Source organism: Manacus candei, unplaced genomic scaffold, assembly GCF_025592945.1.
Source record: "Manacus candei isolate 608988 ecotype Guabito, Panama unplaced genomic scaffold, ASM2559294v1 h1tg000033l, whole genome shotgun sequence".
Classification (NCBI taxonomy): Eukaryota; Metazoa; Chordata; class Aves; order Passeriformes; family Pipridae; genus Manacus; species Manacus candei.
This window is the reverse complement of record NW_026138081.1, coordinates 8,846,062-9,134,419: the sequence shown is the minus strand read 5'-3', so window position 1 is coordinate 9,134,419 and position 288,358 is coordinate 8,846,062. Positions and strand designations below refer to the sequence as shown.

General features: G+C 41.0%; 9 protein-coding genes and 2 long non-coding RNA genes across 17 annotated transcripts; 6 read left to right on the top strand and 5 right to left on the bottom strand.

Annotated features, from left to right (window-relative positions):
• The first annotated feature begins 28,434 nt into the window (after positions 1 to 28,434).
• On the top strand, positions 28,435 to 40,500 carry DLL4 (delta like canonical Notch ligand 4). Of its 2 annotated transcripts, XM_051791872.1 has the most exons (11): positions 28,437 to 29,451; positions 29,578 to 29,841; positions 30,273 to 30,330; positions 31,011 to 31,280; positions 31,980 to 32,040; positions 32,149 to 32,279; positions 33,720 to 33,889; positions 34,984 to 35,203; positions 35,652 to 36,360; positions 37,084 to 37,192; positions 38,638 to 40,500. In XM_051791872.1, the coding sequence occupies exons 1-11, from the start codon at positions 29,398 to 29,400 to the stop codon at positions 38,641 to 38,643; spliced, it is 2,052 nt and encodes a 683-aa protein (XP_051647832.1). In that variant the 5' UTR covers positions 28,437 to 29,397; the 3' UTR covers positions 38,644 to 40,500. The 2 variants fall into 2 exon arrangements, with proteins under 2 accessions (XP_051647831.1, XP_051647832.1); XM_051791871.1 differs by lacking the exon at positions 38,638 to 40,500 and having other exon boundaries at positions 28,435 to 29,451; positions 37,084 to 38,619.
• A 28,950-nt stretch (positions 40,501 to 69,450) lies between these two features.
• On the top strand, positions 69,451 to 71,924 carry CHAC1 (ChaC glutathione specific gamma-glutamylcyclotransferase 1). The gene is made up of 3 exons (XM_051791887.1): positions 69,451 to 69,757; positions 69,850 to 69,885; positions 70,141 to 71,924. The coding sequence occupies exons 1-3, from the start codon at positions 69,503 to 69,505 to the stop codon at positions 70,570 to 70,572; spliced, it is 723 nt and encodes a 240-aa protein (XP_051647847.1). The 5' UTR covers positions 69,451 to 69,502; the 3' UTR covers positions 70,573 to 71,924.
• Positions 71,925 to 84,778: 12,854 nt separating this feature from the next.
• INO80 (INO80 complex ATPase subunit) lies at positions 84,779 to 153,382 on the bottom strand. Of its 2 annotated transcripts, none has more exons than XM_051791867.1 (36): positions 153,239 to 153,382; positions 145,019 to 145,204; positions 143,573 to 143,739; positions 143,410 to 143,477; positions 140,027 to 140,188; positions 138,290 to 138,410; positions 136,777 to 136,991; positions 135,690 to 135,743; positions 133,844 to 134,047; positions 133,149 to 133,344; positions 132,879 to 132,946; positions 132,342 to 132,551; positions 131,678 to 131,758; positions 130,454 to 130,549; positions 127,847 to 127,906; positions 127,136 to 127,278; positions 125,976 to 126,060; positions 125,353 to 125,470; positions 124,252 to 124,337; positions 123,135 to 123,302; positions 122,550 to 122,683; positions 121,668 to 121,735; positions 120,216 to 120,309; positions 118,896 to 119,073; positions 112,346 to 112,486; positions 107,258 to 107,483; positions 101,637 to 101,764; positions 97,233 to 97,327; positions 94,328 to 94,400; positions 92,681 to 92,839; positions 91,301 to 91,403; positions 90,644 to 90,732; positions 89,670 to 89,825; positions 88,472 to 88,631; positions 87,435 to 87,644; positions 84,779 to 86,816 (listed from the first exon to the last, which is right to left on the bottom strand). In XM_051791867.1, the coding sequence occupies exons 2-36, from the start codon at positions 145,159 to 145,161 to the stop codon at positions 86,599 to 86,601; spliced, it is 4,677 nt and encodes a 1,558-aa protein (XP_051647827.1). In that variant the 5' UTR covers positions 145,162 to 145,204; positions 153,239 to 153,382; the 3' UTR covers positions 84,779 to 86,598. The 2 variants fall into 2 exon arrangements, with proteins under 2 accessions (XP_051647827.1, XP_051647828.1); XM_051791868.1 differs by having other exon boundaries at positions 145,019 to 145,201; positions 153,239 to 153,255.
• A 6,184-nt stretch (positions 153,383 to 159,566) lies between these two features.
• Positions 159,567 to 172,810, bottom strand: EXD1 (exonuclease 3'-5' domain containing 1; the record flags this gene model as incomplete). The annotated part of the gene is given in 7 exon segments (XM_051792022.1): positions 159,567 to 160,992; positions 160,995 to 161,148; positions 164,626 to 164,749; positions 168,334 to 168,555; positions 169,795 to 169,922; positions 171,390 to 171,452; positions 172,712 to 172,810. Coding segments are annotated over 7 exon segments (864 nt in total), but the record flags the coding sequence as incomplete, so codon positions are not given.
• A 1,383-nt stretch (positions 172,811 to 174,193) lies between these two features.
• Positions 174,194 to 192,312, top strand: CHP1 (calcineurin like EF-hand protein 1). Of its 2 annotated transcripts, none has more exons than XM_051791888.1 (7): positions 174,194 to 174,427; positions 180,196 to 180,268; positions 187,249 to 187,329; positions 188,547 to 188,674; positions 189,535 to 189,596; positions 190,539 to 190,661; positions 191,969 to 192,312. In XM_051791888.1, the coding sequence occupies exons 1-7, from the start codon at positions 174,361 to 174,363 to the stop codon at positions 192,020 to 192,022; spliced, it is 588 nt and encodes a 195-aa protein (XP_051647848.1). In that variant the 5' UTR covers positions 174,194 to 174,360; the 3' UTR covers positions 192,023 to 192,312. The 2 variants fall into 2 exon arrangements, with proteins under 2 accessions (XP_051647848.1, XP_051647849.1); XM_051791889.1 differs by lacking the exon at positions 174,194 to 174,427 and adding an exon at positions 176,208 to 176,381.
• Positions 192,313 to 195,835: 3,523 nt separating this feature from the next.
• On the top strand, positions 195,836 to 205,050 carry LOC127472941 (uncharacterized). Of its 3 annotated transcripts, none has more exons than XR_007905213.1 (4): positions 195,836 to 195,923; positions 200,918 to 200,953; positions 201,507 to 201,737; positions 202,557 to 205,050. It is a non-coding gene; the product is annotated as an uncharacterized LOC127472941 (long non-coding RNA). The 3 variants fall into 3 exon arrangements; XR_007905214.1 differs by lacking the exon at positions 195,836 to 195,923 and adding an exon at positions 196,401 to 196,415; XR_007905215.1 differs by lacking the exon at positions 200,918 to 200,953 and having other exon boundaries at positions 195,903 to 195,923.
• A 3,318-nt stretch (positions 205,051 to 208,368) lies between these two features.
• Positions 208,369 to 208,800, bottom strand: LOC127472943 (uncharacterized). The gene is made up of 2 exons (XR_007905216.1): positions 208,661 to 208,800; positions 208,369 to 208,601 (listed from the first exon to the last, which is right to left on the bottom strand). It is a non-coding gene; the product is annotated as an uncharacterized LOC127472943 (long non-coding RNA).
• Positions 208,801 to 212,479: 3,679 nt separating this feature from the next.
• Positions 212,480 to 218,400, bottom strand: OIP5 (Opa interacting protein 5). The gene is made up of 5 exons (XM_051791886.1): positions 217,890 to 218,400; positions 217,668 to 217,734; positions 216,497 to 216,619; positions 215,882 to 215,963; positions 212,480 to 214,581 (listed from the first exon to the last, which is right to left on the bottom strand). The coding sequence occupies exons 1-5, from the start codon at positions 218,191 to 218,193 to the stop codon at positions 214,426 to 214,428; spliced, it is 732 nt and encodes a 243-aa protein (XP_051647846.1). The 5' UTR covers positions 218,194 to 218,400; the 3' UTR covers positions 212,480 to 214,425.
• A 90-nt stretch (positions 218,401 to 218,490) lies between these two features.
• NUSAP1 (nucleolar and spindle associated protein 1) lies at positions 218,491 to 233,802 on the top strand. 2 transcript variants are annotated; one of them, XM_051791875.1, is made up of 11 exons: positions 218,491 to 218,637; positions 219,934 to 219,993; positions 221,032 to 221,220; positions 222,245 to 222,419; positions 224,177 to 224,266; positions 224,953 to 225,065; positions 226,859 to 227,046; positions 229,126 to 229,292; positions 230,276 to 230,386; positions 230,970 to 231,081; positions 231,552 to 233,802. In XM_051791875.1, exons 1-11 carry the CDS (start codon positions 218,545 to 218,547, stop codon positions 231,637 to 231,639), a joined length of 1,386 nt encoding a protein of 461 aa, XP_051647835.1. In that variant the 5' UTR covers positions 218,491 to 218,544; the 3' UTR covers positions 231,640 to 233,802. The 2 variants fall into 2 exon arrangements, with proteins under 2 accessions (XP_051647835.1, XP_051647834.1); XM_051791874.1 differs by having other exon boundaries at positions 229,126 to 229,304.
• Positions 233,560 to 242,007, bottom strand: NDUFAF1 (NADH:ubiquinone oxidoreductase complex assembly factor 1). The gene is made up of 5 exons (XM_051791885.1): positions 241,751 to 242,007; positions 239,776 to 240,390; positions 237,851 to 238,036; positions 236,540 to 236,614; positions 233,560 to 234,001 (listed from the first exon to the last, which is right to left on the bottom strand). The coding sequence occupies exons 2-5, from the start codon at positions 240,271 to 240,273 to the stop codon at positions 233,861 to 233,863; spliced, it is 900 nt and encodes a 299-aa protein (XP_051647845.1). The 5' UTR covers positions 240,274 to 240,390; positions 241,751 to 242,007; the 3' UTR covers positions 233,560 to 233,860.
• A 62-nt stretch (positions 242,008 to 242,069) lies between these two features.
• RTF1 (RTF1 homolog, Paf1/RNA polymerase II complex component) lies at positions 242,070 to 272,508 on the top strand. Its single transcript, XM_051791870.1, has 18 exons — positions 242,070 to 242,262; positions 244,738 to 244,848; positions 254,306 to 254,453; positions 255,923 to 256,127; positions 258,203 to 258,317; positions 259,955 to 260,066; positions 260,851 to 260,986; positions 261,583 to 261,760; positions 262,658 to 262,740; positions 263,079 to 263,166; positions 263,254 to 263,361; positions 263,951 to 264,028; positions 265,231 to 265,352; positions 265,742 to 265,799; positions 266,351 to 266,428; positions 267,496 to 267,591; positions 267,888 to 267,999; positions 269,709 to 272,508. Exons 1-18 carry the CDS (start codon positions 242,185 to 242,187, stop codon positions 269,813 to 269,815), a joined length of 2,013 nt encoding a protein of 670 aa, XP_051647830.1. The 5' UTR covers positions 242,070 to 242,184; the 3' UTR covers positions 269,816 to 272,508.
• Positions 272,509 to 288,358: the final 15,850 nt, after the last annotated feature.

Below are 288,358 nucleotides of genomic sequence, written 5' to 3'. Positions count from 1 at the left end.
CCCAAGCTGGGAAAATGCAGCACAATGTTATTCACAAATGCTCTTGCTACTGAAACTGTTACTTAGTTTAGGTGGAATCCATAAACCTTGTTATTCACAAACATTCAGAGAGCACAGCTTTATTTCCAAGAATGCTCATGGAAAGGAAATCCATTGTGTAGGTCAACATGAATAGACCCTCCAGTGCACAGTTCGTATGGGAAGCATCCAGGTGGCCAGTGAGAAAATAGCTTCTTATCAAGTAAAGTAATGCATTGAAGCTACCAATGATTCCCAAGAAGTTAGAAGGCATCCCCATCTGTGAGGCATACGTCACCCCAAGAAGGGTCTGAAACAATGCTGCACAGCACACACAGCAGGAAAGCCAGCCACACTGCGGCAAGTCCTCTCCATAAAATCCACCACCAACCAGAGTGTTCACACTCTCTATTTGCAAGTCATGCCCAGAGCCACAAAAACACATTTAGAGTGTAGAAAGGAGCATCTCAAATAATCTTTGGATGGCTATCTTACAGTGCCTTATATATAACAGACCTTAAAACAAAGGGTTAAAATGCATTGTAGAGTCCACTGAAACACTTTCCTGGAATTGGCCCGGGCAGCAACACATCTCCTCCTCCTTCTTAAAATCATGTAGCTGATAGAAAGCAGAGTCTTTCATCACTATTTTGTATGCATAATTAGGTTTAATTTGCAGAGCAATGAGTCCTTAGTTTGTAAGTAAGTGCACACACACACACACACAGAGTATGTTCATTTTTGTGACTGATACCCAGAAACACAATTCCTCAGCCAAAGTTTGGGCAGCAAATACAAAAATGCATTTTGATAATAGTGCTCCTGGAGTGCAAGAGCATGCACAAAAAAATATGCACTGAGTGCAACACATTGTAAATAGGAGAATAACTAAAATAAACAAATACATGTAATTTCATCTGGGTCACAAGTTGACTCAATGTGACATTTCCTTTTGCAGTGAAGAACATTGGAGGAAAGAGAGCCTATTTATACATACTGGAATATATTTGGGTAAGTTTTTTCCTAACTCTCTTGGCTATTTTTGCAGTTAGCCTGTCTCAGAGTTTAGAGGCTTAAGATCCAGATTTTCTTTCTACTTGAACTCACAGGATCATAATTCATAGTCCTTAAAAAATTACATTGCTGTATGGCTGTAAGCAATAACCTCACCATGTGATCTTGCCCCAAAATCGAGAGATTAGTCTGCAAACAGTAGCTCTAACTTCAATACTACCAGTTTTTTAAAACATGAGACAACCTTCATGTTTCTCATGTTTGCTTTCTTGTCCAGAGCGATGCTTTGCAGCTGTGTCTCTTCCAGCAGCAGGGCAGCCAGGGCTCCCTGGGGAGCCCATTTACACTGTTGCTCTTGAATGGCTAAAGTGGGAACACGCGTCCTGTGTCTCTGGACACACAGAGTTCACACACACAGCTCTGTGAAGCCCTGTGGGTGGTTTTAATGGAAGAGAAAACGTTAGCTAAAGTTCCTCTTGCTCTGCCTGCCTCATACAGAGCAAACATAGCCCTGGTCTCAGACATGTCCCTCATAGAATCATAGAATCAACCGGGTTGGAAAAGACCTCCGAGATCAAGTCCAACCCTTGATCCACTACCGCCGTGGTTACTAGGCCATGGCAGTAAGTGCCACATCCAGTCTCATCTTAAAAACTTCAAGGGATGGTGAATCCACCACCTCCCTAGACAGCCCATTCCAATGTCTGATTACCCTCTCTGTAAAAATTTTCTTCCTAATATCCAACCTAAACCTCCCCTGGCACAGTTTAAGATAGTGCCCCTGAGCTGAGCTCCCTGAGCTGGGCATGGTGCTGTGGTCAGGACCGAATGTACACATGGGGGTCACTGTGCTGGAGGTTACCTACAGCAGAGCAGAAGGGAAACAGTGAAAGCTGCTAAGCTCCTTGTGCAGGTTTCCATCCAGAGCATTCAAAGCACCTTGCACAGCAAATAGGAATCACAGGGAGGGACAGGGAATAAAAGAGGTTGACCTAGTCATCCAGCGAGACAGCCGGCTGCAGAGTACATGTTTGGAGGGCCATGTCAGGCTAGAAACATCACAGGATCCTACACAGAGTCAGTCATTTACTGTGCACAGCAGCAGAGTATAGCAAGAACAAATAACGTGAAATCCTACAGAGAAAGCCAAGCCTTGCTCTGGGTTAGGCACTCCTCTGTGGCCCTTTGGGAAGGTGGAAATGCAAAACCAAAGCTCACTGTGAAATATAATGTATGACTGTGTTGAGGGAGTTGGAGGAATCCAGAAATAGGCTTTTCTTTTAACAAGGAGTTGAGGGAACACTGGCCAAAGCAAGCAAATGCCCAGAGCTTCCTGTCCACAGAGTGACGGCTGCAGAACTGAGCAAATGAGATTATAGTCATCAACAGCTCATCAGCCCTGTGACAAGGGTAAGAGTAATCACGTCTGCTTAACATAGGACCTGAGACAGGCCAAGTGCAACTACATCAGTGCTGGGAACAGCACAGCAAGCCTCTGCCCCAGGTCTCCAGGGTTCACACTAAACAGGGCCAAGAGTGGGCAAGGCCATCCATCTGAGCCAGGCAGCAACAGTAGAGGAGACAGGAAGACGATCTGCACTTCAAGGCTGTTGGCTGTGCACTACCAACTCAGCAGCTGTCCACACGACACCCCGCATCACCCTGGTGCTTCCCCTTGGGCCCCTGGCAAGGGGGTCCTTGGGCTCACAACTCACTGTGGCTGCAAGGTTGGCAGGAAAGGCTGACCTAACCCTGCACCAAGCAGGCCCTCAGACCTATTGTCTTGAAATCAGGGTAATGATGGATGCCTAGGATGTTTCATCATTTCCCAGCACTGTTACAAGGCCCACATTTAAACCTCATCAGAAACTTTTTGGTTTCCTTTCTGATTTTTATGTGCCTGGAGTGCTGGCCATACCTCCCCCAACCTTTGTTCTCCTGTTATTAAAAAGTGGTCCATTTTTCAGAGAATAAGTAGTGCTGTAGAACGAAACTGTTAATGAACCTCTTGCATTAGCAGCAAGACCCCCGTGAGCTGTTTGCCACTTGGGTTATGTCCTTCACCTCCTCTCCATCCCTCTCCCCAACCACCCAGGCTCCATCGCTCCCATCTCAGCTTTTTCCCACACTTGCCATGAGGTCAAACAAATGAAAGGCTGGATGAGTCAGCAGTCGAAAACAGGGCAACGAGCTTCCGAATGCTCTTTGATGAAGAGGTTAGGACAAGAATGTTAAGAGGTGGAGAGGCTAAGAGGCTGAGGGCCCTAGACTGAGCTTAAATAGTGCACTGAGCCCATGGGTGTAGGGAAGCCTCAAGTGAGGCTTGTCAGGGTCACCATTGCTCAGTGGTGCCCTTGAGGCCTGGCACAGTCACTGGTTGCATCCACCTTCAGAGGTGGTGTATCCTCCTTGTGCAAGGGCAGCATGTGTCTGCACACACTAGCACAATGCAATTTTGACATTTGCCCCTCTTAATTTTCCATAATTCCCTTATGTTAATGTTTTTCCACATATTTGTGCAGAAATTAATACCGTAGGGTTCCAGGCTCCAAATGAACTTTTATTGCCATAATAAGAGCTTATAGAGATAGTGGTAGCTATACCACTGTCATTTGGAAAAGAGATTACATTCAACAACTTGCATGTTTCAGTGGCCAGCATAATAATGTGGCAATTGGGTCTGGTCTAGCTGTTTGTCCAAGAGGTCTCAACGTGCAGCTGTTCTCACCACCAGACCCAGATCCTTTCAGTTATTGTTGAAATGGTGCCATAAACCTGCTTACAGATTTTTTATGGTTTTTCTTCCTTGAAAGCACCCACTTGAACTGCATGGCTGGTTTTGTTATTAGATAGTCAGGAAAGGCAAAAGTGGAATTCTGCTTTCAGGCATTTTGTGGAGTGAGGTGAGTTCTCATGTTGGAAGCACCTCTCTTATAAGCTCTGCTAATAAATTCACCTACCTCTGCTCCCCAGACTTTCCCTCTACCTACAGGACGCTTGAAATAGGCCGTATGAATTAACATACCTCTTGCAAGTAGGCTGGCTTAGGAAGATGCAGATCACTGTGGCAGTGAATACAATGCAAGTATCTATAGAACTTTTGCAAATAACTCAGATAAACCAGAGAGGGAGAGGATGTCCTCTCAGCAGATGAGATTTTCTCATCTTCTATGTGATTTTGATCCTTAGTATGAGTTCGAGCTGCTATTTGCACAGGTAGTTGAAAATGTGTGAAGCAGTTAAAAATCAGTGACTCCTGCAGGGACAGGACCAGTGCAATTTGGGAAGAACAATGCTGTTATTGAGCTGAAAAAGACCTGCATGCATATGATCCCAATGCCATCACTGGCATACAGGGGCAGCAGGACCTCCCCTTTGGAGCAGGAGGAAACAATTTGCAGTCACTGGAGGAGGCAGCTTGCTGGGGTCAGGCAGCATGTGCAAGCCTGTAATGCTGGAGGTCCCTGTGCCAAGAAAAATAACATGGCCATACTTCCTCTGTGCTGTTGGTGGGCAGGACAGCCCAAGTGGTTTCCTCAGACCAGTGAGCAAGTGGACAAACAGGGACGTGTTGTGCTTGGAGTCGGCTGCCTGCCCACCTACACCCACCTGTTGGTGCAGAGATCTGTCGCCTTTTGCTGAGCAGTCAGTGTTGCACTTGCCACTGGTGCCTGGTTTACCTGGGGCTGGCAGACCCCCATGCAAGTCCAGGCTGTCCTCAGCCCTTGCAGCTGGCCTGGCCTGAGGCTGAGGGAGGTGCTGGGTTCATGGCTGAAAAGTCATCCTTATGGGGCTCCTCAGGCACTCAGAACATCTAGGGGTTTTACTCACAATATATAATTAAGACTTTTTTTCCCCCTTCTCCTATACCCTTCTTAGTTTTGGCCTTTCTCCTTTAAAGTCTGGCAGCATGCTTTCCTCTTGCCTTGCTTACATCTGTGTCAATGCAAAATAGACCCCCAGCCTGAAGGTACTGAAGTACTGCTGCTTTTGCAAAGCACAGAATTGCAACCTAAGATGCAAAGGAGAAGGGAACAGGGTACCGGGGATCTTCATTCCCAAAAATGAGCTTGGTTGACTGTACCTCATTTGCCCTTTTGCAGACATGCATCTCATTCACAGAGCCCATTTCCTTCTTATTCTTTGTTTAAAATAACTGAGATCACATCTAGCAATCCCCCTGATATCAGGGCTGGATGGACCTACCTTCTTTAAACTAATTAATTTAGAATAAACAGATGGCTTCAAAATCACCAAATAAAGTCATCTTTCTTGCAAATGTGATTATTGTTGTCGGTGGACATCGATGTGCTATGAAGAAAATTCTGTCACATGCCTTGATTTCAGAAAAGCATGAGAAAACGGTAGCAGCCTTCCCTTAGATAAGAAGCCACAAACAAATCAGAAACAAGAAGCTAAAACTCAATTCAAGGTTTACTCCAGGATGGACGTCTTGCTACGATAAATTAAGGTGTTTTTCATTATTAAAAATAAACAAAGCAATGAAAGTGAACCATGTCACCATTCATATGCTTAAAAAACATCTTTAATCTGCTTGGGAAAATCTTTTTTTCCCCCTAACAGGAAAAAATATTAGTTGTCCAGATAACAAGCAAAACAAAATCAACCAAAGGGCATCAAGAGACTTCCTGAAATTGAAAAAACAATGTTTTGTGTAACAAGCTAAAAAAAAAAAAAAAAACACAAAACAAAAAACAACCACACAAAGCAAGCAGAATGATTCCTCCAGCTTCTTCAGGTCGTCAGTGGTTTCAGGAACATGAGGAAGAGCTACACAAGCAGTTGAAAGTTTTATTTAACCTTGCAGCATTTTACAGCTGTCTTAAGCCTCTTCCCTCCTCCCTTCCCCCTATGTTCCCTGCCCCCCCCGCCCCCCCCCGGAAACCATTTGTCTTTCTAGTGCCTTATTTTTAACAGCTCAGCTCGGACCCAAAGGGACACGCGTAAAAACAAAGAAAGAACTTAATCCAGCAACTTTGGAGTTCCCAGGACTGAAATAGCAAGCCTGATGCAAATCAGGATTGAGGCTGCTTTGGAAGAGGGAGCAATATCTCCTCCTCTTGCAGGAGAGAGGGATGGAAGGAGGCAGAGCCACACTGACAGGCAGCCCAGATGCTCACCTACCCTGAGAGTGGGAGACACTGACAGTGTTGGGCTGGGCTAGTAGGGTGGCTTGGGGACCCCATTCATCCTGCAGTAAATCAGCCCCAGGAGATGCACAGGGAAGTTTGCACAATGTCTGCCCAAACTCTGCCTGGATCCTTGCCAGTGCTGGGAAACTTTCATTCTCATGAATTCACAAATTTTACCTACAAGAGCCTGATTTAAACAATACAGGAGGTGGTGTGGCATTCCTCCCCACATCCCTCTCAGCCACTACGCTGTGAAACCACAGGAAATCATTAGCTGTGCCTGCTAAGAACTTTTAGATCCCAACAAATTATTCACATTTGATGCATTCAGAGATTTTTTTGTTTGTTTAAAGATTTTTGTGGGTTCGTTTGTGATGCTGGTTTATGCAGTTTCTATTGTTTGGCTATGTAGTTTAAGCATAGCAATGTGGGGTTCAAAGGCCTCTCGTGTGGCAGTTACACTGGTTTTAAGTAGCACTGTTGCTTACAATCAGGTAATTAAGCCATGAAATTATATCTGCTCCCTAATAAATACACAAAGTGGCAGGTCCAATCCTCACACATTTATGAGCTGGTTTCAAATGTGGTCTCTGAGATGCTGAAAGACCCTTCCTGTGCATATTTACAGCAGAAGTCAGTCCATTGAATGATTGCAAAGACTAATCTCTAGACAGGTGTAGTAGCAGTCAAAGCAAATTGATTTAGAAATGTCAACATATATTCATAGATTATTTGCCCAGCTTAAGTACTTACAGTAAAAGTCAATAGATCTAGGAATAAGGTACAACTTGCCTGTAAGGAAACCCCCTAGCCTGGCAGTAAACGCATGCATCTCAACAGGAAAGCAACACAAACCTGCTGACTAAAGGAAATCCTCTGAGGAGGGTAATGGGAGAGAAAAGCACAGTCAAATCTACATCCAAATTTTCTGGGGCTATTCCACCATGGAAAGGTTGGCAATCTATGGTGCTTTCAGAATATCTGATCTTCCAAGCCAACACAAGGTCCCTTTGTTCAGCAGTGTGGTTTCCAGCTGCCCAGAGCTGTTCTCCAAGACAGCCACCGGGTGCCAGGTGAAAGGGGCACATTTCCCATATGGGCGCACAGCACATAAGCATCTGGATATGTCCCTAATGCTCACCCGCACCCTTTGGCAAGGTGACACTCGCACACCTTTTCTTCTCCACCAGACACAGGACTTGCCTGTGTTCCACCAACAGACCAATTCATCACACCACTCTCCTGGCTAGGAGCAAGAAACTTTTTAATTGATAAATCAAGTGATATATGGCATGTTTGTGCTGCATACAGTACACCGGGGCCTCCACTCATGCAAATGGGAGGCTTTGCCACCACCACTTTTTACAAGAAAACAGAGCTCTCTCCCAAGGCAGAGTATGGGCAGCAACATGCAGCCCAGGGCAGCTCTGGGCTGGCTGTGCATGACTCCACCCCTTGCTAACCTTGCCTCCTCTAAGCAGCTTGTTCAGGGCAGGGAGCAGCCCAGAACGGAGCTTGTGTGTGGAAAAAGGTCCCCACGCTCACTGCTGACAGCAGAGCAGCAAGCTACAGGGAGCTTTCTTCATAACTGCAGGGGCTCAGCCATGTCCCCTCCTAGATGCTGAAAGTTCTTTCCATGAAGGAATAAGTGCTTTAAGGAGTCATCTTTAATAACAACTGATAGAATTTCTTTTGATTTTTATTTGATGGCTTTTGTAGACCTGTGACACCTGTCCTGCCCATTGACACCACACCTGGAGCATAAAGCTGCCGTGCTTACACTGTCCCTGTGGGCAGTGGGCTGGCAGCTGTTCCCAGGTAAACCTGGACACCCAGCAGACACTTCCCTCTTTGTCCACCTGAGTTTTGTTACAGGATAAGAAATGTGCCAGAGACCACAAACCTCTGCAGCAGCCACAGTCCTTCCTGCAGTACCACACTTGGCATAAATCAGCCTAGTGCCAATTGCAGCTCTTCCCTGGCTCTGTGGCTTGGCTCAGACACAGGAAGGCTGACTCTTAATCTTACTGACACCCTGTTTACACCAGGGAATCTGCTTTGATTGCATCTGGCTGTCAGCTTCCCTTCACCAGACTTGCCTTGCACCATTGTCCCAACCACAATCTTTGGCTGCCCAAAGGGACAGGTCACCACAGACCCATGAAGTACCCATCCAGCTGCGTGTCCAACTGCACAGCTCTGCTGCCTCCATTCACTCAGCATTCCCAATCAAGGGCTTCATCCTGCAGTCACCAGGCCCGTCTTGAGCCAAAGTGCACTCACTCAGCCACACCATATCCTGACAGGATGTCAGCAGTAAACAGTAGGTAAATACTCATGCTTTATCATTGGTTAGTATTTGTTGTTTTTAGAGACCTGGACTAAAATTCCCACTGAAAAAAAAATGTGTACAACAAAAGTAGCTTCTATTTTCTGCCCACAAGAGAACTTCCTTTATCATTATTCCCCACACAAAAAATTTTGATGACTTTGGATCACTTTCTTAGATATTTTGCATCTATCTACTTAGTTGTTGGGAAAAGACTTGATTTATTGACAAACATATTGTGGATCAATGAGGAGCTATCCCTGTTCCCCACAAGAGTTTGCCCTTTGCAATATATGAGTCAGTAAAATGAGTCAGAAAGCCCTGCAACCATCCCTGAGGGGCAGAGCAGGCACTCCCAAAGGGTGACTACTGCTCACACCATTCAAATTCAGTTTGGACAAATTATTTGGGGTGGTATTTGGAAGCAAGTTCTCTGCAAAAAGCACATTCCTTCAAAAATGAAGGAGTAAGCGAGTGCAGCAAGCAAAGCCTTATTTTGGCATGACTAAAACATAAACAGATATTTGCTGGAAATCACTGACAGCATTTGCTCAGTAAAGGTTATTGTGAGAAGATATAATTGATATTAATGTCTAGGGTTATCTCATCTGATTGTATCAGCAAATATGGGATCACTTGGTAATTACTTTTAACATGATTTTCGCAGGAGAACAGTCGATGCTGGAGAACAGAGTTGTCTTTTTAAACGCAGCAAAATACTGCCTAATTATGAATTAAACCCGAGGCTGAGCCAAGTTAGCAGCCTCTGGATTGATTTTGAGCGAGCAGTGCTTTCCCATTAAACTTCAGATGATTCTCATAGTCATTTCTCCATGGAAGTAACACTTTTCTGAAAAAAATAACATTGTTAGCCCGTAGAACACTGAAAATTATACAATAGCTGCCTGCTTGGAGCTCACTCGCCACCTGCTTTTCCTTGTTTTGTTTTCTGGCCTTTAATTACTGAGCAGAGTCAATTCCTAATGAGGCAGTTTGATTTCCTGTTTTTCATACTTCTTGAGCTGCTTAAAGAGCCTGTCCAACATAAAAGGAACCCTTTTCTAAACAGATTTTAAATTAATTATAATAACTTTGGTGGTTGTTGTTATTGTTGCTCTCTGTGTGTGCATGTGTGTATTTGTGTGCGCACATCTGAGTTTTCCATGGCTGCATTTCTCATTTAACATTTCCACATGAAACAACCTTTTTTTTCCCCTCCTGTTTCCCCCCCCAACAATGCAAACTGGAAACTCTTGTCCAGGAAGTTGTAGCCACAGAAACACTGTGTCTGGGGCTGAGGAGGAAAAGGTGGTGATGTCATGAATAATTGGGCTGTGAGAAAAAATGGAGCATGAATAAGGAGGGAAATATTCTGACGTCTGTCTTTAAAGCTGGAAGATAAACACTTGCTGTGAATGGTACAAGCTGCCTTCCAAAAGGGCTGGTAGGAAGAAGAGTGGTACTAAATGACTGCTCAGAAATATATGAATGATTCTAATGAGGTCTCTCAGCCCTCTTCTAGCCCCACCAAACACATGTAACGCCTCTCAGTTTGTGGATAACAGTGGCACTGGAGAGCTGCTGCATTCCTGGGATTGATTTACAGAAGTCTTAGTCCTCCTGCTGCCTCTGCTCCCTGCTCACTCTGTCCCTGCCTGCTCCCTAGGACCCTGTGGCACAGTAAGAGGCTGCTGCAGGCTGGGGCTGCACAGGGTGCAGGTGTGGGGTGGCCGCAAGCTCGGACCTTGCCAAGAGGTTCCATCAGATGCTGCTTCTCTCTGGTTGGCCACAGGAATACTGCAGGTGAGTTGCCTTGGTGCTTGGATGGTACAAAACACTGCCAGTCAGAGCCTTCTAGCACAGCAGCAGCCCCTGCCATCATACACCTGCACCCCCCAGCACATCAACACCCCTTGCCCCAGTTCCAGGATGGCATTTGCTGAGGCCGCTCATAGAAGCACCTAAGAACTTTGCTACAGTGTCAGTTCCCCCATCACCTTGCTCCTTCCATTCTCCAGCCAGAACCTTCGCACAGGAATCTCCCATGGGATGCTTTATCTCGAGCAGAGCCCACTGTTAGGCATTGCAGCATTGAGAAGGTGGCTGAGGATTGCTGTGGGTTTGAACAACAGCAGCAACCAGTCCAGCCCAAGACTGTTGTGCTGGGCCGCTTGACAAGCACACAGAAGGAAAGCACTCCCTGTCCCAGAAGGTTTGGAGAAAAAAGCAAGGGGCTTGCACCAGTCAGCCCCTGGACCTGCATCTATGAGTGAATGAAGTTTCTCTCTGGAAACTACATATGAAACTCATTGAAAAAAACAGTCTGCTGCTAGAAATTTAGGGAAAGGCAATCCATGCTATAGCTCTAAAAAGTTGAGTGAGCCTCGGCTGGGGAGGGCTGCGTTCCAACCCCACCCAAATCATAAAGCTGAGAAAACTTCAATGGGCCCTAGCTTCTGGATTATTATTATTATTATGACAGGGTTTTCCTCTCAGGATTTAGACTCTCTGTAAATGGTGGGAAAAAGGGTTTTATACAACCTCCAGTCTCCACATGACAAAGTGACTGCCTATTCCTACAGTCATCTGAACAGAATAGACGGAATAAGCTATTGTCTGTGCTCAGAAGTCAGCGACTGCACCAGCACTTGATTGGTCCAGGATGTAGAGGAACAAAAAGGTCATTGAATAAAAGAAGAACAATACTTTTCATGAAACAAATGAGCCTTTGCTAATTTATAACATGTTTGGATTGGGTATCATATACATCAAAATGATGTAATTAGTAAATGTCATTTTCTGGAGAGAGAGAGTTCAGTAAACCCTTAATGATGGGAATTTCCTGCCCTGGACTGGAGTCTCTGGACTACTAGGGCATCATAAAGATGCTGTATTTCACTAATAATTAGGATGGGCATGAAGTGGGACCTAGATGTGTGACAAGGGGAAAAAGGAAAAAGTTCACCTACTGTGAAGGTTAGTTGCACTGAAGAATTAATGATAGAAATACAATGGGCTGAAGGGTGATTAAAAACTATCTTTCACATTTCACACTCAGTGTTTGAAACCTGGAATCCGAATTGTTCCTACCTCCAAATATCAACATCCCTCAAACCCATTGCCACTCAGGTGATGATCTTTCTGCAATGGGCACAACCATGGGCTCAAGACCCAAAGAACCTCAGTCAGAGGAACATTCCATTCAGCAGGACAGAAGCTTTGCAGTTTGTACAGTGCTCTGCTGAACACATTAAATTGCAAGGGTGATTTTCAATGAGACCTCCATATGCTCAACACCAACTCCAACTTCAGAAGTTTTGAGTGTGTTGCTCCCCTGCATACTCACAGACACATACAGTCACATTCACAGTGCAAGGCAGGATCACGCCAGGGGTTACACTTTCCAGGTCTAAGGGAAAAACTTCTCTCAAGATGCTCTTCACTCAGATGGGAGTCAGGAGTGCTGGTGACTTCGTGTAGGAGACACTTCTCAAGTAGTGTCATTCCAGGTTGCGTTAGGCTGTGTCTCAAGACTCATGGTACTAGCAAAGCCAGATGCCTGCAAGACATGAGGAACCTAAGAACATACAGAACCTACTTGTTAAGGAAAACAAAAAGTATTTTGCTCTTTTTTTGCAAGTTAGATTTGAAACTAAGCTGAGAGTAGACTTGCACAAGCCCACCAGAAAGAGCAGCTGGCTGCAGCAGTGAAAGCCAAAAGATCTAAATCCCCTCTTCAGATATGTGTCTACCATCTTCAGATAAGCATATCATCTACATTGGAATCTCCTTGCATCTCTTCCTTCAGGTCCTGAAGCCAGTTCTAAGCTGAATGTTGCTCTAATGACTGCAAAACATTGTTTCTGCTTGCAATATAAAATCATAGAATATCCTGAGTTCAAAGGAACCTTAAGGTCATGTAGTCCAACCTCCCTGCAACGAGCAAGGACATCTTCAACCAGATCCTGTTGCGAGGGATGAAGAGACAGCAAACAGCTACAGGTCTATCAGACTCAAGGAGGCTATGCCCTCATCTAGTTGCTCAGACTTGGCAGATCACAGAAATCCACCAATTTGCTTTCATTTCATAAGCTTCTGACCCTTTGCCTCCAGAAATTTTGCATCAGTTTTTGGTCCCAAAGCTCCTGCCGTAGCATGAAGATCCTCAGGATGCTTCAAGAGCAGTGTGGTGCACTCTGTTCCTCAGGGCTCACGAAGCTCAGCTGCTCTCGAAGTGACACCAACAGGGTAAGGCACTGAATTGAGTTGCCACCTAGAAATTTTTTTCCCTGTGGTGGAAAAATCCAATAGGCAGGTAGGTTTATGAACAGAATCTCCTCTGGCAATGGCCACAGCATTCTCTGAGCTATGCAATAAATACGCTATATTAGTTCATGTTTCCTTCTTTGCAGGAATTGCTCAGGCACAAACGAAACAGTAACACAATTTGGAAAAAGTTCATTAATCATTGGTATACTGCAACTTTATTTTTCATGGCAAATTAAATATGTGTAGGAACTAAACCGAAAACCCAAAGGGCCAGTAAACACTAATCACAGAACCTCTTCTGCCTGTAATGGGCATGTTTGAGCAGGAAATGTTTAACTGTTAAGGGATTTTCACCTCCCTATTAGCAAAGGAAGGACACCTCTAAATGTGACATTCTTGTCTCCAGGAAATACCCTTACATTCTCTGCTAGCTCAGAAAGGAAAACACTCCACTGCAAATAATTTACTTCACACCCTCTTCTTTCCTTAATTTTTGTTTTTTCAAAAATTCCTTCTGCTGCCAATTTTTCTATCTTCTATGAAGATTAACCCAGCAACTCCCACATTTGCGAGCATCTCCAACGGAAATCTGCTAAATGAATAATCTTCAGTCAACAAAACCATATTCTGATGGGCCCTGGCTGAGCCAGTTGCGTTTCTGCGACTCTGAAAAAAAAAAAGAAAAGCATGAATTTGCTCCTTGGAGGGAGAGCTAAGTGCAGAAAATGTTACCACACATTCGTTGATCCACTGTACACATCTACCACTTCTGTGCTCCCAGCAAAGCAAACATCAGCATGACCCTCTATGTATAGCTGATATGCAATGGCTCATAACCCTCAAAAGCTACACCATGGGTCTGGGCTGAGGATGCATCAGGCAGCAGCACTCAGCCTTTCTGGCTGGGGGAAAGCATTATCTGTCACCTGAGACTGGAGAAAACTGTGCACTGTGGCTTTTCTCTGGCTATGGGACCATGTTACAGGGCACAGAGTGTACAATCCTGCTGATGCATTGGGCTATTTCACAAGGTTATTTTCAGGTAAGTGGCTCCAGGTTAACGCTGGAAAGCCCGAGACACCAAAGCACATGAATTGCAGTGGCCTCCAGGCAGGGCCACAGAGAGTGGAGAATAGCATGACACTCATCCAGCTCCTGCAACCTGTCCACATGCAGTCACACAGGTGAGGACCACAGCCAAGTGAGGTACCTATTTCAGTACTACCCTATCTGCCATTTTAATCATAAGAGGAACAAGATGCAGCCCTTCCTGCACAGTCTGGCAAATACCAGGCTATGACACACCAGGAAAGCAGGTAAAGGTGTTGACTCACAGACAATCCACCTTTCTTCAGCAAACTTCTTATTTACAATAAATGAGCGCATACAGCCTACTTTCAGTTCCTCTAAGTTGCGCTTCAGTTAAACTCTGACTTGGGTTCACAAGATGATAAGATCAGGACAATAATCTCAAGGTAATAGCAGCTCTCTATAGCTACAACTATTATTAAAATAGTTGTATCAAGCCACAACCGGGATTCAAAGAAACCACGTTAATCAGCTGAATGACAGGGCTTGTAGGTGGGGAGTAAAAGAGAACTTGCTGTAAAGATTAATAGCCCATGACCGTGTGTGGGTGACAGTGCACCAAAGAAATGGGTGGCTCTTGTTTATTCAAGTGGTTTCCTATAATTTAGATTTCTGGACGGACAGAAGAAATAAAAATATGATGTCAGTTAAACAGTCATTTACTGTCTACTTAGCCACTGAACTAACCAAACACTCTCTTCTCATTGTATCAATCCAAGGTCGTATATATTGCCACTAACTGCATGGTTCAAGCCTTGTCTTTGGACACTCCCTCACTCCACTGCTGGTGGATGTGGATGGAGCCATCACTCCATGTCCTCAAAGATTTTATGGCCATTTCCTGTCCCTTTCCTACCATGGAAAGACCAGAGCCCTGTGCAGAGCTCCAAAGATGACAATATTACAGATTAGAATTACAGGCAGTTGAGTTTTAACCCCAAGTCCTGTACTAAGATCTTCTGAGATTCTACCTGCTTGTTCCCAAAGGAAGGTGTGAAAATGACAGCAAGTATGAGACAGTTTGGTCCATTGAGAGCTTCACAGACTCAGTGGGCAGAAGTTATCACCTTCTGCATAACGTGGGGCTATCAAATGTCATCTGGGATTCAGGTCCTGCCTGTGCACAGAGCAAGGGAAGGACTTCTATAACCATGCAGTATCCAGTAGTGTCCCGGTAAAGCAGGGAGTTTTCAGACTGGATATGTACACGGTGTCGATGTGGTGAGGCTCTCTGCATTCTTTTGGAGAGAAAGTTCATTAAAACAGACAGATAGCCAGTGTTAGGTGTTACCTGCAAGCTCACAACCAAACTTCACAGAATTCATCACATATCTCTAAACCTCTGATAAGTTATTTAAGCAACTCCCTGGTTTGGGGAGAGAGGAAGCAAACACTAACGATAGGTCTAGTAAGAAATCTCATTTGAATATTAGCATGCACACTCCCACATTTCCACACACCTGATTTCCAGGGAGATGGCCAGAGCAAAGCAGTCATTGCTCCCAGAGTTTTCATACTTTGGTTTACTCTGATTTGTGAGCTGCTTTACTGATAAAGTGCTGGCACAAATCATTACCTGTTATCTCATCTTCACAGAAATAGCTTCCTTCACCAGACTACTTTTCAGTGCCTACAGACACTGGAGACTTGGGTCTTTCAAAGAAAACCCTCTCTGATCAATGCAAAATATTTGTCCTAATTTGCATGTTTGAATTAGGCTTACAGCCTGCTTGGTGCTGCTCTGCTCCCTATTACCCAAATGCTCTCCCTCTGCAGATGTCCCAGCAGCAAGAAATGGCAGTCCAGAGCCATAAACACTGCAAGATGTGTGTCCTCCTAGATGGAGGAGAGAAAAGTAATAGTATCTAAATTCTGATGGATGACACTGCCCTGAGCTCAGCTAAGGGAATTCTTCCCATTACTTTAGCAGTACATTGGGACAGGAGAGAGACAACTCTGGAGAATCAGGTACCTTTTGACCATTCCACATAACTTCACCAAATATAGATACAAACCTTGCACTTCAAATTTCAAGGACTTGAAATTGCAAAGGACTCGAAATTGCAAAGGACTCGTAGACAGCAGTGACTTCCATTACTTACTAACCTTTAGGTCAAAGCACTGTGAATTCACTTCCATCTCTTAGCAACGGAGAGCTCCACATCTCATCCAACCCTGACACTTTTTGGAACACAACACCCAAACGTAACCACCAATGAAAATCAGCAACTCAACAGTCTCTGTCAAAATCACCAGCAGGACCTGCTGGCTCAGGAACTTGTGGCTTCCCTCCAAGTGACCACTCAACGTTAGTGACCAAAAGACACTGTCACCTCTACACAGTACTTGTCTTGTGTCCAATGAATTGGATGACTTCTGCTTTACTGCCAGTGGGTACCAATCCACATACAAAGCATGCAAGCATCTTTTCTGATGGGTGTAGTACAAACTTTCTAATGCTCCTGGCTATCCTTTCATGCTGGCATGAAGGAAAACTAGATGATCTGCTGGTTTTGGCTGGGATAAAGTTAATTTTCTTCATAGTAACCAGTATGGGGATGTTTTTTGGATTTGTGCTGAAAACACAGGAATGTTTTAGCTACTGCTGAGAAGCGCTTATACAGTGTCAAGATCTTCTCTGCCTCTCACCCCACCCCACCAGCCAGTGGGCTGAGGGTGCACAAGATGTTGGGAGGAGACACAGCTGGAACAGCTGACCACAACTGACCAAAGGGATATCCTATACCTTAGGGCATCATACTCAGTATATAAAGGGGGGGGTGAGGGAGAGGGGAGGGGGAAGAAAGAAGAAAAGAGGACATTTGGAATTATGGCATTTATCTTCCCAAGTCACTGTTATGTGTGATGGAGCCCTGAATTCCTGGAGATGGCTGAACACCTGCCTGCCCTTGGAAAGTAGTGAATTAATTCCTTGTTTTCTTTGTTTGCACCCTTGTTTTTTGCTTTGCCTGTCAAACTGTCTTTATCTCAACCCATCAGTTTTCTCTCATTTGCCCTTCTGATTCTCTCCCTCATCCCACTGCAGGGCAGTGAGTGAGTGGCTGGAGTTAAACCACAACAGGTGAGCAGCACAGAACATTTTGCATTTTTGCAGCTTGGGCTGTAGCGGATCCATTAGTAAGAGTGAGTATCAGCCTATAATGCTGCAGGTCCAAAACTGCCCAGAGGCACTGAATTCAAGAAAAACTGGTTTGGGGCAGCACAGGAATCTGGTCTGAACCGTGACCCACTGACACAGAATTTGGTGGCTGCTTTCATTTTTTTAACACTGATAGGATTATGAGCAGCACATTTTCAGGCTATCTAAGCTCTACACAAAGCAATTCTACAAATATGGCAGTACTGAGTCTGTTGTTAGAGGAGCTTTGGCATCCACAGCAATACAAGGCTTTGACTCTCCAGCAGATTTCTGAGGAATAAAACTTGCAATCTCTGTTATTTTAGGAGTGAATTGAAACCACTTTCATGTTGATACACCACAAAACTCAACCATACTGTGATCATTGCTATGTTTTGCTAAGAAAAGTCCTATTCCTTAAGTACTGTACTTGTACAGCAGCTTTTGTTGGTATTTCCAGGCTGCAGTCACTCAGACTGTGGTGATTTCTGTGAATTTTCTAATCACTCTTGCTGGCTGCCTCTGAATGACTGTGTAACATGAATGAAAGTAACGTGAGTAGAATCAAGCTCGATTTCATCAGTTTGCCAGTCTGGTTAATAAGAAGAGAACAAGTCAGAACTGAGAACCTGTTCTGAGAACTGATGCCAACCAATGCACAGTAGAAGCATGCAGTTGTTGGGTTTTTTTTTCCCAAATGGTTGCCTTCAGAAGAGCAGATACACCCATGTCTAGGGTATCATAGGTTTGTGAGCTAAAGCAGACTTCCTGGGCAACTCTTGAAATCCAGTCACCTGCCCTCTGTCCCACCTCCTTCTCCACATCATACAAAGAAGTTACCTCCATACTTTTTCTCCTTTTCCTATTTTCTTATGTCGTTTTTCAGCTTTCCTTCATTTTTTATGCTGAGATCTTTCCGGGTAACATCACCTTACCTATCCAGTGCTTATTCTCTCTTTAAACATCCAGAACATCCCACAATCTCTGGCCTCAGCTGCAAACTCCTAGCAAAACTGTACCAGCAACAGACCAAGGATAAGTGTCTTTCCCGTCACACAGCCTATCTCTCTCCAATTCACCACTATTATCCTATTATAGTGCTGGCTAACAACAGAGTTCAGGTCAGTGTGGTGTTTTCCATCACATGGAACACCTGCCTCTGGGTTTAGGAAGAGCTTCCTGGCAAGGCTGCCTTGCCTCAGGTGATGCCACCTTCATTAAGAACCTCATGAGAACCACAGAAGTACAATAGCAGGCAAATATATTTCCTATCTTTAACCATTTTTCCACCCTATGCAGGTCCATCACAGAGGATATTTTCTGGGATTATATGGCTCCTGTGCCACCCACCCTAAGTGTACAGTGAACTGGGTTCTCCCCAGGCAAGAAAAGCAGGCAGGAGGGAGCAAGCAGAATTTGGACTAGCAGTCATACCCTGCCAGACTTTTATCTTCAGCATCTTCTGTCACTGCTTCCCTGCTAGGCCTCCAATGGTGGCAGTCACTGCTGGAGAGCTAATGTAAGGGAAGTTGTCCCTGGCGATTTTTCTGCTCTGTCATATAGACTTGATCTGAGAAAAAACAGATATCATGGCGGTTAAAATTCAGGGCAATAGGACATAGACTATCCTCCTGTTCCAGATACCATTTCTGATGGAAGAAGAAATAGGAAATTACTAAGAAGAAGACTCCTAAATAAAAAAGCTACATCTAGGAATACTTTGAGGCTGAAATTAGTCCTTGCAAATGAATGCTTGATGTTTTCATTGATTTGAAGAGTTAGCAGAAATTAATCAGTTGTGAATTGTTTCTAAAATGAGATGAGAAGCAGCACTCGTCCACAGGGGGTCTGCAGCAAGAATGAAATGAACCAAACATGAAAATGTGGCCAAAACTCTTAAGCAGGAAAACAAGCAGGCACCAAAATAAGCAATATTGTACAATATACTGTGTACAGTGCCTTCACTGGACAATTTATCATAAACAGAATAAAAATGTTTCCCAGTATACAAGCTAAAGAATCCCAGCTTGGTGATATTATCCAAAGACTTGAGCTGCCTTTCAATGATTGAACACTGAAGGCTAATGCCTCTGCTAGATACTAGATAATAAACACACTGGAAATCTAAATTGTTATATATCTTGGCATTTGACCAGCAAAACATCCATGTAAAACCGTATGCCAGAAAATCTGCCTTCCGCTTTTAAGCTGATTATTCAAGAGTTAACTATGAGATCCCCTAATGAAGTAATAAAACCCAGATATATTTTAAAAGGTATTGATTCATTGCGTTATCTGTTTTGGAGCATTCCCAATGTATAAACAATAAGATAGAAATGCTTTGTAACCTACAAAGAGTTAATTAGTTGTAGTATATGTCATTTAAATCATTCCTTCCTCTACTCTTACTGAATGCTCCAGATTTTGTTAGGAATGGGTAGAATCCTGCATTAGACTCCTCTGACCCCAAAGTTGAAAGGGTGGTCAAAATCTAATCCACAGTGCACAATCTGATTTTACCAATTAATCCATTCAGCATCACGATTGTGGTATAGATCCCTTGCTTAATCCAGATATCCCAGCTCGCGCCCTTTCCAGGTTGTAACAATGCCTTTTACTCAGGTGTCCTACTGTCACATAAGGCAAGTTTCAATGGAAGTAGTGCCAACATGCAAGCAGTCCATGAAATTGTATTTATTTACACCTTACACCTAGTTCTGCAAGTTTTGTCGTAAGGATTGTGCTCTTACAACCCTGATCCTAATCTTGGCCAGATATTCCAAGCACTGGCCAGTGGCTGATGCTCAGATGGCACCTGAGCTGTTGTGCATTAGGGCAGATGACATCATCCCTGCTCTACTCGTGTCCTAAGGAAGGGATCAATCTCACTTTTCTTTAGCTTTCTAAAAATTAGGGGTCTCACCTGATCAAGTCATGCAGGTTCCTCTGGAGTCAATGGAGAAAGCAGGGTTTCTGCAGATGATTATTCATCCTGTCTAGCTCAGAGTCCCCTCCCAGAATTAGTGATATGATCCTATCTCTCAGTGTTGACTCAAGAGGAAATGTGGATAATTAACTAGCCTATATACCTATTAAAAGGCTAAAGTAAGATGAGAAAAATCCCATCCTGAGTTCTGAGAAGGGTTTTCCACACAGCATTTGTGTGTGCACAAACAAGAAGAACTACACAGAATGGACCCATGCCTCACCTCAGGCTTTTAAACAAAACAGTATGTCAGCCTTACCCAACTGTTTAATTGCTCCATCATGACAGCTTCATTCCTTTCAGGATGGGATGGATGCTGCTATCTGCCTTCTCACAGATGATCTTGTCACCTAGAGAGACTTCAGTGGTTGCCACCCTTAAGCAACCTCTGACAAAGGGTACCTGGTGACAGAAGACTTCTTGATCCCTCCCAGCTGGCTAAGGGTGGCAGCACAGCCCTGTATAAGAGCACTAAATAGGCTCACAGGAAGTCCTCACAGTTGCTCAGCTGAAGAAAGGCTCGTGTGTAGCTGCAAAGGAGCATCTCTGACCATCCATGGGCACAAAGAGGGAGGAAGAAGTGGGTACCCATGCACTCAGTGTATCACTGGTTTACACCATTTAACACACAAATGAAGTGTTTATTGCTTGTCCATTTGGGGCTCACTATGTGGTCAAGTACTAGCTTTTTTCAGCCTGCTAAATTACCTGATGAAACTTTCGATTTAAAGAACACATCTGAGATCCTGGGCAAGCCGGGCTCTTACCAGCCAACTAGATCTGCTGTCAAATATTACTGACAAGATATTTATGCTGATGGGCCAACAGACAAACAGACAGATTCATTAATTTTCTTCTCCCTTGTCCCATTATCTAAGCCTCTGTGCCATCCACAATCACTGGAGTGAATGTTCATTTCTATTCCATTGTCATACTAACTACTGCTCTGGCTTAAGTATTCTTTTGAACCCCAAGAACAATGTGCTGCAAGGCGCAAATCCATCCCACTCCTCCATGGCTAAGTAGGGCCATTAGACAGGAGAAACAATAGAAACTCAGCGGGTGCTCTGTGTTTGCTCCCTGCATGGCCGCACACAAAGACAAAAAGCAGGAGGGCTGGATGGTCCAGAGATGGGTATTGGATACCCTGATGCACTCGTTTTCCCAGCATCCCCAGATCACAAAGGAATAGAGGTTTTGCATGGGCCTGCAGAGGCTACATCAGTCACTGGGCACAGGACCTCATTGTCTGGTTTGTTTTGTTTCCCTGAACAATATGTCACATATTTACTTTCCTCTTGGAGGGCTGATGCTAACATAAAATCATCACCATGTTATGCCAAAATGTCAGCATGCCACATCACCACATCTCCACATGAGGCTGCCTCATGGGCTCCCACTAGGATTTCTGCACCCAATCATTTCCCATAAGCAGTGTTTGCAGGATGAGAGATCTTCTTAAAATAGGACAAACCCAGAAATCCTGGAGCCGGTGGCAGCCCTTTTTCATGTCTCTGTCTTGAGTGACTCCATCTGGACAATCTAGGATTGCTTTTGATTGGCTGTGGAAGCAGCTGGTCCTGTTTAAAATCTTTCTTTACTAGAAATAAATATAAATGCTATGTATAAGAAGTCAGAATGGTCTTTCTCTCCAGTCATTAGCAAGTTTTACCTTCATTGAAGGGATTTTAAAGTAGATTTTCTTACTTAAGTGGCCAGCTGTATTTTAAATACCTTTAACTTTTACTAGAGTGCAGCTCTGAGAAGCTTACTGCTGCTGCTGCCTTGCTGCAGCTTATCCTGGTGCATGAGCAGGTGCAACTCCACTGAGTCCCACAGACCCTCTCCTGCCAGTGCTGGCCTCCATATCTCTCCAGAAATTCAGTTCAGGGCATTTAACAGCTTCTGCCCAATGCCAGACTACCAAAAGAGAGAGGAAAGCAGAAGAGCTCAGCAAGAACCTGGTGCAGCCACCATGCCTGATGGCAGGACAATCCCTGCTACAACGGACCAGCCCCAAGCAGGTAGATACCACTGGGGTGATGGCATGTTATCAACCTCTGTTGGGTGCAGGGTTGGATGCCATGCACCTCTGGCCACTCCAGAAGTGCTTCCCAACTCTGTTCCACTCTCTCCTCTGTCCTCTGGGACAAGATGCACAGTGGATGCACTGAGGCCATACTCTGGGATTTGCTCTGCCAACTCTCACATGCCAGAGGTCTGAGGCTTCTTCCTCTGACTGTCTAGAGAGAGTGCCACAATGCTGGGCCCCAACCAAACATCCCGTGGGCTCAGTATGGGGGACGGGGGAGGAGGGACTGGTAAAACAGGCAGAGCATGGATCCATGCCACTCCCCAGGGGAAGGGTTAAAACTGCCTTTTATGGTTTTTCTGTGACAGATCTCTTTACTCAGTGCTATATAATATAGACCCAAACATATTCTAAGTAGCCAAGAGCTGCCCAGCCATCTGTTTGAAGACACAGACCTTCTGATGCAGGAGTTCCCAAAGCCTGGCCCATGGGACACTTACTATGAAGCCTGCAAAGGGAATTTTTCCCCTTTAAGAAGCCAGCCTGCACTTGTTTTGTTATGCTGCTTCAGGCCAGTGTCCCATCCGTGAATGTTGATCCATACATGACTTGTATATGAAACAAAATATGGGAACCTCTGCTCCAAGTGAGAAATCTCCATCCCCTCCAACTCTCCCCTGCCAATCTCACCCACAACTCTCAGATTTAAAGAGAAAGATTCAGTTATCTCCCAGATAACTACTCTCAGCTCCAAACATAGCTTCCAGGGGTGCTTTTTATGAGAAATCCCATTTTTATCCAGCTATCTCAGGTAAAAGTGCCAAATGACTGCATGACTTTCTCTCTGATTTTCAAAGCAAATTAGGCTTTTACAGTCATGTGCATTTACAAATGGTTTCCATGGCCTGCACTGAACTAATTAATAAAGAAACAGACCCACGTAGCTGAAATATGTGCATATCTATAACTATTTTTGTATTACATTTCGTTTTATGTATTTATTCAAATTTAAAGCAAAGGCACCTTTCAAAAGCTCTAGGCCAAATGAATTATACCACAAATGCAGTCAAACAAAATCCCAGCAGTACTGAAATCACCTCCTCTGGAGGAACTCAGCCAGCCCAGAGCTGCTCCGTGAGGACACAGCCCCATAACTTCCCCATGTGTTATATCACTTTCTCATATCCCTAGTGATGCTGTTTTCCCTTCCCTGAGACCTAAGAGGTGACATTTAGAGAGATCTGCCTTTCTCTCTCTGCTCATCTTAGCACAGAGCATGTTTTGGGGCAGCCAAAGGGAAACCCAATATTTGCCACGGCATGGGGCAGAGCAGCACACAAGTGAGCACTCATCTTCCCTTGCTCTTCCTGCAGCATTGCTGCAGCTCAGAGACTGGGGGGCCCAGCCCTGATGCCCATCAAGTGGCCTCTCAAAGATGGCTACCACCCCGAAACAAGTGTAATGTTGGGGCCTCCCATCCCACAGGTTCCTTGCAGGTAGCTTGCCCCATCCCATGGCGTGATAAACTGCAGGCAGAGTGTCTTTGTGTCCTTAAAACTCGAAATCTCCCAACACATGTGAAGTGTCTGTTGGTGAGTAAAATAGAAGGGAGCCAAAAATGTCACAAACCACCCTGATGCCTGTGGCCCACAGGAATTGTAGCACCACCTGCACACCTGCCACTGGCAGCCGGGACCAGACACCACATCCCAGGAGCAGAGAAACCAGAGTGTTAAAGAAGAAGGTGAAGTCAGTGGGGTTAGTGTTAAAAATATTTTTCTTTAAATAAGGCACTTTTTAATGTTTGCTTTACTTTTCAGCTCTGCTCCACACCCCGTCAGCAGGTTTCTGCCAAGGCGCAGCCCCGGGCTGGGCGGCTGTGCTGGTGGGGCGCTGGGCTAGGGTAGAGGTTTGGAGCTGCTGTGGCATCTGGCATGAAAAAATGTCCCGGGAAGCTGTTACATTAAATGGCCAAATCGATTTATTGAATGGCAGGTGTTAGCTACAAACAGATGGAGAACATAAAGGCATAAGCAGGCATTTGTATGGAAAAGAAGCCATCGATTTGTAGCGAGAGACTCAATAGTGATCGTTACAGCCTTTAACAGAAATGTGCTTTTTTTCACGCACTGGGCGCGGGGCGGCTCGGGGTGAGCGGGCCGAGGGGAGTGCAGCCCGGCCCGGGTCCGGCGGCGGCGGCTGCCCCGGCTCCCCCGGCCGCGGCCCCGGCCCCGCGCGGTGCGGGCGCTGCGTGGCGGTGCCGCCCGCCCCAGTTGCGGCGCGGCGTGTCCGGGCGGCCCGTGGCAGCGCCCCGCGGCAGATGAGGCACGCGCCGGCCTCATTACAATGAGAATGGGCAGGCTGGAGGGGCCATGTGGCAGCAACAGTTTGCAAATCCCCCCTCCTTCTGTGCGAATCGGGAAACATTTCCAAACATTTGTACCCCAAATCGACCACATTAACACCCCTCGGAGCGGCGCTCCCTGGAGGGATGCTCCACGCTACGGGCATTTAGGCAGAAACAAAACAAGCAAGGGAGATTTTTTTTTTCTCTTCTTTTCTCTCTTTTTTTCTCTTTCTCTTTTTTCTTAGAGGCTCTCGGCGTGTGCCAGCGCTGAATCGATGCGCAACTTTCTAACTAAGGAGTTTTAAAGCCATCGGGGAATCCGACTTAAAAAGTGGGACTGTGCACATGCAAGGGCTAGCGAGCACTGAATAAATGGGCGAGTCTCTGACTGAGGGATCAAAAAGGCGACCAGCGAGGCCAGCCCCGAAACAAACGGCAGAGCCAGAAAGCAGGAACGCTCCCGAGAAAGGCGCACAAGCTGCATAATAAAATACCGCACTCGTACAGCTGCTGGGGATGCTGCACTGACCGACAAAAACGCTACGATAAATTTGACCAAGTGCGGGGCAGCCCGCAGGGCTCTGGAGTTTCGAGGGGTTTCTGGGTGCCCCGCAGCCAACAGCCCTGGGGGGAAAAGAGTTCGGCTCCCGGGGAAAGGAGACTGCAGGGCTCGAAGGCGTTAGTGCGCTGCTCCCCCCTCTCCGCGCCCCGCGAAGAAGGGGAGGCGGGTGAGCAGCGGCTGGCGCTGAGGGCAGGGGAGGGGCGTGAGCAGCCGTGCCCCTCGGGCATCCGCACCGCTCCCCGGCACAGGGAATGGCCAGAGGTTCGTCCCCCAGGTTAGGGGAAAGGGGAAGACGCAGGACGCCCCCACCCAAGCTTGATCCGGCCGAGAAGCCCTGCCAGCCTGGCTGCGGCTTCGTGCTGCCTTAGGGGACAGCCTGGGACACCTGGGACACAGGAAATGCTGGGACAGCTCGGACGTGTCCCCTTCCAAAATCCCCGGGTGGCACGACGGTGCAGCCGGAGCATCAGACAGGTCCTGCCCTAGCCGCAGGTACGGGTGCTCCGTAACTGCAGGACCTTAAAAGCAGCCCTGCAGAAGCCACGTAGAAAGCTCACGGTGGCTGCGACATTACCGGGAGCCGCTTACGGCCGTGGGTCTGGCGGGCAGATTCTTAGAAAGCACAGAGCCTTCAGAAAGAGGGAAAGGTGGGACTGATGGCGGGAGGTGCGATGCAGTTGTTCCTGACTGGGACAGTTTGGGCGATATCCTTTCCTGGGGTCTGGCAGCCTGAGAGCAGCAGGACACGGGCGGCCGTGGGGCAGCTCGGGCACATCCCGGGAACGGAGGAGGGCAGCCTGGCACGAGGGCTTGGGGGGAGGGATGGCTTGGGCAGGCTGGCAACTTTCACCCGCCCGGAATTAATTAACGTTGTCTCGTTAGCGAGATGCGTTTGGCCCGGCCACGCGTATGCTGAGCCGGGCCAGCCTGCAGATAAACCGGCAGCAAATGAGGCGCGAAAGGGGGGGGGGGGGGGGGGGGGAAGAGCCCTGACCTCGAGTAAGTGAGCTGGAGAGAGAGGTAGCAGGGTGGAAAGGACGGGGAGACGGCGACCACTGGGCAGGTCCGGTCCGATCAGTGCCTGGCATCCCGATAGGGACTGCGGGCAACCCGCTGCCGCCCCTTGGAAAAGCCGGGGACTCTGCGGGCTTTCCCCCCCGTCCCGGGGACAAGCGCCCCTCAACTGAGCCGAGGATCTTGGACAAGGTGGATGCGCTGTGCCTCTCCAAGAAACCAGGATGGTGTGTTGGGCACAGGAAAGAGTTTGCAAGACTTGCACTTCTAATCTGCTCTCGGCCGACTTTCAGGTTCACCTGTTTGATACTATTAATGCAACCTTTTTTTTTTTTCTGAACTCCCTGTGCATGTGTGTCAACATGCAGCAGGTGGTTTATTATATTCCCCGGTTATTATTTTATTATTTTATTATGGACTCTTTTTATAGCTGCAATCAAAATAATGGCCTGGACTATCGAGGAGGATTTTATGTCTGTTTTGCCCCACTCTCTCGAGCTTCTGAAAATATTTGTTTTGCGGGACGACAGCACGTGGGGAGCTGGAGCAACTTCTGCTCCTGCCGGCAACAAGCAAAGCTAGTGCAAAGCTTGACTCGAAAAACAGTGGCCATCCAAAGGCAGCTGAACGGGCTGGGGAGTGCTTGGGGGGCTTACACGCCTCTTGTCAGGTTTGGGGGAAGGCAGAGGTGAGAGCTCTTCTCCAGCTGCCAAGGTGCACACCGCCAGGATGGCAGAGAGGTTTGGCGGAGCTGTGAAAAGCAGAGATCAGCTTGTCTTGCTTTAACCTACATTAGCTCCGGGTCCATATGGTAGATGCTGCCTGTGGATCCTCAGCACCAAAGCAAGGCCCTATTCTTGCACGCCGCCCTGCTTGTGCCAGATGGTGCCTGGACCAAGTGGCCATGCGTGGGGTGGCTCTGGTTAGCCTAATAAACGTCCAATACAAGTCAAAAATCAAAACACACACATACTAACATCTGCTAGAGCCTGCAGTACCCAGCTAGCCTTTCAATACTGAATTAAAGAGCCCCACAGCCCTTCTGTTCCCCTAGGTTAGACACTCATTACCATTTATCAAGCACTGATGTTATCTGGCCTCTCATTTTATTTAGTACCGAAGCTATTAGCATCAGATTTGATTTTGACAGTTGACGCTGCTGCTGGTAAAGCCGGGATCTGGCCGGGTGGATCGCTGTAAAATTCCGAGTTCATCAGCGGCGACACATTCCTCCTTCCCACTTGTTTACGAGGCAGAGACAAAAGAGATCCTCGCCTGTGCCTCTGCCTTGCGGTTTATCTTCACCACGGACACGGCTCCCGTCCGCACAAACACGTACCAGAGGCGACAGCCCAGCTACTCCGGACGGAGCCAAACCCATGGTGCCCGGACCCGAGTGCAGCCCCTCGAGATTGCCAGAGTTTGTGCCCCCCCGGCTCCGGCTTTTACAGGCGCAGTGGGGACCGGGAGAAGTTTTAATCCCCTTTTGGAGGCGACCCCGATTCCTAGCCTGGTCTCCTCCCCAAACCAGTCCACGGCGGCGGTGCGCGTGGCTTTCCCCCGCAGAAAGCTTGGCTATTTTCCACGAAGCCGTGTCGTGCCCTCCTGGTGATACCCCGGGCGTTTGGGCCCTAACCACATCCTGGGACGAAGCAGGTTTCCAGAGAGAGCGGCCGCTGTAAACGCACGAGGGAGCAGGACGGCCTGGGAAGTTTGACTGGGGTGTGCTCTCCCCGTGATGCCTCGCCTCCAAACGAGCCAGATCCCCTGCTTTCCTAATCCCCCCCAAAACAGCTCAGAGTGGGGAGGTAACGCCGCGAGAACAGACCCTTTGGGAGAGCAGAGGGGCGGAAGGGGAGCGGCAGCGCGCTACGCCCCGCGTTGCTCCCCAAGTGACCCACGCCGCGGAGACCCGCAGCCTGGCGCGCCGGGCGCTGGCAGAAAGGTGGCAAGACCTCATTACCATACAGCTGAGGGTTTATCTCTCCCTCCCCCCTCCGGCCTCCCATCCATTTAACAAGCTGAAATAAAAAGCCACATGAAAGGCCTTCTCTGTGCTTGGCTTTAATGAGGGACACGCGACCCAACAATAAGCGCACGCTGCAATCAGGCCAAGGGCTTTATGGCACACGCCAGACCGCAACCCGGCCGCGGCCAGGCGGCCAGACACGGCCCGCGGCCCCGCTCCCGCTCCCGCCCCGCTTGCCTGCAGGCGCCCGAGTCTACCCCTTGCCCATGTTTTTGGAAGCCGGGGCAGCCCCGGGAAAACTCAGCTCGGTCCCTGCTGTCAACCCCGGCCACCTCGCTGAAGCGCTCGTTCGCCACCGATTTCGGAAGGGCGACCGAGCGCCTGCCGATCCCCGCCGTGCCCGCCTCCCTGCCGTCACTCGTCCCGTTGCCCCCTTCCTCGGTAGGCTCCGTTATCCGGTGTCAGGAATGAGGCCGGGCCGGCCTGCGGCACGGGCGCCCTCGGAGCCGGGAGCTGCGCCCCGGGGGCGGCGGCGAGGCCGTGCCGGCGCCCGCCTGCCTGGCAAGCACCGTTTTACTTTTGCTTTCTAGCCGGGGCCAGCCCTCGGCGGGCAGGGCAGCTCCTGCCTGCCGGCCCGGCCGCGGCTGCAGGGAGCCGCACCGCCCCGTCCCGCCGCCCCGAGGAACGGCCGGGGGAGGGGGACACGCGTGGAGATGGGGGCAACAAACTAACTAACTAACTAACTAACAAGCGTGGGTTTAAAACATTTCATTCTCTATTGTTCGGCCGCCGTAGAGAGCTGCCCTGCGGAGAGGCGTCTGATTTTCGAGGGAACTCTTTCTCCCAGTGTGAGCGCCGTAAATATCTCAACAGATGCTCGGCTTGTTCGTAATCAGCTCGGCTCCTCGGCGGGCAGCGCGGCAGCGGCGGCGGCGGCGGCGGCAGCAGCAGGGTATTAATTCGGGATATGAGGGCTCTCCGCAACATTTGGTTCTTTTTTCCAGAAGGGAAAGATGGAAAAGGGGAGGGATCGCCCGTGAGTCTGACTGACAGTTTACATAATGAGCTTGTGAGGATGCGAGGCAACTATATAAACAGCTCGAAGCCAAGCAAGTTTTCCATTTACTGAGCGCTGTTAGCACCGGTTAAAGGAGGAGCGGTTCCACACTAAGCACTCCCCTCCGCGTCTCTCACCAAACCCACCCGACTCTGGAGTTTATAAAGGCGACGACAGCGATCAGAGGTCGGCGGCTGGCTGCAGGATTAATTCCCAGAAGGGAACGGACCGACACCTGGATTTTATCTTCCGATTTCTGCTCGCGCTCGGGGAATATTTTGAAAAGCAGGTTGCTCCAGGAGAATCGCCGTGACGCCTCTCTTTTCTCCCTCGACCGAGAAAGCACTTGCTTGGACCATTTGAGGAATACAGAAGGAAAACTAAACCCACTAAGAACTGAAACCTCGAATAACACAAGGATGACAGCCTTGCGCATCTTTGGCTTGACGTTTCTGTTAACGATTTTGCAGCAGGTAATCGCACATCGGAAAAAAAAAAAAAGGGTTCGCGAAATGTAAAGTGGGTGATGAAAGCAAGTTTGCATGGCAAAGCCGGGTAAGGTCTGATTTGGCTGTTTTGTGTGTCTCCCCTTTGTGCAGAGGGTGTCCGGCTCTGGCGTCTTCCAGCTGGAGCTGCACGAATTCGTGAATAGCCACGGGTCTCTGGCCAGCGGGAAGCCCTGCTCCCCCCACTGCAGGACCTTCTTTCGCGTTTGTTTGAAGCATTTTCAGGCAGTGGTCTCCCCGGGTTCCTGCACTTTCGGCAGCATCATCACCCCGGTTCTGGGAATAAACTCCTTCAGCATCAAGGATACAGAGAGATTTGACAGCCCCATTAAGCTACCCTTTAACTTCACGTGGCCGGTGAGATTCTGCTTTAAACCCGATTGCGATGGTGGGGCAGGAGGGTGGCAAGAGCAGGCTAACCGCGGCGCGCTCATAACCTGTAAACTGTAATGTAAACAAACTACTTTCGCCCTTAGACTTACTTCCAGAACTTCCTTAAAAAAAAAAAAAAAAAAAAAAAAAAAAAAAAGGGGAAAAAATGAGCGATGAAAAAAATCATCCAGACCAGAAGCACTTGGGTTAATCAATGTTATTAAGTGAAATAAGTCAAGGGGCTGGGGGGGTGGGGTGGGTTGAAGGTGGGGATGTGTATCCGTGGTCTAGAGGAGGGAAGCGTGTAGTCGTGGGGAGAGAGCACAAATGCGGGACCCCACAAATGCGGGGCAGGGCAGGGGTGGGGTGCAGGGGTGCGGTGGGGTGCGGGGCTGACGCTGGTTTCTTTCCCGCAGGGAACCTTCTCCCTGATCATCCAGGCCTGGCACGCGCCTGCCAACTACCTGCCGGAAGGTGAATATTGCCGCGCGCCGCCGGCAGGGGGAGCTCGCGCGGCGGGAGCGCCGCTGGGCCCCGTCCCGAGTGCCCGTCCCCCCCTCCATCCCCTCCATCCCGAAACGCCCCCCCCGGCTCAGCTGTTTATACTATAACTCCACGGCTGGCTTTATCCCACCATCAGGAGCCGGTCCCCCAACGATATCCATCAGGGGCCGCTTTGATTCTGCCCCAGCCTAATCTCCAACACAATTGCGTTTCCTCCGGTTTATTTTTGGCGTGGGAAAGCGAGGCGGGCTGCGGTGAGAAAGCCGGGAGCTTGCCAGCGAGCCCCGGCCGCCTTTTCCTGTATTTTACACCTTGCTCGAATTCCGCCCTTTGGAAAGGAATAATGGCTTTGGGATGTTTTTCTGAGCGGAGAGGAAAAGGATATTTCACAGCAGCCCTCGCTTTCACAGGCCCCTCGGCTGAGCCCCCTCGGCTGGGGTTTGCACACCCCGGTGCCCACCTTTTCGTACCCTTCCATGCATTCATAGCCACAGGCGTGCCTTTGTATATGTATGTATGAATATATATATATATATATGTACACGTGCGAGCGGAGTACCCCGGGAGCGGCGGGGTGGTTCGGGGCGGTCTCCGCGGCGCGGGGCACTGCAGGCGGCCGCAGTCACTGACCCGCACCCGCTCTCCCGCAGGCTCCCGGCCGCCCCCGGAGGAGTGGCTCATCAGCCAGGTGTCGATCCAGCGGTCGCTGTCGGTGGGCGAGGACTGGTCGCAGGACGTGCACCAGGGCCCACTGACCCAGCTGCGCTACTCCTACCGCGTGGTCTGCAGCGAGAACTACTACGGCGAGAGCTGCTCCCGCCTCTGCAAGCGCCGCGACGACCGGTTCGGGCACTACGTGTGCGCGGCGGACGGCAGCCTGGCCTGCCTGCCCGGCTGGGCCGGCGAGTACTGCACCGACCGTGAGTACCCACCGCGGGCAGCGGGGCGGGACGGGCAGCACCGCGGGCGTCCGGCGGGGCTGGAAAGCTCACAGAGGCCTCCTATCTCCCGGGACATGTTTTCACGCCGACCTCTCCACTCCCTGCCTGGAGAGACAAAGTTGTGCGCTGAGGACTTTGCCCTCTTTGGCTGCAACCACCAAGTCTGTGCTGCACCTCTGCGAACCTTAACAGCAAAGAGCGAGCTAGCAGGGAAGGCAATCTTGGCTGATAGCCCTAAATAGCAGTATTCCAAGGTAAAAGGCTAGCAGCTTGCTCACACACATGCTTCCACCATTCCTGCTGCCAGAGTATATGAGGCAGGTGTTGTGGTGTAATAGCGGGAATCTTTACTCTGAGCTCAGGATCCCGTTGGGTTTACTCAGTCTTTCACTAGCACTAGCCAAAGCCGCCTTCTCTTGCTCCTTTTCTTGCAAGAGTTCATGTTTGTTGCATAAACAGAAAAACTAAAGGACAATTTGTCAAGTGTTGGCTCTCCTTGTTCACTTCCTCCTGCTCCAGAACTCCCCGTACCAAGAAGTTTTGAAACAAAGCTTTGAAAGTGCAAAAATGTTTTTTCAAAATGTTTCTTTAAAGCTGGCATTTATCCTTTAGAAGTGTGTTCTGCAGTGCCATGTGTATTTACCTAAACATTTATGCTTTTTTATGTTCTCTTTCCAGCCATCTGTCTGGCCGGATGTACTGAACAGAATGGATATTGCAACAAGCCTGGAGAGTGCATGTGAGTAGATGGCAATTGCAATGTGAACATCAATTAAAATGTCTCCTTGCAATAGAAACTTAAACTCTTCTCCATGTCATTAATGTTTTAATTTGACTTTTCTTCTAGCTGCCGTCCTGGTTGGCAAGGCCGTTACTGTGATGAATGCATACCCCATATAGGCTGCCGTCACGGGACTTGTAAAACACAGTGGCAGTGCATATGTGATGAAGGATGGGGTGGCCTCTTCTGTGATCAAGGTTAGTTCTGAAGGTTGCACTTACATATCTGGACTCGGTACTCGTCAGTATTGTACTACGGAATCTGACCCATTGGATCTAGAATTAAATTTCCACAAGGTACACGTTCATAGGCATCATTTTGTGCCACTGCTGCCTCAGATACAATTCTTGTAGTTGTAGTAATTTTGTTAGAAAACAAGGAAACCTTTTTGGTAGGTGCAGTTTTTCTCTTGCAAAAGAAGTCTTTGTCTTGGAAAAATACCTAACAATCTGGATGAGTGTTGAACAGGCGAGTTTTCTGCCTGCTCAAGCTAAGTTTAACTTATTCCTCGTACAACTGTAAAAATTTACTAAACAGTTTCTAGCAGCAGTAAACACCATCATTTGGGCCTTCCTTATTTTGCATACAAGGAAGTTAACTCATGTGATAAGTCTGGAGCATGAGAGAAAAATCATGTAAGCAAGAATGAAAAGTACAGGTTCCATTTTAAGGTACACCAGACCACTTCCACCTATTCAACCCACTGAATCACTGAACCATAGCCAGCTGAGCAGTCATGTCCTCAAGGCCGTATATGCACTGCTGGCACTGAGATCATTAAGTGCTCAAAGCAGGCTAAGTGTTTTCAGGACAGTTATAGGATTAAGATGGCAAAGTCTGAATTAAGCAGGAAAAGTAAAGTTGCAGATTTTTTTTCTGCTTGTAGTTATTTATTAACCAGTTGTCTTCCAATTACTCTATGGTATTTATAGAGATAATAAAGTTTTTCTACTTATGTCCTATGAACTTTTGTGCTTAACCTCTGTCTCAAGTTTAAAGGAGGAAAAAAAAAAAAGAAAACTGTCGAGCTTGGCAGGGCATTTGACAGTTTAATGTACTAACATCCATAAAAGGAAAATATGATAAATAAACAATAAAAGTTTTCTAGTGTTTGTTTAAATCTCCAAGCCAAAACATCTTTTTTTTTTTCCTCTCTGCCTCTCCAGAATGTGCATCAGCGCACACACCTTTTAAAGGTGGGGCTCACTGTTTTAGTATGCAACATGTTATACACAAATTATCTATAGTGCTGTGGCATATCTTCCAGAGAACACACACTTATGAAGTAACTTTTCCAATTTGGCACCTAAATCCCATTGCAGCTAATGGTTTTAAGTCCACAAAAGAGAGAGGGTATAGCAAAGCACTAGGAAAGTTAAATTTTTGCCAGCTCTCTCAAAATTCAGAGCTCACGTATTACAGTGATGGATATGGAGAAATATCTAAAATCACTGATAATCTGAGACATCTGATTATTACTGATAATAACCTGGATAATAATCTCCAGTATTCCTGTTGATAGCAAAATGATATGCTTTATTGGAAATTGTGTCTTTTTTGTTGACTACGGTGCGGTTTTTTTGTTTATCTTTTCTCAGCTGTCAAAGCTTATTCTCTAACTCCTGGTATCTTTGCAGATCTGAACTACTGCACTCACCACAGACCATGCAAAAACGGAGCAACTTGCATGAACACTGGCCAGGGCAGCTACACCTGTGCATGCAAGCCCGGCTTCACTGGTGTTGACTGTGAACATGAGATCAGCGAGTGTGACAGCAATCCCTGTAGGAATGGCGGTAGTTGCACGGTAGGGGCATTTTAAATGTAAAGTCTTTATGTGAAGCAAACCCCAGTATACCTTTTCAGAAATGGTTCTGTAACAACATAATGGGAATTTGATAGGACACAGGTTCATTACTGACGCTCACAACTATCATACTGAACCCTTTCCGAGAGGTGTCACGGGAGGAAGTCTGTTACAGGAGGAGATGTATCATCTAGATTAGAACTAGTCAACTGATCCTTAGGTTTCTGTGGCAGCCATTATGAGAACTTGGCAAGATCCAAGGTTGGTGAGAGAGCAGATCTGTTAAAAATAAGCTTCTCAAAGCACACTTCATAGAGAAATGCACTAACTCTGTATGCTAGTAGCAAATAAAAGAAAACTTCTGCTTTTTGCTATGGGAGGGTAGTGTCAGACAATATGGGGGCAAGCATCTGAAACTTTCTGTGAAATAGGATCCCGCACTTTTAGATTCCTGCGGCTTAGTATTTCAGCATGTTTTCGGACCCAGTCAATGATAGATTGTTTAGCAATGATGGAATGGTAAAGACTGATTGATTATAGATATCAAATGTAATCTGTTGCATGTTTAGATTAAAGCTAATGGCACAAGACCCCACCTCCCTTCTCCCAAGGACATACAGTACTTGAACGAAGAAACAGTTTAGTTATGATCTAAGTGGTGGGACTTACCCAAGCCAAAGCAACTTAAACCTTTGTAAAATAAAAAAGGGCTCTCAGGCTGAGGATAAATGGCCTGATGACAGCTGTGTATGTCAACAACACATACCATTCTGCTCTAGGAGGACCTCAGGGATCCCATTAGACAGTAGTGGTGTTAGCAGTGTTTTTGTCTAGCTGCCTGTAGGCTCCCTACAACTACATCTGCTCTGCGTGTGTAGCTGCATGATTACTCCTGTATGCTGAGTACAGATGATTCACAGCTCCAACCCTCACAGTCCAGCCTGCAGTTGTTTACTTTCCAAATGTCACTTTTGCCACATCAGGCTGTGCATGAGAAGGGACTGAACAGCACTTGCTGCTAACCAAAAATGAGCATGCAAGCAGCTATCATTTGGTGTCATTAAATAACAGTGGCGTAACGTTGTGTTTTACAGGATATGGAGAATGGTTATCGCTGCCTGTGCCCCCCTGGCTACTATGGCACCCACTGTGAGCACAGTGCTTTGACATGTATAGATTCTCCATGCTTTAATGGTGGCACATGCTTGGAAAAAGAACAAGGGGCCAGCTACAGTTGCGTTTGCCCTTTCGGCTTCACAGGGTCAAATTGTGAAAAAAAAGTAGACAGGTGCACAAGCAACCCCTGTGCAAATGGTGAGTCTTTTTATCAAAAAATCTTACGTCCTTGACTCATTTGTGCTTTTCAGTGCAGAAGTGATAGAAATCCAATCTGACCTCTACTCTTCCTCTAGTACATTAGTCCCTCTCCCCCACTGTATTCCACATTTACCCTAATTTTAGTCTCTTGCTGGTTGGGGGGGTGGAGGCTTTCACTGGCGTTTTCTATGCAACAAAACAATGCACAAGGTTTATCATGTGATAGGGAAGAGGGCAGAACTAAATTATTACATATTTAGAAGGAGCATAATTTTAAGGCATCATGATACAATTAGAGAAAATAGAATGGACTTTTAGATGTGCAGTTGTTTTATAAAATAACTTCCCTCTTCTTGAGGTAGTATAAAATGCTGACCAAGAAGAGGTTTAGATTTCCAAATAAAGTCCATTGCAGACTAATTTTTATTTTCTGTTTTTTCCTCAGATGGTAGTTGCTTTTACCTTGGGCAGATTCGTGTGTGTCGTTGTCGGGCTGGTTTCTCTGGTCAGAAATGTGAGATAAACATCAATGATTGTGCCAGAAACCCATGTTCCAATGGGGGAACTTGTCATGACCTGATCAACGATTACACCTGCACATGTTTGCCAGGCTACAGTGGCAGGAACTGTGACATCAAAACCAGAGATGAATGTGCTTCTGGGCCGTGTGAGAATGGAGGCACATGCTACAGTGGACTTTATAGTGCCAACTTTGTCTGCTACTGTCCTTCTGGCTTCATGGGCAACCGCTGCGAATTGCCAGTTTATTCAGTGCCTGTTACACTTCCTCCTAAACCAGTCCCCTGGATTGCTATATCTATGGGGGTGGGTCTGGTGGCTTTGCTCATACTGTTCTGCATGATAGCAATGGTCATCAGGCAGATGAGGATGCACCCAGAGCAGGAGCTGGAGACAATGAACAACCTTTCTGACTTCCAGAAGGACAATCTCATTCCAGCTTCCCAGCTCAAAAACACCAATAAAAATAAAGACCTTGAAGTGGACTGTGGGCTGGAGAAATCAAACTACAAACCCAAGAATCATAAACTGGACTACAACCTGGTAAAAGACCTGACGAGTAGAGGGACACCGGAAGATAAATATTACAAAAGTGAAAAGTGTTTAGGAGAGAAGTCTCCTCTCCGACTACACAGGTGAGAATACAGTCTTTCTTAAAGCTGCTCCTCTTCATACCAGTGTAGGAGCAAATGAGAACAGGGGGAAAGAGAAACCCCAAGCAGATGATACACAAAACAAAATAGAGTAAAACCAGGAATCTTCATACTGGATTATGTGTGTCACAGCCAAGGGATATCCTTAGCTGTCAATTAAATGGAGTGTTTGTGCAAGGTGCTGCTAGTATGGGTACTGTAAATGGACCGGGAGTGGCTAGGTCAGTGGTGAAATTAAGAAGTGTCTTTCCTTCCTCAATAGATCTTGGAAGAAGAACAGTTAAGGCATATAGTGATTAAAAATAAGAAGGCAAGGTGATCTGCTTACCAAGAAGAATGATAGAGTTAAAATAATAACTCCTTTTCAAAAGCAGAAAAGGGCTAGTATTCACTGGCTTATCAGTCTTCTGATTCATGTACTGAAGTTCTTATCTAGGATCTGCATGTGGCTGTTACCCTGAGGGCTCTGAGGAACTCTGTTAGGTTGGACATGGCAGAAGCATAGGAAGACAGTAACTGTTTCTTACTTCCATGTCTCTAGTATAATGTCCTGACAGCGTACAGAAAGTGTGAAATTTGATCCTCTGCACTTCCCTCCCACGCCTTCATGGCTATCTCATTCCACCACTCCATATTCATGGTAGATTTTGAGAGTCAGGCTTGTTACTGGTCAGCTAACATTGTTTTCTCTCTGCCCTGCCTTAGTGAAAAACCAGAATGCAGGATATCGGCGATATGCTCTCCAAGGGATTCAATGTACCAGTCTGTCTTTGTGATAACAGAAGAAAGGAATGAATGCATCATAGCCACAGAGGTAAGTAAGTACAGAGGTGGACAGGCATAAATTTACAAAGTAAAGGGGTAAATTATTCTCTATTATTGTATCTGAGAAAGTTACTCTATTTCCAGGGATCATGATGTTCCCAACATTCACATCTCATCTTCTGTGGCCCACACAGAGCATACATAAGGGAAAATAAAGAAATTAGCATCTCTGATTTTACTGAACCAGAGATTTTGAGCTTAGATAAGTCAGTGGTAGATGAAAACACAGAACATCAGCCCATAAAAATTCAGCACATTGTACGATTGGTTCTTCTTAAGTAGGTGGTCAGAAAAAATGAAAATAATAATCGTTCTTAGGCCCACTGATGTAAAGCCATGCTTTTTCTTGTAACTACAATGGACAATCTGTGGTCTGTGGAAACAGGCAAAGATATAGATTTCCAGCAGAAGATGGAAGGTAGCTGAATGTATTAGTGGATAGGCATAACAGCCATTTAGGAAGTCTGTAATGAGGTAATTTCAATCTCTCAGTATTTAAGCTCCAGCTAAATATTCTCTAACAGAAGTTAATGCTGTTATTGATAAACACATCTAGATCTTTATGTTATATTAAAACGTTGGATGCACAAAAAGAAGTAAGGGCTAACACTGAACTTTCAAGACTTTAAGAAGCTAGTAAGGAACCAACTAGTTCCTGAAGAATTAAAGACCCTTTGGAAAAAGTCTCAATGGAAGTTAATGACAATTTGGCATTTACCAATACCTGCTTTCTTCAGTGTAGCCTTCTTTGGAACTAGTTTCAGACTGTAGGAAAGAGAAGCTTGCTGTGCCATACAGCAGTGATCTGTGATGTCAGATCTGCAGGATTCTGTCTCCCTTTCCAGTGTGGATATCAGATTTCCCCTTGAAAGGAAGCTGGAACACAAGTCAACCGACAATATTAAAAGTTTAAGACTAAGTGAAAGTATTTTCAAAGATACAAATGACAACTAGATGCTTCATTCCCATTAATTGACCTAAATACTATATCTTCCTTTGAAGATCTTTCTGACTGAAGCCAGGCTCCTAAATTTACGTCAGGCATCTCCAGAAAGTGTTTTTATTTTCAGTGACAGCCTCTGAAACTTCTCTCCACATCTTTCAGGCTTAACGCTTCTAAACACAAGCTATTTAACTATACCATGTACTTTTTACAGAGCCCTAATATCAAGCACCCATATATGTAAGCATTCTTCCCCTCGGTCCAGGTAGAGAGGTCACTCATCAGACAGATGACTATTTTTTTTTTGTGCTGGTGATTCTTTGTCTCTGGACCCAGCTGAAAACATTGACCACTGAGAGTTAAACTTCAGTAATGTCTGATTTAAACTGCTTTGGTTTGACATACAAGAATTACAGTGTATTAGTTCTGTACTACTCTGTATGCTGTGATTCCTTCTCATTCATTCCTGGTGTTATTTTATATCCTGATAGGTATAAGACTGAAGATCGGTCCATTTGCACCTCAGATTTGGTAATGCCAGTAGATGGATGTTCCTGCTGCATTGTTTACAATTCAGAACTGGATTGGACTGTTTTTAATTACATGCAACTTGCTGCTCTCAGGCGGAGGATGGAACTGGGTGAACTGGACAGACTGTGAATTTCCTGAAAGATGCAATACACCTTTTTGTTCTTACTGCCCTTGTTTGAAATTTGATACCAGAAATCTCATTGGCTTTAGAAAAGGGGAGGCAGAGGGAAGAGAGAGGTTAAAAAAGTTGGTGTTTTAAAAGATGCTGAGGCCATTTCCTCATGGACAGACCCCTGGCTTTCCAGAACTCTGATTATGGGAGGTGCTGGTAGATGAGGAGGCACATAACAGTCACAGATGTTGCCATGGAAGGTGCGAAGCAAGACATATTGCTATGCAGATAATGGATACAATATAAACGAGGTCTCCATTTTTTTCTGGGTATAAAAGTGCCTAAAATGTGTCAAGAGAATCTAACAAACCCAAACAGACACTTGACTGCTCTTCCTGCAGTTACCTGAACAGTACTGGGCAGGAGTGGCTGATACTTTCTGCTACACTTCTATTTGCATCTCCTCTCTCCTGCTGCATGTACTGGAGACTGCGTAAGAAGCAAGAGGAGGAAGAAAAGAAGAATGCTGAATTTTCATGTCATCTCATTTGGTGATGCTTTGGAGAACTGATTGACTCAAGCCACTCTGTGGGACATGATTTTTGTGAAGTTGTGATAAGGAATGTGTACTGCCTCTTCCTCATTGATGAGGAGGAGACGTGATCCTAGCTCTATATAAAGCCTTACAAATGCGTTTAAAATCAATCAGCTCCTAGAACCTTTATGTGCTGAGCTGTCTCAGCTGTTTTCATGCCCTTTGCACTACCAGTGATTGTGAATAGACATTGCTTCTCTTCTTCTCCTTCCTTGTTCTCTCCCCCTCTGCCTTATTTTGACACGAATTTGGGGGTTTATGTTGTGTTTCTGAATTAGGTGCCACATTTTACTGCAAATAGTCTCAGAATCGCAGCTGTTACTTTCTGAAGAAGCAGCAGCAGTGTGACACAACCCACCCACCCCCCCATTTCTCCATCTGGTTGCAAAACTCCAACTCCTGTCCTTTGTCCCAGTTCTAAATGCCCAGTAGCAAAGCACCCACTGAGATGCCCTCTGCCAAGACAGGTGGAGATTAGAGTCAGAAGGTTCTAGGCTCATCCTGTTTCTCTCATACCCACCCACTGCTACATGGAAAAGGGGAAGCCTGTCCCTGGAAACCAGAGGTGTGCAGAAGCTCTTTTCTTATATACATATTTACCACAATACTACCCGACACTCCAGTGGAAAGTGCTGTGACACTAGTGAACGAGACCATGGCACGGGGCAGAATGAGGAGGGAGAAACACCATCTCTTCAAAGAAACCTGGACTGTGTTATCTCTCAGACAGTGATATTCCTGCCCTTGTGAAGCCTGTTGTTGGACTAGCCCATCTACTCCCTTGAACTGTGCAGACAAGACCCCTTCATATTGTCCACTACTGACCTTCTGCTCTGACCACGTAGGACCACTTTGAAGATGACCTTCAGAAATCAATAATATGGGTTTTAGTTTGTCTGTTTGTAGTTTATTTTGAAGACTAGTATTTCAGTAATTTAAAGAAAATCAGAAGCACTGAACTTTCTACGTTTTATAACATTATTTTGTATATAATGTATATTTATAATCAAAACAGAAGTGTAAATATGTTTATTACTTCTCATGTAATGTTTTTAATGTGATGACAAAGTTTGAATTTTATTTTTTTTTTCAAGCAATGAAAATACTTTCCTGCTACTACAAAGTTTATTGTGGTTTGTCCTTTTACACCTGTTATTCCGTGACAGCCAAAGTTAGTGAGGTCCCCCAGAAGTAAGCTCGCTTGCTTGCTCCCTGCACTCAGGCCTACATTTACATTTTGCACACCAGCTGATGTCAGCTGCTTTTTATAAAATGGTTATGCTGTTAACTAATGTCAGCAAAGTTGTTCATCTGAGTGGCATTCATCTGACATTTTGAAATGTTATACATATTTATATTGTGATAGCTAACATTTAAATTACATATATACATATATATTCTCTTGCTATAGTGTGGGACTGAACTGTCAGGAAAGTTATTTTTATTAATGCTTCACTCTTCCTATCTCATGACAACTCATGGCATGGAAGATACAGATTTAATACCATTTTGAAGTGGCTTAATAAATGTGCTGGCTTGGGGTTCCCTTGCAGAACAAAATATAGTCACTATCTTTTTTAATCTCATTTCTTTAAATACTTTCAGTAAGATCCAAATCTTATCCTCAGATTACTCTACCACATCATCTACATCTACATTTGTAAGATTTTATTCTTGTTTGTTTGATTGCAAGGGGTAAGATTTGTCTTTCACTTGTGGGATTAGGGGGAATTTCAAGCTTTCTCCTCCTGAGTTCCCTGTGCTACACCAGCAGCTGTGTCCTCCCAGGGCATCACAAAGTCATTACCCTCCACCACCCTTTTGGAGGACATTTCCGCCAAAAAAAGTGTAAAAAGCACAGTTGTATAAACACTCCTAGCAGGTTTAGTAGCCTTTGAAGCATACACATTTACAGACAATTAAATCTCTCACTAGATCAGCTAGGTGCAATACAGCCAACATCTGAGTGCACAAAAGCAAATCTATAAGAACAGGAAACTACTGCTGCTCTATTTTAAAACCAGACTTTTTGTTGTTGTTGACAAAATGCCAAAAAAAGCATCTGAATATGGGATGCCTTTCCTATCTTTCCCCAGAATAAAATCTAACAAAATTTGCTAGTTTTTTTTTTTAATACAAAATTAAAACCCCACTGGCATTAAAAAAGCACCATAACAAATTATTTTCGCCTTGTCATTAAAATATTGCAAACAATGATTCGTAAGGGTCCTTCTAATCATATTATTAAGGTTACTATTAAATACTATTTGCTTTGGATGGTTTTGTTTCTCCCTCTTTAGTCCTTTTCACAACGAAATTAACTTGAATATCCCAGCCAATTTCCCCAGCTACCATAAAAAATAAATTTAACATGAAACTCAGAAATAAAATGCCACCTCCCCCTCCCCAAACATTCACCCTGTAGAGCAAATTATGAAAAACAAGCCATTGACAAAAAGCCGAGCAGATGCTCCCTGCTTGCAGTCCTTCCTCGGCAATGTGAAATAAACCCAACAGATGCCTCTCTTAATTGAGCACATGGATTACATACACACATGCACTCTGTCCTGCTTAAAACAAAACACACACAAAAATCAAACAGGAAAATAGACAGAGAACTCTTCCCAAAGCCTAGGCAAGCAGGAATGTTAAGATCAAAAAAGACTTGGCTTTTCCTGCTCAAAACATGACAGGAAACTGTATCCATAGACAGAAGGGAGTTGAAATCCATTAAAACCTGTGGACCTGATTATGTAGATCCCATGGGGTAAAGCAGGTACAACACATGCCTTTGTGTATCCACACAGGAGAGAAGAAAAAAAAAAACACATCATCTTACAAGGAAATCTGTGAATATTTACTGGAGGCAGTACTGTGAGATGCAGCTACTGGAATAGATCACAGATCCTACACAGGAAAAACAGGAGCAGTGCCTACTTCCGCACAGGAGGAGATGGAAAGCATATGTGAATCTATGCACGTGAGCACATCCCCAAGTCCTTGCCAAAGAAACTACAAGCAAATTAGCTGAACACATAATATGACCTGGATTCAACCTACGTCTTTGGCCAGAAACTTCCTTACTGAGGGCCAGTGTGCACTGAGTGCTCACCAGCCTGGCTCTCCCCAGGTAAGCACATCTCTGAGCCACAGTGTATGAATCACTAGGAGGAGCTGAGATCCTTCTGGCTTTAAAGACTCAACCCGAATTTCAGAGATTCCTCTTGAGGACCACAGATTATATCAGGACCATAAATGTACTAACAACAGTGCCTTTTCTATTAAAAAGCTTATATAGTTCTCAGACCTGACTGTACCATTCATTTCTTTCAGCAAAATTTGCAGTAACAATGGCGAGATTATGGATTTGGCTCAAGGACTGTGCCTAAACTTGGCTTTCAGTTTTAAAAGAGTGCACAAATTTACTTAAAAGCCATGTGACAAAACAACTGCCAAACATGACAAACTGCTGCCTCTGAGAAACTCTTTCATGTTTCCTTGTATTAATCCTGATAAAAACTATTCCACAGCCATGCAGAGCCCCTCAGTCCAAGTGATTTTAAAGCTGGAGTGAGTGAGAAGGGTGCTGTTTCATACAGTGCTTCGCCTAAGTTGTTCCTTGTTCGGCTCCAGCCCTACATCACTTACCTCTTTAAAGACTCTGCTGATGAGGGGAGATGGATGCTGGGATATACCCGTAGCTATAGCACCCACTGGTGCTGAGACAACATGCAGCAACACACAGCACAGGGCACAGAGTTCACCACTTAGGTTAGTGTAGATGAGAGATGCTTGTAGAAGTTAAGGTTGATACAGGATCTGCCTAAAATGGGCTAAAATGCAGAATGCATTTATTATGCGCAATACTTGTCTAGCAACAACTTTCAGCCTTGAAAGAGCTGCTGAGAAAGACTAAGTTAGTTATTGTGCAATTGCAACCACCTAGTCCAAAAGAAGAAACCATCTCTGTAAAAACACATATCAAATATTTTCATTGCTCTTCAGTTTTTTTTCATTAATTCATGCTAAAATGAAAAAGGCACAGTAGGTCACTAACAAACCTGCACTACAGTGGCTTAAAGTGACAGTTACATATCTGTGTTTGCATATCATTCCCTTATCTCACATACCTGACCCATAAATACACATTGGTTTTATGCAGCAGATATGACACTCCCAGCACATTTTGCTCTCACTCCAAACTCCAGTTCTGGAGAATTGACATAACTCAGTGGCCCTCTGCCATGCTACACTATTTTCACAACTTCAATTTTATGGCCTCTCCTATCAGCTTCCCTGTCCCCACTGTGCCTTCCCCTCCTCGCTCTCCCCTCTCCTCTTAAGTTTTGCCAGCTCAGTTCCCAGAGCTTGAAGGTAATGATGCTGCTGGCTGTTGACATGCAAAGCAGTGAGATTTCTCCTTTATCACTCCTGCACCTTCTCTGATTCATGCTATTCTGCTATCAGACCTTCTCTGGGCAACAGTGTGACTCAGCACCATAAAACTACCCTTTCTCTTTCTCCACCCTCTGCCAGTCACCACCATCACCATCCTTGCTCCTCTTCCCCTCTGCAGTTTTGGGGCATATTTCTGCACAGTGGTCTATCATGCTGCAGGGTTAGGGTGGAACTCTCTGATTTATCGGGTAATTGATTGTGTACAGAACAATAATTTCAGGTGCCACAGCAATTGTCCCATGCCCATCATTTGATTTGGGGTACCAGCATGCACCTTTGCCTCCTCCCTTTTATATCTTGATGGTAGACCATCACCTTCCCAGAGGTGCTCCTTTCTCCCAAATCTGCTGCACCCTCCAAAGAGCTGTTCAGCCCTTCACTGATCTGCTTACAAAGCTCATCCAGCAGTCACTTCTACTCAGAGGTCTTCACTGCCTTGCAGCAACACCCCACACATGTCCCCAAGGGAGCATGTCACTCAGTAGTGACAGGCTCAGGTGTGCAGCTCCCCACACTGCAGGATCACACCCCTGGGCAAGAAGAAGAGCAGGTGAAGTTTAAAAGTGCAGGGCATGGAGCTGACTGGAAAAAAACTCCTGCTGCCCAAGTCACCATCTCATTGTCCTCCCTTCTGACCAGGTCACTCAGGGATTCTGACTGACATATCATGTGAGAGGGGAGACCTAACAGCTAAGGCAAGTAGAGTGGTCCACATCTAGAGATAACATAGCCCTGGATGTTATGTGACCTGCATAAAACAGAGGATCCCATAATTACTTTATCTCTTCCATATACTGTAGAATAGTGATGGACTTGCCTCTCACACAGGTAGCAGTGTAGTACATAACTCCCATAGAAGGGCTTAATCCTTCATTTCCTCTGCAAGCATTGTGTCTTTCCTCTTGCCAACCAAGCTGGAAACAGTGTTCAGACTCCATCTATCCCTGCAGCCAGCCTCACAGACTGCTCTGTGTAAAGGCCGGGTCATTCACAGGGGAAGTCCCAAAGTGCAAATCAACATCTTGTTTATAGTCATGTTTTGCAAATACACAGTTAAATGAGGAAAACACGCAGTTTCAGGAGAGGCTGTTTGGTGATGACATCTTTCAGCTCTGCTTTATGACTTATTTGTTGAGCTGTTGCTGGCTTCACAGTAATTTTGTTGATTACATTTTTAACTAACTACACTAACTAACTAACTGCCTAGAAGGTCACAGAGGCACTGTGTTTGTTTTTATAAATTAAATTGAACCAATTCATATTTAACATCTAAACAGATCTACTGAGAGTTAGGTTTATAGTTGGAGAGGCCATCACCGGTCAGAACAGGATTTGGCCATTCCTGGTACCATGCCAGAGCTCTGATGATCCCTGTACTGGGGCACACAGCTCCCACAATGGTTTGTAAGCAGGGTTGAAAATCCTAGTACAAATATGAATCACTGTGCATTTGAAATTCCTTTTTTATTAACACTGGTTAATAGTTGCCTTACATTTTCTGCCTTGGCAGAAACCACCAAAGCATTGCCAAAGCATTTTGTTCCTGATCATAAACTCATTTGTTCTCTGGAAGATTGTCAGCAAAGAAACGCAAGACAATCTGAACAAAATGTATCTGGGGGGTAAAAAACTCACATGAGATAGAAGTGTGGTAACTAAAAAAGCAATGGCCCTGTTCTAATCCTCTCTTTTGCTTCAGCCTACCAGGTCCTGGTGTTAGCTTCCGATCCTCTCACATCTCCTTATACCACAGAGGCTCTTTTCTTCCTTCAGACCCATCCCTTCACAAAGATTACATTGATTCCACTCTGTTAATGGTATCTAAGTTGCTTAGGAGGAGTTTTTGAAGTTCTTCAAAACTCTAGATACAATCGTGGCCAGGTTTCTGGAGACAGAGTTCACTTACAGCCCAGGAACAGGTAGAAATGCCTGTGTGCTTATAATTACAAAAATCTCCTTTTTCCTGGAGACAGCAATGTTAAGGAACCTGTACATCAGATATACATTTTTCAAATGTGAGGAGGAAGAATTTCCTTGCTGTTTTGCCAGTTGCTCCACAATCTGCTCTCAGTCATCTTCAGCAGATGCCGATTCATCTCACCTCACCACAGCCATCCAAGCATGAAGCGTCTAGTTTAATCCAACCGTGTGGCTTAGCTAGGGTTCATGGAGAAAGGTAGACTCTTCCAGCGTTTGCCTCTGGAGAGGCATCTGAAGTAACTGAGAGTGAAGGGTGATGCTTGGAAGGGTCAATGCTGCTAACTGAAACCTGATAACTACCTCTGAGATAGTTTGGGCTGTGCAAGAGGCATCCTTAGGCATGAATTTGAGAAGCAAGAAGTGTTCGAGGTGGAGTTCTTAATGCTAACATGACTCAGAAAGATTTTGTGAGGACTCATTCATACCCTTTAGACTCCTCATGGCTGCGGAAGTGCAAATAAGCCTTTACTAGTTTCATCTTATTGTTTAATTAGTCGCTCAGTGTAAACAGCATCTGGGCAAACCAAACAGTGCTACCTGAGTGTGCAGAGGCAGACATTGCTCCTGCCGCCTCCCCTCGCCACAGAGGAGCATTTTCCTTTTAGTTTGAGCCCAAACCAGGCCGTGCTGTACTGCCATCATCGCTTCCTGTTTGTTACCTCACAACACTATTTCCTGTTTCCTGCCCAATTATGACCATGCCAACTGTTTTTCCCAAGCCTGAACCAGCTTCCCAGTACCCCATTTTCGACTCACACAAAAACATCGCAGTGGACACTGGCCTGGTGGCAGGGGGTGCTGCTTGCTGCCATGTGAAACACAGCCCTATCCCCATGCTGTCACCTTCCCTCTCCCTGCCCACTTGGGTGCCCAGTCCTGAGCTAAAGAAGTGAGCCTCATAAACATCCCATAAACTGAGACAAAACAAAACGAGGTGCTGGTAACTCCTGGAGTTTTATTGTAAACAAGTAGAAGGCAGCAAGGTACCCTCCAAATCATCTGAATCATCTGGACGAGTGATGGGAAGGACTCATTGGGGTCCATCTCTTCAGACACCCTGCATGTCACTGGGCTTTCTGCTTACTCAGCAACCTGACACTGAGCTGCCTAAAGAAAATGCTGTGGGAAACCACATTAAGGCATCAGAGTACAGGGGATTAATGTGGTCTCCAGTAGCTAGTCCCAATGCCTCGTCATCCCCATGGTGGAAACACTTCCACTTTTGTAGCTGAATTTGCTTTCAATATCCAGCCACTTCTGGTTATGCCTTTATCCTTATTAGCCCTATATGTGGTATTTTCTCTTTATATGTAAAAAAGTGATGTCCCCAGTGTTGTTTTGGTACCTGAAGCAGCTAAATCCTTTCAGTCTCTTCCTGAATGTCTCAGCCTCTAATGCTGAGGTGAGGTCCATGGCTCAGGTGAGAAGACCACCTTCCTTCTACTACTCTCTGCACCCTTATTTAAGCACTCAAAGACCTCATGGTCTCCAGAAAGTGTCCTTTTCCCAACCCTGTGGAGGACTGCTGTCTTCTCACCAGTTGCCTGATGGTGTATCAGAAGTCCTTACAGGATCCTGGAGATCTCCCAGAGACAGGGAGCAGGCTACCAGCCAGCAGAAAGAAAATACCCCACAGTTCTGATTTCTAAGGGGTTGGGGGGCAGGGAAATGTGAGAACAACATGCATTTATTAACAGCTAACACTAAAGCACAGAGAAGCCTCTTAGGAGCTTTTACATAGCTCAGATCTGTGTCTTTACCTGCTCTCCTGCAGTCACAGCAGCAATGACTTGCCACAGTTAGATTAAGAGAACCCTCTTTAGCATCCAGCACCCAATTCAGGGTCTGACCCAGCTAATACATATTGCCAGTTAGTTACTGTGTTGTGTCACCACCTTTCAAATATGAAGAAAAATAAATGGCCTTTGCAGACATATGCCATATGCCCATATATGGGTAAATGCCCATTTAAGCTTAGCAGAATGCCAGTGAAACCACGAGCTGGTGCTTTTATATCACACATCTCACCTGTGGTAGGCAAAAAACAAAACCAAAATCAACATGCCTGTTCCTTCACCTTTTGCCTACCCAGTCTATTTAAACTGCAAAGTATTTGAGGAAGGAACTGTCCTTTGCTGCAGCTTTCATAATATTCAGGTGCTTCAAAGATGCAACACAGGAAAGATCCTGGGCATTCTAAACTGCAGAATGAAGACATGAAAGTGGCAATAACTGATCTATGATATAAAAAACAAAAGCTGATTTCCCTAGCTGACCCTGAATGAACACAACATGCATACTTTGAACTAGGTGTTTTCTTACTAAAACACCTGCAGTAAGACTGTACCGCTATGAGTACCACTACCCCTTGCAGTATAAAGCTTTATGGCTATTCCATTTGAGTGTGTTTATGAGAAATGTGAGTGGGCAATAGTAGCAAGGCATTTTCTGTACATTACGTTTATGACAGACTGTCCCACCATAAGTAACTGTGGGGCACGCTGCTGGGAACAGGCTGGAGAGGAACAGATCATACCATGTGAATCCAAACTGGCAGCATGTGGGAGTGGTGAGAGTCCTGGTGTGGAAGGAGCTCTTCATATTTTACCTTTGGAAAGCCAAGTATGTTCATCTCTACCGGAGAGTAGGGAGAGCAGCAGGAAAGGGAGTCTGCACCAGTTCCAAAAGCCTCACACATGCATGTGTGCAGGCAATGTCACAGTCCCTCAGGAGCCAGCAGTACAGCATTCCTGACCAGCCCTGTTCAGCCAGTAGAGGTCTACAGAGTCGTCACAGCCTGAGGCTGCAGCTCTGAGGCTGTGAAGACTCAGGGTAGGTGGCAGACTATGTCTGCCTGTCACAAGGCACCTTAGCTGAGCAGAGCTGTGGAGGTCTCTTGGAATTGAAGACAGAGCAGTGCTCTGTTCCTGAACACTCTGGTTAATGGGGAATAGAACAGGAGGGCTAAAAGAGCATAAAAATGCCCTGTGCTGCATGCAGGAATGTACTGTTACTGTGAGCAAGATTTGTGGCTTCAGGGATCGCTTACTAATATTGGGAGTACAGGTGCATCACTGCATGATCAGAGTTTGCAGACACTTGGCCAAAGTGTGTTTTTTTATGTAGTTAGAAGGTTTTGCACAGCTCTGGGACCACAATGGCAAGGAAAAAAGTGACCCTGTAATAAATAAGGAGTCCATATAACCATGGGAAGTGCACTGACGTCTTGCAAAATGCTGCCTTCAAGGGTCAGGTTGAAGTCATGGGAAGAGGGTGGCACCAAAACTGATATTATAGTACAGACAAGGGATCAGAATGGACCCCAGCAGCCAAGGGAAGGCAACTTGGGCACTTTCAATGGCACTCAAAGGTAACACCCTTCTTCCTAAGCTATGAGACAAAACAAACTCTACCCTTCGAGAAACCCACAGGGATTGGGGAATTTATATCCTGGCCTTCATTTCCTCGTGGCACGTGAAGCAGCACACCAGGTAACACACATTAATTTAGTGCCAGTGTGCAGAGCCAGGAAGGGCATCTCTCTGACAGTCACTGCTCATGTTTCAGCTTCAGACTGCAGCTCCACACAAGGAGCATTACTGCAGAGCAACAGGTATGGGGAAAAAACAAACAGCATCATTTCCCCTCAGTATCAGATTCTTACCCCAAGACCCCTCAGTAGCGTGCTCCCTGGCCATGAGCAGGATTGGTGGACTGCAGCCGTAGCACCAGAAGGTGCTCTTCACCAACAACAGACAAGCTAACATTGTGTGGGAGACAGCAAGTTGCATGTCTCACCGGCCTACTATCACAAAACTGTCTGAAAATAGCTGAACTAGAAGGCTGCAGAGCAGGCACCCTCCAGCCTGTGCTTTAAAGGTGCAGAAAGCTTTCCGTTTTTTCTCACTGCCTCTTTGCTTTAGGGGACAGCTGTACACCTGGTTCAGCAGCAGCTGTAGGGTCCCTGGCACCACTGGAGCCCTCAGGGAGGCAGGGATCAGATCCAGCCCCCTGAACAGCAGCTTGTGCATGCTGCATTTTGTTTCTTCTCAGAGGCTCATTAACATACTGATATTTAATCCCTGCCACAAGGGCAAAAAGGAAGAGGGGATGTGGAGTGCGGGGCTTCTGAAGGTTTGGAGGAGAGGCAGCACACCTGTTGGTGGGACTGCAGGCTCAAAAATTCTGACTCCCATGGCAGCCTGGAGGCAGGTGGGGAGAGCAGACCATGTGCTTCTTTGGGAGTGGTTAAAGATGTGACCATGGCCCCTCAGGGACCAGCACAGTTAGTCACTTCTGCAGCATTGATGTTTTGGAGTATAGCTGGTTGGCTTTTCATTTCAGTTTCTCAGGCTCACACACATACTGAAATTATAGTATTGAAGGGGCATTTAGAACAGTTTAAGGGGTATTTGTAAGCCTACACCTGAAGTAGATAACAATACCTGATGGGTAATGTGAGAGACAGAGGGTAAATTCTGCAGATGGCAGCTGCAGAGCCTGGAAGTGTTCAAGGCCAGGCTGGATGGGATTTTGAGCAACCTGGGCTAGTAGAAGGTTTGCCTGTCCATGGCAGAAGGGTTGGAAATAGATGGTCTTTAAGACCCCTTCCAACCCAAACCAGTCTAAGATTCTATAAAAAAGCATGTCATGGAAATCAGCTGCACTGTGTACAGTATAGCAAGACTATATTTCTGTTCAGCATACACTTTGAAAAGGATTCCTTACTGTCCACCTCTGCTTCTATTTCACTTCTGTTTTATTTCTTCAGGCCCTGTTACCTCCTTCCTGAGAATAACTAACTGCAGGTCTCCAAGCTTTTTAAGTCACTTTCAGAGATGCAGAGGCATTCAAGGCACTGCTGGGTATCCACACAGGATACCATAGGAGAAGACACCGCTGCAGACCTGCAGAGATCAGCCATTTCCCAGGAGGGTGGATGCCATTCTTCACGTCTTTCTAAATTTAATTGTTTACTTCCATAAACTTCACCTTTGTTTTAATGCTCTTAGTCCAGCCATCCTGCTGTGTCCGATGGCAGTTAATGCCACAGGGTTGCAGCTGCCAAATGAAAGGGAACGCCTCTTCATGCAGGCACATGGCTGCCTTGAGGGTGCTGAATAGCCCTGGCTGTAATTTTCTAGAGCTGAGTGACTAGGTCTAAAATGCCTTTGCATTAACCTGTGAAGTATTTATTCCACACATCTTGTGTTCTCCTCTTGTTCTCTGCTTTATTTATGTGCAAAAAGCATTGTTGAAAGTTACACCATGCAATTTCCTGTAACCTGGATGGAGTGTGTTCTGTAGCATGAAGAAAGCTTCTGCTAGTGGTACAAGCAACAACTGGTGAACAGACGTGGAGCCAATTTTTTTTATTTCTCAGCTAGCTTTCCTACTAATGTAATTGCACCTACTCCAACAGAGTTGCATGGGTGTAAATCAGGATCACAGGAGTTCAGGGTGAGGGATCTATTCCCTCTCCTCTCTCCCAACTCCTACTTTTCAGGCTCTGCAGCTGCCCTCTGCAGAAGTCACCCTCGTTCTCTGTCCATCATGTTCTCCATCAGGTGTTGTTATCTGCTGTAGGTTACAGCAGGTGGAGGTTGTGTTATCATTAAAGACAAACACCTCTCTTCAGTCCTGCCCTCCACCTTGCTGTCACTAGCACCCTGCAGGACGTGCCTGAGTGAATGGCACAGTTCCTACACTGACACAAACTGAAGGCAATACTGAAGAGAATCCCTTTGGCTGCAAAACCAGACTGCTGGAGCCGACTGCTTGTCCAAACAGAGGTGTTACCACACCATGGCGCTGTGGGTCCTGTGGGTAGGGTCCGTGTGAGCTTTAGTTCCTCTACTCTGAGCTGGACAACATTTATACTGAGGAGATGGAAGAATTAAAAGAAAATAAGAAGGGTTGGCCTTCACCTGGTGCTTCACTGGGTTCAAAAGCTTTCAGTGTGAGTTCATTCTTTGCCCCTTCACCCCTCTATCAATAAAAAGGACTCAAGATCCTCACACTGATATTTTCACATGTAACACAGACATCTTCCTAAAAAGGAGACACAGCTGTGCCATGAAGGACTGTTTCAGTGCACAGTCTTTTATGCCTGCCTGGTATATGAGACACACACATTTCCCAGTCTCAACTACCTCCTTTAGGGAACAGTTAATATATGCTTTTTCTGACATTCTTCTCTGGGACCGTGAAGACTGCTCAGGGGATGAGAGAATGTATACCCTAGTGTTGTTAAGCAGTTACATGAGTCTTTTGAATAAGCCTGTAAGGAATTCACCCTTCAGGCTATAATTAAGTGCATTATATATTTATTACCGGTGTACTGTGGGGTTTCCATCAGGCCACTGTCACTGACACAGGACTCACTCTCCAAATCATTATGAATGCTATATAGGGAAGGTCTTCTGCATGGCTTCTACTGGAATTCTTCAAGCATAAGTAACTGTGCAGTACACAATCAGCTCTCTATTTCTGATGTTCAGTTAAAAAGTCACGTGCCATAGATGATGTTCACAAAGCAAAGGGAGACATGATCTTTCCCAGCTATTGTTTACCATATACACAGTGCAATAAACAGGTACTTCCTGGCATGCATACCAAGGCTGGAGCAAGGAAAGTAGATGAGATGTGCAGCAGAAGGGATATGGGGTTTTTGGTTTTCTTTTGGTTGGTTGGTTTGGGATTTTTTGTTGTTTGTGGTTTTTTGTATTTTTTGTTTTTAATGAACACCCCATTGCTTTAATTACTTTAATGAATACCTCATCACTTTGTCTTCATACTCTTGGTCAGCAGCTTCTAGTGAAGTTTGAGAACAACCATGAAGGATGAACCTTTATGTTCGTTGGACCAGAGAGGAGCTCACTTCTGATCTCTTTAAACCTACTCGCTCACACTTTCTTGCAGAAAAATTCCTACTAGCTCCAGGATAACATTCCTGCCAGACTCTGAATGTCATCATATGGAGATCTGCTCCCACACAGAAGGGTGCAGAAAAGATGATGTGCTAATGAGCTACCTTCTTATCCCTGCTGTCAATTCAGTGACTCTCCCTCCTCCTCTTCCCTTCTCCTGAACTGCAAATATAATTGCTTTCCAGCAGCACTGTGAAGAGCCCAGTCCATCTGCAACCCTGGAATCCCTCCAGAGGGCAAAGTCTTGGTTTTTTTGCTTCAAATTATCTTGTCTCTTCTCTAGAGGAGAAGGAAAGAAATACCAACCAGGGCACTGGTGCAGCCAGACTGAGCAGTTGAAACGAGGCCAGCATCCCTTTTACCATCGGACTACTCGGGCTGTCCTGCCAGTGCTCAGCAGGCCAGTGCAAGCCTGTTGCCACCATGCCACTAGTACTGTTATTCTGCTTGGCAATGTATCTTGTGCCTCTGAGCCTCCTCTCCTCATGCCTTTCTCAATATATTACCTAGCACCCAGCAACCAATATAATATCTAACACAGTATGGGTAGCCCAAACACTTAACTCCTCTACCATGTTCCATAAAGAACTTCACAATCTCTGCATGCACAGGGTTCAGGTGCAGGCAAGCAGGGTACTCTGACATTGCTCACACTGGTTGCTATTTAAACTTGGGTCAAGCCACTTTCCCCTCCCACTCTTCCTAGGTGTAAAGTGGGGCTAATACTTACTCATCTGCCTCCAAAAGGAATAGTTAGACTCAATTAGCTAGTGTAAAAAGAGTTCTGCACATTACCAGAGGACACTGATGCAATGTCTGAGCCTGTTCAGGCAAGAGGTATGCTCAAGCTAGAGGCAGTGAATACAGCAAGGTCAACACGAGGTTTGATGGTACTTGTGGTCTACTAAAGGCATAAAATAATTTCAGGTGTCATGGTTATCAGCATCTTTCTTTCACATCATCTCTCCATATGCAGATTAGAGCTTGCTAAGAGGCACATAATATGATTCTTGGGGCTGTCCTGTGCAGGGCCAGGAGGTGGACTTTAATGATCCTAGTGGGTTCCTTCCAACTCAGAATATTCTGTAATTCTGTGAGTAGTTCTGCTTAGGGCCCTTGGAAATGAGGAGAATGAGAAATCAGCCAAGGACAAAAAACCTGACAAGCAAGAACCCTGCATGGGAAGACAAATTTGCCTGCTCAGTTTTCTTAGAGGATCCATAGGTACAATATTTGTCAGCATCTAAGCAGTTGCTTTAGTTTCTCTCAAACAGAGGCAACATAACAGGAAAAAGATGTGTCAATAAAGATTTGACAAAAACTAGTTATGCTTTTAAACTGTTTTTCCCCAGCTCCCTTTTTAATGAAATCTATGGCAGCCTTTCATAACTTTTTCAATTTAAAGGGTCATATTGAGAGCTCAATGCTGTTTCCTGCCCTGCCTTTGTTTCTGTTTCCCATTTGTAGCTGCTTTTTGACTAGCCTAATCACAGAGCATGAAAGCAATTGTTTTCAAATCCAGTGCACTATGTTCTCAACAAACACACAGAAAAACTGGGGGATTCAGCCTGTAAGTATTTTTATCTGATGTCTTCTGGGAAAAAACATATGTAGGCACCAGCTGGCCTTCCCACATGGATTTCTTCCACTTAAGGACTCTTTAGATGTTCTTTAATATTAACACTCACCCATATGATGCAATCTTTGCTACATATATCACCAATGCTGTAACACGCCACAATGACACTTCCACTCAGGTACTTGAGTCCTCTCATGGCACGTTCCACCATGAGCAATATGTAAAACATGAAGCTATTGCACAACCATATCATGACACTTTTCTTCCATTACCTCCAGCACAGCATCTTGCAATTCCTCTTTAATTGCTCTCATTTTCTTCCTCTACCATAAATATATCTAAAGAACAGACCAAAATAGCTCATAGAAAATAGGCCAACTCTGTTACAGGAAAGTGGCTGAAATTTGATGGAGGGGTTACCTCTCAGGCTGAAGGTTTCACAGAAGGTGCTGTGGAGTCTAGTTTTGACTTTTCTTTGATGCATAACTCAACAACATGTTGCATAACTCAACTGAATGACCTCACTCCTGCTGATGTTTGAAAGAAGACACATAGCAAGACTATATTTCTGTTCAACATACACTAAATCACGCTGGCTTACAAGGAGGAATATAAGAGACAGTTCTTGACTTAGATTTGCTCTCTCATTTGTACTACTTGACTGCAAAGAAGTGCAGTACATAGGCTTTGTTAGATGAATGGAGCCCTCTTCAGCTACATCCATCACTGCTTTGTGCCACTCTAACACCTTGCAGCAAAATTTAAATTCTTTCTGCTGTTGCATTTAACCTGCCTACCCATGTATCCCTCCACAATTACTCTTTCATAGCCAAGCTCTCTACAAGCAACAGCTGTCTGCTGCCCTCCACTCTTTCTGCTTACCCATGGGAGTCCAAGGGCTAAGAAATCCTAGGGCTCTACTGTGCTGTTTTGCAGTACAAGGCAGGGAAAATTTGGAAAGCCAGTTTAAGAAGGCAGCTAAGGGAAAAGAGGAACGCTTGGAGGTGGATGTGCACTCTAAGCTACTGTTCCAGCAAATATTACCTTAACCTGTTGAATAGCAGTTTGTTTGTCCTGTTCATTTAGGCTAAAGCATATACACACAACCCTGCCAGCAGGTCTAGAGAAGCAGTAAGAAAAAGCTGGGACTTTCCCACCAGCTGGATCTAGAAGAGAATAGCTATCCACAGCCTTTTTTTGCAGAAAATTCATATTACAGGCTCCCACTTCAGCACAGAGTGGGGGATAGGAGAAGAACAGGTAGCCAATGATTCAACTAGAGATGCAGCATGAAACAATCCCTGGACAATAGTTTGATCACCACAGACATATTAAGGATTGGAGAGAAGAGGCATTGGCAGATTTGGAGGGATTTTTCATACCTCTGACTTTGAAGATATCTGTTATGCATAGACTCAGACTCAAATTAAAGGAATCACTAACTGCTTAATCTGAAACACATGATTAAGTTCAGCATCAAGTGATTTAAACACATTCTTATCAGTCTTCAACTAGGAACCGCTGATCCTTATTTTCTTGTTTAAGCTTTAAAACAATAACAGGGGCTTATCATAACATTATACATGCAGATAGTCTGTGAGAGGGCAGCACTGTGACTGCCCATTCCAGTTTGGGACAGTGTAATTCGGAATAAAAATAAAGGCTTTGGTCTTAGCCTGCAGTGACAGACTTTAGGAACAAGGCTTCTGCCAACTGAGATCCTAGAGAGAAAACCACTACTGTCCTTTCATCTTGCATCCACCTTTGCATTAAGCCTCTCTCTTCCAGACAGTGCCCAAGTGCTCCAGCTGACACTGCAAGCTATCTGTTGCTAGAGGCTGGGGCCTTGGCAGGTTGTAGCCAAGTGCTCTGGGATTGGAGGCTGTGAGATTAAAGGGTGGTTTTAAAAAGAGAAAATTATTCTAAAGAATCATTAACCCCTTAAAGAACCATGAAACAACAGCCTTCCTATCTTACTGGCACCAATTTCCTAAAATGGGACTTCTACTAGAGAGAAGATTAAAATATATTGGAAACTCTCCACTGTTCCACAATATGCCATGTATGTATAACCCACAAAATTAAGAATGGGCTGTACATGTCCCAGCACTGCTGATAGTAATTTCACATTCCTCAGAAACTGGAACACAAGCAGCTGTACAACTATTTTGTTATAATTGTCTGGAGGCGCTGGGTTAAGAGCTTATTTATTTTCTTACAGAAAATATGGACTCAAGGAACTGGTTTCTACCCAATACACACAGATAACAGGACAGAGATCTTTCCTCAACAGTGCAATCTGTACCAAGGTGGGGTTCACACATCTTTGAGGATTTGAAATACATGAGTTAGTGGAGAGTCGTGAAATTTTATACCAAGGACAACATCAAGAGAACGTTTTGAGGTTTTTGCTTGAAATGAGAGGAGGGAAATACCAACCAAAAAAACCTGACACTGTCAGCTGTTGTCCTGGCACCAGCCTAGTGTTCCTACCTCATAAGAATCTGGCTGCGTGCTCTTTAGCCTGATGTAACCTCAGGCTATGTGTAACATCAGAGTTAGTAAACAGGCGGTGACAACGCCTCTGCTCGTGTGCAGCATTCCAGTCCAATCACTACATAACATGCCAATCACTCACGTTATGATTTTGATATTCCACTGACACACCAGTCATCAGCTCCAGCATCCATGCAACCAGAGTGTCTGCAGATTTAGTCTGCCTCAGGAGATTTCCCATAGTCAGCACTGTACAGCTCACTGCTAGATTTCACACTGGCCATTAAACAGGGAGGGTGCCCTGGTAAAATTTGGACCCAGATTCAACCAAACTACATCACCATTCACTGTGTGTTGTTATGACTGGCTTTGGAGGAATGAGTGCTACAAATGTGGTACAGGGATGCAGGTAGAATCCAGATTGGATTAAGTAGATTACTTCTAAAAAGCACATAAACCACATCAATCTCACTTGTCCCTCTTTTCAAAAAAGTCCCACTGTTTTCCAAGAGCCAAATAGGCCTAGATGCATGTAGCCCTGCACCTACACTACCCTTTATTCCAGCCAAGGCAGATAAACTGCACTTACATTCTGCTGTGGTGACATTGTCACTGTCACCACATACAGATAGACATAACTAGGTGGGATATTTGGCACTGGGAAGATACCACAATACCTCAAACTATCAAAGAGCTGCTGAGAGCTGACATTAGAAAGGGAAGAGTGACAAGGAAATCTCTGGCCTTGACATAAATAGATGAAGTTTCTGAATTCAGCATGGCTCAAACGAGCTTCTGCTCCTATGTCAGTATCAAAAACACTCAGCATTTAGCAGGTTAGGAGGTTAGGAACATGAGAAGAATTAAAATCTGCAATGGAGGTGTGTCATGGCAGAGTTGGAAAAGGTTAGTACCAGAACAGGATCAATACCAGAATCAGAGCAGATGGAGAAAAGCAATCTCATAGGGAATATTGATAGGTCAAAGTCAGCCAAGAGAGGAGCAATATCAGGATATGGTGAGTGCAGGAAGAAGTTCAAGCTGACACTGCAGTTACATGCATGCAGGAGTTACGCAAGCAGAAATGAGAACACGTTAACAGTAAATACCTTGTTCTGTCAACACTGGATGCTGTTTTCGGCCACAGGGACTAAAATACTGGCAAAGTATGACAGCTCTTGATGGAGCAGAAGTCTATTTGATGGTGCCCACAGATGGCTGAGGAACTCCTAAGAGGAGCTCAGATGCCTTCAGTAGTTATCTTAACCAGTCAAGAGCTTGGTCACTGCCCTCCTATATCATTTTGCTGTCACAGCTACTGTGCAGTCCAGTTCTTCAAGTCACCATGTTCCCCGCACAGAAGAGGATGCAATGGCTCATGAGTCACTTTCCTGTTGCCTCCCAGTTAGGAGCACGGATCACAGAACTGCACTGTGAACACTTCCTACATGCTGCTTACACGGAGACAAGGTGCAGCAGAAACATCCCTGCACCTAGAAAAGCTGTTGAGTTATTCTTCTCTGCCATGCATTCCATCAAAAGGCTGGCAGAAGCCTTCTCACACATGCACTGGGAGCAGGAAAGTTATAATTGATTAATGGACAGGCTTCTCAGGGCTGCGGGAGCCCTGGTTGCTTGGGCATTCTGACACATGGCAGCACAGCTACCATTTCACAAAGTGCACCTGTGACTTTTGCCCAGGGAACAAAAGCAAAAATACAGCCTCTGGGTAATGACTTCTTGTTTCTGCCTGGAGAAGGGAGGTGAAGTTAGCGCCTCCAGGCATAGGCATGTCTAGATGACACAAAGCCAGGGCAGAAACACCAGCGGTCACAGTAAGCCCAGCTGGTACAGCCATGCAGTCCGAGGCTCTCTGCACTGACGGTGCCATGCGTCACTAGTAGAGGTGAACCAGCCCAGTGGCTCTCAGCCTTCCTACGTGCCTGGAGTCAGCTTCCCCAAAACACACCCCCTTACACAGTGCTGCCCCAGGGAATTCACTCCAATTTATGCTAATGCTCTGACTCACCCTGTTGATCGACCTCTCTCTTTGCAGCCACTACAACAGCAGTCTTGGCTGGGCAGTCAAGTGCCTGAAGCCTGGCCACTGGTGTTCCTCCTACCTACCTTCTGTTATCACCACAGCCTGTGACTTGATGCAGTATGTCCTCACAAGCCTTATGTTTCCATCTTAGTATGGGTCAGCATTACCATTCTGCCACATGACCCTGGTGTTTCATTCAGGGCAGAAAGGAAACTTTCCTTCCCCAAAAAGAGCACAATAAAGTATCACAGAATCATGAAATAGATCCTGAGTTGGAAGGGACTCACAAGGATCATTAAGTCCAGCCCCTGGCCCTGCCCAAGACATCCCAACAATGCCTGAGAGCGTTGTCCAAATGCTCCTTGTGCTCTGTCAGGTTTGGGGCTGTGACCACTGCCTTGGGGAGCCTGTTCCAGTGCCCAACCACCCTCTGGGGGAACAACCTTTTCCTGATATCCAGCCTAACCCTCCCCTGACACAGCTTCAGCTGTTCAGCTGTTCTCTCAGTTACTAAGGAACTGTCCTGTGTAAGTATGTCACCAGGTCATCTTCATCGAGGGAAGTTACCGATGACTACAACAAAAAGGTAAAAGAAAGAAGGAAAGACAGTGTGTAATTAACACTCTTCAGAGTCATCAATACCCAAAATACGCAGTTTGGCTTTTTGATTTAAGAAAATGCATCCACTCAGCTTGACTCCAAATTTTTGTTAATTTACACAGCTATTGCCTTAAATATACATTGCCATACAAGCTCTGAACAAAAAGCACTTTAGAGCTGGACAGTGGGAAGATGCAGATGAGAACATTGTGTTTCTTGCTTTCATGAGGACCAGCTATCCCACCTGGAATGCTGATTGGTTTACTAACTTTATTTACTATACAATACTCTCTGGAGATCCATGGAAGTGTGGCTGGATTTTTTGTAAAGCCAAATCAGACTTCAAAGAACCTATGACCAGAGCCATTGCCAGTCTGGTAATAGACCACGAAATCATGATTTCTTTTAGAAAGAGGATCCCTTTTATTTCACTAGAAAAATTCAGTTCCTACATGGGCTACAGCTGCACTTTCTGACTTCTCACTCCAGAGGTCTTGAAGTATCATATCTCCTAAACTGAACTGAAAGAGGTTTAATGTTGAAATTATTTTATCTTCATATTCAATAATACTTTTTAAATATTTCAGAGTCATGATATCCCCATGGTGGAAATGATAACACTGAGCTTTCAAATGCTGCTATAGTGAATTGCCACAAAGGTTATGAAGCATGGAATGCACCAGGACAGCCCAGGATTGGTCACAACCACCAGCACAACAGCTCTGTCCAGGCAGATTCTTTTCCTGTTTTGATCTTGCATGTGGTTGAGCGTAGGAGGACAATGCCTATCACGGGCCATACAAAAAAAAAAAAATCTAACAGCTACCGATTACTTTTGAGTATTCTCAGCTGTCCAGTCATGCAAGTTCTTGCTGTCCCCACATGCAAGAAGGCACTTGACTTCACAGAGCAGCATGTCTGACACCCAGGTTACAGGCAGGAGTCTATCCAACTTTGGAGAGATGTTCAAGAACTGACTGCTGTCCCACAGCATGGGAAGGATGGTCTGGACCAACTGCTGGGCAGCACATGTTACTTATGCATTTGTGCTCCAGGCTGAATGAGAATTGATTCTATGGAACCTGCGTGTAGTCACGCAAGTCCTCGTGCCTGTTATGCTGGCACTCATCTTTGTCTTCTGGGGCAGAAAGCCCAATCTGATACACAGATGCTCTCTCTGAATTAAAGAGCTGGCAGATCTTGCTTACCATATTTGCCAGGGCACCACAAGGAAGACAGGCAACACTTAGCAGGTGTGTGAGTCATTTCTTGGCTAATTAAGTGGGTTTTTTTCCATAACATTTTGTTCTAAATAAATAGCATTGGGCTTTAAGGAAGGTGGTGACCGTTGGCACATTCTGCTCCTCATCTTTGCGAAGAGAACCTGAAATTACTAAGGACAAGTCTTTGGATCTGCTGGGCTAATTGCAAAAAGATTCAGCAAAGGAAACTGCAGACCTAGATTACCAAATCAAAGGGAGAAGAAAGCAGGGTTTTATTTTGGGATAGCTGAGAACTAAGGGCCCAAAATCTAAGTGGACATGATTTAGGAAATCACAAAAGAAGTACAGTTACTGTTGAGATAGAATCTGTCCTATTAATACTACAAAAGCAAACATGTTAGCTCACATACAACACATCTATAGCAATCTTTCAAATTAAACAGTTTTCAATGCATGTGCCAGAGGTACTAAAATACAAATATTTTCAGCAGGACTGCAAATTTCCTTCAGACATAGACACAGTCTTAACCTCAGAATACAAAATTCTGCCCAGCATGGCCACGTTTAAAGTAAAGTCTTTCAGTATTTGTCACTAACAATAAACAGCTTGATACAAGCCACAATCTCAGGACTATTTAGTAGTTTTTTTGTCACAGCAGTGAGACTTTTAGTCATTTAGTCGTTCTAGAAATAAGCAAATGTCATTTGCTGCTACAACAGCATAAAACATCTGTCTTCCTCTATATCAAGCATCACACTAGGTAGGTCATTTGCTTGCAGCAACCCTCAAATGTTCAAGAGTAAAATACAACATGAGACATACTTACACATTAGAAACTGTAAAGAAGAAGCAATGAAGTGAAGGAGCAACTTCTTATCTAGGCAGCTACTTATCAGTCTTTCTCCACACTGATCAATAAGTCCCACACATTGAGTGGTTGTTTTATTGCTTTGATTGGACAGTCAACACACCCATCTTCCTGCCCTAGAGCAACCAAGAGTCTAAACAGAAGCACTGGTACTACTCTCCTTTTTGCCTTGATAAGGATTTGGATGAGTTTCCTTTCTCTCTCAGACTAAAACTATTAGTGACTGTTGCAAGTACAAATCCTTCCCTCCAGCCATGGCAAAGAGGGGTGAGGCAGCTAGGAAGATGGCTGCTCTCCTTATAGTGGGGCATGCTCTGCTCTACTGAATGGCTGGTAGAGGGGGAACTTTGTTCCTCTTTGTGCTGACTAGTCTCATTACAGACTTTGCTCTTGCTCTCTCTCTATAGGCCTTTCTTACATGTCTTTAGCTGTGTGGTTTGTGGGCTTGTTTCTAAGGAGAAATCTTTTGTGCTGTGATTACACTTGGGAACTTGCTGTCTAGTTGGTCCTTTCTTAAAGCTTTGTGTCAGACCTCGTAGCTCACTTTTCTGCTGGTAAGTAGAATATGAATGTCAACTTCCTTCCACCTTCAAAATTCCAGATGATACTGTAATGTCACCTTGTCTGGGGTTTCTCAGTAGTCAAGAGGTGATGGTGATTCAGGATTTGCCTTTTTTCTGCAGTTCTTGCTTTGCCATTAGTATATCAATTAGATACTTCAGAACTCTCAGCTTGTGCCTGTTTGGGGCTTTGTGGTCATCCTCATATGGATTCATTTTCATAGAAAATGAATCCATAACATCTAGACCACAGAGAAGCAACAGTTGTTATGAAGACACTGTGAAAATGTGGGCAAGAACAGCTGCATGTATGTCAGGACAAAACCTTATCACTGCAAACTGATGAAGCCTTTCCAGCACTGCAAATCTTTGGAAACAACTGACTGAGTCTACACTCCAGCTATTTCCTGTGATACTCATGAAATGGGAACTTTCTGCTCTTCAAACAAGAGCACTGGATAGAAAGGCGTTGTAGGTAATAGATATAATAGCATCACATAATCTCTGTTTAAGTTAAAGTAGTTATTTTTCTGTTATTGGCTCTTCATATGGAGGAGTGGGAGATGCAATTTTAAAAACTTGCTGCTCTGCATCTTAGGATATTCTTTTCAATCTCTAGACTAATCCACTCATGTCCAGTTAATGCTCATATCCCTTTGTATTAATTCAGTTTGCTACACTGCAGTTTATTTCTCATGTCTCAAATACAGGCACCACTTGCTATTTCTCAGCCATGTGGTACCTGCCCCACTTACATATCTACATTCTTTGCTAATAAGCCCTTGTTTTGCATCTGTTCTTTTGCCTCCCTTGACACAAGCACCAGAAGTTCTTGGAACAGTCCTTTTGCTTTGGACATGGCAATTTTTTTAAAGGCCTCATAACAATCACCATCTTGTCTTTTATTGGTTTGCATCTAAGATATCTTTGGTCTTGATGGTCATAACTCTGCCTGTAATCTCACTTCCTTCTTGATCCTCTCTTTATTTGACTAGAAATCTTCTCACTGAGTTTTAAACTCTTTGCAATGTGCAAATTGCCCCTAACTTCTGCAGCTCTTGCTTCATTGCATAGCAAAGTACCAAATCAGTACCAATCTCTCAGTTGACTTTTTCCTTTTCCATTCTGTATGAGCTCCCTATTAGTTCTTAAACCCTATTTGAAATCAGCTGGTTACTTCCCTAAACAGTATCCTTCCCTGCTTAGGATGCAAATCATAGATTTGCTTTCTACCTTTGAATTAAAATTCTATGTCTGTTCCACATTTCTGTCTTTGGACTATTCAGTCTACGTGCTTGTATCAACTGTTACTTCAGGTTTTTCTCAAATCTGCTTAAAAATTTAGCTATAAACCCATTTTTCTTCTCTTTATACTGCAACAGAATCTAAATCACCTCCTGAAGTGCAACTGAATGGCAACACTAAATCAGCCCGGATAAGACACTGACTTTTACATCAAGGCCGAGGTTTCCAACCCAAGCCTTGTGAGCCCATGCCTCCTCCATTGGTGTCTCACCTTAAAGCTACCAACGTGGACATCCACATGACTCCTCAAAATGCCCTTCTAGGTGTCAGCATAGTATTTGGGCAGAGAGTGAAGCCATGGGGAGCAAAGAACAGGAGGTTACACTGTACCAAAGGATGAGCCAATCTAGTCACAGGGGTCACAGCCTGGCACTCAGATGAGCTCCTAGGTTAGGGATGCTGTGACCTCAAGCAAAAGGGGTTTCCAGCAGGTCTGTACTCAGCTTTTATGTTCAGTGTACAATCTGTTCATCCCTCAAGCTATGATAGTAGCAAGTGTTTGAGTTTCTTTGCTACCCTAAAGGGAGAAAAGACAAAATTCCCTAAGCTTCTGCTACAACCCTTCACAACCCTCTCCTCACTCTTTGCTTACTGTGTCTGCCTTTAACCAAGAAAAAAAAAGTCTGAAATTCAAGTTCTGATTCTTTATGGAATAATTTTTTATGGACTAGTGCTGAGAGGGACCTTGTATCAATCAGCAACATGGAATATGACAGAGGGACAGGGTGACCAGAGCAATCAAGGCCAGCTCCTGCCAGGTGGATTAAAACTGCCCACCAGCTTGAAGGGAGAACAAGAGGGGAAGTCAGCAAAAAGCATTGCGCAGCAGATCATGCTGGTGTACAAGACTTAAAAGCCAAAATGTTAATGCTGGGTTTTCTAGCATTGATGTCATGCTAAAATGCTCTTTAGACCTATGGATTCCCTGTCCCTCCCCCCTAATATAACCAATTCAAATACAAATCAAGTTTGTTATTGCTCCATCAATTTTGTCATTCCCATCTGTGAACAGGGCCCATGGCAAAAACTACCAACACAGCTGACAACAGTCAGAGCCATAGCAATCATAAGGCTGAACAGACTGAATGTGGAGTAGGTCAGCATCAGTTTAAGTTCTGTTCTGCAGAAGAAACCCCAAAACTATCCCCTTGTCCTAGATATGAGGACTTGCTTTTCAGTCTGGTGTCCTTACAGTACTTTATTTCCTGGATTTTAGGGGGGAATAAACATACTGGTATGTCCTTTGCCATTTTCATTTCTCTTCGCTCAGGATTGTATTTAACCCCATGAGTTAAAGCATTTAACAATAGAAGCGTGTTCCCTTCAGATGCAGCAAACAAATCTAAATATACCCATTATCTCCTGTTCTCTACCTCATTCCTGATCCTCAAGCTTTAATATGGAAGCTTTGACAATGTTGTTTCTGTATTTCCATGTTTGAAACAAAGCTGACTGCATGTTTCTATGGTAAGTGTTCACATCTGGAGAGGATTTGTAAATGCCATAAGAACTGGATTCATCAAACAGAAGTGAGTAAGACCTCTGGTGATGCACATGTATGTTGCATGGTGAATATCAGGTGAATAGTACTGATTTACATTGCTTTAAAAAGTCTGTGGCATTGTTTGAATCTTACGTCCAATTGCAATAATTGTAACCTTTGCTGAAGCCTTCAGGAAAAAGGTAGAATTTAGTTTTTAGATTCTCCTGTCTGATCATTGTAGAGAGAGGAAAGCAGTGCCAAGGTGTTGGAGGAAGATGTAGTACCTGGAAATAATCTGGCAATCCTCCTTTCCCCAGCTGATATTTTCTTAACAGAACAACTTTTGGTGAAATCCAGTGTTTGCCCTCAGCTTACTGAAGCAAATAAGAGGCCCAAACACAAGCCACTGCTATGTGTCATGCCAGCCCTTTTGTTGGTTTTTCTGGCTCTAGGGTGATTCACCACTATCCTGAAAAACAGGCAGCCCTGGCACTGCTAGTCACCTGGCACCAACATGGGAATGCTCACTCTGGGGAAGCACAGCATATACTGCTAAAGAGAAGCTACCTTCTCCTTTTCCTGAAATCTGGAAAAACCAGTTTCAGGATGTAACAGATAAAGCTACGATTGCCTTTTTCTCTTTCACAAAGGTTTCCAGGCCAAAATAAGCATTCTTACTGCTGTTAAGCTATTATTATTATTATTATTATTATTATTATTATTATTATTATTATTATTATTATTATTATTATTGTAATTAAGAGAGTATGACCATTATCTTCCATTTTTTTCCCTTTAGTCACTTTTAAACTGTTGAAATCCTGGTTTTTTCCATCTCCTTTTGTTGTACTCCCAAATCTACACCATGTTCCTCAACATTTAACTCCACTGCTCTTCCACATCCTCTCTCACACCTATTTGAGCATTCCTGTGGTTCAGTTTGGCAGGCTGTTCTCTTTGCCTTGTGAACACAAGCTCCAACAACATGGACAGACATTAAACCCTCTCCTTAGTATCCACCCGCTTCACTTACATAGCTGCATCTATACTGTCTGCAAGATGCCTTTTCTGCTCAGCCCTTCACCCCTAGTGATCCTCATGCCCTTGGTTCATTTAACCAAAGTACAGTGAAGGTATAGTCAATATAAGAAATGAATGAATGAAAGCTTAAAACAAACAAAAACCAATTCTTAACCTCTTGCTGTGTATGCCACAACTTCAGTAACAGTCTTCCCCCAGGCTGGGCTCCTAATGACGGAGCAATATCCCAATGTCTTTACACAAGAAAATCAGAGACTTGACTTCAAAAGGAGTTTCTAACCTCATACCTAATTGACCTGGTTGTACACCATTGCAGGGAGCAGAGACCTGTAGCATTTAACTGGTGTGGGATCTGAAGCTGGTCCCCCAAGGCTTTTGCTTTAGGCATTGGCTCTCCATTGCAAATCCGGCCTAGCTCTGCAGCAGAGCCTTTTGGCAAAGGCAGACATACAAATGAGACAGCTCTGCCCTGGAAAGGAGCAATTTTTCTCCCCTGTCAGCAAGTATGCAGTCACTTCCCAATGGTATATTTTTTATTTCTGGTCCAGTTTTCCTTAGCTTGTATCAGCAGATATCTAGTGCTTTGTTTGTGAGATGTGTGTAATCCAGTGCATTTCTCAGATGGATAAAATTGAAGTCCCAGGGAATCTGAAGAAAGAGGCTAGATTTTTTTTTTTTTTTACTTGCTAGGGCAAGAGCTTCTTCAGCTTATCTTCTAGACATTGGTTTGTCTGTCACTGTTTGTGCTCTTGATAATGATGATGCACCTACATATGAATGTTTTAATGTTTTTATTAACTATATATTGGAGTTTTGCTCAAATTTCTTAGATTTTAGCAGGGAAAAAAATAACTAAATATGAAAAATATACACTTGTAAGGGGGGTACTTTTGAATTAGATGATCAATGGAGCATAGAGGCGTGAGAAAGAAATTATATTAGGATGTGAAACCAGCTAAAGTATTGCACAATGTAACTTTATGGCACAAGTTAACTGTAAGGTCCATTGTGCTTTTTAGCAAGTCAACTAAATGTCCCCTATTATTAGAGCTGAGTTCCTCCTTAGTTTTGCTACATACTGCAATATGGATACATATACCCTTGAAACACAATGGTGGAGGTCATACATAGGAGTGAGAAAGATGATGGTGAGAGGAAGATTATGTGGGCAGGGGTTGTTTGCCCCTTGCCCTACAGTAGGGCATGTGCAGACTTGCTATTAGGTAATGATTAGGAGGTGTTTGGCTGCCACTCAGGCATCACCTTATACTGTGTACTGGCCCTATGTAGTGTAATGCAGAGATGATAAAAATGTGGTGTCAGGACTGCTGGGCTGAGCAATACTCAGCTCTGAGACTGTGTTCCTCCACGGGGACGCCCCCTAAGCATGGGTACCAACCAGCTGCTGCAGATCCTAGTAGCCCTGGCCTGTCTGTGTAGGTAAGCACAGTTTATTGATAGGAAGCAACTGAGAAAGCAAATGTTTTTTAATATCCTTTTAGTGTCCCTTTAATTCCCTTTTAATTAGTTAATACTGTAATAAAAGTTGTCCATAGTATTTCCTTTTAATTCCCCTTTTTACTAATTAATATTGTATAAAAAGTTGTCCATATTATTTCCTTTTAATTCCCCTTTTTACTAATTAATATTGTATAAAAAGTTGTCCATAGTATTGCTTTAATATCCTTTTTCGGTATCCCTTTAGTTCCCCTTTTACTAGTTAATACTGTATTAAAAGCTACTGTAGTATTGTATGAATGCTAACCGACAAAGTAGTTATTTTGTATTCTTTTTTTTAGCTTTTGATTCTCTTTTCTAGGTTTTTTTTTATTCTCACTGCAATAAAAGATTTTTTGTGGTGTTTGAATGTCTGTTGTACTTGTCTTTATTCCGGGCATGTATCCTAATGGACTGGTACAACACTTTCTACAATGGGACACAGAGGACTGGTTTAATTCCCAGATGAAACTGTTTTCATTTGATTGAAAGGCCACATCATTTTAGCACTGACACACTGCATCACTAAGGCAGGAGTCCTTGTATCTTAGGGGGCAGGATCCACAAGACTGAAAATATAAGACTAGAGATTTGTTTCTTGTTTTGCCAAGCAGAGCTTTGATACAGATAGGTGATAACTACACTTTCTGGAGCACTTTCTGGTCTGTGACTAAGGCCTCCAAGTACGGCAGCTGTACAAACAGGTGACAGAGTCACATTCTGCCTGTGGAAAGGGACAACTGGAGGAAGAGTAGGAGGCTGCAAGCCTGTAGCAGCATGAGTGTGTGGTGTGAAGCACTGGGAGGATGCCATGCCAACCCCATACCTTTGAGCCTGAGTAAGACAGAGAAGGTGACTGAGAAAAGCGCAAGTGGAGAGGAAAATTAAGAAGCTTTGGGCTCTGATAAGGCTGACCTTGTAAAGGGTCATCCAAGGGGACAAGTCAGAGAGTCAGTCATGCAGAGCAGGAGAGGAGGGCGTTCTGTGTAAGGCACAGAGCACTGGGGTAGATGTGAGAGCTGTGCAGGCTGTTGTCACCCATGGTGAATGTACCAAGGCACAGGGAGCACTCTACCAGAGCCTGTATGTGTTGTGGCTGCAACACCCTGTTAAGTGGAATGGAAAGGTGGGTGCTGTTTGATGGGAACCAACAGGAAACTAAATAAAAGACTGTAAATAGACTGTTTGGAGCGATTAAATGCAAAGGACAAGAACAATAATGAGAAATACTTCCATAAAATATCTCAGGGGTTTTGCTTCTCATTCTTTCTCACTCCTCTCTCTCCTGCTACCAAAACGAACAACTTTGTAATGTAAAGAGCCTACGTCTTTAACTGTCACAACCTGCCTAAAGCTGCTTTACAGCTGGGTCTCCATTCCATACGCAGACGGCACCGGGACCCATCCACATAACAAGTATTACATATTACAAGCTGACGCTGGATTTAGTACAAGGGAAAACGCATCCAACTGGCCGGATTCTGCACCACGTCCTTGCATTAGTGTGGATGTTGCTGTTCCGTTTCGCCCATGTGCCTTTCGCCTCGGCCCTGCTGACGTCAGGAGCTGCCGCTTCACCCAGTTAAATATTAACTGCTCGGTTTTCCAAGGCAGCACCTCACGTTCTGGGATGAAGGCAAGGCCGGGAGCGTGGGGCAGGCTCCAGAGGAGGGCTTGCCCGCTCATTCCCCCCCAGTTTCTCCCTTTTGGGTACGCTCGGTTCGTTCCACTGGCCTCTGGGGTCTGGCAGCGGGTCAGACCTCGCATCAGCAGGCGGGAATCTCGCAGGCGACGCAGTGTTCCGCAGGCAGCTTTCCCGGATCGCCGTCCGTACAGACCGAGCCCCCGTCTCCGAGCGGCCCCGCCCGAGCCCCGCCTGATGCAACCCGTGCCCCGCTTTACCCCACACGCGGCGCCGCGAAACCTCCCGCCCTCGTTGCATCACCCGGGGCGGGGCGGGGCGGGGCGGGCGGCCCGGGCCGCCTTTAAAGCGCCGCGGCGGCGTGTGCGGCCCCACAAACGCCGCGGCCCCACGAACGCCCCGCCCGCCGGACATGAAGCGCGACCCGCAGCGTCCCGAGGAGTGCCCGGAGCCGCCGCCGCGGCCGCTCCTGTCCTCCTGCTCATCCTCCTCGCCCTCGGGGCAGGCGGAGGGAGCGGGGCTGACGGCGCCCGTGTGGATCTTCGGGTACGGCTCGCTGGTGTGGAGGCCGGGCTTCGAGTTCACGTCGCGCAAGGTGGGCTTCATCCGCGGGTACAGCCGCCGCTTCTGGCAGGGTGACACCTTCCACCGCGGCAGCGAGAAGATGGTAAGGGCACGGGGCGGCCGCGTAGGGGGGCTGCGGGGTGCCGGTGTCGCGGGCTCGGCTTCTAATGGCGTTGTCCTTGTCTGTCCCCACAGCCCGGCCGGGTGGTGACGCTGCTGGAGGACTGCGGGGTGAGTACCGGGGCGGTGGTGGCTGACCTGGGCCGGGGAGGTGCCCACATCAGCAGTGGGAAAGAGGTGTCTGCAGTCGAGTGCCCTTGAGGCCCCCCGGGATCGCGGGGGGGTTGTGGAGCGTGTTATCCTTCTCTGCCCTGCTATCAGTTGTGCAGAGACCCCTAAGGTAAGGGGGAGCCTTGATTTGAAGCATTAGTGGACAGGCCACTGGAGTTACAGCATCCCATAACCACCTGGCTCTTTCATTTTTAGGCATGCACATGGGGTGTAGCCTATGAAGTCCGTGGGGAACAAGTTGCTGCATCACTTCAGTATCTCAACGTGCGAGAAGCTGTCCTGGGAGGCTATGACACTAAGTTTGTGGAGTTCTACCCTCAGGAGAAAGATGCAGAGGAACCCATTCTGGCTCTTGTTTACATTGCAACACCCCAGAATCCTTCTTACCTTGGCCCAGCATCTGAAGAGGAGATTGCAGCTCAAATCATTGTCTCAAGTGGTTGTGCTGGTCATAACATTGAGTACTTGCTGAGACTGGCAGACTTTATGCGTTACTTTTGTCCTCAAGCAGAGGATAAACATCTCTTCTCCATTGAGGAGGCTCTTACTTCCATCCTTCCATGTCTATACTACACAGAGGAATCTCTAGAAGAAACTGCCAGTGTCCCTCAGAAGTCTAAGGGTTGAAATAGGAAATTTTTTTTCAGGTTTCCAGTAGAAGGGACATGAGGGAAAAAGCAGTGGGGACAGTCTTGACTCTGTTAAATATACTGGACTGAGTGAGTAAAGGGAGAATTAGCAAGTAGTAGGGGAGGGAGGAAGTGAAGAGTAAAACACTTACTATAAGACTTGCAATTATTACCTGTTATACTCCTTATCTGCAGTATCATGCTAGCCATCACTGCTTTCCAGGTGAAGTGATCTTCACTGGAACTTTGCTCTGTAAGACTTGCTTTCAGGAGTCAAGGCTGAAGCACTCACTTTCTTTAGAGAAGAAAGAGGCTCATCTGTTCTGTGCACTTTTTCATTTTTCTTGGAAGACTAGTTGAGCAGGACTTGACTGGGTTTAAGCAGTATATATGCAATTCTACCTCAGATTGGCAGAAAGCTGCTTGCGTGATGGTGGAGACTTCGGGAGGTTCTGCCAAGTACAACTCTTTTCCTTGCCATGTCCCACCTCCAGTACAATGACCTGACACTAAATTTTAGGACTTCTGTGCAATATTAAGTGAACAGGGCTCTTCAGGCTCTTGTGCATCCTACTTATGTTGTGAAGGATCACAGTAATGCACTTGTTTTCTAAAATGTCAAACTGTATTTATTATGTGTTATATTTTTTCTTCGGAGGGGTATCTAAACTGTTCACATGCCACAGTGGTATGCAGCCCATGTTCAGCCTTGCATTTGTGCCTTCTAGTTTTAAATCCATTTTCTGAGGAGCTAAGCCTGCTTTGATGGCAAGCTTTTTTCCAAGCTTCACTGACCTTGTGCTGCTATAGACTTAACTGACTCTGTAAGAAAATGGTCCTGCCTGTGTCAGAAGCCTGTGCTGCCTGCAGGAAGGCTGTCAGGATGCAGGAGTGTTTTAACTAGCCCTGTAGTGGATAAACCTCTGGTGCTTCAGGATAATGTGGGTTTCTATAGAAGCACTGGAGGGTTCTAGTTCCATACCCGGGTGTCTGGCACACTTTCATTTAACTGCAAAGGACCGTGACTGAGCATACTTGAAAGCCTGTGAGCTGCTGAAAAGCCTGCCTTGATCATGTTAAGCAGAGGCACTGCTACAAGTTCAGACTTCTCAGCTTCATGTATTAACAGCATGAAAACCCATAGTATTTTGTGAGAAAAACTACTGCAACTGCAGCAGAATAGCTTTTGAGAGCTGACTCCTGGGACAGTTGGCTCCTCCCAAATACCATGTGTTTTTTTAATTATAAAAAAGGCTAGAGACTGTTTGTATTACTGTGGCTTGTATGTATATGAAGTGGTACGGTGCTGTGCCCAGTAATAAAACAAACTGACAAAGTCAGTCTCATGTACTTTGGTGTTGGTCTTTTTCATAGTGACTTATAGTTCACCCTGTCTTTTTTTTTTTTAATGGTGATTGTTTTTAAAAACAAAGCCATAACTGCTAATGCTGCTGTATTTCCTATGGGTTTTTTTGTGGTTTTTGTTTATTTGGCTTTGGTTTTTTTAATCATCTTTCTGCTAAGCAGCATGCCTTGGCTATATCTACTGGAAGATTGACTCTTTCCCTTTGAGAAAAGGGGATTCAGTCCTCAGCTTCCAGCTCTTGTTGATTCTGGAGTGCTGGTGCTGACAACAGATACAAGCCAGCCCTCCTGACTCTGCAGGGCAGGCACAGAAATGTGATTCTTCCTTTACAGGTCAAAGGATTTTCGTTCGGAGCGTAACTGGGTGTTGCTGTTTCCAAGAAGTAATAGTGGAAGGACAAGAAACTGCTGCAGCAGCCAGATCTGCTGGCTGCAGTAAGGGAGACAGTTATTTTTTTTCTGCCTCGTGCACCATGTGCTGTGTACAGGGGTACATTCCCACTCCTCCAGTTACGAGCTGCCTCAGCACCAGCAGATCATTGTACCTACCACTCTTACCTGCCTCAGGACTGGAGTGATGGAATGAAAACAAATTGAAACAATAGAATTTACCACTAATTAAAGGCAGTTGCGTGTTTCAGGGATAACAGACTAGAGAAAACTACACTTTCACTGTTCTGTGGAGAATCTCGCTTCAGCTGAGCAGCTGCACATAGCAGGGGGGCTGGGGTATCCCCCAGTTGGAAAATCAAAGGGTTAAAGATTCAGCTTAGCTACAGGGAAACACTCCCTTACTAGTACAAGACTGGGGTCAGATTCCAAAACAGCTTCAGATAAAACGAAAACATTTTCACACCTTTCAGATTTTCAAAGACACCACTGACAGGAATGAATCTGCATTGCCAGTGTGCAGGGAGAGGTCCTTGCTTTGTTCGTCCTGCCTAGCCTGGGTTGGCCCTGTGATTTTTCACTTCTCTGGCAAAAGACAGGCAATGAATGCTGGTGAACAACCCAGCAGTGCTAGGAATGTTCCTTTGGCTGCTGTTTCTTCTTCCCTGAAAAACTTAAATGTTTTAAGCACAGTTACACCACTGAAATACCATTTTGTTCCCAAGGAATTCTTTGCAGGGGACTTCCAAAGAAAGAACCCCATATTCTTAACCGGACGTGGTGAGTATGGCAGGTTGCTGCTGTCAATTTGTCACTGCATCTTCAAGTCAGTAAGACAATGAGGTATCATGTAACTTTTTTCTCCCGAGGCTTTTATTGTGTACTGCAAATCTGGGAACTGGTCACCTTTTGGTCAGTTGTTGAGTTAAAAGGTTACCATCCCAGATTTGAACCTTGGTCATGTGATTGAGGAGAGACAGCACCCTGCAACATTTTCTACATGCCCAGATTACCTTTGTAATGCTACTAAAGACAGGGGACCACAGCTGCTTGCCTCTGACAAACCAAATGTGAGGAAGATAATTGTTGCTTGGAGGCAGTCTCACAACTGCAGCACTTGGGAGTGCCAGGTCAGTGGTAACATACAGTGTCCTACCCCAGATACGTTTCACTATAGGTTTTCTCTCCCCATGCCTCTCCCCATTTCCTCTCCCAGGCAAAACAGCTGGCCACCTTCAGCTTCTGGCAGCTCTGCCACTGGCCAGACAGCTGGCCTGGGAAAGAGCACTTGTCCTTGTCAGAGGGTAGGACAACTGCCTTCATTTGTAAAGTGCTGCCAGACACTTCTGGAGATGTTTCCCTATCTAGCAGCTTCCTCTTGCATGTGCAGTTTTCTCTGACTTCCTTATGAAAAGCTTGTGCCTCTCAGGGCATCTCCCCACTAGAAACCAATTGCAATAGAAATGTTTACAAGCACTATCAATCACATACTTCCAAAGTTTCTATACCAGCACAGTTCACGTGATTTCAACTCCTTCTTCAGCCTTTTCCATTTTCCTGCCCAGCAGTTCCCACACGGCCTTGGAACATGGTCCTAAGTCACCACTTCCTTGACTATATTAAGAGAGGACCTACCCAGCTGCTTCGCAGTGGCATAAACAAGGTAAATAAAGTAGATGACAACAGTTAATCCAGCCTCAGTCTTCATATGTATAAAGTGCTCCTGAGGGGACACAGTCCTTTTTAGGGCAGGAGAAAGAATAACAAAACTCAGCAGTGTTAAAAGGATTCAGAGAACTCAAACCCGAGAAAAAATGCTCTGGTTCTTAGGTGCCACAGTATCATCTCAGTTTCAAGGTACAGTGTTGAGAACAGAAGAGACCATAAGTAAGTCTCTACCAAAGTGATTCCAGCTTTAGTAAAAATGTAGTTTAAATATAGCATCATCAAAGTGTGAACTTACCTGTGCTCTGTGTACTTCTCTAGATGAGATGCCTGGTCAGAAAATTAGAGACTAAACTCATATTTGTGGTTGTTGGCAATAAAGGCATGCAGCTTAGGGAGGGAGATGGTAGGAGAGGAGTAGGGAACAGACCAGCATTCCTCAGATGGTGCCAAAGCAGCCAATGGCTTGTTTGAGCATCCCAGAAGTGGGGCTAGCACAGACTTTGAGGGCTGCAGAGGAGCCCATGTGGGATCTCAGTCCCAGGAGGAGCTGAAGGGAAGAGGTGCAGCTCTGCAGGCATACCGATAGGCTTGAGAGGGCCCCTGGGGCTCTGTGGTGTGTGGTGGGGAGAGGCTTGCAGGCAGCCTGCAAGTCACAGGGATGGCACATGCTGGCTTTAACAGCTGCTGCAGGAGCTGCAGCTGGTTGTATGTAGCACATGTGTTATTCCACATGTGTCTGCTTGCTGCCCAAGAGACAGGCTGAAATGTGGATTTAATTACCTACAGATGTTTCACAGGCTGAGGAATAGCAAAAGATAAAATCCCAAAGAATGCTCCAGGTCAGCCTCTACAGCTATACACAGGCTGACCGGCTGGTGACAGTGAGAGCAGCTGGTGCTTTTCAGCTATGGAGAGGCTGCGCTCTGGCCAGCACTCCCCTCTGCAGCAGAAGCACTTCAAGCACACTGAATACAGACTGAATGCATCCAGAAGCCATGTCTGGCTTGGTAACAGCGTGTTCTTCTGCTCCTGTTACCAGGGAAGACTGGAGGGAAAAGAAAGCAGGGGAAAGAAAGAGGGTCTACTGGGTGTACAGCTGCACCAGGACAAGTGAGACTGACCTTGCATAAAATATCCAGCACAAAACACACAGACGTGGTCACCTGTGCACTTTGATGCTTCTTACAACACATTATAGATAGTTCAGTGCCAGAATGATGGCACTGCTGACATGTTCCAAAAACTGGTAGTCAATCGAGGCCTGGAAGACCTTTGTGAAAGTTTAAATGGGGTTATATCACATTCAGCACAATAATTTCATCCCAAAGGCAGAGGAGAAAACAAATGAGCAGAATTTGGATGGGAGATTTTCCCTGAGTCAGACTTCTCACTTTGGTGCTGCCAGTTTTCATGACACAGCACATACTTCAGTAGCACCAAATCCAAAGGTTTTTTTTTTAGAAATCAAGGACAGATGCAATCTAAAAATGTGCGGTCCCAAAGCATGGTTGAGCAGCAATGTGTCACCAGCACTCAGCCTTGCTAAGCACAACATGGATCCCCATGCATGGGAGGAACAGGAAGGGATTGAAATAAAATACATTTACAGTCAGGCTGTGGAAAAACTACACTTGCAGCAAAACCAGCAGCTGCTCAAAGGACTTAGGAATTTCCTACTAACTAGTTGCCTTGGCTTAAGTGAAAACTTCCCTAATTTATATGCTGTATTAAAGTTATGAGAGAGAAGTCCCTTACGGCTTTGAAGGAGCCTCAGGCTCAGGAGGGGAGGGAGGGTGGAAGGAAGTAGGCATTCTGGGCAGCACTGGGGAAGCTCTACATGCTTTGTTTACAAACCCTGTACACTTTTTGTTTGGCTTTTGGATGTGTTTTATCCTTTCTCAACTCCCTTTTCATCTCATGGTAGTGCCAGCCACACTGATGAGTGTTTATGCTTGCAAATTCCTGAAGCACAGCCAGTACCTTGAACTCCAGAGAATGAGACTGAAATAACGTAAAAGGTCAGGGAAGTTCAAAGACAGAGGTACTGTTTTCCTAGCTGGGGACACCACACTGTTCCCAGACCATGCCGGGCTGCTCTGGGGACACAAGAACAAAGACTTCTCTCTTATGTCCTCCTGTTTACGCTGCTTTTTGCCTCACTCACCTCACCGTTTTAATAGGACTCATTTCCATGAAGCTTCAATTAAAACCACCAGGGATCAATTTGGCCTGAGCCTGACAACTGAAGAGGCACTTGTTAGCTACTGGCACTTAAAACTCCTGTCACCAAAGGAAAGGGGAAGTTTTTATCCCTCTACTCAAGTCCTGCTGGCTCACATAGTAGGTGCAAAGCCCCAGAGTGCTGCTTTGTCCACAAGCAGGTATCAGCTATTGAGACACCTGGAAATCTGTGTTTCACCCACAGGAAGACAAGTCACAGGATGGCTTTTGGAGAGAAGAGGTTTCATTCACCATTGTTGGTTAGCAAGCCTGGCCTTCAGAAACATGATGAACATGCACCTGGCTGGGCACATGGTGGGCACATGCAGCTCACCTGTGCTGTGCAAACAGAGAGCATGAAACACCCTCCAGCACATTGGGCACACCGCCCACGCTCTGCACCAAGCTGTGCAGTGCACTTCCAGCTGCAGATTTCTGCAGGTCAAGGGGTTCACTAGCACATGCACCACGACACAGTGTGCTCATTTGGACAGCACTGCAGCTGCCCCATGTGTCCTCATTCACGGGTGAAAGGAGGCTAGGAGCATAGTGTGAGCACTGGATTTCACTACTGTATGGCCTCAGCTCTCTGCTTTGCCTTGAACTGGGGCTATGGACCAAGAGACACCAACAGTACAGACAATATGGAAGTAATTTCACAGCCACGCATCCAGCCCACTCACAGCAATTACAACCTCATCTACAAATGAACTGCCTGGGGAGCAACCACAGCCAGCTTGCTGATATTAAACTCTGTCTACACAAAGCATATGTGACATTTGAAAACATTTAGAAAACAAACTAAAAAAAGCAGCCTTTTATCCTCTCCTTGTCTAGACGGCACACCAGCCTTTCCAAACTCTGAGTCCACACTGACAAAGCACCATGGGATGGAGGAAGAAGGCGATGCCCTGGCCCCGGGGGATGGAGAGGAGAGGCAGGGGCTGCCCTCCTCTGCTCACGTCTTGAGCGGCACCTTAAGCCAGGGCAGCACTGGCCCACGTGCTTCCATGTGTCACAACAACTGCCAGTGCTGCAAGTGACCTCCTGGGACCGCGGCCAACACGTTGCTGATGGGCTGGAGGTGCGCAGAAGTGGGAGATCCTGTTACAGACAGCTGGGGTCAGCAGCTGTGTCCTCAGGGTGCTTCTATTGATATCATGGGCTGAAATTCTTCCATTTATTCTTGTTTTACGGTGAAATACCCATTTCTTTAAGTAAAATTGAGCCAGAAGTATATTTCAACCAGCTAGAAGGTTCTCAGAGTATAAATTCATTTTAGATTATAGATACATTCATTCTTTTGGTCTGCTTTATAAGAGTGTGTCTTTCTTGAAGTTGTTCCTCTCCACAAACACAAAATCCCATTTTTAGAGAGGGAAAAGAGCAGGAATGCCCAGCTTCCAACAGCTATGGTAGATGCTGCTTTTCATCTTCCCTTGGACAGCAACTGTTAGGAGACTCAATTACCTCTGGACATGTTAGGCAGGAGCCAGATGAAACTGTCTCTTGTTGCTGCACAGCACAGTCAATTCTGGCAGCATTTGTGTCTCTAAACTACATATATATTGAATCTATTCCTGGGAATACATCCTACAATTTGAGGGCAGATGAGTTCGGGACTGAGGATAAAAAGTAACTGCGGGACTAGCCTCATTCAGAATAAATATCCACTACTTTTTTTTTCCCAGAGGATTGCTGCCTCATTTCATTTGATGGGAGGATGGTAAAAATTAGCAGCAGTTCAATTCCTTTTCCTCTTGTATTGTCCTATATTTGTTTATGCACACCTTGCTCCAAATGCAGGGGGACTGTTCTCCATTTTGACTTTTCTCTGCAAATCACTATAGCAGCATTTGCAAATCACTGTGGCACCTTTGCAAGCTTCAATTCCTCTTCACAAAACCTTTGTGAAGAGGAATAATTTCTATTGTACAGATGGGAACTGAGAAATCAAGAACATGATTTCAAAAGCATACCATGACTTTGCACATTGTGAAATATTGAGGGATGATGTTTTTCAGAGTACTCAGAACTGTACGTTGGGTATTCAGAGATATCGTGTTGGAAAAAAAGATAATGTGTGCTCATGTAATCAGCACTAGATCCTGATGCAAACATGCAAGAGTCATCTCGAATTTTCATGGATACTCTTATGTTTGCCATGTTCAGTGAGGATCTGTGTGGTTGCAAGTTCAGTCATTTGCTCTCAGTATTCTTAAACCTTCACGTACCTAAGCTTGCATAATATTTATTTGTCAACTAAAAGTTAAGCTCAGCAGAGAAACATTTTTATATAGCTTGGGGTGTTTTTGCTTTATAGGCATCACTCTAATTTCTTGCAATCCCTCCAAGCTCTTTTAGCTGCTAACAGTTCCAAATTTCTCACTTGTGTTAATTCCTGTAAGATCTCAAACATGAGATCTGTTTTAAATTAAAAATTTAAACAACATTACTTTTCTCATTTGCTATCAATTATATCACTGCAAGGCAGAGCTGGGCTTCTCTAATCTGTCTGTGAATGCTCTATCAAACCAGTTCCCAGTGTTAATATTTAGTTACTTGATTCCAGACAGACACAATGATATATAACTAAGGACAGCAAACCACATTGTAACTGAATTACATTAATTATACAATATATACCTCTGATTGCATATGCTAGCAGCAAGTTATCAAAGCCATGGCAGGGAAGCAAGCCTCTTTCCACAAAGCTCATGATGGCGTGTTTCAAAATCATATAAAGCACTTGAGCTTACAGCAGCCTGTAAAAGAAATCGTCATGACTTCCAGTCCCAAATCAGCACCATGTTTCAAAACCTCTTGTTCAGATTCAACATCACAATCTCAGTAAGTTTTCAACTAGTCAACAAGAATTGATCTGAGTGTCAAATTACTAAAAAAGTAGAATTTTTTTTTATGCTAATGAGATTGAATACATATCTCAGTAAAATTATGACTGCAAGCTAGACACAGGAACTTCTTCCAAACTCTAAACATACAGAGAATGATGGTAGACTGCAGTCACCTGGACAAATAGACATCATGAAGCTGAATTACTGTGTCAGGAGCCCTTGAAATCCAGAGACTGAAATATACCATTATGCACCTTTAGAGCTATTTAAAGATCCATTTCAAAAAAAAACGTGTCCTTGCCTATGGCACGGGGTTTGGAACTAGATGATCTTTAAAGGGCCCTTCCACTGAAACTGTTCCATGATTCTACTAAATGATTCTATGAATGAGATTAAATCAAAGAAAAATCTGAATTAAATGGCAAAAAAAGGGTTTGCAGGAATGCAGTTGTTCACAAAAGTGTTCATGTGAACTCTGTGGAAGGAGTAGGAGCAGCAAGAAGAAACGAGACTCAGAAAGGTCCTTCCATCAGCACTCACTAGATGCATGGAGTGATACAAAAAAATGGGGGTTTTAGATGTTAGTTTTCAGGATTCTTTGGAAGTTCTGAACATCTCTTCTGTTTCCTCTGCTTGCAAAGGAAAACTCGGGAGCTTTATCACAGACAACGAAGCGTTACTCAAGGGTGTGTCAGGCCACGTGCCTTTGCATTACTGGGCAGCAGCACGCTACGCTGATCAGCACGTAGCTAATTGCAGTCACACACAAAAAGCTTAATGTAGTTTTAAAAAAACCCAAAGCAGCGTTCAGCCAACTATGTGTGAGATTTGCTGACTCTTCCATTAAAAAAACCCCAGCAACCTTCCGTAGCCTGAGTGAAATACAGACAAGCACTCTGTGCTGCCACTCCTGACTGACTGGGGAGGGCAAGGACTGCCAAAGGTGACTGTGTTGGAAACACTTCTGTGAGGAACTCGGGTTTTAGAGTGATTCTAATACAAATCTAGACTCGTCTATGGAGAAAAGCTACTTGAATTACAGAATGCTGTGAATTAGAGAACAGTGGTTCCCAATTAACGTGAATGTTCTTTCCCAGCAAAGACCCTACCTGGGAGGGGAGTTCTTCAGGAACCTTGTTGCAGAACAAGCATTATAAAACCAGCTGCAAAACTCTGAAATGCACTCACCAACCTGAATAGAAACAAGAATTTCTATGTTTGAATTCTACTGAATTCAATTCAGGGGAAACTGTAACACCAGAATTTAAAAGAAACCTGAAAGACAGCCTCCTGAAAGACAGATGACATCTAACCTTGATATGGAGGGAGGGCTCCCACCTGCAGTTTATTCCTTCCTAGAGGAAGACCCAGTTGGGAAGTTAAGGTGTAGGGATACATCAGAGAAACTACAAGAATAGATGAGAGGTGAGAGCAACAGGATTTGCTTCACCTAGCAGGAGAGCATTTCTTAAATTTGTCTTGAGAAGAAAGCCACTAGTTTTTTGGTTTGAATAAGAAAGTGTGAATAAATTTAACAAATAGTCCACTCCTACAAATCAGTTTTGTGTGGCAGTCTAAACCAGTAGTGAATTTCCAAAGAGGTTCTAATCTCTGTGCAACAATAATAATAACTTTTTCTTGCTTTGAAAAAGTTGGTGAAGGTTTATTCAGGGTAACTGTGCACACAAATTACACAAACTACACGTATGCTTAGATTTATCTTAATTCACAGTTCTCATAACACTGAGGTAAGGCATGAGGGTCATGCAGTTAAAAATTTACACCTTTAAACAGAAGCATTTTCCCTACCAACTGAAAGCACCAAAGACAACACTTGGGCCTTGAGAAGAGTTGGGTGAGGTTAAGGAGCAGGGAGGAAAAAAACAAGTGCTTGCAAAAAAATATCACAGAGATGACAAGAGATACTGTAATCCCTGGATGTTTAGGTCTCCTGTTAACTACAGCAGACTTAGCAGAACCAGCAGTCCTGTCAAAGAAGGAAGAGACAGTCCATGGGAAACTCAAGAAGGCACAAAAGTGATGTTTCAATGTTTTCTTCCTCTACCTCATTCTACCAGTGATGCTCATCAGCTGAGGAAGGAAGGAGTCATTGTTTCATACCTGAGTACTGAAACATTTCCTCATGCCTGGGATGCAAACAAATTCCCTCATATGCCCCTAGAAGAACATTCTATAATTAGAATTTGGTACAAAATGCCTGGAATACCCATTAGCTTTGGAGTAACTTCACTCTTCTGAGGTAGTATGCAGGAGCTAAGAGGAGGGTGAAGCTGGAAGAAACCCAACCCATCTTATGCATTCCTCTGTTTCACAAGGCATTTGAGGCTTTTCAGAGAAGCACATGCTAATGTGAGCACTGCAAGAACAACTTGCTTGCTCTACAGACCTACTGGTTCAATCTGAGAGCTGGGCCACCTGTATAGTCCTAATAATGATGCTCCCACTTCCCCTCTCTCATTCACTGCTATGCAACTGGTGCAGGCCGCAAATAAAAAATAAATCCTTCAAAATTCTAGGAGAATAAGATGTGATTGCCTTTATTTTAGTATGCGTATCTCAGTTATACTTCACATGCAAGTAGCATCCCTTTGGGTAATAAGCTACAAATTGTTTTTTTCCAGCCACTCCAGCAGAAACTTCCGAAGGACAGCAGGGTGTGCACCACCATCCCTTCTTGAGCAGGAAGGAGAACAAAAGACAATGCCTGTAGGGCTCCCCGAGAGTTATAATGTGTGTCTCAGACTGAATAGTCAACAAAACAAACAAACAAACAAACAAAAAAACAACAACAACAAAAAAAACAACCAAAAAAGCAATGGAGGCAGAAGTGAGAAGCTGAGGAGCCTGTAAGTATATCTGGGAGCAGAAGCACACCAGCTCACTCCACTAAGAGGAGATCAGGACAGGCAGAGCAGTGGTCACAGGGCAGCATTTCCCAAATTACATCGATCCACATCCTGCCCCCAAGTGATTTTATCAGTTGTGTTCTTCCTCCTCTCAGTAGCACCTTGGCTGTCCTGAGCTACACAGTCCAAGTAGTGCAGATCCCTATTCCTGCTGCATGGAGCTTTTCCCACTGAGCTTTGTGTGCCTCCCCCACTGCGAAATGCTGCTAAAGGAAATACATTGGGAATATGGAAATAAAGCAAGATATAGCTCTGGGCAGACAGGCAGCTTTCTACAAACAGAACATGAGACAGCAAAGAGCAGATACACTGTGGTGGGGAAAGCATGCAACAGAGAGGGGAGAAGGCATGGAAATAACACTGCATTTGGACGGAGCAGCATTAATACCTGGAATTAATACTGAATTAAAGCAGTTCCAGGTGCAAATCTTCCTGTTTATCTCTTTGCAGAATAGGAAAAGGAGATCTAGTGGCTGACTAAATGGAGAGGATGACAGACTTGACCCATGATAGAAAGAGAAAATGGCTTGCGGGTTAATTAATCTTTCACTGACTTAGAAAAAGTGGACTCCAACTGATCATAAAATACTTTAAAACAGAAGTTAGAAAAATTCTGAATACATCATGAAGCCAAGGAACCAAATAATTTAAAAAAGTGGTAGCAGTTTGTGTGGAAGGGACTGCACAGTGACTGTACAGCTAAACAGAACAATTTCTGGGGACAGTGCGATGCAAGTCCCTGTCCGTCTGATCAACATGATTTTGAAAAGGAGTTGAGAGGACACTTCAGCGCTCTATTTCTATAGAATAATAATCTTAGATGCTGACCTTCACAATCTGTCTGTGGTGAGCAAGGACAAGTTATTTTCTTGTTTCTTCGATGCATCATTCTGCTTGTTCTTTCTTTCCCAGCTTTTCTTGCTTGGTTTTGCCATTCTCTAGGGTGCTGATAGTAACCATATCCAGAGAGAAGATATAGTGCAAAGTGCATTGGGGCTCATAATTTTGCATTTATCAATGGCCTGGCTGCTATGTCCCGTCTGCCTGTGTGAGGGTTAAAGTCAACATCAGAGGGTCAGGCAGAAATCCCTTTCTCCTGTCTCCAACTACCCTACAATATTTTTTGAGAGAAGGTAACAGTTTCAGTCACTCTTGTCGTCTTGCAAAAGAATATTGTAGTTGGTTTTTGGTGTTTTAGATTTAACTATGTTGTTGCTTGGTAAGACTTTGTTGACCATGTGTGACAGTGGGAAAAATGGATATTCTGGGGACCCTTCTGACTGGACATCTCTTACAAGCTAAACTACAAAAATTGTGTGAGTGTGGGACACAACAGCACCTTTTAGTCCTAACTTCTCAGGACCTAAGAAAATTATCGCCTTTAAGTGTCTTCAATAGCACTGATAAGTGAACTATATTTAACAGTTCTGTAATAACTGCTGAGTAAATTGCTACAATCAAGTAGCATGAGGAATACATAGCATTCCCAACATCCCCCAAACAATACTGACAGCTATTTCACCATCCCATCTTAAAATACAAACTCAGTTCATTAATAATTGTTTCTACCACTAGCAAAGACCTTGATCCCTCAAAGGAAAGTGACTTTCTCTGCCATTAATCCATACAACAAGTGCACAACACATAGTCAGAGTGAAAAGATGCTCGGAGTGAAACTTTAAAGAAGAAAGCTTCAGTGTGCACATACATTTGCTCACTTCAACAGAAAGGTTCCCCACATAATAATCACAAAACTACCTCCGCCTCCTTAACCCCCCCCCCCATTCTTTGCTTTTCTAGCACTACTTCTTTCCCTAAACCCAGAAATTAGACTAGGACAGCCATTACAGGAATTCTTCCCAATTCCTTGATTAAAATCACAGAATCTGTTCTCCTATGATGCATAATACAAAGAATGCATCTGTTGAAATTTAACTTCTTGCAGAAATTGAACTGGATATAATCTACCAGTTCGTTTATTTTGCAGTCATGTTAGATCTTCCTGAACTTGTTGGCCTGATGCACATTTCGCAAGCAGATAGACTATCACTGCTTTTGCCACAACTTGTGATATCATTTGGTATTTCTTTTGAAGATTAAATTATTTTAAATATATTTTTATTTTGTATTTTTATTTTAAATTATTTAGCTTAAATATATTTATTTATATATATTATAAATATATTTATACTCCTAGATGTATTTTATTTTTATATTTATCAGCGTTTAAAATATGAATAATTTAATCTTTCATAAGTATAGCATGCAACAGCACATATTACATTTTTGCAAACTTTTCAAATGACAAGTTATTTTTTTCTCTCCACTTTGGATTACAAATTGATGCAACTGTCTAGCATCTCAGAAATCAAGACTGCACATAAAAAAGTCCTTTCAACTCCCACTGAAAAAAAAAAGAAAAAAAAAGAACAAACTGTAGAGCATGATGTCTCAAAACAATCAACTGTATTGAATTCAACCATCATAGTTCAGGTACTGTGTAATTACACATATTATACTTGCTTCTGTTTTCTTATGATCTGCTGCACCCCTACTCCAAAACAGATTATGAGATAATCGGTGAATACAGACAAGGGATAAGGGTACAGTTGTAACTGAAGAAGGTTACAAAGGTGATACTTGGAAGAGCACACACTCTAGAGCTTTACATTGAGCAGTGCATGTCTCTAGAAGCACTTCCAGATGCGCACCCTCCATGCTCTCTTCCCTAATCCTCTCATTCATACAGCTATATGCATAAAAACCACAAAGACACTGATTTACATAAAATTATCTCACTCCATTTTATTTAAGATTTTCTCCTCCAGTTAGTAAAAGAAAGATGTGTCTCTCTTTATACATATGTACAAGTTCAGTTACAAAAATAGACAGCACATTCAAAGAGAAAAAAAGGCTTGGCATTTGTCTGATTCCCTCTAAATATCATATATACACGAGAATAAGAGGGGAAGGGGGAAGTCTTCATTAGTTAATTAAACAACACCTCCCCCTCAATTATCCCCTGCAAATCTGTTTAAAAATCAATCTAACTAAGCTCAGTTCTGCTATTTTCAGGTGTGCAAATTAGAGGCAGAGCCAACAGGAAGCACTCGCTCCACACTGTAGGACGCCAGGCAAGGGATTTGGGGTCAGAAAAAAATTATAATAATAAAAAAGTAATCTTCCACTGTCACAGCCCAGACCTGCAACTCAACTTGCTTCTCTCTGTCAAGGGTTGAAAGTGCCCCAGCAGAACAGCCTCTTTACTCAATGTGTCAGACAGAAGAACTGTCCCACACCTAAATCTCAGTGCAATGCAGACAACGCTTACAGCAAAGCAAGGAGCTACGGGCAGGGTTTGTGCATTGGGAACAGGGAAGGAGCAACCAGGGAACAAGAACATGGATGGGCACTGGCAGCAGCACGGCCTTCTATCAGCCTCACGGGACACAGCTAATGGTGCCCACACACTGCAGTGAACTCAACTACGCCAGTATGTGTGATGATCACAGAGATGAAGGGAAAACACACTGCAAGAACAGTCAATGGGATGGCTGGGATATGAGACAATTTTTTCCCCAGGATTTGGCTAGAAGGGGGAATGGCATAGTTCTCTCTCTCTCAGGACTGTTTTTTGTTGCTCCTCTCACAGTACTACAAGCTGCAGATCCATGCTTTGCTTTGGCACAGTGAGAGGAGCAGCACAAACCCTTCCTCAGCACTTCAGCTTTCCTCCTTCTCGAGATTTGCACTAATAGAGCACTTTTTGTTTCTAAGCCTTTAAGAGTTCTGCACACCTCAAAAATGAGAGAAATCATTTTGAACACAGTGAGTATTTGTGCTGATGAGAACTCTGAAATGCAAACCAATCACTGGCTTGTGGTTTCTTCCACTGCGTGAAGCAGAGGCTGTGCTGCTGCTCTCACTAGGGTTGATAGCACTCCCTGTATTCTGCAGCTCTGACCATCTTCCTGACAAATGGTGCTGAAAAGAATCCACTCCCTGGAAACCACTTGAGACACCTTCCTTTGAATTTCAAGCCTCTAAAGAACCCAGAGAACCACACCAGAAGAACCCAAGATTTTTTTTGATCACATATCATCTTCAGCATAGCCCCCTATTACTCCCGCAGGTTCACTGAGCAGCTGCCAGTACAGAAATGTCTTGTGACTCTACAGGATACTCCTGGGGTTTGGATACTGATTTCATAGGACAAAGCTAACGCTGGGTTCCACCTCAGGCTACAAGAGAGAAAGTATAGTGGTGTGACTTGAAGCACACACAGCTGCAGGATGTTGCATGGAGTAGCTGGATGCTTTCTTGGGAATCTTTGTCAGATACATCAATGAAACATAAGCTGACACTCTCCTAGTTACCCCAGACTCCCTTCCCTCCTTCTTGCAGTGTCTGCAAATATAGTTTTTTGGAATACACATAATCAAAGTGCTCACATCAACCACCCACTCCCATTGTGCTTTGATTTTCTTTACACACATGTGCTGGACAGCAACAGGGCATTCATTTGCATGCCTTCAACTGGCAGGGTGGTCTACTCTGAAAGCCAACACAGCTCAGATAAGCTTTGGGGGTTCAAAATTACTACCGACCACCTGAGGTGTGGGCACCTTTACTTTGCTTCCGAACTGAAGTTTCTGATATGAGACTGCTGGTCAGGTTTAAACTTTTGGGGGTCCCACAAACACTGTTTCCTTTGCTCAAAGGGGAGCTCAAGGGAGAAGAGGCGCTTGAAGGTCCAAAATCTACAAGTCCAGAAGGCCGAATGATTGCTGTTTGTAGAGGGCTACTTGCAGACATGCCTAGCAATGGAAAAGAGAATCAAATTCCACATGAGCATATTATTCCACTTGTGGTTCTTCAACAGCCAACAACACACTAACAATGAGTCCTAAGAACACTCTGTATTCATGATTTATGAGAGTTTAATGAAGAAGAGTGTCCTTAAGATAAACATCTTACAGGGCCATAAAAACATACACAGGGCCACCTTGAGCTAGTGTAAAGCTGAAGCTCAATCACCATGAGTTTAGCAGGTTTTGGAATGTGATACTGTAACTGCGACATGATCCAATGTAGGAAAGCCACAGTCATTGCCATGGGATAAACACTATCTAATCTGTCTGGACACCAAAAAAAAAAAAAACCAAACCAAAATAACAAGAGGAAAAATATTTGGCATGAGATAATTCAAAGAGCAGATGAAACAAATCCAAGGTCATCTGCGGTGAAACTGGCTCCACCTCAGAACCTTATCATGTCACACTGTATATTGCCTGGATCTCACAATATAATGGATGAGCAATACCAACAACACAACACTTTTAATCTCTTTTTTGCCAGGTTGTAAAGAGCAATCACCCAAAGTCATGTGGTTGGTTCTGCTGTGGGTATTGTGCTGCTGCCCCTTCCCCACATACCTTTAGAGACGTTGTATCCGTACGCTGCATACGCCGCTGCAGAGGCTGCTGCTGCCCCTGCTTTGGCACCTGCCATCGCAGCTGCACTTCCCGCTATTGACTTCCGGCTCCTGCCTTTCCCAGTGCTGGCTTTTGATCCACCTTTAGGACGACCCCGGCTTCGACTTGACTGGCCTCTCCCACTGAGAGACATATCTTGCATTGAAACACCTGAACAAGAAAAGAATGTTAAATCAGTAACAACTATAGTATTTCGTGTGACTCACAAGTGAGAACAACATCAAAACTGCCTACCAGTTACATTAATACTGTTCCTGTTCACTGATAGGAACAGTAACAGGGACATTGTTAGCAAGCCCTGAACCCATAAAAAGAAATTATTTATACAAAACTTTACTCTTCAGTAACAACTCCTTATTAACTGCTCACCATTATTATGAATCTAACCCAGAAACAGGTTGAGGATTCTGAGTTTTACTTCAGGATCATGCATTTTCTTAGTTGAAGACAGAGACGCAGTTTCTTCTGTCTGCTGTCTCTGAAGAAACTCATCACCAACTATGGTTCTACCTATTTTACTGTAGAAAACTATGGTAGTTAAACCCACTTGCCATTATTGCAAATGCATTTAAAATTATTGCATTTAAAGAAATTGCTCCAATCATCCACTGGAGATAGAGAACTGATAACTAACTCAACAGCAAATTCAAGGAAAAGCCTAGAGATTAATAGTTCCATGGTTGTCTGCAATTTGGTAACATAAACTTAACAGAAGGAGAGCCCTCTGCAAGACAGGAACAAAGGATAAAACTTTTTGAAGTAACTAACACAGAAAAGAGGTAAGTGTGGTGAATGAGAGACTATGGACAGATTTCCTACCAAATCAAAAGTAATTTCTCTATGAAAAGGCAATTTTTTTCCCCCAAATTTTGCCAACCATACATATATTCTGGTTAAAATGCAGAAAATGTATCATTTAGCCATGCAAAGTCAAGGTTTAATAAATGTTAGTAGCAAATCAAGGCAAGAGTACTGACCATTCACGGTATCTGAAACTGAACCAGTAATGGAAGAAGGAGAGTTTGTTGCTCTTGACTGAGGTGCTGAAGAAGCTGGATCATCCACAATCACAAGCATATCGTTACTGCTCTCATCGGGAGGGATAGAGCCCATATGTAATTCACTGCTGATGGATATCTAAACATGAGAGAACAAAGCCATTAACTTACAAAAATAGTAAGATCTTCAAATGATATACAATCACAAGTAATTAACTGGTACTTGTTCTTTCCTATCTTCTCTAGAATAGCAGCATGAGAATGAGACATCATCTGCCTGATCACACCACACTTTACATGCTGAGCAGCAAAGAGCTCCAGGAGCCACTTAACTTCCATTCATGACAATACATGTTAAGAAGCAAAAGACTAATGGGCTCAGCAGAGATTTAAGTAAATTGTTATTCAACTGTGCATCTTCAACCGCAAAAGAGAAAATAGGATTCTTAACCCACTACTACCACTAATAAAAATCTTGATCAGTAAGGGAACAATGCAAAACAGAAATCTTAATCGAAGGGCATAGAACAAAATACATTTGCTGGTAAAACCAGTTTGCAATTTGTTACACAAAGATGAAGGAAAATAAGATGTGTGCTTCTGAGAATTTATAATTCAAATTCCAGAAAAACAACCCCACACCAATTCAGAACCTGAAGCAAGGAAGGAAGCAGAGAAGAAGATGCAGATGGGACTAGTGAGGGGTACTTATAAAGAAACTGAATGTCAAGAAGCTATTTGAGGAATACTGTTTGGTTCAGAAGCAGCGTCCTTGCTATGGAAGATACTGGTATGGGAGAAGGTATATAGTCATAAACGTGAGCATGACAAAGGCAGGAAAGAGGGACAAGAAAGTAAGGGGGACTGCAGGCAGGAATGGAAAAATTTCAGGGGCTGAATGGGAGGAAGTCAGGCCATGAACTAACTGTAGAAAAGGGAGGCAGAGAGTGAAGGAGTAGGGGAATAACAGAATCTCAAATAACATCAAGTCCTGTAAGGCAGCTTACTAGCAGCTGTTACATATTCAACAAACCATTTTCCTTTCCATGGTTCACCTTTAAGACACATCACTTCCCCATGCACTCCAAGTTCTAAAATAGCTAAAAAACAAAGAATCCTACAGGATGTAAGGCCACAACTAAAACAGTAAACAAGTTAAAGCAGCAGTGAGTCTTACCTCACTGAAAGGACTGGGCATGGCAGAGTCTACACTAATGAAAGAGTCATCCCCATCAGCAGACAGGTTGGAGTTATCAGCTGAGGGAACAAACGGGATCACAAGGTTCATGTTCTCTTTCTTTCTCTTCCCGTCCAACTCATCTTCCTTCTTCTTCTGAAATGAATAAAATAATACCAGGAATGAAACAGATGTTAAAACAGAAGAATGGGAGCAAACAACCCAAAACCTTAAAACCTAGTGCAGTATTTTAACTCAAGGAATGCCACATCCAGAATTTCCCAAAACAAGTTTCTGAAGGACATGGTAACAGATTCCTTAATTGCTTTAGATTTAAGTAGAGTTTTGTTTGTTTTTCTTCATAAGACAGCTGGAATTACAGAGAATTACTCTTACAGAACTATTTTGATTTCCAGTACCTTTTGGAGTGAGCTTGAAATGCTTTATCATTACACAAAATTCCAATTAATTAATGTAAAGCGTCCCTATCTCAAAAATTCAGAATTTTCATAAACTAGTTTTAATGATGCTTTTTAAACAAGCTGATCTGCCCTTGTTCCACAGAAGCCTCATATCTGCATTTGGTGCAGATTCCTCTTTTGTTCTTGTAGGACAAAATCTTGATTAAGTCACCTTTTAACGTCAGAGAATGGTCAGCTGATAATTTTGTTTTTTCAAGCATGAGTCCTCAAATTGTTGTCTGTAGACTACTGGTGACTGACAGTGTTATTTGGGTATGCAGCACTTCCTTATTTTTGAAGTTGCTAATGATTAAAAGACAGGTAGTTATGCATTATTTATTTTGTAATGTCCCTCCTAAGTGTAGGGAACTGCCACAGATGGACTTTCAATGGTGAAGGAAAGAAGGCTTTAATTAGACTGCCTTGGCATAAAATGTTTCCGCATCACGTAATAGTGATCCTGAAGCTCTTCTGGCTCTATCACTGACACAGGTGACCTCTGCATCAAAGTACCTTTTCAGCATATTTTTCCCTTTTACGTTTACGTTCCTTCACACGATTTGTTTCTTCCTGCTGTCGTTTCTCTTCTTGACGCTGACGCACTGTTGGAAAAGAAACACAAAGCTGTCACCACTGGAAAGGTATTTCACATTTTTTCATGAATCTTACAAGAAATTCTGGTTCTAACAGAACTTGGAAGTCAGTTGTATTACAACTAAAATACACTGAAAACACTACTGTATTAAAAGTACTTGTTTCCAAATTACTAAAAAGTCTTACAGCAAAATTCTTCCTTCAAGCAACAGAAAAGTGTATACCTCTAATACAGCTTCAAAAATATGATGAAATACAGCATTTTACTAATAATTTTCTTGTTGAGACCTACATAATTCTTGTCAAAGCTCTGTCATCCAGGAACAATGTAATGATCCTGAATGAGTGCCAATAAAAACTTTATCACGTCATCAGGTCTCATTTTGCACAACTTCATTATTCAGCTCAACAGTGATATAAAACGAGCTTGTACTAACAAGAGTTGGCAATGCAAAAAGAGACAGGAAACAGAAGTTGTTATCAGCAAGTAAACGTGTTTGTAGAGATAAAAACAGAGATTTCATAAGGTAATGAAGTGAAATATGGGGAAAACGCTGAAACACCAACTTCACATACATTTTTTTTCTAGCTCCTCATCATCCAGCAGAAGGCTGACCACCTCCTTTGGCTTCAAGGTGTCAGGTTTGAAATTGCCACCTGAAATCACCATTCGTTGGATCTAGAAGGAAAAAAACAAGAGAGAATTAAAAGGAAAAATTAGTCAAAGCAGCCATCAACCATTCTCACTACCCATCGCTGAAAGCCAGTCCCAAAAAACATGCAAATGCATCTCTGTAAGTCAGAGATGACCCAATTTCTCTATCATACCTATATCTACCAAAGTTAGTACCAAAATTTCAGGGAAGATTTATTAAGAGTATAATTAAGAGTATAAAATATGAGGAGCAACTGAGATAGAAAGCAGAAAATTACCATCCCTCATGCAAAGTTGCACTTTTTCTGAAGCAACATAAATAAACTATAAATGTTAAAAGTATTAATACACTGCTGAACAAAACCAGTCCTGTCAGGCATAATTTACCCATTCATTTTTCAAGTAAGCTGCACAGACGATTATGCAGATCACACTCTTAAAGAGCACAACATTTTTCATCTCCTTGATTGAAAACTGTATCTCTGTACTGAGTCAGTGTCACAGTTTAACAATTCACTCAACCTCTTATTACTACAACTATGCTTAACAAAATAAAAAACAAAGAAGAGTAGTAACTTAGCAGAAGAGAACAAGCTTTAACATAAGGTAATTATTTCAATGATTTGGATCACCAGCAAGAAGACTGCACTTAATTTTCAGGTTGAGATCAGGCAACTCTAGTGCAGGATCCCAGAGAAAACAGTAAATTTCAGCAAGGGAAATATGATTGCATTCAGTTGCTGCAACACCATGAGCAGCATCTAAGTAACACAAAAGCTAAAAGAAACTCCAAGCACACAGAACATCTGAATGCTGTATACAGTATGCCTACTGAAAAAGGTGAATCTCCTTAACTTTTTTCTTGCCAGTGAAGTGCCATGAGATTTAAAGTTCCTAATACACTTACTGCTTGATGCTGCAGGACACTGAGCTTCTCTGGCAACCCTCACACCTCAAATAATTTGCACTTAACTACCTTTCAAATGTCTTTTGCAAAAAAAATCAGCTGTTGTATAACATGAGAGGAATCAGTAACTCTGATGCAGCAAAGACCGAAGCTCTAGTCTTAAAGAAGCCTGAGCAATTTCACTGTAATAATTAGCTTCTTTCCAGGTCATATAACGTAACTGGAATGCTTCTATGTTAGGGACACAGATTTGTTTATTTGAACAAATACACTCCCTTTTGCCTTTTCTTCTGCCTCCCTTCAGATGCTTTTTCTGTTTCTTTACTCATGCTGATATGTGCTTTCTGATACCATTTCTGTACCTTCTCGTTTCAGCTAATTTCTTTATTCCTACCTCACTCTTTTCCTTTGCCCTTTGTAAGATGCGCTCCTCAATGGTGCCTTTGCATATCAACCGGTACACAGTGACTTGTTTTGTCTGACCCAGCCTGTGTGCCCGATCCATGGCTTGTTGGTCTACTGTTGGGTTCCAATCACTGTCATAGAAAATTACCTGCAAGAGAACACCAGAAAAGAATTAAATAAAAACATACTTTTAGAGCACATGGTGATTAAACTAACAAAAATCCAATATACTCATAAAAGTTCGATCATACATTCCACAGAATTACAGCCCCACTGTAGGTTGTATCAACCCAGCTTTGCCCAGTCCTATGAAGACTTTTCCACTGCATTTCAGGTGAATTCAAACTAACTGACACTGTGAACGTTTCAACTTCCACAGAATGTCTTTAATATCTTCTTCAATAAACTTGCTTTGGAGGCACGAAATTCCGAAGTTTGTCATCACATTAAACTACTTTCATGCAATTAATTACAGACTAATCACAACATGAACCCATTTTAGTGTTACTTACCTTAAGAAGAAAAAGCCCATCACATTAGAATTTTATGCAAAAAGTAATACTCCATTTTTTTTTACTTCAAACCTAGATTCTAGTCTAGTGTAACACTTCTAGTACTTTTACTATAAAACCCTGAAATGCCACATTACATTCATATTGCCCTATCACTCCAACAGTACTTTATACACAATGAATATACAAACCAAAAATATTTTAAAACATTTTAGGCAGAAAAGTATTAAGAAAATTACAAAAAATGCTCATGCAAGGAGCCTGCCTGAGCTTCCATCTGTTTACTTCCTCTGTTCAAGCAACTGCAATGGAGACAACTTTTCCACCCTGAAAATCCTACAAATACTTGCTTTCTTCTGATTTCTTTGAGTGACAGTAAGATATGATGGGATACTTTTAAAAAAATTATGTAATATTTTTTGATCCAGAGATCTTTGGTTTTGTGTGACTAAGGACTTGGGTTCAAGTCTACACACACACAAGGTATGGGTTAGAAGCACAAGAACAGCAGTTATTGAAAAGATGAACAGCTCATCAGTATTTTTTCCGTAGTCCTAAATGATAGCTGCTCCAGAGTGCAAAGCCTTGCAATTCATCTAAATTGGTATGCCTTTATACCTCTGGTGAGTCGGGGAGGAAGAAATTTATCCTTTCCGAGCAGCCGATATTCAACTACGAATGGCTTCATACTTCTAGAGGCATTGTTTCATTCTTCTGTGCACAGAAAAAAAGGGTAACCGATACCTATTCCACTGGTTCCTTTGTAAATGAACCTTAGGAGCAAAAAGTCATTCATATACTGAATGCTGTTTCATGTAAGTGTCATTTGCATCTATAGACCCCTTCAGCCATCCAACTCCTTTCTAGACTCTAAGACTGAAGTAGGCGGGGAGAAGGAAGAAATTTCCAGCTGTAACCAAAACCTATGTACCAAAATGTCCAATATTCTACAACTTTATCAAGATAATACTATGTTGTAAAGAATAGCAAAGTAATCAAGGCTCTGCAATTTCATGTTGTGAATGGCAATACTAAAAATATTGATCAGGATGGGCAAGAGAGTGTCAACTTGCACACAGAAAAGACCGACTTTCCTACATAAATTGTTACCAAATTTCACCCACCGTATCTGCAGCTGTAAGGTTAATGCCCAAGCCTCCAGCTCTTGTACTTAACAGGAACACAAAAATATCATTCCTGTAGAGGAAAGAGATTGAACCCCATTATTTTGTGCAAGAAATAACCACCAAAGTAATTTTTTTGATCCATATGAAATGATTAGGGCTATTTCTATTACTTGAACACTTCAGAACATTTTGTGCTTTTCATTTATGGTCAAGGAAAAAAACATATGAAAGGACGAAAGAAGTTAATCTACAAATGAGGACTGTCTGAACATGCAAACATTCAATTTGCAATAGCAGTTTATTAATCTGTATCAAAACAAACCAGGGCTTGTTTATCTTGCCCACACTGGTAATTAGGATTTCATATGGACAAAGAACAATTTATTTTTCACAGAACTGACCCGATGTTAAAAAAATCTTGCCCTAGCAATGCTCAACTAATAAAAAAAAAGAAAAATAAATATCAACACTGTATGATGCAAATTTGGTTCTAAATTTGGTGCTTTGAACAGAACAAACAAGGAGACAGGTCTATACATAGCACGACCAAGTACTGATGAAAACTCAAGTGGTAACAGCAAAATCAAAGTTTCTGCTAAGGTTGAGACCATACTAGTAACTCTGGAGGGTCAGCAGTATTTAAGTGTTCAACACCATACCGATCTGTGAACGGGCTGACACAAAGCAGACAATACTCTAGTAATGACTCCAAAGATGTCAACATACTGCCCTTCAACAGTGAGAGCAAGGCTCTTTGCTTAAGAGAAGACAGTCTGCAATGCCACATCCTTTTGGTATTACAATGACTGAAAAACTTAGCAAACATAAAATCAGTAAAGCACCAGAAATGCCTGTTGAATGAGCAGTGTGGGACATATCTTTTCTAACTAACTATGTGTAGGCAGTGTCCTTGTAAGTCCACTCATCAACCCTAAAGGGTCTTTCTTGCCCTCCCTGGAGGAAGCGTGGGTAGGATCACAGGCTGTTATGCATGTGCTAGTACAACTCAACAAACACAAAGAAACTAAGGGGTTTGGAATCCACATCCTTGAAGGTCAAGTAGAACTGACTATTTTCTCAGGACTCAAACTTCAAGACATTCACAAGTAGCTGGCGAGGCTGTATTGTAGAAACAGACCTCAAAGAACCCCTTCTGGTTAAAGATAAGATTTTGGTCTGTCCCCACCCTCTGCCAAGAAATTGCCAGAAGACAACAAAATAACTATGAAAACTGTGAATTAGCACACACACACAAAGCACCAGGAACTCTAAAATTAGAAAGGGAAGGTTTCTGACATTCTAAAACCTAAGGATACAAAAATTTACACTGATCTATGGACAGTTGGGAGGAACTAAAGCCAAGTTGACAATCTTCAGACTTTATCTGAAGGTATAAAAAGCCAAAGGAGTCAATGGGTGCCTGTTTGTACTGTAGACAATCCTTGGCCAGGAAATCTTTTCACTGTCGTAACAACAGTGGAACCTGCATATAGGCAGTCACCTGAACATCCAGCTGTGATATGCTTCTTGAAATGCCATATGGGAAGGAAAGTGGACAGAGCCACAGACTATGAGAACAAATTATCATCCCATAGCTATATATTTTCTACACCTTGCTAGGATATCCTGCAGGATAGTTTAGTCTCACAGTCAGGCTTTTTTTCCTGGAAATATTTCTCATAAGTAAATCATGTATAAGAGGAACTCAAACTAACATTTTAATAGGAATTCTTGTTTAGACTGGCTGACCTATATTTCAAGGGGATTTCCTACTGAAATTATTTTTTTCTTCAGTTGTTTTATTTATGAATAAAACCAAATTCTGTTCATTAATAAAATAGGTTTTTTTCACTTCATTTGGTTAAAGGATCTTACAGAACGAAGAGTCAGGATTCCAGGAGGACATAATAACCTGCAAGGAACTTGTTTCTGACACCTGGAAACAGCCAGAAAGGTATTGCGTGGCCCTCTCACTTCAGGTATTCGGCACATGTTCAAGTTTTATTGCTCTGAGGAGTTCACTAGAAGACTCATCATTGCAACACAGTCCTTCAGGTCTTTAAGCCCCATGAACCAGTGAACTGAAAGGCCTCAACTCCTACCTTCAGCTATGATACTTTGGGACCACTGATGCAAGGATGTCTAGAATGTTGCTTTCAGCCTGCTATTGCAACTGTGTGAACCTAACTCCTCTGAAAAAGGAAAGTGACCTTCTTACAAGTTCACTCAATATTCAGGAAGGATAACCTTACTGTGAACTACCATATCAAAGTAATATCATATCAAGACATATCTCATGATTCAAAGGAAACTTAATAACCATAAACTCAATCATTATAAATAATGCACCATAATGTGCTTATAAAAATTGCCAGAATCCATTTTGGTTTACTAAATGAAAAGCATTATCCTTCTTTCTAGCTAATAAAATCCCTGTTTTATCTTTTATATATTAATTTAAGATTTCTTAGAAAGACACGCTTAAATAATTTGTTTTGCAGAAAACTAGGTCACTTTCAATACTTTAGCATATGCAAGATTTTCCATCTCATCTTTACAGTGTCAATTGTCAGAGCATTTAATAACCAATGAACATTTGCTGCCTCTCTACTGAGCTTATTTATAAGCAATAGCCTATTTGGATTGGCAAGAAGGACAGTAGGTGGCTGCACTAAAATTGCTTCCAAAACTCTTTCACAGATAACAAATTCCTAAATACAACTGGATTCAGATCAACAGCAGTGACTACTGGTCAGAACCACATAGAAACTGCTTCAGATAAATGAGGTCAATTTGATATCAGGAAAGATAAGTGCAGATTTCACTTATTTCCATTACATCTTATGCCAACTGTCTATGTACACACATTTTAGCACAAACACACCTTGTAAAAATACATTACCTGTTCTGAAAATCTGCTACCATGTCCCTTCGTTCAGAAATCTTTGAAGAACCATCCAATCTCATGTAGGTATGTTTCCTATAAACCATGTATTCCTGCAAAGAACATACACCAGAAAAATACAGTTGCTCTCGAAACTGTTCAATCTTGATTCTTCCAGAAAAAAACCCCAAAACACAATAAAAGCGGAATTGGAACTTAAAATAATAAATTCCCTAAATGTCATTAACAAATGTGCTGTAAGCAATCTTATGTAAGCAATACTTGGTAATTACACAATTCATAAATTAAAGCTATTCTATCATATGTCAGCTTTTACATTTCATGTAAGAGATAAATTGCAATGTGAGCTCAGAGTTGGGGATATGTTTGCTGCACTGCACACAATGTGATGGTACATGCCTTTTCCTAAAAACAAATAGGTAAACAAAAATCATTAAAATGGGAAGTTTGTTTTCACAGAGCATAAATTTTTACTAAATCTCAAGCTTTCACTGTGCAAGCAAACCTTTCCAAACAAACCAACTGCACCCGCTCCCTGCTGATTTTATACCATTTGAGTAGTGCTTTTAAAACCTCAGTGTTGTAATCTAATGTCTGTCCAGGCTTTATCTCACCAGTAAAGAGCCTGTAAATCTCACCACATACAAGAACACTTTGAATATTACACTAGCGTGTCAGCCCAGAGCTCATGCCAAGCAGCAGAACTGAAACCATTGCCTGAGACACAAGTCAAATGGCATCAACTTTGCTATAGGCAAAAGGTTTTTCCAATGAGAGACTTTTTTCATGCACACAAAGACCTAAAAGCTATACAAATATCCACAGAGTTTCTCCAGAAAAATACCCTCTGGGGTATTTGAACAACGTGATCCTTGCTTGGTTGAGGAGATGCAACACCTACTGGTTACATTAGTTGGGTTTAACCCTACTGGTGCATGAGTTTTTTTAAGATGCTGTGAATGCAAATGAAGACAGAAAGGAGCAGCTGGTGCTTCAGCACCAAGTATTGGATTCATCTTGCTCCAAGCCACCATGTTCAGCAGACACAGAACTGATGTGCTGTGAGAAGACATGGCAGTGCTTCTAGTCCAATAAACCTGACAGTACCATGCTCAGTTCTCCTTTTCACCTATCCTTCAGGGCTCCTGATCCTTTTTTTGTTCTGTTTCACTACTGCAGAAATGGTGAAAGAGCTACTGTACTATAAGGAACCTGAGAAAAACACTGCAGTAGTGGAAGCAAACTTCACTGTAAGGCAGATGAGAGAGAAAATCAGGTAAATAAAATAGTGTGGAAATGGCCAAAGCCACACTTTAATTAACCTTACAAAACAGAGCTCATGGCTAGTATGCTTTCTGGAGTACAACAACAGAAGTTCAAAGCAGAAAACAGCTACTTCATCATGCAGACAAACAAGCCCTAATTTACTATTAATTTATTCAATTTTTATGACAGGTTTCAGTCACCAACTAAAACCAGAGAGATACAGGTGTCAGTTAGGCACTATGTCACTTTTTCTCCAGATTTGATTCATCTTTTTTCTATTATCACAAGGACCTTTTCCTTTAATTTCTTTGTTACTGTCTTTATCTGCCTCTATGATAATTCAACCTTTGAATGTCTTGATTTAGTCCTCCCTCATCTATTAACCTGCTCTTCATTATCTGTCTTCTAAACAAACTTCAGCACAAATAGAAAACACCTTCTTTCATTCCATCAGATGCATTTATCCTTATTCCAGACTTCAGACATTTCCACTAAGGCACAAAATACAAAAGAATAAGCTATTCTACACCTGCAATACTGGCATTCACAGACTGTTTCCCCAGCTCTGCAAACTAGCTTAGTACCTTAGCCTTTAGCTAATCTTATAACAGATTCTGGTCTGCCTCCATACACCTTTCTTTGATCAAGACAGATACTTCACAGTAGTTTAACAGTGCTCATATGAAACATCCTTTTTTGGGGGGAACTGGTTTTGTCCAGTACTTTCCCAAATATTAACAGTACAATCTTTCAATTCAGAAAAAAAGAAAAAAAAAGGCCACATTCATACTACACTTCTCAGCAGTTCAGTGCTTTGATCACTCACAGAAATGGGATGCTTTTATCTAAAGAGAGAACTCTGATAGCAAAGAAACTATTTAATGAGTAATATACCTGGTCTCTACTGTAATTGTGGAAGGCACTTGATGACTGCTCATTTTTCTAGTTCCCACAAGGAGTGATGGAGTGGGGTGGGGGAAGCCTCCCAGGGAGACTTCAGTTTCATACAGAGATCCTTATATTAGACCTGCCTGAAAAATCTACCTGCCAATCTTGTTTAGTATAAGGGGTCATCAAGCAACCAGAAGCATCAATCTAGGAAAAATAATGAAAGTGCCCCTTCCAACAGAGTACCTATACACATGACAATGAACAATGAACAACACATGACAACCCGAGTACTGTAAGAATGCAGTGCTCCTAAAGCCAGTGCTCTTTGGGCTTCCACACTGATACTTTCTCAGAAACTATACAATGTTTTCCCTTCATGTTATTTCATAGTCCAAATTAAGCACTCTTATGTCTTAACACAACTAATAAACTTTATGTAGAATATAACGAATACATTTTACATCATGCAGAATATAATTTGACCTCTCATCTCATGAATGCAATCTAACTGCCACTGAAATCATGGACAATTACTCTTGTAGGAGAAAACAATCACATCGAGAAAAACAAAATCTTAAAAAGTATGAAATACACATCAGCAACAGTACTGAAATTATGCTTTAATCCTCTTCTGTTGAAAGAAAATAATTCTCCTCTTCATATTTATATCTGCTATTTTATAATGGTTGAACTAAGCAGAAGCTCTTCAGCTGAAGCTACATCAAACAAACTTTGTAAACAACGTGCTTTGTGCTCTCTACCCTGCAAAGATTAGGTCAGTATAATATTGTACCAGTTACATCAGTGCAGTACAAATACACTGAAAAAAAAAAGACATCTTGTGGTTTTTTACATTCAAGTACGCAGATGGGATGTATTTTGGTATCTCAGGTAAGGAAAAAAAAAATCTACAGATACACAACTTTTGCAAGGATTTTCTTACAAATTGAGTCCTTACTCGATTTTTAGCTTGCTTAACTTCAGCTTCTGTTACTTGGGTGGGGAGAAAGAAAAACAGAGGACTTAGTATGTGGCTTATTTGAGTAATAAAACCCAACAAAAGAGGTTGAACATTCAGAAGGTGGAATAGCAAAATGATGTGCTCACAAGCCTTTAAAATGGAATGCTAAGAGAAGAGACAGGAGCACTGAACACTCAGCTTTATGAGCTTCACGGTGTAATGCCAGGTGTCAACAAACACAGTATGTCCAACGTTTGCCAAAAGAAGAGGCATACAAAGCAATGCTGGGCAAAGTGCCAAAACACAGAATTGCAACCATGCAAGTTCTGTTTTTCCTCACAGCAGCAAAAACAAAATTCAGCTTGTGATTTGTTATTGAACTATTAACTGCTGACCTTAAAATGCACTCTTGTTCATACAGAACTCATGACTTAGGCAGCTATTGATTCATGCTTCTCACATTTTCTCTTCAGTTTATTGTGGAGAAGATAGTATCCCTAGCTTTGGTGGCATGGCTGCTCATCAAATACTGATTTTTTTTTCTTCAGAGGCAGACTGACTATTTAAATAATGAGTAATGACTTAATTCTTAATTTATATCCTATTGTATGTGCCAGAGAACCTCAATGTTTACCAAACTTCTGCAGAGGAACAGGATGACAGAGGGAAACAGTAAAAGTCTGTGAAATTACAAGTAACATAAACAGTGTAGAACTAATCACTGTTCTCCCTCTTCCTTCCACTAAAGGGACATGTGAACATCAAATGAAAATAGAATGAAGCAGTTCAAAACCAACAAAAGAGAATAATTAAACCATACAACCCCTTGCCACAGGGCAGTGCAAATGTCAACACCTAACAATGTGTCAAGATGCAACTGAACAATTCCATGGAGAATCCGTGTTGGACTAACTGAATATAGAGGAGGTGCATTTAGATCAGAAAGCCCTTGAGCTGCAAACTGCTGGAGAATGAGCATCTAATTGTGAAGCACCACTATTCTTGTACATTTTCCCCATACCATATGTTGTTATACACTGGTAGAGTGTATAACAGTGTATAACAGTGTATAAATGTTTTACACTATAACACTAGGCCAGACCTTAGGTCCAACTTTGTATGGTAGTTCTTATATTCTTGTATTAATGCATTTACTGGGTATTCTACAGTTATAGCAATTTTATGTCAGGTTTGCCGCATTCAAATTACAGTACTTTCTCCAAAACATCATTGCTAAATCTTCATCTTCAAAATTTGCCTTCTGTAAGCTATAGGTCTCCTACCTCTAGTAAATCAATCATTCTCGTCATCTGGGAATAAATAAGAACTCTGTGTCCTTGAGATTTCAGCCGTGTCAACAGAAGATCAAGAGCATGAAGTTTTCCACTGTCAGTGATCAGACTCTCTTTGTCTAAAAAGACATAGAAGAAAAGCAGGTAACTAATAAAGCAAAATCAGATACATGCAACAAGTTCTAAGATTTCCTAATACTTCACTGCATTATAATCCCTAAAATAATGAAGTGTGATGGAAAAACTGCAATATCCCGCCTCGTAGACACTTAAAATCACACTGCTTATTTTATATACATATATATATATAAACTGCTTATAAGATATATGTATACATATATACAAACACATACACTAACAATAACTTTTGTTTGCTGGAACAGGAGCATATAAATATACCCACCTGGCAAAATCTCATCACAAACTGATCTCCTCACAAGTATGGACTGAATCATTTTTTGGACAGCCATTTCCCTCATCTAAGGATTTATTCTGACAAGATCAGTATGCCTTGACACTTAAAGAAATGTTTTCCACTTCACATGTGAAAATGCTGTCCTTTGCACATTTGCTGCTACCTGCTGCTAATCTTTAGATCTATCCTCCACAGATCAAACCCCTCACCAACACAGAAAGTGAAAAACAGTTCTCTAGGTCACTGTAAAATAACAATCCCCTCACAGCACTGCCTTTTCTTCTTCTTCCCTGCGCTCTGGTTTTTGGAGGTTTTTTGCTTTTCTTTTGTTTTGTTTAAGAAATATTTCCAGATGGCAACCTTTTCAGTCACTTCAGATTTTACACTTCATGTCCTCTCTACTTCAGCACTGCTCATGAAGTGTTTTTCAGGAAGGAGATCTTCCTGTTTGTACATTCTGTACGTAAACTTCAGTAAACAATACACTGCTGTTGAAAGAGGATGAAGAGAAACTTTCTTCCAAAAAATTATCTGTTGGAAAGGCCATTGATGCTTCTTTATTCTTTTGGATGTCTGAACTTAGGTTTACAGCCAAAACGGAAAGCTGGTAACTGCAGATGGTGCAGGCTAGTACAGAACCCAAGTATTTTCAACATGTCTAGCAGGTAGCACTTCTGCACGCTTCTTGCTGCACAGAACAAATTAACTTATGGGTTGAAGAAAATTCAGCTTTCTCTAACGCAGTTAACCGTCTTGCCCAATGTCCTAATCAAAAAAAAAAGTTATATACAAAAATTCTTTCACTTGACCACCATATATTTTAATACAGGTTCATACTAGTGGAATAGAGGAGTACAGATCACTCGACAGCACTCCTAAAAAGATTTTACAAGCATGGCATGGAACAAAGTACCCAAGGGATGTGCTGTGCAATGATATGGCATAATTTCAATTATTCGTGGAGCAACTGGCACTACTCAAGGTTCTTCTTTTGGACAAAGGTTTTTAAAAACAGAAGAGAACTTTATAATAGCAGAGAAAGGCACAGTATCCAGTGACTTGCTGAAGCTGTAAAAAAAAGGCACGCTTCTCTCTTATCCTTCCAATAGTGAAGAAAAATTAGTCAGCACTAGTCGCTTTTACCCAGAAAGATGGTGGATTCTTATCACTTTAGTATATTAATCATGTTCTCTTTCAAAAATATCCTTTAGCTTAAATATAAATAACAGACTTAATGCTGGAATTAGTGGGATCCACATTAGGACATTAGAAGATGCAGCCTACAGTCTCCATTCTGAAATTAAAAAAAATGTGAGTTTGAGTATCATTTAAAATTAGTAGCTACTCCATTTGCACTATAATTCAATGCTGTGAATGCTCTCTCCTTTGGTAATTTTACAGCCATGCACCTGCAAGTCACTAGCTAACAACCCAAGACTAGAGAGGTCTGCTCTTTCTTGCTTCTCTGCCTATCTAGTCACTGTTTTTTCTCCAATTAGCAACTACCTTAGGGAATCCATTAGCTGGAGAGCCAAGCCAAGAAGATACTGTAAGGAAAACTCAAGCCCACACATCAGGCTGGCATTTGTTCTAAGTGCAGAATAACATATAATGGTGCACTCATCTCTAGGACAGGATTTGGTCTCATTTACATATAAATCGCTAATAGTTTCATGCATTCTTTTAAGGAAAACCAGATTTTGGACTTAGGCAGTTAAGCAAAATAGAAATGACTTTGGGTTATTTGGTTTTAAAACACATCTATGGAAGCAAAAAACTGCACAGTAGCAATGTTTACTCATTATACAAAATGTTATTATTTCCTTTAAATCCATATAGTCATGACATTCTGCTTTTATTCTAATTGGTCAGCTTGCTATTTCAGAATGAATTAAACTGAGTGAAGTTACATGAAAAGTCTAGATATACATGACAAACTAACATGGTTATCAACCAAAAGACATCTGACTGGAAGAAACTCAGAGAACAAATAGGATCTGTTCAAAAGTCAGTCTCAACAGGATCAGATTAACATATTAGCAAGTTTCCAAAAGAAAAATGCTACTGTTTTTCTCACAAAGGCATGAATAGGTAGAATTAAGCTTTGCTAACTGGAAATGATGCGTGTCCTTTGCTGCTGGCTCCTGAGGTCTCCATTGTGTAAGTTACTATTTTTAAATAGCAATGAAATGCAAATTACAAGTAAGGAACTTATTTGCAGATGGTCTGAAAAGTTAGCAACTTTTTAACAGTTCATAAACTCATCCAATATCTCAGTAGCAGAGCAGAGTGCACTGGTGAGAAAGTTATTGAGGTTTTTTTAACAATGCAAATGGATACTACCAAAAAGAGATTTATGGTCTCTGGAAGAGAAAACCATTTGTCTTTAAACTGGCACCTTTAAGCGTGCTATCCTGATGCTATTGTGGTTTCCAAGATCAAATATTTTTGCATGCTGAAAGCCTGCCACCTAGTGCTTCAAAGGACATGTTCTGAAAAGTGGTAACGGAAAATGTAAATTATTCATGCCACCTTCAGAAAACACCACAATTATTCAAAAGAGGAAAAAAAGAAGTGCCTTCCACCTCTAGTTTCTCTCACTTCTATTTATAATTTTCTTTTACCTTGTGTGAAGAAAAAGGCAACCTACTTTTTAAAACAGGATATCCAAAATTTGCAATTCTACATTTTTTATTTTTAATGATCGCCAACAACTTCCAGTGACAATGACAATGATTTTTTTGTTTGTTGGTTTGGTTTGGTTGGGGGTTTTTTGTTGACTGGTTTGGTGGGTTTTTTTGGTCTTTTTTTTTTTTTTTTAATAGCATCAAAGGAACTTCTAAAATTTTAAGTCAGTCAGGAGACAGAGATCCTGTACTACACAACAAAGAGCTCTCCCTAGGACACAATTTTTGGGTTCTTCAGCACTGTATGAAACAAACAAGAAAAAGCAACCAGATCAAAAAGAAAGTAACTTTCAAATCATACTGTACGGCTTTCAGTCTGAAAAAATACCCCACAACCCAATACTCCAGCCACGCAGGGATATGGACATAAATTATCTACAAGGGGATACAGTGGGCCTGGGAAGAATAGTTACAAATGATTATGACTCAGAATAACCCTTGTCAGGAGTTCTAGCCCATGACTGTATCTGGGCTAAGCGCTCTCTGGAGAATGAGAAAAAGTGCCTCTGGACATGCAAAAGGCAGAGGAAAGAGAGATAAAGCCTGGGTTCCAGTTGACACCCCTGGTTCCCCTCCCGACAGTCTGCACGGCACAATGGGGTCAGTGAGGAGCTAGCTGGCTCTCACAGTAAACAGCCAGCGAGGCCGGTGCTTTTTATCGATACTAAAAGGACTCAGACACTTCCTGCCATTTAATCCAGGACCATTTTTCTTTCAAAGAACAGGAAAAGCCTCAAGAGATTCCCACAGTGATCACAGCCGAGCCTGCTGCCAGGGTACTGGGAACACCGAGTCTGGGAGAGAAGAGATCAGGGTTTAGGAGAGGGAAGTATCCCCTTTTCATCTCGTCACCTATTTTCCATAGAGCTTCACAGCTACCATTCCAATTGACACTTGCTAGACTTTAGCCTTGCAAATGGTTCCTTCAGCACATCAGTCACTTTCTGCAAGGCACTGTGCCTACTTCTGCAGGTATAAACAGCTGTCCTGTTGTGGTTTGTGCCCTCTCTTCTTAGAGTAAGTTTGGATTTGAATGCTACTTTCCATTTAATTAAAACACAGTGTACAGAACTACTTTTTCAACCCATCATTAGCTCCAACACTTCCCAAATTAAGCCAGTTTTACATAACACATCCCAAACACCTTCTCAACCAAATTCGGTTGTACTTTGACAACAATTTGCCTAACCTTGCACCTATGCACTCACTCCTGTAAGCTTCTTGCATCCCATCTTTATTCCTCTAAAAACTTTTGTTGGTAACAAGGTTCATCGGCTTAAAATGGAAGTCTTTTCAAGAGAATGCAGCCCTGTGTCTATTCTGCACTGCTACTTTGCTTCATTTCTCTATCCATGCCTTCTCCTTTAATTTATCCCTTCAATATTTCCCTTTTTACTGCTACAGAGATTAATTTTCTGTTTTCAAGTAATTAACAAACAATTAAAAGAATTTCTGAAGAAACCATAAAGTCATCAACTATTACTGAACTACTAAGCTAATGCAAGCTCATGAAAAACGGTTTCTCCATTACATAGATACAAACATGCATGCGCTTCAAATAACTCCACTTACGAGGTACTTTCTTAAACTGGACTGTAGCAAGCAAAAGGCCATTTTCCTTTTACTGTACTAACTTCCCCTGCCAAACATCCTTGACCCAAAAGGGTCTGGGAATAACTTCTCATCTGGCAGCGTAAGCTGTTTTTCCTTTTGGCTGTCTGTCAGATCCCTAGCACTTTGTGCAGAACTCTGCTCGCTGCTCAGGACCATCTTCCGACAGCTAGAGCATGTCCGGCCAATGAAAGTCACTGCAGTACTCGGCAATCAAATTCTAGGAGATCTTGGATTACTTAAGTGTTATTCTAGGAAAAAATTAAGTACATTTACTTTACTGGTACAATCGTACTTTTTCCCACTTTACCAGGAAATATGAATAAGTCTTCTTTATTCCAACTGAAATTCAGTAAATCCCTCATGACTTGTTTTCCAGACAATTTCTTCTGACCTTGGTCCTCAAATCCATCCTTCTCATGGTAGACTGCTACAAGTAATTTTAATCTTTTCACTAGGTAGACCAGTGAAGATCTCTCAGAACAATATGAAGTTCTTTCAACACACTAAGAGGCAAGGTATGATTGTAACTTTTCCTGCAACCTTCTTATTTCCAACCTCAAAATAGTATTTGGTTGTGAGAGCAGGCTGTGCAAGTCTAGTAAGCAAGTCTGTCTACAGTAATTTGGACGGTTGCAAAGAGATGCTTGTAAGCATTAGAAAAGCCTGTACTAGACTTTTTCGGTAACCATCAACAGTTTTACCTCAGATAGAGGATGCAAAATCACAGTCTACTGTAAGATAGCAGGGCTAACTTTCACTCAGAAGGGAAAACAAACACACAGCCACCCCCAATCCCTCAAAAAGCCCATAAGCTTAGCATAACCAAGCATAAATTACCCCCAAAGAGCAGATGTCCTTTTTTATCTCATCTCTTCCATGACAACCTCCAAATTTACCTGGTATCCTGATAAAAGACCAGCCATTCTGAGGCCTGATCCCTAACAGCCCTCCTGGATGCTCTGGGAAGAATTGGGAGCATTGCTTCAGCCAGTCAGCTGCTAGCTCAGGGGATCCATGGAGTACACACTGCTTTGCTTCAAGACTTCCTCCTTCCCTTAGTGCCCTGCGCTCGTATTCTGCACTTCGGTCATTGCAGTAGAACTCCAGTGGCACAGCTGTTACCTACAAGTAAAATAATAATAATCAATAGTCTTGTTCAGATTTCCCCTCATCCCCAAATCCCCAGTTCAGGTACCTTACCACTGGATCAAATTTTAGAAGTCAAATCATTACTGAAATGTACAAATGGAAACACAATCTTTGGCTGAGCTTCAAACAAACAAAGATGCAACATCTCTCCACACCACAAAAAACACCATAAGAAAAACCAGGCACAGAATACTTGCCTGTTAATAAACTATGCCAGTTGTTACACAACTGAGTGCAAAGCTGAAAGTAAAAGTGTAATATCCTTGCTGCACCTCTCCTTTTGCCAAGATTTCTTTTATTTATTTGTTTATTTTTAGTTTTGCCCTTCACATTCAAGTATTTATCTCACTGGCCGAGATGGGATTTACATGTCCTTAACAGAAATTAGAAAGGAAAAAAACAAACAGAAAAACAGCTCTGTTTTGGAACAGCACATTTCTTGGGCTTTACAGTTGTTTTGAACAGAAGTGCTCTTTTTCTTGTGGCATTCTATGAATCCTATGCCCTATTACCTGTTTTAGTATATACAACCCAGCTGGACAGACCAGTGTTACAAACATAGGAACTGTGATTTCATGCCATGTGAGCTCTTCTGGAATGACTCCATCAGTTTAACTCCCCCCTGTTCTGTCCCATCCACCCAAATCTGTACAGACTGGAAGGTCCACATTAGCCAAACAGCTGGATGCCAGTGGCCGTAAGGTCCTCGAGTAAAGTCTGTTCCAGCAGACGAGGCTGTGCATTGTACAATCTACAGCTTTCTCTTATGTTGCCCTTACCATGGTAAGGGACAACAATCAGAAGCAAAATTGAGCCATGGTAGATAGCAGGACAGACTGCTCTGCTAGGTTTTTCTTCAGGTATTTCACCAAGAGTTAAATCATATGATCCAAAGTAAACACAGTTTCAATACTTTCACACAAACAAATGCAGAACAATTCACTATCTAGTTGAAGAATCTCTCAAAAAAAAAAAAAAAACCCTGCAGATTACCAACTTCTATCTTTTCTGAACATAAGTCTGTTTTGGGCCAACATTCTGGTGTATTTACATAATCTATTTATAACCGAGTTTACAAAAGGAAGCTTGTAGAAACTTTTACATACTATCTAGACACTTAATAATGTGTTGTAAACTCACACAGAAATGAAACTAAAATTTTACTATTAGATAATTAGCCTAAAATTTTACTGTTAGGCAATTAACCTTACAGCATAGGCTTGTAACAAAGACATTCAAAATGCTGTGACAATTTCTTCATCAATATAAGAAGAAAATTATCACTACTCTAGAAGACATTGTTGCTTTTATTTCAGAAGTAAAATGAAAAAAAATCCTCCATGTGAAGTCATGTAAGTTAAAAACATTGTCATGAATCCTAACAGTGTGCAAAATGACATATTTAGGAAAAGCAATGTAACAAACAAAAATGAACAGAGGAAATCAATCTTGTGAAAGTTTTCACACTTGAAAAAAGGCGCTGGGGTTGCATAGGAAGAAACAGTACACGAGGTTGTGGAGTTTGATGGTGAACAGCAGGCAGCAGAGTTTGTGCAGAATTAAGTAGGGTGGGAATTAGTGTGATAATGGAATAACTGAAACATTAAACACAGTAAAAGAACCAGATGAAAAGTTTCTATGTATTTGAAGAGGGTTTAGATTTTTGTTCCAGCTTACTCTAGTGTGATATAACTGCTACGCATTATATCATGCAAATAAAAACATTTTAACAGCTTAACTAAATTATAAGCAATAAATAGTTTAAATATCACCAGTTTTAAATATCGCAGTTTAGAAGTGTAGGGTGGAGGGAGCAACCCATACTTCAGGACTGCCTGGTACCTTAGATGCTGGCTGTACCCCCCTGAACATTTATCTTTGAGCTAACTGAAAGTAACAGGTATTAAAAAAGATCTAGGTGGAAACCTGTGATCCAGACTTGTTTTACAGGAGCTCTTCTCATAGGAATAAATTAATCTCACAGAGATTTCTCTTTGCAAGGGCAAACAATTGTTTAAACAAATTCATGAGCACAATGACAGTCCAGATTGGAAAAAAAAAACCAACGAAAAATCATACAAAATATTTACAGTAACAGTAAAACCATTGTTTTGCAAGATGCCAAGGGCTATTTTTAAACCAGGCATGCTTATGGGTCTACACACGCAGCCATGTGAAACATTGCAAAGTGAAAGGAACTGTGTTAAGACTTTGTACACATTTCCATACCTAAAAGAGTACGTAGCTATCTTGTACTGACACTTCCACTCAAGGGATAGCTCTGACCTTTGTGAGAGAGGTCAAAACCTCTCTCAAAATGCAAAAAATTCAAAATGCAGGCAAATTCTGTCACCTGAATATTGCTGTATACTGCAGATGATGGTACAGACTTATGTTCTTTAAGAGGCATTATTCACCATCACATTTCAGTTCATATTTCTACACTGAATAGATTGGAACAAGTACTCTTTCAAGCACAGACAACTTGCTATACTGATTTCCAGGACAGCCCTAGGACAGGCAGCCACTACACACAAAACAGAGCAGACTAATTTTTGACACAGAAATATGCCTTATCTACTGAAATCAATATGGAGATTCACACACCAGGATTTTCACAAGAAAAACAAAGTCACTTCATAAGATTCTACAAGCTATGTTTCAGTAATGCCTCACCTAAAGGAAGAGGTAGTAAGAGACAATCTCTATACAAAATCTGTGTGCCTCAGTGCAATTTCTACATTAACAAGAACTAACCTTCCTACATAACCTGTGTAACACTCACTGACATCTGAGGACACAAGACTATCACTTCTTTTTAAATGCAGACACACATTTCTAGAGCAGAGTCCTGTATCTTTTACGTGGCCATACAAAAAAACCCAACACATTTCTGAAACAGACAGAAAAATAAAAATCTTTCATTCAGGCTTGTTCACTCTCCTCCCTCTCCTTTTTGTTGTGGTGCAGTTTTTCAAAGTTTTTTTCCCCATGGAGTTTTTTTGGTGTGGTTCTACTCATAACAAAAGGTAAGGTAGTCCTTAGTACACTAAACCTTCCTATGTCAACATATTATTGTCAAACTGATTAATTGCAAGAGTCATGGTTCAGAAATACATCAAAAATATAATGTTAGTGATACATGAATGCATTGCCACCTTACTTAGTTTAGTTAGGGCAATTGTAAAATGCTTCCTGCATTTATCCCCATTCTAAGTTAGCCTTTCAAACATTGCGAGATGCCCAAAATTACTTCTCAATACAATATTCCAGAGTGGTAGAGATCGACTGAAACTAAACCAAACGATTATACTTGAAAAGGAATGAATTAGCTTCTTAATGAGCATGCAAGATCCATCCTCCAAATTACTTTTTCTACGATTTAGACCTGTCTGTACTCAGGAAAATTGCCTGCATAGAAAGAAAACACTGACTCCCACCCCCAGCTGCTGCATAAACATACACTCCTATTTCTATCATTCACTCCATTAACTTCCCAGAAGTCATCACAGGTCAAACAACAACAGAAGGCTATAGTTTCTGAGAATGTATGTGCTCTTTCTGCTGTTTCAAGTCTTCTACACTTCTGCCAAAAGTTTCTAACAAGCGTAAAATTAAGTCTTTGTATTCCTAGGAACAAAATCCCATGTCTACACTTAATAATTTTTATATACCAGCCAAGCCAAAACAGGTAACTTTTATTCATTAGAATACTGTCAGATATGATCTCTCCTCACCTTTCCCCTCCCCTTCATATGTAGCCTTCTAAGCCCCTCTCCTTCCTTCCTGCTTGAAGAATTCAACATATTCTTCATCCATGATGCATATTTAGGTACAAAGAGTGACATATCAAAGGAATCTGAAGGTGAAGCGGGTTTCACAATTTAGTCTCAGAATAACCTGTTGTTCTCAAACCAGGTTGTATGTTGTAACTGGGAGGTGGTATTTGACTGTGAGCAGTTCAGTTGGATTCTTGGCCCCTAGAGCTGTTGGCACAGATGAATTCATATTGAGCAGCTGCATGTAGGCAAGAAACACGTCCTACTTGCCATCCACTCATCTCCAGATGTGAAAGTATAACTGCACATCATTTGATGATGCCTACAGGAGTACCTTCAATAGTGACTAAAGAATACAACATCTGGATGATCTGGTAATAGTAGTACATTTTGTCCAGCTTTGTCAACATTCAACAACATGGAATACAATAGCCATAGGCTTATGAAAGTCTCTTGTGTCAGCCTAGGAAACTTCAGCTAAAATAATTTCAAAATTCACTTACTAGATGATGGACAACCCTAAGCAGTACCACTTCACATGCAAAAGACTTAGAAAAATGCCAACTTGAGTAATCCTGATATACTGCAATTTGGTGTTTCCTTTTTGGAGCATAAGCTGACACAACGAGAGAAAACAAACATCCTTTCCAAAAAAGCATTGCTCCTCTGCCCACTTTGGCCATCAGAGTTCACCAATCACCTCATTCTGTTCATATCATTACTAAATCTCTCCCTTGGATTACTGGGGAATAATTTACTTAACAATCTCTTCTGTAATGTTACTGCTTTTGGTATTAGGAGAGAAAGTGAAATCTCTGTATCTCAGAACAGCTCCTGTTGGGTGCATCGTACAACTTTCCTTTTCTCTTCAGTACACATTCCAGTCACTTCCCCTATGAAAAAACCCACTATTGAATACAGTAGCAAAAGGATATCCTCACAACAATTTTACCAAACCAAAAGAAAGTAATAGATCATTCTTTTCCTAAGACACAACTCTAACAAGATTGAAAACACAATAGAAAATACATAATTTACAACTTAACTTGGACTTACCCGTGGACTGGCTATGCACAGGAAGGACGGCAGCTCAGTCACCTGGCAGCATCGTACACATGAGGTAGCTGATTTCCTTCTATATATGACATGGTCTGAATAGCCAGTAACTGCTTTACAGTGGCTGCTGAACACAAGGTTCTGAAACAAAATTAAAATTAAGAAGTTACAGCATCTGTAAAGAAATACTGCATTTAAACTTTGTACCCACCCATGAGGAAGACAAAGGACATTCACTATATATTTCTCTTTGAAAAAAGAAAACTCTACACATCATCTGCAGTGACAATGTATAGGATTTTTGTGTAATTGTCAGAACACCCAAATCCTGAAGTGGTTGAAATCAGAATAGCTCATATCAATACTTGTCTTTATGCTCAGCTAGAACAAGAAACATATTTTTCCTTCTTTGAACCTTTGGACCTTAGCTTTTCTAATGAAGGGAGTACAGGAATATTCTAGTAGGTCTGACCCTCAAGCTGTTTTCTAGCTACTCATTTATCTGTTCCGAATCAAAACGAAATTTTGCAGAGAAAAAAAAAGAATCTAAATGTGGCTGGACTGGTACATTTAGACTGAAATCTTTTCCAACCTTTTCTTTCTTTCTTTCCTATGCAAAAGGGCTCTAAATTTTATACTGAAGACTTTCAAGGTGCTAACGTGGTTACTCACACACATGAACATAACCATGTGTAAACCCTGCAATTTGCCACAATTATATCAGTGTCCTTTTGATACAGAAAAATATATTGACTCAGAAGTGGGGACACTGAGATGACAGTGCAGTTTAAAGAGAGCTCTTTGAAGATGCTCAACTGTACACAGCAAAATAACAAAAAATTACATTTTCTTTGCTTGTGTCAGTTATATTTCCTTTTTTATTGTAAATATTTGCATAAATGAAATAAATTGCTTATAGATTAAGCCATTTTTGCCACTTAGTTTTTATTCTGGCTCTTCCTATATTCATAGAGGCCAACGGTTATATATTGTTACATTTAATTGTTTCCTATTAAGACCTTAATAGGTCCTGTTCTGGAGCTGCTTTATGCTGATGATGCTGCCCTTGTCGCCCACACAGAAGTAGCTCTGCAGCGTTTTAACATCCTGCTTTGCAGACACTGCTGAGCTTTTTAGGCTAGAAGTCAGTTTAAAGAAGACAGAAATTCTCTATCAGCCTGCACCTCAGGAAGTCTTCCATCATCCCCACATCACCATTGGCGAATCAGAGCTCAAATCAGTCCAGCAGTTTAATTACCTAAGCAGCCTCATCTCCTTGGATGGTAAAATTGATGGAGAGATAGACAACAGGTTAGCAAAGGCATATAATGCCTTCAGAAAACTCCATAAAAGAATCTGGCAAAATAAACACCTGAAGAAAAGTACCAAGATCAGTGTTTACAGAGCCATAGTGCTGTCTACTCTCTTATATGGATCCAAATCATGGGTCATTTACCGCCACCACCTGTGACTCCTAGAACGCTTCCATCAGCACTGTCTCCGTACAATCCTAAACATCCACTGGTCAGATTATGTGACTATCACGTCTGTTCTAGAGCAAGCAGCTGTCACAAGTATTGAGGCCATGTTGCTGAGAACACAGCTGCGCTGGGCAGGGCACATCTCAAGGATGAAGGACCACCGCCTCCCTAAGATCTTGCTTTATGGTGAACTTGCCACCAGCTGCTGCAAGAGAGGAGCCCCAAAGAGAAGATACAAGGATTCCCTGAAACAACATCTCAGCCTTGGCCATATTGATCAACATAACTGGTCTACTCTGGCCTCCAACTGGGAGGTCTGGAGACACACCATCTATAACGCTGCTGCTTCCTTTGAGAACGCACGCAGGGTCACACTCGAGGAGTAAAGACAACACAGAAAGAATCGTGTCTTGCAGAATATACCACCTAAGGAGTCTTTCTGCTGTGCCTTCTGCAACTGGATGTGTCTATATCGTATTGGCCTTTTTAGCCACCAGTGCACTTGTAACAAACATGGGTAGAGCCCTCCCCAAATCTTTGTTCGCGAAGCCTGGCCATGATAATTGTTTCCTATAGTATGCAGACCATTATTCTGCATACAACAGGTAACAAGCAATAATTTTAGATGCATTAAGCATCCACTGCCATAGGATCACAGGATGTGCCCTCCTGGAAATTCTAGCAGTTCACTTAAGTAAAGAGTAAACAGGATCTAAAGCTTTGGCTGTCCCAGTTCCTAATGAACCAAAATTAATTGCATGCTACTTTTACTTTACAGAGCCTCCCAATATTCTAAAATCCCAGTGTTTGAAGTTCTAAACATCTGGGTACATGATAGAGGCACAGTCCTTGTATGCCATGTCATACCCTGGATATACACATTTCTACACATGTCAAAAAATGCTAGAAAACATCCACAGTAGGAGTCTACTATGGATAAGGCATTCTAGGGTCTTTTTATTTCCAGATGTAGATTCACTGGGCAAGATGCAGATGGCTAGCATGTATCATTTGGAACCTGCTGACAAGTGAGAAAAGTAGTCTTACTGTACATACATGCTAAAGTCAAGCCTAGCACATAAGCCCATCCTTCAGCTGCTGCCAGTGTGACTTATGGTCTGGAGCTGGCACAAATTAAGTTCATACTCACTAAACATCTGCTCCTCTATATAAAAGGTGAGAGCAGAAAGAGCTGACAATAGCCTTTCACTGATACTCAGCAGCACTAAAAAGCACAGGTCAAAGCTTGGGCCACACTGGATAATGTGAAGTGATCCCAAAAACAGACCAAAAACATGCTCTTACTTAGCTGGCAATTCTTTATCAGTAACACTGGCTTGAGCAACAACTGCTTCACATGTTTATTCCTGTCCCTCCAGAGCCCCTTCTTGTTGGCCTAGCTGTCTGTACTCATTAAGATGCTGATCAAGATGAAAACAAACCACTGTGTCTCCACTCCAAGTGAGTTTTGTGATGTGTTTCATCACCTGGTAAAACAGGCGGTGTGCTGAAACAACAGAGTGGGAGTCACAAGGCTGGAGTATGTGGCTGTGGACAACAGATGTGAACTCTGGCTTACTCATGTGAGGACCAGAAACAGTGGAAACAAATCACCATAACTGCTGCCGAAAAAGACAAGTCCTTCCTCATGGTATATTTGTGCTACTTCTTGTGCTAGTTTTGTCTCCTGTCACACATCTTCAGAAGTCTATTTAGCTACGCATCTAATAAAATAAATTCAACAGACATGAAAATACAAAGTTTACTGCAGTTGGCTCATACGAGGATGTGCATGCTCACATCAGCACAGGCAGGATTCAATAGCTGGGAGTAGAGAAATGACAGTAAGAGTCCAAGGGGAAGACTGACACAGCAATAGCAGGCTACTAGACAGACTCAGAACAACTGCATTAGCTCAAAGTCCCTCTCTTTCCCACCCCTGGACCACACACTGGGGTACAAGGTGATTTATGAAGAGGAATCAGCATTGCATGGAGTCACAAGAGCTTTCCAGTAAATCTAACAACAGCAAGCACTGGCATACTGATTGTGACTCTCATCACTAGAGGGGTTTGGTAACTATTTCCTGGAAAGTGGAAACACAAGAAATGAACAGAGAGGAAGTTAACAAACTGTAATTCCAAACCTATGCAAGTTTGTTACTTAATTCTCTTTTGGAAGGCAACATCAAAGACCCATCAAAGATGGCTTTGGCCCAACTGAAGTACCCAGGAAGAAACATAAAGGAAAACTTCCAAGAAGGTATCCAAAATGTGAGAAAAATACTTGTACCTAGGCAATTATCTGGCTTTGAGCACCAGATTCCTGTATACAAATTACGAGTAGGTCACATAAGAAACATCCCTCGAATTCCAACATATGCACCTTCTAAGTATTCATGAATAGAGCAGTCACCAGATATAACAGGGACAGTGGAAACCCACTTCCCATCAGTCATACATGGAAAAGACTGGGTAAGGTTACAGAACTGAACACAGTCACAGCTCTGAAACGGATCATATACCTTAGTACAATAAAGCCAAGAACTAAAGAGGAGGATTATTAAAAAACAAGAATGTAAACACCTACTACAGCTACGCAATCCAAAGAAACTGTTGAAAGAGGCTCTCATATATTGCAAACATAATGTGGGGCATGCTATCAGCATCTTAAGCCCATTAACATTCCTAATTTCTTAACAGAAATTAGGAAAGCAAAGGAGAGACGAGTTCACCTGAATAGAGCAGATTTTATATTGATTTAAGGTACACAAGTTAATACACAAAGTATGGAGGTGCTGAGCAATGGGAATGAAGATTCCTCACAATGAGAGGGATTTCTGTGTTTACATGAAGAAATTCATACTATCTTTAGACAGATGTTACCTCAATTTTGGAAATATCCATTAAAAATAAATGTGGGTTTTTTTCTACTTAGTTTGTCTCTTACATCGGAAATGCTGATCTGAGCGGTTAAGAAAAGCCTTTCCAGATTTATACCATTTCCTTTTTCCTCTTTTCTCACCCTCCCCAATCCTTACATGTTACTATCTTATGAAGCCTCAGGGGAAGCCTCGGGGAGTTTTACATCAAAAGTTTCTTAAACTAAGAAGAGTTAGTTCATACTAAATTTAAAAGAGTTAGTTAATTTTCACTCATGATAATGTGCGGTACTAAAAGACAGGCATGTTAAGGGCAGTTTGTTTTTCAACTGTCCTTTTGGTTTTGTGCTATCTACCCCCCCCGTTTTTTTAAGGTGTTCTAAACGTAAGCTGTGCAAACAAAAGTCTGCAAACATAGCTTATTTTGTAGTGACTTCAGGTGGCAATTTGTCTAACATGCAGGTTAGAAAACAGCTCTAAAGAAACTGTCATAACTGTAGGGCTACACTTCCTTTAGATTTAGTGGGGTTATCACAAATGCACATTATTGCACACACTGATGAACTCTGCTCCTCAGCTGGCTGTTTTCTGTGTAGAATGTATTACAACAGTGATTAGTTGCACACAGTCGCAGCACTAGGACTCCCTGAGACACGAGGAATGATATCTTCAAAGAACAGAAATTATTTGGAGAAACCAAATTCATGTTTAAATCTGGCCAGGCTGTGGTATAGGAGGGTTTGTAGCCTATCCAAATGCTTTACATTTACTTGTTAATATTAAAACCTACACATGCATATTCCATGTCTTGTATTTAGTATCTGTAATCTTAACCCATCTTCTGTCCTTTAGAAAATTTAATTACTTTTATTTTGATATTTATACACACTAATCCAAAGGCTATGTAAGGATCTAGATTGCCTTTCTACATATGTAAAAATGAATGCTATCTTCTGTAAGTGCATACAATTTATGCCATCTTCTACTTATTTACTGTTAGGTTGCCACACTTATGACATCACACAAATTTTCCTTAACCACACCAATGAGAGGACAGAGCTACAGTATATCTCAGAAGTAAGCGTCACACATTCACTACAGAAACAGCTGAATGTAATCTCAAAAAAACTAACTGAAAGCAAATCCATATAGCATAGACATTTTATGAAGCTAGGTATGGAAATGCAGAATTGAAACACCAGCACAGCCAGAGTTAACTGCTGGCTTGCTCTTTGTTTGATAACTAGGACTCATTTTGTTGGCTTTGCTGTTAACGCTGCAAAACATGACACCAAGTCCAAGGTTGCTTTCCTACTGCTTATGCGTCTTCAATTTCAACTTCCTTTGCACAATATTCAATTGAATTCTGGCTATCTCCTTTCCCCTTCCACACTCATGAGCAGAAGCAATATTCCCTAGAGAAATTTGGCACGATCTCACTGTTTCAGAAAAGATTTTTTTACTGCATATCTGCTAACTGCCCTAGATGCTTTCCTGACTCTATGCTAGCACTTTCGTGAACTTACTTCCCAGTGAACTGAATCAATGGAGCTATAACCTAACTCAGGAAATCAACTGCCATTTAGTCATAAAAAGACAAAATCTTCACACATATCCTAGGCAAGAGATTAGCAAAAATGATCTTGCATTACACAGTAAGTTGAATACATCTGGAGTCTACCAGACAGCAGAAGAAGCAAATTTTAAAGTAGAAATACACCACTACGGTGCTTGTCCACCAACTCTAAAGCACTGCCAGTCTCCTCTATTTTTCCCAGTTGCTGCAATCATGTGCTGAGTTTGACAAGAAAAGAGTAGTTTCAGTCAGAAAATGAGCACCCTACACATAGAAAAACACTACAAAACTTTAGGCTTATATGTAGAATTCATCCCTGACAAATCACAAGTCTAGTTCTGTTGCTCCAGTAATATTTTTAAGTCTTCTAATTCAACTGATTTATTTATTACAGCAAGTTTTGAAATGTATCACCACATGGGAGGGAGACAGCAGTTAAACTATTTTTCTGTTCAGCACTCTGAAGTCTATTAACTATATCTAATGAAGCAGACAAAAAAGTCATCGTATTTCCAAGTTTGTTTTCCCTGTTTTATAAGGATAGAAAGGTTTTCATCATTTCTCACTCGTGAGGATTTGCTACTGTCTCTAAATCACAGAAATTTTGCTTACCTGCAGCAAAGTGCAGCTGTGCAAGTTAGGGAAAGACAGTGGAAAATTTACATCAAGTAAGAAATCCCTGTTCCTCAGAAAACATGACCCCTGCTCTTTCTCCTCTTCTGTCTCCATCCAGAAGCGCATGTGATGGAGCCTGTACGATGCTTTCAGAGACAGGAAAAGAGCTAACCATCTGAAACAAAACACAGCAGATGCATTCACTGCTTTGTGAAAGAAAGGCTTGAGTATATTTACAACATAACTCTATTTGACAGAAATTGGTTCTTTTCAGAATTTCAGGCTTACAGTGTCCTTACTTAGAGAGAGTAATTTTTGCTAGACATCTTCTAATTATATTACTCTTAATTTTTTCTAAGGTGGCTTAACTGAATCTAAGGGATTAAATCAGGATACACTTTGAAGCACTTCATCTGAAAGGGTCAAGCCCAAGTTAGCCATTACTATTTAAAATTGCACTATGGTTTCTCTGTAAATTGCTCCATATACAAATTATTCACAACAACATTGTGTAACGAATGCAGAATTTATCTTAAAGACCATTCAGATACATCAAGAGAAATCTGTATTGTTATTGAAATGCAGTCAAGAAACAGTAATCCAAAACAACCAGAACAATAAAAGAATATTACACTTACAAAGCTCTAAGCAAAACATCTCTATTTATTAATAAAGACTAGCTTTTAATCTCAAATTTCTTACAGCCATTACCTAACTACACTCAGAGTCCATTACAGAGTACACTATAACTTAAATAGATCACCTCCCCTTCCAAGATAAAACAGTTAATGATGCTATAAACCCATAGTTTAAGCCTACACCTCAGAATTCCATTCCATACTAAAAACAAGATGTGGAAAGTAGACGACATGGCTCAGAGCTGAAGAACAACTATAACAACACAAGCTTATTCCACTTGTGTTTAAAATGTACACTCAAGTGCAACTCGTAAGCACTGCAATAAACTGGCCTTCAGAAGTCTGGATTTTGCACTTGATAACGCCAGCAGCCTACAGTGTGATCCTAAGCAAAGTCTCCCATTGCCCTTCCACCATCTTGTGTATTTACAATGTCAAATCTTTGTTAATACAGGTTTTCTTTTGACAGAGGCATAAAAATTGCATTGCATAATTGGTGCCCGATACCCAGAGGAACACTCTAAAAGTTGCTCTAGTATTAGATAATGACAGACAAATGATAATATTAGGAGACATAGAAAATGCAGGTTTACAGAGAGATGCTTCTGACATCACTTGTATTATTTGTAATTACAAAAAGAGGGGGAAAAAAAGATGGGGGGTGAGAAGTTGTCCTCACCTGGCTAAATGTCCCTGATTCATAAGATTTGCCATTTCTGCTGGAGAGACATCAATAAACCGGAGGAAAGAAAAACAGCTTTCTTCATTGATGCCTACATCACAGAAATACTGAAGTTAGGCAAACACATTTCACAGACACTCATAGCTGAAAACAATAAACTTACTTCATCAATTCAAGATGCACATTCTCTGACACATGACAAATCTAGGTGCATGAACAGGTGATCCTAATTTAATCTCCATCTTTTAGAAATACTGAAAATTCAATTCACCTGACTCCACATTCCAGTTCATTTTCCAGTTTGGGTAAGAGAAGGGCATTTACCAAAAAAGAGAAATACATTCTAGACCCAACTGCAGCCAGTAAGGACATATGTTTCACTTAGTAAGAATCAACAGGCAGCATCCATGTTTGCAAATTTGAACATGTATCTGCCCGACAGCTGACCAGAACACGTGTACCTCAGGATGTCTGCCTCACATGCTTCCTCTCATCCATCCAGTCAAATGCATCACAAGGAGATGCAGGAATTGGTAGAGGAAAGCTTTTCAGTCCCACCCATGTGCACTGCATAGCCCCAAAACCATTCATATATTTTAATTTTTTTAACATCTATACAAAAATTATATTCCCAAGATTATTTTCGTTTCATGGTATGCCAAAAAGGGTCTCAAAGAAAAAGCCTATTATAAATACCAAAACAAACAGAAACCAGAATAATCAGCAAGAAATACAGAAGTTAGAAAGTTACAGACAAGTACAGACTCCCGTAGCTGCATCTGGTTCTTCTCACTTGTAAAGGGGTTTGCACAGCTGTATAGGTCCATGCTAACAGATTTCAGCATAGCAATGCAGCTGATATCTCTCTTGGTTTTTACTCTTTTTACTCCTGAAGTTTTTCACATCCCAGTAGCCTGAGTGATCTAATTGGCTCTTTTAGCAAAAATATTCAATTATTCATAATAATAAATTGTATCTGTCAATATGAGCAGTTTATGTGGGATTTTTGCTCTTTGACAGATCCTGGGTCACTTGCATCTCATCTACTTTTTAGTTGAAAGAGAAGCTGGCCATTTAAGGTACAACACAGAATGTACTGAAATGAATCCAAGATTTTTCAAAATTGAATCCATGAAAAATTCACAGCACTAATCTCTTGAAGAAAGTTAAAACAAGACAGACTGAATTGAACAAGATACTACAGTAGGATTAAGCAGTAACTAAATGACAAGTTGTCCACAGATTATGCTTTCAGCTGTTTTCCATCCCTTCCTCAGTGAGGAACTATATGTACAAGCACAAAGGCTAGCAAAATTATAACAAGTTCTGATTAGATTATCTCAGAGGACTAACTAATCTGGCTTTTCAGTCCCTCTCCCTGAATAAGACATATTAGAACATCACACACCAGTGTGCAACCCAACTTGCTTCCTGAGACTGTAAACCTACCCTTCCTATGGAAGAGAGACTGCTGTATGTGGTCTGGTGCAAATGGCGAAAGTAAAACCCGTAACCACCTGAAAATGAAGGAAACAAAACCAAACAAAATCACTGAGAAGGTGTTAGGACATAAAATGTTCAATCACACAATTAGCAGAAGATACAGAGTAACCATTCGCTTCTTCACTGTAGGTATTTTAGTGCTCTCAACACCTGGAATTGCACGGCCGTAGGAGAAAAGTATCATCATTCTACATGCACTGCTGCTTATTTGACACTGAGACATACCATTGTCCTGGAACTGCATTATACGTTTTAGAACAGCTAGCCTGATCTTCACATGTATATTTCTGATCTCCTTCCCGAGCATTTCTCATAACTGAATGCAAACAAAATTAATCAAGAACTGCCACAATTGGCAAGAATAGCAAACTGCACTTGGGCAGATTCTGTTCATCCAAGGTAATCATTAAAAGCTGTCATGGCACTAGCAGATGCTCATGATATATACAGCATCTCAGAACAGACAGATACTGATAGCTTCCTTGCACGTAAAAACTCACTGAAGAGAAATCAAGTAGGTTTTTTAGGTTTAAAGAATTCTTTTAAAACTTAATTCTATTACATATCATCAGCAACAACTCTAAATTCTTTTTCCTGGCTTTCTTATTCAATCAAAGGGATGTTCTATGATTAGGATCCCACCAAAATAGAGCATCAATATCAGATGTTTAACAGTTGAATGACCAAAAGAAAACTAGGAATGCACTGCTCAGCCAATGTTATTTAAATATATCAGGTAAGGGAGTTAATTAGCACTTACGAAGCTAAAATAAGTCTAAGTAATAATACTAAATACGCTAAACTGGACAGTAAGTGGAATAAGCTTGCCTGTCCCGTGAGTGGTTAAAGACCCTGATCTGTCCATGACGGTAGATGAACTTGGAAATCTGGTATGGCTTTAGGAAGATGTGAAATGGAGACCAAGTTTCTTGTCTTTCAAACAGCTCTGGGTGATTGCACACCTGTCAGAAAGAGAGCATGTCAAATGCTGAGAGCAACTATTTAGTCCAATGCAGCACTTACATCCCAAATCAACTATGACTATTGATCACTAAAACTTTGGTATTGATTAATATTGCAGATATACTATTTTAGTATATCTGCTCAAATTTGCATAGGGCATCATATCTTTCCCTATTCATTTAATGGTATTGCCTCTTCTTCCCAAGTGAACAGCTTTCTTCAACAATCAATTTGTAACCAAACCACATAGCAGCTGCATGCACCATTTGGCTAAAGCTCTTCTACTCCCAACATCATGCTACACTACACCTGAAAGACAACTGAACTGCAAGCAAATCGGCTTGCCATTCCCAGAATTTTTTTTATATGGTGTTTTCTAGAAACCATATTTTATTTCTGTGCTAATGAATGATTATACTTTTCAAAAGTTATTAATTAAAATAGCCTTACCTTCCTGAACTGCATGACTAGATTCATGAGACTACTAGTGGTGGTCTGTGCTTGCTGAGTAGTGCCCATTGATGATTGCAAGAGGTCATCAATAGAGATTTTGTTTTTCAGAGCTTGGTACAAGAGCTTCTGTCGACTTGTCTGCTGGCAGTACATAAGAATTTCAATCTGCAAAATGATAATGAACATTTAGCCTTTTCTGTCTGCAATGAAGATAGATCAGTACATCAGTACGTGAAGCTGAGAGAAATGCATCTTGAGGAAAGAGTAACTTTCTCAAAAAATACTTTTACAGGCAGTTGCATTCAGATCTGTATTTCAGGATCCAACCCAGGAAGGACTTAAGTGTGTTTTGGAAGGCTTGGGTAATAATGTGGGAGACAGACCTTTTAAAAGTATGTGAACACAACTAAGTGAACGGATAGATTCTTAAGAAGCTGGGAAAACACTGCACCTGCAGCTGATTAGTTCTAAATCTGACTTCAGTTTTACTATCCTAGGGTTAAAATGCTACCCACTGAGAGCCCATGATAAGGAGTGTCAGAAGCATAGCAACAGTGTCTGTGGAAGTCCATTGAAATGAATAATCCCATCAGAAGAAAGTAGATGTCTCTTAGCCAAGGGTCCCAAAACCAGGGGACTGTTAACCACAAGATCATCCAAGTATTACTAACATGCATGTGAAATTAAAAGACTAACAAGAGAGAAGAGTATGATGTTGCCACAATGTATTTCTCACTCTATACAGGCAAGCAAAAAAATCCTAAACCCATGCCAAATCCTTCACAAAGGCAACTGGAAACATTTTATCATCCAATCATTGCTGTATCAATCTCCTTCACTGCCATTAGTGATATTTCTGTCAACTTAATCAGGCTTAAAGGTCTTTGGCTTGTAATTGTTAACAAAATGTCTTCCCTAGAAGAAAAGTTTATTCATTATTTTCACATCTAATGACAACGCTGAGATGTGGTGCCAGAAACTGAAGGTCTGTGAAAAGTCTGCAATCAAATTTCAGGTATGCAGACTGACAAACGAGTTTGCAAAAACCAGATTAGAGAATAGAGCTATGGCAATACACTTATGATACTCACTCCAGATAAATACTTTTTCTCACCTTATCTGACAATTCATTTTCCACATCCTTCTTGATTCTTCTCAACATGAAAGGCTTCAGGATCATGTGCAAGCGGGATAGCTGGTCTGAAATACAAGGAAGAGGAAAGAAGGAACATTTACTTCACTACGGAAGAAAATTATACGGTGTTTTACCACAAATTAAGTCCCTTACTGCTCAGCCACTACCCCCCAGATGAGTTCTTAAAGCATAGAGTTGAGCATTTCTCTGTTGATTTTCTTAAGCGAGTGCTGCGCTACAGTGTTTAGCCTAGGAATCTAAATATTTGCTTCAAAGAATGAACTTCTAAAGCCCTTTATACTCTCCATATTCCTCTGGGCTGAACAATATGGGCTTACATTTATCACCCACTGTTACTGAAGAAGAAAGTTTCTGATGAGCCATTGCTAATTCATGCAAAGAGATCATTACAATTTTAAGTTTTGCTCCCCCCAGATTATAGCATCACAACAACAGGTTATACTGCATTGACAGACAACTGCAGTCTTTTACAATAATCTTTGTAAAAACAAAGTTCTGGGAGTTTGAAAATTCTTAAAACCTTATTTTTGCGACAAGTTCCCAGCTGCACTGTGTTCTATTACAATCACAAACCAGCTGTTTTACCTAACTAGGTTGTCCTACACAACTATCGCCTAAAATTTACTGTGAAGATTTTTTTTTAAGAATTTTTATGCTTTTCTTCTGGAGCTCAAAAGATATTTAGTGCTTTGTGTGACATTATGTCTAGAGCTTGTAACACAGTCAGGAGATCTCCAAGATAATGTGCTCTGTAGAAACTTAAAATTACTTAATATATTTATTCTTCTGTGCTTGGTATGGAAAAGGGCTGAAGACAAGTAGCAAATCAACATTTTCACTACATGTTTTTCTATTCATTACACATGCTACATTATAATCAGAAACACAAACTTTGACATAAACTATGGACAACAGTCCAGTAATATTTCAATCCCATTATGCACCCCCTACTTTAGATGTCATTTCTCATATAAAAAATGAGAAAGTTTATTCATTATTAGTTGGAAAAGGTAACAGATTTTTAATATAAAAATTACAAGAGTTACACACTGCACTCACTCTCATCAATGGCAGATTTGTTCTCTGCATGGCTCTCTATGTCCTTAGAAAACCACTCATTGAACTCTTCATGGGAATCAAACAGCGTTGGCATGATAAAATGCAGCAGGGCCCACAGCTGAAGAAAAGGAGAAAACATTGGGTCAGCAAAAATCATCCTATGTGGACAAGGTAATTGGGGATCCCAAACTCTTGCAGCTCTTCATGAGCAAGATCACTTTACTAGATCATGTGACATGGCAAAATGAAACAAAAAGCCAGCTGCATTCTCTTCCCCCCTCATCTGAAAAATGCCATATATATCAACTTAACAAAACCCCATCAGAAAGCAGTGAGAAACACAGCACAATTACTACAGTCAACAGAAGGAAAAGTCACTAGAATTAGATTTCATCCTGTAATCCAGGTATTACTTCAAATATCTTTAGTTTTATTTTTATTTGAATGTGTGGCAAGTTTCCAAATTTTTCCTCCCAGAGACAATCCCATGCTTGTTTGCCAGTGGTTTGCTACAAGCATAATCCCACAACCACACAAATACAACAGGTTTCTCAGTAGCTCACATACATTTAGTATGTATTCTTGTTTTAAAGAGAAACGCACTCTTGTGAGCTCCCACATACCTCAGCCATCGTGTTCTGGATTGGGGTTCCAGTCAGCAACAATCTGTTTCGACACTGGAACTGCAGTAGGATCTTCCAACGAACACTGATAAATAAAAGTAAGAAAAACCATTAAAACTCCTGTAGAAGGATATGAAAATAAGGTCTTTTAAGACCAATTGCTTCCAGTAAGTTTCTCAAAAGATTTTTGGAGGTCACTGGATAAAACTATTACAGCCGTTTCCCAGTCTTTCAAAAGACAACTACGGGAAGAAGCAGCCTTTTGCAAATGTGAAAAAAATGCACAGTTTATTTAATTTATCTAAATATATTTTTACTAATTTTTAAAACAAATGCTTGGATACTAATAAAATGTCATAATCAGAATAATTAGCTTCCCAAAAGAAACTGTTATTTTCAATCAGAATGTCATGCATTTTTCAGATGTTACAAGAGGAATTCCTGTGTACGGGCTACTGTGGCAGGAGTGCTGAGCTATACATTACAATCCTCTTAGAGGGGTGGTTTCCAAAGAATGCTGAAGAGACAGACTTTGGTCAGAAAGAGCCTGCACCTAAAGCAGTCTTGAACTTACTCTGTACAGTGGCAACTTGGACAAAGGTTATGGGAAAGCAATTACAGAAGTAAAGAGGGACAAATCCATTACTTGAAAACAAACAGAAAACTTTCTGGCATAGAGTCTTATGACACAGATTGGGCTTTATTGCAGCCAACAGTTTTCACAGGGTTCTGACCTTCATTCATGTCTGGAAGTGCCACTGAATAAGGAATCAAAACACTTTTAATGGAGCCAATATAAGCAATATATGCTAAAGACTACAGACCATTCAGCAGGAAGAGTTCTGTGAGTAGTCAGGAAAGAAAGTACACGGTATTTTCACGCTGTTTTGTTTAACTGTCTTGTACTCCATACATGCTTCTGCTTCACAATTACTTTTTAATTACACTTTACATATTTGGAAAAGGAAAATCTAAATACAGAAACCCTAATGGATCAATCCAGTGTCAAAGAGTTATACAGATACTGAACTACGGTAGACACTTACAGGGTCTCACGTATGTCAGTTTTAACTTCTATCCCCATGATAATTTGCATTCTCTTGATATTCCTACAACAGGTTGATACAGAGAGAAGATTTTGTTTCCAGTTAGTTTATTACCTGGAGCTACTTTTGAGTGCTTGTGCTTCATCCAGAACCATATACTGCCACTTCACTCGCTGGAAATACTTCACATCCTGTACTACCAGCTGATAACTGGTAATTACCACGTGGAAAGGAGCATCCTGAGTATACAGTGTCTTCTATAACCACAAAGGGAGAAACAAATATCCACATAATGTAAATACATTGTCCAGAGTTCACTGTAATTTCAGACTTCTGTTTTACAATCTTTTCTCATTATTACTGCATTTTCCCCAGCTGACTTTTTTTAATTAATTACAGCACAGTTATTCAACTGGTGGACCTGGACTTCAGCCGATTAGTCCCTGAACAATTTCAGATGCTTTTTAATGTGTGAGACAAGACCTGGGCACTGAACCCTACAAAATGCTGTTGTTAAATCAGGGACAATCTGACAGGCCTGCAGGGATTCTGGATTAGGGCATCCTGAGTTAGGTTACTCAAACAGAATAAACAGTCCTTGACACTGAAACTTCCTGCTTTATTAGCAGAGCTCTAGTTTCTTTAGCTGAACTCCACACTGCAATGAATTGCTCTTCAGTACAAGGGAAGCCTTCTACCTCATTATCTTAATGAAAGCGCTACTACAAGGATGAAGAAATTGAACTCTGCATCCACACATCATTTAGCTTGCTGACGTTAGCAACAGTTTCTGGTGTACTCTGCACAAAGTCATGCTGGTATTACCTGACTCCAGAACTTCCTGATCACCTTTCTATCATGGGGATTTCCCCAGTATGGTAACACCTGGAACAGTAAAAGAATAGAAAGACATTATTTTCAAATAAAGACACCTGCTCCAGAACTTTATACTCTGTATTCTACAAAATGACAAAGACAGACCTCTTTCTGCAAAACAACAAAAAGAGAAATTATTTTTCTTAATGCAGAGAAAAATCAGAAAGCATTTAAAAATACTTCGAAACAGAGCATTCCAGGCAAAGGTATCAAGCAACTTGAGGCCTGATGAAGCTATGCTGAGAATCTGAAAATGCCCAGCAGCATGTTACACCTTCTAGCCAGGTTTTTCTAAAAATTAAAGATGATACTTTGCTTATGGCAGAAAGACGTTTACTCTCAGCTACTACAGTTAAACCTCGAGGACTAGAGGGCTTGTTGTCCTGTTTAACATCTCCCATTGTCCTGTTGGTTTTCTATTTCAGAACTGATCTCCAAAACCTGAGATAAAGTTAAAACATCTGGCCTGGATATATTTAATGGAAGAATTTTAAAAGAAAGCACTACAGCCAGAGAAATTTGTTAAACCATTTATAGCTCAAAATTTCATGGCTCCTATTACTGAGGACAGATCTTCGCAGAGCGCTGACTCCTGTCACTGGTTAATAACACTGTACTGCCACCTCCTGTCTGACGGAAGGACTACAGTCAGCAAAGACCGAAAGGGAGGAATGCTGGTTTCTGAGGTGGTGATAAGTCTTGTAACTTAAACTGACAGGTTCCAAAGTGCTTTTAAGTGAATATTCTTCATACTGAAATATGGATGCTTGTAAAAAAATCAGACTGATAAAAAATGATTTGTTTTTTAGGTTACATATTCTGCCATGGACCTGAAGAAATAAATTCACTCTAATTTACTACGAGCAGAATTGGCTACACACTTCTGTATGATTAGAAGCAGAAAAAAAAGTAGTTGAAAAAGATTGATTAAAGTTATAAACATGTGACAATAAGTTTAGAAAACTTCTTTTTAAAACATGTTCTGTTCCACAGATGAGGCAAACATCGTTATGCAAGAAACCCTAAGAGCTATATAATGATGGAAATAGGTTGGGTTTTAAAACAAAAAAACAGAAAATTACCTTTTCCCAAGCATCCTGATGGCATTTTTTAAACATTTTCTGTAATTTATTCACAGGAAGAAAAAAGAATAAACAGTTGCTTGCCTATTCTATACAATGAACTGATCAAAGGAAACGAGAGAAAGTAGACAGAATGCCAACTGCTCTGAAGGTTTCTAATCAAGGGCCCCTATTATTTTGAGCTATGGAAGTACATGAATAAATTATTTTTAGATGATTTTTTTCTTTTGAGTACCTCTTCAATAACACAAGTATTTGTATTTCTTTATCAGTTGATTTGAAGGCTCAGTAATGCCAAATTATCCCAAAATACAAGTCACTCAAATAATCCAGTACTGAACTGTGTTCCAGCACAACTTCTCCTCATATAGATACCTATACACCGCCACAACCAACACATAGTCCCATCAGGGATCTCCAAAGCAAGCTATTTGGTAAAAGGTATGTCCTTTAATATTGCCCTACCCCAGATCAAGAAATCAAATATCACTTATAGCAATACTTCCAAGTTTTTTTCCCACACTTTATTAAGTAGTCAAGACAATCAAACAATTAGCCTGATGTCACTGGTATACTAGTTACTTGTAACTAGTATCTTCTACTATTTTCTGTAAGAAAGAAAATCACATGTTTAAAAAAAACTCGATCAAGACCTCTTCATATCAAATGTTACTACGTTAACAACTCAAATACTTAAACATCTATGCAGATGTAACTGCAAGCTTCTGACACTTTTGTCTATCTTTAATTCTAAAATTTCAGCACTATTTTAGCAGTAAACATTTCTTTTCAAATCTTCCTTTGCAACACTCCAATGTTTTCCACTGGAGAACAGGTAAGCAGTTCGGTTTTCAGTAACTGATGTTTCCTTGCTTTCTAACTTACTACGTTTTCACATTCACAATACACCTGAAAAACTCCATTTGTTTTCCTCTAGTCTTTTTGTTCTTATCTCTGTGCCTCACCTCTTTCCTTTTTCTTGACTACTGACTGTTATGTCCATGGTTCTCCTATTCTTCTGTAATAACAACTGCATTTTGTCTCCCTCTTACCTGTTTAGAGTTTGTTCACATACAATCTTTATCTGACTCAAATTCACATGAACGACTGAAAATACAGCTCTAACCCTAAAGACAGTATATAATACTGAAATATTATTCCTGCTTCTGCTGACAGGCCCACACATTAAAACTATACATCCCCTTGCTGATCTGCTTCAATTCCTCACCAAGAAGCTGTCTTTAAGGTGATGCAAAATGAAAATCATGTGATTAAAGTAAGAACATTTTTAAGCCTTAGATAATTGAACACTCCAGAAAAAAAGAGGATCATGGAAAAAAATATCAGTATTGGGCTCATTACACAGTTTCAAATTCCAAGGTGATTAAACATCCAGATGTGACAAAGAACTCAAAAGAACAAAATGGTTTGCTCTTGAGAAAACAGAAAGAACTTTCCAGCACATGTTTATTACCTTAAATTTAGGTACAAATCTGGCAAACTCCTGGTGCCAGTTGTTCAGAGTAGAGGCAGGTGAAATTATTAAAAATGGTCCCCAGATGTTCTCTCTCTGGAACACACACATAAAAAATTAATTGAGGGGAAGGGATATAGAGATGGTTTGATACAGCTTTACAATTACTAAATGACAGCGGCTACATGAGAGGGAACTACATGCAACATAGCAAAACTGTCCCAGCACAGCAGGGTGATACAAAATCAAATAGAGCAGATCTAATGTTTAACTAAGACTTATTTCATAACAGCAAAGTTGTTCCCAGAACAAACTCCTTTGTTTCTGAGAGTTGTCACCTTCACATTACTAACAGCCCCTGTCATTTTGATGAGGAAAAGAACTTCAGGGGGCATTGGAAAGTTTTGCTCCACCACATCACTCATTACAATACCCTCTGGTGAATAACTGAGTTGATCCATTAGTATATTAGCAGTTAGAAGCTGGCCCACATAAGGGAGAGAAAAAATAAAGCCCTGTGTAACCTTCAAAAAAATCTCCAGCTGCAGTGCAACAGGGAGACAAGCTAATCTGTTATTCCTTGAGATGAGCTCAAGAACCTTCAGCTCTACACACCCTTACAGTATTTGGCCAATAGTACCACTGAACTGGTACCAAAAGGAACATAAAGAAATGCATGCAATTCTCATTTAGTCACTAGTGCAGCTAATTCTGCTTTTAGTATCACTTCACTGATATCTCCTATATAAGGCAACTGACTGGATTGCAAAGACGACTTTTTTTTTTTAAAGAAATGTATCTATTTATTTCTGCATGAAGATGTAAGCTTGCTTTTTCTGTTTTGCTTGTCTGCCCTAGAAAAGAAGAACCACTATGCTTCCTAAAAACCCCCACTGAAATATAGAAGTCCATTCTGATTGCCATGAAGCTCAGAATTTGGGCTCTCTGATCTGTAAAACTCAGTGAACCATCAAGTGCATGACTTGTTCTCTCACAAGGCAGTGCAAGTGAAAAGATATCACCCTATGAATAAATGAAAATTCTGGTTTTATTTATATAGACACACAGATACACATAACTATTTCAAAGGTTCCACTAGAAAACAAAGTGTAAAATTACTTTTAAAACACTGAAGCTTTATAATCTAGAACTCATTTCCAACATATGAAAAGTATGCATCTTCTATCAAGCATACTGCCCAGGAATAAGCTATAATCCACCTACCTCAGCCAGATGTGCAAGGAGAGCAATACTTTGTACTGTTTTACCCAGACCCATTTCATCTGCCAGGATGCCATTGATGCCCTGCAAAAGATCCATAAATGAACACCTTCACTTTACTACTTTTTAATCCATAAAGAACTAACAGAATGGATGCCACTGAATTTAGTGGGAACAGCCCCACTGTAACAACGCTGACACACTTTAACATCTCTTAAATCTGCTGCTGAGAGATAATTGATCTCAAAGGCATTTTCATTCTTCTCTCAGTCTGATTTTTTCCCTTAGCCTCTCTGCACTTTGTGATCATATTGTGAACTAGACACACTCACAAGGACAAGATTGCCTGCAGTTTACCAGCTGACCCAAGCCTGAAACAGTATGCAAATCCAAGCAGCAAAAGACTCCTCAGTGTACGCTCTAAGTGATAAACAGTTGTAAAAACCACAAAAAGAATACTGAACTCAATGTCTCATTCACAGTTATTTCCTAAATATTCAAGATTACTGGTATGTGGCCTAAATAATATTTTCCTTTCTTCTAAAGACATTAAAGATTGACTATATGCAGTCTGCTTTTAAAACCAGTACATTCTTTTGGCCAAGTTTACTCTAATGACTTAAATAATCCTAGAAGTTATAAAAATTTGCAAGATGTATTGAGATACCTGCTCATAGAGGTTGGCCAGCCAATTCATGCCTTTCAGTTGGTAACCTTTCAGTTTTCCATTGAAAATGGTAGGCTGTGGAATATCTTCTCCTGCTCGGATAGAAGGGTTTGCTAAACTGTAGCTCTCTCCAAAGCCAGTACCGGACTTGTTAGCAGCCCGCAAAGCAGCTGCCCGGCTCTCCTTTGCATCTTCATCAAATGATCTGGTCTAAACAGGAACAGGAAATATGCGTAAGATGATGAACATTTTAACTTATCAAGAAACTGTATAGTAAAATGCTTTACAATTCCCATTAAGACAAAGGATGCCTGCCAGAAACTAAGAGAAAATGAGACTGTTCCTGTGCCCAAATCTTTATATTCTGACTTTCTACTTGTTTAGCACAGAGAGTGGCAGTGGAAATTTGAAATTCAAATCTGGCACCCAGGACTAAACAAACCTACTTGACTTGGCTGCTGTGAAAGATCTTGGTTCTCTAGCCTCTACCAATTAGTTTGCTTTCTCTTATACTTCATGGATCCAAAAAATACATACCCGGGCCTGATGAATCTGGTAAGCATCCTCAGCATTCTTCAGAGCTTGGGCCTTGTAATAGTTACTATCTGAAAACAACATACCCATGTCAGAGCTCTGCAGCAGTAACCACCCAAATAAACACACAGATAAATTCCAGTAATTACAGTAGTGTAATCCTTCTTGCACAGAAGGATTTTGTGCCTGAAATTGTTAAGTTTGCACACTAACACCCAGGGTACAGTAAATTTCAAAAGAATGCAAAGAAAGGACTGCAGACAAATCGCTTACCATAATCTTCTTGGGTGATGTTGACCACTACCCCTCCACCAATATCAATCTGCCTTTGGGTAGAGCTGTCTTCCAGTTTGCGTAGGATTTCCTCCTGTATTCCATCATGTCCAATATCTCTTTTACGACTCATAAAATGGGCATATAATTCAGTTTGTGTGATCAGGAAGTTAAGTTTTCGCTGCTGCCTCTTTGCCTAAGAGAACAGCATTTACAAAAACCAGATGAAGGGAAAAAAAACCAGGACAAGAGTTTAATATTTAAAATATACAAAGAAAAAAATTTCATCTACTAAAATATCAACAACTAATCTATCTAAATTATGTTATGCATGTCAATGTAAATGAAAAAGCGTCTTGCTGCTGGACCCAGAATCACGTACAAACCATCACAAAAGGCTGGCCCTTACTAACACTGAGCTATGTATGTCTGAGAGACACACACTGCTTCTCTAATTCCTTCCTCCATTTCACTCACTTGTAAAGAATTTAAGCAGAAGGGGTTTTTTTAATCACCTCTCACTAACTAGAAGAATTACCTAAAGAAAAATAAGATAGCAGAAGAAATATGTGGAATGGTGCTGAAACTGAACAAATAACTGAATTTCACAGCCTGGATTTAGTAACTCAAATAATCCGTTCACTTCTGTGTCTCCTCAGTAGATTAATTATCAGCAATCTGTGATTTTGCTGTACCTCTCTCATCTCCTCATCCAGCTTGCGTTGCTCCAGAGCCTCCTTCTCAGCTCGCTTGCGATGTTCTTTTTCCACCTTTTCATACTTTTTCCAATAGAGAAGCATCTCCTTGGTAAGACGACGCGCTCGTGGTAGAGTTTCCTTACAGTTTTTCTGGGCTTGGATAGCGGCTCGACGTACCTCCCTCATGCACTGATGGGCAAGCTAGAAAGAAATAAGATTTTGGGAACAGTGATAAAATGGGCAGATTTTAGAGAAAGCCAGCAATAAACATCATCAAATTTAATTATAACCAAGTCTGATCCTTCAGAAGAGAAAAAACTGTGATACTTTACTCAGCAGTAATGCTTCCAAAATGACATGAAAGAATATGAACTTCCAAAAAATAACAAGATGGTGGAGAAGACAAAATCTGAAGACAGCTTCAGCATGGCATAGGATTTAAAAGACTGATCTGGTGAGTGGGCCCTTGAAAGGAACTCAGGAGAACAGAATTCATGGCCTGCCTGCAACTCTGACTCACTTGTTTCTTGACACTTTTCTGTGGTTATTTTCTCACTTTTTAATAAGGCTGCTGCAATAGCACTATTGGTAGAACACAATCCTGTTCATAGTAATACACAGAAAAGTGAGAGAGTATTCTACAATTTTCCCATTTCATGAAGAAGCATAGTAGAATGTCATTTTTTGTTCTAGTATAAGTAAATCAATGTCATTGTCAAAATTGCTGGGTTTGATGTTTGTGCCAGGTTTTTTTTCCTTCACTAAAGTTTGCACATCAAAAATTCTAACATACAGATTTCAAATCATAAAACAAAACAAAAACAAATTAAAAAAAGTGGAATTTCAAAACCTTTAAGTCTGCTGCATTTCATGGTTGGACTTGATAATCTTAAAGGTCTCTTCCAACCTTAATTATTCTATGATCACTCGTTTGCTAAAATGTCATTTATGATACCTACAAATACAATACTCACAGCTTATCTGGGCAGAGATCCAAAGAAAACCAGTTACCTGCTAGTTAAGGGGGACCACAGGAGAGAACCTACCTACAGCAAAGTTTCTTAAACATACCCAAGCAGGTCCTGTTTTCTGCATCCCTTAGACAGAAAATGCACCCTTTTTTGATAATGCATATACAGAAGAGAAAATTTCCTACATTACCTTTGTCCTACATTACATTGCCTCCAACAATTCTGAGTCCTATTTCATTACCGTTTCATTAGCCACATAAATGAACCAGACACTTGGGTGTAACACTTGAAAAATGCTCTGAAAGCTATTACCAAATGTTCATAAGTAAAGTTTTCTAGGTAGAAACATTGCCACTTGTCAGGGAAGACTCTGATGAGGAGATGAATTGCTTTTGCAATCACTTAAGCAGAAAACTGCTCTATTTTTAATCTCAGGTCCTGTATATATTTATGTAAATTATCACAATATTCCAAGAGCCCCTTAGACTTAAATAAGAATGGTTAAACCAGCAAGTTCTAGACAGTGGTTATTTGGGCAGCTATAAAGTCAGAGCGTATCAAAGTCACTAATTTTTAGTATCAAATATTAGTAAATTTGAAATGTACAAACTAAATCTCACAAAAGCCAAGCATATCTCACGAAAAAACCTCACATGGCTTGTTTCATCTGCTGCTTATGAAACATGCCAAAATCACACACCTAAAAAACGAAAAGCCTTATACTAAACGACAAAGAACTTGTATACAGTGCTTTCTCCTATACTCCTCTGCTACTCCAGTCAGTATTGTGAGAAACAGAAGAAACATAAAGAGGTTACAGTTTGCTTATTACATCCAGCACAAATAACAGTATAAAACAAAACACCACCTACCTTTTTGCTGTTGGTTAGGAAAAGGTTGCGGGCTGAAGCTTTCTGTTTGTATGCCTGTAAAACAATACCATCTTTAAATTAGTTAAAGGGTAATGGCTGCACAGGATTTTAAAAGGTCACTAACCAGGCTTCGGCAGGTACATGTGCCAACCACAGCCATGCACACTATTGTATAATTGGGTATAGGTACTGCAAGTATTCTTCATTTTGACTGAAACAGCTTTTCATCTTTAAATTACTGAAGGCATACATTAATGTATTCCAAATCCTGAAGAAAGCATGCAAAACACCTCCTTTTTCTCAGTAGTTTCTTTAATTATTATTATTGCAAAGCAGGGTTCTCCTACTTCACTGTTATCACTGAAGTAAACAACATTTTCCACTGTTTCCTAGAGATGTTAAGAATTAATGCAGATCTGATGTTCTTCACATGACCAAAATCAGTCTTCTGAAAAAATATGGTGTACCAAACTGCACATATCCTTTGTTTGGCTTTTAAGATCACAAAGGATGATTCAGCCATCACTTGTTTTAAACGTCCTAGAATTCAAAGTCTGCTAACTGTGAACTCCAAAAGCAGGTTCTAAGGTCCACTCTGATCATCTCAGAAAACTAGTAACAGTGAACCCAAGTTTTCTCTTTTAAACATGCCTGAAGCTTGTCCTGCAAATGATACAAACACTTTTCCCTAGACTGTTTCTGAAATAAGTTCTGAAAAACACACATGCTATAATGATCGAAACATTCCTTTCCTGAACTTTATGGTAAACCTAGATATTGGTTTGCCTTACACTGCCATCCTGTAGATTAGTATGAGTACCTGCTGAAGTTTACCATACTTTTCATTGAAAAGGACTGAACAGCCATGGCAAAGCACTGCATGATCCATTCAGGTATCACTGGTAATAAGGAATCTGAGTTACACTTTGCTTATGGATTAGAGAATACCAGTTAGGTCACTAATGACCACCGGAAAAATCAGGTCTTACTTTATTCTGTTTTAACAAGTGTCAACTTCCCACTAAATTAATTTTCTGTTTCACTTTCTTGATATGATCACTGATGTAGTGCAATTAGCCAAGCTTACCTTTGGCAACTCCTTTTTAACAATGGTAAGCCACACTTTCCGTCGACGTGCATTAAGCTGCTCAATAGACAAATGCTTCTTCTTGGACCCAGGTGGTGGCGTATCATGAGAAAACTTGGCAAAAACTTTGGTCTGGTGATGGTGGCGTCGTGGTGACTCCTCTGAAGAGAGTTCTTCATCCCGTCTCCTCTTTTTCTTTACTTTTTTCAACTTGCCTGCATGGCAACAATGATCATAAAAATACACTTCTTTTTCTATTTTTGAGACACACTTAGTCAGGTATCTTTCCTGAGTAAACTATCCTAGTCAATTTATATGTGGAACTAACAAAGAAGCCAAGCTTATCCATGTTTGCCAATTCTGGGAGCATTCATTTATTCTATTAGATATTTCCTCACTACTCTAGAATGGAAAGATTTTCTTATTTAATAGAGGGGTGAAATGCAATTACTTCCACCCAGGAAAACATTAAGCATTAAAATGTCTAGGACCTGCTGCAATTTCTCTTGCTTTGTGCTAAAATTCTACTTAAAGACATGTAAAGGTAAGACATTTAAAGGTAACAACACTAGCATTTAGTACAATAAGTCTCAAAGCAAATTTCTCAGGAGTTGAAAGATATTGGCACGTTGTCTTGTATTACAGATACCAGCTTTCAGAGGCAATTCATACCGGTATCAAATATTAAAAATATTCTCTGTGAGTACACAAAATTATGGATGCTGCAAGATTAGTGGAGAAAAAAACCACCACAGTTAAAGGAACTTGCAAATAAAGAGGAAGGAAGCCCAAAATAACCTCCTTAAAATACAGTTCAAATTTAAGTACTTGCACTAGAGAGAGTTCACCTTACACTATCAGTTCATAGACTTCTCTTTCTGCTTCCTTACAGATTTACAACTGCTGTCAGCTTGAACAAGAAAGGAAACTGTACTTCCTGGTAAACGTGCATCTGAGAAACTCCAGCTGGTATGTCACAGATATAATTCTATTTTAACTCACACTGGACATCAATTCCAAGTTCCCTCTAATTTCCAGCAAACCCTTTCACTCCCTGTAACTTCTTGTTCACTAGAATTACATATTCCGGAATAACTGCAGCAGGTACTGGGTAAGTCCTTACATTTTACCAGGAACTACTGTGTTTTCAAAAAACTCTTGAGTAAATGGACCATGCTATAAAACAGTGCTTATGGATTCTGAAGTAATGAATATAGCTATAAGATATCTACTGCATAACTCCTTCATTCTATATTCAGAGGTCCACAAAGAATATCTTAACCCGTGAACTCTCCAGTCACACCCCTTTTTTTTCCACCCTACCTTTCAAGAAGCCACATGATAAAGCACAGTATTTTCTGAAGATTTTTTCCTTTGGCAGAACTTGGTATTTCCATGCAAAACCCTCAAGTTTTTAATATTTATGTTTATTCAAAGGAAATAGCATAGGAAAGAAGTTAAATCAGAGTAGCCCTTTAAAAACCACTGAAAACCACCAGGTTAGTGACTTTACCTTTTATTTTTTTCTCTTCTTTAAACTTCTTTTTCTTGGGCCCTAGCAGGTGGCGCTGCTGCTCATAGTAAGGGTCGTGGGTGGACAGCAGCCCTGCGCTGTAGTACTGATACTGCTGCAACTGAAGGGTATGAAAGTGAGCAGCTAACAGAGACAGCCAGAGAACAAGTTCACATCTTGAACATAAATAAGAGATCAGGAAACATCCATTTCTCCATATTTTTCATTTGTTATCAGATATCACACAGTGCCCAAAGTAAAACCACTGCTCCCAGAGGTAGCCTCCAAGTTCTGCACAGGGAACCAAGCCCACCCAGTAAAGTAAGAGGGAAGAGTGGACAGTGAAGTTTACACTTTCAAAACATACTGCTGTCTTTTCCATATGGGTGCTGCTCAGCAAGACAACACACTACATGAAGAGATCCAAATATGGACCTACTATTTGTTTTGCCCACATTCCCAAATTACATACATGTTCTACGTTATAATTCCAAAGGATGAAAAAGAGCAGGTTTAGGAAAAAGGCATTTAAAAGATATCCACAAGGACAAACAACTTGAAGACCCAGACTGTCAAGTAAAAATATAGCTGCCTCAGCATTTTTTCCTCTAAATGATCAAAAAAGTCAGTATATTCCCATCATTATTCAGCTGAAGCATTGAAGAACTACACACAGGTTACACATAAACAGGCAAATTAAAGACACTATCACTCAGAAATTAACTATTTAAAACCTCAGCATACTTTTGAGTTAATAAAATATTTTTGAAAGGTGAGACGACCAGCATAAAGAAACTTTTTTGGACAGATGTGTTTTCCCCCCTCATGACTGTGTACTGCTGGTCTGACAATACACTGGTTATTTTCACTGGATATTATTTCTTACTAGTCTGAAAATAAATATTTGTGTAACATCTAACAAAAGTTATGACCTGGGTAAAAATTAGGTGTATGAATATTCGTGTAGTTATGTAATATTCCAAGGAATTAACATAAATCTCGAGAACTTTACAAGTAAACAAAGGAAAGAAGTGGACAGAAGTAAAGACCTGCGTGGGAAAATACTTATTCACTTTTCTGGAGAAATTTCAAAGAAATATAAATCAAGAAGACAAATTTTAACTTCAGACACATCCTCTGATAACAGAATAGGATTACTTCCTTCATCTGAGGATACTTTCTGCTGCAATTCAAAACAGCAGTGAAAACTTCTGCAAAATCCCTTGTAATTTGAAGAAATAGATTAGTAGAATCAAAACAGTCATAGAATCTGGCCTAATATTAAGAAAAATGCAGAAATGTGGCAGACTATTTTCTTCTAAGAAGGTAAGCAGAAAATCCAAAACTTAAAAAAAGGTAAAAAAGAAAGAGAATCAAGTAAAACCCCAAATCAGGACAGCAAACAACAACGTAGAAAACTAGGCACTCTCTTTCAAATCTTGCATCCTAAACCCTTATAGTTGCTCTAGTGAGTGGGACAGAGCACTTTGGAAGCTATATGCCACACATGTGCCAGTACTAGCTACATACATTACTGACAGACTGGCAGCATGAGGCATCAACAGCCTTTCATTCCGTATGTAATTAATTAACTGAACCTTGTCTGAAACTAACTTTAGACAGTTACAGTCTACCAAACAACAGGGTATTTTCCAGTCCACAAAATATTATGAGTTTTGATAAAAATGTAAGAGCAATTAAAATAAGGCAGTTAAAGGACAAATTCTGGATTTTTACCTCCTTGTCTTTGCTATATTTAATTTGATGCAATTTCTTATATTTGTGTAATCGCAGCATATTGTGAAGTTCCTCCCTTGAAAGGGAAAATTCTTCTTCATCCTCTCCATCCTCATCACTTGGTGAATCTGTGTCACTGGAGTCATCACTCAGAAGGATACTCTAATAAGAATAAACAGGAATTAATTTAACTATCACAAGTCCCTGTACTGAATTGCTTACTTATGCAAAACACCCTTGAGCCTTTACTTAATAAAAGGGTGTGGGTCTGGCTCAACAACAAAACTTCGCGTTTGTCTTTAATCTAAAATTACTCAAATGGAAAACAGTTTTCTGAGGTGCAGTATTGCATAGCAGTGAATCCAATACACATTTTGTGACTGCAGAATCATAGAGTGGTTTGGGTTGCGTAATGGGTCTGGCTGAGATGGAGCTCATTTCCCCGTAGCAACCTTCACCGTGCTGTGCTCTGCACTGGTAGCTGGAAAGGTGTTGATAACACACCAGTGTTTTGGCTGCTGCTGAGCAGTGCTGGCACAGCATCGGCAGAGTCTCTCAACGTTCCTCTCCCCCCATCGAGGGCAAGATCCTGGGAGAGGACTAAAGCAGGTCAGCTGACCCAAACTAACCAAAAGGATATTCCATATCATATGAAGTCAGCTCAGATATAAAAGCTAGGGAAAGGAGGAGAAATGAGGGGCATTTGTTATTTACAATGTTTGCCTTCTGAGCAACTACTAGGTGTGCTGAAGTCCTGCTTCCCAGGAAGTGGCTGGGAATTGCTTGCCAATGGGAAGTAGAGAATAAACTGTTATTTTCCTCTGTGCACGCACAAACTATTGCTTTTACTTTAGCAAACTGCCTTATCTCAGCCTAAGAGTTGTTTTCCATCTTATTCTCTCTCCCCTGTCTGGAGAAGGGGAAGTGATAGAGAGGCTTGGTGGGCACCTGGCAATCAGCCAAGGTCAACCCAACACAGGTTGGAAGGGGACCTTGAAGATCATGGAGTTCCAACCCTGCTACTGTGGGCAGGGACACCTTCAACTAGACCAGGCTGTTCAGAGCTCCAGCCAGCCTGGTCTTGAACACCTCCAGGAATGGGGCATCCACAACTTCCCTGGGCAACCAGTTCCAGTGCCTCACCATCCTCACAGGACAGAATTTTCCCCTAATAACTAATCTAAACCTACTGTCTTTCAATTTGAACCCATTCCCCCTTGTCCTGTCACTACATGCTCTTGTAAACAATCTTGCTCCATCTTTTCTTTTTCTTTCCCTTCAAGTACTGGAAGGCTGCAATTAGGTCACCCCAAAGCCATCTCTTTTCCAGGCTGAACAATCCCAATTCTCTCAGTCTTCCTTTATAGGAAAGGTGTTCCATCCCTCTGATCAACTTGGTGGCCTTCCTCTGGACTCACTCCAACTGATTTGGGGGGAGGTAGTTAGTTCTCTAAGTTTGGTGATAGTTAAGTCATTTTAGTCCACTTTGTCTGCTTGTGGTCTCAGAAAAGCAGCAGTGAGAAAAGCCAGGATACCGGTAGGGGCATTTTGTTACGTATGGTTGCAGGTCCTTTCCTACCTCATTTGTAGTTTGTCCTGGTATTCTACTACTTCTACTGTATCAGCTGCAGCAGGTTTGGCTCTTGTTTGACCTCCTGGCAAAACATTTTTGCTAACTACAGAAGGCTACAGTACAATGAAAATGCAAAGACAGCATAAAGCCTACATTCCACTCTTCTTTCATCCTCATTGAGACCTGGTACTGAGTTCAACTTAAGAAAAATCAGTTGAGTCCCAAATCTCCATTTAATACATTTCATAATAGATCATTTTAATTTGGATAGTGCACTAAAATTAATTCAAGTTCTGAATGTATACTCACTGCCAAGGACATCACTAAACCATGCTACCAAGTACCACATCCACATGCCTTTTGAATACTTTCAGGGATGGTGATTCCAACACTTCCCTGGGCAGCCTGTTCCAATGCCTGACCACCCCTCCAGTGAAGAAATTTTTCCTAATATCCAATCTAAAACTTCCCTGGCACAACTTGAGGCCATTTCCTCTTGTCCTGTTGCTTGTTATTTGGGAGAAGAGACTGATCCTCACCTCACTACAACCTCCTTTCAGGAAGTTGCAGAGAGTGATAAGGTCTCCCCTGAGTCTCCTTTTCTCCAGGCTAAACAACCCCAGCTCCCTCAGCCGCTCCTCATGAGACTTTTGCTCCAGACCCTTCACCGGCTCCATTGCCTTTCTCTGGAAATGCTCCAGCACCTCAATGTCCTTCTTGTAGTGAGGGGACCAAAACTGAACACAGTATTTGAGTGTGGCCTCATCAGTGCTGAGTACAGGGGGACAATCACTGCCCTGGTCCTGCTGGCCACACTATTTCTGATACAAGCCAGGACACCATTGGCCTTCTTGGCCACCTGGACACACTGCTGGCTCATGTTCAGCTGCTGTCGACCAGCACCCCCAAGTCCTTTTCCACCTGGGCAGCTTTCCAGCCACTCATCCCCCAGCCTGTAACAATGCCTGGGGTTGTTGTGACCCAAAGGCAGGACTGGACACTTTGCCTTGTTGAACTTCATACAACTGGCCTTGACCCATCAATCCAGCCTGTTCAGATTCCTCTGCAGAGCCTTCCTACCCTCCAGAAGATCAACATTCCCACCCAACTTGGTGTTGACTGCTAACTGACTGAGGGGATAAACCGACTCGATCCTCTTGTTCAGACCATTGATGAACATATTAAATAGGACCTGGCTCAATACCGAGCCCTGGGGAAAACCACTAGTGACTGGCCACCAGTTGAATTTCACTCCATCACTCTCTGAGCCTGGCCATTCAGACAGTTTTTTATCCAGTGAACAGTGTACCCAGTCCAAGCCATGAGCAGTCAGTTTGCCCAGGACAGCGCTTTGGGAAATGGTGTCAAAGGCTTTACCGAAGTCTAGGTAGACAACATTCACAGCCTTTCCCTCATCCACTAAGCAGGTCACCTTGTCATAGAAGATGAGCAGGTTGGTCAAGCAGGACCTGATATTCATAAATTCATGCTTGCTGCACCTGATTCTCTGCTTATCCTGTACATGCTGTGTGATGGCACTCAGGATGATCTGCTCTATAACCTACTTTCATGGCACTGAGGTCAGGCTGACAGGGTTGTAGTTCCCCGGATCCTTCCGCCAGCTTTTCTTGCAGATGGGCATCACATTTGCTAACATTCAATCAACTAGGGCCTCCCTGGTAAACTGGGGCTGCTGGCAGATGACTGAAAGCGGCTCGGTGAGCACTTCTGCCAGCTCTCTCAGTACCCTTGGGTGGGTAACTTTGTTCATAGATTCCACAATAGCTGCATTTCTTTCCAGTATTCTTACCTTCAGCCACTTTCTGCTTTTCTTCAGTTTGGAAAAGTTATACAAGCTCCCTTTTTCAGACTTTGATTCTGTTAAATTAAAAATAAAAATAAAGTCCTTAAGAAATAATGTCGTTCCCAGCTAAACACAAAGAAAGCAGACATTCAACCTAGTGCATGCCTACCTGGCTGCAGTACCCCATTCAGGGAATGTGCGTTCAGCATTCCAGAATTCCCTGCTCCAGACGACTCCCCAAGCAATGAGTTTGTAGGCTCTTCCTTAACTTGCATCAGGGGATCCCCAGACTGAGGCAGCAAAGGACTGTCATCCAATCCATCTTCACTTTCATCGCTGCAAAAAGATACGTAATATAGTGACAACGAAAGGAAAATATTCAAAAGAGAAGATGCCCATGCAACTTTCTTACATCTCCCTTGTCTAAAGGTTTGAGAATTGAGACAGCTTCAGATGTAATTTTACACATTAGACATGTTGCTGTTAATAATTTCCCACTAACGCCTCAGTAACAGTTAATCATCAAACTAGCCTGGTTATACGATCAACCCGCACCTCCAGTGATAGAAACCTTTACAAGGTATCTAATAAGAAGCACGAACTAAGCAAGAAACTAATATCAAGTCAAACTGAAGCACAATATTGTCATCCTCGCATGTAGATGTAAAGCTACACTTTTCCCAATTCTCGTGTGGATCTTATTACATGCTTGTAAACATACCTGTTACCCGTTGCCCATGCAGTTATCAGTTCTGTAACTTGACAACTCCAAAAAAGTGATTAAATTAAACATGTTATTGTTTTGGGACAGAAACGAACATACCTTGATGACTCACTTCTTAATGCGACAACTTATGTGCAAATAAATTCTGCATCAGTCTTTGCATTTTATTTATGGCTACAGGCCATAAGTGTCCCTGAAAATCAACTTAGTGCTTCCTCATCCTACTTTTTGCAGACAAAGAAAGTTTTGGTCACTTACTTACAAAAAAGATCTTTAAAACATTTGTGCTAGTTTGTACATGGGCTGGTAACACAATGGATTACCAGTGTGCACTAAGAGAACCACAGTCCAAAATCTTTTATACAATCATAGTATTCCAACCCGAGTTGGAAGGGACCCACAAGGATTGTCAAAGTCCAACTCCTGGCCCTGCACAGAATCACCTCAAGAATCACACCATGTATCTGAGAACATTATTCAAATTCTTCTTGAACTCTGTCAGGTTTGGTGCCATGACCACTTCCCTGGGAAGCCTGTTCTAGCCATCCTCTGGGTGAAGAACCTTTTCCTAATATCCAACCTAAACACGCCCCATCACAGTTTCATGCCACTCCCTTTGGTCCTGTCACTGGTCCAGAGAGAAGAGATCAGAAAAGCTTTGTTTCAGAACTTGGAGACAATCATGGATTTACCAGTAAATTTAATAGTATTTCTTACATCTCCTCTTTTCTAGGCTGAACAATCCAAGTTGACCTCTCCTTCTTCAAAGAAGAGTTTATAATTAACAAGTCACTACTAAATTCTTAAAACTGTGTTGTCTGGGAACAACGTAAAAAAAAATGCTTGTCTTTCCTTGGTATTCTCAAGGGAAAATGGAAAAGCTTTTGGTACCTGGATATACTCCTGTTAAAGATGGCAGATGTCTGTCGTAAAAACTGATCCAGTTGCAGAGCTTTCTCCAGGTATTGCAGATAGAGAGGTTTTGCCAGCTCTGAGCAGCTGCCATCCTCCCTGGCACCCAGCTCTGAAGCCATAGAACAAACTTTTCCTCATGCACAGGTGCCTCTGAACACACTGCTGTTAAAAAGAAACAAGAGTCATTATCATCACTGCCTCCTCTAAAAGGAATCAACTTGGTGAGCAGGCAAATCTACTCAATGCTGCACCAAATGCTAATATCTCACAGAATGCAGAACTGAGGTAGTTCTGGGCAAAAGCTTAGGTTGCCGTTAATAGGTATAGTAAACAAATTCCCGCTCAACTTTCCAACACAATATTACCACAGCCAAAAACTAAATTCTTAGGTTTCTTTTTTATGACTCTGTGGATGCTGTTTAATGGGAACGAGCACTGTATTGACCTAGTATGATAATCCAAGTGGTGACGTAGAAACGCAGAGTCCTATGAAGCCAGTCCTTAAGCATCTACAGTAAACTTTCATCACTATTACAGATAACACGCTTAACTCTGAACAGAGGGCAGAGATATATATAAATAAATATACATAAACTTACTCCAAAAAGAAAGAACTACTGAAAATACTGTTCTTCTGTTGCTTTTACCATTCAGTTCACAGCTAGTCTACTGAATACTTGTAAGACTTCTCCTTTACCTTAAAGCAACATTACTCTTACAGCACCCAAAGTTGTTACCTGTTGGCAAACAAGCTACAAATACTTGACAAAAAAACCCTTTTGCATTCTAAAATTCAACTCTTATTTTATTAAAGAAAAAGTAAAACATAATTAGCAATTTACTACATACTTTTTAATATTTACAAATTCAGGATATATTCTAGCTTTATGTTTTTTCAATAATAAAAATCGTCTGCCTGATTTTCATTTATTTGTTCTCACTGTTTAAAATTCTTAATAAACCCAAACACATTCCCCTGCAATATTTGCATAATACATACTTTAAAAACAAAGCTATCAAAACATTTTATTGCTCTGTCAACTGCAGTTTACTTTTCCAGCTACAAAGGATGTCATAACAACTGTTACAGTAATAGCTCTGTCAACTTGAATTTTACTTTTCTTCAATTACAAAAGATGCCATCATCATTATAATAATAGTGAGAAAGATAAATTATTTCCAAATCCACAGTTGTTACTGTATAAATGAAAGTGCTGTCAGTATCCTAAATATTATAATATTTAATAATAAATAAACGCCTTAAGCTTTTACTTCCAGTGGAGAACAAAAATTATAGAAGGGTTTAGGTTGGAAAGGACCTTAGAGAACATCTAGTTCCAACCCCTCTGTCACGGGCAGAGACACTTCCCACTAGAACAGGTTTCTCAAATTAAAACCAGTCAGCTTTAATCAGATCTAGATTAGTTGCTCTTCTGAAGGATTCTTCTGGTTTCTGTCACTTCTTAAAAATACTACAAAAACTGAAGCAAACTTCACATCAATTTATTTAAAGACATTTTATATTTGTTCAATTATTAAATCGGTAACTAAATTGTTTTATGCTTATATAAGTGAACATGCAGATTGGGTACCCAATCTTCAAACTGTTTTTTCTTCACATATACAGTCCGAAACCCAGCACCTAACCTTTTTCAAGTCTTTTATTCTCAAAAATTATAGAACAGTTTTAGATCTTCTAAAGTAAAAAGAAACTACGATAAGTGATTCTCACCTTGAGACTAATAGCTGTGGTTGAACAAGAGCAAATTTTATTATTTCTTAATAAATACTCAGTGTTAACATCCTTATCCACAGAGAATAACCAATAACATACCAGAAGCCATTAGACAGGATACCAGCTCTGATCTAAAAAACATTTTTAGACTGAAGCTATCTAGGTTCAGCTTTCCATATATCAAGTCTTTGCATACCTGACAGCAATTGAATGGTTGACCTCAGTTACCAAATACCCATTTCCAGCAAAGCTTATCAGAACACCTGAAAACTTTCCTTGTAAGGGTAGTGAGATGCACTTTCCAAGCAACTTTCATCCACATATGTCATAGTGCTTAATAGCCATTTAAAAACCCAACCAACCAATCAATCAAACGGAAAACAAAAGGAAAAATGAACAAACCCACCCTAAAATCAAAAACTGTCTTCCAAGAGACAGGGCTATGAACCATAGATTCATTTAGGTTAGAAAAGATCTCTAAGACCATCGAGTCCAACTGCTAGCCCAATAGTGCCAAATCCACCACTAAACAATGTCCCCAGGTGCCATATCCACACACCTTTCAAATACCTCCAGGGACAGTGACTCAACCTCTTCCCTGGGCAGCCTGTTCCAGTGTTTGGCAATGCTTTCCATGAAGAAATGAAGTAAAAGGGTTAAAAAATGAGAGGAAACATGAAACTTCCATCTCTAACGGAAGAAATCACTCAAGAGGTGATAGAAAAGGATACCATGAAGGTGAAACTGGTTTTCCTTCAGAACACCAATAAAAATGATATATTTTATAGGGGCAAGAATCTATCCCTAGTACAATATCAGAAAAAGTATGGTGAGTCCTTTTATCACTCCATTTCAAAATCTATCAACAAGAGCACGTGCTATATTAACATGGTGAACTCAGAACCACGTGGCATCTTTCACCTGTCTGCTCTTTGCAGAAAACCATGTTCCCAAACCTCACCGGTCCTCTCAGCGCTGTGGGGAAAAAAATGTGCCCCAAAGGGCATAAAGCACACACGACTTGATTTGGATTCATGGCCTCTGAGGAAGATAAAAAAACAAACGCACTCTACTGCCCTACAATGAGCCTTGCCCTCACAGAACTATACAAGCTTAAGAACAAAATAAAGGAAAAGAAATAAGATAGATTTGAGGTCAAGTTTTTAACTGCAGGACAGTAAACAGGCCAGAGGCAAAATAAACACAACCATCTTCCTGATCCACAATGAATAACTGGATGCTATTCTAGCTGCCCAGACACACTTGCTCAAGTATTGGTCTACGTGGTTCTACCCAACTGGATCAGTGCCCCTGCTCCCACAGTGCTTATCTGCCTCCATGCTCATACAGTTTAGGAGATAACCCAGCAGGAGAATATTTCTTTACTTGTAAGAGACAAATGACCCTATCATAAGAAGATGCTGACAGCTGTGTTTAGTAAGTAGAAAACTAAGATATTTTCTCAGGAGTGGTTCATTGGTACTGCACAGAATTCCCAGGCAAGCATAAGAGCAAGTGATAATATCCTCCATCTGCAGTGACTACAGTTATTGTAAAGAGGAGGTTTTACTCTGTATTTTAATATATTAAATCCCCTTGTTGTGTACAGTATGCTAAGCACGTACACTTACACACTAAGTAACGGTCTCATCCTTACTTTTTTTCAGATACCTATGCTCTTAAATATTACTTTCCAGATCAGGAAACCTTACATTTCCACATTTAATAAAGTCCTTCTTAAGCTGACATAGTGCATTTCACCCATATAAAGAGACATGCCTTTGCTTGTCTTCCTATTTTAATTACTCTTGCCCCCAAAACAGTTACTGGTCTATATCCCACCCACCAAATAAATAAATAAACAAACACAGGAGAACTTAACAATATTCTTAAATATATTTACAATGCCCAAAACAAATTTAGTAAGTGTTACACAAGCACATTTGAATAGAGAATAGTTTAGACACTGAATTCAGCCCTTTCATTTATTCATGCTAACAGTCACACAGTGCTTCTCTGACGATCAAAGTAATAATACGGAAAGTAAGGGACAGACATCTCTTCATTCTCTGTTCTTTTGTTTCCACTCTAGGTTTTAAGAAACAAAGATTTCCAATGGCAAAACTTGCTTGAATACTGCAACAAGAGAAGATGGGAACAAGAGAGAGGCACAAAGCCTGATCCACTATGGTAGGTAACAGCGTTCAGGACATCACACAGACATTGCCTCAGTGGATTTACATGGTGATGACATTCATTCTACTTTTCTTTGCCATTTTTGAAACAAATCTGTCCTTCTGCCTACTCACAGTTTAAGTAGGATTGCAAAGACACAGACTTTCGAAATGGTTTCACTACTGATGAAACATTTGGGTAAATATTCATATGTTACAGGTGCTAAAATGACTGAATGCTGCAGAGTAATCCTTTTGCCATCACAACTTTCTTACTGATACGCGTCAATTTTATGTTAAGTTTCAGTATCAAATTCAGTAGCTATTTGCTTTCTCCCTTCCTCTCCCATAGAGTTCTAACAATTTAGAAACCTGGAATTTGGAAACAAATAACTTCTGCACTACCCGGCTGGCACTTTGAATCCTCTAAATTCTTAATCAGAAGGTCACGCTGAAACCATTTAATTGTATCATATGGACTGCTGAATCATGAAAAGCATACATAAAATATAATCAGGAATATAAAAACTTCATGCAAATAACTTCCATAATAATATGTATTTTTTTAATATCTAAGTTCAGTTCTGAAGAAGCCTTCTTTAACCTGTTTTAAATCACATTGCTTAGTTCACTTTTAATATAGGAGTTTCTTCATTCACTCTCGTCTTTTCAAGTCTGCCCATTCTAACACCTACTCAGTAAGTCAACATCCAGCATTGGAGAAGAATCCTCCAAGGATGTATTCTGAGAGCAGAGTTAGGTTTCATAACAAGGTTTCTAAGTTTTATACCCATCAACCTGCACCAGTCAAACAGCAGAAACACTGGTGGTCTCATGAAGAAGCTCAGCTTTAGAAGTAGATTCTCACAATTTAAACAAATATCCACTGCCTATTTCTGAATGGAAGTCCAGTAAGTTTTTCCTACTGATACCAAATTAAACAGGAGACTTGTCAGTGGTAGATGCAAAATTTGGTTCTTGTGCCTAGCTGCAAGCTAGATGGGATTTGCTTTACAGAGCTCTTTGAAGCAGTACTTTTTCTTCCAGGAGTTTCTGGGGGGTTTTCCCTTCAGTTGCTGTTACCTCTACACCTCAGGTAAGGCCCAAAGGGTTATTTTTTCTGCTCTTTACACCTAATGTTAACCATCATAGTAAATAATGATAATGACTATACTCCTAGCTGAGGGCACATACACAAACTCGAGCTGCCACGGAAGGAAAAGGTACAAGATAGCAGCTAATGCACAGTACCTCTTCTTAGCCTATGACAAATGCAAGGTAAAACAGGCAGGTAAAACTAATTCATTCTCGCCTGCCACACACGAAGTGCATGTATATGAAGTGTGACCAGCTGGCAGGTGAGCTCCACTATTTACTTGTTCCAGTATTCAGCCCACAGAAGCAGTTTCTTTTCTCTCCTCTGTCCAATCAGCATAAGCACAACGACAAAACATCCAAGTGGACAAACCCCTGAAATCCCAGAAAGTATGTATTCCTCATCTCTCTATTTACAGCATTGAAAGTTTTATCCATTGTGCAGGACTAAAAATGGGAGCAAGAACACAAGCTTCCATGCTACCTTAGTTATCTTGCAACTTTAGCGGTTTCGACATCAACTTATTGAGAGAGATTTTTCCAAACTGATATAAACATCTAAAATACTTTTTGTTCTTTAAGAAATTTACAATTGAGACATTAAACTCTCCCTGGAATAGCAGAATACTCTAAGATCTTCCTGTAGTAAGATCTCCAGAATAAACTGTGATACAAATATACATATTCAAACAGAAGACTCAGTCAAGGTCCGTATGGAAAACTTACATTAGCACAGTACTATCAGCCAGGCATATCTTTGTCAGACTTCTTTACAAGCACATAATCTCCAGTACAGACAATTGTGATGGTATAAAAAACTTAAAGAAGGATTTTGCTTGGAGGAGAATTATATGCTCTCTTTTCGCTGCTCACATTTTAGCTTGCTTTGGTAAAGGTACACTTGCACTAACAACCATTTTCCAGACTACACTATATATCAGATTTTAAAGCAAAACATAATTCCCATACAGTCTTTTTTAATGGCAGTGTCTTAAATATAACTTGGGTACGTGAGAGATTACGGCTTTAAAAAAAGCAGATAAGATATTTCATATGAACCTAAAGCCCTCAATCTTCACTAAACTCAAGTTGAACAAATAAAAGACATGCATATAAAAACTCAACTGTGAGTTTGCATCACTTCAGTTTGAAATTTAAAAAAGCCATTTTAATTGCTTTTCTGAGTAATGAAATCTAGGTAAACTAGATACTTTACTTTGCTGGTTTGCTTTTGTGGTAAGGTTTTATATTGTTTTGCAAGGAATGAGACAGCATTTCACTGATCTATGTTCCACCTTTTAATCACTTTTAAATAGAGAGAAGAGCCAGTGGGGCACCGGCTCTGAATTTTACAATTGCCCAAAAGAACAGTAACAGATAGGGCTCAGTTTATTATTTAAAAGAAAAGCTATACAACAATGTATCAGAAGTGTACACATAAGTGAATAACAGAATACTTTAAAACATACTGAACACAAAAGCTGGCATGTCACAGCTCTGCTTCCATGTTTAAACTAGCAGAAAAACAAATCTAAATATTTAATTTTTCAATTAGAGCAATTCTTTCCCCAAAGAGCAGTTAACGGTACTAGTGGAGACCTCTGGCAATGCATTTATACCCTTTGCTCTACACAACAGCACCAACAGCTACCTTCACACATTGCCACTCACACAAAACACCAACTGTATGAATGTTTTCAGTTTTGTTTGGTTTTTACTCCCTCCACCCGAGACTATGAAAAGGGAACTATGTCCAAAAAAAGCTCTAAGACCATTTTTTTCTTGCCATCTAAGCCAATCTCTGGCATGTAATTTAGCCTGTCAAAGAGCATGCTTATTATAGAACTTACAGCTTATTACATTATACCTGAATGGCATAAAACCTGCTCATTTGAATGGTCAAGTAGTGTGAGGCAATATTTTAAGCAACTTCAACAACATATACGTGAGAAATAGAGAAGAAAAGAATTACAGGCAAAATTCTTAAGATATTGGGAAAAGCTCCAAGTTCTATTTCTTGTACTTTTCCCGCACTATCTTACTAAACTCCCAATGTCATGACATACTGTTATACATACACATTAAAGAAGTGACAACACAAATAGATAATTTCTGATTCGTGTAAGTTAAAAAATGTGGTGGTCACATACAAACAGGCCTATAAGGTGTCCTCTACAAATGCATGCAGTAGATGTATTTGTAAGAGAGGAAACTAAAGTTCTAATTATGCACATAAAGACATTTTACTATAAAAAAGGAACTTGACTTGCACCATTTTCTCCATGTAAAGACGAAAATAAACTAAAGGAATTTATTACCATCTGCAACACCGTAGAGGCGGAAATTCAACATGCAATATCGGCAACAGCTAAGGAAAAAGTAATGTATGATGTTAAACTATGGGCAGAAATTGCGCTAGATTGTGTTTGCAGTGAAACAGGAGCAGACTTTACACCCCAGCTTTAAAGAAGTGTTTCCTAGTGTGTGCATTCACCAGAGCAAGCACAGCATTGAACTGTGCCTCATATACACCCGAGAGATACTTTCCATGCACAACGACAGCAGCCTGGCAGGCGGCCCCTTCCTGCAGGTGCCGGCGGTCATTCCGGGGGCGCCGGGGGAGCCCCGTCCCCGCTCCGCAGGGCTGTGCGGGCAGCGCCGCCACACGCGACGCGGCCCGGCCCGGCCCGGCCCCCCCGCGGCTCCCGGGGAGGGGGGAGGCCGCGCTTCGCCGGCCCCGGCGGGCCCCGGGCGCGCTCCCGCGGGCGCGCTGCCGGCGGTGACGCGGCGCTCCCGGCCAGGCCGCGCCGCCGCCCTCGCCGGGCGTCCCCCCCGCACCCCTCTCCGCCCGCCGCGCACGCGCCGCCGCCCGCACGTGCGCCCCCAGGTGCGCGGGGCGCCCCCGCACCCCCCCGCACCTCTCCCCGCCCAACTCCCCGCGTCTGGCGGGGCCCGGTGGCCGCTCCGGGCCGGGAGGGTTGGGGGGGCAGCGGCTCCGCACCCGTCGGTACCGCGGGGCGCATCCGGCGGGCAGGGCGGGGAAGGGGCCTGTCCCTTTAAGAAGAGGCCCGGCTGCTGCGGCCGCCGGTCGGCGCGGGGGGTGAAGCCGCGGCCTGCCCGCCTGGAGCTTCCATCGTCGTCCGCAGTAGCCCCGGCTCCGCGTGTCCTTGCGCGGTCGCCGCGGTGGCTCACCTGAGTAGCGGGCCCGGCGGCGGGGCGGCGGCGGCGGTGGCAGGGGGCTGGGGGTGTCTCCCGGGCTCGCTCCCCCGCTTGCTCCACCCGGCCTCTCGCCCCGCGTTGCCGGGGCTGGCGTTGCCTGTCTCCTGCCGCGGAGCGCTCCCGGCTCCTGCCTCGCCAAGATGGCGCCCGCGCTGGTGCTGAGGAGGAGGCGGCGGCTGCGGGCGCTGGGACGGCGGCGGCGGCCACTTTCGCTCACTGAGAGGAGAGGAGCAGGGACACGGGGAGCCATGGCGGGGGGGAGGAGAGGCGCCATGCCCAGGCCTGATCAATCGAACCCCGTATGTCTCCCCGGCACCCTGGCCCCGCACCCTCGCCCCGCCGCCCCGCCCCCGTCGCCGCGGCCGCCGTACGGACCCGGGCCCGCACCGCGGGGCTCGGGCCCGCACGGACCCCGCGGGGGGCGCGCGCTCATCGATGCGCTCCCGCGGCCGATTGGTAGGGTCTGGAGGTGACGGAAATTGCCGAAGGGACTCGGCCGAGGCGGCGGGTGAGCCAGCGAGTCTCGCGCGAGGCGGGGCGGGGTCTCGCGATGCTGGCGCGAGGAGGCGGGTGCATCCCGGAAGTGACGCGCCGTCGCCCTTGAGGCGCCGCGGGGCGGGTGCGGCGCCGCTCGGACCCCCGGGCCAGTCCCGGGCCGGGCAGGGAGCGGCGTCCTGCGTGTCCCCCGAGGCTGCCCCTTCCAACCACGCAGCAGGCGGCCTGTGCCGGCCCGGTCTCCGCGGCCGACGGGAGCGGTGCGGGGCTGACGGCGCTGGAACCGGGGCGCCGTCACGGTTATAACACGTGGGGCTACGTGCGTTCCACCGTCTTCGCTTTGTCATGCACGAAGAGTTGCATCAGAGGAGCCCAGGACGAAATAGGCCCGAAGGTTAATTGCGAAGAGGCTTTGCAGTGAAAACACGCTGTGGCCATCGGCTGTTCGGCACCGCTGCTTCCCCAAACCACTAAATAGTATATTTACCGCAAATCCTTAAAAGCGTGATTAATCCAGACCACTTAGTACATGGAGATAAAAATTGTGTTCATGACTAAGCTGTGTCACTCCATCTCTGTAGGCACCACCGCGTCCTGGTTTTGGCTGGGAGGGAGTTAATTTCTTCTCAGTAGCTGGTGCAGTGCTGAGTTTTGGATTCAGAATTAAAATAACGTTATCACAGTGATGTTTTGGGGTTTGCTAAATTGCATTTATGCCAAGTCAAGGACAGTTTTGTTGGTTTGGGATTTTTGGCACAGTGAGGAGGTGCACAAAAGAGAAACTGTGTGAGGAAGCATGGCCAGGACAACTGATCCCAGCTGGCCAAAGGGATATTCCTTACCATAAAATGTCATGCCCAGTATATAAACTGAGGAGAGTTACCTGGAAGGGGGGCCAATCTGGGTTTGAGAAGGGCAGTCTGGCATCTGTCAGTAAGTGGTGAGCAATTGTATTGTGCGTCACTTGTTTTTCTTTCCCTTTCTATTATCGTTCTTACTATGTTTTACTTCGGTCTCAATTATTAAACTGTTCTTATCTGAACCTAGAAGTTTTACTTTTAGTTCTCCTCCCCATTCCACTGGGGGAGGGAGATTGAGGGAGTGCCTCTGTGGTGTTTAGTTGCCAGCTGGGCTTCAACCATAACACACAGTTACTAGGCAGTAAAAATAAGACCATCACTACTGCCCCAGTAAAACTTCACTAGAGTTGTCCTGAACTAGTGGTGGTACTTGTGTCCCTAACTGCAGCCGGGAACTGGCAGTGTTCGGGAAGTGTGCACGGTTTGGTTACTTTTACCAAGCTTAGACAGAGCAGCATGACAAGGGCTTGTGGACCATCAAAAAAAAACCCCTTTTTTTCTCCTTTAAGAAAACTATAATTTTCAGTCTTGTGCATCAATGAGTGATTACTCCATTCCAATCTTACTACTTCTCTTTATGCTGGTCCCAAAAGAGAACCAAAGGAAAAGCTGCAACCATGTTTATCCAGGAATTTGCTACTTAAATCAGTAGAGTGGCACATATGCAATTAGACTGTCAAGTCCCTCCCTGGAAATCCTTATTCCATAATACAATTCGAGCCAGGGATTTACTTCCTGGAAGAGGCTGAGAATGCAGCTCAGTGTCTTACCGAGAAGGGTGGCCTCAGCAGTTAGTTTGTATCCTGTACAGAGACACTCCAGACCACTCTTCTACATCCCAGAAGTTACAGAAAAAAACAAAGGGCAGGACAGACTATGTTTGATAATATTTTAAAAAATATAACAACTAATAAAAAGATATCTGTAAACATGAGAAGAGCACAAAATGTCAACCAAGTGATGATCAGAATGCAAAAGCAGCACTGTAAAAACCACTTTTTTGTCTTGATTCAGCATGAAAATGGAGATTCCCATTCCAAACCTATTCATTATGTACCCAAAATCAGTTTCAGATTATCCATAAATGTTTAATCCCGATACTTGAAAGACAAATATCATGATGGATTTCACCTAAAATTCCTGAACAGTGGAAGATGAACTAGTAACTATAGTATCTTGCTTAAAACCTGCCTTGATACCCAGGGATGGAACTTGGTAAATGTTTAAAGGTCTCAAGAAAGATAGAGGAAACAACACACCGGTAAGTCAGATGTCTGTATAAGCACATTGGTAGAAACACTAATAACAGATGAGTGGATATACAGATGTGATGCATTGGAAAAGAATTACCACAGTGTTTGCAAAGGGAAGCCATACCTTACAAACTTGTGTCTAAAAATTTGCATGGATCCAGAGGAAGGATAAATAATTTAGACAGGATTACAGAAAAAAGCAGAGGCAGCACTTACTTGAAAACACCCCACTGTCAGTTTGGTTTAACCAGAATAATGCATATCCATCTTCCTAACTGCTGCTGTACCCTACAGTGTGGAGTAATCCATGCCCCAAGCCATTTCAAGCCAAGTTGCAGAAAATTCAGGCTGTATGTTCATAAAGATTAATATGCATTATGTGTAGTCCCAACTCACCTGGCAATTAAGAAAACCTCTGGTTCAGGAGCAATTATATTTAAACAACAGAGTTTATGCATGTCACATGTGATGATTGTGTTATCTTGTATAATCTACTGCACTGCATTTTGTCTACTGCAGCTTTACCTTAAGTAAACTTAAGCACACTCTGCAGGGGTGTGCTCTGTGGTACTAGAGCCCTGAGCGTGAACTATCACCACTTAAACAAGATGGCTCTGCACTTCTAGAACATTTGCTTCTTTACACTGATGGGTTTGGTTCTTTGAATTTAAGTCCTAAACATGAGAACATGCCTGCATTTCCAAGTACTTAACAACACAATATGAATCTACAAGGAGAGTTAGAACTGTAGCACATGTAGCTCCTTTACTAGCTCTTTTCTAGTGACAGAGTTGCAGAGGCACAGACACCCATTTTACTGGGTGTCTGCATCCACAAGAACTACTGCTGGCAGACGTTATGCCAAAAATGCAGGAAACTGCATGGACATTCAGGGTGAGAAGTCTGTGTTGGGTTCCTCCCCTCAGCAGCAAGGAGGATTATCAGTTTCTGAAAGACCCTGAAGAGGGAAGCTGAGGGTTTTGATAACAAAGTGGTTACTGCTTTGCATCTGGTTTGTGGGTAAAACGTCAGTTGCTTATGAGGGTGTGTCCACTATTCAGAAGACCCAACTACTACTTGCAGGTGATGACACAAGAAACCACAGAAAGTGTCAACATACATTTCCAAAATTATCATGATGAATGAGATGGCTTTCTTTTTATTTCCTTGTTATTTTGTTTTCTCTATTTTCTTCTTCATTCTCTCCTACATCAAAAAGAGTGTTGCATTATTATTTGTGGCTGCTGTGGACCACTGGCAGTACTTTACCATTGTTAATAAATTAGACACATGCAATTATGCATAAGTCTGAAATCAAGCACTCCTGAATATGTTGAAGGCCACAAGGATGATCTGGCCCTAGTAGGAGCTGTGCATTTAGCCAGAAGGTGATTCTGGTATTTTGCCACTAATGGGGGCCTGTTAGAGGATACAGAAACTTATCAGGGAAGAACAAGATATGCATGTGGAAAACTGACTGCAGCAACTGGGCATACAGAGCCCAAGAAAGGGTGGTGACAATTACATTCATCAGCCTTATTCACATTTGTCTTTCTCCAGCTCTCAGTGGATGCAGTGATCCATAAGGGCAAGTGAACTGGATTGGCTTTTACTCCATGATTATGCATATTCACTTTTGCTTGCTGCTGTTTCCAAGAGGAGAAAAAAGAGAGTCTGGTCCTGATCTGCTTCCAAAGGTTGAATACCCTGATTAGACAAGAGAATGAGAGAGTAGGTAACTGCCCAGTAGTCATTATTCAACATTATTGGTTGTTACTCAGCATTATTCGATTCACAGGCACCTCAGACTGGAAAGCTAAAGCATCTTTTTCATCAAGTATATCCTGATGCTGTTATTACACACAAAATCTGTTGGCATTATGAACTGGATATGGCAGTGAGCTGGGAAAGATAAGGTGGATGTTTCCATGCTAGTCAAATCTGAAGTTCAGTGTTGTAAACCCTGATCCAGGAGCTGAGATTCAACATGTGACAGCTAGAGATAGGAAGAAGTGTGGCTCTGTAATCCATCCAGCTTCAGTATTTGATTTTTAATGAAGTCTCATGATTGAAACTGTATGTATACTTGTTTTGTAAGTATAGTTTACATGGGAGTGTCATAAGTTTGGAGGAATGGGAGAAGTAAAAAAAAAAGCATTCTTCTGTGTGACATGATGTCACTCAGTAAGACCAGAGGAAACAAGAGCAGGCCAGGGAAGCACAGCTCTGTTCATTGCTCCAGTCAGGTAGGACATACTCAAACATCTCTGTAGCCCAGAGGCACAATAGAAGACATATCTGCATAACTAACTTTACCTTTTTCAAAAGGCTGAAGACCTGGTGATTCTGCTCAGATAGCACAGTCCAGAAACTAGAAAAGAACAGAGAAGGGCCCAGGAGAGGCTTCCTTACCTGGAGTAGTAGAAGTTATTTTCCTGATCTGGTCATCTTCTCCAAGTGCCTATAAATCAAAGAAGCCATGGTAACTTGGAGACTCTCTTGCCTAGTGACTTTCGCTCCCACAACTTTCAAATAAGGGCTTGATGTATCACAGATGGTTCCTTTTCACTCAAGAGTGACATCCCCCTTCCAATTTAGTAGCTGAAGTAGTGCAAGGTACCTTTATGGCCCTGGAGCATTTATTGTCTTCGGCTTTGCTGCAGTACTGCTTCAGCAACAGACATCTCTCTTCCAGTTCTCCAGCATGGAGAGAGCATAGTAGATAACATACTTCAGATTTCCAAGATTTTTCCCTGGCAGAGGTATCAGAATCCAAGGAGATCCATTACTTCTGCTGCAGTAGCATTGGAACTGCAACAGATCCCATCTGGAGAACACAGTCATCAAGCACAGGGAGTCCAGTGTTGACACTGGCTCCAAGATGAAGTCAAGCTCATAGCACCAGACTGCTGTTCACCAAGGGTCCAAGGTGGAGCACAAGTGTAAATTGTAACTGGTCATTGTAAAAAGTAAAATAGCCCACTGAAAGCATTTTCCAGGTAACTTTCAACTGTTGCTCCACAAAGTGTATAGAAGGCATAACATAGATTTTAGTGGTGCATAAGCTTCTAAACAACCATGAAAAAGCACTACAATAAATGGGGGGGGGGTAAGTACTGTGACTATTACTTCATTCTGAAATCAGATCTGGATAAAGGCTTTTTGATTTAAGGAAATAATACAGACTTAGCTGGAAAACTTAGAAGTTGCAGAAACTAAAGGTTTGTGGTTTTTTCTTTCTTGCCTTAAAATGGATTTAGCTGAACTCATCAAACTTGCAAAGGATTCCCTTAACTTTTTTACTTACTGAGTGAAGAAACAGAAGTAATAGACAAGATTTAACTATACCACACTCCATATTTTGCATTTAAATATGTATTGCAAGCAGATTTAAATAAAGTAGAAGAAACTTTTATTTGTGTGACCTTCTCACAAGATATAGAAACAACAGAAAATTATTAACAGTGAAATGATGATGAAAATTGCTACTTTTACTCCCTATACTGGAATTCTAAAGCAGTTGCTTCAGAAGGCAACAGCTTTAAAATGCAGAAAGTATGATTACCAGATGTTATATTAAATAGATTTTCAAAATGGCATTTGAAATACTAAGGATCAAATTAATTCCTTGGCTAATCTTATGGAATAAATGGATTTACAAAGGTATTGTCTTCAACAACCTGAATACCACTTTAAAAATTCTGAAAACAAATAGCCCAATGCAAAACAGAATGTGTAGTTTTCACTTTAACAGACTCTTCTTTTCCCTTGTGTCATGCCTACTTTTGCATGCATTGCACATTGGAAATTCACATGTCCAGCTCATTTTTTTTTCATGAACTATGAACAACCTTCTTTTTTTGGCAGCTTTCCTCTAAAAAGAAAAGGTTTTCAGATATGACCGCTTATATCTGTGGAGCAACTATGATCTCTTGTGTTATCTAATCTCTAAATCCTCATTAATGGGATTTACTGCTCTGAGCTCTTAAGTAATTCCCAAAGGATCCAAGTCTGTGCTTCAGTGCTTTGTTAAACCAGGGAGGAAAAAACCCCTATTTCTTTCATGAAGATAGAACTTCATTCTCTTTCCCTAATAAATATTTCAAGACATTTACAACTGTAAGAATGAGGCACTAAGAGGATTTAATCATGTTAGTTCAGTCTCTGTGGTGAATGAGGATGTTTGACCATGCACTTTGCACCCAAATCTAATACCAACAATGTCTTACATAGTTACTGCAAGCCCTCATAAGATTATTTCATTGAGAAGACAGAAAAAAGGCCACATCAATACCACTGCTTGTTTGCTTTGCATGGACCTGTTCTTTCCAATAGTGCAAGAAGTCAAGCTCCTTCACCAAAAATCTCATTTCCTGCACTTTCCACGTTGAAAGTTAATAAATTTCAAAATTACAGTAGTGTCCACCATCCAGCTCCTCCAAGGTATCTGGGCATGCACTACTAATGGTTCTGTGTAACGAAAGATGAAAATAATGATTTAAATAATATATGTGAAAATAAATTAGGAAGACCAAATAACTCAGTGATGCTTTTACAGAAATAAAAATCTTTGGTTCACAAACGTTACTCAGAAACACCCAGTGTGTGCAAAACAGCTCAGCAGTAAAGATGACAGATTAGGAGAAAAATAGAACAAGATGTGAGGACTAAACATTTTTTACCAAAACAAAGCAACCCTGTCAGCTCCAGGTACCAACACATCACATTTGCTTGTTACTCTTCATTTCCTCACGTGTACGTTGTCCCTATTGAGCCCAGCTGTTCTCAGGCTCTGAGGAGAGCGAACAGAAGGTGCAGGTGACCGTGCCCATGCTTTAACAGCTGCCACTCACCATCCACTAGGCTAACTAGAGGTGGATTCTGCTAAGGAACTAATATGAAAGGGAGCTAGGTAGATACAGACACCATCACTTTTGCTGCTGCACAGAGGAAACAAGGTATGTAGCACACAGGAGGGTGTACCACTGTGAAAAGGAAGCTGCTGTAGCTCAGTCATTCCAGCATTTATCCATTAGAGCCTTAGATCAAATCACTACGAGAGAAACAAGCAGAGACATACCTACATTTGTGCTCACAAGGTGATCTCCAGGACAGTCCAATAAGCATTAAAATAACCATGTGCTACAGCTGATAGGTCAGACATCAAGTTATCCATTAGAGATGAGTGGACCAGCAGGAGGTACATAGCGTTCAGAACAAGTGCATTAAGCAGAGAAGCTGGGAAGAGTCTCAAGAACCATATGTCAGGATTCTCCTGTATATCCCAAAGCAAATGAAAACAGTTATTGTTACGGTTTAATTCCAGCCACCAGTAATATACCACGCAGCCACGTGCTCACTCCTCTCAACCCCCCTCACAGCAGGGAGGAGAATTGGAAAGAAGAGGTAAACCTTTTAAGTTGAGATAAAAATAGTTTAATAATTGAAACAAAATATACTAATGATGATGATAATAACAACAACAATAATAATATATGATAATGATAATAGTAATGGTAAGGAGAGGCTAAGAGAGGAATAAAACCCAAAAGAAACAAGTGATGCACAGTATCCCATCCCCAAGCAGCGATCGGCCCCCTTCCAGGTATCTCCTCCAGTTTAAATTCTGGGCATGACATTCTGTGGTATGGAATATTGATTTGGCCAGTTTGGATCACCTGTCCTGGCCATGCTCCCTCACAGCTTTTTGTGCACCTCCTCACTGGCAGAGCACGGAAAACAGAAAAGTCCTTGGCTTAGGATAAGCACTACTCAGCAACTGCCAAAACATCGGTGTGTTCTCATACCAAATCCAAAAACCACAGCACTATACCAGTTCCTAAGAAGAAAATGTACTCTCTCCCAGCCAAAACCAGGACAGTTATTAAAGTAGAAAAAATTTTAACAAAGCTTATCATCACATTCTTCTGCAGTTTACAACATACTTCCTGATGCTGATCTTTACTTTCAGTGCTACTGTATGCTTTCAGCTTCTGGGGCCATCTGTGTACAAACCTGTAGAGGTTGGAGAAGCAGAAGTTTGGAAGGAGAGATTGCTTCCTTAAAAAAAAAGCAACCAACCAACCAACCAAAACACAAACCAAAAACCAACATACATTCCAGCATTTAATGCTAGTTCTCTCCCATCTGTCTCTGAAACCAGGTTGGATTCCTAAGAACTGAGCTAAAAGACCTAAAGGGAAAAAAAAAACCTTCTATGATAGTAACATCTTCAGCAATCACAACTGAAACTAGAAGAACAGTTAAACACCATGACTGTGGTACCCTGAGCAAAACTGTCAGTACAGAATGGTTTACACTGGTATACTTATTACATGAATATTACACAGTCATTTTCCACTTTTAGTCTTCAGAGCAATAGGATAATAAACTAAGGAAGACATGTCATTTGGCTTAGATTTGCCATACAGAATTCTCAAAATAGAAATTTTGAGAGACAATATTGAATTCTAAAACTTACATAAAGATAATGCTATGTTCGAATTACAGGTTTCACTGAGTAGCTTTTATAGCAATATTAAATAGCATTTAATCCAGGCTTTTGAGAAAGATTTTAAGTCCATGAACAGGCAGTGCAAAACCACTCCTATCTACTGTGGAAATTACAAGACTAGTATGAAGGGAGACAAAGTACTCTTGTAGGAAAGAGATTGTTCCTCTTCAGTAAATAAATTCTGCCTCTCTACTGAGGTCTCCTTAAGCATCTAGTTCCCTTATTTAATAGCTTCTTTGGAAGTCTTCTGACCCCAGCCCCACCCCAACCACTCTGGCCCAAAAAAAATTAAGGTCATGCAATTAAAAATCCCAGCAAAAGGACAGAATCAGAGAATCATTTCAGTTAGAAAAAACCTCAAAGATCATTGAGTCCAACTGTTAACCCAGCACTGCCAAGTCCACCACTAAACTGTGTCCCTAAGTGCCACATCCACACATCTTTTAAATACTTTTAGGGGTGGTGACACCACCACTTCCCTGGGTAGCTTATTCTAATGCCTGACCACCCTTTCAGTGATGAAACTTTTATAATATCCAATCTAAAACTCCCCTGAGACAACTAGAGGCTATTTCCTCTTGTCCTGTTGCTTGTTACTAGAGAAAAGAAGCTGACCCCCACCTGGTTACAATCTCCTTTCAGGTAGTTGTAGGGAATGTGCCTCCTTTTCTCCGGGCTAAACAACTCCAGCTTCCTCAGCCACTCCTCATGAGACTTCTTCTCCAGTCCCTTCACCAGCTTTGTTGCCCTTCTCTAGACACACTCCAGCACCTCAATGTCCTTGTGGGGGGCCCAAAACTGGACACAGTACTGGAGATGCAGCCTCACCAGTATGAGTACAGGGGGATAATCACTGCCCTGGTCTTGCTGGTCACACTGGTTGTGGATTTTAGTAAGGCTTTTGATACTGTCCCTCAGCATACTTCTGGACGAGTTGCCCAACTGTGGGATAAGCAGATTCACGGTGCTCTGGGTGAAGAACTGGCTGACAGACAGAGCTCAAAGGGTTCTAATGAACAGAGGATACATCTGGCTGTCAATATGCACCAGTTGAGGAATACCAGTGGTATTCCTCACGATTCAATTTCAGAGCCAGTTCTGTTCAGTATATTTATCGCCAATCTAGATACAGGAGTTAAATGCACCATTGGCAAGTTTGCTGATGGTACCAAACTGCGAGGTGCTGTTGACTCTGGAGGGACAAGAGGCCTTGCAGAGGAATCTACACAGATTGGAGCATTGGATTACAATTAATGGGATGAAATTTTACAAGTTGAAATGCCAGATTATGTATCTAGGATGGCATAACATTGGACACAAGTATAAATTGGGAGAGTGGCTGGAGAGCAGCTCTGCAAATAGGGACCTGGTTGGCAGCAGGCTCAGTGTGAGTTGGCAGTGTGCCCTGGCACCTTGGGATGCATCAAACACGGCATCACCAGCCAGTCGGGGAGAGGGAGGTACTGAGCTCTTCTCCCTGCTATCCAGTGACAGGATACATGGATATGGTTCAAGCTGTACCAGGGGAGCTTTAGCCTGGACATTAGGAAGCATTGGAACAGGCTTCCTAAAGAGGCAGTGCCAGTGCTTTAGAGGCATTTGGGCAATGACCTTAATACCAGGCTTTAACTTGTCAGCCCTGAACTGGTCAGGCAGTTGGACTAGATGCTCAGTGTAGGTCCCTTTCATATGAAATAGTCTATTTATCAGGATTATGTTCCCCAAATCTTAGGAGCTCTTGACCCATCAAGTTTTCCCTTGCTTGTCCCCATCTGAAAGATAAACAAAAACAAGGACAATAGAGAATAATGATTTGGCAAATGCTGCTGAACTACACTAGTATTTTTTCATTCTAACAGTGCTGGCAATAAAGGTTCTCTTTTTCCCTGCTTGACTCGGGATTCATTGTAACCAACTTGCTCTGTTGAAACTAGGTTTCAGAATTAGTCAAATATTCTATGATATCCAGAACATTTTTTTACCCAAGTTGTATATATCCTCTATTGTACAAGCTTTGTGGTTCTTCAAAACCTCAATTTCAAATGAGTTATTAGGAAATACCAGCCCTGATGCCAACTAAGGCTTATACCTGTCTCCCAAGTCATTGTTACAAAATGTCCTTATCTGCAGCAATTCAACCACTTTTTAGTGCCATGCTCTTAAAAAAAGCAAATTAACAGAAGCGTCTCAAAATAGGCAAAGCACAGCTCACAACTGAGTCTTCAGAAGGTGCTTTACTGAATCACTCATTGAAGGCAACTGCTGCCTGCACTTCAGGATGGCATTCCATTTGGAAGGTATCTTCAAGGGCTGCATCAAACACTCCTGTAATGTGCAGACACGGTGTGGAAGGAAAGCACACCTTTGTCATTGAAAACTGCAGAGCATCAGCAGCCTGTGATGGAAAGCATCAATATGCCATGACCAACGTCCATTAATCCAAGGCAAAGAATGTGGAGGTTTGACAGTGGAGATGCATATTAGAAGTAAAGTATGCCACAAAACAAACAATTCAACATTTTGATTGCATACAGTTGCAGAGATAGTAATCTGACTCCTTAAAGCTGTTAAGTTACATAAAAGGATCTACAGCTCCTTCTAGCTCAGCACTCTCAGTAACAGGAGAGAGTAAACATACACTGATGCTTTCCCAGGATACTTATGGTTTTGCCTTTTATCCAAACGCTAAAATAGTTATGCAATATAAAGAAAACATGATGAAAGAATATGTAAGTTGTCATAAACCTTTTGCCTAAAACCTGATTTTGCCAGTAAGACTTGTATTTGACAGCACACAGAGCCAGGAAGAGAGCAGGCAACAGCTTCCAGCAGCAACAGCATGTCATGGTGTTTGCTCGTTTCTAATCCTGGTTTCATCCTTTTTACCTGTTTGCAGTAAAAGTAGGAACAGCCCTGACAGCCCAATGGAAAAGGAATGCTTGGAAGAGAATCCACTCACCAGGGGAATGGAGAGGAAAAAATAAAAAACCTGCATCCACAGTCAAAACCTGAGACTGAGCTATCTGTCATTAGAACAACCTACCCTTCTGACTTCCTCCACTACTCAAAAGCCCAGATTCCCATTCAGGTCCCCTGAAATCCCCACTGACTTCTCCCTTTTCTCCTTACTACTATCTCCTGAGAAACCTTAAGCCAACATTCTGTGCAGACATCTACAATCCCACTAACACCACCATGAGTTTACAGGTCAGCCTGGTTTTACTGCAAGAGCCACTGTTTGAGCTTTCTGGCACATGCTGCCCATGTGCTACCTAGACCTGTCCACACAGTGCTTGGCAGCACCAGCTCAGCCCCTGCAGTAGCGAGCACAGAATTGTAATTGGCCTCTACTGGCCTCTTATAGTGAGGCTAAATTCCAAGATTAACCTCCCTCCCCCTCCATTCCTAACTTATCTGTAACCTCTTTGGTGGAAAAAAAAAATCTATTCCTGTCCAATAGGAAAGAACCTGATATGACTTAATAATGCTAAAGCTGCCCCTGAGGCACCAGTCAAATAGATAACTGCTGCCTTCTTTAGGAGAAAAGCCATGTGTTTGTTAAGCCTACTAGAAGAAAGTGCTAAGCCAGTCCACTTACTGATTTTCTAAGGAAGAAGACTACAACCACCAGCTGAAAAATGGCAGGAAACATATGTGGAGAAAGGAACTGCAACAATAAGTTCATTGAAAAGAAAAAAAAAAATTGAGAAGATCCAGGTAGAGCTGACCTTTACTAGATTATAAGCATAAATCACTAGGTAAAGTGGAAGTTTCCATCACTTGTTACTGAACTGTCCTTTGTATTCCACTTCTGACCACTAAAACCTTCTCTGGCTTTTCATTCTCAGTGGCCAAATGCAGATGAAGAGGAACCTCAGCATAGACCTTCTCAAGCAGTCAGTTACTTTTACTCAAAATCACAACAAAGATGATGTTCAAATCTGTAGAAATACATTCTAGATAGTTAGAGAGTTTCTAGTAAAAAAAAAAAATCTATGCTTTCCAAATAAGAAGAGAAAATACTTAAATATTTAAACAGAAATAAAAGTATCTTTGTGATCAGTATTAATAAAAACTCTAACCTGAATGAACAAGGTTATAGAATAAACTTTCCCTCAACAAAAGCAATGTTTTAGCTTTCACTGTGAAATCCTTTGCTAACGGATTTAAGGGCAGAAAACCCACAGCATGCTAAAAAGTAGTGCATATTCATTGATCTGTGGAATCAGACAGCAACAGTGACTTCTTCACTTGTACATTTTATGGTTAAACCTTGCATGGACTTCTATCTTATGGAAAGTCTCAAGCTGTCAAATTTTCTTTATTTTTTTCAGCACAAACCTCTAGAAAAAACTGTGGTATTTCTTTTGGTAGTAAACAGATATGCAACCAACAACATTTTACACAACAGGCAAGGATTTCACAGCGTGAGGATGCTCCAGCCTCCTGATGCAGCATAGAAGTGCCACAGAAGGCAATATTAGGTCTATAAGCACTGACAGCAGCCAGTTGCCTGCTCACTATGCAGCTTTTTAGGCTGCTATAGCCCAACAGGGACACATCCCCTGCCCCCAAGGAAGTCAAATGTGAAATAGTATCAAACTTCCACAAACTTTATCATTAAAAGTTACTTCAACAGGTGATGTTTAAGTACTATAAGAACATCAATGGGAAAGACAGTGAAACTCAGAATACTGCCATTCTCTATATCGTGTGTTAATTACATTAGTTTACTTATGGTAAGGAATAAACAACTGGCCAAACCCAGGGATAACATTTTTCAAATTATGTAGGCAGGATCCCATGTAAACCAGAGTTCTAAAATCCATTGCTGCCTTTTTTAAGCAGAATCTCACTTGTGCACACAGCCTGTTCCCATTTTAACAATACTGGGAAGCTGTCTCTAAGAAGTGCTTCAAAAAAGCATCTGTGAGAATTTGCTCAGAAGTATCTCCCAGCTATTTGTTCCAGAAGTACAGAGTAGAAGATGAGATAATTCCACAATATCATGTACACTACAGGGTGGCCAAAATCAGACCACATCAGTAGCGTACCTACATTAGAAGGATTCAGGCCAACAAATCAGAGTAATTGCACCTCTAAGCCTAGAGATCTATCAGTGCAAGAAAAGCATGTGTGTCAGCTCATACCAAGAAACAAAACAACAAGTGCAATTCTGTGTACCTTGGACCCTAGGGTGCATAGTTCTGGTTAATTATTTCCACTGTATCAGTTACATGTTCTAGACAGTATAGTTGGGAGCACTGGTGGGAATTTTCAGTCCTACCTTTTTCATACAGTCAAGACTTTACACGGGCTGATATTTAATCAGCCTTATAAAGCTTACTAAATAGGTCAGATTAGAGCTTTGAGGAGTTACTATAGGCACTCATATCTATGAAATGAAAAGTCAGTATAAATGCAAGGACAAGTCATACATAACCATGTATAAAATATCCGTGCCTATTATGAAAGATCATAGCCATTATGTTACTTTATTCTCTCTGAGAAGGATCTGATTCTCCCATTAGTCACATATTAATTACCACAACTACTAGGGCCAGCACCAGCAGAAAGAGATTTTTGTGATAACCTGGCCTGTTCTCTCACTTTCACCACTGCTTTTACCTGCAGATGATTCCCAGCGCTGGATACCTGTAGTCTGAATCTGTTTCTACACTTGTGAAAGGCGCAGAAAGAATAAGAAAGAATATAAAGCCCAATCTGACCCGGCCCCTGTGAAGTCACTGTAGCCTCAGGTTGGTCCAAGTTTGAACAAGACCAGCTAAAACATCTTACCACATTAAACTTGCTGCTAGTATTAGATCTTACCTACCTTTTAAAATGGGTCTCCACAAGGTTCTAAATAATGCTATCAGCCTTGCCTGCTGTTTCTTTTCAGCTAGAACAAAACCAAACATTTACATGGTTCAACAACTGTCACACTGTAGTAATGTTAAACCTTCTTTGAGAAAATGCCCTGAAGTTTCTCTTGTTGCAGCTTTTGTTCCAAACCAGAATATTTGAAGGGTACTTGTGTATCCAAGACACTGAAGGACACTGTACTGGTGAAAGAGAGAGTCTGAGACATACCAGCAGTCATATATGATCTGAAGCAACAGAGCTATCAAGGAAACCTGTATCCAACTGCAACTTTTTTTGGTGCAGCTAGATTATTATATATGTATATGACCTCTGCCACTACAAATGTCCTTACACACCATGTACTCTTACCTTCAATATGTTTTTATATGTTTTACCTTCAATATGTTTTATGTATTTTTTTAATCCATTTTCGAAAGCCTGGGGTCTCAGAAGAAAGGTATCAAATAGAAAAACATGCCTCTTTGTTACTGTGTAGAACAAATTCAGTTGCAGGGAAAATGAGTGAGGGACCGAAGAACAGAGGATTTGCAACTAGGAGAAACTGCACTGTTGCCTATAAGCCATAAACTCCTGTGTACAGGCTTATGTGGGGAAGAGTGGGTTTAGTTTATTTAGTGGTAATTCATAAACAAGTCTTGTTTTTTCCAGAGGTGCTCAGAGATTTTCCCAATAATTGAAAAGAACAACACAATTGTCTACTGTACATGGTTAAATAATGCATTTTGAGACATATCAAGACCACACTACTTAAAACAAATTCCTACACCTATTATGGTGACATTTTTACAGAATTACTTCCAACAAAATTCTTGTGCCCATGACATTTGTTTCATTGTCAAAGACCACTACCGAAGAAATAGAGGACATCATCTTCCATCCTAGCCTTTCAAATGGATTTTAAAATTTAAGTTTTGCATATGTTCAAATTCATAATGGTTTAACAGAAGCATAAAGCTTTTTAACAAAAGCTGAAAGCAATTTAGCCATACCAAAGCAAACATTTTGTGGACACTTACTTCTGCATAAAAGGGTTAAATCTGAAGTATGAACTCCCACACAATTTTTCACTTTGGATAAACACACTCACTTTTAAATCTATTTAAAAATAAGCTAAGATGATTTTGAGCTATCACATAAAGCTATTCTCCTTTCTGGCTCTTCCTCTTCAGACAGTTATAACATCACAGATAACTAAGACACAGTATCATCTTTAGATGGATTTTACACCTTCAAGTATATTGGCATTGTGATTAGGTCTTGCAGTTTTTTAATAGGCAACAGCTGTACTACTGCAATAGCTCTACGTGTATACAAGAATGCAAACCAAATTTGTTGCATTGCTATAAACAAATGTATATATTACACACAAGTTTACTCATTATTCTATTACCTTATATAATTCTTTCCGTAACAGGTCTTTTATGAAATACTTAATCTCTCTTAAAGGATATCATATCCATTACCAGAACAGTTATGTAAGTCTTAAACACAGGGCAATCCTCAAATGTTTCTCAATTATGCCCCTGTTTAGTAACACATTTTGGCAAGTATCTGTCTCTTACTTCAGGCCATGAGAGTTTTCCATGATGACACAAATTAACACCTTCTTCTGCTATTCTGACAACACATTGCTGTTTTAGGGGCAGCACCTAATGAAGAAAACAGGGATAAAATAAATACCACCAGAGAATGATAGGCAGAGGGACAAATAGTGAACTGTGATTTTTCTGGTCATTATCCATATTTGAAAAGATCAAAACCACAATGAATCTCAGATGGATAGTAATCCACGAGAAAAAGACACAGCATCATTTCAGTTACAGACAGACAGCTGGAAATTCCACAACTAGAAGCATCAGTGATAGGTCTAGGAGGGATATAGATAACTAAAGAACACGGACTCCCCTGAACTCCTCCCAAGAAATTCTCCTAAGTAGAGAGAATTTCCTTAGGATACATTCATATCACATAAAGCAGGTGTTCCTCTTAGAAAAAAAGGAAAACACATTTTCCAAAGTATAAAAGAAAAAAACTGTTACTCTCACAGACACAAAAAAATTTCAGACAATTAAGAAAAGCAACCTGTAGTGCATGTAACATGAGTAGAAGGCATAAATGGAAATAAAAAACCAGCTTCTTTTTCAAGCAACAGTTAGATTCCTCTGTAAGCAGGGACATCTCTTCCTGTGGGAAAGAGCTTCCTCTGTAGTTACAATAGGTTTACCAAAAAAAGAGCCCAAATCCCAACCAATGTTACTGCAAGACAAAATGGCATAGAGGACCCTATAGCATTGCTGGTCTAATTTAGGATCTAAAAAATACTATTAAATTTAATAATAAATCTATCATTGATTCCAAGTTTTTAAACAAAGCCTTTCTGATCTCTTGTTTCTGGGGATCAGTGATAGGATCTGAGGGAATGTCATGAATCTGTGTAAGGGGAGGTTTAGGTGGGATATTAGGAAAAGGTTCTTCACCCTGAGGGTAGTTGTGCACTGGAACAGGCTCTCCAGGGAACTGGTCACAGCACCAAACTTGACAGAGTTCAAGAAGCGTTTGGACACATGATGTGATCCTCAGGGTTGTCCCGTGCTGGGCCAGGAGCCGGATTCAATGATTCTTGTGAGTCCCTTTCAATTCAGGGTATTCTATGATTCTACCAAGTCTGCTTTTTTATTGTACATGATTTAAGAGAAAAAGGTCCAGTCATCTCCAGTCATCTCTGGAGTTCCAAACACCTGCAAAACCAACACAATTTCCTCTCCAAATAGCAACAAGTTCTCATGTTGCTCCCTTCCTAAACAAAATAAGTGTTCACTAAATAGTAATACTGACTCTTCACCTCAGTTACTGGTGATATAGGGTCTGAAACCAGCAGCCAACACACACTGATGCAGATTTGTACACATCCACTGCAGTCTCGCATGCAGTGCACTCTTATGCACACTTTAATTATTCTTTGATGCCACCAGAGATAGCATTTCTACGTGACTTAAAGAAGCCATTTACTACCTATTACTCAAATCTCACCACAGTCTGACAAAGGGTACTGACAATTAGAACAGAACTGGCCTAGAAGTCATATACATGGCATAAGAGCTTTCACTAGTACTTACTGCAGGGTCAAATTTCTGCTGGAAACAATCAACAACTGTGAACTCCGCATTCTTTTCTTCCTTCTTCTAAAATGAAGGGAAGAAAATCATTAGACACTTCCTCTAACTTGAATGCACTTTGCACCAGGTATGTATTTTAGATGTAGAATCACTCTACTTCTCTGGTTGGGCTAGTCATTCTTCCCTCTTTTCTTCCTAAACACACCCAGATTCCTGAACTGTTTGATTCAAATGCATACAGTCTAGAGCATGACTCCAATTCTGTTTTTTAACAAAAAATTGTCTGTTTAAAAGTGAGTTGCAGCATTACCTTTTGTCATTATGATACCCAAATGAAAAAAAATGTGTCAGTTAAAAAAATTACATCCATTTAAAAAAAAAGCACCCTAATTTCCAGCCTTGTCTAGGGAACGAGAAAGACTGTTGCAAAGACAAAACTAACAGACAGATCACATCAACCCTTGCTCATTTTTTGTTACTTCTGTAATTTTGGTATTTGAATTGTTAAATATAAAAGTGAATGGACAGTGAAATAGCTGAATAACTTAACATCTCAGTTGTGGAGAATGTACAAACAGTAGATTATTGTAAAACTACAAAAGTGCTGTATGTATTTTATATAAAGTACTTGCAGATGCCCTATCCCTGGAAGTGTTCAAAATCAGGCTGGACGGGGCTCTGAGCAACATGGTCTAGTGGAAGGTGTCCCTGGAACTAGATGACCTTTGAGGTCCCTTCCAACCCAAAACATTCTATGATTCTATTTTCTCCCCCTCTACCCAGTTAAATGCAACTAACCTTTCTTTAGCCTATACAGATCTTGTACTCTTGTCACAGCTCTATGAGAACAAAACAAGCTGATTTTGGATCTGCACCTGTATATGTACACACCTGTATATGTTACAGCAGGAACCACATGTCCAAATCAATGCAAGCACCTGACAGCCAGCACAGATCCAAAGAGCAATAGTCTTATTGAGCTTTGTGGTATCTGTCATGCCACATACATTTCAGGAACAAGTATAAGATTAAAACAGTCACCAGAGAGAAAATCTCACTGGCTGAAGCACTTTGATTTCTCCAGAAGATAAGCTGTGCTGCTCAGCCACTTTTAGAGTGGACAAGAGCTACAAGATAAACGTTCTGGTAAGCAGGTGAGTTTCCTTCTGATGTCTGCAGATAAGGAGCTCTGTACCTACCTTTCTGTGACCATTGTTTTTTCAGTATACATCTTGTTCTGATACGGGGAAACCAAGAGATAACAGCGTCTGGGAAAGACATTATCTGACAAAGACTAACTACACTGCTTGAGTAATATCCACATTACCTGAGAGGCAGTATTTTGAGCTGTCTGAGGCTCTGAGCTGGCTCTCTAAGGAGATGCAAGGAGAACTCCATGGGCCACAATCTGCTGCCTGTGTCTACTTGTTTGTTCCCTTCAACAGCTGAAGTGCACCTGAACGAGCAAGGCAACCATACATAACACAGACATCATAACATTATTAAGACTTCAATGCTGATAAAATGTGCAAAGGAAAATACTTCATCCAATACCCCCTACCTGTGTTCAGAAAATGAACTGCTGCATATAAAACAACCTCTTAGTGCTAAGTGCATGGCTCTTAAAGATGATCCTGAAGCTGCACAAAAAAAAGCTTATTTTGCACAAAAGTGCCTTTATTTCAGATAAAATTTCACATTTATTCTGAAAATAAAGGGTGAAAGCAGAACCTGAAGTGGTGTTCACTGCAAAGGTCAGCAACAATCTTAAGGTAAGCTAGAGTTCGAAGTACAAAGAATGAAGTACCTGACCTGAGCCCAAGAACAATACGGTTTAAATATCTGTAAGTATTTATATTGATTCAATCGTATTTGATCCATTACCGTAATTATTAATTAAGTTACTGTAATTGGAGGGCAATTATACAAGTTCACCAATATGTAAAATAGTTGCATCCACTGAAACTTTACTGTAATCAAACACAAGTTATAAAATCATAAAAAATGGTAGCATTTCGGGACCAAAAAAAAAAAAAAGTATGCAAGCATTCACCTGACTGAAAGACGTCACACATAAAAGCGCTTAATTTCTACAATAGGGTAGCCTGACGTCAAGAATACTCGGGAAATATGACTTCTTAGTATAAATTTCCTTATGCTGATATAAAAATATTCAATTATGATTATAGAGCTCAAATAATGTCCATCCCTATGTCAGTATAATAAAACGTAAAAACACTTTGTGACCAGCCTTTAAATGTAGCTGCAGAGTCTTGTACCTAAAACTGTATATTTTAAAGATTAACACACGAATTTGCTACCGTGCCACTATTCAAAGATATGTTAACTTAGGGTTACTTAACAGGGAGAAAGAAGACAAGACAGCAGCAAGCACGACGAGAAGTTGCAGAATCTCCCTCACTGGAGATATTCAAGAACCGTCTGGACAAAATCCTGTGCCATGTGCTCTGGGATGACCCTGCTTGGGCAGGGCGGTTGGACCAGACAACCCGCTGTGGCCCCTTGCAACCTGACCGGTTCTGTGATTTGCAAAACAAAGCCAGCCCGCGGGACCCGGCAGTACTATTAACCAGGAACAAACACCAACAAAGGCGTCACTTCAAGCGGCCGCTCTCTCCCTCCACACCGCAGGTTTCCACACGCGTGCGCGCGCGGTCCGTGGGCGGGCGCTGAGGGCGGGCGGAGGCGGAGCGAGGCGGCCGGGCCGGGCCGGGCCGGGCGGAGGCGGCGGGCGGGGCGGTGACAGGGAGCGGTGACAGGGAGCGGTGACAGCGGGGCGGCGACGGGCGGAGCGGCGACGGGCGGAGCGCGCTCGCCTTCCGCCTCAGAGCAGCGGGGCGGCCGCGGTCGGGCCTGTGCCGGGGGTGGCTGTGACTCCGCCGTCGCTGCTGTTCGGCTGCGTAACTCTCTCCTTCCCTTCCCTTCCCTCCCCCTCGGGCCCAGCGGCGCGATGGGTTCCCGGGCGTCCACACTGCTGCGGGACGAGGAGATCGAGGAAATCAAGAAGGAGACGGGCTGTGAGTGCGGGGCTGCGAGCGCGGCGGGGCGGGCAGTGCCGCGGGGGTCGGGGCGCGGAGCGGGGCCGCTCGCAGGGCCTCGGGCCGGGGGGCCCTGCCCGGTGCGGGTCGGGCAGTCCCTGGGCCGGGACCCCGCCGCCCACAGCCGCCGGGGCCGGACGTGTCTGGCAGGCCTGCGGAAACCTGGGAAACGCCTCTCGGCTCGCTCCCCGCTGCCAGTAGCTGGCAGGAGCAATGAGATCCCGGTGGGGTGGAAGGGAAGCAGTGCTTTTTCTATCCGCAGTATTGCATTTGGGCAGAGATAATTCGTTGGGTTTTGAAGAGTTGTCTGTCTCAATGTCTGGTGCTGGAATTTCTCTCCAACAGCTGTTTTAAGCCCATAAAAGGTCTCATTGTATAGTAAATGTTTTTCCCAAGTGTTACTAGTTTCATAGGCTAGTGCTAAAGCTGCCTTAAGGTTATTCAGAATGAATGCTGAGTGGCATTTAAACCATAAAGGGTGGTAATGTAACTTGTGACAGATAGGTGTGTTAACTAAAAAAAAGTGAAAATCCCTGTACTTGCCAGCAACTGGAAGAGCATTATTCAAGCTAGTCTATAGTATTTAGCTACTTTACCATATACTATTTATTTGAGCGAGTTGTTCTTCATAAGCATAAAATACCTTAGAAAAGATGAAATTCCACTGTTGTTGATTTGCCTGATAAAATGAAAGCCTGAGAATTCTAGCAAATACTGAATGATAGGAAATGGAGGGTGCCCTCCTAACTGGTTGGAGAGGGGAGGTCGTAACATCATAGGTATTGCTTTGCTGTTTGTTCCCCCAGGAACCGTTTCAGGTAAACATGGTCTTCCCAGATGACATTTTTGTTCTGCATATGCTTACTGATCTGTTCTAGCTACTTGGAAATACTTTCCTCAGTTTTCTTTTTAATATAAATGGTATCATATATTCTTCTTAGATATTAGTTTTTTGTGTCAGGAAAATGAGTGACTACAGAAAAGAAGTAGAAGAAAATTGAGAGCACTGGCACTAGTGTAGTGGAAGGCTGAGTGACTTTAACATAGTTTCCATGATCCTTTTTCCATCTGTCAAAGGAATCTTCTACAGGAAGGCTGTGATAAACAAGTAGGAATGTTAAAGTCTGCTTATCTGTCAATAATTTACTGGGTTTTTTTTGTTTTTAATCACAAACAATATAAAGATAGCCTCCTCATAAAGACGCTTCAAAAACCAAACCCCGAATCTGCAGTGTTTTTCCCAAAGGTCTTATATTTTTCCTCATGCTGCTATTTGATTTATTGTCTGTGGTGTTTTATTCCTAAAATTTTACGTACATGACATTTAAATAAATACCATTAAGATGGCTATGTAGATATTCTAAGCAATAAAACCCTTACTCTAGTCAGCCTCTAAATGCTTTTCTTGTACCATCAACGTGGGAGCTCAAAGTTACGATCGGGAGTTCAGCTTTGTGGTGTGAGTTTGGTTCATTTCCATGTATTTTTATCTGTTCAATTTTATAATTTATACCACTGGTAATCAATGATTGCTAATCTCTGAGTCATGCTTGCTTGCAAGTCATCACAGCATGTCTCGCTGACTTATCTTTTTTTTCCTTTCCCCCGCCTGTAACTGCAGTCCAGGAATGTGATTTTTCTATGCCTTTTATACTTCTCTAGGTAGATGGAAAATTCCAAGAAGCTTTTAGCATTGTTACACACTTCATAGAGGTGAAAATAGTTATACAAGGTGGGAAAAATGACAGGCATTGATATGTGGATCAAAGTTCACAGAGAGAATATTCAGTAACACTGCCTTAGCAGACTGTCCTGTGGTTTGTTAGAAACTTGATGCTGCTGGTAGTTTACCCACTAAGGAGCTTGAGAAAGGGACTTTGTAGACATGAAACAATCTGGCGGTATTACATATCCATGTTGAACTGGTGGTCTGGTAAGTCCTCCTAAGGATTCTTTTTTTGGCCTCCTTATGGTGAAATGTGCCTTCTTCAGTTCATCTGGGATAGGTGTGAAGCACTGAATAGAATATTAACCAATTAGATTGAGTTCAACTATGGAATTATACAGCTTTTCTCTTGTTAAATTTTATGTAGCACAAAACTATGATGGCTATGATACTAACATCTGTGAGAAACTGTATGTAATGTTCTTTATCAGAACAGATTTAAAAGGTGTCTTTTAGGGGACTTGAAGCATAGTCTTTCAGAAGCCATACAATGACACTTAATCTGTTGAATGAAATTCATTTGGATTAAAGTTCCATATTAATTTTTTTTATGTTGTGGTTGAAAACAGAGGTGCTAAGCCTGAAGTTAACAGTCCTAAATGTTTTACGAAGTTGTATGGAAGCTGTTTGCTTTGCATATAAACATTTTGAAATTTGGGTTTGAAAAAACCTTGAGGTCACCCTAATTGCTTTTGTATTTCAGTAACAGCTATAAGAAACAGGTAAGACATCCACTTTTCTACATTCTGTTGAAAGCTTTTGGAAAGCCACTGGAATGTAACAGTATTCAAACTATTTTGTCCACGCCCTTTGTTTCCATGCTTTGAAGCCGTCTACTTAAGGATTAATAATAAACTAATGCTCATATCTGAGTTTAGGGGAAAAAATATTTGTGTGGTAACAGGTGATGGTTTTTTCTGATGGATGTTAATATATTTTCTAAGTATATAAATATATTTGAGTTTATGCTGCTGTTTTAGACAAGAGTTTCAGTCACTAATTACTAAAAACTTCACAATTATTTAGCAGAAGTAAAATAGAGGGTACAGTTGCTAATTTAGGAGTCTTAACTTAAATTTTTAGAAGGACCTTAGTGGGGTAGCAATATAGATAAAATGGTGTTTCAGCTAGCTTTAAGAGGAGGAAATGTCAAAATCTTTATTTTTGCATGAGAATGTGCTGAAAAATTTTTAGTGATGCAGCTTTCATGAGGGGTGAGAGCCCAAAGGAAATTATGAAAGGATACAGTGGTGGACCTGAATCATTTTCCTTTCTTATATAGCTATGATGTGCTTTTTGTCTAGTATGATGTTAACAGAAATATCACTTCTCCTGTCAACAGCTATTACTATTTCTCATATACTAGCTGTTACAGAGGTGTTCCAAAAATGGAGTTGCTGACATTAGTTTGGAAATGATGCTGAGTAGAATTCTCATCACTTTCTTTGTGTACAGGTGTGAGCATGGGGCTTCTTACTGGACATCTAACTTCCAACCTGTTCTTTTTTCATCATCAGATATTGTTATTGCATATGTTAACTAAAACACTAAATCAGAAATGCGGAAGTTTGAACTCTTTAGAATACTGGTACTTGTTTTCTGTGCATATGTTGCTTAACTTGAAACTGAGCAAGCTGCCCAGTCTGATTGTAGAGAGGTTGCCTTAGGTGGAACTGAGCAAATTGACCAATCCTATGTGAAGAATGAAAGCTGAAGAGGATGGGGGGTAAAAAGACAACCAAAAAAACAACCCAGTTGCTGGCAGGTCTTCCTAAAGGAGGGAACTATTGAACCTAAACAAAGAGCCTTGAGAAAGAACAAACCTGAAAAAAGGAATTTGCCTCGCTTGTCACAGATGAAACACTAGTGTGCAACCTGTTCCCAAATAAGTTTTAGCAAGTAACAAAAGCATTGTGCATGTGCTGATGAAGGCTTTTTAAACAACTAGATCTGAAAAGACATTAAGTCCTAGTTTAACATTGTAGAAAATCACGCCTTTACTGAGTAAACATTAACATTCAATTAAGTCTTATTTCATGTATTTATTAACTTGATCAGAAGAGACTGAAAAGCCAAGGTCTCCTGTAGGGCCTTGTGGTTTAATCCCAGCTGACAATGAAGTATCACAGTTGCTTGCTCACTCCCTGCCCAGGTTGAATGGGGAGGAGAATTGGGAGGGGTGGGTGTTGGAAGAAGGTAAACCCCATAGGTTGAGATCAGAACAGTTTAATAATTGAAATAAAGTAAGATATAATAATAATAATAAAAATGTTAATATTAACAATAATAATACTAAATGTAATGAAAATAGGAGAGATATAAATAAAACACAAGAAATACAAGTGAAGCACAATATAACTGCTTACCACCTGCTGACCAATGCCCAGCCAGTCCCTGAAGAGCAATTGGCCCCTCCTGGCCAACTCCTGCAGTTTATACACTGAACATGACATTCTATGGTATGGAATCTCCCTTTGGCCAGTTCAGGTCAGCTGTTCTGGCTGTGCTCCCTCCCAGCTTTTTGTGCACCTCCTCACTGGCAAAACATGGGAAATGGAGAAGTCCTTGGCTTAGGGTAAGCACTACTCAGCAATAACCAAAACACTGGTGTGTTGTCAACATTATTCTCATATGAAATCCCAAAACCACAGCACTGTACCAACTACTAAGAAGAAAATGAACTCTGTCCCAGACAAAACCAGGACAAGCATTCTTTCAGTGTTAAAGGAATTGCTATTCTATATAGGTTTATCCCAGTCATGGATTTATCATGGACTATTCTAAAGATCTAGTTGTCCTAAAGCCCGGAAATTACTTTTGTGAGCAACTGGCTCACAGGTTGGGTGCAAAGGGTTATAGCAAATGGGGTTACATCAGGCTGGTGACTTGTCACTAGGGGGGTTCTACAGGACTCCATTCTCATCAGCATCATAAAACAACTTGTATTTAGGACTTGAAGGCATACTGAGAAAATGTGCTGATGACACTAAATTGGGAGGAGCTGTTGACTCCCTCAAGGGCAGATATCTTCATGTATCAGAGTGCTGGGCGCCAAAGTATTGGTTTAATTTAGGATCTAAAAAATACTATTAAATTTAATGATAAATCTGTTATTGGCTCTGAGTTCTGAAACAAAGCCTTTCTGATTTCTTCTCTCTGGGGACCAGTGATAGGACCTGAGGGAACAGCATGAAGTTGTGACAGGGAAGGTTTACGTGGATAGGAAAAGATTCTTCACCCAACAGGTGGTTGGGCACTGGAACAGGCTCCCCAGAGAAGTAGTCACAGCACCAAGCCTGACAGAGTTCAAGAACAATGCTCTCAGGCACACAGTGTGATTCTTGGGGTGGTCCTGTGCAGGGCCAGGAATTGGACTTTGATGATCCTTGTGGGTTCCTTCCCACTCAGGATATTCTGTTATTCTATAAACCCCAAAATGACCAAACTTTAGATTCAGGCAATTCTGTAAGGGAAGAAAAGTGAAGGCATAAAGCCTCTCTGACCACTTTCCAGATGCAGAGAAACTGAGTACACTTTCCCTCTTATGTGGAAAAAAGACAACAGGACTAGAGATAAGCAAAAGAGAAGGAAAGATACTACAACAGAGGTCTGCAGTGTCATGAATGATGTAGAGGTCATCAGTGTGGGCTGTGTCCAGATTATTTCTAGCCATAAAGAAATTAAAGGAAATAAGATGAAACTGTGAATCAAATATTTTTTCTTTTTAATTGACATTTACTGAGGCAGATAACTGAAAAATCTTAAAGACTGAAAATGGAAATAGAAGGTAGTTAGATTTTTAAAGAATGAGCTTATTTGTGGATTTTTGAATATTAAGCTGTGATTTATAGCTCAGGAAGCCCCCAAAGGCTGATTGCCATATGCTTCCAATGTAACTCTTTCTGTGTGATCTCTTTTTTGAACACAGCTTCTGGCAACAGAGTAGTTCAGTGTAATGAAGTCTGCTCCTGTGAGGAACCATTGACATGCTAATTTATCTGTCTGTCTTTTTTTTCTTCAGTTTCCCACAGTCAAATCACCCGCTTGTACAGTCGCTTCACTAGCCTGGACAAAGGAGAAAATGGCACTCTTAGGTGGGTATTGTCACTAATTCAACTGTCCTTGCATTGGCACATCTGTAGTGGTATTTTGCTGTTGCAGGATGCCTGCATGTTTTCCGCAGGTAGTAAATCACTGAGGCTGTTATAACAGGTTCTTTCATACTTACTGTCTACATGGACATTGAAGTTTCTTCTCTTTTATGAAAGGTTTCATTGTTGAACTGAGGTGCTCTAAATACCAGTTGTCTTTATACGGTGTTGAAGGTTTGTAGCAGTTAATACAAGAAAGGTTAGATTTGATATTCAAAGTCTTATAAAAATGTTCAGAATTGTTAAACAACATTTTTAGATTATTTCTTACCTTTCTTTATATCTTGTTTCTCATAATTATTACAAGAATGGTTCTACCCTGTCTTCTTTATCTCGGCTTTCATGACAAAAAGACATGTTTTTAGTTGTTTCTGATATCCAGTGTCTTTTAACACTAGTTGGATCTGCAGTCCATTTACTATACTTAAGTTTGCACACCCATATCTGTCAATATGCTCAAAAATAAAAAAAAAAGAGCTGGAATGAAGTCACTGTGACTAAACAAACATTCTGTTCTTTAAAGTGGTAGTGCAGGATATTCTAAGACCTTTAAAGTGTTTGTCTTGTGTCAACAATTTGAAAACTACAGAAGTGAACTGGTTTCCTACAGCTTAATCAATTAAATAAAGATGAGTCTTTATCTGTGAAACATTTTCTGTTTTGATGGACTGAGTCTGCTGGAAAGAATATTCTCAACGAAAAGGTAAACTCTAGTGAGTTGATTGCCTGTTAAAATATATCTCTGCCTGCTGTCGTTGTTCTCTAGCCTTCCCTACTCTTGTGGATTTTGTTTCCCATTCATAGCCACAGTGCACAGGAAAGCTGGAGACAATTCGGGAGAGAGTAGGAAGGGGAAAGGAACCTTGCTGTGGCATAGTATATGTGATCTGGCTCTTACAGAGTTTATTTCTTTCGTAGCAACTCTATCCCAGTCAAATCCAGTAAACATAGACTTGAGGGTCACCTGACGGTTTGTATGTGATCTTGTAAAATATGACTCTAGGATGCACTATAAACCCAGGAAAGCTCAACCTAACTGTAATGCTAGAATTGCCTCTCGAAAGATGAAAGTGGCAAGTTGTAAGACACGTGGTCTTTGGCAGTACTGTTGGCTTACTGCACTTTCCTCTCCTGAAGGAAATGCGAAGTTCCTGCTAGTCCCACAAATTGCTGACTTCTCAGCATTTAAGTAATTGGATGTGGAATTGTGATGTAAACAGGACTACTGAGTGATTATTTTGGGTTAAAAATACTCTCCCTTCCCTTTTGGAATGTATAGATTTTGAAGATGATTGACTCCAGTGATTTGGACTGTGGCTGTACTGTAAATTTCTGGATGTGTATAGCTGAAAGGATGATAAAATGGATTGAATGTGTGGAAAAAATTGGCTTGGGATGGGATATACCGGAACTACTTAAGCCCACTCTGACACTAGAGCCAAAGTATCACATAAATTGTAGCATTGGCAATTCTGACATAGAGATCAGCTGATATTGAAGGCAAGGTTAATACTTCATGAGTCTTAAAATTGAATTATTTGAAAAAAAACCAAACAACAAAACATTAACAGCCTTTTCACACTTTACATGTGGGTTTAATACTCACTGATGAATAAAAGTGATGGCTACCAGACTAGTCTAGGGCAATTTGAACCTAGCACATGTTCCTCTTCAACTCTTCCCTTGAACACTGAATTTACTTACTGAATCCATAAAATTTGTATAAAATACTGTAAGATAGAAATAAAGATTTGTATAGTGATTGTAATGTTTACATAAGAGGAGTAGTTGATTAAATATGCTATGAATGTCTGCTGCACAATGCTTAGTTTCACAGTATTGTGCATCAGGAGGAGTTTGACTTCCATTGTTGTTAATCATGTGGTACTTTGGAAAGGAAGTGAAGATTGTTTGGAAAATCCTAGCAACTGTGCTAATTATGATCCCTTAACTAGCAGTCTTGACCCCTAAACATAACCCACTCTGAAATATGTCTGACTTAAGAGTGGCATTCAAATTTTTAAACTTGTTCTGGTACCCACAATGTGTGAAAACTATTACGTTTAAGTAATGGAAAACTGCTTCCCCCAAAAAATAAAAAGAATGAGAGGAAAGTAAGAACTACAGCTTGGAAGGTCATAGATGTTGGTTTCTGAAATACAGATCAAAGAGAACTTGCTACTTTAAGACGAGTAAGTAGAAGTTGTCACTTGCTTACTACCACTGAACCGTTCAGAAGGTATGTCTCCTGTTTGTTTCCTGTGAGCAAGAACTACCATTTCCATAAGGATGACTTATGCCTTTGACTTACAAATCAAACATGACAAAATCACTCACGTGACTATGATTGGGAAAAGAAGTGTTATGCAGTTCCTTATGGCATGAAATAAATCTTTAGATGTGTACCACCCTTCTGAAGCAGGGCAGGGTAAAGAGTATTTTGTACAGAAGATCTGGTAGATGATGATTAATCCAAGTAGTTCTGGAACTATATAATCAAAAGAAATCTTTCCTAGCCAGATGTTTCTATCCAGTGTACATATGTGAGTTTCAAGGCATTTCGTTTTTAAAGAGTTACATAAATGAAATATTAGAGATGGTTATTGATGGATACAAAATTTCATATGCCTTGTTTTTGCTTTCTTTTTTTCCTCTCTCATCCTTATTGTCTAAATGACTATGCTCCATTTTTACCTGTCAACTCTTTAAAAGTGTAGAAAAATGTTATATTTTTCCTTAGCTTCCCTTTTCCTAAACAAAATGAGTAAGTTCCATCAGACTTGCTGAGGGACTGAAACAAAATCATGTTGTAAAAGACAGGACAGAAGTGTTCTTTTGAATATTCTTGTCACCTTTGATTTCAATATTGTGACATGCTGAATTGCCAAAACAAAAGGTTGGATCCATACCCTTGGATGTCCATAGCTACATCTAAGTTGTGAAATCTGGAACATACTTGTTCTGTCTACATCCTAGCTATAGCTTAGGAAGAAATCAGTGTGTATGTTCTCTTTATTTACATGCTGATTTCCAGTATGAGGAAGTAGAAGTGTATGACCAGGATAAGTATGTTTTTGCTTCAGTAAGTCTCCTTGTTGGGCTGGTAGTGAAGTGTACACCACACAAGAATACATCTGTTTCAAAGTTTATCTACTACTAAGTAGCTCAAGACAGACACGTATAGAGCTATAAAAATGAGGTACTTGTCTAACTGCTGTTTTTGCACAAAGCTTTTGCATGGAACCTCCCACTTAACAGTAGTTTCTTGTGCACTGGGGAAATGACAGGTTAAGCACTTCAGAATTATTTTTTACCATACAGTAATTGGTATAGCTTGGTAAGTGTGGAAGAAGGAGGGAAGGGCAAGTATTCTGAAAGCTGGTACCTAGAGAGAGTAGATACACTGAGCTGTTTGTGTGTATCTCATGCTTATGAAAGCTGTTCACAAGACTGTGTCTCCTGGAGAACTTCAGAAAGCCTCTGATCCTGAGAGGAGGGTAACATGAGCTACCCAGGCCATCTGTTACCCAGGCCATCTTTGTCAGTTAATTGAACCATCTCGGCCTGGAAGGATGTCAGGCTTGTTCTTATTAGTTCAAACTGATATTGCAAGATTGCAAAGTAAAACATAAAAGCTAGCTTTCTGAATGTGGAATTCTTTTGCTTAAGAAAATGCAAAGCATTTTTAGCTTTATCAAAAATAGACAAGGCAGGAAGGATATGGGTTTGGATTGGAAAAGATAGGGTACAAGAATAGTCTGTTCTTCCATCCTCAACCACAGTTTATGCATCCTGCCTTTTTTCTTTCCTTTCCTGTTGCTCATCTAATTATCACCTTTTCACATACTTCTGGGCCTAATGTTTATGAACCAATTACTGCTCTGATAGTTAAGCAACTTTTAATATTTGCATAGAGCATGGATAAGGATGAAGTTAAATGAGGTGGCTGACACAATCATGAAAGAAGGGAAGCCCATACTCTTTCCCCGTAACTTCTCCAGGCTCCCAGCACCTCTTTGGCAGCTGTGGTGCTCTTAGGAAGGTAGGGAGTTTTTTAGGGGGGATGCATTAAACCACCAAAAGGTTAACTGAATGAGAAGGCTGATGTTACAAAGGGAAGGGAGCAATGGAACCTCTTCAGTTTGACCAACTGTTTGACCAGCTTGCACGATACACCTTACTGCTTTTAATTATTTCCCTTCTTCAAGTAATTTCTTGTTACCTATATCTTCTAGGCATCTTTCCTTTCATCTACCACTTGTGATTTGCATATGTTTGGGGATTTTTCCTCTCCATTATTTTACTTTCCCTCAGCTCTAGAGAGCCCTACCCTCCTCATCCCTGGTGAAGTAACAGTGTTTTGCCAGCATCTAGAAGTAACAGAAGGATGAACAAAAAGAAATGGAAGAAAAAAAGGGTCTAGTAGGTTTCTTGCAGTCTTTGGGGTAAGGATCCCTTTACGGTAGGGATGTGCTTTGTGCTTTGGGGGGTATACTCATGCTTAGGTATACTTGTCGTGCTTAGAATCTACGAATTCTTTGCTGCAAAGTATGTCTCATTGTGAATACACTGGCATATATATTAAGTCATTGGCCTACATAGTGTTCACATGCAGTTAAAGGTACTTTGCATGTTGCATTTAAGGAAGAATTTGGTAAGAGCCAAGTTCCTGGAAAGATACCTTAGAAGAGCCTTGTTGCCCATTAAGTAGAGGGCATTAAATTTCCTGTAAGCTCTGGCTTCAGCCGGGTAAAGTTGGTCCCTAATGACTGCAGTAAGCCTTAGTTTTAGAAAGGGGAGAATAACTTACCTCATGCACTCATTTGCTTTTATGGCTGTTATAGCTATTTTAGTTATAACACTCACTCAGTAATGTGCTCTTAATAAGCAAAAGCGGTCTACTGCAATTCTGATAATGACAGGACAAATAGATTTGAAACCCAGGAAGTTATTTGTGGTTAATTGTTAATCTCCTGTTAGAAAGCAGAATAAGTAGAGACTGAAATGCTGAGTGTGAACTGAGGCTGAATACTAGAAAGTAGTGATATGCAAGTAAAAAATTCTGAACCATTAGGATTTTGCTCTAAATGGAAGAGAGGGCAGCTGCTACTTTTAGGTTATAAATGTTAGCATTGACACTGAAGTTCTGTTATTAAAATATTGTTACTGGGACATGGGTTTTCCACATCGCTGCATCTCCTGCTTAAATAACTAATGCATACTTTGCCCTTCAGCTATAGCTTAAAATGCAGGAGACCTGAACAGTCTGGTAACAAGTTGATCATGCTATACGGATGTTAACTTTGCCTATTAAAAGTAACTTGGACCTGGTCAGAGCAGAAGTTTACTGGGATAACTTAAAAATATGGTCAGGTCACTCTAGAAGGTCAAACAGTTTAACCAGGTTGTAACAGATATATTGTAACTGACACTCTTAACAACAGTACTGTGGTGTGACTGGGTGCAAGGAGTGCTTTAGAATACATTTAAAACTAGATCATCTTGCTTCTTGTCTGTCCCAAGCTAGACTAGTGATAAGGTCAGCCAATTCCTTTTTTCTCTTCTTTAATATCGCTACATTGTAAAAGGCCAGTATACTTACATAATCTCAAAATTTGTTTGTGCTTACTTTGCCAGTTTTTTGGTATAATAACATCATGAATCAAACCTTGTTGCCAATTCATTTAGTGAGCATAGTTTTCAAAAGTAGCAAATATTCAGTAACCAAGTTTGAGACTTTGACCCAAACTTCAAAATCAGCAGGACTGCATTTGACTTGAAGGGAATTGCCAGTGTTTCTGGAGATTGGGCAGGAAATATCAAATTCTGCATTCAGACAGAATAAGGTGGGTTTTTTACAGCTTTACCCCCTTGCTGTTGGCAATTTAAAATCTAAATGATTATGGAGTACATCTTGTACTAACTGATAAGTTGCTGTGTTCTGTGGTAGTGAAAAAACCAACAAACCAAACCTGTTCACTAAGACACATTTGATGCATCTGCCTTGGTCACGCCAAGATTATCCCACTTCCCTGTCACTGACAGTCTATTAGATTGAAAGAAAAGATAAATTATTACTGCAGTTCTAATAACAGAATGAACCCTATGTTCACGTCATACTGATCTAAAATGTATATACAGTACAACTCATGATGTCTTTCAGATCAGAGAAAGTTATAACAATGTAAGCTTAGCTGTGTTTATATTGTTCTGTGTATATGTAATCATGAGCAGAAAAGAGAATGGCTAGCAAGAGCAATGAGTATTTGCATGTCCTGGTGTATCTAGTGTACAAGCACCTGTAAAAGTGTAAATTTACTACTTTAAAATATGAATGCAGCTTGGTTGAAGCTGAAATAATCTGAATTTTGGTGCTTATAATAATATATAAATTTGTTGCATAAACAAACAAAAAAATCTGTTGGAACCTGCAGATCACCTGTAGTATGGTTGGAGGAATATGGTATTGTCCCAGAATCTGAAATGAGGCAGTCTGGAAAAGTCATGACAACTCAAATGATTTAGTACCAAAATAATTATTAAAAAACCCCAATCATTATTTTAATTTTGAAACCATAATTTCCTTCAAAGCCTTTTCAGAAGCTTTCTTTTTCTTACATTGCAAACTAGTTGGCATCATTACAGTAAGGTTTCGAGCACAAACTATGTTAGTGTCTGAGAAGTGCTTAACGTGATAAATGAACACTGCTAGTTTGTAATGGAATACAGGCTTGGCATTGTCTTTTGCTTTGTTTTGTGCCATCAGTCATAGAGAAAACATGATTTAAAGAGTTACACTTTCAAAACCACCAAGTGTCTTGCTGCAGAAATAGAACTCCATGGTTGTTTTACTGTGAATACTTTTTAAGCAACTTCTCTGACTTCAACTTTATGCAGACTTCTTGTGTTCTTGCTTCACTTAGCCGTGAAGACTTCCAGCGGATTCCAGAGCTTGCCATCAATCCACTCGGAGACAGAATTATCAATGCCTTCTTTCCAGAAGGGTGAGTTCCAACAAACTGCATTTGTGAGCAGGCACGAAATTTATAGTTCATCAGAAGTTTTGATAGGAGCGAAATGCTGATAATTAAAACTCAGAATTTGAATTTACTAATAATTGAACACTTCAAACTTGTCATGCAGTGTATGTGGATTAGTTGAACACTTCAAACTTGTCATGCAGTGTATGTGGATACATTATTTCCTCAGCATATTTTCATTTTTTAATGAAAAATACTTCATGACATGACAAGACTTTTTTTGTGCTTTTTTTATTGACAAACTCAGGCTTCTCTTAAAGCTAATTTGCGTCAAGACTATTTAATGGTAAGTAGCATTGCAATTAACTAATTAGGTGTTATTATATCTAAGTGTACCATTGTTATTAGATTGGCTTTTTTGGTTGATTGCTTTTAGTTTTTTATTACATTTAAGACCTAGCTTATGACACTTTTAACACAAATCCAAAGAGTTGATCAGATTTGCAGTATAGTCTCTTTCATTATACCTCTCTGAATTGTTCTATGGAATCTGCTTCTTTTCTTGAACACAGTTGTCATTACTGATTGATGGAGATTGGATTGTCTAATCAAGTTATATCAGCTAATACCAGGCAGGGTTTACTGAGTAGAAAGCAGGAGTCCTGGAAAGTACTTACATGGGCAGTTCCCACAGAAACTAGAGAAGAGAATTCTTTGTCAGAGAGCAGTGAGCAATGGCAGCCCCACAGGCAGGAGCCAAGGGTGACAGCAAAGCTGGAAGGAGTCATGTACTTACTGACAAAGGGCATGCACCTGAACAAGAATAGCAGAACAGGTCCAGTGACTGTTGTCAGGTCAGCCAACAGTCCAGTGGCTGATAGCAGCGAAACTAGTTTTAAGTCAATCCAGGGAATCGGGGTCCAGGTCAGCAAGATACGTTGCTACATTCAGGCATAGCTGCAGCATAGCTCAGGCAGGGCTAAAGGTGAGGGCTTGAGCTTGAGCTTGCAGGCAAGGGGAGGGGACCCCTCAACAAGACTTCTCACAGCTTCTTTTTTTACACATCATACTTTATAACAGCATGATCCCAGCTTGCAACAGCATAGGCAGCCAAACCCTGGGGAGGTGGGAGTGGAAGAGTTCATATGGTCTTGATGTTTCAGACATTCATAGTCTTCTTTGCTGAAATGAAGAGCATATATAAGCTATGCTAAAACTGACGTCCTGAAATGCTTATGCAGAGAGGACCAGGTGAATTTCCGTGGATTCATGAGGACACTAGCCCACTTCCGACCTATAGAAGATAATGAAAAGAGCAAAGACCAGAATGGACCAGAACCACTCAACAGCCGAAGTAACAAGCTCCACTGTAAGAAATGTGAACCTTTCTATAGAACCAATTCTTTTTTATTTTCTATTTTTCCTTAGGAAGAGAGGAAAGGGGCTTGGGATCTTCTGTATAGTTGTTTCCTGTGGAATGATATCCTCTAATATCTGAATTTTCTTTTTTTATTTAACTTGGAAGCTTACCTGTTCAGAATGTCAACAACTGAGCCATTGCTACATTGTAATTTGGTGGACTTGTTTGAATCTTGAAATATGTGTATTCTTTCCAAAAACACAGAAGTGTTTCAAAATGCTTTGCATTCAAAGTTATTTCAGATTTAGAAGCCACATCCCATACGTGAATGAGCTTTTCTGCTTCTTTTTCCAGTCTTCCATGTAATATAGTGTTTTTTCCTCACCTTCAGCTGAGTACTTTCTTAAGTATTTGGATGTCTGCCTACAGTATATGAGCAGAATGCTCTTTCTTGCTAATCAAATCTGGCAACAGTCCTCAGGGCACTTAAAATTTCTGTCATATCTCATCCAGAATAGTCAAAGAGAATGAATGGTAATGTAAAAATGGCTGGCTCTGAAATTAAAGGATTGAATGTATCTTGGTGATAATTGTACTTCCGTGACTTGGGGTTTTGAAGAAATACCCTGCAAGCAGAGTGCTTCTGAAAGTAAAATCTTTCCATTATTGTCAGTAATGCTATTCATGTGTGTGGTAATAACACTTTATGGAACTGAGCATGAGTTTTATGGTGAATTAAAATTTTAAGCTAATTCTCTTAAAATATTTTAGAAATACTTAGTTTTGTTGTTTTTCTTTTAGATAAATCGACTGTTATGAAGAAAAATAATGGCTCTCAAATTTAACTGCTCTTTCTTTCTTCCCTATAGTTGCTTTTCGATTATACGATCTAGATAAAGATGACAAGATTTCCAGGGATGAGCTGCTTCAGGTAAATAGCGCAGGGCTGCTTTGAATGACTCAGTCATGACCTCCTCTGTGACTTCACACCCTCTTAGAAAGGAGAGTTTTACACCAGTTTTCTCAAAAGAAAATCCAGGAGGAATTTAGTGGCTAATTGCTTACCTCTGGTTTAAAGCTTTAGTTATGGTAGGAGACTTTAATCTCATTTGGTAGGCTAGGCAGATCCTGTTGGAAGTGATACCTAAATAGTCAACAGATACACTGAGCCGCTTAAGAACTACCTTCTGTAACTTTGAAAGGTGCTTCTAACAGTACTTCAAAGGGACAATCACTGAGGTGGGTTAGGTTGTTTGCCTGATCCTCTGCACATCCTCTCAACAGAACAAAACTTCTTGAAATTGCAGCAATGGTAATCAAAGTTCATTGGTGCTGCATATATATGAAACTTGGCTTGACCTAGGTGTAATTACATACTACTAATCCTGGGAAGTACACATGGCAATCTGTGGTTTCTGACGTAGGACAACGATTTGCTTTTGACTAGAACTACCCTCTTCTATCTGCACAGAGAATGCTTTACTTACTTTGGAGAGTAATGGCAGTTACCATTTTACTGTGTACTTTCAAGATTCTTGTAGGCAACTATCTCAAACAGCAGATATTCAATCAAATGTTGGTATGTTTTATGGGGAAAAAAATAGAAGCATTGGACAGAATGACTCATTCCTAGTTCCTAAAGCTGTCGCTTGCTTCTACCTCTTCCTGCTGCCTACTGAAAAAGCAGGATTCTTTGTCAGTGGTGGCTGCAAAAGGAAGGTGTCTTTCTTGAAAGCCTTAATGTACAAAGGTCAATAGAAGTCTGTCTAGAAATTACTTCCATGAAAATCTTGTATAGTGTTGACAGTACACACAAGAAAAAAGCACTAAGAATACTTCTGTTCCTATGTCAATAATTATTTCTGTGTTACAGGTGTTACGGATGATGGTTGGTGTAAATATTTCAGATGAGCAGCTGGGCAGCATTGCTGACAGGACAATCCAGGAAGCTGATCAAGATGGAGATAGTGCCATCTCCTTTGCAGAATTTGTAAAGGTTCGTAAACAACATTTTTAATGACTAAATGAAACTGCTCAGTAACGAGCAAGTCGTTCAGACTTAAATGCAAATAGGAACAGAGAGCAAGTAATTCAAACAGTCGTACATGCATTTGGGCAAAGCCTTCTGCTAGCTTTTTTTTCCCTTTATTAGTTGTGGGGTTTTGGTTTTGTTTTTTTTTTTAGTACTATCAGGATACTAATAATTAGTCCACATGTTTCTTCATACTCTTACATAAAGCTACAGCACTAAATATACTGAAGAATTTTTACTTTTTCTTTTGCAACTGCTTCTTTCTATACAAATAGCCTGACTAGACCGTTACAACAGAGTAATTCTTCTGCTGTAATAATACTGATGGGTTTTCACTTGTACATTTCATTTATTAGCAACACAACTAATACCAGTATTCAAGTTCCTAGCTCTAGTCCTTTTGATAGTCAGAAATACATAATAGTTGGGAGCCATCAGATAGTCAGTGGAGAAAGTTGTCCTGTAGCAGAACAATTTCGGCTACCTAATGGGATTGTATTGACAAGAGGAACTAGACTTACCTTGGAGATGGACAAAAAAAACAGAAACAAGTTGCAACATGGGAAATTGTTGTTAGCTTTAAGGAAAACTTTTTATCAAGAGGATTATCACAGCTGCTGAAGATGTAGAAATTCTTTCCTTGGAGAAATTTGAAGCTTAATCAGACAAGACCCTAATCAACCTGATTTACTTGGCCCCGCTTTAAGTAGGAGTTTAGGGGGTTGGACTAAAAAACCTCCAGAGGTCTCTTCAAATGTAGATTACTCTAATCTTGAATTCACTGAAGTCTATCCCCTGAAATGGCCTGGAGCAGAATAGTGTCTTCATGCCTCAGTGTTCCTATCGATTTAGTGAATGAACTTGCCACCCCAATTTTACAGAGATCTGCATTAATGATGCTGTGGTCTTGATTTTTGCTCTTCAGTGGCTGCTCATGCCCCTTCCTCCAGTCCATTCTCCCTTGTGTTTCCTGGCTAGGCATTCCCACACAATCTGGTTTTGGAAATCTAAGCCTTTCTGTGCTGTTGGCTGACTGAAACTGCATTAGTTACATTTTGATTGACAGCCTTCTTTGCAGCTTTGATGGCTGAAGTTCCTTCTCTTGGGAGGACCTCAGCCCATAATGAAAAATAGCAATCTCTAGGTGAAAGACTGGCGTGCCAAACTGAAGGCATGCCATGTTCCTGCCCATTTCCTCTATGCTAGGAGTAAGAAACCTTGTAGGAGAGATGTACAGTAACTTCAGTAGCTGTTTCTCAATTTTATTGCAGGTTTTGGAGAAGGTGGATGTAGAGCAGAAAATGAGCATTCGATTTCTTCACTGATGGATGGAGAACCTATTCCTTTCTACTCCGACTATGTAATGAATAGAACTTCATTTTATCCTTAGCACCATCCCCAGAGCATTGCTACTGGTGCATATACAATACATCTCCAACCCCTCCCTGAGTTGTTCTGCCAATGTGAACGTTCCCTGTGCATCAGGAACAAAGGGAAATGGCTGCCGTGCAACTTGGAAAAGGAGCTTTTTTTAATGTTTTCCTTCGTTTTTTTTTACCCTTTCTCTTGTCTCTTTCTGCACTACTGTTTCAGTAAAAATGTCTCTCCTTATGCACTGCTGTTTAATCTACAAACTGATTCTTCTGAGCTCTGAATTTGGGAATGGAAAAGCGGAAACATGCCACAGAAGTGCCCTCTGAAATATTTCGGAGACAAGCATCTGCTCAAATACTAGGTGCAGTGATAATGATCCACTTTTGCCACGTGACAGCTGCCTTTTTTTTTTTTTTTACCCCTTTCCTATTCGGCTCTTTACATACAGATTTGTTTCTTCACTGCTTCTAAATCTGCCTTTTACTTAAGGACTTGTCAATTTATATGGCTTTATTGTATAACTAGCACTGAATGCATGATGATAGTCTAGAGTACTTTAAAGTACTGTGAATAGACTTTATTCTTTGTGGAATCAATTCATAGGGACAGTGGGAGAATATGTGGTGGAGACAGGCTATGGTGTTCTCAAAAGGAATAGGAATTCTGCACTAAGTCACTTAAACTGTTCCAGTAGCAGATGCAGAAACTTGTTTCTTTCTTTTGAGTAGCTTTCAGGCTTGACAGCCAGTGGACCATGAAGTGTCCTCTCCAGATTTCTTTTGTCTAGGATCCCTCCTTTCATAAGGGTGGGTTTGCTTCTGAAAGTGTAAATTTGTTGACCAGTGTACATAATACAAGAAAACTAGTCATGCCAAAGTCTGGATTTGTAGTTCTGTCACTGCCCCGTGGTAACAGTGTCATGAAACATGAGATCATGAAACTGATTTCATGGGGTTTTTTCCCAATTAGAGAGGCCTGGATAATCAGTATTTTTATTTTCCAGTATGAAAGTCCTAGTCTGTTAGATTTTTGTTAAGAATGGTAGCTGTATTTAGGAAAACTCTAGCATCAGAATACAATTTGGGATAGTACATATTATCCCAAATATTTCAGAATATATTTCTATGCAAATCTCTTTGCAAGTGTAAGATGATTAATACTACTAATAGAATGCTGATAAATTCAAGAGATCTAAATTCTTGAAGGTTTAATACTAACAGTTTTCTGTGGCTAGATTGACAAATGATCTCATCTAGTTCGTCTGGAACATTCCACAGTCTGGGAGGTCCTTCCAATAAAACCAAAAAAACCCTGGGAGCTTCTTTATTGAAGAATCTGTGTTATAACTGCTTCTCTGTTATGTGCTAACATCTCTATAAATACTTACCAGTCTCAAACTACTCTCAAATGTGCATTTCCTTTTTTCTCAGTTCCTTTAATCATCACTTTTGTTAAAGAATAACATGCAAGTCTCTGAAGGATTTTTGATTTGTTTTAAATTAAGGAATTCAAAAGTAAAATGTTGCACTTCATTGTTTTGCAGAGTGCAGCACAATTCCAGAAAGAAATGTAAATTAAAAACCTCTGCCTTGTATGAGAAAGAAACACTATAGTTTTATAACCATGTCTTGTAAAATAGGAATGTAACAGTGTTAATGGATTGAAAAGTGAAAAGTGCTTGTAGGCTTTGTGATTTGCTGAAACGTAGGTGTTGCTCTTTTCAGGCTCTACAGTGGTAACCTACAGTTGTGCCTTATTGTCCCAGTGAGACTGGATATTGTATTTATCAGTCCATAAATAAACCTTCCACTGTATTAAAAAAAAAAGAAAAGTCAGACCCCAACTATTCCTGTAACTGATTATCCTTTAATGACTGGAAAAATTAAATACCACTAGAATGGTGCTAGCAGGCCTTACAGATCAGTTTCTTGTAACTGAGCTTGTTTTCAGAATATTAATAGTTCTTTATTCTGCTGGCAAAGTGGAGGAAACCAATGCAAAACATGAACTCCAGAAGAGGACATGCACTCATAACCTGCGCTATGGATCCCACAACAATATGAGTTTTACACCTCTCCGTGGTTCCAAATTAGGCTTTTTGTTTGGGTTATTTTTTCCCTCCTCATAATTGTTGTAGTGTTGTTCTAATTAAAGGGTATATAATACCAATGCTGGTTTCTGACATCTGTCTTTACAATCCCCCACTTCAGATGTCAAGTATTTTTGCTAATGTGCTTGAGGTGAACACAAATGCTCTGACAGATTCACTGAAAAAAAACTCCCACAGTCAAAGCAAAGACCAACTAACCTTCCTGCAATAAACAAAAAGACCCCCAACTATCAGAATCTAATTTTGCTGTGAGCAGAATAAATGACATGTAAGCCACTATCTGACTTAATGTTCTGAAATCTGTATATTTAACATGTAACTTAAAAGGTTGTTGACAGTAAGAAGAGTTTTACAGAGCTGAGTTCTTAAATTTCTTCAAAACTAAGCTGTACAGATATAAGCAGATTTCCACAAAAGTGGTATTTTTAGCATAGCTGGTTGCTTGTAGAAATATATTCAGTCATCTTGAGAACAAAGGTCGTTTGTGAAGGTGAAAGTCTGGAAGAGGGATAAGATTAGCAGCTCAGAGGCAGAGTACTTAGTATTCCATCTTAGTCTTTTGGAAAAGCAGTATAGAGGATAAGAGTTTAAGTACAGATGAACGATTCTCCTGTCTGCTGGCAGATAGAAAGTCTATTTTCAAATCTGCAGACACGAATTTGCCATGGTTAGAATCTCTGGATGGTTGATGCAGAAATCTGTGGTTGAGAACAGTTACCAGGGTGTTATGGAGACTCTGGAAAGGCAAAATAAGTTTGATGTCTCATCAATACTGGAAGGTGGCAAATGAGTTTGCTTAAATAGCTGTAGGCCCTTTAACTTGGCATCAAGTCTGGGCAAAGCAAAAGAATCCAAAACCAGGATTTGACTCAAGAAGAGCAGGACTGAAAATTATGTTAGTTTCCATAACTTTACAATGGAAAATAAAAGTCTGCTTTTGATTCTTTGAAACTACAGCTTTGGTTGTAAGTAACGTGTGGGTATAATGTTTAAGTTGGCAGAAGCATTTCATTTAGGCTGATGGTCTGCACTAAAATGTGACACAGCAGAACAGGGTGTGTTAAATGTCTAACGCACGTGTTAAGATTTCAAGCAAAATGGCTTGTAGTAATCTGTGATGAATCACGGTGAGACGGGGGTGTTTCTCGAGGGTTTTCTGAATGGATACGTACTCCTCTTCACACTCTTCATTTACCTGTCAGCTTGAAGTGTAAAGCTACCGCTGCTAAAAAAAAATACGCGTTTTTTTGCAGGTGACACAAACCCGGTAGAAAGACCAGAGGCCGCCCTCCGGGGCAGTCACGGTCTCTCGCTGAGCACGGCGGGTGCCGCAGGGCTGCGGGGCCAGGACGCGGGGGTTGATGTGGCGCCGCTATTCCCGCCGCGCCCCCGCCCTCTGGCGGCTGCTTTAAGTGCCCGCGGAGGTCACCGCGGGACTCACCCGCTCGCGCCGCTCCAGCCAATCCCAGGCCCGTGCCCTTCCCGGGACCAATCAGAGAGGGGAACTTTGGAGGCGGGAGGCCGGTCTCCGTGATGGACGGTGCCGCTGACCAATCACCGCCAAAGCCGGACGGCTGATGCATGGGCGCGGCACCCAATAGGCTCGCGGCCGAGGGGGTGGGCCCGAGCGCCGCGAGTCCCCGCCGGGCTGCCGGGGGAAGGAGGGGAAGATGGCGGAGTGAGGGGTGGAGGAGGCGGAGGGGCCGGGCCGCCCGCGGCCCCGCGGCCTCGGCCGCGCTCAGGTGAGTGCGGCGGGAGCAGCGGCCTGCCCAGCCCGGACCCTGGCGCCGGCTTCCTGATTGGGCTGGGGCCGGGCGCCCGCGCACCCGCCTCCCCGTCCCGCCCCGTGGTGGGGCTGGGCCCGGGCTCGTTCCGCGGGCCGGGCCGAGCGGTGGGAGCGGCTGCCCGCCCTCGCTGCACCGGCCTCGGGCGAGGAGCGGGACGGTGTCGGGGGGGGCGCGGACGCGGAACCGGGCCACTCCGACCCACCTGCCGCCCTGAAAAGTCCGGGCAACTTCGGAGCTGGGGGCGAGGGCGTCCTGCAGGTCTGGCAGCAGATGGCGGGGCGAGAGAGCCTGTGCCCTGCACAGCCGTGCCCCGCAGCCCAGTTGGGAACAGCTGCAGCTGGCAGCAATGCGGGGAAGGGAAAACGAAATGTGTTATCCGAAATGAGCCTTTGCATCTCCGGCTACAAACACAGCGCTGATTAGAGCTACTCCGCTGTTAGTCGTGAGGTCTGTGTGCTGGATGGATTCTGCTGATCTGAACGGTTATATCCTTCTCTGATGTCTCTAGTACTGACACAGGAGCGCACAAAGGGGGTGGTGTCCGAGTCGTTTGACAAAACCAGAACGTACAAATAATCCACAGTGCAAAACAAGTTTTATGCAAAGTGGAGAGATTACAGTGGAATTCGTTTAGCGTTATGAATTCATGTGATAATAAGGTGAAAAAGACTTAAGACATGATGAAACCCGTGAAACTCTTACTAAAGGCACTATCTCTTCCTTCCAGGTTAGTGTCATGCAGGTCAGCGGTGCCCTGAATTGTTCAGAATTGTCCGTGGTATTTTGTGCTATAGGATGTACTTTGTTTAAATTAAAAAAAAAAAAAGAGGTGGGGACAAAACTTCTTACTGAAAGCAAAAGAATTAGTGTCACTAGCATGAAATTTCCTATGTTCATAGTTAAAGCAGTTCTTTAAATCTCAAGTTTGTCATAGAATTGTGACTGCATTTTCAATGTGCATGTCAGGTAAAGTAAAGAATTGAAGTGATTACATGAGAACAATAGCTTTAGGTCTTATGAAGACATGGTGTGTTAGCTTGTATGACCTAATAATGAAGTAGTTGTTTGTAAGTGGTGAAATAACTCAAAAGAAATATAAGCATGTTTGTTACAATTAGTTCTGAAAGCGGTAGCTGCTTATGAGAAAAATTTCCAAAGGAACATTTTACCAATTTTCATGTGCTGCATTACTCATGTAGCAACAGTAATAGCAGCTTAAGAGCAACATAACATTAAGGCACAGTATGCTGTTACTGATTAATATTCCTACTTATACGTGTCTGTGTATGCATTATTAAAATATGCCAGAGGATTTGCCCTTGGCATACTACATATAAAGATAATTCTGCTTTATATTATTGTTAAAAAATAATAACCAGTCAGCTTGCTTTTGTGTGAAGTTGTATGCTATTTCAGCAGTGAGAAATAGATTTGGATTAATGTTTATTTTTAATTGCTTTCCATACACAAGAGCTGTGAGAAGTAGTATCTTAAAAAAAAAGGTTTTCTGTTACTCTGATATATGTTAAATCAGCAATATGCACTGCTTTACAATCTTGCTCACAGTGCTGAGAGTCTGCAGTGTGAAAATCTGCATGAACAGGCTCTGCACCTCACGGTGGTCGCCTGTCATTCAGGGGTGTCAAAAATCGCGGGCCAGCTAAGGCTAAAAAAGGCTGACCTGAGTCTGTGGAGAGTCTGGAGTATCTTTCGAACGCCTCCCACGTTCATTCTTAAAAACTAGAAAGGGAACAGTGTTTGAAACCAGACCTGACATGCTGGAGGTTACATGAGTGCAAGGTGCGAAGGCCTGTGCAGTCTTTGGAGGATTAAAAGAAGGAAGAGGATTTCTCTAAAACAGAATGTGAAGGAAGAGTTGTTTCTTTGCCTGAGCAGTATTCCAGGAGCACATTCCTATAGTGTATCACGGAAGTGAAAGCTCATCTTTAAACAGTCTTCGGTATCTTCTTTGCTGCTGTAAGAAGTGCTGTTACACCGTTGTACCAACAATGTGGCAGATATCTATTGGAAACCTTGTTAAAGAGGAAAGTGGTTTTATTTAAAAGTACAGAGTGAAACAAATCTCTGGCAGAATGTTTGCAGTGCCTGAGACATCTCTACAGCTGCCAAGTGCCATAGCAGGGGTGTGTAAGCTGTGTGTTCAACAGTCTGGCAGTCTGTGTTGACAAGGGGCAGCAGGTGGCAGCTCCTTGCTGTCTTCTGGCCTCTTCCTAGGCTGGCAGCCGTTCTAGGCTTCAAATATACCTTTGTTTACCCTTTTGGAGATGACTTTGGTCTCTGACTCTGGATTATCAGTTTTCTTTGTCTTCAGATCTGTGTGTCTTCTGAAATTGCCCAGGATGTGCTAGGGTCTTGATGGTCTGTTAACCTGGATACTGTTAACACAAGTCCCTTTCGAGAGCCCAGTCCCTGCTCAGTGTTCCTTTTGGTTCCTCCACTCGCAGACACTCCCCTTCTTTCTCCAGTCACACCAGCCTTAGGCTTTCTATCAGAGTTGTTGCCCTTACCTCATAGATTGGATTTAGAAGCTGTTTAAAAGTTACCTAGAAAGTAGAAAGAGCATGAAGGCATGTGATTTTTTTTTGCAGGACCGAGATACTTCTATTGTATTTTGTGTTTATGGTTTAAGCTTTTGTCATTGTCAACTTTCCAGGTTAAATTTGACATTTTTAAGTCATAGGAAAGACCTCAGTGAACTTGTGATCCGTAGTGCTAATTTTGCTTTCTGTGTCTCTATAGGTCTCCATCATACTGAACTTTCAAGTTTTTGTGTTTTGGTCTTTATATAAACTGATTTCTAGATCTTTTCTTCCTTACGCACTTTTCAGGCTGTAGGGAAGAGAAGAGAAATCATCTTCTGTGTCCCTGTTAATTCTGCTTATCTCCTGGAGCATTTGTGTATGTGTAGGAGACAAAGATAATATTTTGGAAAGCCAGATCTGATGGATCTGAGTTTTTGCTGAACGATGTAATTAAACCTAAGGTTACCTTAAAACAGAGTGTGAGGGGTGGAGTGAAAGTTGGTTGTATAGCTGTACACTATATTTTAGTATAGTTTCCAATTCCAATGTGCTGATTCTGTCAGAACACTGACTTTTTTTTCCCCCACTGTTGCATTGGTAATAGAGTATTTTGATGTATATTAAAAGACAAATATTACAATTTTGCTGGTAAATTTATATGTGAGATATTTCTTCATCTCCTTTTGGCTTTGAAATTCCTGAAGTTAGGTGCCTGCATCCAGGAAGTTCTCTATCTGAATGTGAGATATAAAATTCATGGAGACTAACTTTTAGTTATGGTAGAGCAAAAAAATGTGAATGGGCAATAAGTAAAAACTTAATAACAATAATATTTTCTGAAATTTTAACAGAAAAGGATTAATGTAGGTAATGTTGAGTTTTTACTGTTATTTCTTGTTCCATATCGATTGATTGTGTGTTCAGTAAGGTATGAAACAAGAAAAATAGTATTTTTTTAATTTGTAATGCCCACTAGCTTTTATTTGAAGATTTGATATTGTCGCCATCAGTTTCAGTGCCTGCTAATGGTCTGTAACCTTGATTTATATCCAGTTCCATCTGCAAGTTCTCTTGGTACTACTGTGAAATCAGCTCCCACGTGGTAATCTATGAAAGTCAGCTAGAAAGTATAGCAAGCCGAGTGGGTAAAAACTGGGGCATTCAAAGTCAGTGAACTCGTAAAAATAAAGTTAAAAAAATAGGTTGAAGCCAATGAATTTCAGTGTTGGATGGACCATTCCTTTGCATGAGAAGTGTCACCTGCTACTTTTTTTAAAATAAGATTTACTTTAATTTAGTTGATTCATAGTTTTAGAATAAGTGAAAGAAAATCCAGCTTCTCAAAGATTGTATTGGTTTCTATTATGATAAGGAAATTTGGGAGAGCTCTTGGTAACTGTTTCTTTTCAAATTAATTCTTTTGTGAATCATTTGCTGTTGGTTCCTCAATCTCTCAAACTCACATAGTGCTTGAGGGTGGATTTAAGTAGGAAGGGTCAGCACTGACAACATGAGAATAGAGTAACTACACCAAAAGGGCGATTTTCTGATGACTGTGGTTTTTTTGAAGGTGCAGGTGCCTAGTGCTTGCAGAAATGCTGTGTTGTGCAGGAGTGTGAAAGCTAGTAATATTTTGCTGAGGATACTGGGAATTTTTAATAATATATGTCTGTGTGATGAGATAGTTCTGCTTGTGGCAATCTGTTAGTCCTTCAGTTAGGTTGTCAGCTCAGTGTCCTTGAGAGCAGTCATTATGCTTCCTTGCTACAGTGATTTGTTATTAACATGAAAAAGCTTCTTGCCTTACTGGAGACTAAATTGTGTCCACCTCAGTTCCTTTGAAACTGAAATGCGTGTCTGTTGATGATACCTTACCATAACAAGATTCATCTTCAAAATATGCACAATTAAAAAGTTGTTCCGGTCGTGGTGTATACTTAATGCTCTGGGTGTAGTTGGTCAAGCATGGGCTGTAGGCTGTTCTCAGTAAAGTAGGAACCACCAAATTCCAGGGAAAAAGGGAATTCTGTGCTGAGAAAACTACATTCTGTGGAATGAATGGCACACATGATTTTACTCCAGGAAGCAGAATGGTTTCTGAACAAAACCCTTTCAGACATGTTTTGGATATAAGGTTCTCCTCCCCAGTCTGTTCTTAGTTAAAGTTTGCCTCTCCTGAGTCTTCCACACTTGGGCCCAATTCTCTAGACTTAAACTAAAGGAGGGGGCTGGATATGGTAATTTGAAAATTAACATCAGCATGTTTTATGTAGGAAGTCTAAAATTGTTAACTGGTTTGTGGAAGGTACAGCTAATCTTTTGTGTCTTATGGAGATAATCATCTATGATCTCAATAGCTTCCTAAATGCAAATTTAATTTCATTTATTCATCTCTTTCTCTCTAAGCTCCCAGAAGTGAATGTGGATTGATTGAAAATAATGGTGAGTACAATTGTAAGGTCATTTAGGTAGTAAATATAACGTACTAAACTTGTCAAGTCTGTTGGTTGATTTAGTTTCCTTTTCCCTGACCAAAGAAATATGTCACTGAGATTTTAGTTTTTTGTAGCATGCTTTCAGAGAACTGGAATGTTGCCACAGTGTCAGCTTTCAGCTTGGACTTTGTGTGCAAGAAGCATTGATCTAACCATTGTATATTCTAATAAGAATAAATGCTTTTAGAATTATAAAATTCCTGTCCTGTGATGTTATTTGCTGAGAAACACTAATTGTATCATTTTATTAACTTGGAGTAGTTTTCTTAAAAGTTTTATTTGTTGAACAGTAGGACTGGAAGAATAATAACATAATCAAATGTAAATTATCAAACAGAAAAAAGTACATTTTTGAAGGATGACAATAAACCTCTGGAGCTTTGATTTCCCCCCCCCCCCCCAGTGAATCAAATTAAGATATTCTGGTATTTACGGTATGTAACAGGGTGCTATGTTGTATTCTCAGCTCTGCCATGAACCTTTGGTGTGTTTTGTTGCAGCTCTCCAGATCTGTTTTTCCACATCTTCATAACAAGAATAAGACTTTCCCAACAGTCTGAGCATGGATGGTCAACAAAATGATCAGCAGAAGTATTTGAGTGCCTCAGAGAGAAAGAGATGGTGACATGTACTGTATTTCCATTTTCATGATCTTCTTGCTGCTTCTAACATAGGAGCTGAAAATTGTCAGTGGAAGACTATTTCTGAACTTGATCAACCAAATGGTTAAGGTAATCAGAATAAGATAAGTACAGACAGGGAAAAGAGAGGAAGAGGTTAGTTATCCTCGTGTTCTTGTACGTGAGAAAAAGAAACCAACAGAAAAAAAAAATTCTGTTTCACATCTCTCCTTTCAGTACAGGAGAATGGTAATAAACATTTCTGGCACTGTCTATGCAGGAGTGCACCCATGTTACCTTCCAACTTAAAGCAAAAATAAATCATGTCTTAAGAGTTGCTGTGACTAGGGGATACTAGGTGAGTGTCACTGATGAAAGGCCAGGACATCAGTGACAAGTTACTAAAGTTTGTCTGTGGATAAGTGGGGAGAAATGAGTAAAAGTAAGTACTTAATGTATGTGATCTTAAAATTGTCATAAATGTTTTTTTTTCCTCTACAGCACTGGCAGTTTCATAACTAGTTAGGTGATAGTTCAGGATGTCTCTTTGAACTATGACCTGCTAGAGCAGAATATACTCTCTCTCTATGCAGTGTGCATTCTGGTGCTTCCTCAAGGTTGTCATGCTCTATGCTGGAGACAGTTAAGAAGCCCTGCAGCTAATTAACAGGGGTATATTTTTGGGTGCATTGCTTCTCAGTAAGCATATAGTTCAGCACTTCTGAAGTATTTCCTTAGCCAGCTTGTGGACATCTACAGTTAGATATAAAGTCTTAGAGAGCAAAGGATTATTGCAGTTTGCGAAGCCAGCTAATTTTGTCCATTAGAGACAGACTTTTAAAGTAATGAACTGGTGGGCATTTTAATGTTGAATATATTTTATTCTGATTCCTAAACTACCTTTCCTGTTTTTTTAATTTGGGATTCCAGATCTTATCCTGACATTCAAGGAGGTGGTCCTGTTACCTGCTCATAGGCAGCAAGATGTGGATGTTTCTCTTCTAGCAAGCAAAAATCTGTCCTTCACTTCCATAGAGCTGAATGAACAAACATCTGTCCACTTCCTGTTTCAGTCGTCTCACCAAACATTTGGTTCACCAGGTGACTTCTCCTACAGAAGTACCCCCACTGTTTTATCAAAACTCAAAAGCAGAATAACAGAAATCAGCATTTGGTTTCCTGAAGAAATGTCTTCTGTACCAGCTCTTCATCCAGCTTTCTGCATTCTGTTTTAAGATGAGAAATGCTTTGTAATCAGATGCAAGTGGAAGCTGGTGCTCTTCACTGATATCTCCTTCTTCATTTTAGGAAGGTTATGTACTTTGCTGTGTCATATTGAATTTCCGAGCAGATAAAGTGTCTGTGTGCATTACTGCATCAGACTGACTTGACATATATGAGAAGTTGCTGCAGGAAACAATTGCTCTGACGTGAGGGGGAAACTTACCAAACAACTGGGGACGTGCCATGCAGGTGTTTTCTAGTCCAGGACCCAGGCTCGACTTTGTAGATAGATGTCAAATCACATAAAGCAGCTAATGCACAAGAACAAATGCAGAATCACCTTGTCTGTAGTGTGTAAATGCATTATCCCAGTCTGTGATCAAAATGTATATTTGCATGTGTAAATCTATGTAAGTGCTGGATATGAAGAGGTTTCACCAGAAAGAGAAATCACTCTGCTCCATTTAATTTTTAGCAAAGAAAAATGAAGCTTTAAAGCCTTGAGTGTAACAGGATAATGATTAGCTTTACGTTAAATCATTCCCTCCCTCTGGCTTTTTGTGAATCCTTAGCAGCAAAAGGAACAAAACCATTCTACAGTAGAAGAGATGGGGCAGAACATGTTTCTTTATTATAGAAATTAACTTCAGGTGGGATGAAGGAGACCATAAGTGTAAAGTTGTGGTTTATCCACCTGGCTTCCTTGACACAGTTTCAGCTTTTCATACTGCTGATGGAGTCAGCTTTCTGATTCTTTCGTGACTGAGAACTGAGAGGACCTGTATGTTTTCATTAACTAGGCAGAAATAGGCTGAAGAGAATGGAATGTCAGCCATGTAAGAGGGGTAAGTCGAGGTACAGCAGAAATACTTAGGACAGGCCTTTTTCTGGCTCTTCTTGTTCCTTCCCAAACTAAGGCACAATCTGTTGTTCTTATGTTTACACGAGATTCTTTGTCTACATCATAGGATGTTTTCTGTCATTCTGAGATGGGAGCATATATTGTTTACGTGCTCCCTGCTATGGTATTGTTTATGGCAAGTAAGATTTCTTGGCAAAAAAACACCAGACCTGGGATGTGTATTGTATTCCACTTCAAATCTGAAGCTTTTCTTAGTGCACCTTATTCCAAGCTTGTGATTTAGAAAATGTGACTTACTAGCTTAAAATAATGTTTTCAAATCTGGATCAAATAAGGGTTATATAGCTTCTGTTAATATGTTTTGGGAGATACTAAAATGGTTGGGGAGATGTTTTAGATTTCTTGTTTTTTTCTGTTTTGCCTTTTAGAAAACTGCTGGAGAGAGCCAAACAGCCTGAAAATGGCTGAAAAAGCAAACAACTGAAATCCTTCTTAAATCTTAATAATAGCTTGCAAGGGCAGCATTCTAATATTTAAAATGTGGTGTTATTTTATGGGACCAAGTTCTATAGCAGAGTGAGGACAAGTGTTGATGTTGATCCTAATCTTCAGAGTAATGTCTGTGTTTAGACTTGCTTTGTAACAATAAGATTAAGTGACAGCTTTACCCATTTTTTGTTTCCGTGAAGAAAAGAGCAGACATGTTAGCAAAGGGTGGGGGGCAAGACACACTATGTCTCAAAATAATGCCAACTGTAATGAGCAGAGAGGTGCACTAAAATTGTGTGTAACATTGTGGTGAGCTCTGTGATAAGAGTTAACATTGATCTTGATGAGGCAACCATCAGCTTGGCCTGACTTCTTTTAAGAGCATAGGATTTCTTTGCTGAATATGGTATGAATTTTCTGGCATTGGAGGAAACTAGAAAAGCACACTTCCTTTTAGGGCATCCTTATGTTGAAGCCAATAGGATTTAATGTAGATGTCTGTAGAAGCAGGATCCATCTCTAAGTGATGGAAAATACTGTCAATATCATAGGATTATAAGTGGTTGGGAAGTATGTGGTATAAGAAATGTCTCGTTTTAGATCTGGGAATTTTCTTCCTTCTGCCCATACTTACCCTTCTGATGTTAGAGCTAGCAGTTGTTTCTTGCATAGCTTGATGACAAAATACTTGGGGAACAGGAAGGTATTTTTGTTTTCTGTGGACATGTACAGAAATTGTGAATTTGTCTGCCTACAGAGTAGACACTTCAAGCTCTTCAGTTTCTTTTTCTTTAGGAATAACCCTCAATATTTTGTAACCCACATTGTAACAAAAAAAAAAAACAAAAACGAATTGCTGATTTTTCCTGACTCCTATTGATAACAATGTAGCAGCATTAGTTTTCAAGTTTAATTTTAGAACATCAAGATTTATATTTCTGTGGCTTTCACAGAAGTAATACTCCAGTAGTGCATGCCCAGAAGACCCTAATTGCTGTACCTTCCTGGCCAGCACTTTTATAAAACTGCTGTGTTAGGAAATGCTGCTTCAGCCTACTTACTTTTTCCTGCTCCACTTTTTCTTTGTGTTTGTTGGAAATCTTCCCATGTGAAAGATCACAAAAACAAGGGGCACGTGCAATAGATCATATATATATATATACACATATATATATTTTAATACTTGTGGACAAAATGATGTTACAAGTTGTTTGAAAACAACAAAATCACCAATGTCTTCCATTTTGAGATGTGTATAGTTCCATAAGCATTAGTGCTTTGTAGCAAACTGTAGTGCCATGTTAGGATCAGTGCATGAGCCTAGTAGTATTTTTACAATTTCAGAGTGACAAATTTATTAGTAAACAGTGATGATAATGTAATTAACACTAGAAAGGATACAATAGAAATGTCACAAACATGGTCTAAACATGCAGTATCCTCCCTTTGACAATGGCAATGCTATCCTTAAAACTGGAATGCATTAACTTAATGGGCTTCATAGAATCATAGTTGACTTTTTGTTATTTGTCTGTCTGTCCAATTGCAGTAGTAAGCTACAGTACGCAAGCGTCCATCTCTATCAGTGGGATTCTTTTCTTTTTAGTCTTTGTTGGTATTTTCTTCCATGTGCAGCATTTTCAATTTTATTATTAGCCATCCCGTTATACACACAGAAAAGTATGAATATGCTAAGGAGTTTGTGTGCATTCTGTACACATCTCTATTACCTTCAGATCATTTACAAAGTCTGTGGATTAATTTTTTTTCAGACTGACTATATGATTATTATAGCTAGTTAAACATTATCCTCGTTATGTGATAAGTTAATGGTTGCAAAATGCAATGTAGTAATTATATGTAGAAGACTTTTATCCATTATTGCAGGAATGGGGAACCTTTTTTGGCTGAAGTCCTATTGAATTTTACAATAACTTTGGTGGATCCTGCATTTACATACATCTTAATGTTAATAATAAGAAGAAAGAATATAATAAGGTCAAAGGCTGTTGAAAAATGATGTTGCAGACTGTATCTGTGCAGCAGGCTATCTCTAGCCAGTGGATCAGAGATTCCCCACCCCTGTATTATTGAGAATTCACTATCCTGTATTTTAGGTAACTTCCAGTTTTGCTTTCCAGCTCTTGAGCTCAATTTTAATACTTTCTGTTTCTCCCTCTGCTTTTTTCAGAAGGAAAATTTAGACTGGGGAAGTCAAAATGACTTAGCAATCAATGGGCAGCTTGGACTGGTCAAATAGGGGACTGGTTTTATTCTTGAGATGTGCAATGCTCTGTGGATGGCATCCTCTGATTTCCTAGGAATAAGTCTTTCGTTTGATGCCAGTGTTGCTTTTCAACCATTTTCTCTTTTACAAGAACAAAATTCTCTTTCAACTTAGAGAGGATACTGCATCTTTTTTTCCTGAGACCTGCCTGTAAATGGCCATTAGGGGGAGGGAGGGAATGGGTACTTGGTTTTGTAATTTTGGTATGATATTTCTAAAGTAATTTATCAAGAAGCATGTAACTTCTGTGCAATGGCAGTAATCCATACAGAGTTGATGTATGTAACAGGGAAAAAACCCCAACAAAACCAAACAGACAACCCTCTGCATCTAATACATTTCCAAGAAAATTGGACAGATGGGCCATTTACAGCAGAGCTCTGGGGGACCTGTGCTGAGAGTCAGGTTCAATTCTAAATGGAAGTAGCTGTACCATTGAATAAAGTAGTTAGTTTAGTGCTTGGGAGAATCAATTGAAAAATACCTCTGAAACTGGAATGCAAAATAGCACAGTATGTAGGGGGAAGAATCCCTGATGCAAACAAAGCCATAAGATGATTTAATAAGAAAATAGGACTTTAGTAGCAATAACTGTTTTGCATGTGATAGTAAATAACTTGCATTAGCAAGACTGTACAGTAGAGTAAGTGGGTAATAACCAAATAAGTTTGTGGCGCTCTGTGCTGCAGGGACTTGTGTGAAGAGTCTTCCTGAGAAGAAGGGTGAATTCTTCTTATGTTCCTCTCATTGGAGGGAATTTGGCACTTGAATACAAAGTTAATGAATTTGATATATATATAAAAAAAGAAAAATTAGCTTTGTCACATCTGAAGCACTGTCAATGAGTGCTAGAGGAAGGGCAGACAGTTCTTTTTGAAAGGATAGCTGAAGTTTCCCTGTATTTTTTTTTTCCCTGAGAAGAAACTAAACCTTTCTATATACTGGACTGTAAAGAGAACCTCATTCTAGAAGCTTTTATTGTGGGAAGTCTGTTCTGTTGGTTTTTTTTCTTGTTTAAAAAGACCAGTCTGAGATGGTCTTTAAATAAATAAAAAACAAACTAAAAAAATTAGAGAGCACTTGACACTCAAAAGGTTTGTACATCCCAGGCACAGCTGTAGAATTCTAAAAATGTTACTTTACAGCAAGAAATAATTTTAACCTTGCTAAACACTGTTTCAGACCATAGTTGATTTCTGTCTATGCCTGAAGTTTTGCAGGGGCAAGTACTGTAACAGAGGCAAGCCTCTGGTAACAGAAAGGGTTATTGATCTACAGCTGTAGCCTGTGCACCCAGCAAAGTATTTGCTGTCAAAGTGTTACATAAAAGAGCCACAGGAGTTCTAAAGTGTTCCTAGTTTTCAGTCTATAGAGACAATATGGCCCAGCAGATAATAATGTATTCTGAACAGAATCATTTCATCAGAGGTTTAGATCTATCTGTCTGGATTTCTTCTGGAAAGCTTAAGTAATTTAGGCTGTGACTTAGAGCTGAATGGAAGCTTGTGGTTTTGAAAGCATGGAGGTGAAGCAGTTTGGCTCTTCAGAAATTGATAATGGAACTGTGACAACCGTGAGCATTTTTAGTCTATAAAGTAACAAGCATGAGAATGTCTACATTAAGTGTGGGCTAGTATGTAATATGCATATGAAAAGCCAATTGATCTGGAAGGCTGTAATCAGTATAAATTCCAGCTATTGAATTATTGATAAAATTGGAAGCTGGCCATAGGGACCTTAATTTGACTGTTATCTGATTACATTAGAGAAATTATAAATTTATTCTGGTCTGTGGTCAGCAAGTACATTTACATAAAGTGGAATAATGAAAACGCAGTCACGTTGGTACTTCAGAATTATGAACTTTTTGGTGGAACAGAATTCTTTAAGGGTATATCTGTTCAGAGAAGGGGGGAGGAAATCAAGACTGATGTAGCCAGGCAAGCTATCTTCATATTCTTCCCAGTTCAGACTTTTTATAATGATCTGTATTCTATGGGCTACTAGACTAGAAATTACTATTCACGGCAAGGAAAGGAACCCCGTTGCCTTTCAGCTCTTGTACAATGGCATGACTTTTCCTTCAACCTCCTTGATTTAACGGCTTCTAAACCTGAGTGGAAGTGTTAGATGCTACTACACTTTGGTGTGGGATATCAAAGGTGTAGTGACTGGTATGGACATGCCTCCTTTAGTAGTACTAAACCCAGATGACACAAGTATATGCTGTTTGCATATCCAGTAGTCCTGCTGAAGAAGGTCCAGCCAGTATGTGTGCAGGGAACTGCACCTTCAAGGATTGCATCTTTTGCAACTGAGGGTAACTGTCAAATTTAGGACAAAAAGAAAGTCTTGCAAAGACTTCTTGATAGTGAGTGAGAAGAACTTGTACTGAGCTTGAGGTCACTGACACTTGGGTTACATTATCAAGAGTTGGCAGCCTGCTTTTTTGGGCAGAAAAGGGAAAAATATTGAAGATAAGAACAGTTTTTGATGGATAACCAATCTTAGAAATTACTGCTTCCTGCATCTTTAGGAAACTGTCTGGTCTTCCTCCAAAACTAATAATCCTGCTTGTTGTTCAGGTACAAAGCTGCATAATGGCAGTCCAAGTTAGATTCCACTGGATTTCTTTTACAGAATGATCCAGCATTTTGCCCCTGCAGTACTTTGACTGGCACACAAAAGCCAACAGTTGAACCAGGGTGTCTAGTTTAACAGTGCAGAACACTAACCATGGATTCTGATGTCTGTTCCCTTTTAGTCTGCTCTGCACTTTCTCCTGAGATCTAGAGAAGGTGTCAGTGTTCACAATGTCAGCAGAGCATGTTTCTGTCTCTGAGCCTATGTACCAGGTTATAATATAGACAGATTGCCAAGACTTTACACTGTCTAAAGATAAAGGGTAACTTACTGTTCAGTGTGTCCTATGTAAATCCTGTCTGTTTCTCTCCATTTCCCCTCCAAATGAGTGTGTTTGCAGGTCAAATATAAGGAGGCTAGTTTGTAATGCCTTAGGCATGAAGAACTGCATGGAGAAAGTGAAGGAAAGCGGCACAGGCCCACAAACCAAACCTTAGAGCTAGTATTCTAATTATGCATGAATCAAAATGTCTAGTGTAACATAGTTATTACCAGTAAATTGAGATATGCATTTATACATAATGAAGCAATAGGAATTAATATACCAATAGCTTGAACTTCCTGCTTTGATTCTCAAATTTTGGGTTTTTTTAGAGAATGTGCTGCCTCTGTAGAGAAAGGGGCAGAATGTATAGATAGGGACAGAAGCATGGCACCAAAACTGTAAATCAGGAACTAGGATCAGCAGAACTCGCCTTTATAACCTCTTGTCTGGTTCATATTAGTGTCCTGAGCATGTAAAAAGCAGGGCATGAACTAAGCATGTTTAGGGGCGAGATGAGGTTTCTCACCTGCTGCAGCTGTAGCAAGGAAAAGGGTGCAGAGTTTCTTACAAGGTGCAGGGAGGAGCAACTGGTGGGAAAGAAAAAAAACAAAGCCACAAAACAACACAAAAAAACCCACCAACAAAAAAACTCCAACAAACCTCCAAACCAACAAACAAGCAATGGAAACCACAGACTCAAACTGAGTGTAGTATTTGCCAGACAGTAGGTAATAAGCTTGGATGTGGTGAGAGAAATTATTTGGAGAAGACTGAAATTAAATAAGCACAGTACATATTTTTCAGGTGTTGAATAGCTTTTTAATAGACAGTATTTTCAGGTAACTCTAGCCACATAGGCAGCTGTACTGAAGCATACTGGTACCAGCCAGCAATAATGGCACCTGCAGGAATGAACCTGAAAATACTGGTAATCTTGTATATTTTTTAAGTTCTTTAAAGAGATTTTTAAAAACAGAAAATGAGGTTTAATCACTGAAGGTCTTTATCTTCTGCAACACAGGTTGCAATTGTCTTTTTTCTTTATTTCTCTTATTAAATAAAAGGGAATTTGGGTGCCATCTTTCTGTAAACTCTTAGTGTGTTCTCTGTAATATTTCGCAAATCTTAGTGGATAATGCAGTCAATTCTGCTGGCAGTTTGAAAATAAGAGAATGTGCGGCATAACCTACGTCACTAATACTTTTCCAAGTTTAAACTTGTAATGAAACATGTAGAATACTAGCTTGTTATTGCAGAATTCCATACTTCTAGCTTAGCTTAATTTTGTAAGTGGGCTTAACTTGTGCAGAACACTTCTCCATGTACAGAGGCTCAGTCTTCTTTCTTAAATAGAAAGAAGTGTCTTGGCGGAAGAAATTGTATGTCAAGTTAACTCCTATTCATACTTCATAGCCAACCATTCATGAAGCACCGTGATTTGGGTTTAAAACAGGGGTTGCATTTTTCGCATGAATACTCTTTCTAGATGTATAAGAATTGCCAAATGAAGACAGGACTATTATAAGAGCAGATAACTATTTTATGGTATCAGAAGTTAGACTAAATGAAATCCTTTGAGCCAACTTCTCAAGCAACAAGTAAATTTGTAAGACAGATCTAGCCCAGTGGTTAACCATGGTCATTCTTAAGTCTTTAGAACACTATGCATGGTTTTAAATACTGTCAATTTTTTTTGTGATGAGTAAGCCATTGTATCCTTTGTATTTCCCTTCAGTATAACCTGGGGAATAAGCTACTTTAGGATGTCGGTGAAGTTATCCTCCTTTTGGAAAGCATAACAGCAAAGGAGAAGTATTGAATATAAATTCATTTAAAATTACCTTAATACTTAAAACAAGCCAGAAAATACTTAGACTGAACTTCTGATGGCATTCTTACATGGATTAGTGGAGGAAATTATTGGTGTAACTACAAACTGTGTACTCCCATTGCACGTTTTACATGGTAACAGTGAAAGAATGTCTCCCTGCAAATTCTGATGTTTTTCCAAAAGGCAGCTTGCTTTTATATCTATGCATCTTTGAGGATTTCAAGATAAGAATTTATTCTTTTGACACTGTAAAGAGGAACTGTTTAAAAATGAACTTGGAAACTCTGCACCTGTATACAAATTTTTTTAGCAATAAAGCAGCACAGGCTGAGAATGCACTAAAACTGGATGTGTCATCTGTTCAGAAGACAAATTAATCAACTTACTTCACACTCCACTTCTGAGGTGTCTGTACTTTTGCTGTATCTTTGTCAAAACTTTACAATTTGAGCTGAACTGATATATGCTGGATATCTGCTTTAGGGCCAGCTGTTCCAGCAGATTTCAAGCACAAGAGCCTCTAACTTGGAAGGCAACTAAACAAAAATTGTTATTCCACTCATAAGATGAGTAACTTACCAGTTAAAAGTTTCAAGGGTTGTTTTAGAGGGTAGCAGAACCCTATGTTGCTTGTATAGATGGCCTAAAAGTAATAAGCCCCTCAGGTAACTGTTTTATATACACGGATTGTTTATTGTTTTGATAACTACATTTCTGAAAAATTTCTTCTGTGGTTGGCTTGTCACAACCTGCAGGGAAGCACTACTTTCCTTGCAGTTGCTGCTGCAAGCAGTTTTGGCAACTGCTCTAACGCAGCAGTAGGACATCACCTCATCAGGATTACCGGAGAAGTCTTTCAACGCTGCCACAAGCTTTCCAAAATCTGTTGTGGATTGCTGACCCTTCTGCTACCTTATGGAAGATTCACAGTACGATTGTTACTTCAATAGCCTGATCAACCAGTGTTTCATTTTCTATTGGGTTTTATCTGTGGATGCCAGAGAAGACAGCTGCTGATTAGCTAACATAAGAAGGCCTGAGCTTGAGACTTGCTTTCTAAGTGGTTGTTATTTATTTAAACAGAGAATCCATCCCTTGCAAGCCAGACTGGCCCTGCCTGCACTGAAGGCTAGAACACATCTCAAGATGCCTAGCTACAGGAGATAAGACTCGACTCTAGAATAACAAAAACATTTATTCACTGAGCAATTTCAGATTAAAAGGAATTTGAATCCCGGACAGGCTGTGGGATCAAATGCTGACTCTTTCACAAATAACTTTATAAGTATCACTTAAATCAAAATGCATCCATAGGTTTAACTTGGTATCTCAGTAAATGTTCATCTCAAATTACTGAAGATAATGTATTTATTTTATTTATTTAAGATTGCATCTTAAACCAGAATTTACTTAGAGGTCCTCCCAGTTCAAAAGATTACAGAAATGTAGTTTAAAAAATTAACAGCTATTATTTAGCATATATTCATTATTTGTTTAAATTCATGCTAAGTAATATAATTTGAGGAACTGTTCATTAAATGCTTCATAACAACCCAGGACTCAAGCAAGATAAACCAATGTTTTATTCCTGCAAACATAATCAAAGAAAAAGAAGCAGGCCTCTGACTCACAATATTGGCAATGATTGGCACAATATGAATTTCTGAATGTCAGCTTTTTTTTTTTATTTAAAAAATTCTTTTTCACAACTGTAATTATAATATAAAAATGTAACTGACAGCTTTCTTTCCCTTTTAGGCATTGACACTTAGGCAGATGAAGCAAAGCTATTTAGCACTATTATACACAGTATATATAGACATAAAATATATAGCAAGAAAGAGTCCCATTGCAGAAACTGAAATGAAAGGGCAAAAGCAAGTAGTCCCATTATCAATCACATTTCTTAGACTAAGGCAACAACAAAATGCTGTCACTTAGGAAGTACCACAAAGGTGAAGTTATAAAATGGAAAACATTTACCTGAGGTGGAAAGATGCTTGCATGTAGCATCACTGGAATTAAGCTGATCAAGTAAATAGAATCCTCTCTAGACTACTACAGACAATTACTAAACTTCCCATAAAGTATTTGATCCCCTTAGGGAAAAACATTTGCCCTTTAGGCAGCAAAAAGGAGAGGAAAAGAACCCTCAACCTTCCAACAAACAAGAATTAGGGATAAAGATACTCTGTCCTGGTAACAAATGGTAAGTAGTGCTCCTTCTTTTCCATCAAATTATTTTCCAGTGTTTGGAAATAAGCAGAACCCATTCAAAATAGAAAGAAATGCCAATTAGGTGTTTTTTATGAAATATCTTGACTGGCCAATTGAAGGCAGCAGGCAGATCATTAAAACTCCAGCACAGCAGCTCCCGTGACTGAGCAGAAGTGAAGGAGAAGACTGTTCCTTGGTTTCACAGTTTCAGCCCCAGAAAGAAGTGCTCAAATTTGTTAAAGGCAGTTGCTCACAGCCTAAATGGACTTATTTGACTCAGTCCTGTGCAGTCATGGGGCTGCATTCCAGAGGACTTGGCAAGCGCATGGGTTGCCCTTTAATTGAAATCCAAAACCTTGTGCTAGAGCCTGCATTGTGCCATCCAGATTCATGCAATAAGAACAGTGTGTAGCATCTGTGACATGCTAGCCTGCTCCTTTTGCAGGCCACACACACTGAGCAAATCTGAAATAACTATTCAGTCCATTTAGCAGTGCCTGCATATGAGATGTAGCTAATGAGCCACTTCACCAACAACCAGCTGCCATTAACACCCAGGCTGCCATTAACACTCTATCTATATGAAAAGGTCAGACAAAAACTTTACATCTCTAAGAATGATCAATTTATAACAGCTCCTCTTGAATATCACCTTGTTAGTGTGTTTGTATAGCTCCAGAAGCCTGACTTTAGTATTTCAAAGGCTGTTTTTCCCCCCAAGAGAAAAAACCAAAGTCACAGTTATACTGCCTCAGAGAGTGATGTGCTGCATGTGTGAGTTATTCAGTCTTCCAAGCATAACTTCAGTATGTCAGGTTTTCAGGTGTTCCCCTGAAGGGATGCAACTTAATCATCAGTTCTTTCCATACACAGATAAAGTGACAGATCAACACTCAAATCTGATCTGGTGCATTATTTCACCATAATGAACAAACTCAGCAGAGATGCAGAAACAACTCCAGCAGTTCTTGAAAACAGCTACTAGTTGATCCTAACTCCTGCATATCCTGCTGGTAGGCCATCTGTATCTGATGCAGAGCTCTGCCATTGTGTTGCATAATTACTTTGTTCCAGTTCCTTCAGCTTCTTCGTCAGCAATTCTATGCGAATGTGGAACTCCACAAGCTTTTCTTTCAGCTAGAAAAAAAGAGAAATAAGAGTACTAAAACTAGCAAAAAATGTCCTAATGCTGCATCTTTGAATGATCTGCATCAAGCGCACTTTCAGTGGCTTAAGAGCAGCTCATTTTTAAGATGGAAAAATAGTAGGGCTTGAATCTTTATACTGCATGTCTAGTACAGACAAAACTGGCATCCAGATCATAGGTCTGCACTACAAACTGGAGATGGATGAATGTGTGCCAGCATCAGCCCTTCCAGAGACGTAGGGAAATACTCTATTTAAGGAGATGGAGTTACTAGAGTTTTACTATGATGAATCTGATCTTTCCTAGTTAAGTCATTACAAGTTTTCACACAACCGGAGACCTTCTTTGACAATATCTGGACAAAATGTTTCATTATTAGCTTAGGAATACATGTGGACACATTATTTCTCAAAAAGCAAAGGCCGGATTCTTGAGCTTGTTCTAGTTAACAAGCAAACTCTCTACAGTTACATAATTTGTGTTTGCAATGAAGTACTATCATTTTTTTACTTCATAAAATTGCATCTCAACTTTACAAGTCTTGCTTGGATAAGATTTTTGCATTTTAGTCTCACTTGAGCTGTAAAAACACTATGATCTTATGGACACTGGAAGATGATTTTAAAGAGGACAAAAGAAATGTCACAGGCCCATTAGAGGAGAAACTAAACTAGGCAACTAAACTCAGAAAACATGAAAAAAAAAAAAGTAAGGAATAAGTAAACCCATGAACTGGGTACGCTGGCTCTCTCCTACATACCATATGGGACAGACAATTTACTAAGATAACAACTAACCAGGTTACAGACAAGAACATCCAATTTAAACACCAAAGAAGGAGGAAGGTCCTAGTGCTGCCTCTGAAGCTACAAATACTGCCATGCTGTTTTGAGCTTACACAAAATATATAACTGTGCAAGAATCCCTTTCAAATTAACAAATTACTATTTTTTAATTCTTCAACAGTGATAACACAAGTAGTAATACTTAGGCGAAGTCTGTATAAATGGTCCTAGGGTTTTTTCTTTTCATGGTAGAGAGGTAAAAGGATAAAAAACTTTTGCCAGAAATTTAGCTACAACTGGATATGTTTTGCAGATTAGGGGTCTTAGAAAATGTTCCATGTGTCTCACACATTGAGGCAGTCACTGTAATATAAGTCAGCATTTTCTCAGTCTTTTGCACTTAAAAAACCAGTAATTGTATCCATATTTTGGAACTAATATCCCAAATTATCAGCAGTTTAAAACTATTTTCCATTAATGTAGAGATTAATGTAGAACCCCTTACTTCCTGCACTTGTTTCTTTAAGGTCACAGCAGGAAAATCCACCTTAGAAGCTTCTATAACCATTTGGTTTTCTAAGAGATAACTGGAAAACAAAAGGGGATAGGGAAAAAAACCACAAGAAAAACAGTTAAAAACCACAGTTGTGTTCATTGTTTAGACAGATTATTTAAGACAATTTTAAAGCAGATACAAAGTTGTTGCCAAAAGTAATCAATAATTATGAAAATATGAAAAATGTAACAATGGTTTTACTTTGACATCTTAAGATCCTCTCATCACCAGCTATAAGTAATTAAGTTTCTACAGTCAAGTCCTTAACCTGTCATGGAACTACTTTGATACCTTACATTATTAGCTGAGCAAATCTGGAACAGAAGGAGATTTCAGCATTTCACTCAATTAAATTTAAACCCTTACATTACAGGAGGACACTCAAGAAGTGCAAGGCAAATCAAATAGATTCACATCAACACAAACAACTTAGACATCCAGGATGTTAAAATCCCACACCAATGTGCTCAGACAAAAAGTAAAGTCTCTTTAGCTGTTGGCCAGTTGTACAGTAACTTACAAATACCTGTGAAATCCCTGACTGTAAGAATACAGTGTACTCACCAGAGGATTCTGTCCTTGAAGAAACAGAACAAGCCTCGGAGATATGCCAGGTCACTGGCGGCAGAATGAAGGATGAAGCCCACAGACAAGCCACATGACCGACAGGATAATGCATTGTAAGCACTAAAAGGAGAAAGGGAAAAATATTTTTAAACAAAAGCTTTTGAAACCATAGATACTACATGTCTGTCGGACAACATCAAATCTTCAGTTCTATTAGGACAAAAACCCAAGACATAATAATGCTTTCTCATTAAGAAAATAATAGATACACAAGGAATGTGAACATAAGCAGTTGGGCATGTTGTGCCCAAGTAATGAAGTAATCTCTTCAATAAGTGAAGTTGCAATTATGGAAGAAAATACAAGTCTTTCTATCACAGAGTGGTTTAGGCTACACTACTCAATTTACTACTACAGGATTTAACTGATAAAACAACACATATGCCAGGTCACAAACGTGAAATTTCCTCTTGGTAAAACAGATTATTGCTTCATGCAGAGAGAGGGGGTGGGAATGACAGAAAAAAAAATAGCAAGTCTTATATTTAAAAAGTTCCCAGTTCTTATACCTTGTAAAACAGCCTTTAAACATCTTTTAAATGAGCTACTGCTTCTGTAAGCCCTCAGATGACATTTTACGCCCCTCCCATTAGACCGGTCCCTGAGTTACCAAACCTGTTGCTAACTGTAGCCTAATGAATAGAGCAGCAGAAATTACCCGTTTTCAGTACTAAGAATAACCAACCAAACAAAACCCACGAAAAAAACCCCAACAAACAAAAAACCCCAACCAAACACCACCAAACCAAACACAACCCAGAGATGCTTTAATTCGGATAAAAGACCTTTTAGGGAAGGAAAGAAGGAGACCTAAACGGTAGGCCGTCTCTTACTGCATTGCTCAAATGCTCCTCTCCACTACAAAGGTTAGAGCAGTAAAACTTTTGATTTTGACAGAAGCAAAAGCTACATCCCTACAAAAGGTTTCTCCATCCGAAGCGGTGAAGCAGAGGTACAAAAAGCACTTGGGAGTTTGCTAAGCCCCTCACAACCCTCCGTGCACGAGCCGCAGGAGCCCCCGGCTCCCGGCCTTGACAGACCCGGCTTTGCCCGCCCGATTTGCCGCGGCGGCCCAATGCCAAGAGCAAGGACTAGGGGAGCTACGCACCATCCCAGGAGCGGTTCCTCGAGGCCGATCAAGAGCGAATCCTCCCAGACCACATCACTGGTGACTTCTGCGGAGAGAGAGACGCGCTGCAGGCGAGAGCCCCCGGACCAACCTCAGCCCGGCCTGAGACCCGCCCGGGGCAACGGCGCGTCCTCCCGCCCCGCGGCCCCAGGGGCAGTGGCAGCGCGGGCTCGGCACCCCCCTCCCCGAGGAGGCACTGACTGAAGCAGGCGAGGAAGCCGAACCGCGGCGCCTCCGGCGCGCACAACTGCAGCGAGTCCCCCAGCACCGTCCAGCAGCCGCGGCAGTGGAACACGGCGCACAGCTCCGGCAGCGGACCCTGCCGCCGCGGAGGCGACGCCGGCTCCGCGGCCGGCGGCAAGGGGGACGGCGGCGACGGCGGCGGCATCCAGGTGGCAGCGGCCGGGGAGGACGCCCGCTCCAGCACGATGGTCCCGACGAGCTGTGGGTCCTGGAACAGCTGCGGATCCTGGAACAGCTCCCGCAGCTGCCGCCGCACCGCCATCTCCTCCCGCCGCGCGCTCGAGCGCGGTGCCCGCCCTCCGAGCCTCGCGATTGGAGCGCGGCTCAAGGGTCTGCGCTGCCACTGGACAGCGGGCGCGTCAATCCTGGCCGCCCGAGGTGATTGGGCAGCGAGCCGCACCGAGCGAAACTCCCCCTAGCCGGGAACGCCCAAGCGCGCTCGAAAATAAGCACGCGCAGCGGAGCGCGTCGTCATTGGCGGTTCCCGCGCCCCGCCCCCGGGGCCCGTTTCCTGTCGCAGCCAATGGGCTGGCGCGGCGGGCAGTTCGAACGGCGAGGGTGGGCGGGCGCAGTGTCGGTTGGGCGCGCGGTGCGGGCCGGGGGTGCCGCAGCCATGCCGCTCGCCTCGCCCCGCACCCTGGAGGCGCTGAAATACGTCGAGCTCCAGCGCCTTGCCAAGGCCGTCGGCCTGAGGGCCAACCTCCGCGTGAGTAGGGCAGCGGGGAGGGAGCGGTGCCAGGGAGCAGAGCGAGGGGTGGGCGGGGGAAGGTCCGGGTAATGAGGTTCCCCCTCCGCCCGGCCGTGAGCCCAGGGCAGCGAATGTCTCGCCCGTCCCCGCGGGCGGTGCTCTCGGTGTGGGGCCGCAGCCGCCGTCCCCTCCTGGCTCTAGTGGCGGTCTGGCCCGCGCGGTGCGTCCCGAGAGAAGCGGCCCGGCCGTGCGCTCCCGTGCGGGGCTCGGGGAGGGGGCGACGCGGGGCTCTGGCCGTCCGGAGTCACCGAGGAGGGGAGGCTGCCCCGCCTCTCCTGCCCCCGGCCGATGGTGGCCCAGCTGCTCCTCTCTCGCCGCTGTCCCCCTGCTTTCTCCGCCCCCCCCTTCGGTGCGCGTAGGTGTGGTCAGTTGGTTGTTTTATTTGCGATTCGGAGTCGGGGGAGCAGTGACAGAAGGGCGCCCTCAGGGAGGGAAGCGTGTGTGGGCGTTTACCAGCCACGGTTAAGGAAGAGAAGTTGAAGCTCTCCCCGATATCCTGCCTGGTGTACGCGCGGGACGGCCTGGCCTCTCCCAGCAGGCGCTGCCAGCAACGGGAGAAGCAAAACCTTGAAGAAAATCCACGGCTTCGGTGGACAAGGGAGTTCGTTGTCCTGACTTGACTGAGAATTTTTCCTGGAGTTTTAGTTTTGGGATATTTTGCTCTTAAACTCCTAGTTCGGGTTTGATTTTATGCTGATCTTTCCGGCTAGGTGTTTAAGAGCCTTTTGTGGCCCGAATTATCAATGACGTGGTTTTGTTGTTGTGTTATTGCTGTTGCTGCTGAATGTATGCAAGGGACAAAAGATGCTTTGCATGTAGTATGGACAAGACAGAACTTTAATATGATTTTAATTCATGTTCAGCTGTGCAGTGTTGGTTAAAACAACCTGTCTCATTCATCCTTGAACAATTAACCTTGTCTGAAAAACAGACAGACCGAAAGAAACCTAGTCAGGGAAATTTGCCTTTGTGTCTTGGTGGAGAATTAGCCACCAGCGTGCTTGTAACAAATGTGGATAGAGCCTTTCCCAAATCTTCCTTCGGGAAGCCCAGCCATGATGATATATCTGCGGCCTTAAGCACTTTCCTTAATTTGCCTTGAATGAAGCCCTAGGCACCTTATTCCATCGGATTCAGGAAATGTTCTGCTTGTTTGTTTGATCAGTTTATAGATCACTGTTTATGTTTATGCAGGTTTTTGTTTGATGACTTAATGGCCTATTAGGCTCATAAGTTGCTTTGATTTCTCTCCAGGCAGACAAACTGTTGGAATCATTGAAGCAACACTTCAAAGAAACAGAACAAGAAAATATGGTAATAGAGGATAAATCAGCTATTGTTTTTAAGATATATAAACTTAAATTTATAACCAGTAGGATGGGGTGTGTGCTGGAGGGTGGTTCTGACCGTGATGTGAACTGTAATAGAAATACCTTTTTCTTCTTAGTGCCCTTACCTCAATGTACTCATATACTGATAGAAATAGGTATGCTAATGTTAGTTTTGAAGTGGCCTCCCATATGACCTAAAGCTGTTTTCCTTTATGGTGCAAAAATTAATAATGCATTTTTCAGCATTGGTACAAAATTAGTCTCTGTAAACACTAACACCTAATTTCCATTGAACAAATCTCAATTCTTGTCTGTTTAGCTCCAGACAATAGTCAGTACCAAATATAAAAATATTTTATTTATTTTGCATGTCTAGATAGTAATTGGAAAACATTTTGCATTTATTACGATTTACTTACACTAACACTGTAATGAAAGTGATAGAGTTGTGCTATTTCCTTTATTCATTTCTTAAGCTATTATTTTCTTAACTTTTTTTTTAAATTTTTTTGTAAGCTGAATTATTCTGTTGAGTGTGGTGATGTTTTTTGTTTTTGATAAAAAACAATTCAGCATCTGCTTTTTCTAAAATGTATCTCCCTTTAAGTGCTTCCTTTAAAAATCTTTAAAGGTCTGAGGGAATGCTGTAATCCTTGTCAGCTTACTAAAAATTATTTTTGGTGAAGAGTGTTCCACAACTGTACAAGTCTGGGAGGGTTGCAGCATTATGCAAGTTAGCTTTCAAATATGAAATATTAGGCTTTTATAATCTTATTAAAATACAATATAATAAAACAATCATAGAATTTATTTTGAGAGTCCTCAAACAATGAGCTTTGATGTTTAGGGAAATCTAGATATTGCCAGTTTGGTGATTACTATGCTGCTAAATGGCATGCTTGCTACTGTTTTTCCTCTGTGTGAAATACTTTTTCCAATAATAAAATTGAAACTGTCCCTGGAGTATCTAATAAACGTTTGTGTCAGATATCTACAACATTATAGTATTTTTCTGCTACAGGATCCTGAAAAGAGTGCATCTGCTTCCATCAAATTGGATGAACTGAGCAATCAGGAAATTGTGCCTGATTCAGTGTGTTTTATTACAAAAAGATATTGCAAAGAAAAGAAAATAACCAGAAAAAAGAGGAACTTCCATGAGGAAACTAATACCAGTGAAGAAAACCCAGTGCTTTCTGATGAGAAAGAGGTGACATGCATTGCTTGGTTTTGTCTCTCCTTCCTCTGAGCGTAATTTAAACACACTTGATTTTTTTTTTTACCACCATTTAGAGATGGTATACATTTATATATGTGTGTGTGTATATATATATAAGAATTTCATATGCAATGTTCTGGTATTGGACTTATGTACTTTCTAGCACTGACTTTTCTCTATCTTAACTATGTGCTATTCCATAATAAACAGACATTACTTGCTAGTCATTGCTTCAAGGAAATAAATTCCTCTAAGAAATATACAATACCAAGCACTTTATTTGAATGTAAGGGTGCTTTTACCTAGTTCATCATAGTATTCTGAATATTAAGATAGTTTTAGAATTTATCTAAAATAAGGCTGTTCTCACTTTTTTAATACAGAAAAAATAATCAGAAGTTGCACCATTGCCTAAACTTCACAATTTTTTTTTTATTGTGAGTGTAGTATGACTGAGGGAGAGGAAGTTTCAAGGTGAGATGGAGGTAGAATTCTTTTTCTCTAGAGTTACAAGGAGTGGGTAAACTAAGAAGTGTCTGAAAGACTTTTACTGACCTAAGGAGAGAAATGAAGAGATGAAGAGTGTTAGAAAATTGTACAGTAACCAAAGCTCCAACAGTGAAAAGTAACGTACCCAGTGAATGTATTTTTACTTGTGAATAATTATTTCTTGTCAATAAAAGCAATTTTATACTAAAATGTTGGGGCTGTGCAGGTAAAAGCTTTCTAATATATCTGTTTGTGAAGTAACAGGGTAAGTATTTCACAGGTTAATTCAGGTTGGAGTTCAGAAAATCTTAGTCTCCCAACCAAAGAGACTCAATTGTAAGGTTAGACCACAGTGCTTAAGGCTTTATCGAATCTCATGTTGAAAACCCCTGACATGGAGGCTATGCAACTCACTGGGCAACCTGTTCCCCTGATTCAGTGTTCTCAGAAAAGCAGCCTTTCTTTGGAACAGAAAGGAACAAACAATTGGAAGAAACTTTTTGAATGAAGTATGTTTAAATTGCAGGTGCATTCTGAAATGAAAGAAAACGAAGTGCCTCAGGATGAGCATGAAAAGGGACAGAAGGTATTCCAAAACAAGAAACAAGTAACCAAAAAGAGGGCTATTGAGAATGCAGGGATGGGTACTGGTCAGAAGAAACAAGCCAAGAAGACTTCTACTAAAATCAGGGGAGATGAATGTAAGTAAAAAATTGAAAAAAGCAACTTTAATAATTTGTACTACTTAAAATAACCAAAAAGTACATTTTATTTTGTTATGAAGATTTTTGTGGCATGTCTGGTGATTAGTACTTTATTTGGGGATACCAGAAGAAAATATGTCTGTTTTTTTCCTACATATTGTTACATAAACCCACAAATTCTGCACTGTAGCAATTCTGCTGGCTTTGACTTCAGAACTCTGGACCTGATGATTTCAGTGAAGGAGTTCTGAAAGGTCTGAGTGCATTTGAGTCTTGCACTTCCGAAAGGATCAGTGCCTTTTGGAATATCCCTGAGGTTGTTACTTGGCTCCTTTAACAGCTGGCAAGGAAAGGAGAGCTTGCTTCCTAAGGCTTCATTTATCTTTTCCTAGAGATGAACAGTTTTATCTTGTTTTTCCCAGGAGTAAAATTAGTAGAAAAGAACATACAGACAGAATCCTTTATAATTGGTTTGAACTACCTAACTGTATCTATATTCCAGTGCATCATTTTTCCATCTGGTGGTTTTTTTAGTCCTTCAAACATGATACCACTGCAAATATTAATTAATTTATCCCTCACTCCATTGTGTATGCAGCTGACAGGAAGAAATGAGTTCGTCTAATCAATCTGATAATTTATTGGTATTGTGGATCTGTCAAGTAAGATATATATACCTTTATTGCTCTGGTTAGGCTATGTGTACAGTCTGTAAGCTGGATTATGGATATTCTTGCTGTTCAGTAGAATTTATAAGGACAATCTTATGGGAGACCACCTATAATTTTGAAACTAGCTTAGTAGGATTTTCAATGAAGGTTATTTTTAAAAACAGAAGCAATAGAGTATTGTGGAGGATGCTTGGGTTGAGGCAGCATTCATCCTGACAGCTGGTACAGTACTCATATCTTCCTGTAAACGTAGTTACAAGTGTCTGTACTACTTTCTATGTTGTGTTTTGGGGTTTTTTTTGTGGTTTTCTTTGCTTGGTTTGGGTTTTTCTCCCAGTAATTTCAGAGCAAGAGTTGTTACAGGCGAATACTATGTCTGCATTTAATGTTAATAAGGTGATTTTTCAACAATTATTTTCAACAACACCCCATTATTTTCTTCTAATGAGGATTTCTTTCAATATATTAGGGTCATCCATGTTTACTTTTAAGGGGAGATGTGAAGGAACAGAAAAACAAATGTTTGCTTTTTATATGCAAATGCTGAACTTGATGTGAAGTCTTTACCTGATTATTTATTTTTTTTTTAAATTAATCACTAAAATGTGAACATGAGCTTAATAATATACTTGAGAGCAGAGAGAAAAAAAAAGAACTCAGACTCTCTGTATGTATATAAGGCAGTGGCAGAAAATCTGGGCAAAAGGTATTTCTTCTTTATTATCAACATTTAAAAACCACAGATGAAGGCCTGTGAATTTAAAAGTTGCTTTTGCTTACCACAAGCACAGTTCTCTTTTTAACTTTCACTGTAAAATACTTTATTGTCATAAGATACTAACCTCACAGGACTGTAAGATTCATGCTGGGCTTGTAGTTTGTCAAGATATGCTATTACTGACAAACCAATTAAAACACTTTGGAGAGACTTAAGACATATTCCAGCTCTTTTTATTTCTCAAAACCTGAACCCACTTTGAGGAGATAAGGTGTGTTTTGGAACAAATTCTTTTAAAACCATTGTGATGACTTTAAAATGTTTTCCAGGAGTTCTAATGATTTTGTTCAATCTTACTGTACCAGGTGATGCTCATCATGCAGGAGGGAAGACCCCTTTATCTGTAGGCCATGCATTTAGGTCTGCAAAAACAGGGATGAAAGCTACTACACCAAGTAAGATAACCTACCATCTTTAGAAACAGATGTGTTTTAATGTGTGTAAAGGGAGACTTGACTTAGTTTTTTATAACTCAGATTTCTATTTTTGCTCAAAGAAGAGAACATCCTCTCTTTAAAAATCAAACAAAAAATTTCCCAAAGGTTACATTTTAAGGTACTTATTCCAACTTGTAAATTCAAAGTAGTAAATGACTGGCATGTATATTATAAAACTGTTATTGAACATTTTGATGACTTTTGGATATAATACTTGCATTAATGATTTTCAAAGAGCAGGAAGACATGCTATTACTCCTGCTTGTTTATTTTTCACTTTATAAAAACTACTGTTCTGCTGTATTACTATGTATTAGCTTGTTTTCATCACTTCTTAAAATGCATTCATTAGTTTAAATTTAGAAGTACTTACTGTTCTCTTTAACTGCAGAATTTGGGGGTTAGATGATCTTTAAAGGTCTCTTCCAACCAAAACCGTTCTGTGATTCTATCATTCTCTGGAGCATGCACCAAGTAACTGGTCACATAGCTGGTGAAATGGGTTCTTTTTCATTCTGTTTGGCCAGGTGTGTATGCAGAGGGATACTTTTTCTTTGAGGCCTTAACAATAGGTGTTGCAAAATTCTCCTATTAAGTATTAAACTTCCTTAGAGCATATTAGATCTGTGAATCTTCTTTCTTAGACTTTAAAAAGTTGCACGAGGCTCACTTCAAGAACTTGGAATCTATTGCTGACTACATGGAGAGAAAAAAAAAAAGGCATGAAAACTGTACCATTTTGCTCAGCACAGTCAAGGTAACTGATAACAGAGGAAGATATCTGTTGTTCCCATATTCATTTATTTCCAGGGCCTCTCTGTAAGACTCTCTCTGTCTTAGTCGCTTTAGAGCAGTAAGTATCTGGTCACGTGAACAAACAGCAGAATGTTATGAGGAATGAAATTTAACTTAGTTCTATATAACTAATTATATATAGTTATTTGTATATAACATTGTTTTGCCAAGAGACAAGAGACAGCATAAGAGACACAGACACGAACTCTAAAGAACAAGTGTATAAATTTACTATAGTTCAAAACAGCAAAGAATTACAAAAGGATAAGCTTGGCAATGCACCTGATCATTACTACCAAGAGTGTCCATAGTGATTAAGAAAGATACATCACCAGTTACCCTTTAATGCAACATCATCCAGATCCACATGTCAGCTGGGGAGCCCCAATTGCAGCAAAGGGTCGGAGAACCACTCCCGGTAAATGGGAAATCCTACGCAGTGCATCTACTCGTAGGTGAGGCTTCCATCTTCACTGTGAAAAGGGCTCGTGAAAAAAGCTTTTATACTGGTAAACAAACATGCTTACATCACTGCTTAGTGTGGAAAAACATCTGAATTTCTTCTCTCCTGGGGTTTTATCCAAAGCCTGGCCAGGGCTCAGAGAAAAATCAAGGGAGTCAATTTGTACTATTTAATGTTGAACAAGGCCAGCCATCTACTTCCACGGCCTTGACGAGTCTCTAAATTCAGAAGCATAGATAGATAGATTCATATTTCATTAATGAATAGATAGAAATCTTCACTAATAAGCAGATACCTATATGTCTTACTAACAAGCATACATGTCTACGCAGATGTAGTCTTATCATACTATGTGTTTTACTAATGATTATACAGAATTTTGGCTAATAAGCAGATACATAACTAAATATAACATTAGGTTGGAAGGTTCATCTAGACATCAGCTCTGGCTCAGGGCCTGTTGTTCAGGCCTCAGCACTTCAAATACATATAACTTTTTATATATTAACAGTGTATAGCTATAGGAATCAACAAATAACTTGTTTGAGTTAAAATAATTATGTCACAACTACTTCTGTGGAAGATCTGGAGCTTTTGTTTACAACTGTTTGAATTGCTGTGGAACTCAAGGGGATAGGCTGTCTTTCAAAGAGCAGGAATTAAATATTCATTTTTTCTTTGTGCCTTAAAGAACTATTGTCCAATGGCTGCATATAACTCTCCTTTGAAATATATGCAATATATATTGTTCTTAGTGTCCCTGACACTCACTTCTTACATTTAACCTTCACATGGGTCAAAGCTGCTAACAGGACCTCTTGCAAGTGCGGCAGACCCTAGAGAAGTGACAGTAATGAATATATAAATATGTCAATGGATATGGAATTGTTCAGGTTGGAAAAGACCTTTAAGATTGTCGACTCCAACCATTATCCTAGCACTGCCAAGTCCATATCAAAACAGTAACACTGAAACTCCTGAGCACTACATTTCTTTATGGCATACATGTATCAATGCATACTTGAGACAGATTACTGTTGGCAGGTGCTGAACATCCCCTAAAAGCATCAGAAAAAGGAACTCCATATAACAGTTCTACAGTATGTGTTTTCGGATCAGGATCAGTTTAAAAACAATAAAACTATTTATCTTTAAAATATGCGTTTAAAGAAATAAAAGGGAAAAAACTGAAGAGGCTATGCTTATGATTCGCTGTGTATTTTCCTCTTGGCTGCTTTTCAGATAAATTTTTAGCAGAGTCTGGTAACTCATTATTTGATTTTTTTCCCTAGAAACGAACCAGTGGCAAAGCACTTTTATTCAGCCCAAATCCTGCAAGAGGTAGATTCTCTACCACCTGCACTCCTGGTAACCTCCGGCGCTCACCACGCAATTCTCTGAACGCTGCAAATCGGAGTATTTTATCCCAGAAATCTTCATTTAATCCTTCTGTTCTTTCAACATCCAAAATGAATGTCAGGTAAAAAGAACAAAACAAAACTAACAGCAAGCCATTTGATACAATACACATGAAATAATCATCACTGACTGTTATTTTACTATATTATTTCTATTCTAAACATGAACTGTGCAAGACTAATTCTGATTACTAACTTTCAGCCTAGCATTATGGCTGGTTTAAGCCTTACTGTGCTGTTACTATCTTCCTTCTTCGTTTTTATGTCTGTTGATAGCAGAATCTCACATCTCGGCTTCCATTTTGCTAAACCAGGCAAGCAAATTATTTTTCTTACCATGTTAGGTTTTCCATTTTGTCAGACAACCTATCAGTGTCTCTTATATCTAAATTAATTTATCTTTGAGATTTCTTAACCAGAACTGTATTCAGTACTCCAGGTGAGTCTTGCAATGGACTCATCATTTGGGGTTTTTAGCTATTTTCACTTCCTTTTGTCCTCTATTTCCCCTCCCTCTCACTGTCACAACAGGGATTGTCTTGTGATTGACTACTATAAACAGATTGTTTCTAGCAGATGGGAACTAAGTTCATACTAGTAAGTCATGAGGAATTGCTAAATGAATGAACTCATACTCAATGCTACTATCTTATCTCGTTTCCTTTTAAAACATCATGTGTATGTCATTATTCCTCCACAGTAATCTAATTCTCTATTAATGTTTGTTTCATGAACTTGTTATCAGAAAAATTATTAATAAGCTAATAAAATTTACTGAAGTCTTAATCAAGAAACCTTTTAAAAGAAGGAATCAAAAGGACAGACTTTATGGTAGTGCATTGACAAATGTCCTTTTGCTTGGTTTTCTTTTTAGTGAGTCCTTGTCTGTACTATTCCTTAGTTGGTTTTTAACTATTATACTAATTCTGACCTTAATCATTTTACTAAACTTTCTACAGTGATTGAAGTTCTGATTAGACATTCTCCCTTGCTAACAACACATGATTGTTCTCAGGTCTTGGTTGTGTTACTGTCCATTTCTCTGATGACCTTCACTATTCAACTTTTGCATGCTAACGTTATAGCTGCTGGGGTTTTTTGTCCCTGAATAAAGTGTATGTGGTGTTGTTATTGTGAAGTCAGATAATGCAACTTCTAATATTGATAACTCATAAAATTATGTGACTGGAATGCAGGCCTTTTGCTGTTCAAAGGTCAAAATCAAGTTTATAAACTTACTAGCTTTGTTTCTACTTTAGAAGTCCTCTTTTTGATTTCAGTAAATAACAACAAATGAAAAAAGTAACCATTCCCCCTCTGGTGTCTTGTTGGATGATCTTTGTCTTCACTGCAGCCCTCGTTGATGCTTAGCAATATGTAATCCATTGATCCAAAGATGCACTGAGGTGGATCTTGCAAGCTGTACTTCATCATAAACTTGCTAGCCCACAAAACATAGCTTTCTTCAACATATACTCACTGTCTTTCCAAATCTTGCAGGCTTTTAGCTTATTCTCAGTACCTTTTTGATAAGGGTGTTACTTCATGCATGCAAGATTTTGAATTTTCTTTTATGTGTTTATATATATGTGTACACATACATATGTATTTACACATACACATTAAAAATGTGTATATACACATATACACACAGCATGTATGTGCATCTTGGTAATGCAAGTAACTTGTGTGTTCTGACTAAAATTTTGAGCTTCATCTTGTAGATCTTTGAGTTGCAGCATTCTGTTAATATTCTTTCTTAATTTAGATTTTAAAACTAACAATAGTGACATGTAATGCTTTACTACAGAATCCAAATATAAAGTAAATCATATCTATTGGTGAAGAAATCTACTATCTTATGGCATCCAAATACATTTGCTCTCCAAAATAACAAGCGAGCGAGTTCTTTGTAATTCCTAATATCCTTTACTGCTATTGATGATGGCTCATAACTTGAAAACTGTTATACCAGGAAGGCATTTTAGTGCAGTTGATATATAAGCTGTGAATATCTTATATATGCAAGAATATCTTATATATGTAAGAAAAGCAGAATGCAGAACTTTCTGTACTCTGGCATGTTGCTTACATTCCTTGTAGGTGACTAAATTCGTCTTCATATTTCTAACTATTTTCAGGTTCTCAGAAGCCACAAAAGATAATGAGCACAAACGCTCTCTTACCAAGACTCCATCTCGAATGTCTCCATACATGCAGGAGATCTGCACACCTGACACTCAAAAGAACTGCAAACCAATAAGTCAGAAAAACAGCAAGGGAAATAATGATCTGGCTGCACCAAAGGGTAAAGTGGATGGTGAATATTTGGCTCTTTCAGATCAAGACTTTTGTCATAGTGAATTATTATATAAATTTTTAATAACACAATGTCATGTAGTCCCAGGTCTTAATTTAATTCTCTATTTTATGACTGATTCTTTAGAAACTGCAGTGTTTTGTTTCATTTGTTTTCCAGTGGCTTGAGTAAAATGGTTGGGTGCCAAGACGTAAACATACGGTACCTGGCTACCTATAGAAAAGAGGATAGAAAATCTTCTAGACCTTTAGGGACTACATAGCAAAAGATTGATATTGCAGATACAGGGAGACCCTGTCTGTGGTGACAGGAGTTCCCAATGCCTTCTCAGAGATCTCATTCTCCTTGTGGAGTTAGCATGCCTTAGGCTTTTAGTTGTGTTTTAGGACAACCAGCCTCAGCAACTCTGATTAACTCCCAAACTAAAACTTAGAAAAACTGTAGGTCTTCTGATTGCTAAGAATCTTTGCACCAGCACAGCTCCACTATCTAGCCATTGATATCCTTAGTATCACTGGCCTATTGGCACAGGCCAAGAACCCAGAGCTTCTTGGTTTGCTCTGTAACAACATTAATGTTTTTAAGGGGAAAACAAAGCTCCATGCTGATCTGATCTGTTCCAAAGGAATGCTTCTTTGTTTAATGTGAAAAGCCACCCAGTTCCACATAGAGACTAGAAAACACAATTTGCTCAGAAGTATTAGCAAGACAGATGAAGCTGTATATGCTCTTGGACAGTATCATACCAAAAGGGCTAGTACTCTGCAACTCTTGCCCTCTCCAAACCTGGAAACTCCCTATTTCAGGCAAGCTGTATTTGTGCAATTCTATTGTTAGAGGTAGCAGACAGTAGCATTTAATGACTCTTTGGTCTTGATAATTGTAAGATGGTCTTCACAGGCACTTCCCAACTTTGTGTGTACAGCATTTCTCTTGTTACTATAATAACGATATTGTGATGCCTTTTGTAGTTATCACTCCCTTCAAGTTTGGAGCTCAATCTGCAGAACCCACAAGCACAAAAAAGACATTTGATCTCAAAGCAAGTCTCTCGAGGCCACTTCGGTATCAGCCACATAAAGGTACTGCGATCCTTTGCAGCTCGTGTTGGTCACACCCCTTAGACTCAGCTGCTGGCAGGGAGTACTCAGGGAGGCATTGATACAAATTGTGATACCAAAGTTTATAGTCTCTTTTCCTGTCCCTTTTCCTTTCTCTCTGGATTCCCACACAGTATGTGGACTGATGTTAGATTTCTACATAATATATGCTTCAAGAGCTTTGCTACTGAAGATTAAGACTTTGACTAAAAGCCCTTCAATACAAGAATAAGCATCCTTGTGTTCCACTGAATGATGTTATGTACAAGAAATAGGACACATTCCTTACATAATTAGACTTTTTTTTTTTTTTGAAGTGCACTATTTGAGAAGCTGAACTCTGTGTGGTGAGTTCTACTTCTAAGTGCAGTCATCTTTTTCTACTTTTAGAAGGACTACTTGTAGGGAATGGGCTGGTGAAACTGATAATGCAGCTTGAAAATGCATTTCATCTTCAAGTCAACCAGCGAAAAACAGACTAGCTAGGATAAAATTCACGTTAAGAAGTTAAACACACAGTTACTAAACTAGTAAAGTAGTTTCTCTTTTTGCCCCTAAATTGTAGGACGACTAAAACCGTGGGGAGAATTCAAAGAAAACACTGTCCTCAATAAGTCTGGTGGTAGCAATATCTCTTCACGTAAGAAAGATTACAAACAGCCGCATCTCCAGACAAGGTTAGTACACCACTAGTCTTTGTATGAGTAGTGTTACCTAAAATAATATGACTCATTCTTCTTGAGATTTAAATATACAGTGCAGGAAACAATCCTTTTGTATCAAAGCTATTTTTGTTTCCAATGACTGTTCAATATCAGGAAGGCCAGCAAGGATGGCTGCTCTGAATTTGTTAGACTTTATTTTCCATGAAAGTTATCAGTTCTAGAGTTTGGAGATTTACCTTCACCTTGGAAGAAGCTGGCAACAGACATGTTGCTACCTTGACTGTTAGACCTTTATGTCTAAGAAGTATTTGCCTGAATGTGTGTTCAGTCCAAAATGGTACTGTTCTCTCTAGCTATGGTAAATGCAGCACACTGATAAAAATAGTATTAAGCCCCAGTCAGTTTCAGATTCCTTTGGTTGCTTGTGTCTCTAGCTTTAATATAACTTGATATGGTCCATCTCTTTTCTTTTTCCCCTTTAGGGAAGAAAGGCGTGAGAAACATGAGCAAGAGAGAAAAAAGAAAAAGGCTCAGGCTCTTGGAAACCGTAGAGGAGTATCTGTGTGTTAGGATGAATACGAAGTATCTAAGAAATCACTGTAAATACTGGTCCTGTCATGTAAATATTTGTGCTGTCTGTATGGTTCAGGTTGCTATCAGCTAGTGGAATCCAGAGAGCAATTCATGAGACCTTGTATCTGAGCATAATATTTCTGTGATCAACTTCTCCAGTGAGATGAGAGTTCTAGACTTTCAGGAGCTTAGACCTCTCTCTTGTTGCTTCATAGTGTTTCAACTAATTTAAATGAACATGTTAAAGAAGAAAACGTAAGTGAAAAAAAGATGCTCAAGAAGCCTCCTTGCAGAACAGACTTCTGCACCAGCATGCATTTGTTGCCTGCTAGAATGCAGGCTTTGGATAGCAAGCATCAAAATGTTCCACTTGTAAATTACAGGAATTGGAGATACCTATTCTCCATATCAATCCTTAAATTCTCTAAAAGTTACAGCAATTATTCAGCATTTCTAATTGCATGGTTATGGCATAGTAGAGAATTTCAAAGAGAAGAAAAATATGCAAGCTCTCTGGAAAACTAAAAGCTTGCAGCATAATGTAATTATAAGCTATCTTATTTTTAAAAAAGTCGCAACTGAGAATTTACAAATTACCAACTGAATGCTTTGAACAGTTAAGGTTGTTTTGTTCCTTTCTATAGTAAATAGCAATGCTAACAAAATTCTTTTGCTTTTCATCCCTGTGATGCTTAAAAGAAATCGTAGTAGTGTTGAAGCACATTCAATACCTTAGATATAAAAGCAGTTGTTGTTTTTACTTTTAAAGAGTAATTTACCAGTTGTAATCTCAGATATTGACCAAATAAATGTTTCACTGAATTTAATGTCCTATCAAATATATGTTGCAATGTCAAGAACAAGCAATTTTTTTAATGAAGTTAATGGGGAAGAAAATAATATTTTGTATATATCGTGTTTTCAATGGTTTTATCATCTAGTGTACTATCTATACCTGCTTCCTTAGTGTAGCAGTAGTTTTGTTCACACTTGTATTTACTACTCCATGTCTTTTATTGTGTCATGTTTTCCTTACCAACCAGCCTGCCTACCACTTCATGAAAGCATGTTTGGTCTGGTATCTTTAGAAATAATAACCCTCGCTCCTCTTTTGCACTTAAGCTGTTGAATTCTGTGCAAAAGGAAAATGATAGTACAAGATATTGTTTCAGCTTGCTTTATTGTGGTCACTCCCATATAAAACACAGGTACATTTAATATTTGTAAAGTATATTTCAAAAAGGTCCTGGTGGAGAAGGTCAGTGCTTGGTTAGACTAAATTTGTGACAGCTGAAACAAGACCATTCAGCACTTACTTTGTAAAGTGTTTCTTGAATTACTGAAAATTAGACTTCTCGGAAAAAGGGAGGTATTGAGCTTCTGTGCCAGCAGCTGAGGCTGTGACTTCTTGCACCACAGGTGAGCTAGGCTAATTGCACATATCAGAAGTGTGAGCTGCTCTGCCCTGTAATGGTGCTACTCAAGCCAAGCTGTGACTCCTCAGGGAGCAGACAGTGCTGGGGATCTCCTCCCAACCTTCCCTTAGAGCATTACTTCTCTCCAACAACCTTAGCTCTGTAACGCTGGCTGTAGGATTATCCTCATGAGCTCTAAAGGAAAACCCAAGCCTGCTGCATAGCTACTGTTTCAATCTTGGCAGCAGCAGATTTTTCTTTTTTTAGCTACCCAGAGGAGTCAAAGCTAAAGGTTGCAATACTTCAGTCTTTTCCACTTCTTGGTGCTGCTGTTTGTAAATTTCAGCAGCTGAGTCACACTTAAGCACCAGTCCTCAGGGGATAAATTCTCATCAGACTTTTTTTTGGTTTAAAACTAGCAGGTTCAAGTGTTTTACAACTGTCAACAAACCATGTAATGTATAAAATGAAAGTGGTGTACAAAAAAATAACTGCAACAAACTCATGAAATACTTTTTATTTTAGTAAGGGTCAGGACGGAAGCTAGAACTTACCCAGGGAAGAGTTACTACTTCGTAAGAACACATCACAACTCCCCTCAGGCTATGTGCAGTAAATGTCTGTGCAGTCTTTCCAGGATTCTGTATTTGGAAGCTTCAAGATGCCAGTGGTGTCACACTTCAGGCACTTATCTCTTTAAAGTTTACAGAGGATCTTCAAGTTGTTATAAGCCACATGTTAAGAAGTATTTTATAAAAATGAACCAAATATCTGAAGAACGTCCCAAAGGAGACCAGCCCACCTTAGACTGGAGTATTCTTGTCATACATTTCATAGGCAAATTCTTCTGTATGAGCTCTGTCATTTAACAAGCCAATAAAATCTATCTCCAGCTGGAATGGACCATCTACTTTATCTCCGATTGTGAATCCAAGGGTACTAATCTAATTAAAAGATACATAGAACAGTATTTATAATGTTACAGTCAAACTCAATTGTACCTCTCACTTTATACTTTACAAACAAGTCCTGGCCATTTATTTTAAACTGGTATTTGTTCAAAATGCAACAGCCTTTCTTAAGGCTTGAACACTTCCCCAATTTTAATACAGACTCCTGTAGGAAATGGATTCACATTTGTCTTTCTACTGCTGTGTATGGCCAGTTTCATCATGATTGGGTTTATAAACACATTTTCTTATAAAGTCAGGTACAATTCTTTTGTGAGTTGGAAAGATAAAGATCTAATTAAGGACAGAAAGGATCGTACTAAACCAGATGTTTTAAAAAGCATGAAACTTAAATACTGAGTTTAATAGTAACACAAGGTTCTTACCCACTGTTTCCCAATTAGAATAATGTTCTTAAAAATAAGAACATTGTTTATTCCTTTCCCTAATGTTCTCTACCAATATTCCCATTTAAAAAAATAGAATTATTCTAACTGCAGTAACTTCCATAAAAATCTGTGTGGCTCAGGCATGATTTCTATTAGCCTGTGGCTTGCCCAAAAGCTCCCTCAGGTCTTTCAGTTATGAGAAACACTCAGGTCCCTCAGTGTTTCAGTTATGAAACACTTTTCAGAGACTCCAGTGTTAACAGTTCTATGGTAAATTGAGTCACCAGTGCAGGCCACCTCCTGAACTCGAGCTGCCCTGAAGCCCTGCTAGAAGTGCAGGTCTGAGCAGTGCCATGATTTTAAGAACTGCTGTACGTTCAGGAAAATAATGTTGTGTCAGATGAATAATTGTCCAAGTCTAAACATATACTGCAAATGTATGTCAAATAAACAATAGAACAAAACTAAATAAATGCATTGATATTCCTCTTGGACTATTCTAATGCTTTAAATTCTACCCTCCTAGCCAACTCTACAAACAGCCTCTTGGCTTCTGAAGCCTGGAGAGTTTTTAAAGCTCCATCTTTCCAATTCACATTGCAGATGACTACTGGAGGCACCTAAACTCTTTGATCTGAAGAATCTATTCCTTTGCAAGCCCTAGATACCTTGGCTGTTCCCTGCTTTCTTATTCCTATTTAACAATTATTTCCTGCCTTCCCTGGTTCCTAGGAAAACATATAGTAATACCCTGAGGGCAATTCACTTAAGAGTTGGACTCCATGATCCTTATGAATCCCTTCCAACTCCAAATATTCTGTGGGATTCTGTGTGTGACCAAGACATCACGATTTCATAAATTGCCGTCACCTTGCTTCCTTGCTTTCTGGGTTTCTTTAAAATATGTGTGTAAAATTACACTGCAAGTGCATAATTTTTACTGTGAAATACTATGCATAAGAACCATGAACAAAAATAAAGTGTAGGATGCTTAGATCAAGTATTGTTTAGTCCCTTTAACTCCTAGTAAATATTTTTAAACACCCCATATACAACCCTATGTTTTCATTTACCACTTTGAATGACTGTATATTTCAAATACTGACAAATTCTTCAGTGGCCATATTTAAACATAGGCCTTTTATAACAACTTTCTTCCATAATGCATATTTTTATCTTGTAGCTGATCTACCGTCTCAGATCATTCATACTTGCTTTCTACAGCCTCAACTTCTGTTTTAAAGCAGATTGTTTTCATGCTGTCTATCACTGAATTACCCCCAAATTTTTTTGGTTTTTTTCATTAAGGCAATTAGGAACTGAATGCACTATTTCAGGTGACTAACACTGATTCAAGTAATGGCCCTTTTATTTTCTTCCCATATATATTTCTAACATTGTTTGTTTCCCTTTTGGTGGTCACTGGGTATTAAGCTGCCCTCAATTACATACAGGAGGGTCACTGAATTTTAAAAGAAAAAAAAGATTCAGAAACAATTTTTTCATCATGTTTCCTCTGAATCAGTCTACCCATTTTGAGAAATAAATAAAAATACTCAACGCATTTACTTAGACTAGAAAGCCTGAAAAAAACCCCAAAATAGCCTATAAACACATCAGTTTACGGTTCATGTCAAGGTCACTGATAAAGTACATCCTCAGATAAATGATACCACAATATGTTATCCTTGACAGTCTTCTGTATCATAAAGAAAATTTATGATACTTCTACTATTTTTGGCAGTACCGTGCCAACCAGTATTTGAGATTGCTTAGTCACTTTGATCACTAAACACACACACACACACACAAAAAAATTGTTGAAAAGCTAAGTGCATTGTGAGTTGTTTCTTGGTTATATAAATCTTCTTAAAATATTTTTTGAGCACCTATGAAGTAAACTGACACTGCTATCACAAAGTAGGATAATTTAAGTGCAAAGGCAAGCACACAAGAAAATACCTTATAAGAAGAAGAGGCCCTTCAATTTTAAATTCAGAAATATTGAAGGATTTTTACATTATCTATATCATGTCAATATGATCTTAAAGGAAGTTCTGAGTTTCTTACAGAGCAGTTGTGTGTTCCTCATACTGCCTTTTCAAATGAAATTTCAGACAGAGAAAACTTATAGAAAACTTGCCTTGTCTAGCCAGATAGGATGCTGGCTATCCTGGATTCTTCCCCGACTGGAGAGAAAGAATTTGGAGAACGGAATCTGACAGACACACAACAAAACAAGACTTTAGTGTCACCAGTATATAAAACAGAAACTCAAGGAAATAAAAAAGCCTTAGTTAAAAAAAAAAAAAACAAAACACTGCTGCAGCTGGTATCAGCATTAGTTGGGTGGATAAAACTGGCACAAAGAAACGTGCCAACATTAACTCTCAAACGGCCAGTCGCAGCCAGCGCCGGGCCATCCTGTTCTGCAGTGGCTGTAGCCATCGAGCAGGGTGTTACCCTGTCAGGACACAATGAGGGGCTACAGCACAGAAGGTGGCTGTTTACATCTCCTTGGAGATGTAAAGGAGAATATCTCCTTCCAATAACATGTCAACATAAACCAGAAATTATCGAAAAGTCTGGCATGTGTGCACATTGGCAGCTCCTGTGTACCCAGGCTGTGGATTTCATAGTGCAAACTTCATACTGAGACATCAGTACTCCAGCAAAGCAATTCAGAATAATGTAGAAATTACTTTGAATGCAGTGGGAGCAAGAAAGGAGGGCTGGCTGGTGAGGGTGAGAGGAAAACAACCAAGCCAGCAATGACACACTGACTTTCATCCTCCTGACTCCTCATCCGTGAAACAGTGGGCTGTTCCCGTATGTTTGGACAATGGTATTATAAAGCACTCAAAGCCAATTCGTAAGGATGTGCAAACCTCCTTATCATTGTCATCAGCCAATTATGAAAGGTCCCCAAGTTGCATCAGAAAAGAGCTGCAACTCACACTTTTTAAAAATATTATTTTGTGTCACAGATTCAAGGGTCACAGGTTCAAGGGTCACAAATGACAAACCACACCTCTGAGTATCTGATTGACTCCAGCAAGGCTGCGGATTAGGCAAATCCTGTCACAGGGAACAAATCCTACACCAGCCTATGCCCATTTGTATTATTGATAAAAGGGTTATCACAGAGAATATTCATGGCAACACCTGCTAAGCTTCAACTGCTATATCTATCCTAATACTTCAGTAATAGCCAACAGCAGGCATTTAAGCGAACATATAGTGGATGAAATCTTTAATACAATTGACACAGCAGGCCCTCCCACAATCCAATTTTGGGAACTTCCAAGCCAAAAGCACGTATCTGTTGTATAACAAATACACTGAATGGACAGCAATAGAAATAAACTGTGACTGTGGAAAGAATTCCCCTTCCACAGTATTTCGGCCAGGACCCCAAGACAGTCTCATTAGTTTGAAAGACTCATCAGTTTACCTTTATTTCCTCCCAGTATGGGCCTCCTCGGGTGAACATGAAGTAGTTGTAGAGGTCATCCTTCTGATGAGAGAAGTAAGGGTCTGTATAAATGTTCACCATCCAAGGTCTGCCATCACCACGGACACGTAAATACAAACTGTTGAAGTTTGACCAGTCATAATACTTCTTCCTTCTAAAAGATCCCTACAAATTATTAATAAATAGAATTATTTCTCCTTAGAAAGGGAAACGTTTATTATGAAGAATAGAGCACTGTTGCTTTGACCACTGCCCTCATTATTATGAAAATTTTAGATTATTCTTTCATCACACTGGATGCTGAGCTCACTTGATTTCCTTCAGCACTGTATTAGAGAGCCCACAAATTGCAATATTACCACCCTGAGGACTAATGCTTTCAATTATAAGCCACAATCTTTTAAGTATCGGAAATCAGACCTTCCTAGGACTGAATTCCCCACCAGGCAAGTATACAAATGCTATAGTGATGGATCAGTAGTTACATAGTTCATTAAGTTTAATGTAGTTCATTAAGTTTAATATTCTGTGGTCAGTTCTAGATTATTCAGAGATGATGACAGGAAATTGAAGAAGTGGGATAATTTATCCCCTGTAATAACCTCCCAATTGAAGACTAACATAAGCACTGGGAGCATTTAATGTTTTCCAACACTTTTTTTTCATTAATTGTGCAAAATGATACCAACTGCCAGCATGTCTAATTCTCAACTGCATTTTTTCCAGAGATCTGCATCTTTGTTGCCATTTGCATACAGGCAGATCCAAGAGAGTTACACTGAGGTCACTTAGAGCAAAGGTCAGGGTTATTCTTGACCAGAATTGCTTAAATGAAGTCAAAAGTAGCACCAAAAATTCAGATGTTTCCCCTTTATTTTACAGCACTACTATGGGTTATATATTGACTATCCTTCTACTAACTCATCTTGTAGGTAACAGTATGACTAGATCATCAATATATTAATACAAGGTCTGTAGCTATTTGATTTTATGGTTTTGACAGTTTTTAGCCTTTCTACTTAAATAAAGAAGAGTCTTTGTATTTATATTTTCACCCTCCAATTTCAAACTGCCTTATAAAGATGGACTGATACACTTCACTACTTCAGAATTAGGAGGTCACATTTGCACAAATCAGTAGCAGTCATGAGAATTTAATTCAGACAAGATTCCACTTGTTGTTCCACTCATCTGACCCACTGTCACCATTTTAATTGGTTTTCTTCTGTTTTAAAGGTACTTAGAAATAAGGAATGAAACAAGCAGTGTCAATAACAAGCACATCCATTTCTGGTTCTATTTTGCTCAATTCTGAGCTATCAAAGATCTGTATCTCCCTTTTTCTGATGTACAGTAGGAGGCAGACCTTTAAAAGTTCCGTTCAAAGCATTCTTTTCTGTTCCTGTGAGAAAAAAAGATGAGTTTGCTCACCCTAACCAAGTTTGACGAAGAGACCAAGTCAAAGTGCAGAAATTTTTTGCTTATGACACATTCAATTAACTTCAAATTTAAAGAGACATCTAATTTAATCATACCAATTCTGGATATAAAGATTCATTTAGGCTCAGTGATCTTGGAGGTCCTTTCCAACCTTAATGATTCTACAATTATAGATTCTCTATTTGCAAGGATGCTGCAAACAGGTCCTTCTATGGCATATAAGTAAATGATCAAACACATATTATTCCTTTTCTAAGAAAGGAAAACGAAATCCAAGAAAAATTTTACATTCCTTCCAGGTCAAAGAATACAGCAGCAATGACATCCCTGAAAGAATATCTAATACTCCTGAAAGTGAGCAGTTTCAACTGCAGTAAACAGCAGGCTACTTGCTATCACAGGGATTACACAAACATGCCCTCAGATTCGGTAACAAAGCTGTGCAAACATGGAGCTGTACTTACCAGTCGTGGTTTAGCTCTCATACTACAATATCCACTGTATTTTGTCTCCCCATCACGAGGTGCTTCCGTATTGAGGGTTCCGTACAGCAGAGCACCCTGGTTATTCCTACCCAATTTGAGGTAAACTTCACTTTTCCCTCCAATCTCTACATCAGAGGAAATAACCCATTTATTTAAATCTTCTTGGCTCCGAAACTGCCACAACACCCTCGTCTGTTCCAACATGTACTGACTTAATGGACGGCCTTCAGGTCCTATTAAGTGATTTTGGGTTTCCTCCTTCAGTAAGCTTAGCTGAGTCTTTAAGACATCAAAACCCTTCTTAAAGTTGAAATCAGCATTCTGCCACAATGTTTTTTTCTCAGGCTCTGCCCCTGGCCTCCTGTAGCTGCTGTACAATTTTGAATGGCTCAGGAGAGGTCCAAGCAACTGGAGCAAAGTTTCGTGCCTGCAGCATCCACCACGTAAGGAAGCACTGTTCAGCAACATCATAGTCATATTGGTAAACCCGAAGAATTCACTTCCAGTAAGGCAATTATTGGGTTGCAAATGAATTTAAGAACAAAGAACAAAATCCAGAGCTGTCTTACTGTAGTTACTGTAGCTGAGCTTCGCCTTTAATACAAAAAAAGAAAAGGTTAAAAAAAATTGCATATAGGATGCTTTGTGAAATGGTTTAATTTTTAAATTTGGCGTTAACTAGAAATCTAAGTCATTGGAAAAAGGAATGAAAAAAACCATCAATAATTACACTTCCTCAGAGTTCTAGTTTATTTCCTGACTTCCACCCTCCTCCCACAATGCCTAGGCAAATAAGAAAACCCAGGTAAAACACTTCAAATAAAACTGAAAATAAAAAAAAAATAATTCCTGTTCTTCTCTTCCACTGTAAATAAGTTCAGGTGTCGTGAGCAACATCAGCAAAAGCAATCCAAGAAGGTTTCTAAAAGCTGATAGACAAAGTATTATCCCCTGCAAGAAACCCACAAATTCACAACAGGCAGACCCTGCTGCCACCAGAATGACAGTCTCATTTAACAGTCAGATGACAAGACTTCTCAGATAAGAAGTCCTGCAGCAGCCATCCTACATGCCTCATCCAGCTCCTTGCCCCCATCAATGTACAGAGACGATTGCCAAGACTGAAAAAATGAGCATGAAAGACTGCAAATCAATAAGGCGGCTTTTTAAATAAAGCTTTGGAAAAATTCTGAAAATCTTCTCTTTTGTTCTCCCTGTATCACTGTTGGTAGGAACAGCTATGCAACATTGCTATTCTCTAATTCATAAAGAAGAGCCTCAACATTCAATGCTCTGTACAGAGGCTGTTACCTCTGACTCATAAAGTTAGACAGGTTTTTGGTTTTTCTTTTATTTTTTTAATGCCACAGAATAAATCCAAAAATTACGTCAAATGTGTTCAATTTCTCTGAGCTTTTAAGAATGGAGAACCCCACATATACTGGCATTCCGCATATATATTTGCTACATGCCTCCCTTTACCCACGGTAAAATCCACTATTGCTGTTCTCACACTCCACTTATGTTGTGCACTGTGGGCTAAAGCTGCAGTGAAGGAATTCACATTTCGCTCCATCACGCATTCGGGAAGACTGGAGAAAAGTTCCCGAACAGGAAACCCTGGCTGCTCTCCTTGTTTCCCCCGAGTATCAAGGAGGCGAATTTTAATACATTTTACCTTTTGCCTTTACTTTTGCTGAAGACTTGCCCACCTATGACAAGTCTTCAGCAGCTCGCCGGTGAAGCGCCACCACGACCCACCGCCCGGCAGTGCGACGCCTCGGCTTCAGCCGCGGCCCGAGCACCGGGAGTGATCCCGCCCACTCTCCCGACCGCGGCGGGCAGGGGCGAGGCCGGCACAGGGACACCAGTGGCCGCGGCCTGTCCCCGCAGAGCGGCCGCCTCGGCCCCTCCCGCTTCATGACCGACAGACCCCGCACCGCCGCCGCCTCACCTTTCCGCCACCCCGGCGGGTCCGCTGCTCCCGGGCCCGCGGCGGAACGCGCACCGCGCCGCTTCTGTTCCGCCGCCAGTGGCGGCCGCAGCCGCTGATGTTCCGCCTGCTCCGGCGGCCGCGGTGCGATCCTTGGCGCGATCCTTGGCGCGATCCTTGGCGCGATGTCCTCCCGCGGTGCCTTCCCTCCGCGGGTCTCCGGGCGCCACAGGAGCGGCCGCGGACCGAGGCACGGGCACAGCTCGCAGCTCCGCGCGGGGAGAGCGGCGGCAGCCCCGCCCTGGCCCCGCCCCGGCCCCGCCCCGCAGGCCGCGCATGCGCGGTGCCCTTTGTGTCGGGCGGGCGGGCGGCGCGGGTCAGGCCGGGCCGGGCCGGGCCGTGCGAGCGCCGCCGCCGCCGCCGCCGGGGCGGGGAGGGGGCACCGCGGCTCCGCCATGGTGAAGAAGCGGAAAGGCCGCGTCCTCATCGACTCCGACACTGAGGACAGCGGCAGCGAGGAGAACCTGGACCAGGTGCGCGGTCAGGCCCGACCCGAACGCTGGGCCTGGGCTCGCCGGCCCGCGCGGGGCTCGGCGCCGCCATCCCCCCCTCGCTCCCGCTCGGAGGTTCCGCGCCGCTCTCGCCTTCCTCAGCTCGATGGAGCCCCGCAGCCGCCGAGGGAGAGCCCGCGCCCCTCCGGCGGGTCCCCGGCCCGCCCCTGGCAGGCGGCCCGCCCTGGCGGGGGCTCCTTGCCGCGGGCCCGGTGCTCGGCGCCGGCGGGACGGAGGGGCGATGGATGCCCAGGGGCGGTCTGGCCCTGAGGAGGGGTTAGAGAGGCCCGGCTGCTGGCGGTCTGAGTAGTACCCCTCGGGTAGTGGGGGAAGAGGCCCAAAGGGCTGGGCAACTTTTCGGTGCTGCTTTGGCAGCGGGAGAGCAGCGTGTCAGGTCCCTGCTCCCCTCCGGGCAGGCGGGCTCCCAGAGTGTTAATGCGTGTTTAATGTCCCCCCCTCAGTCCTGGTGGGTGCGCTGGGGGAACCCTTTTGATGAGAAGCGGCACTGAGTTAGGAGACTATAGGTATAACAAGAGCAAGTATTTATTTATTTATTTGTCATCAGGGCATCTCCCTGGGTTGTAAGTGCAATATCTGAACCGTGTCAGGGCTGCAAAGGGGGGCCCCTTCCTCTTTGGAGGGAGCTGCTTTTAAAGACTCATTTCTTGGTGTAGCAGGCACTGATGGTGCGATTCAAATTGTAAATAAAGACGTTATAGGTGAATTGTGTTACAACTTGTATGGCAGTGCTTGTTCCGAGGAGTTTAGCTGATTAAATATGCTAAAGCCTGCATTGTCTGATGTAATTAATTTAATTGTTGGACCTTCAGGATTTTTAATATAGAAGATGTTGCAATGTTTCAATAAAAACCCTTCCCAAACGCTCAAAAATAGTTTTGCAGCTTGGTGAATGCTCTCTTACACAAACGCTCTGGAGCGTAGCATGCCCTGGTGTGGTTGATCTTGCATACCTCTAGAGCCTTTAGAGCTGCCAGTATCTCCCTGCTAGCATATCAGTTTGATAGTTTCTTTAGAACTTGAAGACTGAAAGAGTTGGACTAGCTCTAGCATCAGTCAGGCAATCGGAGTGATGGTGGTAGGAATAACCACACGGCTCTGCATCTGTTCCATCACTCACTGGAAGCATCCATATGCAGCTGTACCTGAGTAGTAGGTGCTTCCCCCTACACTCAGCTGTTTGTAGCAACTGTAATAGCAGGGATATGTGTAAAGATTAAGTAGCAGGGAAGCAATGTTTTTGTGGTGTGATTTAAGGGTGTGGGGATACTGAATTAAATGTCAAATACTGAGTTAACCCCTGTAGGTTAAATGTTTGATTTGCCTTAGCTTCTCCTGTTGATCTAGGCTTGTTGAATCATAGGACTAGGAGCCTTTCTGATATAGTATCTTGGAAAACAAAATCAAGTGTAGAAAGAAAGAAGGAAAACTTCTTGGAATAAAAGTGGTATTCCACTTCAGGAACTTCCCAAGAGAAGCACTACTGAAGCTCCTTCAGGAGCTTCCTGATGAGAGCTATTAATTGTACAAATGTGCTCTGTTGATGTTGCATGGCTTCTTCTGAGAAAAGTTGATAAAATACCATTACTAATGGAAAGCTTCTTTGTTGGTTAGTCACCTAGGCCATCAGATTCTGCAGTGTTTATTTTCTCATTTGAGGTACTAAATTATAATCCATTTGTTGTGGAGATAATTTTCCAATTGAGAAGTTAATGCAAACCAGTCTGGTATCGACTTCCTAAGACTGCAGAAGTTGGTGCGATTGCATTTCTACACATAGCTAAGGTTCATCAGCCCCAGAGCAACGTCTTTAAGACAGTAATGCAGTCTCAAAAATGTTTTTTTTGTACTACTACTTCTGACACCTGAGCAGGTTGTGAACAGCAGATGATGCGATTACTTGAGACATTTAGTTCTTTGTGCTGGTGCGTGCTGCCTTTGAAAGTGCTTCTGTTTGTGGGGAACAGCTCTACTTAGATTTGCAGACTTTGAGCTTGATGCCTGCTCTGTGTCTATCCAAACTTTTAAGTGCACTCAGTGATGTGTAGGGACAGTGAAAAGAAATTGAACAGACTGGCTAAATATTATCAGCCATGACATTATGATGATACCTAAAGTATTTCCCCTTTAAAGTGTATAATTGCAAACGTCTCTTTTGTTTAGAAGGAGCTTTTTGGGTTAATGCTACACAGTGTATTTAGGGTGGCTTTGAATTACTACTCAATCCAAATAAGACAAATCTGGACATGACTCTGAAAGTAATTTGTCTTACATTGTTTATACCAAAAAAGTAATGGTACTACGTTGTTCCCTAGTTAGTGGGAATAATCATGTTACTGGGGTGTGCCCAGATATCACAGAGAAGGTGCATGTGCCCCAACCTAGATTGGTAAAACTAATTATGACTCTTTGAAATAAATGTGTATGTTTTCACCACAGGAGCTCTTGTCGTTGGCCAAACGGAAACGCAGTGACTCTGAAGAAAAGGAACCACCTGTGAGCAAACCTACAGCATCTTCAGACTCTGAGACATCAGACAGTGATGATGAGGTGAGTTTGTCATGTTATCAGTGAAATTACTATGTGTTATTGTCCTAGTTAGGACAGCTGAGATCAGTTCATCATGGTGGGTGTAACCCAAAACTGTATTCTATAGCCTTCCATGTCATTTCCCAGAAACTAGACTATTGTTGTCAATAGACTATTCGCACCCTCTGCCCATAGAGCATGGTGGGTGTAACCCAAAACTGTATTCTATAGCATTCCATGTCATTTCCCAGAAACTAGACTATTGTTGTCAATAGACTATTCGCACCCTCTGCCCATAGAGCCTGACTCCTCAGGCTATAAACTAGGTGTTAAGAGGCCTGTGAGATAGAAGGATGTTTCTGTCCTCACACCCTTTGTGAACTCCCCGCCCTGAGGGGAGTACCAAGCATTCCTGCCTGAACTGGAGGATATATAATCTTGGAGTTTTGGAACATTTTTTCAACCCACTCGTGGGATCCAGAGGACGGCTGCATCTCATCGCTCTCAACCAGACTTAGACCACCACTGGACTGCGATCACCAGTTCTGGCCAGACTGCAGCAGCTCTCCCACCAGCAGGTTCTTCCCCTCTCCCTTTACTTTGGACTCAAACAGGGCCCAAGGAACACCACTTTGTTCAGGCCCCAGGGTACTGGGTTACACATTTGGGTTTTTGTGGGTTGAGACCAATTGTTTGTTTGTATTATTGTACTTACTGTATTATTTTAATAAATTGTTATTCTGACTTATAATCTCTCCTTTGAGTTGGGTTCATTCCCCCTGCTGGTTAACTTTTAAACCAGCACAGTTATTTTTCTGATCGTACCTAAGCAGTGAAAGTGCATTTATCATACAGTATATTTAGCCTGCTGACTTCATGAAGTGGGACTGGCCATCAGTGGAACTGATGGAGACCCATTAAGGCCAGAGGATAGGGTTTTTTTCTTTTTTCTTTTCTTTTTTTTAATTAATATGCTTTGAATTCTAACTGTATACAAAATATTTTGTCCACAGTAAAGATGACTGCTGGTTTAATCCCACATTCATATGGTCTGAGTGGTTTGATGAGCTGCCTGCTTAAAACTAGTGTTTTTCCTGTGTCACGATTGCAGTTGAAGTAGCAGTGAAGATGCTAAAGATGGACTCTGAATTCAGGGAGAGAGGTTCTCAGCTTTAGAAGGGTCAGGGCAGGTGGTATTATTTTACAGGTAGTAAAACTGTCTTATTTAAGTACCTTGATTCTCCAAGAACTGTGTGAACTAGCTGTCTGGCCATTTGGACATGCAAGAGGGTATGTTTTGACTGACATTTTTGAAGTAAGGGGCAGGAAAAAGTTTAGCATTAGTTTGTTCTAGGTGTTGTCAATTTCTTGTATAGCAGTGCTTACCTGCTGGATCTGGTTTTAGTATTTGTTCTTGGTACCACATTCTGGTTAAAAGCTGGTTAGAAGTCTCTGCTTTCATCTAGAAAGGAAAATTGAAATAGACTTATTAAAACAGAAACTGACAAACATGTTATGTGGGTATTTGAGTAAAAACACTTTCTTGAAGGCACACAAATGTCTTTTGCAAGCTTTCAGCAAAGCATAGTGAGGTCATTTATTCCATCTATTCTTAAAAATTTAACAGGGAGGTGTTCGGCGTGGGTTTTTGGTTTTTTTTTTTTGTTTTCTGAAAGTACAGGAAGGGTTATCTATTGTGGCAATGTGAAGACCAATTGGATAGACCAATGATAAACTATTAAGCATTTGACAGTATAGCAGAGTTCTTCCAATAAGTGTGAAGAATGTGTGAATTAATTTTCCTTCTGAAGCATTTTTGAAATAAATATGTTTGGAAGTCTATTTCAATCGATCGTTTTCTTAAAAAAAAAGAGGTTCTTGCATCTGTGTTTAAGGCATAAAGAGAGAGAAAATCTGAATGGGCCAGATATATTAGATTTGTTATTGGGTAACAGTCTGTCTCTGTGTTCAGCTCTGCTGGCAGTGTATTTATTCTAAGCTGTGTGGAGATCAGCTTGCTTGGGAAGGTGGACTTGAGTGTGAAGAGCATATGAATGATAAAGTTTTCCATTCTGTGTTTAGCTCTGAAAACTGATAGAATTTTAGCTTGTGTAATAAGGTCTACCTTTCCACTATATGTAGAAAATGTATCTCTTCAGGAATTTGCAAATACCTTGTAGATGCAGTAGTATCGCTGTTGCACCGGGTGCATTTGATACTCTTTCTAATCTCTGTATCATTTCTAATTGATACTCTGTTCTTTCTGACCTCCATGCAGCAAGAGGAAAAGATTTAGAGAAGAGGTAATTAGGACACTTGCTTCTATTCCTGTGCCTGAAATATGCATTCTGAACTACTGCTTGTCACAGCAGGGTGAGAGGCTGGGTTATAACACTTCTGCTTCTGCCAGTCGTTCAGTTGTGTGCATCCCTAGGCTTGACTACACTGGTACTGCTAAACAACTTTGGTTTTAATAAGTGTTCTTGGTGTTGGTTTGAAGTTTGTTCAACCTTGAGGGTTGGGAGAGAGGGTCTAAAAGTTGAAATTGTATTACTGGACTTCCTGCAAGATAAGGACCTTGAGGCAAAAGCATGAAAATTGTTGCCCTGGGCAAATGTGCTAAATCATACCCATGTGCTTCTACATAGGTTTTGCAGTGTGCATGTCCTTTGTGGTTCCTAGAAAGTGCTAAATGTTCCAACAATATGTTGCATGTACAGGAAAGGAACCTAAATCCCTACTTCAGAGGATAATGCAGCATGCTGCATTTTTCAAAGGAGGGAAAGTTTGTGGGGCATAGAGGAGAGAAAAGCATTTTGGAATTACTGAATAACAGCATGTACAAATCATGCCGCATTTATACAATAGTGCCCGAGGGATTTCACTAGATCTTTAATGTTATGTTTATGTGTCTCAGTGAGAATGCACTTCTCACCCAGATGCTGGTTTCTGTAACAGTTAAAGGACCTCTGAATCAAATTTCCTAGCCAAGGGACGGAAGGTGAGTTGCAGGCAATAAAATAGGAAAGATGCTCTGAACTGTCTTTTGTTGGTTCTGTGGAAAACGCATGACTGAATTGACAATAAACTGTTGTTCAGAGAACTGATAAATAGCAGTGACTGCAGAGCTTTGCAATAAGAAGTGCTACCTTTGCAGGGAGATATACTAAGCTGGACACAGATGTGGAAGCAGATAGTTCCTTTATCTGTGGATCAGTGTGTGGCCATGTCTACTCAAGAGCTCACCATCTCAAACTGGTAGCTTTCTGCATGTAACCAGTTTGGTGTTAGGCAAGTTATTACTGGGGCTACCTTGCCAGAGGTGTGTGTGTACACAGTGTATTGTTGTTGCCAATTAAAGGCATTGTGTGGCTGATGTTCCTCAGTTGCAGTAGCTTAATTCTGGGCTCTTGCACTTTCTTTTATCTTGGCATTGTTGCTTGCAGTAAGTTAATTATTTCTGTTGTGTGGTGAAGCCTGGATGACTTCTGCAACAACTTCACTGACATTAGTTTTGATTAGACAGAAAGCCACAATGCTGTAGGAGCTCCTCTTTGTTTCTTTTGAAAGGTGTATTGTTACCAGTGGTGGTGTAAGACCTTACACCTTTCTATACTCATTCTAATATCATGAAGAGTTTGATTGTCTTTTAACACCTCCAGGGTGGTGGCAGAAGATACTTCCAGGATCAGAAAAGTTATCTCATGAATGCTTGTTACTAGTCTGGAGTTAAGTGAGGAATATCTGTTTATGCCTTTGTTTACAAATGTGCAGACTGTAGCTGAAGATCTTGTCAAGAGCTATGGAACAGAGGAGGAGGTGAGCAGTAGTGGTGCAGCTAGTGAGGAAGTCAATCTCAAGTAACAGTTGGCCTAGAGGGATTTATGCGCCTATTTTGAGGAAAGGACTTGAAAGTTTGGGTTTACTTACTGCATTTCAAGTTCTAGCACTCCATGTGTTCCTTCTGTTTTGGGGGAGTCTTTTGTGGGTTTGTAGAAATTACAGTGATTAATGTTGTCTTTTCCTGTGTGCTTTTGTTTCATAATATTGCTTAGTTAAACCTTCAAGAATGAGTGGTTTCTCCAGTTCTGTGAGGCCTTTGCCATACTTTTTTTCAAGCTTAGAAAATTTGAAACAGGCTGTGTTTTAATCTTCTTATAAACAGCTTATAGGCTGTGTGCTTTGTAAGTTTGTCTTTTCTTGGAGTCAGTTTCCTTGAGCTGTTAATGGGTGCAGTGGTAAATCTTTTTTCAAGGAAGAGAGGTGCTGTTACTTCCCCTACCCCAAATAAAGTGCAAGTGCAATCTGAATAGCAGAGGCTAATTGTATGAAGGTTAGCATGTCCAAAGAAGTAATGTGAACAAGCTGTGGACAAAAGTGGGTATAAAATTTAGTCTTCAGGTAGCTCCTTTAAATTGCAAACTAGCATGGGGATAACTTCTTGGGACTTGATTTATGTGGAGAACCAGTAGAACCTCTGAAGAACAGCAGGAGGAGGTATTGGACTCATGGAGGTATTGGAATTGATAATGTGATTTTTTATTATTTTTTTTTTTTGCTGAATGAACTTTTCCTTTGTACTCATGGAACAGTTTTTGCTGAGAACAATCTAGTCATAAGGCACTGTCTATTATCTAGAGAAGTCATTAAACCTTTGTTAGTCTGAATGATGTTGACTGGCTGGTGATGCTAAAGCTGTGCAAGGCACTTGTTGACCAAGTGTTTTATGGCTGTTGCCATCTCCGGCTGTTGGTCCAGGCTTCCTAAATAAAACATTGCAGGTTTTCACATCCAGTAGCATCCCAGAGTGTGTTTTGGTGATGGAGAGTGCTTCTTTATTGGCATTAGGTATCTACCATCTTGATGTCGTCACTCAGAAGTTCTTGCCACTTTTCAGTATGTGACCCCCCTCAAAATACTTCTAGAGCAAATGTTAACTTGAAGCTTAAACTGAATTTGAACTAGTTCATAATTGTCCGCAGTTACCTTTCGGTGAGCTCCTTAGAGCACTACTTGGACAGCAAGGGTAGATCAGGGGTCTGGTGATATTTTGGCCCATGAAGCCTTCTTTCGGCCAGTTCCTGGCAAGGCCTCTTTTATGGCTTCAGAAAATGTTTTCTTTATTTGCTTATTTCCTTTCCATTTTGGTGATGACACCTAGAGTCTCTTCTCAGTGTCTAAAATTGTCTAAAAAGTTTTCTAATTATTGGGCTGTTGTCATCATGAAAGTGTTTGAGGTGTTCACATGAAAGGTGTCGGTCCTGAAAGGCAAGAAAAGTAACAAGGGCTTTTTATTTACTATTTAGTTTTAAAAGTAGAGGTAGAGAGCATTGTCCTCCTTGGAGCTCCTAGAGTGCTGTCTGTAGAGTTTTCCCGGCTTTGAGAAACCCTGAAGACAGACTGCCTTGTCTTCATATCTGTGCTTTGTGCTCTTGTCTTCAGACAGGCTGAAATTGTAGTTTGATGACTTGCCTGGAGGACTACCTTTTGTTCTTCCTGTATGAATGGATGAAAGTTTGTAAGCTAGGCTAATACTATGTACCTTGGTGCACTTAAGCAGTCATGTTGTCATGGTGTGTAAGTTTATCTGGTCTAGGAAAGGAACACATTGCTTCCTTGACCTGTTTTGCTTTGTTGTACCTTGTAATTTGTCTTTTGCTTATAAAAACCATATCCAGGAGGGAAGGATATGGCAAGGAGAGGCTGACAACCTTGCTTGTGCACCTCTGTCTGGTTTGACAGGGGGGAAAGCTGGGAGAACACGTATTTGCAGCTTAAAATCTCGGTGGCTAATGCGTTTAGGTACTGTGTGAATAGAAGAAAACAGCAGCTATCTGAGCAGCGGTGATAAAACAATTCTGCACTCTGAGCTCACTGCAGGTGTGTGTTTTTTTCTTTTTACTTTTTTTTTCTCCACAATCTCATTTCATCTCCTTAGTGGAAATATAGCTGGAAATAAATTATTTTCTTCAATCTCTCTGTGTAGTTGCTTTTGTAGAAGCTGACTTATAGATCTAGGTAATTTCTGATGTGGTAGGTTGTTTTTTTTTTCCCAAGTCCGTTCTAGGTACTGTGGCTTATCTTGGATTTCTTAGAATGATAGAATTATTAAGATTGACAAGGACCTTTAAGAACATCATGTCCAACTGTTTCTTGAAAGAAATATGCAAGTTATTAGCACTGTGAACCTTGGCAGCTAGAGGAAAATTTGAAATGCTTTTCTGACCACTTCTTTTGAATGAACCATAAAGCTCTGCTGTTCAGTGGTACTAAACAATAACCAAAAAGCCATGCTGCAGTACACCTCTGCATGGATTTATTAACTTGCTGTGTCTGGAACCATGGTGGGTTCCAGATGGTGGCCAAGGAGGCAGCGGTGAATAGAGGGGCTGTTTAGAGGAGGCGTTATAGTCATGGGAAGCGCACGAGAAGTGTTGACTGGTACTGCCTGACTGGAACATGGAAGAGGGAACGTGGAGAATCTTTACAGTAGAGGACAGATTTTTGAAAGTGATGGTTGTTTGTTGTTTGGAGTTAAAGGAAACAGTGCAAAGAAATGTTTCTGACTATAACTGTGTGTGCATTTTTACTTGATGTTGCATGTGAACATGTTGTTGCCTTTTTGATTTCTGCCTGTGTGCTGGAGCATGAGGAGGAGGCTCAAGACTTTGATTTGGACTCCAGGTTGCGATGCAGCCCATGGCTTTCGAGTATTGTTACTTCCTCCCAGACCTGCTAATCTGTTGTGTCTTCATGTTGACTCCTCTCTCTGAACAATGCAGAGTTGTCCAAATGATAACTAGTGGTTCCTGAGTCTGCAGAGCAATTTGTGAGCCTAAAAGAGTCTTGCACGGACTATGTCTTAGTTGTGATGACTTATTTGTCCCTAAGATTTGCTCTAACTCTTGTCTTGTCTGGTAGTGGTTCCAGGAATGACTAGGCATTCATGAGAGATTGGGGTAACTGAATAAGCCCTGAAGCACTGGAGTTGGATGAGGAAGAATTTTTTAAGTGACACTACTTAAACTGGGAGGTTGACATAGAGGTCACTTGCATAAACAAAAGTGAGATGAAGTGTAATCTCCAGGGTGAAATAGAAACCAAAACACACTTCCAAGATGAGGGCGGATTTTTTATTACTTTTGTTGTTGTTGTTGTTGTTTCCGTTTATTTTTTGTTTTGGTTTGGGAGGTTTTTGTTTGTTTTCTTCTGTTCAAGAGGTTGTCACACAAGTTTCTTTTCAGTCCTATCTTCCTGGTCCCAAGTTCTCTCCATGATTCTACTTGTGAGTTAAAGGCTGAGAACAGTGATTTGTAACCCATGTATGTACAGCTATTAAACATTTTATTAACTCAAGTCCTGCTGTTTTTTATCTGATCTTCTTTCATCTCAGCACAACCTCTCAAGGTCTTGATATAACTGTGTTGTATACTGTGGCTTTCTATCTGCTGCTTCCTTGCTGTGCAGCATGCTGACATGAGGTATAATTCAGTATTAGAACACCGAAAAGAAGTGGCAGAGCTCTAGGAAGGAGGCACCTCTGCATCACTGCTAAATGCTTAGTTTCACTTTCTCGCTGCTGTGTTTTCACTGGTAAGATTGAAGTAGGTGAGCTCTTGAGCAAATAGCAAAAATACACTTTTCTATACACCTGGGAGATGATTCCTTAATGCTGAGGTTTGAGCAGATTAAAGCAAGAGTACAAGCTTGTTCTTAATTGATTTTCTTGAGCATAGTTAACCAGAAATATTGTTAGACAGCAATATTGTTAACACTGAACAAATAAAACTTTAATGTGGAAACCAGTAAAGACTTTGCTACAAGCTCAGCGTGGTATAAAATCAGATGCTTTCTCTGCAGTTTCTCAGCAATCCGATGGACCATAATAGACTGGGGTACCTGCATAGGGTATGAATTGCAAGGCTTGCCACTGTGTTTTTACCTCAGGGAAATAAAAATCCAAATTCTGCATGGTCTTTGACAGATACTTTTGGATATACTGATGATGCTTTAAGAAAATGATGAAGCAGTTGGTAATATTGAAGGTACAAGACTCAGTATGAGAGCAATCAAAACCTGGGAAACTCTAAAGGTATTAGCAGATCAAGTAGTAGCTTATAACTACTTGGTTGAGTTTCATCTAAAGTAATTGAACACCAGGGTTCTCTGAAGGTGATGCCTAATCAGGCAGAACAATTCATCAAATTTGATGGAATGATTACTGCCTGCAGAAATGGTCTTGATTCATCTCCCAGGGCAGGTGGATGGGTGAGAAGTCTAAAGCTTGTTGTGCACCTGAAGTCAAACCTAAAGTGGCTTTTTTCCACTTCAGAGCAGTTTTGAGTGCAAGATCTCAGTTATGCAAAAGCGTATTTGCTCACTTGAATTAAGAATATTTTTTAATAGACTGCATGCTTGAACAGATGGTGATGTGCATGAAAGATGAGAGTAATATACAGGTATGAAGAGGATTATGGTCTAAATATATATATATATATTTAGAAAAAGACCTGTTATATCCCTTAAAGTCTCATGCCTGCAGAGTTTCTAGGGGAGGCATTGAAATGCAAAATATTGTAAAGCCTTAAAGTAATACACAGGCAGTCCTTATTGGTTTTATTCCCTTCTGGCTTTACCTAGGCAGTTGGAACAATTTCTATTAAGAAATCACACTGTAAGGTAAATACGAGTTTTTCTGGGACTTTGGGATTTAAAATGGCTATCTGTGTATGTGTGGTGATACAAGTCCTATACTTGGAAACTGCAGTCTAAGTTAAATCAAGATATCATATTAAGAAAAAAATTAAAATTAGGACTGGACTTTTTTTTTTCCTCTGACTTCTTTGATTCTGATTTGATTCCACCTTGTGTACATAGATAGTAGTGCCACCACCTGCATCTGTGAGTGAGTGCACTATTGGCTTCTTACATAGAAATATAGACAGTATGTAATATTGATAAAACTGAGATTTTGGAAAGGCTGTCCTGTGCTTCATGAAATGTAAAATTTGCTCTTGGTTAAACTAGTTCTGGAAACACATCTGTTGTTTCCATTTAATAGTAAACTGAAGCTAATCTTTACAAATGCAGTTGGACATGTCATTTAAAATTATTTTCCTAGGAAAATGTTTTTAGTACCTCTCTTGGTGTATATTGCAAACTTTAAAGTCTTCATTATTTTTATAAAAGGAGTGTCGTACTCACTGTTGACTTGCATTGATAAATGATTCTTTTTTTAAAGAAAAATCCTAAATCAACCACACAACACCCCACCCCCCAAAAACCTTGTAAAAGGCTTTCATTTGATAAGTTTCCTATTGGTTTCTTCTTTTTTTTTTTCCCCCTCTTTCCTCTTGTGTAATTTTTTGCTGACAGGTATTGGACTGTTTCTCAGCCATTTTTACTCCAGTGTTTTGGAGAAGGGAGAAGAGAGTGATGTTTGTGTCTCATGATCCCTTTCTTGGTTCTTTCCTTGCAGTGGACTGTTGGAGGTTCTAAAAACAAAAAAAAGGGAAAAGCGGGTAAGGCAGAGAAGAAAGGAGCCATGAAGAAGCAGATGAACAAAGCTGCCTCTTCAGGCAGCTCAGATAAAGACAGCTCGGCTGAGAGCTCGGCACCTGAAGAGGGTAAGATAACACTTGTGCATGTACTTACTGTGTGATTCCAAGGGAAGTTACCCTTTGTGCATACTGAAGAGTAATGTTAAATGGTGATGTTAAAGACTGTCTTGAAAGACTTTTCACTGTTACTGGTAGTAAAAATAGCTTAAACTTGCCATGGCTTGAAGTGCAGTATAGCGTTGCTGTGAGCACTTTGTTACAACTGCAACACTAAGTGCTGTTTCAGCTGAAGAATGTATGACATATTTCATTACTTGACTTTCTCTTGGAAAATTCTTTGCTTCCCTCTAGCATGTCCCATGTTTAGTGTGGATAGCATTTTTTATTCCCATTGTCATATTTTCTCTTCCCAAACATCTTGTGAGAGCAAAGGCAGATGCATATAGTATTTGTGATGCAAATAGGAGCTTATCTTGCATGTATTTGCTCTAAATAGGAATTCTTGCATGTTTATACTGCCATGGAAGAAGGCAAATCATTCTATAACTTTGTCAGAATTTTTTTATATGAATATAATGAATTTCAATGCTGGGCAAACTTCCGGTCTTTTCTGTTTTCATCATGCCCGTGAAGGTTTGCAGGTGCTTAGTTGCAATTTCAGTTCATACTGAAAAAAGAAAGTTAAGGAAGAGTATAAAGGAGCCTACAGTTTTAAGTATATCAAGCACCACACAGACAGACAAAAGCATGAAGTGACTGAACCTGTATATATCAATGCTTACAAATCAAGGTTTTTCACAGTGTGAGCTTGCAAAGCTGGAAGTTTCCAAAAATACTAATACCAGCATGAAAATGAAAGAACAAATCCTAATGTCTGCTTTCGCAATTTAGTGTAATTGAGTTGATTAGGCGAGTTAATCAAAGCACTTGGACTTGGATCAAGTTTAAAGGTTGTGTTACCGAATACTACTGGGGAGTCAGCTAATCCCTAAGGCCATGTGTAACTGGGAGGGCTTGTTACGAATAAGGGAGCTAGACTCAGGGCCTTGCCAGCCTTGAGGGTACTGTGCTTCAACTTTATCTCCTAATGTAGTAATTCGTGGTGTTGCAGTCCTCAAATGATGAATTTTGGTCCATCATCTTGCTATATTGGTGGTGGTTAATAGTGGTGTTTGAGGTGCACACACACAAAGTTATGGCTGTATAAGCAACTTCTCAGGAGCATAAGCATATAGGCATATGCTTTAAGACCCTAACACGTTAACCAAAAGGCCTCCTAAAATTTGCTTGTTCTGCTAAGAATTTTTACTTATAATCCAGTTTGTCCTCAAATGTAGTACCACTCATTTTATCATTTTTTAGCATGCATATTTTATGGTAATTTCCACTTGGGTTTAATTTTCATTATATGTATGCTTTTAGTATTGTGGAAGATGTGTGTAAAATTCAATCTTACTATCCTTTGCTAATATGCTATAATGAAGTGGTTGAGCTTTGGCCCAGCTGAATCTCACTACCTTATATTTTTGAATTAGGAGAAGTCTCTGACTCAGAAAGCAACAGCTCGTCATCTAGCTCTGATTCAGATTCTTCATCTGAAGATGAGGAGTTCCATGATGGCTACGGAGAAGACCTGATGGGAGATGAAGAAGACCGGGCTCGACTGGAACAAATGACAGAAAAGGAGAGAGAGCAGGAACTGTTTAACCGGATAGAGAAGAGAGAAGTGCTAAAGAGAAGGTGAATTTGATATTTGTTGATATTTGATAACAAATTCTTACAGACTATATGGAAAGTATGCTGACTGTGCTCTCATGTTTAAGGTCCAAGGGTTCAGCTCTATAAAGTGAATTAAGCTTCACTGTATGTTTTTTGCATCAACTGTCCTTGTAGCTTGTTGAGAAGCACACAGCGGGAATTCTGCATGTTCCTGTTAAAGTTTTCTGAAAGTTTCTCAGCTGTTGAATACACATGGTTCTGTCAGCTGCCCTTGTAGCTATGTTGCTGCTTCACAGATTAGATGCCAGACAGTCAGAAAGCCTGATTTCTCTTCTGTCTTCTTTTTTATTAGCAGTCATATGCTGATACTTTGGAAAAAGGCAAACAAAGTGTAAGATGTACACGAGTTTCTGGAATTTTTCAGAAAACAATGGTGAAGAACAGAGCAGTGTTAGGGTTGCCTGTATATGGGTGTGAAACTGGTTTGGCTCCTAAGAGAAGAGAGAGAGAGAGATTGAAATAATGAGGACTGGCATTGGATATGTCATTTTCATGGGATTTTTGTGGATTTCTTACCTTAGGTATTGTGGTTTGGTTTTGTCTGTTACTGTTACACTACCAGTCAGGCAGCTTCTTTGTAGTAAAGGTATTTTTCTTCCCATTTGTCTAGTTGAAAAGATTTGGCACGTATGGGGCAAATTTTCTCTAGTTTCTTTCCTCTTTAGTGCCTTCTCTTTTCTTAGTTGCTGAGAAATTTCCTTAGAGGACTGACATCTGTTAAGTAAATCATGTTGATGCAAGTGACTGCCAGACTGTCCATTTAGTAGAGCACTGCCTGCCTGACTATGGTTTTAATACTACATTCAGGATCCTGTGTGGTCTTCTGCTCTCCTCAAAGGGATCAGAATGATTGAAAGTTTGCATTTAGATCACGTAGAAGGACATCATATTTTTAAATTTTATTCAATATTCCATAGTAACTGTCTGTCTTTTAGAATGAATGCTGTGGAATACTTGATACCAACAAGCTAATTTGAGTTACTGATTTAATCTTAAATTAATTTGTGCTGTTGTGCATAAAGGTTTGGCAGGTAGAACTAAGGGAGTGGCGGGGTAGTCATTTAACTTCATGGTAAGTTCAATCTTTCAAGAGCTTTTTGTGTGCACATTGTGCTGTGAGTTCTTTGGAATTACAGCAGGCATTGCATGGGATATAATGCCTATGCCCTATGTGTTATGCTTCATGTTAAAAGCATAAAGGGCAATGAGCTCATCTGGCACTTCAGTTTGTTGTTTGCAAAATCCAGAAGAAGGGTGGACTGTGTAATGTACATGTGGATAACACATTTTGAATTTCAGTTATTGGAAGTTGTGGTTTTTTTTGTTTGTACATATGCACACTTCACTAAAGCAATGACCAGTCCACAGTGCAGTGGAATCTGTCATGGGACTGTTCCATCAGAATCACTACTCTTCTGAATACAGTGGCTGAAAAGAAGGTATCAGGGTGATATATTTCATAAAAGTAGACATTTAGGCATGAAAGTGCCTAAATTCTTCTGCAGAAACTGACAGAGTCTGATGAGAATCTTCTGATGCTGAAGGAGAACTCACTGAGACTTCTTTGCAGTCAGTCTTATACAGACCAGTGCCAGGAGAAACGTGAAGTTCAAGCATGAAAAAGCATGATAGTGGCTTTAAACAAAACAATTTTTAACTGTTTAGGTTCAAACGATGTGAAATAGCCAGTTGATTTTAGAGTTGGAGGCAGCTTGCAATGATCACCACAATAACAAAGAGGAAGATGGAGTAAGGACAGATTTCTTTGGAATAGTCATTCCTATGTGGTCTCATCTGCCCTTTAGGTTAGTTCTCTGTAAGTCTGCACTTTTCTATGCTCGCCTTTTCTTCACCTTATTTTCTTAGGGAAGGAAAGGGAAGGGATGGGAATAGAGGACAGGATAGCATTAAAGGAGCAAGCAGTTGAAGTTTTCCTTGCAGCCTACTAACAATTGTGACAGCATCTGAGCAGTCCTCTGCTCTTTCAGGGAGAGCATTCTTTCATACATTCTTTTTCTTTCAATATCTGCTACTAGATTTGAAATCAAGAAAAAACTAAAAACAGCAAAAAAGAAAGAAAAGAAAGAGAAAAAGAAAAAACAAGAGGAAGAGCAGGAGAAGAAAAAACTCACACAGATCCAGGAATCCCAGGTAGGAAATGAAACTGTTCTTAGTGACAAATCGTTCTCCCATGGCGATAGGAGGTAGGATGCTGCCTCTCTCTGCCCCTGACGTTTTCTCTTAATGTCAAAAAGTGTAGTGAGCAGGTCAGAACTTATATCAGAGTTTATATGCTCAAACTATCTTTAGTATTTCCAGTTCATTTAAAGAAATTAACATCTTTGGCCTGCTGAGGGGTGCAGTGATAACTCCTTTTAATGAAAAATGCAAAGTTGCAGCTATATCTAGTGCTCCTCCCACATGAGGACAGGAAAGCAACCTTTTACATTTACTTTAGCCAAACTTCTGTCATTCAGATGAAACGTTACATACACACCCTTTCTTGCAAATGAAGGTTTGAGAGAGCAGACCAGAAACTGCTCCACTGTTCTCTAAATTATTTTGCACGCACATAGAGTGTTAAAAATGCTTAGTTTCTACTAGTAGGGATTTTAAGGAAAAGCTTGAATGCCAGGAGGAGCAGAAGTAGTTCTACAGTTTTTCCACCACCAGTAGAAAGAGGACAACAGCAGTTTTTGGGGCAAGGCCTCTGTAACTGAACTGCAGTTTCAAATGGCTGAAGTGGCTGTAGTTGCAAATGGTGAAGATCTTGTCATTAATACAGTGTCGGGGCAGACAGGCTCCCAGAGTGGGATGGGATACATCTTCCCTAACGAGCCATTGAAGAAATGGTTGATTGTTTGCACTTGTTGTCACGGCTAATTTTGTGCAGTGGAGGAGGGCATCTTCAGCTGACGTATTACTTTCTAGTGAAACAGATGTTTAACATCTAAATCAAATTAGGTGAGATGAATATTCCCGTAGGCACATATTGAGTGGAGTGAGTCTCATCTCCCTACTCCCCCAACTCCATATATGTACATGTGTGCGTGCACTTAAATAGTCCATCTATATAGGCCATCTGTAATCTTAAGTAGTCCATCTGTAATACAGTGTAGATGCATATACATATATGCACGTGTAAAAGGATGTTATTTAAAGTTCTTTTACAGTGCCTTGCAGAAATTACTTCACCTTAGCTCAAATGACTGTCTTTTATGCTTGTTATAGAGGCTACTTTCTGTGCTACCTGGTATTCCAGATACATCTGGATAGAAATGGAAAAAAAGAAGACTTAAAAGATTTAAGATTTGAATTCATATTGCAGACTTTACAAACAACTTTGTTTCTGCTCTAAGTATTTTTTAACATAAGTTTTTTTTCTTTGCTGCTGCATGAGAACTAGGGCTTTGATTTGACCTTGGAGAAGGAGAAGCAAATAAGAATATTCATCCAGTCTTTCCTCATTACATGTTATTTGCAGAATTATTTCCATTTTATTTCTCTAGTCCTTTTTTAACTTCAAGGCGGAGTTTTGAGACTGAAACTTGAAATGTTGAAGTATAAATATGTTCATTATTTTTGATATGAAGCAGAATAAAGAAATACGCTTCAGATTGATTTCCCTATCTCCAACCTCTGAAAAAATTGACTGAGAAAAATTTAAAAAAAGGAGTTGTTAGTAATTTCTATTTGAAAAATTTTCAAAGTGTGCAAATAATCTTTGTTTTAATGCTTTTCAGTTTATGGATTTATGGTATTGAGGCACTTTCCTTGCATGTTTTTAGGTCATGTCACATAACAAAGAGCGGCGATCAAAGCGGGATGAGAAACTAGACAAGAAATCTCAGGCAATGGAGGAGCTAAAAGCAGAAAGAGAGAAAAGGAAGAACAGAACAGGTATGAAAACATGTTACTGTTGCTACAGTTTTCTGAAAGTGCTACTTACAGTTTCAAATTAATGGAACAGTCCCACATCTTGGAGTGGATGAATTCTGTGTCTGTGTTTTCCTTGGTCTTTTGGCCAACATTACCACGTAGGGTGTTGTTTGGCACCACTGACACTGTATTCCTCATCCCAAGCTCTCCCTGGAATGGTCTAAAAACAAAGCAAACTTTCATCTACTGAATGGCTCTTAGTAATGTTCAATTAATGTATTTGAATTGTTCACTTAGATTCAGTTATTTAATCTCTGAAACATCCAAGCTGTATTTATTATACTTGTACTACCTTGTCTATGTTTGCTTGTTTCTTCAACGGCACATCATCTTGTCCGTCTTGCCACTGACTTTTGATGCAACCCTTTTTTGTTACTCTGCTGGGTTTTATTGTGATCTTCTCCAAACATTTTTTTTCTTTTTCCTTACAAAATAACAGTGCGTTGTCTGATAATATTTGTACCTTGTATATCCAGTTGTTACACCCATTTTGAATGTGCAATCAAGTTGGGAGACTGAAGATAAGTATAACTGAGATTTAAGATGCTTTTAAATACTTTGTGTATATTCAAAGAGAGAAATCAATGCTTAATTTACCAGTGGATTTGAACATGTGCCACTTGTATCCAGCACAAGATTAATAGCTGTCTGCCTCTTGGATTTTTTTTAACCACCTTTCATCTCTTAAAGGAAGCTTTCGTAAAATATTTACAGCTTGCTTTTCTTTTCTCTGTCCTTCCCCCAGCTGAATTGCTTGCAAAAAAACAGCCATTAAAAACTAGTGAAGTATACTCTGATGATGAAGAAGAGGAGGAGGATGATAAGTCTAGTGAGAAAAGTGATCGTTCATCTAGGTCGTCATCTTCTGATGAAGAGGAAGAGTAAGTAGTAAACTAGTGGTGGACTGTGATTAGTTGTGTGGTCAAAAACGGAGACCCACTTTAGGTAGACACATGCTGTGTTAGACAATTGTTTGGGGCAGTTCAGTGTCTCTAGTGTTTTTGCCTCTAGGCACAGTTGCATTGGGCAGATTTGAGTCCTTGTCACTATATCGTGTTTCATGGGACTCATTTACCTTAGATGAGTTTGCAACTTCAGTTCCCTTCTATTACCTTTAACCCAGATTACCCTGTTGTTTACAGATTTGTTTAGTTGTATAGTTTAGCAGCTGCGGAACCCTGGCATGTATCAGGGCAGAGATATGTGCTGGCTTATTTTAAAGCATTAGTCTGTAAACTGCCTTGGTGTGTACCTTTCTGCTTTTTGGTAGGAAGAGCAGTAGGTAACAAGTCTGGAACTTCACATTAAGCCTTTATCGTAATGCTAAATTCACACCCCTACGGTCAACTAGTGATGATGAATCATTCCTTTTACTGGTAATTTAAATAGCCCTCATGCTGCACCTTACTCATAACCCCTTTTTTGTTGATTATGTCTCTACTTTTTTCTTTATTCCCTCTCACCTTTCCCAAATCAGGAAAGAAGAAATTCCTCCAAAGTCCCAGCCAGTGTCCTTGCCTGAAGAACTGAACCGAGTCCGGTTATCGCGACACAAGCTGGAACGCTGGTGTCATATGCCCTTCTTTGCCAAGACAGTCACTGGCTGCTTTGTCCGTATTGGCATTGGCAATCACAACAGTAAACCTGTTTATCGGGTGAGTTTAGCTCTGAGGCATTTAGTTCTTTTTTTAGTGCTGCAGCTTATCAGTTCTCAAGTACCTGTGGTTGTTTGATTGACTGATATAAAAAGATTACTTAGAACTAGAAAATGTAATTGCTACCAAAGAAGTGGAGGAGACTGGTTTGAGAATAAATACATCGGTGGGACCAGCTAGGGGAAGAGATACATTTGGTGAGAGGGAAAGGGAGCACTGACAAAGCCTGTTCTCCTGGCTTTCATTCATGTTGTCTTGTCTCATCATTTGTATTGCAAACTAGAGTTCCAGACTCTACTCCAACCAAGTAAGGATGAGTAACATTCACTCCTCATTTCTGGGACCATTCCCAAGTTATTGTGTGGGCTGGATTCAATTTTTTTTTTACAAAGTTTTTCTAGTACATCAGTTTGCCTTCAGGAGAGAAGGTGATTGAGAACACAGTTTTTTCTGTTTCATTGCTATAAGCATAGGATGCAATAATATTCTCTAAAATTGCATTAAAAAGGCCCCCAGAAGGGCTGTGTTTAGTATGTGAGCAGCATTGGTGTATGTCATTTGGGACACACATTAACCTAAACCAATCTTAGTTGAAAGGGAAATAGGAAAAGCAGGAGAGTGTACACTGTTTGATCAGGAAGGTAGAGCTGAGAAGAAGAAAAACTGCATCAGGCATTGAGATGGTATAATTTTTTAACTCAAAGATGATGTATGAAGCAACTAATTCAGTACCTGATAATGCACACTGAAGAGTCTTGCTTTCCTTGATCTGATTAGAATTGTTAGATTAAGGTTTTTATCTCTAATAAAAAGGCTTGAATATGCCAGATATATTCCAGGAACACAAAAAATCCCCTCTTGCATCCTTCCTCTTGTGTATTTTACTGTGTGATATAGGTTGCTGAAATAACTGGTGTGGTAGAGACTGCAAAGGTTTACCAGCTTGGTGGCACACGGACAAACAAAGGACTACAGTTGCGGTAAGATACTAAAGTAATCCTCTCTAGTTTGTGGATTAGTGTCCTTTTCATAGCAAATAATGTTCTGTGTGTGGTTTGGAGATGAGAACTAAGAAGGAGACTGGGCCCTGTCATGCTACTTACTACTGGAATGTTGGGGTTGGATTTATTTGTGGCTTTTTTTCTCCTTGTGCACAATGGAAATTATAAAAAAAAAGAAAGGTCTCATGCAGGGAGTTATGAGTGTATTGACATCTGGTTTTCTGGTTTTGGGCTTCTTTAATCAGTTTACATCTATAGATCAGAGATCACCGCTTTCCACTATCCAAAAGGGATGTTTTCACACTTTCTTGTTGCAGGCACGGTAGTGATTCACGTGTGTTTCGTTTGGAGTTTGTCTCAAATCAGGAATTTACTGAAAGTGAATTTATGAAGTGGAAGGAAGCAGTAAGTTTACCAGACTTCAGTTTCTTTGTAACAGCCTTCTGCCAAGCATACTTCTAAGTGGAAAGTAACTTGGTCTCTTGTGTTTAGATGTTCTCTGCTGGGATGCAGCTACCCACACTAGATGAAATAAACAAGAAGGAAGTGTCCATCAAAGAAGCCCTCAACTACAAGTTTAATGATCAGGACATTGAAGAGGTAAACAGTGAATTGTAGTGAGGCTATGTCAGTGCTTAAAAGTGACAGAAGCTCATGGAGTAGAGCACTAACTGGTACAAAGCAAAAGGATCATGGCATTTGCTTTCTAATAAGGACATAAAAGGCTCAAAATGAAGTTTAATAACTGGATAGAGTAGCCTGATGATCCCACTGTTATTTGGTGCACACTCTTGTTTTTTTTCATCCTTTGTGCCCCTTTACTTCCTATTGAACTTTTGTTTTGAAGCTCTGAACTCCTAACCCTAGTAAGGCAACTCAGTTCTCAAGTTCTGAAAAGCTAAGTGTCATGATATTTGCATTTATAACAGCTTCTGCAGTTTAATACTTAATACTGACCATAGGTGATTAGCATCAGATTTTTGTAGGTCATAAGTGAGAAGAATGGAGCTGTAACTCATTACCAAAGACACAAATTAAAAAAAAAAAGCATCAGAGAAAGAGCATAAGTAAAATTCTGTGGCAGTAAGTACATTTCTTAGGTGATACTGATCTGTTTCTTCTAGTGTCCAAGTATTGAAATAAAGATTTCATATTTGCATGTTTATGCTGTTTCCTCTGCATCTTATAGATTGTGAAAGAGAAGGAAAGGTTCAGAAAAGCACCTCCAAACTATGCCATGAAGAAAACTCAGCTATTAAAGGAGAAGGTGAGAGATGAGATGACGCCTGCAAGCTTAATACACTCTTTGATTTTGAAGAACTGGAGCTCGTCTGGATTTTGGTGGTAGTCGGCAGTAGGCTTGACTTTAACTATGCAGCTAAAAGGTGGATCTCAAGGTTTATTGCTGGGTTCAGAACACTCAGAACCCAGTTAGAGCTATTGCATTCTTTTTTTAAGAGTAATTGCTAACAATTACAGCTGTCTCTTTTTGTGTCCTTTAGACAAGGTCTTAAGCTGTTCTTCCTCAGAAACTTTTCCTCTTTTCCTTTTTTCCTTTGGTGTTTTTTTTTTTTTTGGTTGGTGATTTTTTTTTAGAGTACCCCATAATAACATTGATTTCCCATGCTTATTTTAAAATGGGAAAATAAGGTTGTGTTGCCTTTTTTTTTTTCCAGAGGTAACTGCAGTGTCACTCTATGGTCAGTAATTTATATTCAAAAAAAAAGAGGTGGCTGAAAGATGTACTTGCCACTGAACTGTTTTACATATAGTCCTCCTGGAACAAATACACCTAACAGTGCTAAAATGCCAAAACCAAGAAGTGAAGAAACCAAGCAGTCTTAAATATCTTGGAAGATAAAGATAGACGTTTCGTTTTTACTCATGCAGCCCTTTTTCAAGATGTTCATGATTCGTATACAGGAAAAACAAAGAGTTTGTATTAATCTGCATTCCTTGGCTTAATTGTATTATTTGATCAGCATTTTACTATGCGCAAATATGTAAATAATTGGTTTCCCATCGCAGGAGGGTGCAGTTGCTTTTTTTTGTCACCAGGTGGCATAATAAGCTCGTGTCGTGTTAGGGCACTCTCCAGCTCCCTGAAATAAGTGGCAACTGACAGTTGCTGAAAATAATTCTTTTCCTGAGCTGGTAAATAGTGATGTTAAATTTTAATGAAACCTGTAACTTAAATAATCTAACTGGCTTGCCCTCGTCATTCTGAGACTGGTGGTCCTACATCTTCCTTAGTTTAAGGGTTTTCAGAGGTTTTCAGAGTTCTTCAGAATAAGAAGTCCAGTGCCTTGAGATGTAAGGAGAGTGTAGCTCTTTGTTGTATTTGTACCATGCAGAGAAGAACATTTGCAACTGCCATAGGGTTAGCTGTCTGATTCACGGGTACATCCCTTGTTACTCTGACTAATTCTATGGTAGAGTAGTGCTTAACAAGTCACTGTTTGGTTGAAGGCTATGGCTGAGGACTTGGGAGACCAAGATAAGGCCAAGCAGATTCAAGATCAGCTTAATGAACTTGAAGAGAGAGCAGAGGCCCTGGATCGTCAACGAACAAAAAATATTTCTGCAATCAGGTAAGAAGCAGATACTGGATTTTTTTTTTCTTAAATAGTATCAATGAAAATATTTAGAAAAGAGAAACTAATGCAGAAGCAAATTAACTGCAGGATTTTGTCACTTCTTTCCTGTCCAATGTATTAATGAAATGTGTATTGTGATAGCTTTGTTAGTGCTTGTCTATCTTCACTTTCTCGTAGCTGTCATTCAGTTAAAACTGTTGAAAATCTAAACTCTCTTCAGCATAGCCCCAGTAGCAATTGTATTGCAATAAGAATAATTTGCAATCAGGATGAAGCTGTAAGAATGCTTTCGTTGCATTGTTGTGCTTTGTTGTGTAGGGATTGATAAATGACAGTCACTTTCTTTTTGTTTCTCTCACCCTCCTTTTTTTTCCATTCTGCAGTTACATCAACCAGAGAAACAGGGAGTGGAATATCGTTGAGTCTGAGAAGGCTCTTGTGGTAAATAGTGCTGAAGTAATACTTTTGTACAAGTAGAGGTGAAATGATGCGAACAGGGATAATTGCATGGTGAAGTTACTCATTTTTTTTCTAAAGTTCTGTAAATTTTTTTCATATAGGCAAATGACATGATTTTAAAGCACATTGCTTCATCCTTTTGTTCACATCAATTATCAGCAGATTAGTGACTGTCATAGTGACTTGATGCATTTTGTATGGGAAAGAACTCGGAAAAGATACTTCACAGAATAAAACAATGAAGGAGATATTAAATTCTCCTCAGTGACACTTTTATTAAGGAGAGGTTAAGCTTGTTAACAAATGATTAAGTGTTAACTATCCTGAGAGTTGTGTGCCTATTTTCTGTGTTGAATTCAATAAGGACAGTTTTGCCCTGTGAAGCAGGGTTAAAATCTTTCTAATCTGTAATGCTGTTGCTAATTTTCCTGTGATCTTGGCATTGTATTTAGATGGTGAGTGCTTGCATGGATGGGGTGCTGTGAGAGGGAGCAAATAGCTAACTGCCAAACCATGTGCTTTTTCTTCTTCAGGCTGAAAGTCACAGCATGAAAAATCAACAAATGGACCCCTTTACTAGGCGGCAGTGTAAGCCCACAATAGTGTCTAATGTGAGTGTAATACTTAAGTTCAATTGAGGCCATTTGCAGAAAACTAGAAACCAGTGTATAACGCAGAGAGTAAGAGGGAAAATTCCCAACTGTGCCATATGCTATTAACGCTCTGGACACCAGTGTGATATATAGTTGAGTGAGATCCTGGTCTCAGTTTTTTTATTGATGCGAAGTGTGAAGGACGTAAGTGATGTGGGTATGTGCTGCAGAAGCAACCATGATTTAGGCTTCTTTAGTGAGTTCTTCTGTGCAGAATTACTCAGATTTAGTTAGCACTTGGAAGACTGTTTTGGGTGTGAGTTTCACTTCTAATTAGCTGAAACTTTCCTGAAAGATTGGCGAAAGGAGAGAGGAGAGTAGACATTTTGGGCTGTGATAGATTAAGTAATTCAACGCAAACTTCCCATGTGATACTGTGGCAAAACCTGTTACTGCAGTCCCTAGATATATAACTGATGAACAGCAAATTAACCAACTCCTGAGTAATCTGCCCTTGCTGAGGCCTGTTCTGGAATAGTAGATGGTTCTGGTATTGGTACTTAAAAAAAAACTGGTAAGCTTGACTCTTATCAGTCTCCACAAACCAGCAAGGGAATAGAAAAGGAATTTTATTGCAGGGCTTGAATTAAACAATTTTTTCTGAAATTAAAAAGTATCATAACTGAGTAGCTTTATTATGGTGGAGAAATATTATGTATAGAAAATAGTCTTCTAAAGATTTCTTCTCTCTAGTAGAGTGTTTCAGCCAGAACTGTAAGCAAATACATCTAACAATAGCATTGAGTAGTCACAGAAACAAACTATACCAATAGGAAACATATTTCTCATTTTTTCAAAGAAAAACTTTCTGAAGGATGATTTTCAGTTTGTTACTATCAGATGATATCAAGATGATTTCATTTGTCTCTGAGATCCTGAAGGCTGGGTGAACTAATATACAGTCTTGTATGATTTTAGATTCATGGATATGAGCACTGTTTTAACAAAATGTAGCTCTAGTTTTTGCCAATTTAAATGCAATGGTTTTTTATTTTTATGTTTTCCCTAATATTTCCCCTTTGCAGTCCAGAGATCCTGCTGTCCAAGCTGCCATCCTTGCCCAGCTAAATGCAAAATATGGATCTGGTGTATTACCAGATGCTCCAAAAGACATGAGTAAGGCAAGTTTCCATTTCTGTCTATATTATGTTCCTCACAGTCACCCTTTTACTCTGTGAAGCTTATGACTAATGGCAAGTGTGCATGCTTCAGTTCTAGAAATGGGTATCCCGAAGACCATTATCATAGAAAAGCAACAACTTTTTCTTTTTCTTTCTTGGGAAAAAAAATGTAAGTTTCTCTAGCAGTAGGAAAGCTAAACTAAGTATGTTTGTGACAGAAGAGGGAAAACAACATTTTTATCTTTGTTTATCTGGGCAGGTCAGGGTTTGAGACTTACCTGTAGTTTCTATTTCAGGGTCAAGGAAAAGATAAAGATGTGAACTCTAAATCAGCCAGTGACCTCTCAGAAGATCTTTTCAAAGTGCATGACTTTGATGTAAAGATTGATCTTCAGGTTCCTAGTTCAGGTGGGTGTTCCATCTGAGTTCGGGGAGGTGATTGTCTGTCTCATTACAGTAGAGCTCGCTTCTTCCAGAATAATTCTTTCAAAATTATCAGCGGGCTTTTGAGAATGGGAGCAAGGATTCTGTTTGTCATCTTGGCAAGTATCTTGAACTGAGGCAGGGATGTGTGATAGTGACATCCATTGAGAAAACAAGAACAACTGTATTGTGTTAGACTAAAAACCTCAGTATCTCCATATCCTCACTTCAAAAGCCTAAGGAGATAATGACTGTTTTCTCATATATTCTTACAGTTTACATTATCTATGACTTACATAATCTCTGGGTGTTGTATTTAATAAGTCTTGACAGCTACCTTGATACTTAGTTGATTTGTCTAATCACTTTTGAGGATGGATGAGCTTTGGGTGTCTGTGATGTTCTGTTCCATAGTCTGTGTATGCTATAGGGATAAAGTATGTTTACTTGGTTTTGAACCTGCTACTTTACCAAGTTGCTGTTCCCTAACTTAGGTATTGCAGATGGTATTCAAAGCTAAATTTTAGGGGAATGAAAACACTGGCCAGGGAGTGAAGATACAGACAGAAACTTGCTGACTCTTTCTCTTTGTGATCTTGACTTTGACAGCCTGTGTGGCAAGAACAGTTTAGTGTCATAGAACCATTTTGATTGGAAAAGACCCTTAAGATCATAGAGTCCAAGTGTTAGCCCAACGCTGCCAAGTCCACCTCTAAACCATGTCCCCATGTACCACATCTACATGTCTTTCAAATGCCTCCAAGGCACTCAACCACTTCCTTGAGCAGCCTGTTCCAATGCTTGACAACCTTCTTGGTGAAGAAATTTTCCTAACAATCCAATCTAAACCTCCCTTAGTGCAACTTTAGGGCCATTTCCTTGTGTCCTATGAAGTTGTTTTACAGTGGAGGGAAAGCATGGGAGTATACCATGCAATTTGACATACAGGGTTTATTATTTATTTCATTACTTGAAGGATTACATCTGAAGTTTTTTAGAGGAAAATAATTTACAAATTACTGTAAGAATGCCCAAAGACTTAAAACCTTGTCAAGAGGGGAGAGTAGGAGTAGTTGTCTTTCCAAACTAGGTCAAGATTGAAACTCTGGACATAAGACTACAGAATGAGGTAGGATGCCAAGAATAGGAGACTCCCTGAAGCAGATACTGAGAGTTAGCAAGCAGGTGAGGGTTAGGCATTGAAGGACACTGAAAAGAGAAGGATGAGACACACAGTTTTCCTTAGACAGAACACCATCTTACTTTGTGCAATCTTCTTTCTTAATGGAGAAACATGGAGATTTGTTAAAATGTGTATTATAGACATGGATAGGAAATTTAACTTTGCCTGCTTACTTCCTGTATCTTTGTGCTTGGAATTATGGGATAATGATTTACCAGAGATTCCAGAACTGAGCCTGAAAGCTGTTTATATTGTGACTTTAGAGTGCTATAGTTTTCTTAAGAAATGAAAGTATACTTATCAACAGAAAGTTGGATTAACAAACAGAATCAAAATTGCATGAGCTGTATCTCTCTGAAGATAAGCTCCCTGTATTATTAACTGAAGTTCTAACCTGATGTATACTAGAGAAGTCAAACATGATTTTGTGGTGAAGTTATCAACAAAAGCAGCGAGTAAAAATTTGTAGTTTTCATGTATTTCAGTCCTCACTCTTTTCTTATCCCAACAGAATCTAAGGCACTGGCCATCACCTCCAAGGCTCCTCCAGCAAAAGATGGTGCACCGCGGCGATCATTGAACTTGGAGGACTACAAAAAGAGACGGGGGCTTATTTGAGCATGCCCACTCTGCTGCTTCTGATCCTGCATGCTCCATGATGATGTCCTACCTTTTCTTCCTCCCTTTTCAGTTTTCCCTTCTGGGTTGGAGCAGCAATTGAGCTGGGAAGAGACTCTTTAAAACTGCCAGTCATCTGTAACATAAACCATTCAACTATTTACTGTATAGACCTCCCTTCTTGCCCTTTCCTCCTGCTCCCCTCACAAATGTGGATCTGTGCTATTTGGGGTTTTCCCATTTCTTTTAGTTTGAGTTTTGTTTTTATTTTGTTGATGCAGCTCGTTGGTCCACTCTGTGTTCAGTATTAGCCTGAGGTCTGGATTTCCATAGGAATCTCTTCGCAGTCGCAGAATCATCACTTGGTGATCTCCCCTTACATACCACCACAGGCACAGTGAATAAACATTGGCGCAAGACCTTTGTGGCTGGAAGGTCATCTGCACTTTCTTCCTCTTCTTCTTCCTCCTTCATCCTAGCTTTGGAGAAGGGAATCTTCAAAAACTGGCCTAGGTTCAAAGTGTAAATTTTTTGGGAGGGTTGTGTGACTTTTTTTCAGGTGTTTTTTATCATTTTTAAGCTGCAGTACTATTTGTATCTGTCTGTCACAGTTCTTTACGGCTGTTTTGAATTTCTACCAGCTGTACTTGAGCATCTGAAATTGCAAGAAAGAAACTCATTAAATGTGATTCTTCTTACTAAAACGGCTTGGCTGATATAGCTGTTTAACTTCATGTTCCCTTTTTTAATTACACTTAACTGATGAGAAAGAGGTACACACAGCTCTTAATGTGGGACTTGTCATCCATAGCACATCCGGAGTCTCCAGCTGTAACTGGGTGAGGTAGCTTTTTGTGGGATGATGCTGGGGTGCTCATCAGTTGGGCTTTAATTTCTTCTCCAGACCTTCAGTATTACATATTTGTTAAGTCATCATGTCTTCACTGGGCTCCAGTTCACTTTGTTTCTTGCTTTATGAACCATTTAAATAGGACTTCTATAAACAAACAAAAATTAAAAAAAAAGTAAAATTAAAAAAATCACATTGTGTGGAAGGGGAAGGACATAATAGAAAGGTTAGTGGGTAATGTATGAGAGGTAGCTGATGCACATTCTTCATATATAAACTGGTACAAGTGGAGTGCACAAGAATTGTATGGTTTTATGGAATATTTGACTGGACACAAGTTGACAGCTAAATTATCACTCAGGTGTTAAAAAAAAAATCAAGTGTAAATAGAAGCAAAATTTAACAAAGAACTTTTCCAGACAAGATACAACTGAATATATGAAATTAAGAACTAAATTAAAAGAGAATTAGAAGTCTAAAACATTAGAGGCCCTCGTTCAGGTAAGCGTGCAAGCACGTGTTTGTTCCTGCTCAGGACAGTACGTATATAATAACTTCAGCACTGAACTGGATAGGAATGTTTCTGGGGGACCCTGAAGAGGGAAAATGCTGATGCTCTTCTTGTGTCAGAGCATTACTGTTTTTCTGAAATCATACACTGGTTACATTTAAACCTGTGTTTGATACTTTCTTGTTGGATTCTTAATGAAACTTTAATCTAGTTCTTATTTAACTCTCTCTTCCTTTTTTTTAACAGTAGCTTTAAAGAAACATCATGTAATTGTGTGCAGATTGATTCTACAAACTGTGTATAAAAAAAAAAAAACCTACAAAGCAGCTCTTGCCTACCATGTAAACAAATAATTAGGAATATTTCAGTACTTATTTACTGAATAATCCATAGTTCTAGGACACGTGGATTATTCTGTAAATATGTAATCATAGACTGCTTTATTTGATGGCCTATTTTAGCAGCTTCTCTGGAGTTGTAGTAGGCTCTCACATATATGTACTTTTAACTTTTTAAGATTAAATTTATGGAATCTACAGTCATAACTTCATAGGAAACATTGTGATTCACTGTGTAGATATGCATTTGATATGATTTTGGTTTTTTCAATGGCTTCAGTGATGTTACAGATTTGTAATAAAAAAAATCTAAACTTACTTCGCAATGGCCAGTTTTCAAAATAATCACTCTCCAATGCTTTGCAGAAATAATTGCCGAATAGAGCAATTCAGGAGTTGATTTTTCCACAGAAATGCCTCAGAGTTCTGAGATGCAGTGAGAAGTTTCTAAAGGTAAAGTTGACTGAAATACAATATTTTAATATGTTTGGCCTTCATGTATTGGTTTGAGTTAACTTCTACATTTGGTAACACAAGAATAATCTGTACTAGAGCCAAAATGTGAATTAGACCCCATACAGTGTTGCAAGTAACTTTTAGTAGAGATAACCGAAACAGAGGAGATGCAGGGAGTTTAGGATGCCAATCTTAATGATGGACTATGTCCTAGTTATCTGCAACTATGAAACTGCCACTTACCCTCTCAAAGTCTCTGGATTTTACTGAAATGCTGTTTTTTAAGAGAGGTAACAGTAAATTATCATGCAAACCTCTTATATTGAGAATAATACATGAAGAAAATACTCTTGAATAGTTACAGAATTGTATGAAAGCTGTAATCCTTTTTCCTTTAAGTGCATGTAAAGGTGAGTGACTACACCTCCCACTTGTTAGAGAGGAAGAGATTTGTTTACTTTGTTTTGTTGGTGTCCTAGCATAGTTCATCACAATTGTACAGACTTCTATAAATAAAATTGGTTTGTTGGTTTAATAAGGTTGATTGTTTATCCCTTGATCTGAGGTGCTAAGGGTTTCCTCTCTGGAATTTGTTTTTTTTAGAAACTGACACTTTACTTCTCAGTCTGGATAATTATATTTAATACCAATACTGTAAAAAAGAAAGCCCCCTCTTTTGCAAGAGGAGCTGTTAACTCCTGATCACTCTCTAACATCTAGAGTTGGTCCTTATCACTAGAATCAAATGGAGTCTCTTGGAAGGTCAGTTCACTTGCACCTCTGCTGCATCTCACTTAAAACACAGACTTTGCTTATCTTGTAGAAATCCAGACTACTTTTGTAATCAAAGATGGTATGGCATATAGCTGAACTTAAGCTACTGAATGAGGTGAAACAAGACTGTCCTCAGGGGATGCTTGGTGGGAGGATGAGACACAACAAGCATACCTTGAAACAGGATAAGTTCTTCCAAGGTATAAGGAAAAAAATCACATTTAGGACAGTTAGACAGTGCTCTAGGTTTCCCAGAGAGAGTTTTCTGTCTTCATTTTGAGGTTTTCAAGAGAATGTTAGATTAAGCCATGAGTAACGTGATCCAACCATGCAACTTACCCAACTTTGAGCAGGAGGGTGGATAGGAGACCTCCTGGAGCTCCTCTCTGATCTGAATTATCCTATGATTCTATAAGTAATTTCATATTGCTTTCTCCAGTTTTTGTCTGTCTGCCCTGCAAGTACTGCCCCCTCCCCATCCCCTTTCTGACATGCAGACTACATGTAGCACATAGAATTTATCTCACAGACATAGTGGCTTATGATGGGTGTTTCCCAACACACACATCCTTTCTGAGACTCCCTGGTTGTAGACACCTATAGAATTCCTGTGAGGGTTGTCTGTGAAACAAAATTGTCCCTACAGATTAACCACTGAGCAGGCTGGAAAACTGAGCCTTTTACAAGGTAGGGGGAAGAGCTGTTTTAAGAAAAATGATAGGAGTTACCCAAGTTGCCAAACAGGACTTGGCTATTTGCAAATGAGGATTATAGGCTATTGATTTGGTTATGGTTTGGCTTCCCTATACAGTCCATGCATAAGTTTCTTAATTTTTATCTTTTAATTGAATTGAAAATGTTAAGAGCAGTTCTGCTACCATAGCCCACTGCTGATGTGGACAGTGACTCTCCTTGGGAAAAACCTGGAATTTATCAACTGGTTCTTCCTAAATTCTGCATCCTGCATTCCAATAGTCTGTGGGTTATAAAGTGTATTTTTTGTAGAGCAAATAATTTATCTGAGTGTGATTAGATTGGGTAGGTCAATTGGGAAATTAGTGGTTACTCACACAAATGCTTGCAGGCAACATCCCTGACTTAATTGCATGTGCGTAAATTACTGTGGATTCTGCACAAATTTGTTTGGTTTTAGTAAATGTATATAATTTTGCTATATGAGAACTATGTTTTTTGAGTACTGTTCTGGAGAAATTATAGTAGGTCAGTGCAGAAACCCATGATTACAGCAAAGGAGAAAGGGAAGAAATCCCCTGGAAAAAAACACTTGATAGAAGTCTCAGGTCTATTTCTTAAATCTCACATTAATTCTCAAGTAAAAATGTTACATTTTCTCAGTCTTCCTGGGGCAGGTTTTTGTTTGTTATTAAACCTCTGTCAGTTTGTTCTACAGAAAATACAAGGTTCAATAGGGTAATAAATCACGCTGCAGATGAGTGACTTTGTCAACTTGTTAAAGACTATTTTAGACAAGGTTCATAAATATAGCTTAATGCTAAATGAACATTGGAATGGAAGCAAAGAATACAGGTTATTTTCTGGCAAGAGTATATATGTGCAATGACCAAAATACATCAAATCTTTGGGAAGTTTGGATTTATGTCTCAGTGGCTTGGAGGAAGGGGCAGTAGAGTAGAAGATTAGAGGCTGAGAGTGATCTACCTTTGTAAATGGCATGAAGAAGATCACTATGCCTTGTTTCACTGCACCTGCTTCAGGAAAGAATTTCAAAATATCTCCACTTGAGAGCAGGGAGGGAGATATCTCAACAGCTGTAAAATATGGCACTAAATTAAACAGATAAAATTTTACTGAAATTTGTGATGATTATGACTTTGAGCTTTATGAAAGCACCATTCTTCAATCATTTGTTTGCTCTCCTTCATGACTGTGGACAAATGTGCAATTGCCAGATACCCCACCTGGTGCTCAAAAGTACTTGCCTTGAGTGCAACAGTGTAAATGGTGTGTACTTCGTCCCTTCTCTGTAATTCTTCCTGGTGGTCTATCTGCCAACAGGTAACTTGCTTCCGTTATTTTTCAAAGTTAAATGGCTGTGCAAAAGCTCAACTTCTAAAACTAGATGTGTGGCATTCAGTTTTTAGGCCCTTTACTGGAAGCAGTGGTGGAGGACTACAAGCTGATGCAAGGAAGCAGTCTGAACACCAGTGACTTGGCAGCTGATGATGCATGGCCGTTTTCTGAGGTGGCAGTTCTAGTGAAGCCTTTGCTGCTTACCTGTACCAGGTATTTCTCATCTTATTCAAGCAACAACTGACTTTTTGTGCTGATTGATGGTATGGCAATTAGAAAAAAATTGTTTCTCATATCTCAAATATGCTTTAGAAGATTACTAGGAAAAATTACAGCTTTTCCGAAGAATGGCACTAATGCGGTGTTTTTTCTGGCTGCAGTTAACACAAACACAAGCTAAACAGATGGTTTAATACTGTAGGCTTCCTTGATTTGGGTAAAAAACCTGACTACCTGACTCGAAAAAGCAGATCATATACAACATAAACACTTAAAAGAAAAAGACAAACTTTTGTTTCATGCTTTGCTCTTGAAGACTTACCAGTCGTAAAAAACTGAGAGGAGTGATTCTTTGTATAATGAAGCTTGTAAGTATTATAATGGACTAAGGAGGCAAACTGGTTTTCCACTCTTAAGGTAAACTTGAACATTTGAATAAATGGCGTTGTCATCTGACAAGAACTAGATGAATTTCAAACGCAAAGCAGTCATTTTCAATTTTGAATCAGGATTAGTTGATTATTAACTTGATTATTAATTTTTATTTCCATTCCAAACTTCCACAGTATTTTCCCAAATGATCAAAGACAGGAAGTTGAAGATAGCAAAGTATGATGGCAAAAACTGAATTTAAATGTAAGCTGAGTAGCATTTTGTAAAATTCCCTTTTAACTCTGCTCCTGCTAAAGGATCTGCTACAAAGAATTTGGCAATTTAGCTTAGCAACCAAAGTCTGGAAGTGGGAATGAACTACAGTAACAGCAGGGGTTATAAGATCTTTAACAAAAACTTTCACTTTAAGCTAAAATCCCTTTGCTGCTTAGCAATGAAGAGTTTTTAATTTTACAGCATTAATGTTACAGAATGTACTCCTGGGTTTCCTGTCGCTGTTCCTTGCCTGTTTCAGCTTGCACAATCTGTTCACAGTAGCTAGTACTCTTCCAGAGACAGATAAGAGTACAGAGAAAAAAAATATGTTTATAAATTGTATCTTGAAACATTTTACGGTTGAATGCTCAGAAGCCTGAAAACATACAATCCCAAATATTATATTATGGCCTATTTAGCCAGTGTTACAGTGGATGGGAAGATGCTGTGGGAGGCAGTGAAACTGGATAGAGTCCTCATGAGGAATATTTTTACTCCCAGGTGACCTGAATTGCAAAGTCACAGGGCAAGACTGTTATGTGGTTTGTTTTGTGGATTGTTTTGTGTTACTTACTGAAAGCTGATATGGGGGTCTTTGTAGACTGCCATACACTAAAGTTTTGACTGCTTGGCAGACACAGCCTGGGTAGTTCCTCTGGTCTTGTGCTCTTCAGGAAGTGATGCGTTACGGGATTCGCTGTAATCTGTCGTGAAGTGAGTCATCACCTACGACACATTTGTTGATGCCTGGTTAATAGTAATAACCATTAGTATAAAATTAGAGAGCATTTAAATTCTGAAGGCTGCTTAATGCCCCTTTGTTTTTCTCTGTTTCTGCTCATGAACTTCCATCTTGAACAAATTCTTCATTTTATCACACCTTGCATATTTATATAGTATATTAATTCCCTTTGCTGCCGTCCCTTTTCAAAGGGAATAGGGATGATAACTTAACCTTGGAGATAGAAACTAAGCTGCATTCATTCCTAAAAGATTTCATGATAACCCGTTTGTTGGGCTGTCTTTACATATGGTATGTCTCAGCTAACACTGTTCTTCAAAGTCCTTGGGTATTTTTGACCTGAGTTCTTGGGGACGATAGCAGATGGCCACAGCAAAACAGTAGATGTTTTTTCAAATGTTAAAATAGGGCTGAATTGAAGTGGGAGTTTGACAGAAGTACAACAAATGTGATCTGAACCCACCTTTGAAAAGAGGGGCTGACCGAGTGGGCTGTCACAGAGCAAATGGTCCAAGCTGCAGGAAAGTATTTCTAAGTCTTCTAAATATGGGCTTTCTCAAAACACACTGTGCTGAGGTGAAGTGGCAACAACAGAAACCAGGAAGGAGACATAGCAATGTTATTGCTTGAACAACCTTTCTGAGTGCTGCTTGAACAACCTTTCTGAGTGAGGGGCTCAGGGAAAAGGTCTGGGGTGCTGGAACCATGTGAAGGCTTCTAATGTTGCTGGGACTGTGGTGCCTGGGGAGCAAAGAGAATGAAAGGCAGTGCCTCAAAGGCTGGCCCATTCAAACCTGGGAACTGTGCTTCTGAAGCAGGGCCTGGCTCCACCTGTGGTCCCTTGACTTGCCTTTTCAGTCCCCTGAGCTCAGGAGAGTAAGGAGGCAATGTTGCTACTGGGCATGCTGAATAAGTCCCACAGCTCAGCAGTGTCTCGTAAGCACCCTTCTCCAAATGCCTTCACTGGCTCTTTGACACAAGCTTGTAATAGCACAGCTGTACTTGATTAGGTTCTGGAAAAAATGTGCCAAAGTTTCTTTATAAAACAATATACTTATATATTTCTATTCTTAATTTATTACCTTGACTGAAAATTAATCCTGTGGAAAAAACAACATGGTGTTGTAGAAAGTCATTCAGCATTAAAAAGAACTGTTTTGTCAAGTTCAGGGAGGCAAAGCACTGTTCAGCCATGGCAGGGAGCTATGGTAACCATCCACTTGAGCAAGCACATAAAAGCATGCTACTTTTTGCAAGTAGACTGAGCCATAGAATTTGACCAATCTCCTTTTAATGAATTAGCAATCAGGCTATTGTTACAATTCTGGGTACTTTTTTAGCTCTAACATTGAACAAGGATGGCAAAAGCTGAGTTTCATGAGGCGTTTCTCTTGGTGTGGGATGACTAAGTCTGCAGTCTTTGGATGTAAGCGAAATTGTTTGATTTGCTTGCCTGGTTGTGGAGGGAGCTACTGGCTCACTGTCTGAATGGGCTGAGATGGTGCTCCAGCTTACACCTGATAAAATGTTTACATGTTCTTTTTTGTCTCATTGATCCCAGACTTTATGTTCAGACAGGAACAAAGCTAAGACAAAATGTGATTTGCTCAAATAGGTAGTACCTGCATTATCAAGAAAAAAGAGAAGGAGAACTTACTTGTAATGGTAGAACACTTAAGGTGAAATTTCTTGTTCTGGGTAATAGCAAACCATGAGGCTACAGAGCTAACTTAGATGAGATGTGAGCACTGAATTTAGTTTCCAGGAATTAAAGACAGACACTCTTGAAGCTGGTAATCAGGCTGGAGAGACAAGGGTTTTGTAGAATAGTCTCTTTTTGGTCTTGAAATTGATTTGGGATTCATTTAAAACAGAAGAAAGCTTGCAAGGAAAAAGTAAAAATTTCCTGGTGGGACAGACATAATAAGCTATAATAATCTTTACTTTATTACTTATCTGACTAGGCTGTAAAAGATTGATTTATCTCTTTTCTGTCAAGGGACAGAAAGTTTAACAATAAAATTGTATGGTGAGGGAGAAATATATTAGGTTTTTTAACAGCTTCCCAACAGGACAGACTTATAAATCCTGCAAACCTGTCCAGTGAAGAAACAAAGATCCTGGGTAGGGAAGGACTTCCACAAGAAAGCAGTTAGACTGTCAGAAGTTTTGCCAGGTAATACTCCATTGCTTCTTTAGAGGGAAAAGCAGCATTCTTCTTGTAGGTGGGGGAGGGCTTCAGTTGGAGCTACCAGGCTGAGTCTAATCAGATATCCCTTTGGGCTGTTATCCTGTCTCAAACTACAGTGAGTGTGGGATCATAAGGACAATGGCATAAGATATAGGACGCCTTCCCTTTGATATTGTTTTGAAACTATTATTATGCTCAGTAACCACCTAGCAGACCTAGCCCCCTTCTGTTTGTTCACAAACTCTTTTGGAACCAAGAGAAGACTAAAGTGGCAGAAAACACTAAATTTTTTACAACCAATAGAAGCTGAGAGACATGGAGAGGAGTCTCTGAGATTCACTGGTCAAGAGATCATTGGAGGAGGAACAAGGGTCAAGGAGAAACTGTGACGGTCTTCAACACATCCAGAATTTGCCAAGGAATTGTGTAGTGGGTGTGACTGTACACTTTAAAGTAGCTGACTTGGTGCTAAAGACCTTAATTTTTTATTTTTCCAAGCAATGAATAGGTGAAGAGAAGCTAAGAGTGATACTGGAGGAAACAGTACGTTTTTGGTGAGCAGATATAAGCGATACTTTTCAAAGCCTTCACTTTTTATTGCATCAAGACAAACTGCAATATGAGAAGTTGGTGGGAGCAGGGCACCTGCCCAACCATCACCCCTCTAAGCTGGCTGGCTGCTGGCATGTGCTCCTTGCTGAGGTGCAAGCAGAACCAATACAGCGTTTTTGCTAGTGTGGAGCAAAAAGCATCATTCCTTTGGCAGGCAGCCATGTTCTCAATCTCCTCTGCTACCAGGATTCAGCTGGCTGAGCCATGCTGTCCTGAAAAAAGGTTGGGAGAAACTGCTATAATGTCTGTCAGATGCTGTACCCATGACTTTGCCATCTTTCTTAATTCAATGACAAGATCATACTGTTTGGGACTTGTCAACCCAAAAAGACTTTAGGACAACATATGATCCTCTCTCTTACTTCTGATCCCTTTTCTGGGATATACTTTTCTAATTACAGCAAGTATTGACTATATGCCTTCATTTTTATTGCTCTCTGCTGTTTATCCCCACCCTACTAATTATCTTTAATTGTTAATGAGATACTGACTCCTGCCTCTAATCTCTATGGCCAACTTAAAACACCTTTCAGACAAGCTCCTTCATGCTTTCTACCATGCTGCTTCTCAGGTTTTGGAGGTACTTTATGTAAACACTCTCAAGGGTCTTCATTCATCTGTTTCTTCTACAGAGCCCCAGTTGCCCACTCTGCCACTTCCAGCCACACATCCTTCCAATTCTGTTCACGTCCCAGCCTGTCAGGCTCAACCTTCTCCCCCAGCTCAGTCCTGGGCAGTGCACCATGGCCATCCAGAAGGAGAAAGCAGCAGAGATTTTTTTTTCCATTATGTTATTAAGGTCACATTTAGTGGTAGGTGCCAGTGCAGCACCGGATCCTGCAGTCTTATTTTGGGCTGCAAGTCAAGATTTTCCAGTAGGCTGTTAAAAGTGAAATCATGTTCCAATCTGGAACAGAGGTACAGACTCACTGCCATTTGGTTTTTCATCCTGCCAGTTGGCAAACATTGCTGCTGAGTTTGTTAATACCTGGTACAGCTTTCTTTTCCTTTGCTTTAGTCTTCTCTCTAAAGATAAGGTCAGGAGAAGAGATTAGTTGCAGAAGAGAAGGTAACAGAACAAATAAAGCACAGACCTGTCTTGAGAACAGATATGGGGGGAAAAGCAGAAAACTTAATCCTCTGTGATAAACCGTGGTAATTTAAAGCAGAGAGGAAAATCTTTTCAAATCCAGCAATATTTCCTGATCCTTTAGTACCTGTGGAGCCATTGGCACAGCCTACATGTAAAGGGCTGAAGGCTAAAAGAAAGCAGATTTGCCAGCTCAAGTGTTTGACTCTTCAGTAGAAGCTCATGTCCCACTGTAACATTCACTACTACATCAGGGGCAAATACAGGGCCTTGAGACAAGATGCCAGACGTGCCTCAGGTGTGTTTTGTGGAGTTTAAGGGTGCATCTCAGAGCAGAGAATAATGAATTGCTGTTTCCCGTCACTGACAACTTTAAGCAGCTCAGTTCTGTGCAAATGCAGCAGGATAAGAAAATCATAAAATAATTTAGGTTGGAAAAGACATCTAAGATAGAGTCCAACTGTTAACCCAGCAGTGCCAAGTCCACCACTAAACCGTGTCCCTATTTGCCACATCCATGTTTTTTGAACACTTCTAGGGATGGTGATTCTACCATTTCCCTAGGTATCCTGTTCTAATGCTTGACCACCCTTTCAGTGAAGAAACTTTTACTAATACCCTGATCTCCCCTGGCACAACTTCAGGCTGTTTCCTCTTGTCCTAGCACTTGTTACCTGGGAGAAGAGACCGACTCCCACCTCGCTACAAGAGTCTTACAGGTAGTTGTAAGAGAGTTATAAGGTCCTCTGAGCCTCTTTTTCTCCACACTAAACACCCTCAGCTGCTCCTCGTAGGACTTACTTTCTAGATGCTTCACCAGCTCTGTTACCTTTCTCTGGACATGCTCCAGCACCTCAGTGTCCTTCTTGTAGGGGGTCCAAAACTGAACACAGGGTTCAAGGTGCGGCCCCACCATGCCAGATACAGGGGAGCAATCACTGCATTAGTCTTGCTGGCTACACTGATGCTGATAACAAGCCAGGATGCCATTGGCCTTCTTAGCCACCTGGGCACACTGTTGGCTCATATTGAGATGTTAAACAGCACCCCCAGGTCCTTTTCCACTGGGCAACTTTCCAACCACTTCCCCCAGCCTGAAGAACTGCATGGGGTTGTTGTGTCCCAAGTGCAGGACATGACACTTCACCTTGTTGAACCTCATACAATTAACCTCCGCCCATAGGTTGATCTCTCTGCAGAGCCTTCTTGCCCTCCAGCAGATCAACACTCCCATCCAACTTGGTGTTGTCTGAAAACTGACTGAGGGGGCACTTGATCCCCTCATTCAGGTCATCAATAAAGGTATTAAAGAGCACTGGCCTCCCGAAATGTTCAAGAGTGCTATTTTTTAATTTAACTGTTCTTTTAATGTGTTTGAAAAGGAAACTCAGCTATAAGTTTAAAAAGTGTTCCATATGAGAAGTTTATATGTATATACTGGATTTTTGGAATATTTCTTTCCTCATCTTCCATAAAGATAATAATTGTATTGCATTCCACGTCTTTTCTCCTTCCACAAAACCTTTCTTCAAACCTGAGATTTTTGTAAGGATGTTTGAAAATTTAATTTTATAAAGAAAAATGGGATAAATAAATCACTGTGGTTTTTTTGGTAGTTCTTTTACAACTTTATTAAAAAGTTGTCCTCTCTCCATATGACATATTTTTCCACTTTAAAATTATGTGCAACACACATTCTCTTTTCCTCTTAGGAATAAATAAGTACAGAAATTAACTGATTAAAATGTTCTTCTTTTTCCAAAATCTCAGATTGTTTTTAAAGGGGGTACAAGAAAGTATAATCTCTAGATCTTATTGGCATAGGAACTGATAGTGTAGACCAGGTGAGTTCATTTTTCAAATACCACTCAAATAGGTAACGAACATACAGGTTAATTTCGGAGATACTGATCTCTTGTCTGCTAGTGTCAATCCAGTTTGGAGCAAACAAATATTTCCAACATATCTAACATTCTACCAGCACAAACAAGTCCATAGAACAACTCTTGTAAAAAGTGTCAAATCAGTGTCACAGGAAGGGCACAATGACTTGATCCCTTTACTCTGTTCAATACTTGAGAGTTTTTATGGAGGTATTTATCATCTGAATGAAGAAAGCAAATGTCTTCTGTGAATATATTTTATGTGATTCCAATATATGTTATTTGATTGCTCTTACAATTCCAGTACTTCCTTGCATTAATCATAGGGCTTGAATGAAAACTTTTGTCTCAAAACATTTCCTCGTTTGTGTTTGTGCCCACTTCCAGCATCCTGAATAGGCATCTTTGTGTGGACAGAGGGCATTGTCCAATGCAATAATGAAACTTACCTGTGGCATTCTGTGGCCTTGGAAGACAGTGCTGTCCGTTCAAATTCTAGGTGTTTTTTTTCAGTAGTCCTTTAACATGTCCATTAACATTATGAAATAGTTAAGTTGTTATGATTAGAGCTCAGAGATTGCTCCTGTTATGAAGAAAAGCAAATAATTGCCCATTGTATCTCCAGACTTTATAGAGTGGCAGTTTGGAAGGACTCATACCAACAGAATTTGGAATTTACTAATTTTTTAAACTGTTTTATTAACTAAAGCCAAGACTCCCTTGGATTATCCAGTCAGCACTAGTCTCCAGTCAGCTGTTAGAGTTCTTGTATAATCACAAAGTCATAGAATGGTTGAGGGTGGAAGGGATGTCCAAACCCCTGCCTAAGTGGTGTCACTTGTTGCCCAAGACAATGTTCAGGTGCCTTTTGAATATCTACAGGGATGGAGACACCACAACTTCTCTTTTGCTACCTCTTCCAGTGCTCAGTAAAACAGTATTTCCTGATGTTCACAGGGAACATCCTGGAAGTTTCGGTTTCCTTAAGTATTCTCTAACCCAATCCTCTTTCACCAAGGGTATTTCTCCAGACTTTCCCCCTACCCTCTGGGGCTTGGGATTTCAGATACTAGTCTTTCCAGAAAAGGGTGAAAAAAGCATTCAGTACCTCAGCCTTTTTCATGTCCTGTGTCACCAGAGCCCCATTTAGCAGCAAGCCCACATTTTCATTATTCTTTCCTTTGCCACTTTTTGCCACTAACTGCTTCTTTATCCATGCCGGCCTCCTGGCACAGACTTCCTGCTCTTTGGAATGGAGTTCTCTTGAGCTTAGCAAAGATGATCCTTGAATATCATCAGCTTTCTTGGACTCCTCCTTTCAGGACCTTATTCCATAGGACTCATTAAAGCAGATCCCTGAAGATGCCAAGTTCTACTTTCATGAATTTCAGGACTGTGATCCTGCTTTTTGCTCCATTCCTTCTACTCAGGATCCTAAGGTCCATCATCTCACTGTCACTACAGCCAAGTCTGCCTTTGATGTTTACATTCCCAATGACTGATGATTGTTTGTGAGTATGAAGTCTACTGGAACACCTGTCTTTGTTGGTTCCACTGTCACTTTGGTCAGTAATTTGTCATCGATGTTCTCCAAGAACAGAAATCTCCTGGATTGCTTGTGCCCTGCTGTGATGTTCCTCCAGCATTTATGAGGGTGGTTGAATTCCCCCAAGAGGACAAGGGGCTGGGAATGTCAAGTTACATATATTTGTTGGCAGAAGTCCTCATCCACTTGTTCTTCCTGATCAGGTGACCTGTCGCAGACATTCATTACAATGTCATCCATACTGGTCGGTTCTACAGTCCTTGCCCATAGGCTCTCAGTTGGCTCATCATCCATCCCCAGGCACAGCTCTGTGCACTCAAGCTGTTCAGTCAAATAGGGCAACTCCTCATCTTCCGAGCCTGTCCTTCCTAAGAGCTTGCATCCCTCTGTTGGAGTACATCAGCCATGATAGCCATTCCACCCTGTCTTTGTGATCCCAAAACCATCATAGTCTTGTGACAGTAGACTGGTCTCAAACTCCTCGTGTTTGTTCCCCATGCTGCATCCATGAGTGTGCAGGCACTTCCCAGGGGCACGCTGTCGTGCTGGTGGGTTTTCCCTGTAGGCACTCCTTGCTTACATGCAATTGCTTGTCAGCAATTAAGGTGACCTTGCTTAACTGCATTTTGCTGATTTTGTGTTCCCTTTCATTCACATTATTCTGGGACCTTTGCTTGTAAACACATCCATCATGTGGCTCACAGGGCTATTGGTAACTCTCATCTTTCCCTGTTGTAATTCACATAATTTTCTGCTCCATTTTAGATTAGTTCTGCAGAATTGCTTGTGCCTCCTGAGAGAATATAAACAAAACCAAACCAACCTTATTTTAAGAATATATGATAGGGACAGAAAATTCTAATCTGTCCTGAAATATTTATGCTCACCGGAGTTGCTGTTTCTTTTCCTGCTCTATGGTAAAAACTACACAATGTGTGCACTGGGGCTGAGTAAAGGTAGCTCAGAGGAATTGTCTTTGACAAAAACAAATGCTACAAAAGTCTCTTCCAAAATCTAAATGACACAATAAGCTTTCAGAGAAGAGAAATGGTTCACTATGTTCACATGTTTATTTGTATTTCTCAGTAAACTCAAAGGTCATGCAGTTCTCAAGTCAAACAATGGTATACTACAATGGCTATTTCATCATATCTTTCCCTCTCTCTCTCTCCAAGCCTGAACACACTTTCAGCTTCACTTCGCGGCCTAAGTGAAGACATGAAATGCATTAGGCTTAGGACTGAATATTTCTGACACGTAGAATGTGACTTTCATAGAAAACTGAGGAAAGAAGAAAACTTTGACTGTCCTCTACAGAAATCCATCCTTTTGGATTCAAAAAAGTCTGTGGTCCAGGCTCATGATAATAGATTTAAACCATTGCATTTGGTGCAGAAAGAAGGAAAATGGTACTACAGAAAGATTTAAATTTCACTCAGGAGCAGCTGAAATCTCAACATTATGATACTAGCAACTTGATTTGTTAATGTTATGATGTGCAATAGCTTAGCCTCTGTTTACTCTGGACAAACATGATGCTGGTGAACAGTGCTCATCTTGCAACCCTGCAGGGGAGAGTGTCTATTCAGGGAGCACATACTGTGCTCACATGGTTGCTTCATCGCCCCGCTGCCAGGCCCTCCTGCCTGCCCTGCCAAGAGAAAACCTCAGGGAAAGAGGCAGAAAGGCCTGCAGGTGCCCAGCAGGAAGCTGATGGGGGTTTATTAAGGGCTCCTCTGCATTCTAAGCCACCAACTCTGACTTTATTCTAGCTACCACAGAAGAGGAACCCGGTATCAGGAGCATCATCTTCACTAGCAGCCAAACACAGGCAATTGTACCAGGAGCAGGGAAGGAAAAAAAGTGTGTCAAGAAGCTGTACAAGAGCTTGTGTACAAGGAGAGGAAACCAAAACCCCTGAGTGTCTGAAACTCTACAGGAGTGTGGCAGGCAAATATAAGGTGCTTATGTGCAAGTTCTGTTTAACCCTTAGTGCCATGTGAAAGGAAAGTAAAGCAACTGTTAAAAAAAAGTTTCAGAGGCTGGATATCTGTCAAAAATACAAGGTAAGTTAAGAAAAATCAATTGGGTACCTAAGAACACCGAATTACCCAAAAGAAATAAATACAGGTAAAGTTCTTATATAAAAAAAGGTGTAAAAAGATGTTGGGGAGAGGCTATCTGATCCAAGACCATCTTGGAATAAGATGTTGATATCCTCAACTGGCAAAAATATAGTTAGAATTACCCAATTTATACTTAGTAAACAACAACCAAACAGCACCAGGATGCAAAATAAAACCAATAACTCTCCAAGTGTTGGAAGGGAAAAAGCCTATGCTGTCCTGGATGATATTAAATAAACACACGAAACAACAATGAAAACAGGAGAATGAAGGTTGAAAGATCCAAGGAGGAGTCTTCACAAGGCAGTCTGCATGCACTAACAGGGAGCAGTATGTGGGGCTGCACAAGGAAATAACAGAGGCTGAAGCGATTCCCAGCATTTCTAGTGGCAGTACAATTGTCATGAGTAAAACTATTTCACAAAGCCCAAACACAAGGACTGAAAATGCTTACCAAGAAACTTAGTAAATGTATTTTATACAACACAAAATAATTATTTTGAAAACATTAAAGGGAGAGCTGTGTCAAGAGACTGGAACATCTACTTATTGGCTGGTCTTAAAACATTTATCAGGCAGTGAGGTATTAAGTTAATATGCATTAAGAAAAATGTATTATTATTAAACATGACTCAAAATATACTGCACAGAAATAATTTCCCAGGCATAAGTAACCTAAGTATAAAGATAAAATAAAATCTTGGAAATAAATAGCCTACAATTGTTTTAGAAAAGAAAATATTTATTCCATGCTTGTAGACGTGGCAGGGTTTGTTAGGAGAATGTGTACATTATGTAGATGTATATTCACAGACACAATGGTCAATTTAGAAATATTTTAAAAGATGTGAGAAGGAAATTGCTGTAATACAAGATGTAACTGTACTGCCAAAAACCCACAACAAACCTACAAATTTTTCTTTAGTGCTCCAACAAAAATGTATAGGGGAATATGATAAATAGAACAGCAAAAAAAAAAAAAGTCAATTAAATGGCTTAATTCTGTAGTAATGATAAAAAATGAAGGTGTAAATGTTTGCATAGGTTTAGCTCTAGGGACTAATGCAACGTAAGAATTGCTAAAATTAGATACTGTTAGTCTCAAATGAATGTTTATAAATATATTGAAGAATGGGAAATGGGAAAAGAAATATCAGAAATACCCAGGAAAATTTGGCAATGATAACTGCAGAAACTTAAAATCTGCAGTTGAAAATATTTGCTTGCATGTGCTTGAAATTCTCTAGCAGTTTGGATTATTTTCTCAATTCACAGAAATAGTACTATTCAAGTACTAAATACATAATGTCATTTTAAAAAGAGCTATCAATAGTATCTGGTATGTTTGTGATGCCATGCTAAATGTGATAATTGCTTATAAATAGTACCAAATTTGATTACTCTAAGTTCAAATTTTTGAAAAAAGAATACTAATATACCCATTTTCTATTGAGTGCAAACTATCCACAATCCAATATTCCCATGGAAAAAAAAAATACAGACATTTTAACACTAGAGAGTTAAGCCAAAACTCTCAATTGACATAGCTAAAAATATTTGAAACTAGGTAGTTTTCAATAAAAAGCTGAAAACTGGACTTCTTTACAGTGTAAGGAGTAGTATAAAAATGTGAATATTGTAATCTGTTACTTGCACAAGCAAAAATGAAACTGAAAATGTTCTAGAAAAAAAGCAGACTTGAGACAGTGGCAAACAAGTTGGAAAATACTGGAGGCTTTTCTAAATTTTCATCAGGTTCCTACAAAATTGTTATTGAACGTGATTAGGTATATAAAAGCAACAGTGAATATTTGAATTCTTACACAAAAGGGGGAAGGGGGAATAAAATCTGACATCTTTTAGGGACAGGAGTGAGCCAGTCATTGTAGAGAGCAAATACTAGGAGCTGTTTTGGAAAGTCATGAAATGACATTTGAAAAAACCTTGTGTAATCTTTTTCCTTATGGAAGAGGGGGTTATAAAGACAATTGTTCCTTTTTGAAACTGGCATGATCAGCGCAGATCAGCTGTTGGTGTGAGGCAGTGTGAGATGTACCAGATTTCTGTCAATTCTTCATTCTTTGCTAAGCTCCCCTTCCCCCCCCAGTCTTTTAACTCTGCTAAAAATACACTCTTCTTAAGAGTTTTTTATTCAGAGTTCAGAAGTTTTGGTGTGATAGATTGAAGAGTGCCATGTTTTATACAGAAAATAAATTAGGAAGACTGTATTAGTCTAACTGGTGAATTAATAGTAGCAGCTTGGTGTATGAGTTATTTCTGGCTGAGTTACTCACACTCACTCCTTTTTCTGCAGAATAGTGGGAGTGAGGCACTGAACAAACAGGACAAGGAACAAAAAATAAAGATTTTAAACTTGAATTCCGAACTGAACATTTCAGGGGGTTAACTGAAGGTCTATTAGAAGCTGAATGTAAAGAAAATATGCAGCTATGGCACAGCAATATGATTATTTCCATTCATTGTTTATCTTACTTTCTCTGGCAA

What these genes read in the sequence shown, in the direction of transcription:
- DLL4 (XM_051791871.1), top strand. Translation starts at nt 29,398, where the DNA reads ATGACAGCCTTGCGCATCTTTGGCTTGACGTTTCTGTTAACGATTTTG. An exon ending in TGTTAACGATTTTGCAGCAG is followed by an intron (nt 29,452 to 29,577) that starts GTAATCGCACAT and finishes CCCTTTGTGCAG; the next exon opens with AGGGTGTCCGGCTCTGGCGT. An exon ending in TGCCAACTACCTGCCGGAAG is followed by an intron (nt 30,331 to 31,010) that starts GTGAATATTGCC and finishes GCTCTCCCGCAG; the next exon opens with GCTCCCGGCCGCCCCCGGAG.
- INO80 (XM_051791867.1), bottom strand. Translation starts at nt 145,161, where the DNA reads ATGGCTTCAGAGCTGGGTGCCAGGGAGGATGGCAGCTGCTCAGAGCTG. An exon ending in ACCAGATTCATCAGGCCCGG is followed by an intron (nt 132,552 to 132,878) that starts GTATGTATTTTT and finishes GTTCCTGTTTAG; the next exon opens with ACCAGATCATTTGATGAAGA. An exon ending in AGTTTCAGATACCGTGAATG is followed by an intron (nt 87,645 to 88,471) that starts GTCAGTACTCTT and finishes TTTCTTGTTCAG; the next exon opens with GTGTTTCAATGCAAGATATG.
- CHAC1 (XM_051791887.1), top strand. Translation starts at nt 69,503, where the DNA reads ATGAAGCGCGACCCGCAGCGTCCCGAGGAGTGCCCGGAGCCGCCGCCG. An exon ending in ACCGCGGCAGCGAGAAGATG is followed by an intron (nt 69,758 to 69,849) that starts GTAAGGGCACGG and finishes CTGTCCCCACAG; the next exon opens with CCCGGCCGGGTGGTGACGCT. An exon ending in CGCTGCTGGAGGACTGCGGG is followed by an intron (nt 69,886 to 70,140) that starts GTGAGTACCGGG and finishes TTTCATTTTTAG; the next exon opens with GCATGCACATGGGGTGTAGC.
- NUSAP1 (XM_051791874.1), top strand. Translation starts at nt 218,545, where the DNA reads ATGCCGCTCGCCTCGCCCCGCACCCTGGAGGCGCTGAAATACGTCGAG. An exon ending in GATGAAAGCTACTACACCAA is followed by an intron (nt 224,267 to 224,952) that starts GTAAGATAACCT and finishes CTTCTTTCTTAG; the next exon opens with ACTTTAAAAAGTTGCACGAG. An exon ending in TTTTGCTCAGCACAGTCAAG is followed by an intron (nt 225,066 to 226,858) that starts GTAACTGATAAC and finishes TTTTTTCCCTAG; the next exon opens with AAACGAACCAGTGGCAAAGC.
- OIP5 (XM_051791886.1), bottom strand. Translation starts at nt 218,193, where the DNA reads ATGGCGGTGCGGCGGCAGCTGCGGGAGCTGTTCCAGGATCCGCAGCTG. An exon ending in CGGCTTCCTCGCCTGCTTCA is followed by an intron (nt 217,735 to 217,889) that starts GTCAGTGCCTCC and finishes CTCTCTCCGCAG; the next exon opens with AAGTCACCAGTGATGTGGTC. An exon ending in TTCAAGGACAGAATCCTCTG is followed by an intron (nt 215,964 to 216,496) that starts GTGAGTACACTG and finishes TTTGTTTTCCAG; the next exon opens with TTATCTCTTAGAAAACCAAA.
- RTF1 (XM_051791870.1), top strand. Translation starts at nt 242,185, where the DNA reads ATGGTGAAGAAGCGGAAAGGCCGCGTCCTCATCGACTCCGACACTGAG. An exon ending in GAGCTCGGCACCTGAAGAGG is followed by an intron (nt 254,454 to 255,922) that starts GTAAGATAACAC and finishes TTTTTGAATTAG; the next exon opens with GAGAAGTCTCTGACTCAGAA. An exon ending in AACAAAGGACTACAGTTGCG is followed by an intron (nt 262,741 to 263,078) that starts GTAAGATACTAA and finishes TTCTTGTTGCAG; the next exon opens with GCACGGTAGTGATTCACGTG.
- CHP1 (XM_051791889.1), top strand. Translation starts at nt 176,282, where the DNA reads ATGCTGCTGGTAGTTTACCCACTAAGGAGCTTGAGAAAGGGACTTTGT. An exon ending in GGAGAAAATGGCACTCTTAG is followed by an intron (nt 180,269 to 187,248) that starts GTGGGTATTGTC and finishes TGCTTCACTTAG; the next exon opens with CCGTGAAGACTTCCAGCGGA. An exon ending in CCTTTGCAGAATTTGTAAAG is followed by an intron (nt 190,662 to 191,968) that starts GTTCGTAAACAA and finishes ATTTTATTGCAG; the next exon opens with GTTTTGGAGAAGGTGGATGT.
- NDUFAF1 (XM_051791885.1), bottom strand. Translation starts at nt 240,273, where the DNA reads ATGACTATGATGTTGCTGAACAGTGCTTCCTTACGTGGTGGATGCTGC. An exon ending in TGAGAGCTAAACCACGACTG is followed by an intron (nt 238,037 to 239,775) that starts GTAAGTACAGCT and finishes AATAATTTGTAG; the next exon opens with GGATCTTTTAGAAGGAAGAA. An exon ending in CATACTGGGAGGAAATAAAG is followed by an intron (nt 236,615 to 237,850) that starts GTAAACTGATGA and finishes TGTGTCTGTCAG; the next exon opens with ATTCCGTTCTCCAAATTCTT.